Consider the following 286,485-nt stretch of genomic DNA (forward strand, 5'->3'; position numbering starts at 1 on the left):
AAAGCTATTCTGAATAAGAATAAGAGAGAATTAAATAGCCCAAAGACACCAGCTTTTGGTCCCCATTAATGCCACACCTTGCTGCCTTCCTTAGCTTACTCTGGATGCTAAGTTGGCTTTTAGTATCATATCTTGCTCATTTTTATCCACCATCTGCTCATTTTTATCCACCATCTAACATCTATGTGGTTATCCTAACGTGCTACATGTGTCCCCAGAGCCACGATCAGTTTCTGGAACCAGCATGCTTTTTATAATGAACATTAGAATTATAACCACCTGTTTTCCTTCATTTTCCTAAGTCAGTGGTTCCAATACTTTTTACAAGCACAGACTCTAGGAGAGTCTGATGAAAGCTATAATTATCCCTATCAAATGATCCTGTTATTAATCCATATACTGATTGGATGCTTTAGAGTTTGGTGTTTAATTATTACAGCTTTTTTACATCTTGTATACATATTTTTTTCATCCTTGCCTAGCTTCTAAGTAAGTTCTAGGGATCTGAACATGGGTCCCTTTGTTCACAGCAATGCTCTTACTTGCTAAACTATCTCCCTAGTCTCCTGGATATGAATCTTGTCTGATATATTTTGGATGTGCTGGCTGGTTTTGTGAACAGTTCTTGACACAAGCTAAAGTCATTAGGGAGGAAGGAGTCTCAGTGGAGGAAATGCCAAGCAAGCCCGTAAGCAGCACCCTTCCATGGCTTTTGCATCAGCACCTACCTCCAGGATCCTACCCTGTTTGAGTTCCTGTCTGACTTCCTTCAATACTAAACAGCAAAATGGAAGTATAAATCAAATGAATTCTTTTCTGCCTGTGGTATTTTGAGTTAAAATGGCCTCACTATACCTCTAGGGTGTGGCATTACTAGGAGATGTGTCCTTGTTGAGGAGGTGTGGTCTTGCTTGAGGAAGTGTGTCTCTGTGGGAGTTAGGCTTTGAAATCTCAGCTCAGGCTACTTCTCTTTCTGCTATGTGTGGATCAAGATAGAGAACTCTCAGATCCTTCTCCAGCACTATGTCTGCCTGCACACTGCCATGTTTCTTGCTATGATGATAATGGACTAAACCTTTCAACTGTTAGCCAGCCCCAATTAAATATTTCCTTTATAAGAGATGCTGTGGTCGGGGCCTAGCAAACACAGAAGTGGATGATCACAGTCAGCTATTGGATGGGTCACATGGCCCCCAATGGAGGAGCTAGAGAAAGTACCCAAGGAGCTAAAGGGAACTGCAACCCTATAGGTGGAACAACAATATGAACTAAACAGTACCCCAGAGTTCTTGTCTCTAGCTGCATATGTATCAAAAGATGGCCTAGTCGGCCATCACTGCAAAGAGAGGCCCATTGGACTTGCAAACTTTATATGCCCCAGTACAGGGGAACGCCAGGGCCAAAAAGGGGGAGTGGGTGGGTAGGGGATTGTGGGGGTGGGTATGGGGGACTTTTGGGATAGCATTGGAAATGTAAATGAGGAAAATACCTAATAAAAAATGTTACTAAAAAAAAAGAGAGAGAGAGAGAGAGAGAGAGAGAGAGAGAGAGAGATGCTGTGGTCTTCACAGCAATAAAAACCCCAACTGAAACAGAAGTTGGTACCAAGTACTCGGGTATTTCTGTGATAGGCCTGACCATGCTTTTGTTTGGAGGAATGTAGACTTTGGGGCTTTAGATTAGAAAATTAATTGGATTCTTTAAGTGAGGCTTAATGGCCATCTTAGTTGAAACATGGAAGACAGTGGTTGCTGCGGATGATTTGAACGGTGGGGGCTGGGTGGGGGCTGGGTGGGGGCCTGGGTCAAGAGGTTTTAGTGGAGAAGAATGTTAATATGTGCCCTAGGAACAGTTCTTATAATATTTTGGCAAAGAATCTGACTGCTCTTTACCCTTGTCTGAAAAACCTGCCTGAAGCCAAAGTTAAGAATTTTAGATTAAGTCTATTGGCAAAGGAAATCTCGAAATAGTCTAGTATAGATGCTGTGGTGTGATAACTAATGTCCACCCTTATGAAGAGTGTCTTTATGAAATAGACCAAGCCTAGCATGGAAAAATATGAAATGTGCAGTTCAAGGAGGAAAAAGGGTACCAGGAGGTGCAATGGAGCTAAATTCTCTGTCTAAGGAGATTAAAAGATTAAGCAAAAGCCCGATGTTAGATGGCATAAGCACAGCGGTGATCTCAGGATGAAACTCGACCCAGCTAAGCTTTTATTTTGTGAAAATGAATGAAGGAAAAGCTTAGGTATTGGCATGGTAGTACACACCTTTAATTCCAGTACTCAGTAGACAGAGACAAGTAGATTTCTGAGTTCAGGGCCAGCCTGGTCTACAGAACAAGTTCCAGGATACCCAAGCTTAGGTAGTGAAGGAATCCATTGAGAATAGATCTGGTGAAGATGTAAATGAACAAGGGGGGCCATGTTCTAGCCTCAGCAAACTGCAGAAACTGGCAGCTTTTGGCTAAGTGGCTCTGGTTTTAGAGTCAAGGATAGAAGAAAGGGGTTATGGACTCTGCTTCCATCACTAAGGGAAGCTTCTGAGGTCAGGAATTTGTCAGGGGTGTCCCTACATGGAGGCATAGAGAGGCCATTATGTGAAGCTGTGAGGGTAAAGCCTGGATTGCCTTGGGGACCTGAAGATGTTGGAGATGTCAGATTTGTGGGATACCTGCCAAAGAGAGCTGCTAACAGGGAGTGGAGCCAGCCCAAGAGAAAGAAATGTGTTGTAGTCAACAAAGCTAAAAGGAGTTAGAGATCTGAAGAGTGCTTTGACATTAGAGTGGGAAATGCAGAGTTTGGAGTTTGCCTAACTATTGCTTCTTAAAAGGACCTTGATTTGCTGAAGAATGATACCCCAGACTCAAATAGTACGAAACAGCAAAGAGTGTTTATTCTGCAGCAATCCAGCATGCAGGGGTCTACCATACATCAGGATGGAAGACAGAGCTTTGCAGGATGTCTTGGGGTTTTACTGCTGTGAACAGACCAAGGCAACTCTTATAATATCATCAAGGCAAGAAGAATGGCATCCACGCAGACATGGTACTAGAGAAGGAGCTGAGAGTTCTACCTCTTGTTCCAAAGGCAAACAGGAGATGACTGGCTTCCAGGCAGCTAGGTTGAGGGTCTTAAAGCCCACATCCATAGTGACACACTTCCTCCAACAAGGCCACACCTTCAAATAGTGTCACTCCCTGGGCACTATTCAAACCACCGCACAGGGTCAATTTCAAGCCTTTAAGGTAGGAGTGGGTGACTTTTACTTTCATTTGATTTGTTGGGCCTATCTCCAGGGGTGTGAGTGCCTTTGTGATTGGTTAACGCTCTGGGGGATTTTGGGGACTTTTGCTGAGTAACTCAGGCTAGCTGATGGGGCAGCTCCTGACAGCTCCTAACTGGCTGCTTGTAAGGGGTGGTTTGTCTTGGAATTGACTTGTTTTGGACTTCTCAGTTCTGGGAAACAGAAACATAGGCTTAGTTTCCCACACTGGCAGTTTGCATCTTGTCATGGGGTCAACGTGGCTCTGGCTAACACAGTCCTCTTAGTTTTCTGTCTTGCTATGGTCCAGTATTTCCTCACCGCGCTCCTTTTCCTGCCTTTGGTATGGTGATGTATATCCTGTGCCATGATACTTTGGAAGTGTGTGATCTGCTTTTTGATTTTGATTTTACAGGGGGTTACAGTTAAGAGACTGAATAGACCTTAGAAGAGACTTTGAACTCTGGACTTTTAAATAAGTTTAAGATTGTTGTAGACTACGGGGACTTTTGAAGTTGAACTGAATGTATTTTACATTATGATACAGATACAAGCTTAGGGGGCCAGGAGTGGCATGTGGTGGTTTGAGTAAAAATATTCCTCATAGGCCTAATGGCACTATTAGTAGGTGTGGCCTTGCTGAAAGAAGTGTGTCACTGTGGGGATGGGCTTTGAGGTCTCAGAAGTTCAAGCCAGTTCTCTCCCTGATGCATACAGATCACATTGTAGAGCTCTCAGCTAATTCCCCAGCACTATTTCTGCCTGCACACTGCCATTTCTTGCCATGATACTAATGAACTAAACCTGTACTGTACTGTAAGCCAGCCCCAATTAAATATTTTCCTTTATAAGAGTTGCCATGGTCATGGTGTGTCTGTACCTAGCAACAGAAGCCCTAAGACACTCCAACTTGATGTTTGCACAGGATGTGTTATCACAGCAACAGAACCCCTAAGATACTAGACAAAGGTTGTTTTTTTGTTTTTGTTTGTTAGGCTTCCCCCCCCCCCCCCCCCCCGTATCTTGTAGGCTGTTTCTTTACTCTGGTAATGCTTTCCTTTTCTGTATAGACGGATATGTTTTTTGACATGGTTATTTGACATACATATAGTCAGAATGAGTATCTTTCCCCATTCCCTGTCTCAGGATATTTGACCTCATTGTGAACAGGGAGATTGTGAACTGGTTTTAATTGTGGTGGCTCAGCCCTTGATTCTAGAGCTTTCTGTTTACTGTAAACAAAAATCTGTGCTATGGGCCAGAGCTTTAATCCAAGGGCTAGATAAAGTCAACCCTAGGTCAAGAGGAAGAAGCCACCAGGCAGCCAGTAAGTGAACAAAAGTAAACAGAAAGGGAGATCTTTACATTGAAGGCTATTCGAGACAGCGTGGAAGAGAGAGAGCTTTTCCTTAGGAAAGTCAGCAGGGTGTTTTCTCTGCCTCTTCGAGCTAGCAGGTTTTCACCCCATCATCTGGCTCCTGAGTCTTCATTGGTAAAATTGAAGGCTTAGACTTTTGTTTTTCAAACAATTTCCTTCCAACAGGCTTTCTACCATGTATAGCCAAGGCCCTCTCCAAATGCTCTTTTGAACACACACACACACACACACACACACACACACACACGAAAACCTGTCTGTGAGCTGTGAACAAGAAACCCTATGCAGACACATGAGAAATGGTGTCCAGTTAGGTCTAGTTTATTGGAAACTCATGCTAAAAACAGGAACTTGGCATTGTTCTGCCTAGCACTTGATGTTTCTGAGAAAAGCCCAGGAACTGCTCATCCCAGCCTGACTCCTGCACCATAGTAGCCATGCAGGTAAATTTGTGACTGTTGGTTGTGGCCTCCATGCAAGAGTGTCAAGAGGCAGTGTGCCCAGCTTCTGCTGTGAAACACAGGATGGTCACACCCTACTCTGCTAACACCCACCTTTCCTTTCCGCATAAGAGCTTCAAATCTACTCCTCATGGGGCCATCTATAGTCTTTCAAACCCAGAGATGTCTCCCAATCTTCCCGATTTGAACCCCATGTATCATTTTAAGCCATTCCTGTCAATGAGGAAATGATATTTTAAAAAACGTTTAGGCTAGGGTGATGGTTCAGTTGGTAAGATGCCGGTGACAGCAATGAGGACGTGAGTTTAGAGCTCCAGTATCCATGTAAAAATGGAGGTGTGTGATGCTATGTATATGCTTGACCCAGGGAGTGGCACTATTAGAAGATGTAGTTTTGTTGGAGTAGGTGTGTCACTGTGGGCATGAGCTATAAGACCCTTGTTCTAGCTGCCTGGAAGCTAGTCTCCTCCTAGCAGCCTCCAGATGAAGATGTAGAACTCTCAGCTCCTCCAGAACCATGCCTGCCTCGAGGCTGCCATGTTCCTGCCTTGATAATAATGGACTGAACTTCTGAACCTGTAAGCCAGCCCCAATTAAATGTTGTCCTTATAAGAGTTGCCCTGATCATGGTGTCTGTTTACAGTAGTAAAACCCTAAGACAAGGTGCATATCTGCAATTCCAGCACTGGGGAGGCAGAGGCAGGGGGATCCCTGGAACTCAGTGGCCAGCTACTCTAGCCTAATCAATGAGTGCCAGGTTCAGTGGGAGAATCTGCCTCAAAAGCTAAAGTGAAGACTGATAGAAGACACCTGGCATTGACCTTTGGCTTCCACAAGCATGCACACAGATGTGCGCACACACCCAGAGGTTCACTCTTTGGTTTGCTGTTTGCCACATAAAGGTGGTTTGTAGACAGAGAATATCTTGTGTATTGTATGGATGTATCAAATGTCAATTTAAAACAACAACAAAAAAAACTACGGTCAATAGGAAAGGGTACAAGGTGGGACATCCAGGAGGCAGAAAGCATTCTGGGATAGAGCGAGGCTCGGGAAACTTGCCCAGGAAGATGTGACATGTCGGGCACATGGTACCTGAGCACAGGTAACCAGTCACATGCCAGAATGTAGGTTAAAATAAATGGGTTATTTAAAGTTTTATCTAGTCAGAGAAGAGCATAGCTATATGGCCAAAGTGTTTGCAAATATATTTTGAGTCTGAGTCTTTTTTCTGGGAGCATGGGACCTGGACAAAGAACCAGACCAAACATCTACAATGGTTAATAGAGCAAGGTGGAAGATATATACCTGTCTGCCTCTCCAGTAAATGATGTTAGGTTACTTGACAGCAAAGAGCAGTCATAGATGAATATGGGCGGAGCTCCAGCTGGGTCCTCGTTTCACCCCAAGGAGACAAGGACCACTTGGCTAGGCTTCTCACTTCTTTTGAGGTGTTTGACATGTTGGCTCAAGAAAAAGGATTATACTGAATTTTTTTTTCCCCAGAAATGTTTGAAAAAAGATACCAGACCAGGTCCAAGGGAAAACCCTTTTCAGAAGCTGAAGGGCAGTAGTTTGGCCATGGTAATCTGTCCCTTGTTAAAACAGACCCAGAGATGGGAAGCTGCAAACATATGTTCTGGATATAACATTCTGGCTCTTTAGCTATGAACTGTGAGGTAGTGATATGCTCAGAGTGAGAGAGATTTTCTCCACTGATTGAAGATAAGATATTAAGGCTTCAATAACATTCAATAACATTCTGACATCATTGTAGCCATTTTGAATAAAGGTTAAATAAAGTTTAAGTTCCCAAGACCTCCCTGGGTAACAACAGTTTCCAGACTTCCTCAGCAAGTTTCCAGACCTGTTTCCAGTCCCCACGTTCTGAAATGGAATGAGCCTAGAGAAGTAGCAAGATAGAAGTTACCTATCCTGGAATCTCCTAATGTGCTTTAAATCAGGCCTGTGAGCTCTTGACTTGGTTGGCTCTCTCTTCTGGTAATGGGGGACCCTAGCATATTGAGCTTCTGCAGAATAACACTCTTGCATTTACATACTATTGAGTCTAGGGTATCATTCTTCATCGAATCATGGACCCTTACAATATCATGCACTCTGGTCCCATTCATCTTCCTGCCCCTTGGTATCTGCCCTCTCCTCTTATAATTTTGCCCCCTCCTAAAAGAGGAAAAAAATTAAAAGAAAAAAAGAAATGAAACAAACAAAAAAACCACCTATGTATATTCTTGTTTAATCATTAAATGTTCGCTGCAATTCATTGGTCTGGTTTGAGGCATCTGACTTCTGCTTCACTATCAATAATTGGGACTCCACTCAGAAATCCCGTGTTGCCCTGTGTCATGGAGATCCTGCAGCTTTGGATCTGCAGGACTGGCCCTTTCATGTGCTCTAGCAGTTCAGATGTTATTCAAAGGCCTGGATCTGGGCCTAGGTGGTGGATGAGTTGGTCAGCCTGCCAGCACTGCTGTGCCCGAACCACCAGCCAGTGTGGTGGTTTGAATGTGCTTGACTGAGGGAGTGGCATGATTGGGTGTGGCCTTGTTGGAGGAAGTTTCACTGTGGGGGTGGGCAAGATCTTCCTCCTACCTCCTGAGCAGTCAGTCTTTTCCCGTTTACCTTCTGAACAAGACATAGAACTCTCAGCTCCTCCTGCATTATGCCTGCCTGGGTACTGCCATGCTCCCACCTTGATAATGAACTGAACCTCTGAACCTGTAAGCCAGCCCCAATTAAATGTTATCCTTATAAGAGTTGCCTTGGTCATGATGTCTGTCTGCTGCAATAAAACCCCAAGATAGCCAGCTCTCAATTTGGCCAGGTGAGTAATAGGGCCAGCTCACCTGCCTAAGGCAGCTGGCAAGGGACTGGACTTGCTCTCCCACACCCTGGGAGGGCTCACCAGCAACCACACCACCAGCCTGCCTGGCTGCTCAGCAAAACCCAGGGATTGTTCTAGCTTCACATCCTCATTACTGGGCATAAGCCTGGCTCCACCATGCCTTTTGTATGTAGTAACTGAAATGAGACCTTCAGGCTTAGCTAGCCCCAGACTGTGATTTTTGGTTTTACTCAAAATATTGAAAGTATATCTTCACTGTTGAGGTCTACCACCTGGAAAATGATAGAAGGCTCATTCTACTCAGGGGATCACTTATTTTAATGTCCATTTCCAAGGGGAACTAAGAGCACAAAGCAGAGAGGCCTGACCCCGACATCACATGTTTATGTCTAAAAGTCATGACTTCAACATTGGGAATGAGTTTCCAGGCACAGGGCGTGCAGATTCCTCAGTTGTCATCCATGCTGGGTGTGGGGATGCATACCAGGCAAGGCAGGAAGATCGTGAGCTGGAGGGCTCAAACAACAACAAAAAAAGCCAAAACAAACAAACAAAAACAAAAAACCCCAAACTAAAACAAACACCAAAAATCCAGTCACTTTTTCTAGTATTTTTATAAATTTATTAAAAAAGAAAAGCAATTGCAATGACATCAGTGATCACCTGTACTCCCCTACTGGGGGAAGGGGCTGAGGGGTGAGGGGTGTGAAGAGAGACGTACATGGTTGAGTCCCAAAGGAAAATCAAGACATTATTATCAGGCACCCTGTAGCCAGGAGAGGCTGTTGGTGCAGTGGTCTAGACCAGTGCAATTAAAATATATACATTTACAGTTATCCTGCAACAGGAAGTAGAGTGCCCAGTAGACCAGCAGCCCACTCCTCCACTTACTCTGTGTCTTTGAAGCCATCACTACAATCACGAGAACAAGTAAAAAGAACTAAGTTAAACAAATAAACAAACAAACAAAAATAAATCCAAGTGAGCCCCTCTGGCCTCTGTGCCCACGCCGGCAGGGCTGGGAGCCGACTGCAATGCAGCCAGAGTGGAAACCCAAGCATCTGCATCAAAGGAAAGAAAACTCAAACTTGCCTACGAGGTTAGGGTTATGTACAAACTTACAGACACGAATAAATAGCATTCTACAACTGCTGGCTGAAGCGCTACTGTTAAGTCGGAGGAATCCCTGAAGCCTCCCCTTAGAATCCTGTCCACCTCAAAGGGAGAAATTCCTCCCGGCTTTCAGTAACACACGGAAGCTCATGTGAAGAGCCAGAAGTTTGTAGTGAGTTTATAAAAAAAAGGATCAGCCCCCTCTGACCTCCGGAAGCCAGGAGAAATGGCAAGATTCCTGGGAGCAGGAAGAGATGGCTTACCTCATGGTTCTCCAATTAAACTGGTCTCCCTGCGATATTTCTTTATAAGGTTAAAGTCTTTCCTATCTTTAACACAGAACAAAGTCAAAGGGCCAGTCTCTAGACTTGACGGGTATTTTAGTCTTTGGATTGACTGCGTTTGACTTTGATTGCAGAGAAGGCAGCCAACTCTTTTGATGTATCAACATTGGTCTTTTCTTCCAGACCTCAGCATTGGCTGGGGCTGGGGTTGGGGCTGGGGCTGGGGCAGGGGAAGGGTGTGTGTGTGTGTGTGTGTGTGTATGTATGTGTGTGTGGCTCAGTGGTAGAGTGCTTGTCCAGAAAACACATTTCTGAGGCCCAATTCCTGACCCTGCAGGAATCCTTGCAGGCTGTAGTTGGTCCCTACAGCACTGATGCAGTGAGCAAACCTTGCTGCAAGGCCTACAGAGAAAGGAGAAAACAAGTGGAAACTGGCACCAGAGAATCAGCTGCCATGGGAAGAGCATTCACCCTCTGGGTCAGCACCCAGGCAGGGATGAAGCACATCTCTCTCCTCCACTCTGTGCTCCAGCAGTGCTCCAGCCTGCAGCCAAGACAGCTAGCTCAACAGTGCTTCTTCAGGCAATATAAGGATTCTCTTTTAGTGCACGCCAGAAGGTGTCAATGTAAATGTGACTTGGTTTCTTCAGCCTAAGAGTCATGCCTGGTATCTATCCATCCACTGGAGAACCACGCTCTACAGCAGCACTAGGGCCAGCAGGGCCCTTGCTCTCTAGATTGAAATGCACAGATCCTTCCATTTGCTACTTGCTGTCATAAAGCCCATGATTGAATACCCTAGGTTCGCCTCTGTTGGAGAACGACTGTGAATGTCCTCAACACTTCAGCACAGATGTTTTGAAGTTTTGTTCTTTACTCTCTAAACTGTCTCTAAAGTGGCCACAGTATGAACTATGACCCAGATGGCTGTTAATAGAAATGAGCAGACCACAGTCAAAGCTAGAAATGTACCTTTTAGGTCCATCTATCCTTTTATCCTGAGTCCAAATATCCTTTTTGTACTTTCTTGGCTGAAGTAAACACCAACCTAGCATGTGGGCAGACAGATTCTTATCAGCACAGGTCAGAAGACAGCAGCTTGGTCTGTTGCTCCAAGTCCTAACAGGAAGCTTCTTTGCTTGGGAGCCACCTGAGTGCCAAGTGTCTATGCATCAGGCAGCCCGGCACCCCACCAGGGCATGGATGCTGTTGAGAACCCACAGGGAGGCAGGGGCTGTGGCTGCCTCGACTGAGGACCAGGTTGAGAAGGCTGCTCTCCCCTACTGCAATGGCTGACTGGATGGCTTTACCACTCAACATAAGTGCTGTGTTTGTAATGCTGGGCTGGCAAATACCTCTTTTTAATCATCCAAATTTGCAAAAGGTCAGTGTCCAACAGTCTGAAACAGATCCTCAATGAAGGGGTGCGACAAAAGCTTGCCACTTCAGTTTGTCAGCCATCATTGCAGCTGTAATACTGAGCTAAGTAGTTTCTGTCCTGAGAAAGGGCAGAGTGAGACTGTCAGTGCCCCACTGGAAGTCAGTCCATTTCCAGAACAGTGGAGAGGACCGTGACTGATCAGCTCTGCCACCCTCCTGTGGTTAGGAAACTCGGATGATCTGTGTCATGGCTTCTTCGTCAGCTTGGTTTGGATCCTACAGAGAGAGACAGCACAACAGTCCTTTACATCAACACTTAGGTGCTTGAGTGGCTAGGACAAAGCCCCAGAGCAAGCACCATGATACACTGTAATTTTGTGTCATTATTTTTATATGAGATGAAAAGAGGTGAGGGAACTTCCCATGTCAGCATGGAGAACAAGGAAAGCCTTCCACACCATGGCCTACAGCTGGCAGTTCCTATTCACAGACATGCGCAGATACCACTAAGAACAGAGGGTTGTCAGGATGTTCGCAGTGTGGTTCACTAAGGAGAAGGAACCTGCAGACTGCCGTGGGTAGACTATTAAAGCCTTCACTATCTGATCAGAACTGCACGTGGCCACCGGATGGGGCCCTGTGAGTGTAGAGGAATTCCATGCTGCTGCTAGTGAAGAGAGCCAGCAAAAGAATCATGAACCCAACCACTTAGAACTGGAAAATAAGTTAACCCCCAAAATACAACACAACAAAGCTTTCTATTTTAATGTCACTTACTCTGCAATAAAGGAAGCAATGGGGACCAAATAGAGAAAACCTCTTGTTGGTTCTTACCAGGTAAAGGATGGAATTATGGGAAAGTATAAGAGGTCAGAGAGCTCCAGGAGAGATGAGAGCAGGCTCAAAGCCTCTCAGACCTAAGCCAGGCCTAAAAGTAAGGCAGACCAAAGTCTGTGGTGGCATGCTCCCACAGTAACCCCAGTGCTTGGGAAACTGGGGTAGGAGTAGTGCAAATCTGAGGACAGCCTAGGCTACACAGAGAGAAGAAGGGATAGTCATGGAAATGATGGAGAAAAGAACATTACAGACTAGAAAGTGTAAGGACCAAGGACCAGGCAAGAGAAACAGATAAATAGGTAAACAGTGAACAAATGAATCTAGACCCAGACATATGCTTACTAACCATGGGGTGAGAGAACAAAGGTAGGAGAAGGTGTGATGTGGTGCCTGACGACCACCATCCTGAGATGTGGAAAATGCAAAGGGAGGCAAGAGGCATGACAGTGGATATATTAATCTAAACCAAGAAAGAGGACTAGGCCAGGCTGGCATCAGTCAGGAGGGTACAATAAACATGTAAACATGTAAAATTATGTTTCAGAAACAGAACCAAAAGAACTTCAGAATCAGAACCATCTAAACTGTAATAACTGGGTGGTGACAAGCCACCTGTTTAGGTAATAGAATAATGAACAAGCACTCCATTTTGGACAAATTCAGAAGCATGTGAGATAATTAGTGAGATTCTACTACCTGAGTTTGAATTCAGTTGATGAGTCTGTTTGTGGAGGAAGCAGGATTTGAACCCAAGGCTTCATATGCCAGTCAAATACTCTACACTACTGAGCTAGCTACACTACTAGCCCTTTATGAGAATGGGTCTCACTAAATTAGCTGGGCTTGAATTCATCTCTAGCCCAGGCATGGCCTCACCTTGTTATCTTCCTGCCTCAGCTTCCAGGGTAACTGGGATGTGGACTGCACTTCCAGGGCTGATTCAGCTGTGCAAGGATCGGCCTTAGGCAAGTTACCTAAGATCTCAAGAACTCCTATTCAAATGTAAAAAATGCTATGTACTCTATGGACCTGAGGTTCTCAGTCAGTTGAACAACAACAAATAAAAGCTTATTAGAATGCGTGACACAAGAACTGCCACACAGCATTAAATGATACTGACTCTAATCGAACGCTACAAGAAAGTAAAACTTTTCCTTAACAAAGAACTGAGAAACCAAGAGTAAAAAAGGCCGTGGGTTGGAGCTTTCAGTGCTTCTAAAGGAAGGAAGCTAAGCAACAGGCATCACATGCTGCACAGAGTGTGTTTCTTCCTTAAACGGAGGACAGCCCATTGTTGATGGAGAGAAGGGCGGCAACAGTGAAAGGATGGATGCAATGTCCTTACCTGCATGTGAGGACTGTCCTTTTCTTTTGGAGAGAAGAAGCGGCCCCCTTCCCCACGCTTCCGTGCCATGGCGTGCCGATGCCGAGACTCATGGAGGTATTTCTAGAGAAGAGAAATAAGAGCCCCCACTGTTAGTGAGAAGACCTAGCAGTCACCTACTGCAGAGTCCATCACTACAAGTTCAGGCAGTGCAATCAGGGCCTCTGCTCCGGGAACTGACCGAGGTTTGGTTGAGCAAATGGCAGGTCAGGAGGAGATCCCATCTTTATGCTATCTATAGCTTAGACTGGGTCAGTGGATGCTGGCTAATGGGACAGACAGACAGACTGACTCCTTTAAAATGAGGAGGCCGCTTTCTTATTCCCTTGGCTCCTTGGCTAGAGCCCAACTGCCACTTCAAAGTACAATCAACACATGAGCACTGCAGCCTTAAGACAAGAGGAAGTCCAGAGGACACGTTTTCTCTGGACTTTACTGTAGAAAGGACAAAGTCCCTTGTTTCCAAGACATTTTGTCACCAGTCTTATAGTAAACCTTCCTGCATTCCAGTGTTTGGGACAAGGAAACACACACGCTTGATGCAGAACTGCACTGCTTCCTGCTTAGCACTCCCCAGGGCACACATACCCTTCGTTCCTTTGGGATTTTCCCTTCTGCCTCTAGCTTAGCCCGTGCTTGTCTCCTCTTAAGGATGCGGTGATACTGTTTGGCATTCACATACAGGGGCTCTTCTTCCAGCATCTCTGCTCCAGGTAAAGGGATTCTTTGGATAGCAGGCACAGAGCCAGCTCCTGGTACCATCTGCATGAACAGGAGACCAGACCTTATTACTGGCATGAAAACCCTAAATAAAATTGCCCATTCACACCCATACTGCTGCATCTCCAACATCCAGACTAGTCTGCTAACTGGTAGGCATCAGAATGAACTAGGCTTCCTGTGGATGCAGACCACTGCTAGTGCCTTAAGGATGACGTTAGCGTCAAATCCAGAAGTTAACATCATAAGTGACTTCACAGGAGACACCAACTTGCAGCTCAAAGACAAGAGAACCCCACGGGAAGCTCCAGTGCCAGGGACACTTTCCTTACCATGACCATTCCTCCTGAGTTGACCACATTCCCTGCCACAGGCAGTGTCACAGTGACCGTCCCTTGTCCACTGCTGGTTGTGTTGGTATTGGCTCCTGTCTGAACGATCTGTGCCCCTGCCAAACTGGCTGCTGGGATGGTGATCATGCCTGAAACAGGGACTGTAACTTTAAGAAAACAAAACATAAAACAAAAACAAAACAAAACAAAACAAAATAAAATAAGCAGGTACACGGAACAGAAAGAAGGGGAAAGAGTTAGTCCCTTCTACCTGGCTCCTGTATACCCTCCTGGATAACTGGCAAACACATGGAAGAAAGCAAGTGCCTTCTGCTGCTTCACTGTGTTCTGCTAAGTTCAGTTCATTTCTAAAAGTCTAACAGTCTAGGGCCCAATTCCAAATAAATTCTACTTCCGCCCACCATCACAGAATCTGGCTGCCATCTCCTTTCTAAACTTAGCTTCCAAAGCATTTAAGTCTACTTTGAGCATGGTTTCCCTGAAGCCAAGTCTAGTCCTGTTACATACCTCCTCTTCCTAGGGCGTACCTCTCTAAGCCTTTGCACTCTGTATGGTGTTTACATCTTCGATCTTGTGACTCTAAGTAAACACCTATGTGAATAGATGTAGAGGCCCAAAGTGAAATGGAAGGAACTCTAGTGACTAAGCAGCATCAGGCTGGTCTATGTGCTGACTGACGGTCGGTCACTGCAGATGTGGTGGGAATCCTGTTGCTGTTTAAACAGGACATGGACTTCATAATGACTCTGAAGCACTCTCAGGTACTCAAAGGCTGAAACTAATGCCCTAAAAAGGGCCACTGCAATAGCGGCAGCTTACCTTGCTGGAGAATTGTGCCATCTGCATTAACTGGTTGGTAGACAATAGTCTGTCCTTCAGCAGTCTGGGCCACTTGCTGTCCCTGGACAGCAATCTGTTGTTGTGTCTGTAGAAAACAATGACATATTTAACAGATGCCAGAGACTCACGGAGACCCCATTTTGATGACGTTCTTCACATTCACATCCCATGTGAACCAGGTGGCTTGCTGTCCTGATGACAGAGGAGCAGGTGGACTCACCTGAGTCTGGCCAGCAGTGACTGCAGTCTGTGGCTGTTGGATGATGATCTGCTGGGTTTGACCCTGCTGGCCTTGCACCTGCACAGCCTGCCCACCCTGAATCTGGATCTGTCCAGGAGGCACCAACTGTATCTGTGGAAGAGAATACACAAACAGCTTGGCACCACACTGACACCACTCCTCTGGCTCCTTATTTGTTTCTGTTCTTTATTTTAGGTGTATGCGTGCCTGGTGTCCAGAGGCCAGACGAGGGATCCTCTGGAACTAAAGTTACAGATGGCTGTGACCACAAGGTGGTGCTGGGAATCAAATCTGGGTCCTCTAGTAGAATGGCTAGTGTTCTCAACTGATAAGCTATCTCTCCAGTCTCAGTCTTTGATTTCTGAAAATTAGCTGAACAAATTCCACTAGAGACCAGGAAATACCCAGAGGAATATGCCTGCAATTCTACAACTTGGGAGGCAGAGGTAGGGTTATTAGGAATTCAAGGCCAGTGTTAGGGACACAAAAGTGTCCCTTTAAAAAAATAATCGTTGGTGGCATGGTTATTTTTTAAAGTATATTTACTTAAACATACTCTGAAGTGCTGTTATCAACGAATCAAACAACTTTTAAAATACATTCTTTCCAAGTTAAACGTTATGCTGATGGCAGCAAAGGCAACACTTTGATTAGATCCTGGATAGACAGACAGATCAGCTGTCAACCTTCCGATCCACAGAAACTGAAATGTATAACCACCCATTTAACTAGACAGAAAATCATCATGAAAACAAACACTAGGCATGTCTGTTTCTAGATTAATTAACAGAGGTGGCAGCCTGAACTAAGAAGGAGACAGTGAGCAGAGCAGTAGTCACTCTGCCTCCTGCTGCCACCTTTTCCCCACCATGCTGTACCAGCACCCTTAACCTGTGAGTCAGCAGAACAGTAACTCACACAAAATGCTTCTTGCTTTCAGCCAACAACCTCTAGGATATGATGATCCACAGGAGTAACACAGACAAGGCTCCAAATCCCTCACTGTCACTCGTCGCTGCTGGCAGTGTTCACTAGCTCTTCCTATCCCTACCCTGCAGGTTTTAGAGTGCAAAACTCACACTACAAAGATGGAAAGCAAGAGATCCTGTGAGGTAACCACTTATCAGAATCTTGACAAGAAGTTTTAAATGTTTTTCTTTGAAATCTTGTAAATTGACAAAACAAAAAAGCCTTAACACTTTGCTCAAGGAACAAAATCCTGTTTTCTTGAGTACTGATATATAAACCTTAAAAGATCTGATGGGAAAGCATTTAGGAAGGCCCACAACTCAAAATTTCTAGTACTTTATACTCTAGAATATCCCCAATCCAAGCCATGGTCCCAGCTACCTAAAGTCTGGCCTCCACCCCTCAACCCCACCCCTAGACCCGCCTTCCTTCTCACTGGCTTTGTAAGCATCTATTACAGTTCCTTTGACCCTCTGGAGCATTCCCAGATCTAGCAGCCTGGGAGGTCACTCTTGAAAAGGTGAGTCTGTGAAGGACATGACTAGAGCCTCAAGTCCCACCACTCTCCAGCTGGACTGACTGCTGGTGGGAGGGAAAGGGAAGGAAACCAGACCATGGATGGCCCCGTGTCTTAGAGACATCTGTGGACCTTTTTGTTGGGCTATACACTGCCCAAATTTTCTTAAAGACTGGAATACTACTTAACTCAATTAAAAGTGTTGGCAGCTGACTAGGTCGCAAATCTACCTGGTTCCACCTGGACTGTTTTGCTCCAGGGTTTCAGGTAGCAAGGAATACCCGTTTCCACCACATTGCTGTACTCCTGTTATGCAGTACAGTACAACAAAGGCAGAAAGACTAAGCACAAAGTAAGGGGTAGGACTCAAGCAAAAGCAGCTGGGTTTTGTTTTTTGTCTTTTTTGCAGCAATTTCTTCTTCAAAACATCTGCTCTGCAGGCTAGGAAGACAGCTCAGACAGAGGTAAGGCATGTGGTGCACAGCACAAGGGTCTGACTGGAACCTTGGCATCCACAGGAATTCATGGCAGCCCTGGCACAGAGGACAGGCAGGAGACAGCAGCAGGCTCCCAGACTACAGCTAGTAAAAGATGTTGTCTCAAAAACTAAGGGAAAGCATGTGTGTACAAACCTGTACACATATGAATTATATACACCATCCACACTCATACCAGACTTCTACTCTGACATACAACCTAAATACTTTAAAAACACTGCTCACCTGCTGTAAACCTTGTGTTCCAGACACAGGTACTTGCATGATGGTTTGGCCTTGTCCACCAGGCACAGCCTGTACCATGATGGGTTGGCCTGTTGATGTAATAAGCTGGCCTCCACTGACTTGCACCATTAACGGCTGCCCCTGGACCTAGAAAGAAATAAAATAACAATGAAATAGTGTCAGACACAAGCAGCTTCACAAAGATGATCAATCACTGCAACTATCCTGCTGCCTGGAAGAGGGGAGGCAAGGCAGATTTAGGAAGGTCAGTCTTCCACCTCCCCACCAGGGTCTCTATGTAGTGCTAGCTGGCCTTGAACTCAGATATCCTCCCTCTGCCTCCCAAGTGCAGAGATGAAATCCTGGCCTGAGACAGTGTTTGTAAACTCTAATATTCATATTCTCTCTCTGTCTGTCTCTCTGTGTGGAGGTTATGTGCATATACTACAGAGAGTGGGATGTCAGATCCCCTGGAGCCTGACTTACAGGTGATTAAGAGCTGTCTGACATGGTGCTGACTGAAATCAAAGCCTCTGCAGCAGCAATATGTACTCTTAACTATCGAGCCATCACTACAGCTCCAAGAAGATAAGTCTAGTGTTCTTCAGACACTTCTGATTATTTTTGATTAAGTGCCAAGCTGGATAGTCAAAGGTCAAATATAATGGAACCTATGTAGAGTCTGGAAAATCCCAAAAGATGTAAGGCACTCATCACCAAACACAGGCTGAATTCTAGAAAGCAGTCAAGTTACCAGTACCGCTTGCCTGCTCAAGCCGATACTCAGGACCGGTTCTGGTAAAGGCTATAGAAGCAGTGGGCTTCAGCTAGTTCCAGGTGAGCCTGATGAGACCCCATTTCAAAGCAAAGCCAAGACTGGTCAGAAACATTATCTAGCTAGTTTGTGATCAAGGTAGAGTTCTTCGAACTGCACCATAAATATTTGCATAGTTGTTTTAATTATCAGGAGCAGTGAAACCCTGAAATCAGACAGCTACTGTATGTAAATAGAATGTCCAATTTTCAGTCTTCCGCATCAACAGACACTCTAGAAAGGAAGCCGATACGAATGCTCAGCCACACTTTGAACCCCAGTGTGAAAACTCAAGAAAGCCTTCAGAGGCCCAGACAGAAGCTGCTTTGGACCGAGGCGTAACAGGACAAATCCCAAACTCCCTTGTAGAGCGTGTCTCTGCTTGAAGGAACGATTTGTAACAGAACAGACTGACACTCTCCTTAGTCCCAGCAGAAGTCAATTCCAACAGCATCAACTACCTGTGCAGTTACTGTGTCCTAGATGTGTATGGTGGCGAGCTCTCCACCATTCTCCATCAGAACCATCAGCCCAACCTCAGGGCTGTCCCAAAACTTTATGGCCTATATTCACACTCTCTCAAGTCTCCATAAATTCCCTTTGCTGCACCAATGGTTTTTTGTGCGGTGTTAGGAAATGTTAACAGGAGCCTTACTGCAGAGTAAGAGAAAGAACTGTTTGAGTTCTCCTAACATGAGGCGGCTCATGAGAAGTCCCCTTCACTTCTATTTCTCTTCAGTGCAATCTAGATCTAAGTAAGATCAACAACAACTGTGTTGTTGCAGTGCCCTGGAAGGCTGTGCAGTTCTTGGTGTCAAAGTGGAAGCCAGAAGCTGACACTGGATGCCATCTTCTACTGCTTGCTACCTTGTTTTGAGACAGTCTCCTAGAGCTCCCGGCCACAGGGACAGCCAGCTAGCCACAGGGACAGCCAGCTAGCCACAGGGACAGCCAGCTAGCCACAGGGACAGCCAGCTAGCCACAGGTTCTTCCTGTTTCTGCCCCCTAGTGCTGGGATTATAGGATAAACCTACATATTTTTAAATGACTTCTATGGACCCAAACTTAGGTCTTCACACTTGCATAGCAAATAGGGAACACCGAGCCATTGCCTCAGTCCCCAAAGTCGACACAAATTTAAAACCACTTACTTTTCTGGTTATCCATCATCTCTGCCCACCCCACCCCCCCTCCTGCACTAACATGCTACGTATGCATGCAATAAAGGGTTTGAGACTGAGGAGCTCATGTGTCTACAACAAAGACCACAGGGACTCATGCATGAGACAACAAGCCACACAGTTAAGAGCATGGTACATCCCATTCACACAGTGGTTAATGACAATCCCAGACACCATTTCATGTATTAAAAAGATGAAGCAAGCAGGAACAGAGAGCTGCTGCTCTCCTTGATACTCAAACTGTGCAGGAAGACAAAACAAACTTCTTTTATTTTCATTTATGTGTAAATTATGTATGTAAATTATGTGCGCCATCACCAAAGTGGCAGGGTTGGGGCAGGCTGAGAGGGTCAAGTGCTTACAGCAATGGTTCTTAACTGGTGGGCTGCAACCCTTTGGAGGCCGAAAGATCCTCTCACAGCGGCTGCCTAAGACCATCAGAAAACCCTGACTTACAGGAAAGGGTGGTTACCTGCAGGAGGGTCTTGGCAACATTGGCAGTAAACGGAGATGTCAGAGGACTCTGGAGGGCCTACTGAGTCCATCCAATTTAACAGAGGAAGAAAGGGAGGACGGGTATCTGAGTCTTGCCAATTTCTCCAAACCTTTAGTTCTTAATAGACCCAGAAAAGACCAATGCTGTTACCCTTTTTTCACAGGAATTTAGGATATTTAACAAGCATACATAATACTGAAGAACAGCATTGGTTAACTCCAGTGTTTGTCTTTAAATGAATATCAGTGTAACCAGTAATAACTTTTTGTGTTGTCCCAAACTCTCATTCCTCCTGCCTCCATATCCCAACTGCTGGACAAGACACATGTATCACCATGTGCTATGCTGCTACTTAGAGATATGCAATCAACTGTATAGCGCTTGTAATGAAACACGAGAGGTACATGGTTCTCAGATAAACTTTGCTTAGTGCAATGGCTGTTCAGTAGTCATTTTGCACTTTTAGCAAAAACAAAACAGCGTAGCCGAGTCTTCCCATGTGTGCTCTCCCTTCTCCAGTGTTCATGGAACACAATTCATGGAACTCTGACATGCGCTTGGATTGGGAGCTGAGGACTGAGAAAGATCTGAAGCCACCTGTAGAATTTATTCCTGTTGCTTCCTGGTCTTTCTAAAGCAACACACTTAGTGCATACTTCTGAGAAAATAGACACAGCAATCACTACATGTCTTGGCATGGGACACTGGCATACTGGCCTCAGAGACAGGTTAGCAGCACAAAAGGCATGCGATTTTGCCATTCAATTTGAGATCCAAACACAAACAGCAGCAGACAGGCAGCGTTCATGCAGTGCTCACAGGGAATCAGAGAGGGCACCACTACCTGGAGGGTCTGGACTTGCTGGCCTGAGGCGGATGCCACCTGGGCCTCAGTCTGCAGCTGGACAGCAGTGACACCACCCTGCTGCTGAGAACAGGAAGAGGAAGAGCTTGAAATGTATCAGGATGGAAATATACAGCCCAAGACAGCAGATCACTCCGAGGGAGAGGGTGGGATGCCTCTAAAGCACCTCACCCTACACGGGAACTTTCAAAGGTGTGGACTCCTATATTCAAGCTGTCATGCTGCATCAGCAGTTCCTGGAGTGGACCTCACAACACACTTCTATGACTTAAAATACAAAGATTTATAATGCAATACTCCCTAATAATTTTTCCCTTCTGCTAGACATATATGTTAAGGATCTCTTATTTTCCTTAGGGTCACAAGAACAAAACTACCGGGTTTTAAAGCCTTGAAACTACAATGAAGACTTGCTGTGGCTTTAAAGCATCACCATGGATGAAGGAACTAGCCATGGGGACTGGTCCAGACGCCAGCCTCAGGAGGCTACTGCTTTTACATCCCCAAATGAAGATTTATTCCTATCCACCTGACTGTTTTCAGAAAGTCAACCTTATTTCCTATCCTGGGGAAGTCCTCACAGAAGAGAGACCCACCAACGAGGCTCTGGCCATAGTTAGAAGGCCCCTCCAAGGTCTATTCGCTAAGGCACTTCAGGAAGCCGCCAGTGCTATAGCAGAGTGTGGACAGGAAGGCGGCTAGGGAGCCACCATACTCAGCCCATCTCCCCCTTTAATGCAGAGTAGCCTCTCTCCCTCATCAGTGGCTTGGGACTCACAGTCACTACTCCTTTCACCCTCCCTGCTATTCTGTACTAGTGAACCTCTGTACTCAGGAGAAAACACACCGAGGACAACAGTCTTGACCTATAATCAAATAGAAACAATGTCTTTTTCTCCAAAGTGCAGGAGAGGGGAGTGGGAGGAGATTTGCTAATATAAACCTAGGTAAAAGCATCAAAAATGGTATCTGTGCATTAATCCAAACATCTGAGCAACTACTGTGGAAGACACCAGTGGCAGACGCTCTCTTTCAGTATGTACTTATCCACAGAGTAGCAGCCCAATATTGTTCTAATATTAAACTACAACTGTTCAGAATTAATTCTGAACAGACTGGCTGGAAACTGACAATTGTCTGTTGTGGCCAAATCCTTACTTTATCACAAGGTAGCATAAAACAAGGGAAATAAGCAGACTTAATGCAGAGAAAAGCAGGGTAGGTATCATTTCAATGAGTCAAATAAAAGAGGGCAATCTACTTTTAAAGTGATTTTCACCAAGAACAAGTACCAGGTGGCAACAGACTGATTCATTGCACAGCAACAGTCATGAGACCGAGGACTTCCTAAGGTCTGACTAGGTCTAAGTCCTTCCACAGAGGTCTCCATCACTGTGCTATTGTGATAGTCAAAGCACACTTGCTCCCATACCTGCTGCTGAATCTGGCCGGCCTGCACCACGATCTGCTCTGTGGAACTATTGCTGTTTGTCGTATACTGCTCCATGGCCCGGCCACGTTAAGAGTCCTGAAGCTTCACTCTACAGATCCCAGGCAGCTGCCAGGTAGGGACTCCTAATAAAAAGGGAAGGAAAAAACCTAAAATGAGTCAATCAGTAAAGGCCCTCTTAAGATACCTACTATACATACACACACACACATACACACACACAATTATTTGCAGTATTTTCAATATAAATGAGCACCATTGGGAGATGCTCATCGTCCTTGTTTGTTTTTTAAATAAAAGAGGATTACACAGCACAGTCGTAAAAAAAAAAAAAATCACAGTCAGGCTAGTAGTGGGGATCTCTAATACCAGTACTGGAGAGGCTGAGGCAGAATCTGAAAGTTTGAGCCAGCCTGGGCTACTTAAACCTACTCCCCTCAGAGACTAACCGACAAGCAAGCCACAGTATTTTATTTTCACTTGCACTGTGAGGGTGTGTGGTGTTGAAAAGTACATTTTCACACCATGGTGGCCAGGACATAGAGAATAAATACTCCAAATGGCTAGGGCAAGATTTAGTCCCAAATAACAAACACACCTCACAGTAACCCACTTCTAGCTAGGCCCCTCCTAACCAATAATGGTATCATATAAATCCACCCAGATTGGAACCCTCAGGATGCAACACTCCTCCTATAAACAACATCTTCACAGACAGGCCCGGGTGTGCTTTACTAACTTCCTGTTTCTTAATCCAGTTAAGCTAATAAAACTGACCACCTTTCAACATTGCCAGAATAACACTTAGGAGCACTGTCAGACCATCTCTTGTTGCAAGGTCTACTTTCAATGCAGCAGACGTACGTCAGAGAATTTGTATACAAGCGGGCCCAAACGTGCTACTCTCTTGAGCCACATAAGTCCCAAACGACCTCAGGCTGGAGGGTTGTTACTAAGTAGTTCAAATATTTTGCTTATCAAAATCTCCACTTTACATAAGCCTGGGGGTGGGGTGGGGGTCTTATGCTTATAATCACAGCACTTGGCAAAGAGAAGATGAGGACCACCTGTGTCAGGCCAGCCTGGACGACACAGTAAGTTCAGGACAACCTATGCTTGAATGAGAGACACTTTGCCTGTAAATGAACTCCACTTTACAGAATCATGTCTATTAAAGACAAAATCAAACCAAACCAAACCCCCAAAGTTCCTTTGCACAGTGATGCAGGCCTTAAACTCAGCAGATAGATCTGAGTTCAAGTCTCTACTGGGAGTTCGTTCCAGGTCAACCAGGGCTATACAGTGAGACCCTGTTTCAAACTCCATTAAGTAGCACTAAGTAGAACACTTTAGCAAAGCTCTGGGGATTGTGCTATAGTCCAGGAGAGTGGCTGCAATGAAATGGTATCAATGATAGCAGCCATTTAAAGCCTGATAGAGCACAGCCTGTTTCCACGTGGTGGATCAATACACACACGGGGTGTCTAAAACCTGGTTTAGTACCAAATCCCATAGAGACTATTCTTTGCATATTTACCCTGCAGCGAAGCCTAAACTGTGAGCCCAAATGAACCTTTTCTTGGTTGATTACTTCAGGTTGCTTCTTAGAAACTGAAAGGTACTAGCTTAGTCAGGGTTTCTGTTCCTGCACAAACATCATGACCAAGAAGCAAGTTGGTGGGAAGGAAAGGGTTTATTCGGCTTACACTTCCATGCTGCTGTTCATCACCAAAGGAAGTCAGGACTGGAACCCAAGCAGGTCAGGAAGCAGGAGCTGATGGCGGAGGCCATGGAGCAATGATACTACTGGCTTGCTTCCCCTGGCTTGCTCAGCTTGCTCTTTTATAGAACCCAAGACTACCAGCCCAGGGATGGCATCACTCACAATGGGCCCTCCCACCCTTGATCACTAATTGAGAAAATGCCTTACAGCTGGATCTTGTGGAGGCATTTCCTCAAGGGAGGCTCCTTTCTTTGTGATAACTCCGCCTGTGTCAAGTTGACACACAAACCCAGCCAGTACAGGTACCTAACAACATTCAAGTGGGACCTAAATAGACAATGACATATAAAACTTATTATGTTCTACTATACCTTCTTCAAAACCTCTTCTACCCATCTTGTGGCCCCATTTCTAGGTATACAATCTCTATCCACACAAACATCTACTTACCCGCTACCACGAAAGTAAAGTTAGAATTGCCTCTGCTAGGACTGCCTATGCCCGAGAGAAAAACACATGTGTTTTTTGAGTCCAATTTATCTTGCTTAACCTAACAAGCATTTGTCAGGGTTCTCTGGAGGAACAGAATAGAATAAATCCATATATATATATATGCGTGTGTGTGTGTGTGTGTGTATGTGGAGAAGGTTAGACGGCTTACAGGCTGTGGTCCAGCGAGTTCAACAATGACTGTCTACCAACACAAAGTCCAAGGATCCAGTAACTGTTTATTCATCCATGAGGTTGGAGGTCTCAACTGGCCTTCAGTATAGGTCAGGAACCTGAAGAAGTAGGCCTTATGCCAGTGAAGGAGCAAGGGCAAGCAGGCCAAGACCCAGTGAGAAAGTTTCTTTCTTTCATGTCCATTATATAAGTTGTCACTAGCAGAAGGTGTGGCCCAAAATAAAGGCAGATCTTCCCACCTCAAAAGATCTGGATTAAAGATGTGTCTGCCCACCTCAAATGATTCCAATCAAGAAGAATTCCTCTGGAAGGAGTTACAGAGACAAAGTTTGGAGCTGAGATGAAAGGATGGACCATGTAGAGACTGCCATATCCAGGGATCCACCCCATAATCAGCATCCAAACGCTGACACCATTGCATACACTAGCAAGATTTTGCTGAAAGGACCCAGATGTAGCTGTCTCTTGTGAGACTATGCCGGGGCCTAGCAAACACAGAAGTGGATGCTCACAGTCAGCTAATGGATGGTTCACAGGGCTCCCAATGGAGGAGCTAGAGAAAGTACCCAAGGAGCTAAAGGTATCTGCAACCCTATAGGTGGAACAACATTATGAACTAACCAGTACCCCGGAGCTCTTGACTCTAGCTGCATATGTATCAATAGATGGCCTAGTCGGCCATCACTGGAAAGAGAGGCCCATTGGACACGCAAACTTTATATGCCCCAGTACAGGGGAACGCCAGGGCCAAAAAGGGGGAGTGGGTGGGTGGGTAGGGGAGTGGGGGTAGGTGGGTATGGGGGACTTTTGGTATAGCATTGGAAATGTAAATGAGCTAAATACCTAATAAAAAATTAAAAAAAAAAAAAAAAAGAAGAATTCCTCACAGGTGTACTCAGCTCCTTGGGTTTTAGTTAAATCTAGAAGTGGTCAAGTTGACAACCAAGAGCAGCCATTACCTAAAACTTTCCAGATTTATGTTTTCTTGTAAAGTTCATTTTTACGGCTGTATTAAAATTCCATTTTACATATGCATGACATTTATTTGCATTACCCATTCTGCTGATAACATCTACGTTGGTTCTACTTCCTTGTTATTGTGCATAGGAGAGTGCAAGTACTTGTGAGGTAGCATAGGATCCTTTGAGTATGTATGTAGCTGAGTCACATGGTAGATCTATTTGAGAAAGCTCTGTATTCATTTGTACACACCAACAGTGTAAATAGTGAAGACTCCTCTTTCCCACATCCTCAGCAGCATTTGTTGCCCTTCTAGATGAGCTGTTGACTCAGGTAGGGAGGTGGGGTGGGGTAAATTTTAATTTGCATGGCTCTGGTGGATAAGTATGTCAGTCACTTTTAAAAATGCTGGCCCTTTGTGTCCTTCTGAGAACTGCAGAGCCCATCTCATGCCTGGCAGTTCTAGTCCTCTAGTATCTGCAGTTCTGGCAAGATGGCTCAGTTGGTAAAGTACCTGCCTCAGGAGAGGACCTGAGCTTGACCCTAGAATGCCCATAACACTGGGTGTGCTGGCCTGTTTATAAAGCCAGAGCTGGGGAGGCAGAGACGGCACAACTTCTGGGTCTCCAGTTCAGCCTAATTGGTGAGCCCTCAAACAACGAGAGACCTTGTCTCAAAGGAGGGCAGTTACCCAGAGGATGAGTGGTTTCCTTCAACAGACAAACACACTAATGGTATGCAGGCAAAAACTTTGATTCTGTAGCTACTTACTTTGCTAAATCCTAACTTCACAAAACCCCTCTGTTAATTCTTTTTTTTAAAAGATTTATTATTATACATAAATCCACTGTAGCTGACTTCAGACACACCAGAAGAGGGTGTCAGATCTCATTATGGGTGGTTGTGAGCCACCATGTGGTTGCTGGGATTTGAACTCAGGACCTTTGGAAGAGCAGTCAGTGCCCCTACCTGCTGAGCCATCTCACCAGCCCCCCTCTGTTAATGCTTAAGAATGCGGCCCTACTCAGAAAGTTCATATCCTTTTCTGCCACACCACCCTGGAAAAGCCCCATCTTGTCTTATCTCACAAGCCAAGCAAGGTGGGAATTGATTGGTCAGTCCTCAGTACTTGGATGGGAGTGTTCTTTTCTAGGTGTCTTAAGTGTCTCTCCCTGCCCCCCAGTAGTAACTTACTCTTATAGTGATAAAAAATAAAATGAGTTTGTGGAGAGATAAGCCAGCATTTAATTTGGCAGATGGTAATTATAGAGTCTTAAGTAATAGGTACATGGGTATCCATCATAACATTTTTTTCAACTTCACTGTCTGGAAATTGCTACATTACAATGTAGGGGGAAATATTCAATAAAAATAATCAGGCTCATTCATTACCTGTAACCAAAATAGATCACTATGCCTTTATTGTGGGTTCCAATGGACTGACTACTCAACACACAGATTTCTGGCTCTGACTTGAACTTACAAAGACTTGCAAAGGGAAGACAATATGAATGGCAACATAACTAAATTTAATCACTACCTCATTAGCAATGTATTCGAACTTGATTGCTACTTTACTGGCATGTGTTCATTGTATAATAATGGTTTTTATCTGTATGTTTTAACAATATACATAACCTGTCTGAACTACTGACCCCATTTTACAAATGATCCCTTCTTGTCTTTAGATTATGCATATTTGGTATTTGGCTTTCTGAATATACCTTTGTTACCTTACTATATAGCTTCAGTATCATCCATTTCCCTACAAACACCATAATGCATACTACACTGAGTATACATACATTTTCTTTACCAGTTTACTCACTGATTGGCGCCTACAGATTCCCTAACTTGGTGATGAAGGCACAGCAATGAAGTGCAGTGTCTTTAGTACATGTTGACTCTAGCTTCTTCAAGTGTACTCCCAAGACAGTATAGCGGGATCATATAGTGGGGGGGGGGGGCTGGGGGGGTATGTCTACAGTGTGATGGCTTTTCTTGGTGTCAACTTGATACATTTGGTATTAGCGAAAACCCAAGCAGCTGGGCACACCTGTGAGGAATTGTTCTAAGTTCAATCATTTGATGTGGGTAGGTCTACCTGTAATCTGGCTACACCTGGTGACAGTCCATATAAAGGAACTGGAAGAAGAAAGTGTTTGCCCTTCGCCTACTTGCCCTTGCTGGCAAGTTCATTCCTTCACTGGCTGTACAGCCTAGTACTTCTAGATTCTGTCATATACTGAAGACCAGCTGAACACACACACACACGTCAGTCTCTGTCCTGTTCCTAGAGAACCCTAATACACCAATGTGCATACACTCCACGGTGGCAGAGCTGACTTATATCCCAACCGATGGTATTTAAGAGCTATTCCTATCCTCACTCACCGGCACTCTTTATTTTCTTGATGACAACTATTCTGACTGGTGTGAGAAGGAAATTACAGTATAGTTTTCATCTGCATTTTCCTGATGGCTCAGTATGTTATTTTTAAATACAACTATAGGCCATGTGTATTATTTTGAGAACTGTCTAATCAATTTGAGTATTTATAGCTTAGGTTATTTTGTTTGTAATTTCTGAGCTCTTTCTATATTCTGACTATTAATCCCATCAGCTGAAAAGCTGGCTAAGTTTGCAGATTTTACACCAGCCTGTTGGAGCCAGTTGCCTGAGCTGGTTCTTGAGACCTCAGGTCCAATATGGTAAATCAGCCAAACTAAGTGGCTCCACTAGGGCACCAATGTTTTCCTTACTGGGGGTGAGGGGGCTTGAGGGTGCTAACAGGTGGTCCAGGCTGACCTCAAACTCAGAGATCCACCTGACTCTGCCTTCTGATTGCTGGGATTAAAAGCCTGTACTACTACAGTCCATCCAATGTTTCTGAATTTTACCTTGTTGTCTAACAATGTACCTGTCTCCAGACTAATAAAGTAGGGCTACAATATAAGCAAGCATGGCCCCATGATAAGAAACTCTGACATCAGAAGCCTAGACAGAAAGCAAACTGGAGTTCCTTGAGCCTGAGGGAAGGAGGTGGGAGAGACTGAATAGATGAGCTAGCTCTACGACCATTTTGGGGATGACCAAAGTTCTCACCCTTTTTTTCAAGTGGGACTGTACAGGTGTGGAGAGCTTTAAAAACTCACCAAAATACAGATATACAAGGATTAGATTTTAAAGTTTTTTTTTTTAAGATATTAACAACCTCTGTATTTTACCGCTTCCACTAGCCCCAAGACGCTTTCCTATAAAACTTTCTTCTTGGCTAAATGTCCTAAGTCTGCATCGTCTCAGATTAAATGCAGAATGGAGCCTGAAGTGGGCAAGAGGGCTGGAATAGCTGTAAGGAACATTTGGAGTTGACTCAGTTATCTTGCTGATACAAATGCTCCACTCTTAGGCCATTGAAACCTACTGGGCTTTGGAGGCAGCTTCAAACCCAGCAGCCATTCTGCATTGATAAGGGAGTGGTGGCGCTTGGAGCACAACCCTCAGGTTGCCCATGGTGCCGACTTCTTGGCTCCAGTGCGGCCATATGCTCCTTCCTCCATCAACTCAGCCAGCAGAACTGTGACACAACCTGACACACTTCCTTTCCTTACGCTTTCTGTGCCCAAGTTTATGACAGAATTGAGCCAGCTGGATTTAGTCTGTCTAGCTCTTCTACAGACTTGTGAATGTGTTTTTGAAAGTGAGAATATGAATGAATAGGAATGAGAATGGGTTTATTCTGGCCTCTGAGACATTCTCTTCCATAGCATTTCCTGCCCATTTACATGGCACAGAAGTAGCTGGCCAGCACTTAGAATCTTCAAAAGCTGAAATGCCCAGAAATGCTCCTACAATAAGCATCTGATCACCGCAGTCCATCTGACCTGGCATCACACACACACACCCAGCTAGGGCCTTTGAAGGCTCCAGTGTGCTCCTTGTCTCCACTAAGGAGATAGCATGAACTAAATAACAAAACAAGTTAACTTCAAAGAGGCTTTTAAGTCTAAAAAGGAACAAAAATGTGTATTAGACTCCTAAAGGGAAATACAGTAAATGGAGTTTGGGGGACAGAGGCTTTTCCACTGGGGACAAACCAAGGAAAGCACTGGGAAAGGGTGTCATGTGAGTTAGGTTTAAGTCTGAGATCTCACCCAGATGAAGGTAGTATAGGGTGAAGTATTTCAAACAAAGGGAGATGCCTGGGCTGTGATTAGATTAGAGAAATCGAGAGTCTGCACTACTTTTTCTTAAAGTGCAGATGCAGAGGAACCAGTGGAGGCTCCACAGGTCTGAGTCACAGTGACTGAGGAGAACTGCCTTTTGTCCACAAAAACATTTGGCAGTTTTGAGGTGGACATATGCATCCATTTTTTTTTTTTAAATACCAATCAAAGTTAGAACACCCAGTCCAAATACAAGACTATGGGGTAGAATCCTCAGGTCAGCAACCTTCACCCCCAAGGTTAGGGGAGAAATCCACTCTAGATTAACTTTTAACCTCCAGTCAAAACCGTTTTCAAAAAATTCCTTTGTAAGACCTGCAAAGGTTTTTACCAACTGGACTTTCCCGCCTAAACTCAGTACTCCCGGCCTTTCTGCGTCCAACCGCACTATCTGTTCCAGTTACTCTTTTCAGTCTTTCCTCTCTGAGGACATCACCCTCCATCACCAATCAAAAGCGTGGCGCTGAAAATAGGCTTCCTCATGTAAAGTGCACTTCTGGGTACTGGATCAGATCCCTATGAAACACTAACACCAGTCAATCTCCACCGAGCAGACATAGCTCCTAGCCCTACTCGCTTGCAGCACTTGGGTGACGTCCGCCAAAGACTAATAGCTAGCAGTCCTTGGAAGACTTCCTGTCCCCCGAAGGGGGAAAGAAAATCTAAGCACGTGTAAGTTTTAAAACATCAGTTGAGAAAACGTTCGCGCGGGATTTCAAGGTGTATTAGAAAAAAGAGACACGAGTGGGCCGAGCTATTGAGTGGAGAGATTAAAGGAAAACAAAACCAGAGAGCATCCAAGGGAGAAAAGATCAAGGGAGGAGACAGGGATAATAGGAACTGCGAGATGTGTGCCCCCAATCATTAAGGATGCACAAGGGTTATCAGTTCTGCAACAGCGGCGTTTCAAACACCGAGACACTGAGCAAAAAGAGGAAGAGTGCTTGGTTGGGCTCCAGCACGGAGGTGTGCCGGCACCGCGGGCTGAGCGGGGAGGAAATGACGAGCCAGAAAGGGGTGGTAACGGCGCCGGCCCGGGAGCCCCGGTGGCGGGCCGAGAGGAGGGGCGCGGCAGGCGCGCCAACGGCCCCGGGGTGGGTCTTGGGAGGCCGCGCCGCGCGTCTCAGTCTGGCCTCGCTCCGGATCTGTAGCCCCAACTGTGCAGAGCTCAGGACACACGGGCCTCGTCGGGGCCCGGAATGTGGGGACACACAAGGACAGGCCGTAGGATGAGGCTGGAACGACGTGGGGAAACCGCCACGGTCCGTGGCTGGGCGGTCAGCCACCTGACCTCTCGGGACCGAGGATCGGGGACCGGTGGCGCATCCGCCACCGGCCCCCGGAGACGATCCAGATCCCGAAAAGCCTGGCTCCAGGACGCCGTCCCAACGCTGGACGGCCCCTGCAGGCCTCCACCAACTCCGAGCCGGGGCTACTGGCTACCCAGCTCGGGCAGCCTCGGCTCGACTCCCGGGCTCGACGGACGCCTGGGCCTCTCCTGAGTGGTCAGCGAGACCCGCCAATCGGGGCGCTGGGGCCGGCTCTGGGCCGCTGGATATTGGCTCCTCATACTCACCGTGCCTCGCTCCCCCGGTTCGCTGCCCGCGCTGATTGGCTCCAGTACCGGACCCCGAAACCCAATCAGAGGCTCCAGCCGCCGCTGCCGCCGCCACTGCCGCTGCCTCGCAAAATGGCGAATCTGAACAAAGGGGAATCGGGCCTCCCTCCAACCGCCTTCGCGCAAGCGCCTTCGAGACCACGCCCCATAACCCCGGCCAGCCTGGCCCCGCCCCCTAGGAAGAGCACCGCGCAGGCGTTCCAGAGGCCACACCCACTTCCTGGATTTGACACCGCCTCCCGCCAAAGGCCTACGCAGGCGCCTTTCACACGCTCCGTACGCTGCTGCTTAAACACCTCCCTGAATTATATACCACGCAGGCGCTGACACGCCCCCCTGCCCACCTATTTCTAAGCGTCCACTGGGACCCACCCTCTGGGGCCGAATGCGCAAGCGCTCTTCTTCTCCAGTCGGGGTCGGCATCTCGGTACGCATGCCTGAGCGGTAGCGGGAGCCTACGGAATTTCCCGCCGGAAATTCTGAAGCCCTTACTACCGAGAGCGGGCGCCGCTACCCAGCTAGAGAGGCTCACTTCCGCCCCGTTAAGGGATGGGGGCGGCCATCTTGAGTGTGCGTACAATCAAAAGGCTTTGGCGGGATTTGTTGCGTGTCGGGACTCTTCTGTTGCTTTCCTACCTACGAGGGTTTCATCCCGAACCCTTCCCTGCTTGGAGGAGGGCCTGCTGACGGCCGATTCCTTTGCAGGTGAAGGATGACCCCCCAGTACCCACTTTTCTGCGGGATCCCAGGGTTGCCCTCCTTAGGGTAGGAGGAGAGACGGGGAAGTCTTATCAGACCTTCCTTCCTGTACCTCCAAGACTGGTGGTGATCTTCCCCTGAGAAGCAGTTCTCGGCTCACCCTGCCGCTCAGTGTAACTGTGGCCAGGTCTTTCCCGTTCTAAGCTATATTCTCTGGGAAAATTCTGGACTGTCCTAAACCTTCCCTGCTAGAAGTAAGGAGGTGTGTCTTAGGACCGCCTTTGCTTCGGCTCCTGGAAAGCTGTTTTGTGTTGCCTCTTAGAGGCTGAGTGAGCTCACATCCAGAAAGAATACCTTAAGGAGGTGGGGAAGACTAAATGGGTTGTCAGGGTGATCTGAACACGCTATGTTCGGGCTGCCTGAGCGGTATTTTTTTACTTGCTTTTCCTTTTCATTAGCAGAAGGAACTCTTAAATTCTGGAAATAGCGACTCAGTAGCATGGCCACCCGCCTTAATGAAGATCCAGAAGGAAGTCGAGTGCGTAACAGCTATTAAATTTATCGGTGAAGTGAAAATCAGAATAATTGAGGTCAAAAGCATAAACACTTTTTAATTAAACCAATAATTGGATTCTCGCCCCTCCCTGTTTGTTTCTCTCTAGCTGATTTACTTAGAAAAGGCTAATACAACCCTAGGCAGATAATAACCATCCATCACTTTCCTTTTACAGATACTTTAAAATATCGTGGTTAACTCCTAAGTTGGGAAGAGTTGTCTTTAATTCAGAGTGTCAGAGAAGCAGGGTTGAAGCAGTGGGGGTGGGGCTCTGTTGAAGATCTGAAAGGAGAAATAGTTTTCTGTTTTTAACCTTTTTTTTTTTCCTTTGCACGTTTTAGATCACTTACGTGAAAGGAGATCTTTTCGCATGTCCCAAAACAGACTCTCTAGCCCATTGTATCAGTGAGGATTGTCGAATGGGTGCTGGAATAGCTGTTCTCTTCAAGAAGAGATTCGGAGGGGTGCAGGAACTGTTAAGTCAACGTGAGTTTCCAGAGCATCGTAGCCTGGTTCATGCTGGCTGAAGCCTGATTTGGTCTTCCGCTATACTCTGTGTACATGTACAGTCAAAGAGATTTCTAGTGACTGCTTTTAACTGTTAAGGGTTTTGTTGTTGTTATTGCTGCTGCTGTAGTTTTTTTAAACTTCCTCAAGATTGGCCTCTGCTGTAGATCTTTACCACACTAAATCAGAGCTGTTGTCAAAGTTTCCAGTCTCTTCGCCCTTTTTGTGTATGAATTTGCAGTGTGCAGATACATACATGTAAGGAGTCCAGATGTTGGCAACATCTGTCTTTGTTGGCTCTCCACCTTTCTCTTTTCTTTTTCTTTTCTTTTTTTTTTTTTTCTTTTCTTTTTTTTTTTTAGCGAGGACACGTCTTAATAACGTAGAGCTTGTTAGCCCCAGGCATCCTCCTATGTGCTTTTCCAGTTTGGGCTGTCCAGTGTGTACCTGACACGTAGGTTTCCTGTGGGTGCTGGGGATCACACAGGTTGTCATGTTTGTCCAGCATGCACTTCACTGATTTAACTCATCTCCCCAAACCCTCAAAGCTTTTCTTCCAAAATATTTCACCTTTCCCACACTTTGGTTAACTGAAGGGCTTATCAAATTCCATATGCTCTGGAGGTCAAGATCCTGTACGAAATATTATTCCGTTCTTTCTTTGAAGCAGAGTCTCGTTGTGTAGCCTAGGCTGGCCTGGCTCTTGCTTTGTTAACTTTAGCTTGTCTTGACCTCTAAGCCGTCCTCCTGGCTCAGTCTCCCGGATACTGACATTACAGGCATGAGCCTCTACAAAGTGTGGTTTGGACTAGAAGTGGTAGCAGACGCCTTGATTTCAGCGATTGAGATATAGAGGGAGATGGATCACAGCAAGTTCAAGACAAGCCTGATCTGGAGATCAGGAGTTGTAGGCTAGCCAGGGCTATGTACTTAGACTTATGAAGCGTAGGTCAGAAACCACTTTCCAGATCCCTCCACCGCTTTCTGCCAATGACTTTAAATCAGAACTATGTATTACAGTACCTCTGGGGCGTCTGAAATAAAATCTGACTACACTCCAGCCCCATCCCTCTTCAGAATAGCTACTTCTCCAGACTTCTAGGAACATGTACCATTTGTTATGACTCTAGACTTACTGCTTTTGGTTACAGTTATTTAAAATGATGACATTAAGTTGGATGGTGGTGGTGCATACCCTTAATCCCAACACACAGGAGATAGGTAGGTGGATCTCTGTTAGTTCAAGTCCAGCCTGGTTTACAAAGTGAGTTTTAGTTCTAGACCAGCCGGGACTGCTACACAGAGAAACCCTATCTTGAGGAAACAAACAAACAGCAACAATAACGAAAAGAAATGATGGCACTGTTTCTGAATAGGTAATGGAATAACCAAGGGCCTTACATGTTCCTCAGCATCGAGTGGTTGCACACACCTCTAATCCTAGTAATCACGAGGCAGAGGCAGGCAGATCTCTGTAAGTTCAAGGTCAGCCTGCTCTACAGAGCAAGTTCTAGGACAGCCAGGCTACATAAAGAAGTTGGGGGTGAGGTGCAGAGGGGGAGTGTTCCTTATAGTGTTTAATTCAACACTGTGGAAAGGTTACTGCTGGGATAGAGGCTGATTGGAGCTATAAAGTGCTTGCTAAACAAGCATGAAAGTGAACTTTCTTCCTCAGAACCCATAGGTTTGATTTTGTTTTATTTTTGTACAGCTAGGTATGTTTTAGTCAGGGTTTCTATTCCTGCACAAACATCATGACCAAGAAGCAAGTTGGGGAGGAAAGGGTTTATTCAGCTTACAATTCCATACTGCTGTTTATTACCAAGGAAGTCAGGACTGGAACTCAAACAGGTCAGGAAGCAGGAGCTGATGCAGAAGCCATGGAGGGATGTTCCTTACTGGCTTGCTTCCACTGGCTTGCTTCCCCTGGCTTGCTCAACCTGCTCTCTTATAGAACCCAAGACTACCAGCCCAGAGATGGTCCTACCCACAAGGGGCCTTTCCCCCTTGATCGCTAATTGAAAAAAATGCTTTACAGTTGGATCTCATGGAGGCATTTCCTCAACTGAAGCTCCTTTCTCTGTGATAACTCTAGCTGTGTCAAGTTGACACAAAACTAGCCAGTACATAGGTACAAAATGTGTTTGCTCCCAGTCCTGAAGATAGAGGTAGGTGGATCTTCAGGGCTCACTGGCCAGCCAGTGTAGCTGGTTCAGGAAGCTCCAATGTCAGTGACAGACCCGGATTCAAAAAGACAGAAGGAGAAGAGAGGAAAACAAAATATTAGCTGGGGTGGGGATGCTGGAAAGTGAGCTCAGTGGTTAAAAGCTTTTGAAGAAGACCCAAATTTGATTCTTAACATCCACATGGGGTATCGTAATTGCCTGTAACTCTGGTTCCAGGGATCTGATGTCTCTGGCTTCCATAGGCACCTGAACTTGTGCACATATGCATACATGAACATACTTTTAAAATAATAAAATAAGTACTTTTCAATAATTAGATGGAAAGTAGTTGAGAAAGCACTCAATATTGACCTCTAGTCTCAGTGCATAACTGTCATGCGCGTGCATGCATGCACACACACACACACACACACACACACACTTGTTGAATAAACATGTTTGACAACATTTGAACAGTAGTCTATTCTAAGACAATTTTAAGACATAAGTGGGCAGATCACAGTGCATTAGAAATTGGGGTAAGTATGGTCAGGTCTATAAAAATTGTTCTATCATAAGTGGAAATAGACATTCCTTTTCCTTTTTACTATTAAGTAACTGTTTTTCTTAGAAAAGAAGTCTGGAGAAGTGGCTGTTCTGAAGAGAGATGGGCGATATATATATTACTTGGTAAGATGGGGCCAGATCTTCATACTGTGTAGATTGGCAAGTAGATGAACTTCTCTGTATTGGTCATGATGCACCATCCTAGACACCAAAGAATGCCAGACAGCCCCCAGCTGTACATCAGCTCAGCTCCAGAGGTGCTGGCTGCTTGGAGCACTGAGGCAGGTGTACCAGGCTGCCCCAGCTCCCTGGGGAGACCACTATGCTGTCCTCTATGGGCCTGTGGTCTAAGAGTGACAAACCTTAGGGTGATCCACTTCTATTTCTTAGTCACAGTGGAAGGAAACCCTGTCTCAAGAGAGATTTCCCTGAGGGCTTTTAATCTTCCTTGTTGCGAGCCACAAAGTGTCCTGTTGCTCTCCTGCCTACTTGGGAATGGGGGATTCTTTATCTTGGGTCCCAGAAGAGGCACCTTCCTTACAGTTGGTGTGGGTGCTTTAGAGCCAACCCACGAGAAGCCGGTTCTGGACAGCAAACACTCGGGAGACACACTAACCTGCCAGGTGGCATCTTAAAAGCCAAGACTGCTTTTCAGTTCGAAGAACTATGTCTTGCTGCTGCTTTCACAGGGAAGCAAAAAGCAAAGGAGTGTGATTGCTAAATGAGCAGACTTTGAAGGGGGCTGCTCAGGCAGTCCGAGGACTTGGCACAAGTGCGCCACGTCACCGGTGATCTTGCTTAAACATGGCGGTGGGTTCGGCTTTCCTGTGCCGTGTTCTCCTCCTTACTCGGCAGAGTCTGTTTCTCAGTCCCTGGTGGATTTTCCTGCGGCTGTAGGATGTTGCCATCCCTGCTTTAGATGAGTTAGGTGAATGAATCTATAAAGCCATGTTTATTCTTGGAATTCTCAGGATGTAGAGGAGTCACATCACTTCTTTGTTGACTGCTATATTGGGAGATGGAGCTAATGAGAATTCGAATCCTTTCTTTTGTGTTCAGATTACAAAGAAACGGGCTTCACACAAGCCAACGTATGAGAACCTACAGAAGAGTTTGGAGGCCATGAAGTCCCATTGTTTGAAGAATGGCGTCACTGACCTCTCCATGCCCAGGCAAGGGAACCCGGATCGATTGGCCAAGCCTAGAGAATAGGTGGAGACAGGTCCCTGCTTGTCAGAGCTCCCTACTAAGTGGCATATCTGTGGTCTAGCTTAACTGAATGAATCAGTTAAGTAATGGAAGGCACACACCTGCCTCAGCTCCTCTGTGGGGAGTGCTGATGGCTGAATTCTTGCCATTGTGTCTGAAGCGATAGCCTCTACTCCTAAAGCATTAGCATTGAATCTCAGACTGCAGACTGGGCAGCTGCACTTCCGCTCGGGCTACTGCTGAGCTCCTAAAATTGGATTTGGTGTTAGGAAAGTTGTCAGTGACCTCTACCTTTTATGCTTCATGCCTGCTTGTGGGGAGCAGTCAGGATGTCCTTGATGTCCCTTTGAGGACTTAAATGACATTGGTCTTAGGTGACCCTTTACTTCTTCTTGAGGACCTGGTCCATACCCTTTCTCTTTTTATTGCCCTAGTAGTTTTTAGTCAGTACTGACCAAAGCCCAAGTGACTTTCAGTGTGACCACAACATCTCTTCTTTTTATTTTTTAATGTGCATTAGTGTTTTGCTTGCATGTATGTCTGGGTGAGGGTGTTGGATCCCTGGAACTGGAGTTAACAGGCGTTGTGAGCTGTCATGTGGATGCTGTAAATTAGAACCCCTGGTCCTCTGGAAGTGCAGCCAGAGGCCTCTCTCCAGGCCGTCATCGTTTCTTCAATATACTAGTGGCTTATGTATCAGAAAGTTAAAAAGTCACTGTTCAGGAACTTGATTGTCCTGCTGTCGTGTGAAATTGGCAGGTTTAAGCTTTCCCTTTGTCCCGAGGGCTGTGTCATATTAGAAAGTGTCAGGTGGTAGAGTTGACCATCTGGTTGCAAAGGCCTCATTCTTGTCACACAGCCAGCAGCATCTCCGGGCATTCCGTTTTGACTTCCTTCCTAAGGTCCTCCCTCCTGTGCATGCTCCCTAACTCTCTATTATTTTAAGTATGTTTTAAACATATGGACATTTTCCTGCCCACTCAAGTCAGTTTTCATTGAAAGAGTAACTAGGCTAGTGACCTCGTATCAAAGAGTGAAATAATTAGAAAGTACTTAAAAATAATTGGAAAGCAAAGAGATACGATGGTCGCCCAAGAACTGTCTTGAGTGACTTCACAACAAGAATCGACCTGGAGATTTTTCATCGTGGCTTCCTGTGGGTGAGAACCTGGGAAACTGCTTTGGTTAGAGCCCAAAGGGAGCGGGGAGGGGGCAGGCTCCTAAGCACGTCCATCATAGCCAGTGGAGGGTGTGTGTTCACGCGTCCTCTTAACCAAAGACCAAGAAAAGGGCGTGTTTTCCTTTGTTCTCAGGATTGGATGTGGTCTGGATCGGCTGCAGTGGGAAAATGTATCTGCGATTCTCGAAGAGGTGTTTGAGTCAACAGACATCAAAATTACTGTGTACACACTCTGAACAGATGAAGATCTTGGATGAGCCCGTGGTCTTTTGTGTCATCTACGAAGCTGTGGGACTAAGCAGCTGTAGGACCTCAGAATGGGCAAGGACAGTCTGTGAGAGGGAGTCTCTCCTAGGCCAGATGTGGGTTTCTGTACTCCAAGAGGATAGGGAGGGCACTGCACCCAAGCAGGAGGTGAGGTCTGTCACTAGGCAGGAAACCATGTAGGTAAGTGTAGGACCTGCTTTGCTTAGCCACTACTGGATTTGTTTGGCTGGCCACTGGGTGGCAGCATAGGTTCTAATTTTCTTTTGAAGAGAAATTGTGGGAAGGGTAAACTTTTGAGATTTTTTTTTTTAAAACAATTTTATGTTTGTGCACTTTGTGTTAATCTCACCAAAAATCATCATAGGAAAGGATTATGGTTTTTAGTTATGACATCACAATGTGTCAAGAGTGGAACAATAAACGTTTCCCTTGTGTTCACTGAGGTTTGCACACATGAACGTCTGTGTTCTGGATCTTGGGGACAGGCTAAACTTGAGACTCAATTTTGAAGAGCCAGAGTTCCCTGGGGAGAACAAGAAGGTAAGAGGAGGTATGGACAAGGACTGTCCGCCTGGTTACAAGGTGCGGTTAGAGTGCTTGTGGGGCTCTTTACTGTCTGCTGTGGAGTTGATGTGATTGGACATGCCTGGACTTAATCAGGAGGCCAGCAAAGGAACACTGAAGACTCAGAGGCAAGAGCGGGTTCCAGGTCCTAGAAGATTGTGACATGCAACTAACTGGGCTCTCACGAGCACTACAGTAATTATTGGTCCCTCTTCTGAAACTAAGGACAAGCATCATGTCTATGGTGGGGAGATAAAGCCCGCTGATTTAGTCAGTGTTCTGTTATTAGAGATACTGGGGCAAGTAGGAATCCTCCCTACCCCACAGTGCTTGTACTGCAAGTTAACACAGCCAGACGTACCACAGTCTGTACTCCAGTGTGAAGGCTGATTGGTCAGGAATGGGCGATTCTTCCAGTGTGAAAATAACTAAGTTAGAAGGGGCTGTGGAGACACCAGGAGAGCCCTGATGATGGGATTCCTCGGTACATGAGATATTGCATATTGCAGCCTGCTGGCAGGGGGGTCGAAGGGGAGCACACAAGTTCTACATGGTACTGTGGGAGGAGTCCAAAGCTGTCGTTAGAACCTGTGTCTCTAAAGCCGTAGGAAGAAAATGTCCAAGTACATGAAGCAGATGATGAGAGCGGGTGATGGGCAGATGATAGTATTTCACTCTGGGAAATCTTTACGTTCCTTCTCTCCCATGGATTGAATCTATAGCCTTTCATGTTAGACTGTTCCTCCACCAGCCTACACTTCAGCCCCCATGGGAACAACTGAATGCTTGCTCAGATCAGTAGCTCTCTAGGCGCCTTTGCTTTTAAGGGGATTATAGTTAATAGTTAATTTTTGTCAGGGAGCCTGATTGGCTGTCAGTGACATTCTGGACCTTGGTGGGAATGGGATTAAGTGCCTTTGGGTCAAATTCCGGTGACTTATCACACATGAAGCCTGAGGAAAGGGGAGTTGGCTTGATAACAGACACCACTTCCTCAGAAACCCAGTTAGAGTCTGGCTCTAACTGGCCCCAGCGCCCAGACATGCAGTGTGGTTTCACTTCTGCAGCGGACTCAGACCCTTTGAGAAGTGACCCTTGCCACCTCCTGTCGTCATTTCCAAGAGTCTCACGGTGTGTCGGAACATTTAGCTGTTACTTTGGACCCCCTCTTTAGGGAAAAGAAAATTGCTTACTGCTTGGCTGTTGAGATGTGGCTGTCTCGTCAAATTCCATGAGCCTTGTGTTCCCCCACCATCTTATCTTCACGGGATAGGACAAGCTCTCCTTTACAAACACTCCCAGGAACACATTCTTTTCTTTCTTTCACTGTTCGGTAGTATTGGGGATGGATGAGAGAAAGCCTTGCATATTCAACCTGCTGGTCAACCCAGAATGCTCTGCTGCCTCACAACCTCCCTTATGTGAATCAGTCTCCTGGTTGCCACTGGGTATACTAGGCTGGCTAGCCCACAGACCTCCAGGGGTTCTCCAGCCTTCATGTTGTGCTAAGAGGACAGACAGATGCTTCTACACCCTGCTGCATGTGAGTTCTGGGGATCTGAAGCCTGGTTCTCATGCTTGCAGCAAGAGTTTTACACACTGAGCCATTGCCAGCTCCCCAGCCCTCGGGAGGGTGGGGGGTTGGGTGGGGGGTGATATTTTCAGGTCAGGACCATGGTGAGAAGTCAGCCTGAGAGAGTGAGTTCTTTGCTGTCAAGACTTGGCTTTATCTTCCTAATGTCATGGCTTGGTTCTTAGCTGGCAATATCCTTGCACCTAGGTAGGTATCCACTCACTGTCCATGGGAACTTCCCAGCATCCCACTTTCTTAAGAGAACAGGCCACAAAAACCACTTATTTCCTTTATTGATGTTGCTATTTTGTCTTTTTTAAAAAGTCAGCCCAATTCAGAACACTTTTCTAGCTGTATTTCAAAGGTCTGTACCTTGACTGAGGATCTTTGTCTCAGGCAGCACCCCTGGAGAGGCAATAAGACCCTCCACCCCCAGGTACCTGCTGCCCACATCACAGTTGTTTTTCTTGTCTTCATTTTCCTTCTTCTGATAGCCGTATTACAGAAGGCATGATTGAATGAATGAATGACGTCCCGAGGTATGTTTTGAGTTCTCTGAGAGAGGGTCTTGTCCAGTGCAACTGGTTAGTGTCAGATGTCCAACTCCAAGTAGAATCAGGAAGCCAGGTATGTCCTGGATGGCATCCGGGTCATTGCTCTGAGTGGCAGCAGGTAAAACCTACAAGGGAACCAACATGTTACTGAGGGTCTTGCTAACCCCCTTTGAAGTAACTAAAGCCTCTTTGTGCCTTCCCTAAACGACCCTGCATGTCTCTCCTCCAGGGCCTCCTGTGGTTCCTGGCTGAGGTGGTGTTGGGACTGTCTCCTTCATTGCTTTGGTGTGGTTTACCACAGCCCCAGAGATCTGTTTGGATTCTGTTCTCTTAAACATACAGTGCAAATACTCTGCTGTGTAGCTTTGTGTGGCCCAGAACTACACAGAGCAGGCTAGCCTTGAACTCAGATCTGTCTATCTCTGCTTCCCCTGGGCTAGACTGCTAGTCTTTCTTAAAGCAAAGATAAAAATAAGAGATAGACAAATTGTATTTTTAAAGTGCTTGCTGTTTAGTGAACTTTAAGAAGGGCTGGCTGTTCTTTAGGGGCATTTAGACTCTGTCATGATTTTTGGCTTACATTGGACCTTCCCTCGGGAACTTAGAAGACCCACAGATATGCCAAAGGAAGTGTGCTGGTGGGTTCAAGAATTCTGGTTGTATCTGTATACCCAAGAAGGAGTTAAATTCTTTAAAATTACACTTATCTATGTGTATAGGGGGTAGTGTGCGGGTTTGGAGGTTGAAGTATAACTTTGGGGGTCAGTCCTCTCTTTCCACTATGTATGTGGGTTCCATAGATGAAACTCAGGTCTTCAGGATCGGTGGTAAGCACCTGTACTAGGTGGTCCCCTGGCCCAAAGTGTTCTATTTTACAATAAGCTGACTTAGACATGTCTTTCCCTCATACTGGATTACTTACTGAGCATCAGTTAAAACTCCCAGTGATCCCAAATTTAAAACTTTATTCATCATTGAAATTCACAATTTTATTGAAAAAAAAAAAAAAACCCTGAAGACTTGCTAGTTTGGTAGCTGGCAGAAGTGGCCTGTAAAGGTCTTCAAAGAGGCTGGAGAGAGAGCTCAGTTAAAGAGTGAAGCCTGACACCTGAGTTCCATTCGCAGAACTCGCACGGTGGACACAGAGACCCAGCTCTGATAAGTTGTCCTCTGACCTCTATGTATGTGCCTTGGCATGTGCCCCTCCCACATACAAGTAAAAAAAATAAATATAATCTCATTAAAAGTGTGGACTTTTTATAGGGGAGGTTTTTGTTTGTTTGTTTGAGACAGGGTATGTAGCCCAGGCTGGCCTATGAACTCTTTCGTTCTCTTCAGCTCACCTCTTGGCGCTGGGAGCATGTAGATTGTTATTATCAGAGCTAGAAATTAATTCCGATATTTATGTGTGCTAGACGAGCATTTCACAACCCCAGCACACATCTTTGAGTTTTGTAAACATTCTACCACTGAACTACACCCACGGGTTAGCCTGAGACTTGGTATAACCCAAGATAGCCTCTAACTGGTAATCCTCCTGCCTCTCTGCCTCTGGAGGGCTGTATATAGGCACACAGCACCAAATCCCTCTCCCCCATGAAGACTGCAAAAGAAAACACCTCAGGGGGAAATTAAGTCAGCAGCCACCATTCTGGTGAGTCTTATGCTGGCTAGTGGTGCTTACGCTAACAAAAGTCTTTGAGGAATTTTAAAAGCAAGTTCTGTATTTTCAGGGATCATCCTTGAATCTCTCCTTACTGCTGTCACGACCCAGTGTCCTGTGTTACTTGATGGCGTGAATCTACCTACATCAAGTCTCTCCTCTGTCCTTTTGCTAAGACTAGGCTGTGCGTGTGTCTGCTTGGCCAGGAAGATGCTCAGCCTGAGGACATCTGGGCACCCCCGTGTGTATGCCTAATAGCAAACACCTGCCAACATGCAGGTCCGGAACATCAGATTTCCAGAACGTGTCTGCGAAGCTGCATCTTCTCTTAAGGGTATTGGAAGCGAGAAACATCAGACATAAATTGGATGATCTTCATGGATGCATGCTGTGTCCATGTTTTATGAATACAGGAGTCGTTCCAAAATTAAACTCAGGAGTGCAGTGAGGAGCCTTCGCCATCACTGGGAGATTTTGATCAGTTATTCTGGCCTTGGAAAAGGGTTCGGTCACAGCAGTTCTATGGGAGCAAACTAGATCAGTCCAAATTCAAAAGATAGTGAGGGATCCTTTACCCTCCTTCCCGAGGATAATTGGCCTGTTTCTGTGAGAGTCTAATTTACCCTCAGCAAGAGGCCAAATTGGCCTTAATTGTGTCCTAATTATTTGCCTAAACAGCTCATCTTTATTTCCAGTTCTCCTATCACCTCTTGACATCTGTAGACTACTTCTAAGCTGCCGTTTTTAGTTACAAACACCTTAACCCTTTAGACACTCTGATATAAAGTAGCTCACTACTCTCACCTGATGGAGTTTGACTCTGGGAGTTAGTTCTCACGGCGATTCCCAATAAGAAGAATGCCCTAGCCCTATGCATCCACATTAACAAATCACTAAGTCACTCAAAGAAAGACTCTCTGAAAGCAGGAGAGCAGATCTGGTACAAATTGAAAGTAGAATAGAAGGCTGGAGGATGGATCAGTGCTTAAGAGCATTGGTCTCTCTTCCCAACGACCCAGGTTTGATTCTCAGCACCAGATGCCTTACAAGTGCCTGTAACTCCAGTTCTAGGGGGAATCTAATGCCCTCCACTAGCCTCTTGGGTGCAAGGCATGCACGTGGTACACAAAAATACATGCAAGCAAAACACCCACAATATAATTTTTAAAAATGGGGGAAAAAAGATGAAAAGAAAAATTCCCCTCAAGAATGAAAACCCTGTATTACAAAAGAAAAGAGGTGGTGGCTTTGGAACTGGGATCTAGAAAGCACCCAACAATAAGGGGCTTGGAGTCTCTGGCCTTCGGGCAGGCCTAAGCCACCATGTGGGTGTTAGGAATCAACTTGGGTCCTCTGCGAGAATAACCAGTGTTCTTAACCCTTTCAGCATCTGTCTAGCCCTTTAGATTTGTGTACATCTGTGTGTGGATATGAGCAAGTGCATTCTAGTGTCCGGAATCCAGAAGTGTTAGGTCCCTGGAGCTAGAGTCACAGGCAGTTGTGAGCCCGCTCAGTGTGGGTGCTCAGAACCAAACTTTAGAGCAGCCAGTGCTTTTAATAGTTGAACCATCTCCAACTCCAAGACTTGGATTTAGGTAGAGGGATTCAGAGGAAAGGGGAAATGAAGCAGTGTTCAAAAATGTCTCTACAACCAATTCATAAAAAGGCAGTCCGTGAGAACTGCGTTTCTTCCCTACCTGACCTCAAAGTCTTGCTACTCAAGTGAACAGTTAATACGGAGACAGTGCCAGGGCATCAGGAAAACTCACTGGAAGGCCGAGCTCTGTTGCCTACTTCAGGATGTCTGCCAACTTCTCCTCATAGTATAGGAAGTTCTCCTGAATGTCCTCCCAGGGCTCAAAGGCCTTGGATTCACCCTCTTCTTGCTCCACAAAATTCTGCCAGATGTACTCGAAGTCCTGGGGTTTCATGATGCGAAGTTTGCAGCCGGCCTCCTTCAGCTTTTTCAGAGCGGCCTGGACCTCTGGCTCCTCCCACATGAAGAGCCGGCTCACCAGAATGAGCAGACGAAGGTTCTTAGTCTTGCTGAGGGTTTTGAGAATCCGGTCAGCGCAGGCTGCACAGGGGCTGGAGGACACATACCAGGTGACATTGTACTTGAGGGCCGGGTCGAAAGCTGGCAGGATGGTGTTAAAGAAAGCCTCCTCGGCGTGGGCACCTGCGTGTTCATCCTCCAGGTAGCCCTGCGTCGCCTGCGCTTGGCCGCCCTTACTCTGTACTTCGACCACATAGCAGAGAAAGGTCTTATTCCGCCCGGAACTGTATTCCACGTTCCGGAACTGAAACTTGAAGAAGTTGACTGGTAGCCGCACCCTGTAGGTCAAGGGGACAAGGCAGGGAAGAAGGGAATGGGTGAGTCTTTGTTCCTAGGACCTAGAGCCTGCAGATCTCCAAGACCCAGTCATTCTTGCTGAAAATGAGCCGTGTCTATGCTATCCCAGAGGTTATGAGGGCTTGCTACTCTTCTACAGGACTTGAGTTTGGTTCCCCGTACCCATGTTCAGCAACTCACAACTACCTGTAACTCTAGTTCCAAGAGCTCTGACACACTCTTCTGGCTTCCAAGGTCACCTGTACACATTCAGTGACATCAGTATAAAAATATCCACTCCTTGAAAACAATATGGTCTTTTTTTTTTTTTTTTTCTGGCTGTCCTGGAAGGAACTATATAGACAAGGTTGGCCTCGAACTCACAGAGGTCCATCTGCATTTACCTCTGAGTGCTGGGAGTAAAGGCGTGAGCCACCATACTTGTAGCAGATGTAAATCTCTTGCATGGAGCTCACTGGGAGGGACAGAGATAATCTGGATTTGAGTTTGTATTCTGATTAACCCACTAGGAAGTGGCCCCAATGTGCCCACCTTTGACCTAGTTTCCCTCCCTCTCTAATTTCTTTCTCTCAACAGGGTGCAGTTAGCCCAAGTGGCTGGGACTCCAGCTCATCTTGCTGTTCGTGGCAACTCCACCCCATCAGCACACTCCACAATGAGGCAGTAGGCTGTGAAATTTCTCGTGATGGAGTAAGACAAAGATTTTACAGAACGCCCCACACTGTCCTTTCTCATTGAAGCGTACACAGATTGTGTTTTGGTCATGGAATGGCCTACATCATGTAATCAGGTGTTCTCCTATTGGCTGCTTCTCAATGAAAAGGGGTTTCTCGTGATCAGGGGCTAAGAACTATCTGTAAGACGAGTCTACCCAAGGGTACACACAGGTTAATTAAGCTTGAGTCATTTCAGTCTTGAAAGACTTGGCCCTTGGCCTCCACGTGACTGTCATCTAGCGGCTAGAACCTAGTTAGACTTCTAAGATGTAAATAAATGGCCAAGAGCGCTAGAACATTGCAGGAGTGGGCAGAGAGAACCTCTGCAGTGTGACGGTTAGTCTGTCAACCTGACCAGATTTAGAAGATGGAGACGCAGGTCTGGGCATGTCTGTGAGGGTGTTTCCAGGGGTGTTTACCTGAGAAGGGAAGAACTATCCTGAATTTTAGGGGCCCTGGCATGGGCTTGCGTCTCAGGCTGATAGAAAGGGGATAAAAAGAGAAAGCCAACCAGCATCCCCTGCTTCCAGCTTGCTTGCTATGGATGCCATGTGACCGGTCACCTCACATGTGCCTTCCAGGCTCTGACAGGTTAGATCGCCTCCGTCTGTGAGCCCAAAGAAACTGTTCTTCCATTGTTTTTGGTTACAGCCATGAGGGCAAGCTTCGGACAATGTACGGAAGGGAAGCTCTTGCAAGTTGCATCTTGGTTCATGAGGTGGTACAAAATGGTTTCACATTCCTGAAGAAAAGTGCGCTGCAGGTAACCTCCAGGGAAGATCACAGTGGTGACACCGGGCTGAGGTAAGCACAGGACTGGGCATAGGCTGAGGTGGATCCAAAGAGCCCACTAGATGTCTCAGGACATCGGACTTGGTAAGAGGAAGACTTAAGGGGAGGGTTGTATCAGGCAATGAATGGGGCAGGAGTCGCATTTTAAAGAACAGCATGCCATTAATAAAAGGAGAGAAGGCATCAGAGTTGATGGTTATATTTATTTTGGGGGAGGAGGCACCTGTGCCACGTCATGTGTGAGGAAATCAGAGGACAGCTTGTGGGAGAAGTTGGGACTGGGGGATGGAGCTTGGGTAACGAGGCCTGACAGCCAGCGCTTTTACCTGGAGCTGAGGCAGCTTTTGTGGCTCTCAAAGATTGTTCTCACTTTCCTCACTTGGGAGTGTTTTCCTAAAGTTCAGGCCTGCATGGGTTTGGGGGGGGGGCAATGAAAATGAGATTTTTTTTTCAAAATCAGGAGTGGAAAGGTGCTAAACTAATTATTAATTAATAAATCCTGATGACGGTGTTGCTGCCCGACTCAGTGGTTTATGTTCTCAAATGAAACACACACACACACACACACACACACACACACACACACACCCTTGTATTTTAATATGGCTTATGTAGCACAATAGCTGGGCAGCTGCCTAGCCTCCACACTGCTAGAATCTACCTCCCGTCAATAATTCTGAGTTACCACCTTGGACGCTCCGGACCCATTTATCCAGCTCTCTGAGCCCCACTTTCTTGACCCAGCAAGCTCTCCTTGCTTCTCCACCCCTACTAGCTGTTGGCATCGTTATTTACCAATCAGAACCAACTGAGGGCAGGTGCCCAGAAGGTACATGCAGACCCTCTTGTGCAAACAGTTTCAGGGGAACATAACTAGCATTTGTAACACACGCAGCTACAGAAAGGAGAAATGCCTGCCAGAGGGGTTGCTTATCTTGCTATAACTAGTCTCTAGGCTGGGGTGTGGCTTCCTGAGAGTGTTTGCCCAGCATGCAAGATCCCCAGTGCTACAGAATAAACGTGTAATCTCTGCACCTGCTGCGGATCATGGCCCGGGACACCACTAACCCACTTGGTGCTTTTATTTTTTGCTGCTTCTCTCTCCCTGGGAAGGATGCCAGGGTTGCAGGGGAGCCCCTAGACCTTGGCTGCTTAAGGAGAAGCAGCCGATTGTTAGACCCCAGGAAGCGCAACCCCCCTCCCAGGATTTATCCTCTCCTTGCTGAATGTTCTCCACTCATGTCCCCACGTCCCCTGCTGTCCAGGTAAAGTTTCCAACATGAAGATGGCTCTGTCTGAGGACCCAACCCCCGGACTCCTTCAGGGCTATAGTTAGCTCTTAAGCCCCTCCATCCCTGGCTGAAAGAGTTTATTGTTTACTTCACACTGCATCAGGAGCAACCACCGGATGTCACAGCTCCTCCTTTGAACTAGAAGAAAACTCCCAGTTACATAGCTCCACTCACCCACCAGGCCACCCTCCAGCTATGTCTGTTCCCCTTACTTCCTGAAACAGATTTCTCTTCCCAGGGACACAGAGCTGAATATATATATATATATATATATATATATATATATATATATATATATATATAATCAAAACCTTTTTTGGTATTTAAAGACTTTTGCAATATTCCTCCCTTCCCTTACCCACGGCCACCCAGAGCCACCCCTGTGCAGGACCCTGAGGGAGGGAGGAGTTGGGAGTTTTATGTCTACCTTGTGGGCCTGGGACTTTTACAGTAGGTGCCCCGCCCCGTGTGGTACTTCGTCAGGGGGTTTTTCCTGGTGCTCTTCCCCTCCCCCAGATGTCCGAAGCACGGTTCCAACTTTGTTCACTGTAGCCTCACTAAAAGCAAGAATTTGGCTCAGCCAACAGGAGCAAGCTAGCTCAGTGGATGAGAACTGAGCCCCTCCCTCATAAACTCTGACATTTGCCCCCGTCCTCCTCTTCCCCAAGCATGAAGAGAGGACCCAGAAACCCTAAACCCATGGGAGAGGAAGAAAGGTCACCTCACTATAAATACCCACGTCTGAACCAGCCCTGCCAGCAGCCCAGGGCCTGCCTGCCCCTCACAGGGCCTCTGCGCTAGCTCCTTCCGGGAGGACCTGTGGCCTCCACTTTCCTTTGGCGTGGCGAGAGCCTGAGCTTGCTTGGCTCCTTTGGTTCCTCACTGAGGCATTTTGGTCAGAAGGAGAATAAAGGTCACATGAGGTTCGTTGGGTCTCCTGTAGACTACCTCAATCAGGAAAGGGCTGGCAGAGGTCTGACATCAATGCAGGGAGCAGGTCACATGGGTACCTCAGGCAACTGGGGAAACACGGGATATGCCAGGACTACTTAGCCCCTTAGGGGAGGAAAGGAAGCAGAGGCGTCTGTCTAATTTCTCCACTCTCAACCTGTTTCCTAAGAACACAGTGTGCCTAAGCATCACTCTCCACCTCAGTAGATTTCCCCACTAAAGAAGCAGTGGGCATTTGTGTAATTGTGTGCATTTGCGCATGTGTGTTGGGGGAGGGGAGGCTAGAGTGACACTCGACTGGAAGTCTTGTTTCTCTGTATTTAGTCACTCGTTCAGATGTAGACCTGGGGTGTGGTTCCAGTTCTTGCTTGTAGGCACCGCTTACAATGGGCATTGAATGGAACAAACCAGAATCCTAATATCTAGCCAAACAAACAAACAAACAAACAAACAAAGTCAGCCGAATAAGGGGGACCTAATATGGGCATATGTGGTATGCATTTTTTTTCTAAGGTGTAAACGTTAAAACATTTGTGTTAGCCGGGCGTGGTGGCGCACGCCTTTAATCCCAGCACTTGGGAGGCAGAGACAGGCGGATTTCTGAGTTTGAGGACAGCCTGGTCTACAGAGTGAATTCCAGGACAGCCAGGGCTACACAGAGAAACCCTGTCTCAAAAAACCAAAAAAAAAAAAATTGTTTCCTAAGCGCAAATATACAGTGAGAGGAAGTAGACTAGGAATCCCCAGCATCTAGCTGGTCAGAGATGAGTTTTTTTTTTTTTTTTTTTGCTACAAAAGTAACCCTGGAGTGGAAAGTCTGCTCAGATACTGATATGTCTCAGGTTATCCCCAACAGACCCGTGTGCGACATGTGTGTGTTACAGGAAGAGTTGCGGCTCTCAGTAACCGCCTTTCTCAGGCCTGCTCAATATGGGATGCTGCTCGGGGAGAGGAGTGCAGAGCTGAGGAAAGGATGCTAGATTTGCAGGGCTGCAAGAAGTTGTCTGCCTGAGGCAAGCAGGAAGTCTGTGCCTTCTCTGTGGGAGACACTCTTTCCACTCTGTTGATCCGCCCTGAAGGCCAGGGTGGCAGCTGGTGGGCCGTTTCCTGGTTCTAGTAGCACACTCCCCAGCACGTCCAGAGACCAGGGTGGGGAAATGTGACACTAATAGGGCATGGGTGTTATAGCCGATGACTTTAACCCAGCACTTGGGGGTTGGGAGTGGGGGTAGAGATGGGTGGATCTCTGTGAACTGGAAGGCAGCCTGGTCTACTTAATTAGTTCCGGGATAACCAGAGCTACATAGTGAGACCCTGTCTCAAAAAAACACTAAAGCTCAGTGGCTAAAGTGCTTGCTGTTCAAGAGTCAGGACCCAACTTTGAGTCCTCAGAACCTAAGTAAAGAGTCAGATGTGGGAGTGCCCTTGTCTGTAATCCGGGCATTCCTACGGGAATGTGGAAAGCAGAAACAGAATATTTCCTGGCAGCTCACGGGCCATCGATCAGACACAGTGGAAAAAACAAGAGGCCCTGCCTCAAACAGGTGAAAGATGGGGATAGACCCTCAAGGGGGTTCTCCTCTGACCTCCACATGTATGTACATCATGGTGTGCATGCTCCCCACACTCACACAAATGGGTGCACACAAACGTGCACACACACACACACACAACTGATGTTGAAGGCTCACTGCATAGTGAGTAAAACATCCGTTCAGATACAGTAAAATAAGTAAGTGTAGAAGAATAAGATGTGGTTAAAAGAAAACTCATCCTGCCATTTATCCTCAGTCTGCAGGAACCCCTGTGGCAGCAGGCCGTGCTTTCTACAGAAACATATTCGATGTCACTCATGGCAGAGATGGAAAGATGGGGATCACGTTGTCCTCAAGCATCCCTGAGCTTGCTGCAAGGGCATGCCCGGAAAATTCTGTCTGTGCTGAGAACTGCAAGTCTCTCTGTGTTCTGATCTTCTCTGCATAAGCACCCCTCTCTCTGGTCTGCTTCCCATCACAGTGGCTTGCAGAGAGCCTAACACACGGAAGTGCTCATTCATTAGGTCCATTCATTTGCCCCACCAATATTTATTGAGTACCAGTTGAGAGCTGGAGATAAAGTGGTGCAGGAGAGTCTCGTGTAGGAGAGCTATTCTCACGGAAACAAGCAGTGAGCGTGCAATTCATAGCGTGCTAATATTTGTGACTATAAAAGCCCTCTTTGTGGTTTGCTTAGGGGTAGTACTACGCTTTGTAGTCATAAAGTCCTAGAATTCATGCCCTATGACTCTGGCTAACCTTGAGCAAAGTCCCTGTCCCTCTGAGGTGTATTTCTATATGCAAATGAGTGAGTGATCCAATCACTGAGACTTTGAACAATGGTAGATGCTTAATAATGGATAATAGCTTTTCTACGTCTCAGGTCGCATCTTTCAAAAAGCCATCCTGAGTTTAACCAAACCACAGAAAGAGAAACTTCTGGAACTGAGAGAAATATACTCAGCTCTTTGAGGAAAAGAAAAAAATTCCCTAAGCTGTAACATGATTTTTTTTTTTATATATCACAACCACCACCACCATCATTATCATCATCATCGTGTGTATGTTCATTTGTTGCACATGCTGTGTGGTGTGGACAGCAGTCTGTGCATGTCATGCCACCCGTGTGGAAGCCAGAGGACAATTTTGTGAAGTCAGTTCTCCCCTTCCACCTTTGTGTGGGTTCCGGGAATCGAACTCAGGTTGCTGGGCTTGCAGGCCAAGGACCTTTACCTGTTGAGCCATTTTGCAAGCCCAATATTTGCTGATTTCTCTCGTGTAAATCCTGCACTGTGAAGACTTCAGGGTATCAGTGGAAATCCCTGGATACAGGCCAGGGAAGAGGTGGGCAGAGTCTCCTCTCCAGATGGGAGGAACTGCCTTCATCACACACTGTGGTTTGAGACCCTTTTCAGAATCTTCCACCATCTTTCTTTGTTCTTATGCTCAGGACTGCTTTCTGTCTATCTGTCCATCTGAAGTACCCCATGTAAACAATCACAACAGACAAGTCTCTCTCATTCCTCTATAAACACTCCTCTCCCCGATCTGTTCCCTGCAAAGCACCCCCCCCCCCCCACTCTTCTACTGGTTTCAGCCCAAATCTAAGGAGCATTTTAGACTGGTTCCCTGTGGAGTCTAGACTAGGAAGGGAGCAGCTTCGCCGGCCCTTTGGAAAGGAAGGAAAGGCGAGCCATCTTTGCTGGCCCTGCAAAGGCACAGCCACACCTCTGGGCTATTTTAAGTAACTGTTTATCCAGAGAGGCCCAAGAGACAGATCACCACAGCTGCTGTCTGTGTCCAGGAAACACTCAGAGTCCTGCCTCCATCCAGAAGTGCTCTCAGAGATCTCAGAATGGTACCCCTCTGTGTCCCTTTCCCTGAGCCGTGAGTCATAGAAAACCTCTAACTCTCATTACCGTGGGAGACCTGTGGGCCAGACACTTGGCTAGGAGTCCTAAAACCTACAGCTTCCTGGTTCTGTGGTCTTAGGTATATTGTTTCGTTTCCCTGACTCTGCTTCTCCTCCCCTCTCCCCTCTCTCCTCTCCCCTCTCCCCTCTCCCCTCTCCCCTCTCCCCTCTCCCCTCTCCCCTCTCCCTTCTCCCATCTCCTCTCTCTCTCTCTCTGCATTACCTGAGGGTGAATAAGCATATTCTCTTCACTATGTGTTGTAAAGCCTTAGACAAATGCCAGTTACTTCAGAGAACCTTTAGGCTCCATTTCCCCGGGACCCCAATACATCTTCACTTTAAAAAAAGGTCTAATTTTATTGTTGACCCACCTTGCCCTGTACCTGGGAGATCAAAAGCTGCATAGAGTGGAAGGTATGTGTGTAACCCAGGACAGCATGGTCCAGGATGCTCGGGTGTCAGTAAAAGGATCCTCTCCCATAGGCGAGCCACTGGAATGGAGGACCCTGCTGGCCTATTTGCCCTAGGCTTCCCCTGTGTCTATATTAGTCTGTGCCCAGCTGCTGCCTTAATCCTAGGATGAGCGCAAGATGATCTGGGCGAGCAAGAGTGAATGGAAGTTCAATGCCTACTCACATCTCAGAAACCAAGCAACACTTCCCCCTGGGTTCTCTTAGAAGTCAGAAAATATCTGAGCAGGAAGGGACATTAAGAATCAAGTCGGGTAGCTTCCTCATGTTTGAAACAAGAAAGTAGAGGCCAGGCCTGGAGCAATACAGGTCAAGCATAAAACAGCAAGTCCAAACTGCTCCCCAGGGCTGCTCCTCCTCCTTCAGGCCTTTGTTCCTCCTGAGACTTGGTGTGCCCCCACCCAGCCTTTGCGCGCATTGCTGGAGAAATGCTATGAAGGGAACCGAAGTTCAGGAAGGAAACTTGGATTTAGCGGCATCTTCCTCTCTAGGAATAGAGAGAGATAAGGAGAAAGGCTACTTGCATTCATTTCTGGGGGCAACACAATCTGGACAAGAGGGGACCCTGTAGACTAACTTGAGCCCAGTGGCTATAAACTGTGCTTAAGCTTCCAGTATCTGCAGCTTGGAGATGACTTCTTGCTGGGGCCATCTTTAAATATGCCGTTCTCACTGAACTTGTTGGGATTGGGCTATATGCACAGGCAGATGATGTCCGATACCCCGCAAGACCGATCGCTGCCAGGGCCCCTTCTCCTTCTCCACAGCATCCATACCACCACTCTTCCAGAAACTTCTCTCAGTATGGCACCCATTCTGCCTTTGCACATTTGCAGAGACTGCCATGAAGAAAATGTTATGTAGTTTCATTCTGGGGGTTCCATTCCTTCCACATCCTCCTGATTACAGGGTCTAAGTTGTCACCTCAAAAAGCCAAGAGTATCTGGACCTGGTGTTAGCTGCTTTTAATCCCAGCAATGAAGAGGCAGAGGCAGGAGGAGGATCGCTGTGAGTTCAAGACCAGCCTGGTCTACATAGTGCGATCCAGGCCAGCCAGAGTTACATGGTAAAACACTGATTCAAATTAATTAATTAATTAATTAATTAATTAATTAATTAATTAAAAAAGACAAGAGGCCTTTGCTGCCCAGAAGCCTCCTGCTAGCATGCTGGACGCACAGCTTGTGGCTGACCTTGGGCTTCCCTATTCTTGTCCTAACCTTCCACAGCCTGCTCAGACCCCACCCTTTCCCAGGCAGGAGCCCCAGCCCCCACACAAGGCTTACCCAGTGACAATCTCGAAGGGCGGAAGATCGATCAGCTCTTTCAGCTTCTCAGGGTCTTCCAGGTTCTCCAAATCATCTCCATTCTGAGAGGCTGGCGCCGCAGCCTCAGCGGCCTCTTCCTTCTGAGCCATGGAGGAACTGTGGCCGAAATGTGGAGAGGTTGTCAAGCCAGCCAAGGGCCTGGCGGCAGAGTCCCAAGCAGCTGTCAGCAGCTAAGCCTGGCTGGGGATGACAGAGAGAGGACCGGATTTGGTGCTCCCCACAACTCAGCTGCAGGCTTTATAAGCAGGCCCTCCCGCCCCACCCTTGGAGCTCTCTCACTCATCTTTTTTTAATTGGATGACTGACAGGGTGACAGGGTGGGGGAATGGAAACTCTGGCCATGTGTATTCCCCCTATTTATCAGCAGGCAGACAGGAAGCTGGCAGGTGGGGAGGGCTGGGCCAATTCTACCCCGTCTCTCCTCTCTCGTTTACCCAGACTCGACTGAGTTTTAGGGGAGAAGGCCTCTCATTGTTTTAAACAGATAAGGCCTGTGATGAAGGAGGGACTTGTAGTGACCCCCCTCCCCCGCCCACGTTGGGGGGAACTCGGGTTTAGGAAAAGAGGGTCTTTGTGGGACATGAGTTAGAAACCAATGATTTGAGAGGAGAATGTCTGTTGCTACTCAGGGTCTGCATGTTATGTTCGTTGTGAGCCCGAGTGGGTAGGTGGATGGATGCGCGTTTGCGCATGCGCACGAGCATATGCTCGCCCGTGAGTGCATCGGCCAGAAGACCTGATCAGGTGCCTTCCTCTGTCAATCTCCACCTATTTCTTTGAGGCAGGCCATCTCCTTAAACCTAATGCTTCACACTCCGAGTTAGGCTTGAAGGCAGTAAACCCCCGGCCATCCTCAGGCCTCTGCCCTGCTCAGAGTCTTCGTCCCCTTCATCAGTCCTGTGCCTGCCTGAGGGCGCATGCTGAGCAGATGCTCTGTTGGCAACGGTTCCAGGCACTGAGGTGCAGAACAGACCAAAGGAAGAAGCAAAGAAAAGCCCTGCTCTCCCGGAGCTTGCAGGGGTCAGCTGCTATATCCGCTAAGTAAAATAACTTCATGTGTTTTGGTAAGTGCTGGGGAGAACTGGCAAGGAAGCATCTGAAAAAGACAAAGAGTGAGATTACATTTTGAAAAGATGTTTACTTTTTCTTTATTTCCTTGTTTGTTCTTGAGAAAGAGTCTCTCTGTCTTGACCAGCCTGGCCTTGAACCCACAAAGGCATGTGCCACTACACCTGATCCTTATTTTTTATTTTTAGTTATCTGCTGTTAAGTCTCTGGGTGCATATATGCATATAAGTGCAGATGCCTGCAGAGGCCAGAAGAGGGCGTCAGATACCTTGGAGGTGGAATGCAGGAAGCTATGAGCTGCCCCATGTGGGTACTGTATTCCAGTCGTCTGCAAGAGCAATGTGTGCTCGTAACTTCTGGGCCATCTATCTCTTTAGCCCCAAGATTACATTTTGATAAGGAAGGACTTTGGAAAGAAACGGATCAGTCCAAAGGAGACAAAGGAAACATTCATCTGACTATCTAAAAGGAAAGTTCTCCGAGCAGACGTGGAGGGGGTGGGGGAAGAGGTAGGGGAAGGTGTGTACAGGAGAATTCTTAGGGGTGGGGACAGAGGCCCTGAGATTTACTGCTGTGCTCCAGGAAGCAGCAGGGACAGCTGAGTGATTGGATAGTCTTTGGAAGGGAAGCCAGAAGGAGAACAAGCTATGCAGATATGCTGGGATATATGTCTCACTTCTGGTTCAGTGTAGTGAGGCAGAGTGAAATCCCAGCATCTGAGAAGAGGCAGAAAAACCAGGAGTTCAAGGCCAGCATTAACTATATACTGAGGATGAGGCTATTCTGGGCTATAAGAGACCCTTCTACAAGCTATACTATACTATACTATACTATACTATACTATACTATACTATACTATACTGGGGAACCCATTAGAAGACGAGTCAAGCCAGCTCGAGAAGAAGTTGAAGTAGGATGACATTGTAGGGCAGTGGGCAGTTTGTAGCTCACGTGATGAATACTTAGCAGGCCCCCCTCCACGTTTCTATACTTGGTGGTACGAGTGCTCTAGACTCTCCAGGGAAATGGAAAAGTAGCCAAGACCACCTGCTGGCTGCAATGTTAAATCTCGGTTGCAGGTAGAAAGGCTTGGCACTTAACTTAGTAGAGTACTTGCTTAGCATGCCAAAGCCCTGAGTTCAATTCCCAGCCCTGAATAAACCAGAGATAAATAAATCCCACACTGGGGAGGTAGAGGCAGGAGGACCAGAAGTTCAAGGTCATCTTTGGCTCTGTAACAAGTTTAAAGCTAGCCTGACCAAATGAGGCTCTGTCTTTTTTTTTTTTTTTAAGGTATTCTTGAGATGTGGTCTGGAGTCAGACTAGAGAAGAGGAGTCAGGATGGGCTGGGTGTGGGACTTCCTTTTCGGGAGTTCTGAGCAGCATAGGGTACCATTCATATGGGTTCTGAGCCTTCATAGTGCTCAGGATGGTCATGCTGCACCCCCCCCCCCCAGTTGTGTCATCAGAATTACCACAAATGTCGCTCTTGTCACCTGGGACTTTCTAGTCAGACAACAAATTATCTGTTTTTCCTTCTCATTAAATCGATTACAGAAAGTATTCCTGTCTGGAGATTACAATATAAATCTCAGGAGACTCAAGCCCACGTTGGAGGAAAACAGCGCCCATGACCACAAAGCAATGCCAGAACCGGCTGCAAACAGCAAAAGGCGTTTGTTATGACACAAGCAAGCAGCATTGAGATGCAAAGCATTTGCTTTATTCTTTTGATTTAATCAACATCTACTGAGCTCGCCTATGAGCCAGGTGCCATAGTGAATATCAAGAATGCAGAGATGAACATACAGGTCCTGCATCTTTATAACAACTGTGGGGCAATAATCCGACACTCAAGCATGCCCCATCCCGTTCAGTCTCACGCATGTGAATTATTGGGCTCTCGTTGCAAGTTAAGGGGCTGAATGCTTGGGAAAAGACACTGACTTGTGTAAGGCCAGCACGGGTTTGTGGGCAGGGCTTCTAGCCAGGTCCAGTCTCATTTCTCGGGCTGTATCCAGATACTCCTTACTTGGCATCTCTGAATATGAGGGGGATGGCTCAGTGGTTGAAGGGATCACCACGCAAAGACCAGAGTTTGGATACCCATAACACACATAAATACCACCACGTATGTGTCTTGGTTCGCCTGTAATTCCAGCCTCCGGAGGCAGAGAGACGGGATCTCCAGAGAGATCTGACTAGCAAGGCTAGACATATCTGGAGCTCTGTTTGTTTGAGAGGCCCTGCCTCAGTGTAATAAGATGGAAGAGTGATGGATCAGCCTTGGGCCTTCCACATGCATGCACATGAACATGCATGCCCATACATATGAAACCTAAACCAAAACTCACAATACACATATCTATACCATAAACATATACACAGGACATGGAAAAAAAAAAGAAAACATTGTAAGTACGAGTCCCTCGTGGTCTTTCCAGTTCTGGTGATGTGCTTGGATCCACTGAGGAAGGGTCACAGATCTCTGGAGGCCAGATCCTGTCTGCTCACTGGTCCTCAGGGAAAGACTTTGTCCCTATGGTCGTGTCCTTACATCCTGGTTCTCAAGTTGAACCTTGGATCAGGAAGAAAAAGGAGCCTAAAATGAGTCCCATCTTAACCTGCTTCAGGGCGGAATCTTAGGCAGCTACTTCATATCTCTGGGCCTCAGTTTCCCTCTCAAGCTCCTGAGCTATCGCTCTAAGGAATGGAATGCTGATGTAGGGTGGGTGGGCAAAGACCACAGGGTGGTACTGATGAGCGCTGGCAGAAGTTTCCTGACCCTCCCCATGGCTCTGAGAGACTCTGGGAGAGGGTGTAGGGGTAGCCTAGGCTGGCCCTTGCTTTAGATAATTTTTCCTTAGACCTTCTGGGAAGTGCCCTGGGCCTGTCCCCAAGTTGATGACTGCAGCTTCCTTTTCCATGGTTTCTTTCCAGCTTTCCTACCCTCTTCTCTACCCCTGGAGGCCCTCAGGCCAGTGCTGGCTATTTATAGCACTTCCTAGGGACCTGAATTCCTAACTGGTCCCTGGCTCTCCTTTCCAAGTCAGGCTGGTTTCTCTCATAGGGCCCAGAATGCAGCAGCTAATCTAACTGGGGATCAGGTGCCAGAAACCTGGCTCCTCCCCCACACAGTTGCCCTATAGTCTCTTTAGGGCCAGCACACCCTGTCCCTTTTGAAGCCTTTCAGGATATGGTCTATGAGTCCTCTTCCTGCATAGCAGGGTATTTGATTCAAGGTCATACAAGGAGTTTAGTGGGGTGCTGAAATTTGATCGCAGCCAAAGCTTCCCACGATGTCATGATGCCTGGAATTCAGTAGCTCGGAGGGAAGGCATTCATAGTCCCTGGCTGCTAGCTTGACACTCCCCTGAACACCTGCAAATGAACTAATTTATTCCTCACCAGGATATTATTTCTGGCGGGTCTTGTTTTGGATACCCATTTTTACTGACAAGGAAACTGAGTCCCGGAGTTTGAGTGACTGGCCTAAGATGGTTCCGCCTGCTAGGGAAATAGAATTCTTGGTTTCCAGAGGCATGTTCTTAGCCTTTATCAGTCAGTCTCTACTGCTGCTGGGCTCCCAGGCCATCTGAGGAATGGGATGGGGAGAGAAACAGGTTGGGGTGTGGGGTGGGGGGAGCCGATTGCCCAGAAGGAGTTCTTGCTGAGAAAGCTGGCTCTGGAATATATTTGGGGCTGAGCAGCATTAAGTGTTGTGGTTAAGGTATAGAAACACCTCACAGTTTGGATGGAAACCAACGTGGGGTCACTCCTGGCCTCTCTTCACATCCCCTTCTGCTGGTGGTAGCAGCTGGAAGGAGCTTGGCTACACTGAGGGTAAGGTGCAGGCTTTTCATTCCCCATAGTCATTTCAGAAAACATGCAGGCTTCTCCTGGTGGCTGAGGAGGAGGGGTCAGGGCCAGGAACAGACATTCCTTTGTTCACTGGGTCTTGGAAGGATTCAAAGCTGCTCTCCCTGAGAAGGGGAGAAGCCAGCAAAGGGGCTGGTGGAAAATAGAAGCCCCGTCAGGGGAACCTTTAAATTCTTACTCTGTGAAAGAAGATACCTCGGGAGTGTGTTGACAGAGTGAGTGTTTTATGTCCAGGGACAGCTGAGACCCTAACAGTGTGTTGCCCAGAGACCCAGCCCAGGCGTGCTGCCCCTCCGGTCACTACTGAGACAAGGAACACAAACAACTGGCTGTCCTGGGCACCGGACACCCCCTGGCGGGCAGGAGCCTGCTTTCTCTAGTAACCACTCTGTTGATATAAACATAAGGTGTCCAGGGCTGGGGACAGGGCTGGGGACAGGAGCGGAAGAAGGCCAAGGGTCTCCCCGAGTTTGAGGCTGGTTTTGGAGAAGAGACCAAAATCACAGGGCAGGCAGGGGTGTGCCTTCTATTGCACAAAACACAATTGTTGCCTTATCTTGAAGGACACATTGCCCTGGGCAGACAGGGGCAGTGTAGAACTTTGGTTCTGGTCACCATGGTCTTCCATTCCAGTGGCCACTCCTAACACCACCCAAGCTGCCTGGCGTGGCCCAGCTGGAGTCTATGAGGAAAATGATCTGATAAGAAGAGCGTCCATTAGGGTGACTAATAGTGCTCCTCTTTGAAGGGTGCGTGTGAGGCCAAACAATGACTCCCTGGAATAAACTATGAGCTCAGCAACCAACATTTGGGAAGAGAATTTAGCCCGTAAGAGGAGAAAGGTTTTTAGACTTGATGCAGGTAGAGCGGGCTTGGGACAGTAGGGGTACACCTTTGAGCAACGATTTCTGCATGGTGTGGAGAACCCAGTGATCTAAGCCCTAGGTAAGGAATAATGGAGGCTCTGTGTAAGGCTTCCAGTGTAACCAAGATGGCTCCTGCATGCTTTTGTTCTTGGAAAGGTGACTTGAGTGTGTAGAGGTACAATGGAGTGCTTTCAAAGTGAGGGTTCTTAAAAAATAGTTGTCCTGGGCTGAAGAAGTGGCACTGTTAAGAGCACATGCTATTTACACACACACACACACACACACACACACACACACACACACACACACACACACACTGAAAAAGCTATCTTTCCTTTTTTCAATTGTTGATCCCTGTAGGAATATGTAAGAGAAGAGACCCTTGCCCTTTGGTCCCCACCCAGGGACCTGGTCTCTACTGCCAGAAACCTGCAGATAGACCTCATATAGTAGAGTGCTTACAAAGATTATAGGAAGGCCCAGGCTCAATGTCCAGTACCATATGAACTGGATGTGGTATATCTCTCCTGGAGTCCCAGCACTCCTGAGCTGGAAGCAGACCGGTCAAAGGTTAAAACCATCTTTGCCTCCATAACAAATCTGCAGCAGCCTGAGCTGTATAAAGCCATGTTTTCAAAACAAAACAAAACAACAACAACAACAACAACAACAACAACAACAAAACCCACAAAACCCAGGAGCTATTGAACTAGCTCAGTGGGTCAAGCACTTGCCACCAAGCCTGGTGGTTTATGATCCCCTTAACGTTCATGGTAGAAGGACCTTCACATGTTTTGTGACCTTGAACAAAAGTTCCCTTCTGGCAAAGTCTGATCAACTGCTGCTCTGAGGCTCCCAAAATCGTAACATACAGCACTGACCCCACAGAAGTCACCAACAGACACGGTGAGTTCAGCTCTGCATGTGGATCAGGCATGAGAGTCACCAGCACCAGGAACAGGGAGGACTAGAGAAAGAGAAGGCTGGGCCATGGGGTGGCCTCTTTCCTGGCTGATGACTTAGTGGTAGGGTTGTGAGCATTCTGTTTAGTACTGAAGACAGGAGCTGGGATGCAGCTTAGCCAGTAGGGTGCTTGCCTGAGGCTCCATCCCCAGCACTGCATAAACCAGGCCTGGTGGGCCACAAGCTGCCACCCCAGCCCTGGGGAAGTGGAGGAAGGGAGTCAGGAGTTCAGGGTCACCCTTTTATCCTGGACCACAGAGAGAGATCAGGGCCATCCTGCCTCAAGACACACACACACACACACACACACACACACACACACACACACACACACACACAGAGAGAGAGAGAGAGAGAGAGAGAGAGAGAGAGAGAGAGAGATGCATGCATGCATGCATTTCCTGGCTTTTGTCTTACCACCTTGTTATGGTTTGAGTATAGACTCTTACCCCACAGTCTCCCTGTTGAACCCATGGTCTCCAGCAGTTGGTGCTGTTTGGGAGGCTCTGGAAGCTTTAGGAAGCTGGGCCTAGCTGAAGAAACTAGGTGACTGGAGGTGTGCCTGGGAAGGGTGGACCTTACTCTTGGTTCCTTCTCTTTCTGCTTCAAGCCCACACACACCGGGAAGGGAAGACATTCTGCTGTCACATGCTCCCACCCTTTGATACTCTGCCCAGGGCTATGGAACAACTGCTGATGGGGAGGAGCCTCTGAAGACATTAAAGTACACCTCTCTTCACGTTCTCGGGGATATTTTGGTCACAGCAATGAGAAAGCTAACTGAAAACACTTTCTGTCACCTGTAACATAGCAGAGAAGGCAGAGACAGACTGAGAAGAGCCCCATCTATACATCATCCATTCTTCATTTTATATATTCGTAAAGATTTTAATATTTATATATGTATGTATGTATGTGAGTATGTATGTGTGTATGTATGTATGGTACATATATGTGCATATGTATGTATGTGTGTATGTGAGTCTGTATATATGTGTGTATGTGAGTCTGTATATATGTGTATATTTTTTGTGAGTATGTATGTATATATGTGTGAGTATGTATGTGTATATGTGTGTACATATATGTGAGTATGTAGGTTTGTGAGTATGTATGTGCGTATATATATGTGAATATGTATAGATGTGTGTATGTATGTGTATGTATATTTATGTAAGTGTGTATGTATGTATGTATGTATGCATGTATATGAGTATGTGTACCTCATGCATGTGGGAGTCAGAAGAGGGCATCAGATAGCTTGGAATTACAGGTGGTTGTGAGGATCCCACATGGGTGCTGAGAACTTTATTCTCGTCCTCTGCAAGAGCAACAAGTGCTCTTAGCCGCCGAGCCATGGCTCCGGGCCTGCTTTGTATATTTTCTGTAGTTTTTCTGTAAATTAGAAAAGGCGTCAGGACATACAGAGTTTTGTTTGTTTGTTTTGTGGAAACTTCAGTAACAGAGTCCTCAAAAGATAGTAAGCCCAAAATGAGCCCCCATAGTGGACTAGGCGTCTGGAACCAGAGGCAAACATGAGGTGGAAACTTAAAGGTTCTTTGGAAAGTCCGTCGTGTTGGATGTGTTTCGCTGGGACAAGCACGGGAAGGAACATTTCATTAAAGAGGACACAGGTATGAAAGGCTAAGGCAGAGTCATGAAGGAGCATTGTGCTGAAGCAGACAGAGGAGAGAGGATGTTCTGCTAAGGCAAGCATGTGAAAGGGCACATGATGAAGGATTCTTTGCTAAGGACACACATGTATTGGTCTGCCTTACATTGCATAGTTGAGCTGCATGTGTCGAGATGCCATAGAGAGAAATGCACCAAAAAACTTCTGATGGTGTCCTGCAGTTTCTTGTCACTTCTCTGGACTCTGGCTGATTGCATGCACGTGCTGAGGCAAAGCCGGTGCTGAGACAAGGCACGTGGAGGACACGTGATGTGTGGAGGGTATAAATAGGACTCCAGGGAGTGATGGAGATAGAGCTTGACTTGCTGGTACAGCTATGCTTGTGGGTCTTTGCTGATCATCATTCCCTGAGAGAGACACAGCTGAGAACTTCTCCTGGTGGCCCTGTTGGTCCCCCCTTCTGTCTCATGCTGAGGCTGAGGCCTGGGTGTCTCTGCTAGGTCGGGTCACCGCTGTTGCTAACCTGACTCTACTGAACTGGACTGCTGGTGTATCCGTGAGGTGTTTGTGAGTGGACTGAGCTGCTGCTGCCTGCTAACCTGTGAGCTGAACTGCAGATTTCCAGACAAAAGGCAGGAGTTTCTCCAAAGAACCTTCCTAAACAGGTCCACTCCCCTGTATCCTTTCTTTTCCACTACCTCTGGTGGGTTACAAGGGAGGTTAAGGCATTTAAGAATCATCATTAAAAAAATAAAGTTTGAAAAAATTAAAGTTACACATAGAGACTCCTGGTTTGTGTCTTCTGCTTGTCTTGAGGGAACTTAACAGTTAGATCATAGATATGATGCGTCCTCTAGGAGGGTCAGCTTAATGTCTATCAGCAAATATTGTAATGTCTGTGATGATGATGATGATGACGACGACGATGACAATGGCAAGTTCTTGCTATGAGAACGGAGCTGGGATAAGAGCCATTGTTTTAGTCTGGTCAGATGGCTCAGTGGGCAAAGTTGCTTACCATCAAATCTAATGATCTGATTTGTGTATCCAAAACCCACATGGTGAAAGGAGAGAAGCCACTCCCACAAACTACATTCTGATCTCCACAGGTATCTCATGTACATAAAAACATGTAACATTTTTTTTTTCAATTTTTTCAAGACAGGGTTTCTCTGTGTAGCCCTGGCTGTCCTGGAACTCACTTTGTTAGACCAGGCTGGCCTCGAACTCAGAAATCCGCCGCCTCTGCCTCCCAAGTGCTGGGATTAAAGGTGTGCGCCACCACGCCTGGCCACATTTTTTTTTTTTTTAAAGGAACCAATGACCTGGGCAGTGGTGGTAAAAGCCTTTAACCCCAGTTCTCAGGAGGCAGAGGCAGGTGGATTTCTGAGCTCTAGATCAACCTGGCCTACAGGGCCAGTTCCAGGACAACAAGGGCTACACAGAGAAACGTTGTCTCAAAAAACCATAAAACAAACAAACAATGTATTGTTTTTCTCAGGCATAGATAAAATTTATAAATTTAAAACTATTAATTTTTATATTGTTATTACATTTATTTGTGTGTGAGGGAGGGGCATGGTGTCACAGTGTGCATATGGTAGACAATTTCTGGGAGTCAGTTCCCTTCTCCTGTGTGGGCCTGGGGAATGAAACTCAGGTCATTAAGCTTGGCAGCTACTCTCTTTATCAGAGCCGTCTCACTGGCCCAATTTAAAACTGCTTTTAAAAGTTATGGGGCTGGAGAGATGGCTCAGTGGCTGAGAGCACTGGCTGCTCTTCCAAATGACCTGGTGGGTTCAATCCTAGTACCCACATGGCATCTCACAACTGTCTGTAACTCCAGTCCCAAAGGATCTGACACCCGCCACACCCTATAAACATAAATTAAAATTAATTAAAAAAAAAGTTAGCTGTGCGCTGGACAGATGGCTCAGGTCATTAAGAGTGCACACTGCTGTGGCAGAGGACTCAAGTTCAGTTCTCCACACCTACACCAGATGGCTCCCAACTGCTTGTGACTCCAGTTCCCAGGGAATCCAATGCTCTTTGGCTTCCACGGATGCCTGCATCCATGAGGTGCACATGAACACACACACACACACACACACACACACACACACACACACACACACACATAAATCCAAACAAATAAATCTTTAATAAGTTACATGTATAAATATAAAGCCAAGTTTTGAGTTGTTTCCTGTCCCCATTAATTTTAGGCAAATCCCCACTACTGAGCTTACCCTAGCCCAGGTTTTAACAGTTTCGTTGATGTAACAGACAAAGCCACAGAAATGTACAAGGTCAACAGCCAGTCATTTTGGCCCTGAGCCACAATCGGGCTAGCTCACTGATCCGAGGGGTGACTCCTGGCTGTTAGGAGGTTTGGGAGCACTACCTGCAACTTGGAGCAGCCTGGCTCTCTCTCTCTCTCTCTCTCTCTCTCTCTCTCTCTCTCTCAAGACTGGCTACTTATTAAATGGCTGCTTCCCTAACTCCGTGCTAGAATGGCTAACATGGGTTGAACCTTTTCTCTGTGCCAGACACCCTTTCTCCTGTCATTCCTGTCTACTCTTTCTCCGCAAAGCTGCGAGGGTCCCATTTTACAGATGAGAACCATAAAGCCCAGCTGCTGCAAAGTCGACATGCTGGCCAAGTTAATGAATGGCAGGGTTGGATTCTGTGCATTCCAGCGGAAAGGACAGCACAAAAGCCCATTTGTCTCCATTTAAGGACAGGGCCCGATTTGGAAAACGGAGTCAGTCAGCTCCACACTGAAGCCAGTGAACCGAAACATGCCTCCTCTCCTTAGACGTTAACGTCACAGGTGTTTTCTCGGGCTGGCGATAGGAGCTAATGAATAAGCATTATGGGCCCATGGTGGGGCTGACCATCACCTCATAACAGAAAGGAGTGGGCAACTCCTTCCAACTCGTTGTTCCCCTCCCCCTCGTAGCCTACACCGATGTGATTCTATTAATAGATGAATCCATTGACGAGGTTAAACTCTGCTGTAATCACCTCTGACCTCTGACCTTCACTGGAACAAAGCCACACCTGTGCTGAAGACTCCGATTCCAATGGAAAGGACAACAGAAACCCCATTTGTCTCCATGTAAGGGCCAGGCCTGGTTACAGAAAAAGGCCGTAAGGCGCCAGCTCCAGGAACAGACCCTAAGTCTCAGAATGGGTCATCTGTGCTGGGCAGCCCTACTTCAACACACGGATAAATGTTCATGACATAGGAGCACAGGCCACTGACCACCTGTGACCCCTAGCACCCACCAATTTTAGATTACGCAATCCTTCTAGTGAGTTCTCATATAAGAAGGCCTGAATGCCTTTGTCTGGGGCCACCATTTTGCACAATGGCTGACCCCCGCATGCTGGATGTTTCTGCCAAATAAATGCTCCTTGTTTTACACACTGTCTGAGTGTGGGCTCTTCCTTCAGAGAGTTTCCAACCCTTACACAACTTCCTGCTGCTGGAAGGTTGGAATGGTGCAAATCCAGAGCCAAATTATTTTGAGCTATCTTTAGCCACGCTAATAGCCATTCTTCACGCACCTCTGCACCTGACCACACATGCTTGTGGTTCAGAGGTAAATCCTTTAGGGATGTGCTAAGGGACCAATGGCGTCCACCAAGCCCAAAGCTGAGCATGTCACCAGAGCATCCGAGACCAGCAGCTCTGATCCACACCCCAGCTGGACTCCAGTGTCGTTGCAAATGATTGGTTGGTGACTTTCTTTGTTCCATCACTGTAAAAAAAAAAAACTTCATGAAACTGTTACCACCTTGCAACATGGAATTTGTGGAAGTTGAATCTGTGTTCCTGGGACATGCTCACTCATATTTGGTTCCAGGATGAACTCTTATTCCCTTTGAGGTGTGGGGGTTTTGTGGTGTGTGTGTGTGTGTGTGTGTGTGTGTGTGTGTGTGTGTGTTGAGGGCTGTGTGTTCATATGTGAGTGGAGGCCAGAAGGTGATGTTTGCATTTTCCTCAGCCACTCTCCAATCTTACTTAATTTTTAAAAAGATTTATTTATTTTATCATATGTGAATGAGTGCTTTGCCTGCCATGTATGTGTGTGCAATGCTTTCCTGCCTGCTTCCAGTGGAGACCAGAAGAGGACATCACATTTCTTGGAACTCAAGTTACAGATGGTTGTGAGCTGCTATATGGGTGCTGGGAACTGAATCTACGCCCTCTGCAAAGAGCCACAAACACTCTTTTTTTTTTTTTTTTTTTTTTTGGTTTTTCGAGACAGGGTTTCTCTGCATAGCTCTGGCTGTCCTGGAGCTCACTTTGTAGACCAGGCTGGCCTCGAACTCAGAAATCCGCCTGCCTCTGCCTCCCCAGTGCTGGGATTAAAGGCGTGCGCCACCACGCCCGGCCCACAAACACTCTTAACTGAGGAGCCAATTCTCCAGTCTGTCATTACCATCATCACCGTCATCACCACCAGCATCACCACCACCACCATTATCATCTTGGACACAAGGTCTCTCTATGCAGCTCTGGCTGTCCTAGATCTCACTATGTAGATCAGGCTGACCTTGAACACACACAGATCTGCCTGCCTCTGCCTCCCGAATGCTGGGATGTATTCAGAGTGCTGGAACCAGAGGCATGAGCCACCATACCTAGCTTCTACATTGTTGTTGTTATTTTTAGCTTGGGGCTTTCACTGAATCTTCTGCTGACTAGCAAGGCTTAGTCATGTCCCTGTCTCTGCATCCTAGCACTAGGGTTACAGAGTGCTGCTATGCGTGGCTTTTCTGTGGGTGTCAGGATCTGGGCTCAGCTCCCCGTGTTTGCAGGGCAAACAGTTCACCCAGTGAGCCTTCTCCTCAGCCCCAAGAGCTGTGTTTTTGTATCAGCACCCTCCATGTATGATTCTGGGGTACTTTTCACAGGTAAACTATGTGAGTCTGCCTCCAGGGCTAGACTACCAACTGCTGCAGTCAACTGCCCTCAGCCTCCAGGGCGATCTGACTCTTAGGGCTAGAGGATGGGCTAGAGTCCATGCCCATCAGGTCACACTGTGGGGAGCAAGGCTCTACACAGGACAGTGGTTCACCACCTGGTTGCAGAATCAGAAGTTTCTAGAACTATGCAATCCCTTTTCCACTCCATCCAAAAGCAAGGGTGGGGTTAAGGGGCAGCGGCATTTGTCTCGAAGTGTGGCAATGTGTTCATTTACTGGTTCATTTAGTCTATCAAAGGTATTTGAGTATCTACACTGTTCCCTGTGCTTCAGAGACTAAGGCGGGTGGACGCCATGTTTGCTCTGCTGGGACACAGGTAACCTACCCTGCTCAACAGAGCTTCCCTTCACGGAGGAAGAGAGACCACAGCTCTGGTGGGTAAGTTCTGGAAAGGGCTAGTGTGTTTCCTTCTCAAACACTGCTGCTACACGGGGCCTTTCCTTTGGCAGACTTTTGTTTCTTTCCTGACAGACCCTACTTTGCTTCAGATTCCACATTGAGTTCACAGAACCACTGACTGCGGGAGTTAAGGCTCTGAGAAGTGACCCAAGCCCAGAGCCCTTGAATTTCAATGGGTGGAAATGGTGAAGAGCCAGGTCAACATGAGGACCTCAGGAGCCCACTCCCAAAGTTACAAAGTCAGGCTTGTGATTGGGGCACCAGGGACATGAAGTGTCCCAGTGCTCACACACCTATGGTGTTCAGGCCTGGCCATACCAAGGGAGGTCCTGGAGTGGGTATCCCACGAGTGTTAACACCCAGGCCTCCTCTCTGGAGTGTCTGCTTAGTATTAGATGCTGCTTTGTGCTGGGTGTGGTGGTTGATGCATGTAATCCTAGCATTATGGAGGTGGAAGCAGCAGGCCCATGAGTTCAAGGCTAGTCTGCATGACGGTGAGGACTTCCAGAAACCCATACAAATGCCAGGTAGGCTAAGGAGCTCACCTGCAACTTCTAACCTTAGAAGGCAGAGCTGGGATCCTCAGGGCAAGCTGGGGTTTGATTGAGAGACACTGCTTCAATGAAAGAGGTGGGTGAGTGATTGAGGGCACATCTACTCAGCAGGACTGCAGTGGCATGAAAACACAGCTACACACAGATGTTCCACCTGTACTCACACACATGTACACGCATGTGTGCGTGTGTGCACGCGCATGTGCGCACACGTACACACACTTACGCTGTCCCCACATATGTAAAAACCATACATGTACCACACACACACACACACACACACACACACACACACACACACACTATGGGGGGGCAGGGGCCATAAACAACTCCCTTATGATCCCACCTCACTTCCCATCATGCCTCACTCAGGTGGAGACCCCTTGTTGCAGGATGTCTGAACCTTTAAGATTGCCAGGTACAGGGGTCAAGGACACAGTACCACCTACTACCTTTGGCCACGAGGGCTTTGAAGCAGAGGTTGGAAAAACTAAGAGGAAAGAGGGGACAAAAGGGAAGCACCACTGAGACCCTCTAGAAAGGAAGAAGCAAGAACAAAGGCTGACCAAGAAGCACCGGCTGGTTTCTCCTCTGGACACCCTGTGCTCACCTCCTCCTTTCAGATCTTTCCTCATCAATGGTGATGGGCAGATATAAAACAATTGAAGATGAAAAGTCTATGAAAATAAAATAAACTAAAATAAACCAGCCGTTAGCTTATCCACGCTCATCTTGTAGGACTTAGCATGACACTTGTAATAGGTGGTAGATTATCTGTCTACAGGTTGTGTAACCCTGTACTATATGATGTGAAGTTTCAAACCCAGGGCAAGCAGCCCAGGTGCCTACTTAGCATATCAAAGCAGACCCGGCCTCAGATTCTTCTAGCAGACCCTGCTCCCAACCCTGAACTTGGCAGCCCAGGCGCTGGGCTGCCCTTCCCCATCAGAGGACTATCTGTGCCAGTTGGTTCTCCCCTCCCCTGTGGGGCTTGGGATAGGCTCAGTTTTCACAGGAATCGCTGAGTCATCTTGTTTTGCTTTTATTCGCTATTTCAAGAATTTTTTTTTTTTTTAAATTTGCTGTATAGTCAAGGATGACCTGGAACTCCTGATCCTTCCATCTCCGTTTCCCGGATGCTGCTGGGGTTACAGGAGTGCACCGACACGCATGCAGGCATGCACAGGTCCCATGTGCACACCTGTATTGTGTGTATCTCTGTGTGTCACAGTGCTCATGTGGAGGTTCAAGGACAGTTTTTGCAAGTCATTTTTTTCCTCCTTTAACCTTGTGGATCCCAGTGAGAGAAATCAGGTTTCTATCTGTCTTGCTGGCAAGTGCTTTACCTGCGGAGCCATCTTGCTGGCCCAGGTCTGTTTCTGGGGAAGTACTAAGTGCTAAGCCCTACAGTGGCCTGGGGAGGCATGTGAGAGGGGAGGTGGTGCTCACCCTCCCCAGCGTGTGCTCCCACATCTGCTCATCACTCTTACTGGGGAAGCTTCTACTCTGCAGCCCTGCAAGCCATGCATCCACTTCCACCTTACACCAGGCCCTCAAGGTCAACAGCAGGACTTTATTATACGGCAGAAAGCACCCCTTCTTTTCTATGTCTAAGGAGAAAGGACAACAGGAAGATGCAGGAGAGCGGCCACATCAAGTATCCCTAGCTCCCCAGCTACTCCAGCTTCTTGCCGTCCTCCCTTCTTCTGCATCCCCGTGCCTCAGTTTGTTCTCCTCGGATGGCTAAGGCTGGTACGTTGGACACAAGCTGTCCCTCCACAGGCGGTAGGTGATGGCGGTGGTCACAGTGAGCCAGGCCAGGTAGGGCAGGAGGAGCAGAGCAGCCAGCTTGTTGATTGGCTGCCAGATAAACACCAGGCTTGCTACCAGTCCATAGAGCAGTAAGAGGTCCAGGAGGGCCTGGGTGGAAGCATTGAAAGGATGTAGCCATGCTTTCTCAAGAGTCGGGACCCTCTGCCTTTCTACAGTACTCTGACCCAAGACATCCCATCCCTGGGGCACTCTGCACACTGTGGAAATTTTGAATGTATCACCTGATGGTTCCTGATATCAACACTATGACGAGGGGCCCTACGGTTTCACATTCTCCTCCCAGCATGGGGCTGCCATGTGCCTTACCAGCCCAGGGCTGTCGGCTGCCAGGAAGAGCACCAAGAAAGTCCAGCTGAGGGCCAGCTGGAAAGAGTAGAGACCAAGGGGCAGTGCTAGGGGCCACCGGAAGCCCCCTCCGAGTTCCTTCCATACCAGGTAGGAGGCATAGCTGCAGAGAGAGGGTGTTCTGTAGAATAAAGGTCCTTCGGCATAAGGGAGTAAGCTGCCTCTGACATGTGGGCAAGTGAGTGTGAGCATTGTCTGAGGGTTAAAGGAGAAGCTAGAGAGATGGTTCAGCAGGTAAGAATAGTTCCTGCTGGGGCTCCATGGCTCAGTGGTTAAGGGAACTGGCTGCTCTACCAGAGGTCCTGAGTTCAATTCCCACAACCACATGGTGGCTCACAACCATCTGTGATGAGATCCAATGCCCTCTTCTGGTGCATCTGAAGACAGCGATAGTGTACTCATATACACACTATATATATATATATATAAAAGACTTCTCCCTGCTCTTCCAGAGGACGTAAGTTTGGTTCCCAGCACCCTCTGAAGGTGGTTTATAAGCCTCCGTATCTGGAGCTCAGGGAGAGCCAATGCCTTCTTCTGACCTCCGTAGGCACTCACACAAGCACACAGAGAGACAGACACACAGACACACTCGCACACATAAAGCACAATAAGTCGGGAGAGCTTGTGGGAAGAAGTGGGTGGGAGGAGTTGGGTGTCCTGGAGAGAAGACAGGAAGGGGAGGCTTGGAGGAGGGTTGTTGGAACCTTAGGTATACAGGACATATTTGCTTGTGGGGACCCCTACTTGAAGAGAAGCCAGAGTACAGCCCAGGGTCACACACGGGAGGATCTGCTCCTACCTTTGCAAGGCCACATACTCACCCCATGACAGAGTAGATGGTCACCCACACAAGCAATATGACCTTGTGAGGTGGGCACCAGGGTAACTTTCTCTCATCCTCACACCGACTGGATGGCTGATGAATGAGCATACAAATCAGGATGGGCCCCAGCAGGGGCACACCTACAAAGACAGGTCCTTGAAGCTGCATTCTCCAGAAAGGCAAGATCTGGGGAGGCAGAGAGCATGCTGGGATAAGCCTTCCTCTGTCCCCTTGGACCTCCAAACCTTACAGTCACCTAGCCAGAGTTTCTCACTGGAGGTCTAGTCATGGAGAACCCCCTGCCTGGAGCCCAGTTCTAGTCCTGACCCCTGAACCATCTCTAGTAAGCACTACCCTGACTCTTCTCTGGGCCTTATGCTTTTCTTCTACACCACACCGCGGAGCAGCACTTCAGTGTGGTTACTCTGAAGTGGTCACACTGCTCTCTCTAGGGCCATCTGACTCCTGGAAGTCAGGACCAGGTTTAGTCTTTATCTTCCTCCGAAGGCATCAGCTGGCCTCCAGGAGAAAAACAAGCCTTTGGTGTCTCAAGGACTCTGCCTCACTGAAGCTGACAGTGACCATCCTGGAAGTATCACTGTTGTGTAGAAGTTTCCTCTGAATTGAAACATTCTTTTCCTGGAAGGATGAGAGAGGAGAGAAGTGAGGGGGAGGAGGGAGGAGGGAAGAGGGAGGAAGGAGAAGGGAGGAGGGAAGAGGGAGGAAGGAGAAGGGAGGAGGGAGGCTTATGAGGCTTATTTGTTGGTTCACCAGGCTGGACTTAGCTGGGACCATTTCTTTAGTTTCCCATCAGTGCCCTTTCTGGGGTGAATAGATGTTTGTCCGCATCTCCCCAGGAAATCACATGGCAGCCATGTTCTGAATGTAGGAGCCAGGGATTGCTAGGTCAGTCATAGTCCCAACAGCCCTGCTCATTACCCCCAATCTTATCTCTTTAGAGCAGACTGGCACACGCAAGAGGCCCACCCAGGTTGGTCTGCCCAATTCAGGCGTGGCCAACGGTCTCCGTGGGTCCCTTTCTCTGAAGCCTTCTCTCTCAGCTGCTCCCGGTGTCTGAGGGATGTGCTCCGCATCGCCCCATTCCCACAGGTCAGGTCTGAAGGCACAGGTGTCCAGATTTCTGGTGGTCTGATTCTCAAGGACACAACAGCCTGGTCTTTGATTAAAAAAAAAAAAGTTGTTGCATTTGCATCTCATTTACATGTTGCTTTCTTTGTGTGCCATTTGCTCGTAGGCCGATGGTTAGACTCTCCTCCCCGCTAAGAGCCCAGCCAGTATCAATTTCACCTGCTCAGGGTATTCCAGCCTCTGTCTTAAGATCAATGCAACTTGACAGAAATAAAAACCCAATTGTTTTGGTGTTCTAGAGTGACTGACAGGTCACGGGCTGATCTGCCTCTCACTGTCTACCGACTCAGCTGCCTCCCCATCTCCCCATCTCTGGGTGTTTAAGCCAGTGCTGTAATCTCCCTCATTGACCGTGCCCACTCTCTTTCATCCTGCTATCTATCCATCACTCCTCCTGTCCCCAGGCCTTCCTGACTTACCTCAGGCACACGCCTCCCAGCCTGATGATATAGGATGTGTATAAGGTAGAAGATGGCGAGGGACTGGAAAGGGGTGGAGCCAGGCTCGTGACCGACCTGCCTTTCTCTTATGAAAAGGGAGGGGAGGGGACATTTGTGGGGGAGTCTCTGTTGCTGTTTGCAAGAGGGCTCCTGTCCACAAGCTCCTCCCTGGTCTGTTAGAAATGCGTGAGAGCCCGAGATACGAGGAATTAAATGAGCCCAGGGTTTATGTCTATATTGTCAAGCATTCCACCATGGAACTTCTCCTTTTCCTCTTCCTCTCCCTCTTCCTCTTCCCCCTCACTTCAGCTCCTTCCTGATGCATAGATCTTTGGTGAGAGCCCCCTTGATGGTGAGATCTGGACCTTCCGTAAAGAGCCCAGCCTGGAGCCACAGTCCAACTGGTACCCATGCTCTCTGTGCCTGTGACCCAGTTCTGTGTCCCTGGGGATGGGAGGGGCCCTCGGATCTCCTTAGAGCCTTTCTGGAACCAGATTGTCTTCACGTGAGGCAAGCGCCAGCTTTCGAGATGAGTTCATGATCCCTGAGAACAGTCCCCGATTCCAGCCTCCTGGTTGGCCTGCCTCTGCCTGGCTGGGGACTGGAGGCTGGCAGAGCCCTCCCAGATCCCAAGCACTTTGTGCTTCAGAGATGGAGGCGGCAGGCAGTGGAGGTGGGTAGGGAGCCTGGGCAGGAGTGGTCTGGTGCTTCCTGCCAATATCTACCTCCCAGCCACCACAAAGGGCGTCAGGGGAGAGTGACCCTGTCTTCTGGCAAAGTCCAGTTTTCTGTGTGACTCAGACAGCTTGGTATAACAAAGACAGACACCTCCATTGTTTGTCCCCTGTCAGAATTCTGGGCACCCTGCCTTGCTTGTCCTTTAGGTTCTAGGTCCCCTTTACCAGGCTGCCTGCTCTCTGTGGATTCCCAGTGACATCCAACGAGGCTCTCTGGCATATATTTGTCCTGCTTTCCCTTCCATCTACACCCAGGATGCAGGCAGAGAAGGAGCTGCAGAGAGGGACAAGAGGCCAGAGAATAATTAACTAAAACAGGAAAGAGGACAAAGCTGCTTTTATATTTTCTTGTGTGTGTGTGTGTGTGTATGTGCACGTGTGTGTGCATATGGTGTGGGTACACACGTGTGGATGTGGATGAGGGATGTGTCATGTGCTCGTGGAGGCCAGAGGACAACCCTGGGTTCTGCCTCCCCAGCTCTAGGATTGGAAAGACAGTTTTAGGTGGATTCTGGTCACTGAGTTCAGGTCCTTGGGCTTACAACACAAACACTTTTTGACTAAGCTATCTTTCCAGCCCAAACTAACTAACTAACTAACTAACTTTCTTTCTTTCTTTCTTTCTTTCTTTCTTTCTTCCTTCCTTCCTTCCTTCCTTCCTTCCTTTCTTTCTATTTTTCTTTCCTTTTTCCCTTCCTTCTTTCCTTTCTTCCTCCCTCCTTCCCTCCCTCCCTCCCTCTCTTCCTTCCTTCCTTTCTTTCTTTCTTTCTTTCTTTCTTTCTTTCTTTCTTTCTTTCTTTCTTTCTTTCTATCTTTCCTTCCCTTCCTTCCTTCCTTCCTTCCTTCCTTCCCTCCCTCCCTCCCTCCCTCCCTCCCTCTCTTCCTTCCTTTCTTCCTTCCTTCCTTCTTTCCTTCCTTCCTTCCTTTCTTTTCTCCTCTCTCCTTGTGTAGCCTCCCACAAGCCTGAAGCAGGCTGAGCCAGACCTTGACTTTGTTACCACTAAGGAGATCACCTAGGGTGGAGCCTGCCTCCCTGGATCACTCTTATTTTTCTGCCACTGCAGTTGCTGCTACCTGCTGGGAGTCGGCCTAGCTATTCCAGAGACTACACGTGGTCACCTGCAGCTGAGCTCTAAGGATGATTTAGTGGGAATGGGCTTCCCCTCTCCTTTATAAAGCGTGTCCGCCATTAAAAATTTGAACCTTGAGCAGACTAGTTGTCTTGGTTCCATTATTTCTCTACCCGCCTAGATTCCCTCTTCTCTTCCAGTTCCAAGATGCCTTCCAGGCTGAAACCCGGACATGAGAGCCGCAGGCCTGCCCCAACATCCTTTTAAGTTTTAGTTAGTGTCTGGAGAGACGATTCAGTAGTTACGTACACAGTTAAGCATGCTTGTGGATCTTGCAGAAGGTCTGAATTCAGTTCCCACATCAAGTAAGTGCCTTACAGCTGCCTGGAACTCCAGCTGCAGGGGATCTGACGCCCTCTTCTGGTCTCTGCTGGCTCCCGTGTGCAGATGACATGCACTCACACAGACACATAAATAAAAATGAAAAAATATAATAAAAATTGCACTTTATTTTTGATTGCTGAGTAATTACATCGCATTGTTGAGTATAATGCAAGATGTCTTGATAAGTGGATCCACTTTGTAATGATCAAATCAAAGTAATTAGTATATCAATTTCCTCAAACATTATCATTGAAACTGTGAGAACGGTCAAAATCTTGTTTTCTAACTATTTCAAAATGCAAGGTACACCATCGTTAACTATGGGCATGTTGTTGTACGGGCAGTCTCGCAGAGCACCAGGACTTAGTCTTTCTATCAAACTAGAATCCACTGATCAGTATCCTGCCACCCAACCCCTAGCTTCGCACTCTTCCCAGGATTTCTTTCTTTTCTGCATTCCCATGTTTACTGAAGCGCTCCTCACAAAGGCAAGATAAGGAGTCAAGGCAAAAGCCCATGGAAAGATGGCTGGGTGCTGAAGAGTCAGACTGTACTCAGCCAGCAGAAATCAGGTGGGTAACTCCCCCCTCAGCACCCACCAGCGGGCTGAGTGACAGCTCTAATTCCAACTCGTTACCAAGGGCAGTGTCCCACCCCCAAGGGCAGCATCCCGCCAATCCGGAGGGGCAGGGAGCAGATATGTGAGTTCTTCACACTCTGTACCTGTGTGATCTCCCCATGCAGGAAGGACTACAGAGACCCAGAGTGCCTAGACCAGCTACACTGTCACCAGGAAGTTTCTTTGAGCCGCTGTCTCTGGCCCAGGCCCTGTGGAATCAGAGGCTGCATTTGAACAAGATTACCAGGTGGGTCCTGGCGAAGGTGGTTCTGTTCCCTAGTCTTCCGCCATACTGCCTTTTGTAGGGACAGCCGCTCATAAGCAGAGGGCACTGTGACAAGAGGGTTTCTAGACGCAAGATCTGCACCGAAGCTGCCTGCCTTCCTTCTTCCTCCCAGACCTGCTCTGGAAGAGAACTGACTTCTGGCATCTTCTGCTACTCCCGAGCTTCACCTGGAATTGGCCAATAGACAAAGACACTCTACGCTTCTCCGCTTCCCCGCCCCACCCCCTCCAGCGTGACTGTAAGCCCCGACTCTGTGGGGAAATGGCAGGCCACACCTACCTGGATTCCCCGCCCAAGTGTACTTGTCTACTGGCCTGGAGACTGGTCTGGCAGACCTCTCTGTTTCTTAGAGAGGGAACTATTGCTTCTGGACGGGCCTAGTGGGTGGCAAGCCGACATTAAGGCAAGTATCATCTGGGGCCGCAGGAAGGGAATGGGCATGCTGCGGGGTCCAGGGAAGAGCTAGGGATGAGCCAGGTCTGCCACCTTGTAGGATGGCACAGGGAGAGAAGGAAGGGGGTCTTGAGGAAGGGCCAATGCTGACGGGTGTCAGGAGCAGGAGGATGGTACTGTGTTTGGTGAAAATGTATAATGTGCTCAATGAAGAGTGCTCAGGAACTGTATGTGGCTTCCATTCATTCTGCCGTGTGTGTGTGTGTGTGTGTGTGTGTGTGTGTGTGTGTGTGTATGTATATGTTTCCTAGTACTGGGGGTTGAACCTAGAGACTTGGGTGTACAAGTGTTCTACCACTGGGCTACATTCTCAGTCCTCGTTTGACTTTACATTTCTGTTTGTTTGTTTGTTTGTTTGAGACAGGGTCTCACTATGTAGATCTGGCTGGCCTGGAACTCACTATGTAGAACAGGCTGGCTTCAAACTCATAGAGATCCTCCTGCCTCTGCCTCTCAGGTGCTGAGATTAAAAGTGTGATCCACCATGCTGGGCCTTTACTTTTCAAGACAGGCTCTTACAGCATTGCCCAGGATGGTCTTGAATTCCCTTGCTATGTTCAGGCAGGCTTTGAACTTGTGATCCTCCTCCTTCAGCCTCCCAGGTAGGGAGCATTACTGGCTTGTGCCACCAAGCCCAGATCAGGCTTCTACTTACTACTGTCTTTGAAAAGCACTTGGAACTCCATCAGGAGGTGTGGTGGGAAACAGGAAGGTAGGGAGGGTTGAATGTGCACAAATATAAACAGATCTTTGCAGCAAGAGTCTGAATCTTTGTTCTGAAGGCAGGTGACGGCAGAATTCTAATGTCCCTTGTTTAGGGGACATGCTACCCAGAATGCTCTGGACTCTGCAGACAGACAAGTTGGAAGAACTGGGTTCTGAGGAGTCCTGCATGGATTTGGAGAAGCCAGGGAATTTGTAGTGCTGTGGACTTGTCTCCTACCTAAACTTTGGCTCCTTTCCCTTCATGGGATCAGAGCGGGGGATGGGGTGAGAGCTAAGAAAGTCTGGAGGAGTGATCAGTTGGACCCCAGGCTTGAGCTGGGGAGGAGTTAACCTGCTTTAGGACAGAGAAATGAGCAGGCTCCCTTGAGAGGCCCGGGGGACTGTGGGAGTGGTATACACCAACTTTCCAGGTGAGGCAGCTGGGCAAGGGGACATGGCCCAATGGGCTGGAGGGGATTTGGACTCTGGTCTTTAGAGGCCCCAGAAGGCTGTTGTTATAGTAACAGAGTAGTTCCTCCCATTTCATTCCCTTGTATCTGCCCCTCCCTGCCACTGGAACCTTAGTGGGCAGACACTAATGCCATCACTTACATGGGACCCAGAGATGCCTTTATTCCATTTAGTTCCTTCTAGTTCCCCTTCCTCTTCCTTCTCCCCTTCCTTTCCACCATTTCTTTTCCTCTTCTTCTTTCTCCTTCTGTCCTCCTCCATGTCTTCCCCCTCCTCCTTTTATTTTCTGCTTTCTTGTTTTTACTTATTTATTTTTATTTTATGTGCATGAGTGCTTTGCCTGAGTGATTATATCGTATGCACATAGGCCAGAAGAAGGTGTCAGATCATTTGTGACTGGAGTTACAGATGGCCATGGGCCCCCGTGTGTATGTTCAGAATCAAACTCATGTGTTCTGAAAGAGCAGCCAGTGCTCTAACCACAAAGCCATCTCTAGCCTCTTTCTTTTTATCTCTCTTTTCTTCCTTCCTTCCTTCCTTCCTTCCTTCCTTCCTTCCTTTCCTTCCTCCTTCCCATCCTCCCTCCCCTCTTCCTTCCTTCCCTCCTGCCTGCCTTCCTGCTTTCCTTTGAGACACAAACTCATTATGTGTCCTTAAACTCGTAATCCTCCTGCCTCGGCCTCCCTAGTGCTGGTATCCCAAAGCAGAACCATCTTTCTCCACTTCTGTTCTTCCCTCACAACGTCATTCTCTCTCAGAGTGGGAACGAAGAGACCTAGAAACAAAGAAGGAGTGGGGTTACTGGCGGTGTGTGTGTGTGTGTGTGTGTGTGTGTGTGTGTGTGTCTCTAAACCCACCACTCCTGTTCATCTGCTGGTGTTCCTTAGCAACTCTCCCTCATCCCTTGCAGCAGGCAAAAACTGCTCAGCTTCCTTATCTGGGCAACGAAGACACAAATGGCACCAGCTCAGAGGCCCATGTGAGGATGACGTGAGCCAAGCCGTTACTATTACAATTTCCATAGTTGTAACTATTGTTAATAGTGAAAGTGGTGAAGGACATGAGGATTAAGGGAGAGCTTGCCTCCTTAACTAAGCTGGCCTCCAACCGCTGGCGGCTTGCTTCATTCGCCTGCGGCCTTGCAGATGGTCCGGCTGGAGAAGGTTGAGGCTCTGGCCTTCTAAGTTGTATTTCAAGATAAAGTGAGCAAAGTCCCATCTCCTGTATACATCTTCAGTGAGGATGCAGAGGAAACAGGTCCCTCCCGGGTCCTCCATGGTGATGACGCAGAGGAACGTCTACCCCTGTTGGGAAGGGACCGGGAAAGGGGAGAAGTTTTTTAGGTCTCCAGGGGGGAATAAGTGTGAGCTTAGCATCGGGTGACTGGTGGAGAGGAAGGGGGTAGTGAAGGCTTTTCTGGTTAGTGCGCAACCCAGTGGATGACAGAAGCCTCCTAGGAAGGAGGACAATCGTGTCTCCAGGAATCCAGCTGCCAGATGGAGGAACTGCATTCCATCAGCAGCTCCTCCAGGGCTGAACGCGCGACATTGTTGGCACTTTCAGAGCCTCCCATGGTGCCTTAGATGCAGCTGATGATCAGAAAACGTTCGTTTCAGTGAGAAAGCTGGTGTGACAACGTATAAGGAAGAGTTTATCTCAGGCCCATTGACAGCAGAGAGGTTGTAAACCACTCAAGGGCTGGGGCGTCACGGGGGCTGCAAGGAGCCAAAGCCACGGGCCGGATGCACTGGGCATGGAGAACCCAGTCCCGCCTGTGTGTGGAGGTGTTAACAGGGTTCAAGGAGGAGATCGAAGGGGTGGGAACAGATGCTTGGGAAGCTGACATCTATACTGGGGGTTACCAGAAAGTCCTAAACGTCCAATGGCTACTGCTGCCGGGTTATTGGGTGAGCCCTCGGTGAGCATGCGCTTTTGGCTCACCTCGATGCAGCTTCTCTGTAGGCCCCACCTTTTCCCCCTTCTTCCTCTTTTTCTCTTTTTTGCTTCCACTTTTAACCTTTGCTGATCATGCTGTACTGAGTGTATGCCTGGGAGCTACCTTCGGACCTTTCCGGCAGAAGGAGGGGCAAAAATAAACACACATCTGGGTAGTGCTTTATCTTCTATAGGTGTTTCGTACATGACCTCACTCCAGGTTCATTAATTGCCAGGAAGAGTTTTTTTTTTTTCCTCCCACCTTCAGTAAATTCAAGGAGGAACCATCAGGCTGGACTTAGAGCCGAGTAACAGCCTGCTTAGGACGTGCAAAGTCCTGGGACTCCATGCCTTCCTCCCCTGCACTGGGGAGATGGCTCGAGTGGCAGTGTGCTTCCTGTGCAAATATGAGAACCTAGTCGGATCCCTGGTGCCTATGTAAGAATCTGGGTGTGGTGGCTTGCATTAGTGGTCTCAGTACTGGAGAGGGGGAGCTAGGTGGATCCCTGTGGATTATGGCCATCCATCCAAGCCTCCTGGGTGAGCTCCTAGTCCTAGTAAGTGATACTGTCTCAAAAAAAAAAAAAAAAAAAAAAACCAAAGAAACAAAACAAAACAAGTCCAATCCAGGGGCTGGAGAGATGGCTCAGCAGTTGAGAGCATTGCCTGCTCTTCCAGAGGTTCTGAGTTCAATTCCCAGCAACCTCATGATGGCTCCCAACCATCTGTAACTGTCTGTACTCCTATGGGATCTTATTCCCTCTTCTGGTGTGCAGACATACACGCAGACAAAACACCATGTAAATGAAGTAAGTTCCCAAACCAACTAACCAACCAAACGGAAAATGAGGTGGGGTGTGGAGAGGTGGCTCAGTGGTGAAAAGCCCTTAACCACTGAGATGCTATGTAGCTCACTCTGGTCTCCAACTCAGGATCCTCCTGGCTCAGCCTCCCAATCACTAGGATTATAGGTGTGTATTGCTACTGACTCGGAAGTAGCTATTTGGACAGGTGAAGACACTGAGGTAAACTAAGTGATAAGACAAGCCTAACAGATGCAGTGATTGGCAGGCTTTGAACTCCTGTCTTCTAACTCCGAATCCCAGTTCTTTATGCCCAGGGATTTGCTTTGCTGTAACTAGGATGTGGAGAACTGTGGAAAGCTCTTTATTTTCGAGACAGTGTCTCAGTTTGTAGCCCAAGCTGTCCTTGAACTCCAAATCTTCCTGCCTCATAAGCTGGAATTAGAGATGTATACCACCATCCCTAGCTCTGGAAGGTTCTTGAGTGTGTGTGTGTGTGTGTGTGTGTGTGTGTGTGTGTGTGTGTGTTTGGGGGTGTGTACAAATGGGGGAAGAGGAAGAGAAAGGGGAGGGGCCACTGACTCTAACCACTTTCCCTCCAGGCCCTTGACCTTGGCTGGTGTAGGGGTGCGGGAGAGCCAGCAGCATTGAGTGACCAGGCGGATGAGCCCCCAGGAGAGCTCTGTTCAACCTTCCCAGTTCCTCCTGTTGGTGGGGATCCCTGTGGCCAGTGCTCTCCTTCTGGCTCAGTGTCTTCGATGGCACTGCTGTCAGTGGCTGCCAGGGACCTGCCGGAAGCTGGATGATCCAGAGGAGCCAGTGTCCCCATCCACTCCATTACCAGAGTATGAGCTCCCGAGGCAGTGCCCAGCCCCCACACTACCGGAGGTGGCTGCGTTCTACCAGGAACTCCACATGCCTACCCAGGGCCAGACTGTCACCCGCCAGATGATGCATAAGCTACTGGTGTTTTCTGCTCGAGAGGTGGATCACCGTGGTGGATGCCTGATCCTGCAGGACACAGGCATCTCCCTGCTCATCCCGCCAGGTACCCACTCCCAGCCTCCTTCTGGGCAAGGACTTCTTCAGACAGCAGGTTAGGGTACCCCACCTGAGCGCCAGCCACAGACAACTTTGGAACTTAGAAAACTGTATTTCTAGTTTAGCTTTTTGGATTCCAAAGATGGTGTGTCTCCAAGAATGAGTCTCTCTCTCTACACATTTTTGGGAGACAGCTTCCCAGCAAATGGAAGTAAAATGCTTGGCCTGAAAGACAGGCTGCTGTGGCAATTCTCCAAACAAAAGAGAGAAAACTGTGCTTCATTGTCACACAAGTCCCCAAACGAGTAGCGATGACCCTGGAAGGAAATCGATGACTGCTTTGGAATTGCATCCCCAGTTAGCTCTCGGTGGCCTTCCTCATTCCATACAGGCTCTCCACATTCTGCTGGGCTCTGGGCTCTGATTCTGTACGTTCTGTGACTGGCATCCTCCAAGGGGCAGAACATTTTTTCTTGCTAGACTCATCTCTGCCCTTTGTCCCTCCAGGTGCTGTGACCGTGGGTCGCCAGGAGAGGGTGTCCTTGGTTCTGGTGTGGGACCTGACAGATGCCCCGTCACTGTCTCACAGACAGGGACTAGTGAGTCCTGTGGTGGCCTGTGGCCCTCACGGGGCCTCTTTCCTGAAGCCTTGCACCCTCACGTTCAAGCACTGCGCCCAACAGCCCAGTCAAGCCTGTGCCTACAGCAGCAATACCTCCTTGCTGGATGCCAAGGACTGGAAACCCCTGGGTCAGCCGGGGACTCATATCTCCAGGGACGAGTGTCGTATCCTGCTCTCTCACTTCAGGTGGGCCTCTGTCCGTTGGCCTGTCCTTCTCTTATGTGTCTCTGAATGACCCCATTGGCCAGTCCTCTTGTTTTATGTCTTTTCTCTGTCTGTCTCCTTCTTATCTTTCTGTCAGAACTGCCTGCCCCTTCATTCATTTAGCATGCTTTGACAGTCTCTTAGACCTGCATGCCCCTCTCTGAGCCCACTGTTCTAATATTCACCTTAGTCCTGTCATCAAATCCCATCCCATCTGAGACTGTGTCCCATTGCTGTCTCAGTGCCTATCTGCAGTCACCTGATTCAACTCATCCCTCTATCTAGCAAACTAGCAAGCATGTCCAACCCACAAGCCACAGACCCCAGACAGCCTGAATATCTATAAACATGACCCAACACAAAATAGAAAACTTGCTTAAAACATTAGAAGATTTTTTTTTTAAACTCAATTGCATGGTTCTTGAGTGTGACTTTGTGGATGATGTCATTGTGTCTCAATGTCAAAAGGTTGGGCACTCCTGTAGTGAGTTTGTTCCTCCTCACATCTGCCTTAGAGCTGCCTCTCTTCAGGACTGTCTCTAAACTCTTGTTTGTTTGTTTGTTTGTTTTTTGAGACAGGGTTTCTCTGTGTAGCCCCGGCTCTCCTGGAACTCACTCTGTAGACTAGGCTGGCATCGAACTCAGAAATCCACCTGCCTCTGCCTCCCAAGTGCTGGGATTAACTCTTAAGGGTAGCCTGTCCCTTTAAGGCTCATGTCATGTCTGTCCTCCATCTCATAGGCTCTGAGGTCCCTGCCTCCTAGATTCCTTACCACCCATTGACTAGAGGAGAGCCATGTGCACCTCTTTCAAGTCGTGGGAACCCTGTGATTAATTTGTCTCCACTGCCAGATAACGCACACTGGCTCTCCTCCCCAGGAGGTGGCAGTCACTGTATTAGTAATGTTTTTTACTGCCCTGACAATGGACCCAACATAAGCAAGCAAAGAAAGGAATGGTTCGTCGGGGTCCCATCGCAAGCCGGTTAACCACCGCGGCAAGCTGGTCACGTGGCCTCTTCAGTCAAGCATTGGAGAAAGAGATAGTTCTCGCTACTCCCATTTGTTTTTCCCACCTCTGTAATTCAAGTGAGAAACTCCCTTAATGGTATGCCCAGAGATTTGTCCCTGTGGTGATTCTAGAGCCTGTCAAGACGACAGCGTGAACGTCACAGTCCTCCCGGCCCACTCACTTCTTGACCCTCGAAGTCACTCTCTCCCTCACCTGGTCCTCCCTCTATGCCTATTTGGAGAGGAGATTGCATCACCCACATAGAGACCCCTTAGATGACAGGAGCCTGGTGGTAGGCACCTTGGGATCTATGCCTTTCTGGTGCCTATGTGTAGATCTCTGCCACCATCTCCCTCCGCAGTCTCTACACCTGCGTTCTGGAGGCCCCCCTGGGCCAGACAGCCCGCAAGTGGCTGCAGCTGGCCATGTTCTGCTCCCCACTGGTGCCAGGGCAGACACACCTGCAGCTGCGCGTCTACTTCCTGAACAACACTCCCTGCGCCCTGCAGTGGGCTATCACCAATGAACAGCCGCACGGGGGACGCATGCGCGGGCCGTGCCAGCTCTTCGACTTCACTGGGGCCAGAGCAGACCAGTGCCTGAAGCTCAAGTACATCTCTGAGGGTAAGAGGGGTGGGCCCCAGGAGGTGAGGGATAGATAGGAGGCTGGATGAGAGGGAGGTTCAGAGCCCCCCTCTAGCCTTCCAGGAAATCCAGAAGCCCCAACTATAAACTAGACATGCGTTCCTAGTGGCCTTGTGAGGATCTCCTGGCCTTGTTCACTTTCCTCTAGCTCCCGCTCAGCCCTTGCCAGCCAGCCAGCCAGCCCAGAACAGAGAGACGCTAGGTGGGAGGCTGGAAGGGAGAGGAACCTTGGGATTGGGAGTTGCGTTCTGAGTTTGTCTGCCTGCCAGGGCCTTTTCTTTTCCTTTCTTTTTTCCCTTCCCGTCCCTTCCCTTCCCTTCCCTTCCCTTCCCTTCCCTTCCCTTCCCTTCCCTTCTTTCTTTCTTTCTTTTTTTTGTTTTGGTTTTTCGAGATAGGATTTCTCTGTGTAGTCCTGGCTGTCCAGGAACTCACTTTGTAGCCAGGCTGGCCTCGAACTCAGAAATCCACCTGCCTCTGCCTCCCAAGTGCTGGGATTAAAGGCGTGCGCCACCACGCCCGGTCAGGCCTTTTTCTTAAAGCTTGAGCTGCTGGCGCTGTTTCTGGAATCCTCCGTGTGGCTGTGGACAGGCACATTTCTGGGGGTATTCTGCTGAAGGGAGGCTGAGGGGCCATGCGTGTGCGCGCGTGTGTGTGCGTGTGTAGTAGTAGTAGTAGTAGTAGTAGTAGTAGTAGTAGTAGTAGTAGAATAGTAGTAGTAGTATAATAATTTATATATAATATACTTTGTACTAGTAGTATAGTCATAGAAACAACCATTTTGAGGTGCCCCCTCAAGCTCACTGATTCCCATTGGCTTGAGACTCTGAGGCCTCCCCGCAACTCCCGTTACAGACTTGTGGAAGGCCTTACCCTCTAAGGCCCTCTGCTCTGTCTCTCCACAGGTTGGGAGAATGTGGATGATAGCAGTAGCCAGCTGGTTCCACATCTCCACATCTGGCATGGAAAGTGCCCCTTCCGTTCTTTCTGCTTCCGGAGAAAGGCAGGTAGGAAAGGAGAGCCCTGTTCGATTCCTGTTCTTCCCTCCTAGATACCCTGCTCTGCAGCCCTACCTACCCTGAGTCTTTTTCTTGCTCACCCATCTTGCTTCTCTTTGTAGCCAATGGGAATGAAGAGTGCTCGGCATTAACCAATGAGATCATTGTCACCATGCACACCTTCCAGGATGTGAGTTGTGCAGAGGCATTGAGGAAGGGCAGGGCCTTGGAAGGTCTAGGAAGGGGGATGGCTCTGGCACACATGGAGTAGGGTCCTAATTACAAAGCAAGGTAGTTAAAGAAGACTATTTATCATAGAGCTACCATGCCAGATCTTTGAAGGACTTAGACCACCAGCTGGCCCCCTAGCTACCCTCTATCCCTGAGCCCTTTCTATGGGTAGATGAATGCATCAGAAGGTTCAAAAGACTCAAATCTGACATTAACTCTTTCTTCCAACTTAGGACAGCTAGGGGGCATCTGGGAGACTTAGCCTCCTCCAGGGTGACCATCTCTATCTATCTTGGGGAGGGGGGTGATGAGAAGGAGGGCTTGAGCAGGTGGAAGGGGGGTATTATTTCCTCCTCCTTCCTCCCTCCCACAGCTTCAGGGAAGAGATGAACATGTCAGGTTTGAGAGTGTTTGGAAAACCAAAGTAGCGTGTTGGAAGCTGAGGGCAGGCAGCCTCACACTATCATTTGGGGAGGACAGCTGGAGGTCAGGCTTGGTTACTGGGTGGTGGCCTGTGTCTTCTTGTCTTCTGCCAGCCTAAGATGCACCATGTGTGGCTTTATTGTTCTCAGGGGCAAACCTGACTGTGGGGTTCTGGAGTCTGGGAGGCAGAGGGTCCAGGGTACTGGGTAGGGAGGGGGCTGTAGCTTCTGGTGATACAGGTTGCAAAAGAGTCATGAGGAATGGAGGGGGGCTGAGAGGAGGAGTTTCCCATGACCCCCCTGAGTGTGTTCCCTGTCCCGGTTGGTGATTCAGGGCTTGGAAACCAAATACGTTGAAATCCTCAGATTCCAGGCATCGGAGGAAGAGACCTGGGCAGTGCCCCCTCCTGTCTCCCAGCCACCCCTGTGCAACAGGTGAGCAAAGGTAGCTTTGGCTGCCAGCTGGGGGAATGTTTGCCAATCCTGTCTCAGCACCAGTAGGTAGAGAGGATGGGTGTGTGTATTCTTGTATGTGGTAGCATGGAGGCGCATGGAAGTCAGAGGTGAATCTTGGGTAGTGTTGAGGTAAATTTGGAGCTGTAGATGGTCAGCAAGCCCCAGAAATCTGCTGGTCTTCTTCTCCCCCTGTGGCTGGGTCACAAGTGCAGGCTACCACACTAGACTGTTCATGTGGGTGCTGATGATTGAACTTGGGACCTCATGACTGTGTGTGGCATCGGATTGAACTGTCCGTCCAGCCCTTGGGCTTGGAACCTTCCTTCAGTAAACACCCTGTTCCCTGCCCCAGGCTGCCCCCAGAGCTCTTTGAGCAGCTGCAGATGTTGTTGGAGCCCAACAGTGTCACTGGGAATGACTGGCGCAGACTGGCCTCCCACCTGGGTCTCTGTGGCATGAAAATCCGGTAAGCAACAGGCACATCTTTAGTGAAGTTCGAAGGTAGGCTGGGGTGGGGGGACTTCCCAACATCCTGGGAGCTGGACTAGGGACAAGGGGATGACTTGAAAGTTAGTGAACACCTACTGAGTCCCTCCAGAGTCCCTTTAGTATAGCTCTTTCTGCCGCTTCTACATCTTCAAGGTCCAGAGTGATGGTCACCAGACACACAGGTCTTTATACTGGCCACCTCTTTTATCTGTATTTCCGATGAAGTTGAAAAAACAGAAATTGATAAAAAGATTTAAGTCTGGTTTAGCCAAACTGGGGAGAGAAAGACTCGAATTTCTTACCACCATCTTACAATTTAGTCACAAGACAAAAACGAGAAGATAGGTAGACTCTCTTAGGGACTGGGTAAGGTGACTTGGTTCTAGGTTGCCCTTGGGGGTCTCAGTTCTCTACTGCAGAGACAGTTTTATTTTAATCATTATTCAAGTCCAGGGCTGAAGGAAACTGATGAACACTAAGATTGCAGTTTTTGTAAGAGTCTCTGGGATTGTTTGGGGCAGTGGTGTAAGAGGCTACCACCTGTATGTCTGAGCTTGACCAAGTTCCTTGTTCCCAGTTCATTCCTTGGATAGGGGAAGAGTGGACACTGTTTATACGTTGTATGTGGACGTCAGTTTCCAGCTCACACTCCTCTATGCCTATTCTATGAATTTTGAAAGTGAAAGAGAAAAAGTAGTGACAGCCTCACAGTTGAAGAGGAGGGTCCCAGGTGCCTCTGCAGAATTTAGAACACTTAGCTTTCTCTCCAAGACTTCAGACCCATTCTTTCAGCATGAGATCAGTTATATGATGTCTGTTGATAGTAAGTATGCAGTAAATATTTTACAAGGAATGAGACAAGCCACTGGTACTAGCTTGCCACACTGTGGCCCAAGGCACGGAAAAGAAGATTATAGGATGATGTGTATACAACATGTAGCTGATGTCGGTCTCGTAGTAGGTGTGCAATAAATATTTCACAAGGAACGATACAAGTCACTGGTACTAGCTTGCCACACTGTGGCCCACGGCACAGAAAAGAAGATTATAGGATACTGTGTGTACAGTGTGTAGCAGGAAGCCCGTCGCTTGTTAACACAGTAGGTGTTAGTAATCATGGTGGCAGTGCAGCTGGGGCTCCTGCCAAGGAGCTCACAAAGGGATCGGTAAAAGAGCCTTTCTGTGCTAGGCCCTAGAGTCCAGGCTGTGGATGCTGTCGTCAAGAGATGAGCTAGAGCCAGACCTTGGAAGCAGAAGAGATTTAAACACTTGTCAAGTGTCTGTCTATGTGCCTGGATCCAAAAGTGAAATAGGTTTTCACCTCCTAGGAGCACAAATGATCGATAACAAGGAACTCTGAGAACTTGAGAATAACAGCAAACATTCCTTGTGCCCCCCGCCCCCCCCCCCCCCCCGCCCCGGGTGTTCAGTATTGCAGAACACTGAAAAGAGAGATGCAAACAGTTGAAGAAGAAAAAAAATAACCAGAGGACGGCAGAATTGAGAGTAAGACAGGATGCCAGAGAGGAAACCATAGAGGATGCTCTAGCTGCGGGGAGCAGCAGAGGTGCTGAGTGGGGGGCAGAATATGCAAGCTAGGTTAGAGGTGGGAGGAGGCGAGGGCAGGTCAGAAAGGCAGGGCATCACCAGGTGGTGGGTGAAGGAGGCAGGCAGGAGTAGACTGGCTGCTAAGTAAAAGGGACTCTGAAAGGCTCGCAAACAATGGAGGGTCGTCAAGGGAACTATGAGCGTGATCCAACACAAAATCATAAGCATACTTAAAGCATGAGGTTTTTTTGTTTTTGTTTTTAATGTTCATGGTTCTCGAGTGTGAGTTTGTAGCTAACACCTGTCTCCGTTTGCTTTCTATTGCGGTGATAAAGCACCATGACGCAAAGCAACATGGGAAGGAAATGGTTTATTTGCTTATCATTGGCGGCAGTCCATTTTGAAGGAAAATCAAGGAAAGGGCTCAAGGGAGGAATCTAGGGGGCGGGAACTGATGCAGAGGCCATGGAGGGGTGCTGCTAATTCCCTTGCTCTCCGTGACTTGCTCAAGCCTGCTTTAGTCTACCACTCAAGCTGACTTAAGAAGAGCGGAGCGCAGGCTCCTCTCAGCTTGCAAAGTCCCACCCTTCCGGGGAGGTAGACAAGGCTAGCGGGAGCAGAGCTCAGGGGTGGGGCGCAGAGGTACAGAGTGTGTCTCATACTGCTCTTGAGCGCTCTGCTCTCCTCTCACCACGCCCCTGTCCCGTGGAGACAGGTTCTTGTCCTGCCAGCGCAGTCCCGCCGCGGCCATTCTGGAATTGTTCGAGGAACAGAATGGCAGCTTGCAGGAGCTGCACTATCTCATGACCTCCATGGAGCGGCTGGACTGCGCCTCTGCCATCCAGAACTACCTAAACCGGTCTCCCCGGGGCAGCCCTGACAGGTTGCATGGAGGCACCTGGGAGAACCATGGCCTAGAGCTGGATGAGAAACTCTAAGCAGACTCCACGGCTGTGCAGGGTGCTTCAAGAGGCCATGCCATACCGTGCCATGCCTTTGAGCTCAGGATCAATGCCACAGTCTCAGGTGGACCGAACTGGAACCCGCAGCAAAGCCCGACAGCCCTGTCATCTGCCCTGCATCAGGATAGCTCTTAATCCTGCCGGCCAACTTTGTCCTGCGTGCAGATTCCTTCTTGGTCGGTAGGGGGCGCGGGAGTCTGGGAGATGGTCACAGCCAAGCAGCTTCTGAGATGCTGCTTAATTTTCTTGTGGACCTGTGGGCAGACCTCAGAGACTGCTCAGTCCACAAATATTCATGGAGCGCCGAGTCTCAGCACCAAGCTGGGATCATGAGGAACGTCGGCTTCTTTGGACTTGTCTTGGAGTCTGTTCTGCGAAATGAAGATGCACTCCCAGCCGGCTGAGAGCAACATTCTAGACAGTGTCTCCCTGTGGTTAGGAGATGTCTTGGGTGTGTAACTTTGTTGAGAAGGGAGGGCCCTGCGGTGGACTGGAACAAAGAGAAGTCTCTATAGAGGGTCTTGGGAGAGAACTTTGGCGGGGGAGGGGGCTCACCTCATTGATGTGAGGAATGGCCTCTTCTCCCTTCATCTCTTCACTTGCAGCTCACACTTTGTCCTCCTCCTCAGCCTTGTTTCTCTCATCACACAGGAAGCTGTGAAGCCTCAGGATGCGCGCCCTATGTCTCTCCACCTCCAGCTGAGAGTGTTAAGTTTCTGGCTGCCTTTTCTTGCACTTGCCCAGCTCAGAGTTGGCCTCTTTACTGTTGCTCATGTCTTCACATTGCTTCGTCTCTATCTAGTTATGGAATCCCATCTTTGTGTTTCTTTTTCTATTAGGAAAAAAAAAATCAGTCACTCCCTCAGGCAAGTGTCTGAGCTAATGCTATGTATTTCAAGGCTACTGAAAGAGCTTCGGCTATTCCAGGAATGAATAAGTAGAGACATTTCTCTCACAGATCAAGTTCCTCCTTAGGGGCAGGATTAAAGGACCCCCACCCCGCTCCGATCCAGTCAGCAGTTCTGGCTACTGCTACTCTTGCTTACCGATAGTTTTGTTCGTTTGTCCAAAGGTATACAATCCCTTTGGAGATAATAAAATTTCACTTGCACATTTAATGAAAATACTGGTACTTTTGAATGGTGAGCAATATTAATTATTAGATATGAAAATGCCTTTCTTCCTAACTTTGTTTTGCTAAGATTGACAAATTTGGACGTAGGTCTAAATTTTTAGTTTTTAAATATTTTACATGTGTGGGAATGTGTATGTGTGAGCGCAGGTGTCAGTGGAGGGTGGAGAAGAGGCTGTTGGAGGTGCAGGAGGTTGTGGATTGCCTGACTTGGGTGCTGGGAGCTGAGTTCTGGCTGTTCTACAAGAGCTGTATGTGATCCTTAAGCACCGAGCCGTCTCTCCAGCCCCCAGTGACTTGGGATCATAAAATCATCCGAATGAGCATTTTGCAATTTGCACTTCTGGTTTGAAAACAGACTGGTCACTCGGGCAGCTCGTTCCCCATTCTTGAAGCAAGCCTTCAGATTTGGGGCACATGTTTCCTTTTTCTGCAAGCCACACTTGTCATCGTCCCCCCCACCCCCACACCTTATTTTCCCGTCTCCCATCTCTACTGCTGGGCTGTCCAAGTGGGTGCCCTGGCTCAGAACTGGCCATTGAAGGGCACTTTCCTCCTCTCCAGCTGCCTTAGCTCCTTCTCTGCCCTGCAGGCCAATCAAAGGCATTGTTGGAGTCCTTTTGGAACAATCGATTTTATGTAGCAAACTGAAGCCACAGGGGTTACAGGAGAGTGGGGTTGTGGGAGTCCTGTTATTCATTACAGGAGAGAATGCTTTCTGGCTTGTGTTAGGGTTCGTTAAAGGAACAGAACTATCAGTTTAACAGAACTAACAGTGGTGTGTATACTTTAAAAACCTGTTTCTTGGATTGGCTTATAGAATATGATTGGAAAAATTCAACATGGCTGCCTTCACACCAAAGAGACTTGAGAACCTGGTGGTGGTTTAGTGCCTATGGCTGGGTTCCTTAGCAGTCCCAATTTGTGTCAAAAGTCTAGATGCTTCCTGGAGAGCCACTTTGATCCTCATTGAAAGCCTGAAGAAGGGAAGGGGAAATCTGGTTTTGATATCAGTGAAGAGTTGCAGCCACCACAGCAGCAACAGAGTTGATGAACTTGTCAGCCAGAGTGAAGGCGGGCAGGCAAAGGGCAAAGCCTTTCCTTTTGCTTTTTCTTTTTATCAGAGATGCCTCTGGAAGGTGCCCCTGAACCCTCCCTCCGACATGTAATGGGTCTTTGCCACTTCAAATAAGAATATCAAAGCCAACCCATCATAGGTGCGCCCAAAGATTGCCTTGAAGTCGATTCTAGATCCAGTCAACTTGACAGCCAAGATTAATCAATCACAGACTGCCCAGACAGTTTCTCAGAATAAGTTTCTAGGGCTGGAAAAACGGATCCTTGTGCCTTTGACTAGAAACCATTGGTGGCTGCTTATGACTTCACTTCCAGTCCCTTTCCCTGACAGGATACCTGTCTGGTCCTGGGACACAAACTCAAGTCTCTGTTCTCATGAATGTCAGAGAGGCCTTGTCTAATCTTGCTCCCGTGGGGTTAGAGTCTGGGTACATGCAGGGGGAGTCAATGGGTGATGTGGAGTTAGAGCCTCCAGGGTTCATAGGTACACGTGTTTCAGTTTGCATTTACAACGCTGGTGATAGACATATGAGATCCAGATCTGTGTCATCCAATTGAAATACAACGAGAACCACATGCAAGTTCATGTTTCTAAGAGTCACGTAAAAGAAGGTAGAAAGAGGGATGCTGAGATGGTCCAGAGGTGCTTGCCGCCAAGCCTGACAGCCTGAGTTCAATACTGGGGCTCAGCTGGTGGAAGGAGAGAACAGAGATTTCTACAGATTATCTTCTGACTTTCACACATGCGTTATGGTACAAATGTGACTTCCTGCCCCACAAACAAGCGTAATAAAAACTTAATGTTAAAAAGAGGCATGGGGGCTGGTGAGATGGCTCAGTGGGTAAGAGCACCCGACTGCTCTTCCGAAGGTCCAGAGTTCAAATCCCAGCAACCACATGGTGGCTCACAACCATCCGTAAGGAGATCTGACTCCCTCTTCTGGAGTGTCTGAAGACAGCTACAATGTACTTCCATATAATAAATAAATAAATCTTAAAAAAAAAAGAGGTATGGGCCATCAATTTGGATAATATATTTTGTTAAATTTAATATGTCCAGGATGTTATTATTTCCACATGCAATCATTCAAAAATTAATGACATATTTAAAAGATTTTAAAGTTTACTATTTTGAATTAATTTGTGTGTGTGTGTGAGAGAGAGACACAGAGAGAGAGAGAGAGAGACAGAGACAGAGACAGAGAGACATAGAGCAGGCAAGTATGAGCTCAGAGGACAACTTTTGGGAGTCTGTTCTCTCCTTCCACTGAGGGTTCTAGGCATTGAATTCAGGCTCAGCCTTATGTAGCAAGCACTTCATTTGCCGAGCTACCTCCCTGGCCCTCACTTACTATTATTATTGCTATGTCATTGCTGTGTGTGATGGGCGCACACATCCATGGAGCCCAGAAGGAACTCTGTGGTGTTGGCTCACTTCTCTCACCTTTCATGAGTCCCAGGCACTGCGCTGAGGTCTCTGAGCTTCGAGCTGAGAACCTCTACTTACTCAGCCATCTCACAGACCCATTAGTGTATTTCAAGTTATTCTCTATATTAAATGTCTGGCATCTGGGATGCGTTTTATAGCTATGGCACATTTCTACCTGTGTGCTGCTCTAGTTTCTATCTGAAATGTCTCTGCAGAGCCCATGCTATGTTAAAAGGCTTGGTCCCCAGTGTGTCTTGTGCTCCTAAGAGGGAGGTAATGGAGCCTTTAGGAGATGGAGCCTAGTTTAGGGAGGTAAGTTTTTGGAGAGAATTTATGATATGATTTAGCAGTACCCCAACGTCTTCCTTGCCACTATCTTTGCTTTCCAGCCACCACGAGGTGCTCTTCTACATGTTCCCACCATGATCTTCTATGCCGTCACATGGCCAAAGCCACTGGCCTTATTGCCTAGAGATGGGACCTTTGAAACTGTGAGCCCAAACCTTTCTTCCTTACAAGGTGTTTACTTCAGGTATTCTTTTCCACAGTGAGAGAAAGCAGTATTTGCTAACTAGTCATTTGAAATTTTGATATGTATTTAGCGTTTATAAAATTTATAGCTGAAAAAAGTATGCTCGCATATAGAAGACAGATAAAAGATATATATATATATCCGAGACAGAGTTTCTCTGTGTGTAGCCCTGGCTGTCCTAGAACTCACTCTGTAGACCAGGCTGGCCTTGAACTCAGAAATCTGCCTGTCTCTGCCTCCCAAGAGCTGGGATTAAGGGCATGTGCCACCATTGTCTGGCCGAAGATAATTATTTTTAAGACCGCAAGTTCTTAAAAATAGAATTAGGAATTTATCTTAGAATTTAAATGTACTAAAACAAGGTAAAATGAAGACTTAATTCCTCAATTGCTCTAGCTATATCTCTCAGTAGCTATGCATATACGTTAATTGTGGGTACTGTTACTAGACAGGACAGACTGGATTATGGATCCAGCAGATTAAAACTTTAGAGTGTGTTTGAGCATTCTCCCATCTGTTTTCATTTGTCAACCCATTATCAACCATCCGTTGTATCTATCCACTCATCTGTATTCACAACCCATCCATCTATTCAACCATCCATCCATCTGTCCACCCATATACTCATGTCCATTCATTCACCCACATCCATCCATCCATCCATCCATCTATATCTGTCCATCCACCAACCCATGTCCATTCATCCATCCACATATCCACCCAACCACCAACATACCCATCCATCCATCTATCCATCCATTCATCCATCCATCCATCCATCCATCCATCCATCCATTCATATCTGCCCATCCACCACCACATCCATCATCCATTTGTCCATCTCTTCATCCATCCATCCATCCACCCACCCAGCCACCCACAATTGTCTGTCCATCCATCTACCCACCCATCCATCCATCCATTTACATCCATCCACCTACTCACCCACATTTCTCCATCCACCTACTCACATCTGTCTGTCCATCCATCCATCCATCTCCATTTATTTGTCCAACCATATCCTTCCAACCACCTATACATCTTATGTTTCTAAGCATCTATAAGCATTATCCTATGCTAAGCCCTGCACAAGTTATTGGTGATTTTTTAAAAATTGCCAAAGAGTGTCTTGTTCTCTTGGAGCTTCTGTGATGGTGGGAGTCAGAGGGAAAGGCACTTTTTATTTTTATTTTTTGGATGTCTCTCTCATTTTACTCAGGAATAAAACGGAGACAACCAGTTAGTACCTAGCAAAAGTACCACGAGGCCGGAGAAATAGCCCTGTTGGTAAAGTGCATGGCTTGTCAAACCTAAGTTTGAGCCTCAAAAGCTGTATTTTAAAAAGCTGGGTGTAGTGGTGCATGCTTGGGAGGTGCGTCCTGGGGAGGTGGGTGCACGAGGGTCCCTGGGGTTTGCTGGCCTACCTGCCTAGCTGCTCGACAAGCTCCAGTCCAGTGAGAGCACTTGTCTCTAAACAAACAGTCAAGCAAACAAACAACACCCCCTGAGGAATGACATCCAAGACGTCCTCTGGCTTTCTCACATACAGAGACACCCAGACACAAGCTTCACCAGCAATGCTGACTTGAATTATTCTCTCTTCGGTCCAGTATGCCCAGTTTTCCCTGCTCAGGCCATCCTTTATTCTGCACCACACTCTTCTTCTCTGGTGGATGTTAAAGGGTCTGTGATATAATGAGAGTATTAAGAGAGATACAAAGCATCCCTACTAGACAAAATAAAAAATATAGCAGTCGTGGCTGGGAGATCAGCAGCAGTTACAGGCACTCGCTGCTCTCTCAGGGGATCCAAGCTTGGTTCTCAGCACCTGCAGTGGATGGCTCACAACTGCCTGTAACTCCAGCTCCAGGGGAATCTGCTGGCCTCTTCTAGCCTCTAGAGGCGCACTCGTGACATATCCTCAACATGGGCACCCCCCCACCCACACACACACAAAACACAAATACAACAAATCTTTTAAAACTGCGATAATCCTATGTTGATTCTCTTACCTAAATTAAAAAACAAAACAAAATATGATAGCCTTGAATAAATTTTTATATGATATTTCATACTGTAGCCCAGGCTAGCCTCAAACTTGTAGCAATTCTCTTGTCTTCATCTCCTGAACACTGGAATTACAGGTGAGATCTAGAATGCTTTTCTTTTTTATGAGATACATCATCTTTAAATGAATTTAACTAACTTTATGTGTATGGATGTTTTGCCTGAATGTATGTGCAGGGCCGAGGGAGTGGGAGAGAACCCACTGGCTGTGTTAAGCCACTGACCCCCATATGGCAGGGGGTGGACAAGGGGCAGCCTCAGGTACCAGGTTCTCAGCCTCCAGCATTCTACGCTGGATATGGCAGAGGAGCTGAGAACAGAATAGGGGCCCCGGGGTGGTACTCGGCTCCGGGGATGAAGAGGGGAGAGGGCAGAGGCGGGGGGCGCTGGATGGTTCTCATGTGGGCGAGAGTCCTTGGTCAGGTCGGTGGCTGGAACACAGAATGGCCTTCTGGCGGGAAGTTAGATGCAGCTCATTAGGAGAAAGCCTATCCCATCGTTCAAGCATGGCAGGCCTTGATGATCAGAGACAGTCTACAGTTTTAGAGCTTTATTGTAGAAAGGCAGGGAGAAAGGAGAGAAGGTAGAAAGAGAGAGGTCAGCCATGGCCACGTGGAGAGATTGCTGTGGGGGTGGAGTCTAGCCAGAGTGCCAGAAGCTTGGGACATTGTGTGACTGATAGTCTTCTGGGTATATGCCCAGGAGAGGTATTGCTGGATCTTCCGGTAGTACTATGTCCAATTTTCTGAGGAACTGCCAGACTGATTATGGACAGGCACTTGATTCTGGGAACGTGGCTCGCCTTTCCGTCCCTTGTAGATTTCTCTATTGGGTCACTGGAGCAAGCCCCATTCAACCAAAATAGGCTGCCTATCACAGTCCCACATGTATGTATTTGCGCTATGGGCATCTATGCATGGGGAGGCTTGAAGAAGGTACCAGATTCTCTGAATGTGGAGTTATAGATGGTTTTAGGTATCAATATTGGTCCTGATGCAGAATATAGGTCCTCTTCTAGAAGAGCATGTAATGCTCTTAACTACTGAGCTCTTTCCACAGTACATTTATTCATCCTTTTAAAAGTCTTATGTGCATATATGTGTGTGTATATACAATATATGTATATTGTATACAATATATACACTATATATATATATATATATACACTATATATATATAATGGCTTATTTTGTACTTAGAATCATCACGATGGGCTTTCATTTATTTTCTTGTCTGTAGGTGATCTTTTTCATGCTGGTTTTAGTCTTGTCTATACTAGTTCGTTATTAGCAGAAATGTTACAGCTTCTGGCCAAAAGAAAAATGTTAGCATTAATCTTAGCTGGTTAATGCCATTATGTTAGAGAGATATTAGCCCAAGGACAGGAATATGCTTCCTATTAGGTATCAGCCTTCCGGGTGAGAGCAGATTCAGTTTCTAAACATACTAGGAATGATACCATCAGAGAGTGAAGAATAATGTTTGGGAAATGCTGGAGGGGGTGAGGACGGGATTGTAAAAAGTTCCTTAGTGGAATAGAATAGAGATGGGGTGGACAAAGATCACATAATGCTCTCAGGCTTGGGAATCTTGGGTACACATAAGCATATGACTAGGTGCAGTGATGAATGCATTTAATTAGCCCTCAGGAGGCAGAGGCAGTGGGACTTCATGAGTTCGAGGCCAGCCTTGTCTACATGGTGAGACCTGGTCTTAAGAAAATAAAAATGAAAACGTGCAGGAGAGAAGGCAGCATTGGTTGTCTCGGGAATTCTCAGGAGTACATCACACCTGTCTCATTGTCTGCTGTGTTTGGGTTTTCCCAAAGCCAGGTTATGATCACGCTGGCTGGAGAGACCATCTGGTACGGTTTTGATATGAATTGCTCTGCCAAAGGATCCTCTGTGGAAGTATTGCTTCCCCACAAAGCAGTGTTCCGAGCTGGGGCTTCTGGGAATGGATTGTATCGTGAGGGCACTGAACTCATCAGTGGACCCCCCAGATGGGTTTGTAGTTTGATGACATAATAGGACGTGGTGAAATTAGGAGTTGGGGTTATTTGGAGGAAGTAGGTCACTGGGACATGCCCTGGACAAATGTGCCTTGTCCTCCCCCTGCCCCCTCTACCTCCTGTCCTTCATAAAGGACACTGCTCCACTACTTGACCCTTTTGTGACCCCACACATGAACCTAGAAGAAATGGAACAAAGTCCTCTCAGACCAAGAGTCAAAGTAAAAGTCCTGTTTCCCTTCAGTTGTGTGATGCTTTAATATTGATCATCAACTTGACAGGGCCCCCAGAGGTCCCTGTTTGTAGCTACCTAGCTGGTGACATTATGTTACAGCTGGCCTAAACCAGGCTGATTGGTGGCATGATGGACAGCTATTAAGAACAATGCAAATGGGGCAGCAGAGCTGGCTCAGTGGTGACGAAGGCATACTACTCTTGCAGAGGACCTGAGTTTGGTTCCCAGCACCCATAGTTAGGTGGCTCACCACCAACTGAAACTTCCATCCCAGGGGACTCTGGAGCCCTCTTCTGCTCTTTGCAGGCCCTGAGCTCACAAGTGTACATGCTCACACACAGATCTACACATAGACATAGTTAAAATTAAAACTAAAAATATAACGTGGAGGTGTGCTTACCTGGCTGTCCCAGAGTCTGGGTGGCAGGTGGGGAGGGGGGCTGTCAGGCTGCTGGGGCTCCTAAGCCTGGACCCTATTTGTTTAATGAACCCTGATATACTTCCAGAACAGTCTCCATTTGCTTACACTCTCTAGGATTAGTGTCTCGATTGGAACCAAGAATTGTGCATCCATACCTTGTAACTTTACTCTTAAGCCACAAAACAGCCTAGGCTTTGCATCTGCTGTTGTCTTTTCCTGCTGCTGTGATAAAGTACTCGATGCGAGGCAGAAAGGGTTTATTGTAGCTCACAGTTCAAGGATTCAGCCACCATGGTGGGGCAGACTCAGCTGCTGAAGCTTGAAGCAGGTCGGCAGAGGTCATCCAAAGCCAGGAAACAGAGAGAGAGAGAGAGAGGAAGGGAGATGGGGGGGGAGGGGGAGGGGGAAGGTGGGAGGCTGCCCGGCTTCCCCTCCCCACCTCTGCAGTTCAGGATCTGACACAGTGGGTTCGTTTTCCCACTCCCCTACTTCAATCACTATGGCCAGGATAACCAGCCACCGGTCTTCCCAGAGGCCCATCACATAGTTAGGGTCTAAGAATTCAGGAATTAATCCACTGTAAAAACCAAGTTCAAGCCAGCAAAAATATCTTTATTCAGAAACTAATATATCAGGGGCAGGACTGGGCTCGGAATCCAAACTGTGTCAGTAGGGGGTGGGGGCGGGACAGAGGAATCTTTTAAAGGAAAAACCACAGGTTAGGAGGGGTAATTAGATAGGGGCCACCGATCAATTGATCGGGTACGTGTCTTATGTTTCCAGCTGTTTTTCACACCTGGCATCTTAAGTGAGTTGCTACATGGCAAACACCTCAGATAGCTTTCTTGCTAACTTGGCCTGGATCGAGGCCAGCCAATAAGAGCCTCTTTAGCAACTGCTGGGTTTCAGTCCCGGCTAGGTGCTAACTATGGATCATAAGGTGGGATATTGTGCTCTAGGTTCATATGGGACACCTAGGGTCAGAAGCTGTTTCTGGGAATTCAGTTGTTTTTTAGAACTTAACCTAGTACAAAATGGAAACTAGGTCCAAGATGGAGTCTCTGAAGCCAAAGTGGCCCCCAGTTCAGGGGTGTGGAGGTCAACTTTGTGAAGGAGAAAGTGGGATGGAGTGAAGGTGCCACAGGCTCCTTCAACTCCTGGAAAAGACCTGATCCACCATACTCAGAATTAGATATAAGGTGGTTCCTGGAACACCGATGAAACAACAAAAAGGAACCGAGCCCAGCACTACGGCTGCTTCCCCATCTTCACGGAAGTCCTAACGGGTGACAATGCTCCCCCACTCTTTCTTGGTTACCTCATCAGACGGGGCTTTTACTGGGGTATGGTGAGTGTGACGAGATACAACTGGCGGTTGATATAGGGTCTTGGAGTTGGCTGGAACATGGTATATAAGCTTATGTACTGCCCAATAAACTCAGATCTGCATCCTGATGCTGGTCTCTGGAGTCTGAGGCTCCATCACTACTCGCCTCCCCCTCTCCCCCCAATCCTTGGTCCTGTTTCTACAACACGTATCTATTGAGAACTAGCAAATTGTTCTCCAAGTTAGTGACCAACCTTACCCTCTCTCACCATCTGTGTTAAGGTCAGGATTCGGAGTAATTTTGCCTATGGGTTTTCAGGAGGCTGAAGGTTTAATGGAGACCTGAGTGTCTACCTCCATGCTGACCCTCTCCGTGGTTTGTCAGTTGATACCAGTTGGGGGTCCATCGTTTTGGTTTCTCTCCATGGACTTCTTGAGAGGCCTGGCAGTGTGATAATGACATCATTCATTCCTAGATGTTCTGCTGGGGTGAAGCTCTGCTGTGAGTGCTCTGGCTTGGAACCGCTCTCCCAGGCAAATCAAGAGCATCTCTCTTTTTTCCCCCCTCAAGTTGTTTGCAAGTGGAGGAGGCTAACTTTATTTGTTTCTTTTTTTGAGTCGGTTGTGTTGAAATATGTATACATTGTAAAGTGTCTAAATAGGGGTAATTAACACACAGTCCGTTATGCTCTGGTTTCTTGTGCTGAGAACACAGGATCTACTACCTCCAGAGGTTTGCAAACACAACATGCTGTTGTTAAGTATATTGAGGGAAGGTTTTCTTAACCTTCACCTGGAGGAACGTGGGAGCAATGTCGCTTAATTGTTATTGTAGGAGCGTTAACATTTCAGGGCTAGGGAGATGACTTAACCTGAGGAGCGTTGGCTGCTCTTCCAGAGGAACCAGGTTCAGTCCCCAGAAGCCATATGGTGTCTCAGAGTCACCTCTAACTCTGTCTCCAGGGAATCTGATGCTCTTTTCTGACCTCCAAAGGCACCAAGGACACATGTGATACAAAGTTGTACCTGTAGAAAAGCTCTCATGCATATAAAGTAAAATGAATGCATGATAGAAAGTTTATGTTGTTTTGTCTGTATGTAAATGTGTGTCTTTGCACATGCATGGATGTACGGATTTGCACACATGTGTGGGCCATCTCAAGGGTTATTCTTCAGGTGCCTTACATTTTATTTATTTATTAATAAAATACCCTTATATTTTGTCTGTCTATCTATCTATCTATCTATCTATCTATCTATCTATCTATCTATCTATCATCTGTTGATTGCTTTTAGAGACAGCTTCACTGGCCTACAACTTGCCAAGCAGGCTATTCTGGCTGGCCAGAGAGTCCCAGGGATCCCCCTGTTTCCACCTCCTGTTTCCACCTCCCCAGAGCTGGTGGTATAACAAGCGATTGCTATCATACTTTTTTTTTTTAAAAGCATGGGTCCTGGGGGTTGAACTCTACTGCTTGCACTTGCAAGACAAGCACCTTACAACCTGACCTATCTCCCCAGCTCCATGGTGTACCTTGGCCACCATTTCTCAATAGAACCCTATAAGGCAAGCTGAGTAGGTTGTTGTATCCCCATTTTGTAAAGGAGGAGACTTGGGCCTGTGACACTACATGTGGTGGTTAGAATCAGAGTCAGGATTGGGATCTTCTCCTCCCCAGCAGTGTGGCCTTGGATGGGTTGCTCAGCCTCCAGACGCTTGCCTGCCTGCCTGCCTGCCTGCCTGCCTGCCTGCTTGTCTTCCTTCCTTCCTTCCTTCCTTCCTTCCTTCCTTCCTTCCTTCGTTCCTTCCTTCGTTCTTTCCTTCCTTCCTTCCTTCCTTCCTTCCTTCCTTCCTTCCTTCCTTCCTTCCTTCGTTCCTTCCTTCGTTCCTTCCTTCGTTCTTTCCTTCCTTCCTTCCTTCCTTCCTTCCTTCCTTCCTTCCTTCCTTCCTTCCTTCCTCCTTCCTTCCTTCCTTCCTTCCTTCCTTCCTTCCTTCCCTCCCTCCCCTCTTCCCTCCCTCCCTCCCTCCCTCCCTCCCTCCCTCCCTCCCTCCCTCCTCCCTGTCTCTCTCCCTCATTTATTTGTTTGTTTGTTTAGAGACAGGGTTTCTCTGGGTAGCCCCAGCTATCCTGGAACTTCCTCTGTAGACCAGAATAACCTAGAACACAGAGTGTGCCTCTGCCTTCCAAGTGCTGAGATTAAAGGCGTGTGCCACCACAGCCTGCCATCAGCTGCATTTCTATCTGTAGGATCTGAATCTGCATTTCTGCCAGCATCATAGCAGTATCATCTTCAGGGAGGCAAGCGTTAAACAAGAGTATGCACATGACATCCTAAGCGTGGCGCCTGGCACTTCACAAGCACTCAGAAGAAAGTGGGCAACCGTGGCTCCGTGGCATGCGAGCTCCGATGGCAGATTGTATATGTCAGTAATTTGCACAGTGTGTTGGTTATACTTCCCAGTGAATACACTTACTGGGAGTTGGAAAGCGGAGGGCAACCAGCCCCCCTTCCTCTAACCCACTTCCCCATGGTTCCTTATGCTCCGGTGCTTGTGCCCCCTCCCCTTACTCCTTAGGTGCTGTGTACTAAACAATACCTAGGGAATGCAGTCCTGTGACTGTTCTTGGGCTTCCCGGGAGCATCTGATTTGCTCTAGATCTCCAGGAAAGCTTTTTAGTGCGAGCTTGTTAGCTTGATCAGAAACCAATGGGGAATCAATGGCTGGATGTACCTTGGGGCACATGCAAACACACATCTGTGCAAGTTCCTTGCAGCCCACCAGCCCTCTACTAGAAACCTGCTTACCCAAAGCGACAACCTTCTCAGACCCAAACATGTGACAGCCTCTCATGGTTTGCCATGCTCATCCTCTCTCGAGGCCCTTTCCTTCAAAATGATTTTCAAGCTGGTATGTGGCATATATGTGGTTGTGTGTGTGTGTGTGCGCGTGCGCACACGCGTGTGTGTGCGTGTGTGGTGTGGGGGAGAGTACATACTCATGGGCACACACTTTTGGAGGTCAGAGTTTGGTGTTGGATGGTTTCCTCTTTCCCCTCTCTACCTTAGTTTTTGGGACAGATTCTCACTGAGAGAGAGGTTCATTGCTCAGGCCAGGCTGGTTGTTAAGGAAGCCCCTGGGATCTACCTGTCTCTAGTTCCCCACCCCTGCCCCGGTGCTGGGATTATAAGCATACAGTATTGCCTCTTGCTTTCACATGGATGCTGGGGATCCTGACTCAGAACTTGATGCTTGCACCACAAGCACGTCGCCTACTGAGCTACCTTTCCAGCTCTGAGAGTCAGTGCTCAGTGATTTCCACAAGTGAACATCCTGGTTCAAATCCAGCCTTGCCTTTCCTAAAGCGTGGACCAGCACGCCAGTAGAACAGGTCTGCTTTAGCCCCACCAGAGTCAAATATCTGTGCTAAATCTTACATCTCCATTAGTTCCCTGTTAAAACACACAGCACTCGTATTTTATCTGAAAGAGGTTCAGCTTTACTGCCTTGGCAGAAGTTCATTGATCAGATCAGATAGCTATTATCCAGGGCAAGGACTCAGCCATGAAGAGCATCTTAAAGTGTACCTGGAAGGGTGGGTGGTAGAGGGGCAGCTGTGCACCAGGATGCATTTCTGCTCTCTCAGTGTAAAACAAGCACACAGGACAGGACATGAGGGTCCTCACCCACAATCCAAGCCCAGCAGCAGGATTTGGCATTGGAGGGCAGTCTGGACCATGGAAGGAGACCTGTCTCAAGTGGTGAGGCACATCTGAGAATGTATCTCTTTTGGTAGGAAGCTTGACCAACATGTAGGAGGTCTTGCATTCTATCCTCAGCACTACACAAAACAGGAGTGTTGGCATATGCCTGTTGTCTTAGTTAGGGTTTCCATTGCTGTGAAGAGACATCATGACCAAGGCAACTCTTATAAAGGACAACATTTATTTGGAGCTGGCTTACAGTTTTAGAGGTTTAGTCTATTATCATCATGGCAGGAAGCCTGGCAGCATCCAAGCAGAATGAGGCTGGAGGAGCCTAAAGTTCCACATCTTGATCCAAAGGCAGCTAAGAGATGACTGGCATCCTTAGGCAGCTAGAAGGATGGGTGGAGCCTGAACATAGAAGGAGACCTCCAAAGCCCACCCCTACCGTGACACACTTCCTTCAACAGGGCCACACCTCCTAACAGTACCAAGCATATTCAAACCACCATACCTGTCATCCCAGAACTTAGGAGGTAGAAGCAGGAAGATCTGAAATTCAAAGGTCATCCATGGTACACAGAGAGTTTGAGGCCAGCCTGGGCTGCATGAGACCCTGTCAAAAAAAAATTACATTGGTTAACTTTATCCATTTCCCTTGTCTCAGTGCAGTTAGGGGAGTGTGAGAGTAAAGGATGGAGGGAGGATGAAGGGAAGGTGAGAGAGGATGGGGGGAGGATGGATGGAGGATGGAGCAATAGAGGAGTCTTCCATATCTAGTGCTTACAGTACTTCTGATAGCTCCTCCAGCTGCCTTTCTTTTTCCCACTGGCAGTAGAGAGGTGTGGGACATAACCTAGGGTCATGGCTCCAATATGAAAGATTCACTGTTGAAGACTTGATCCCCAGTTGGTGGTGCTATTTTGGGAGGTTCTAGAAACGTTGGGGGAGGGGTGGGATCCACCTGGAGAAGGGTTAGGTTACTAAGTCCTCTTTGGCTGGGTCTTGTCCTGGGGACTTGTAATGGTTAAGTATCAACTTAACAGGATCTTGTATCACCTCTGGACATGTCTTTCGGGGAGTTTCTAGATTGGGTTCATTGAGGGGGAAAGATCTACTTTCAGTGTGGGTGGTACCCACCGATGGGCTGGGGTTCCAGATGGAATAAAGAGAAGAGAGTGAGCTGAACTTTCTGCTCCCTGACTGATACAATGTGATGAGCTGCCCTGCTATTCCCATCACACCTTCCCTGCATGGATACAATGTGACCAACTGCCTGCTATCCCCATCACACCTTCCCTGCGTGGATACCATGTGACCAGCTGCCACACTGCTTTGGTTTGTTTTCTGATGCTAAACTAAAGAACATCTTGGGGGAAGAAAAGGTTTATCGGGCTTACTCTTTAAGTCAGGGCAGGAACTAAATTAGACACTGAAGCAAAAACTGGACAAACTTGGACAGCTGGCTGGCTCCCAGGTTCACCATCAACATGTACAACCTAGCCCACCTTCCTAGAGATGTCCTTTCCACAGCTGGCTGGGCCCTTTGATGTTGAGGAACTGCCCCACATACATGCCCACAGGCCGATTTGACAGGGGCAATTCTTAAAGTGAGGGTCCCTTTTCCTAGGTGCGTCAAGTTGACAAGTGGAGCCATCACAGTAACGAATTCATCTCATCATCAACTCTGGCTTTCTGCTTGCTCCCTGCCAGCCAACTGGCCTCTGCCTGAGGGTCCTGCAGGGTCCCCCAGGTTCCTACTGCCTCCCCATAGGCTCACAATCAGTGTAGCTGAGGACTGTGAACTGAAACCATGAACCAAATAAGCCCAGATGACTTAAAAGGAGTCATCTGTGCCAGTGTTTTGTCACAGGCACGAAAAGCAAAACCACTTGGTTTCTGAGTGCCAAAGACCACCCCATATTAGGGGACAGGAGAAAGGTCACATGGAATAACCGGAGTTCCCCATCCCCCTGAGCAGAGCTTCCTGACAACCAAGAGGTCTTCCCCAGAAGCAGCTGGGCTAGCGTTGGATATGACGGTTATGGCGGGCTCCCTGTGTATCCAGATTAGACAAGTTTACTCTCGAGGCTGAACATGGGCCGATTGCTCAGCAAATGTTAGCTCCATCGATGACTGTTTGCCTTTCCAAAGCTGGTACTCATCTCTAAGCCCGAAGTGGTGAATGACATGGGCTCTCTGTACTGCCTTCATTTGGTACTCGGGCAGGGAGGTCTGGCCCTAGATTGGGAATTCGCCCTTCCACATAGAATTCAAAGTCACCTCAGGTCACAAATTGTTCACAACATCTGGGCTGAGGTTCTCCCTGATTTTGGATTCTGACCAGAGTCAGCTCCATGACTGACTCAGAAACTTGTGCTGAGGAATGCTAATGGCTCGTGAGAGGGACACATCTAGAGACTCCTAGGCGTGACTGCATGCAAAGAGCAGATAAAAGCCACATCTACTGTGAGCTGTGTGGTAGCGCTAAGGGCAAGCCTCTGAGTTGGTAGATGAGGTGGAAACGTAGGTTACTTTAATGCCCAGTCAGGGACAGCTAGGTACCTTGTACCCCTTCCACGTGGGGGAGGGGCTACTCCCACCTCATAGTATTTCCTCACCAGCAGAGATAGCCCAAGAATGAGACAATGTATCTTCAAACCCTTGGCCAGAGCACCACTGCTACTCTGGTTTCTTCTCAGGCTGCAACAGTTTCCCGGACTGCATTTAGAAGACAAGGACTCGGGGCAGAGACTCAGAGTTCTTAGATAGCATAAAGACCTGGACTTAATCCCCGGTGCCTCCTAACTGGGTGTGGCGGTACATGCCTCTCAGCCCTGCACTTGGGAGGTGGAGGCAGGGGGATCAGAAGTTCAAGGTCATTCACAAGGTTAACTTATTTAGCCAGGCTAAGATATTCTAGACCCTGTCTCAACCAACCAACCAACCAACCAACCAACCAACCAACAACCAAACAGCAACAATAACATCAGCTCCTCCCCTGAAAAGGACTGGGTGATAACGCCCACTCTGTAGTTCCCTCAATGGAGAGGCAGAGACTAGGAGATCCCTGGATCTCAATGACCACATGGTGTGGCCAGTTGGTGAGTTCTAGGTTCAGTGAGAGACTCAGTTAAGAAATAAGGCGGAGAAGTGACTGAAGAGACCCTCGTGTCTATAGCTCAGTAAGCACAAATGAGCATACATATGCATGTAAATCTCCACACATTTGTGCACATACCACAGGAACGTGTACGCACATGCACTACATACACACACATGAAAAAAAAAGTCAAGATCTTTGAAGGCTGTCACATGTCTTTCCTGTCACATCGGGCAGTGTTCAGAGAATTCTTGAATAGTATGTTGTTTTGTCTAAACTAATCTATTGCTGGATGAAACAGTTAAAAAATCAAGCTTTTAAACAATATCAGTGTTGTCTAGGCTCCCCAGCCTTGGCAAGAATAGCCATGTGCGCGCTCACATTCTTGGATACTCGCAGGTTCTTTGAGTGGTAGCTTAGGAGAAGTTTTGATTGGGTCCCTGCACCATCCCCACCCTAGGCATCATCGCGCTGTCCTTGAATGCCTTCCAGTCTGGCTTTGACATGAACTCCTGCATGCATGCCCAGGCAGGTTCTTCCAGAAGAAACTCATTCCATCAATATTTAATATTTGTTTTGGCTAAAACCTCTCCCACAGTTTTGCCAGTCAGCTCTTACTTAAGGCTTCAGCACCTTCAGCCCCTGTGTTCTGAAAATGACGATGACATTGAGACACTAGAGCCCCTGTGACTCTCTCCAAACATCTGTGCGTGTGGACACAGGAGGGCTCAAATGCTTTTTTAGCAACACGAAACATCCTTAGCCTGAGTTGAAGTGTCTCTTTGTTGTTGTTGTTGTGCCATATATATATATATATATATTTTTTTTTTTTTTTTGAGACAGGGTTTCTCTGTACTTCTGGCTATCCTAAACCTCACTTTGTAGGCCAGACTGGCCTGGAACTCAAAGATCCTCCTGCCTCTCTGCCTCTCTGCCTCTCTGCCTCTCTGCCTCTCTGCCTCTCTGCCTCTCTGCCTCTCTGCCTCTCTGCCTCTCTGCCTCTCTGCCTCTCTGCCTCTCTGCCTCTCTGCCTCTCTGCCTCTCTGCCTCTCTGCCTCTCTGCCTCTCTATCTCTCTGCCTCTCCTCTCTGCCTCTGCCTTTGGAAAGCAGAGATTAAAGGCATGCACCACCACCACCCTGTTTTTTTCTTTTTCTTTTTCTTTTCCTTTTTTTTTTTTTGTTTAAAATGATATTACTACTAAGCAAATGTATGTTCTTTCTTAGCTTTCCATAAGGAAAATGCACTTGATGATGTAAATATGGCATTTAAAAAGGTGTTTTCATAAGCTGCCTTCTTTTGGTGGTATTTATTTATTTATTTATTTATTTTTCACTAATTATTTATTCGCTTTACATACTGATCACCGCACCCTACTCCCCCCCAATGGCCCCCTCATACAACCCTTGTCCCCAGCCCCCTCCCTTTTTCTCTGAGAAGAGGGAGCTCCCCCCAAACCCACCCTGGAAGCATCAAGTCACTGCAGGACTAGGCACATCCCCTGCCACTGAAGTTAGACGAGGCAGCCCAGTTAGGGGAACAGGATCCACAGGCGGACAACAGAGTCAGGAACAGCCCTGCTCCAGTTGTTGGGAGACCTGCATGAAAACCAAGCTGCACATCTGCTACATATGTGTGTGGGGGTCCAGCCTATGCTTACTCTTTGGTTGGGAGTCTCAGGGAGAGCCCCAGGGGTCTAGGTTGGTTGATTCTGTTTTCCTGTGGAGTCCCTGTCTTCTTCAAGTCCTTCAATTCTTTCCCCTGTGGGTTTTTGTTTGTTTGTTTGCTTTTCTTTTTCTTTATATCATCAGTTGGTGTAATATTTTTCTTCATGAAGACAGTAGATTGAACCATCACCAACTCACTTCTTTAAGAGAGTCGAGAGTGTCAACTAGGTAAGTCTTGTCTTTCATGAATGGCTATTCCTCGCTTTCTGACCTGACATTGGACACACACAGCTGGTTTGTAAACGTGATGAGGCGTGAGGACGAAAACCAGTGTTCCTCAAATGTGAGCAGTGTGGTCGGTGTAGATTGTTTTCTCTACAGTCACCTGGCTGACCTGAAGCTGCTACTGCCTAGCAAGGAGACAGAGGTGAAATTGCTTAGTGCCAGCCTGGGAAAGACCAACATTTGAAACAGGGGTTTCTACACAGCGCAGCTTGCTTTCACACTATTCTCAAGTTTAAAAGCCATAATGGTAATGAACCTTTGTGAGCATGGCCCTTGGCTAATGCCTTGTGTAGAAGTAACCACTATTGTATTGCCTCACCAGGAACTATAGGGGGCTTCCACTCGCTCTCTCCAGCCCTGTAATTTCAATAGGCTGTTTTTATACACATCGGTTTTTTTCCAGCTTCTTATTTTGAAAAAAAATTACAGACTTCAAGAAGTTGCCAAAACAGAACAGAGGGTTCCTCTGGACTTGCCATTCACCTCGAGGGTGGCTTCTGACTAACTAGTACATTATCAAGACCATAAGGGGAGCATGGGCACAATAGAGTTAACAAGACTCATGTCCTCGGATCCCCAGCCTCTCAAGAGCAGCTTTCTCTTTGTCTCTCAGGTTCTATGCCTGAGGAGGCAGATGGCCATGAACTGAAATTATTGAGGGCTGGAGAGATGGATGGCTCAACTGTTAGGAGCCCTTTCTGTTCTTGCAGAGGACTTGGGTTCAGTTCCCAGCATCTGTACTGGGAAGTTCATGACTGCCTTGTGACTCTAGCTCTAGGGGAGTGGACCTCCATGGATACTACACTGAAATGCACAAACCTATACAAAGACACATAATTAAAAGCAAAAACCAACCAACCAACCAACCAAATGACCAAACAAAAGACCTTAAAAAAAGAAAATATTTGAAAAAAGAGATGACGTTAAAGTAGAAGATGGAGATGTGGAGGGAGGAAGGAGGAAAGGAGTGAGGGGTAACGGGTGAACAGAAATGAAGTACATGATCTGTATACATGAACATCTATCACAGTAAAGCTCACGGTTATACTTTGCATTATTAGCTCAAGCTAGTTCAAAGATTTATGTTATTATCTTAAAAATTATGTGTACGTATGCGTGTCTGTGTGGGGTTGTGCACACATCACTGCAGTGTCTGTGGAGGCCAGAAGAGGGTGACAGATTCCCTGAAGCTGGAATCACAGGCAGGTGTGACTACTGACTTGGGTGTTGGGAATTCAGCTCATGTCCTCTGCAAAGGGCAATATGGGTTCTTAACTATTCAACCGTCTCTCTAGACCCCCCGTGCTAGTTTTAGAAAGGGAGCAAGTGATGGAGAAGGTGTTCAAATAATTGGTATGGTAACAACTTCCCCATCATTATTCCCTAAACAACACACGTAAGAAGAATTAACATAGCGTTTCCACAACATTAGGCATTATAAGTCATCTATAGATGGTTTCAAATATACAGGGGAATCTGCATATATGTAACCACCACACAATTTTATACAGATGTTGAGAACATTTATGTAACTGAGTCTGCAGGAGTCTGGGAACCAATTACCCCAGGCAGAGAGAGAGAGATTTATACTCATTTTCTTAGTGTGTATCTTTATGCATAATTCTATGGTATTTTCCACATGTTTAGATTTGTATACTACAGAAACTAGTTTGCTTCCTAACAGTAACTAAGGACAGGCCAAGTCTATCCTGGACTGGGAAAACATATGGCGACCAGGTTGGCTTCTTCACGGGGAGTCATCGTAATGTGGACCTGGGTGACTTTCTCTTTCTGAGTCTTTCCTGGAAGCAGATTGGAAGTGGTGGGGATGGAGAGATGGCTCAGTGGTTGAAGAGTGTTTACTGACCTATCAGAGGACCAGAACTCATTGTGATCCAAGGGATCCGATGACTCCTTCTGGTGTCTGTGGGTACCAGCATGCATACCCCCCTCCCCCAGCACACACATAAAAATCATGGGGGTGATAAGGTAGTTCCCCACCCTGTGCTTCCAGGAGGATGGAGGAGCTCACCGTCCACAGAGCAAGCATACCCACTCTCACCAGACTCCTGGGGTCCAGGTCCTTTAACTTTATGAGGAAGAGTTGTTGACTTTGAAACAATTAAGGCTCATAAGAAAGAAGGGATGGAGGGCATAACTGAGCCTGTAGATGGTGCATGGAGCATGCCTGCTGGCTCACCCCCACTCCACCCCACCCTACCTAACCCCCCAGAGATGTCAGCCTGGCTAACATCCCAAGTCCCTGCCTCTGGGACACACATCTGTCTCAACCATGTGACAGGTGCCTCATCCTTTTCTCCTTCATCTCAGGGATCTTTGCCAAATCTCTCCTTCGCCCTGCATCCTGTCTTGTATCCTTTTCCCTCTTGGACCCTTGCCTCCTGATTTTGAAATCACAGCCGGTGAAATTGCCAATGGAGGATAAGTCGCTGAGCCTACAATTCGGGCCCAGTGAACAGAAATACTCTGTGCAAGCCACCATTTTCCTATGAGGGGAACTTGTTAAGTGTGATCATCTCCCATGTCAGTGATAGGTTATTTCTCCACCGGTGAAACGAGCCAGTTCAAGCCAGGTTAGATTATATTAAAGGCAGGTTTATTGGTAAACTGCTCTTAAAATGCTGCAGAGAGAGAAGCAAGAGGGAGGAAAGGGAGAGTGAGAGGGAGAGAAAGAGAGAGGAGGGGGATGGGGAGAGGGAGAAGGAGAGGAAGAGGAACAGGAAGAAGAGGAGGGGGAGGAGGAGGAGAAGGAAGAGGGGGAGGAGGAGGAAGAAGAGGAGGGGGAGGAGGAGGGGGAGGAGGAGGAAGAAGAGGAGGAGGAGGAGGGGGAGGAGGAGGAAGAAGAGGAGGAGGAGGAGGGGGAGGAGGAGGAGGAGGAGGAGGAGGAGGAGGAGGAGGAGAATGCTTGGATTATATAGGGAGGATCCTCTGGGAGAAGGACAGCCCAATTTCAAGGTTGGGGGCAGGGTAAGCCAAGTAGGAACTGAGGGACATTGGCAGAACCTAGAGACCAGGTCTGCTTTGATATGTACAATATGCACCACAGTCCCTTGTCTAGAGTCCAAAACCAGTCAACTTGGCTGTATTTAGCATCACCATGGAAACAGGCCTCTGGGTGTGTCTGATGAGGGTGTTTCCAGAGAGGTTTAAGGGAAGAGGGAAGGCCCACCAGTGGTCTGGGTAGCAGATTGAATAAGACGGAGGGGAGGGTACAAGCTGGGTAGCAACACCTGTCCCCCTCTGCTTTCTGCTTGTGGGCGCATGGCCTTGTGTTCCTGCGGCTCTGACTCCCTTGGAAGAGTTCCTCCCACCTCCTGGCCACTGAGCCTGAGGCTCTGATTCACCTAGCATCCAGCAGAGTCGCTCTGGTGATCTCAGGCCCAGGAAGGTGTGGCCACGGAGCAGCTGATGAGGTGAAGATTCAGGGTTCGATGTTTCCTTTGCCGACCTGTAGCTTTTCACTTCTCTGCAGACTCACCGTTGGTGGATAGGCACCTTTATGCCCACGGACAGCTTCCTGGGATGGTCCCCATATGTCAAAGGGCACCGTGAGCTCTGCCTTGCTCAGGTCACAGGATCCTTGCTAAGGATCCCATGTCTCAGGATGGGAACTTGGACAATGAGTAGTATGGACTCCACAGCATAGAAACACTAAGGGACCATGTCCTCCATGCACGTAGGACAATTAATCCTTAGTTGGTCTTTTTGTTTGTTTGTTTGTTTGTTTGTTTGTTTTTTCTTGCGCGTGCCAGACTGGCCAGCAGTAACAATGCTGCAACAGGATCCTTCTGCACACGTTTATTGGGAGAGCTTGATTGCAGAGGCGAAGAGACCCCCGAGCCCAGAACTGGTGCTGCTTATATAGGCCTAGGAGAGGCGTGTCTCACACCCGGATTGGTTATGCACTAAGCCTCATTTGCATGTTCCTCATCTGATTGGCTACTCTCTCTGTACCTCACAGAGCCTCATTATCATACCTCATTTGCATGTCTCACATCTGATTGGTTATATTCCCAAAGCCTCATTATCATGCCCGGGCCAGGCCAGTGTCTTTGCAAAAAACTTTACTGCATATGTACACATTGGTTGTTTGTCCAAACTTATGCGTGGTGGCCAGCAGTAGTCAGTGCCACTCTGCAAAGGCACATGTGGCTTCCCACAGTTTTTGTTTTCTGCCCACCGCCAGACCCCATCCTTGACTCCAGTCATCCCTGAAATAGAGGAAGAGACAAATTCAGACTCAGCTTGCATTCATGCAAAGGTAAACCTTTTGGTGGCGACCTGGCTCCTTGTGTTTTTCAGATGTCTCTCCAAGGCTCCATTGTCATTCACAGGAAGAAGCAGGGGCTTAGGGAGATTAAATGGCTGGTCGGTGGGTGGTGAGGAGACCAGGCCACTCAGGCTTTGAACCGGGCCTAACTCCAGTGCTAGTGCTCTTAAGTTCACATAACGCCCATCATTAAAGATTTAGGGTGCATAAGAGGGGTGTCAGGGATAATCTTGTCTTTTGACTTGTTGGTCCTCTTCCTAAGAGACACTAGGTTTTCTGGAGCTTTCTTTCCAAGTTACTTTACGCATATTAAAGAGATGCGGGAGTAATCCACCCGGCTATTCCTCGGTTTCCCCTTCTTCATCTTGTATAGTGCAGGGTCTCACTTAGTAGTGGATTCGTGTGCTGGTGTACTTTTGTCAACTTGACACACCCGGGAAGAGGGAGCCGCAGTTGAAGCATTGGGCTCAGCAGATGTCTGATGGAGTCCTCTTGTGAACTGACAAAGGAGGCCCAAGCCCTGGAGCGAGGCCATCCTCAGTCAGGTGAGCCTGGGCTTTGTAAGAAGGTAGGTGAGCAGGCAGGCAAGCCAGCCAGCAGGCAGTGCTCCCATGGCCTCAGCTTCAGCTCCCACCTCCAGGTCTCTGCCTTACGTACTCTTCCCCAACAACAAAGCTCTGAGCCAAATAAGCCCTTTCCTCTTTCAAGTTGCTTTGGTCAGGGTATTTATCACAGCAGTAGAGAACAAACTAGAACTTTCCATGATGCTCACAGATTTCCTCTCTGCTACAGTGCTGGGAATTGACCCTAGGCTCTTGTGTGTGCTGAGTGGGTGCCCTGCCACCGAGCCCAGATTTTAAAAAACATTTATTTTGTGTGTGTGTCAGTGTGACAGTGAGCGCTCGGCTCATGTGTCAGAACACGTGTGTGGATGCCAGAGAACAATTTGTGGGAGCCGGTTCTCTTTCTGTTGCCTGGGTCCTGGGTGGTCTGAATAAGAAGGGTTCCCATAGGCTCATAGATTTGAAGGCTTGGTCACTAGGGAGTGGCACCATTTGAAGGGATTAGTAACTATGGCCTTGTTGGAGTAGGTGAGCCACTGGGGGTAGGCGTTGAGGTTTCAGAAGCCCAAGCCAGGCAGGCCCAGTGTCCCTCTCTTCCCGCCCCAGCTGCAGAACTCTCAGCTCTTTTTTATCCCTACACTACCTCGGCCTGCCTGATACATGTTTCCTGCCATGCTGATCATAGACTAAACCTCGGAAACTGTAAGCCAGCCCCAGTTAAGCTTTCCCTTATAAGGGTTTCTTTTCTTGGTCATTATTACTCTTTCACGCAGTAGAACATTGATTAAGCCAGGCCCTGAGGATCAAACTCAGGTTGTCAGCTTATCGGTAATCATCCGAGCCATTTGCCAGCCCAGCCTAGAAGGTCTCGTGCTTTTAGTGTTGCGTAATATTGTACTATAGGACAGACCATCACTTATCGAACAAGTGAGTGGAAATTTAGGTTGTGTTCTGCTCTTCACCGTAATGAATAAATTCTGTGGACATCATTTTGCATGCATGTAAGCATAGTTGTATGAAAAGCCTAGAAGCCAAGTTTGAGGAAGGTGTAAGGTTTTGAAAGTTACTTGTATTTTGCACTCTGTGGAGTTTGTGCTCTTTACCTACCTGCCAAGTTTGCCTGTAGGATTAAAACTCAGAACAGTTGTAGAGTTCAGGAAGGGTGAGATTTATCCTTGGGGCATAGTTCTCTCATCCAGAGGAGGAGTTAGGCTGCCAGGGTTTTATGTTCTCTAGTCTTTTCTCTCTGAGGAAATTCTCCAGATGTTTGTCTAGAAGTAGGGTAGGTGTTCTCTTCAGACAAACGATCTGAGTCTGTTGGTCTACCCCGACTCACACCCAGAGCACCGATGAACCCCAGGAACCTGGGCAGACTCCGAGACAAGCTGGTGGAGGAGGCAGGCTGCGGGAGTCCCTGAAATATGCATGATGGTATTAAACATTTACAGAGACTTCTCCAGTGCTGGGAATCAGGTTAAGCACTCTATGAGGATCAGCACCTCATGGAAGCCGGAAGGTAGCTCTTGAGACAGCTACCTCACCCGCCTCACGGACATAGGGAGGCTGAAGGGGTTCCCCAAAGCTGTAACATCAACAATGGGTACTGCTGGGGTCTGAGCCTCGGTGTCTGATTGCACACTCTGGATCATGACAACCGAGCACAGTCCATAAGAGAGCAGAGAGGGAGCTTCCTGACCCCCCCCCCCCCCCCCCCCCGCCGCCGAGTTCGACTGCTTCGACACAAGAGACCCGTTCTGTTGTGTTCTATAAAGAATGAAAAGAGGGCGGGATATGGTTTGGTAGGATCTCGGTACAGTGAGGTGGAAGGGGTGCCTCTGTGGGCCCAGGCTGAGGCTTCCCTTCCCCCTGAGGTACCAGCCGGATGATGGATATAGTATGGGATAGAGTTTATGTAGGGCATGGGAAGGGGAGTTGAGGGGTAGAGACAGAGAAAGGCAGAGAGAAAAAGAAAGAGAGGAGAGAGAGAGAGAGAGAGAGAGAGAGAGAGAGAGAGAGAGAGAGAGAGGAGAGGAGGAGAGGAGGAGAGGAGAGGATTGGAGAGGAGAGGAGAGGAGAGGAGAGGAGGAGAGGAAGAGAGGAAGAGAGGAAGAGAGGAAGAGAGGAAGAGAGGAAGAGAGGAAGAGAGGAGGAGAGGAGAGGAGAGGAGGAGAGATTTTCATGTCTGAGTTGCTAAAGACACATGATCTGGACTTTGTGGACACTGACCGTTCTTTGGAAAGCCCTCTGTGTCACTGGTCTCTTGCAGGCCATCCAACCTAGACCTCCACACCCATTTCCTGATTGTGCTGGAGATGAAGTGCTTTGGTGAGAACAACTCTCGGGCAGGCCACACCCTCCCTTCCAGTGCCGGGGTACTTTATTGTGTCAGGTGATTCTGCTATTAGAGGCTGTGTGAGCATCTGGTTAATCCGTGTCCGCCATAGCTATCCATCAGACATTTACCCCTCTCTTGTTAATAAGGATCCTGAGGGGGAGAGGGAGGGGGAGAGGGAGGGGGAGGGGGAGGGGGGGAGCTTTAGATTGGGCGAGTGCCTGAGCCCTCGTGCACCAGGTGGTAACAGGTACACTGCTGACCCTCATGGGGGAAATGCCTGTAAAAAGCTAATTTTCAATTCTAACATTTCTTGCCCTCCCGCCGCCCCACCCCCGCCCCTGGAGCATCTGTTCTCCTGTAAAGAGGACCGCCCACCTTCTGCGAGTCCTCGAGCGCTCCAGGAGGCTGTACAATTCAGGGTCTTAGCTCATGACAAGCATTAGTGCTCACAGTCTGGGACTGGCCTCTCAGGTTGGCCTTGGGTCCCCTGCCAGCTCACCACTAGTATTTGAGCACTGTTTGGGTTTTCCCGGAAACTTGATGTTCCAGGCTTGTACTTTCTCTGCTCTGTGGATGGATTAATAGGGTACATCTCTGAGGAACCCTAATTCCTGTCACAGAGAATGATACACACACACACACACACACACACACACACATAGCCAAGATCCTGTTGTGAGTGTTTGGAGTACTACTGCTTCCCCCCTCTTTCCATCCCTCCCTTCCTCTGTGCCTCCTTCCCTCTACTTTCTTCTTTCTTCTTCCTCCCTCCTTCCTTTCCTCCCTCTCTTCCTCCCCTGTCTCTCTTTGTCCTTTCTTCCTTCCTTCCTCTTTTCCTTCCCTGTCCTCCTGACCCTAAGGTTGAGAGGTATAGCATGTACCACCACATCTGGCTTTGAGGCATTGCTATTTGTTGGTTTTATTAGTGGGTGGTGTTAGTATTCCTTCTGGACTCTAACCAGCAGTTATCTGGCAATAGCCAGGTAGGCCTGGCTTACTTATAAAAGGGACTGTTTGCTCCCTCCTAACTCTCTTATTCTGACTCTCTTCTCTCCCTGACCTCTTTCTATCCTCCCCCCCCCCTCAACATGTGTTCCTGGCCAGTCTCTTCTCTTCTCTTCTCTTCTCTTCTCTTCTCTTCTCTTCTCTTCTCTTCTCTTCTCTTCTCTCTCTCTCTCTCTCTCTCTCTCTCTCTCCTCCCTTCTCAATTCCCCTCCCCACCTCTCTGCCTATCTTTTTCTCTTCTCTATTCTCAACTTCTCTCCCATGCCCCAGATAAACTATTCTATACTAAACCTGTCATATGGGTGGTACCTTGGCGGGGGGATGCCTCAGCATGGGCCCACAGAGGTACCCCCTCCCATCACACCATACCACGCTCTACCAAACATGTCTTTGCCTCCTTTTTAATAAAACACATCATTGGTGCTGTGAGACTTGGAGTAGAAACTTGAAGATTCACATCTCCCGCTGCCTCATGGACTTTCCAGCCATCGGATCACTCTCTAGACTCATCCATCCAAACACCAAACACTGGCGAATTGGTAAGCTCCCTCCCCCCACTAGTCAGTGTCAATGTCCCCTGGTCCCAGGGGAGGGCCATTGAGCTTGCAGCCACCCTAGAATCCATGAGGACAGAGTCATTCACCGTCTTCACGACTGGCCTTCCCACTGAAGGACATTTTCCCCTTGGGTGAGAACTTTCCCTCTTTTCTGAGTTGGTTCCTTTTTCTCACTGCTGCAAAACCAAAAACTGTGAACTCAGCCACATTTTAATCACACGATGGATAACATGATAATCTGGTCCAGCTGCTGCTGTTTCTAGTTATTGAATTTTTCCTTGGGATGCCAGAACAGGCAAGTCTCTAGCTCCTACTCTCACCCAGAACAAATGTCTTTACCTCCATGCCTCCCTGTCTAATTCACAGGCTAAATTTGGCCCCATTATCTACAAACCAATAATTCTAAATGTCTACTTACTGGCTTTTGCAAAGGAAAATTTTTACAACTCTTTTGCCTAAAATCCATAGACTTTTCCCTCCCCCTTATTCTCTTGCCACTCCCGGTTCCTCACCCCCTTGATTCTGCTGCCACTGTGCGCTTTCTGCCTTACCCCTCGCTCTTTCGTGCCATGCCTGGTACTCTGCTCTGCCAAGCCTCTGCCTATGCTTCCACACTTCCATGGCCACCACCACCGCTACCACCAGTTGCCAAGCCATGCTGTGCCCCTCACACTACACCACTTAGATTCATCTTTATGTTTGTCTCTATTATGCTTCTGCCATTCCATTCTAAGATACTTAGCCACTTCTGCCATTCTGTTCTAAGATATAACAAACTCATGACTTTCCTGGGGCAGAGCTGCCACTTCAGCACCATCTTAACTAAGGGAAGTCCCAAGACCATCTGCCATTTTTGTTATGGGCAGTTCTCACTTTGCTGCCTTTAGGAGTCCAGCCTGCTTAAGGTCTCCAAAGATACTTTCCATTTAAGATTTGCAACAGTAAAAAGCTTAAAGACTTAAAGATATGTTTAGTCTTGGGTTTTTTTTTGTTTGTTTGTTTTTTATTTTTTTATTTTTATTTATTTATTTATTTATTTATTTTGCTACTGCTCTTAAGTTACAATGTGCCCTCTTTATTTGCTAGATACATCCAGAACAAATAGTTGAACAAGCACAGGTTGTCTAACTCAGATATGCCTAATATATACTGGCTCTTAATCTTGTCAGAAATCTGCTAAATCTAATGTTAAATGTTTAAGCTTATTATGATAGACAGAGACTCCCAAAGCTCAACAGTTTACCCCTAAGGTCTCTGTGAAGATATGAGCACAGTGACAAGATTCGACCTAGATTGTGGTATGATAACCACTGAGAAACACTGCTCCATTCATTGCCCTGCCTGCTGCCAGGGTTTGGCCTACACTGTGGTCAGAGGATACCCAGAGAGTTAAATGTCTCATATTGCCTATGACAAGGTAAATCATTTCTCCCATGTTCCCACTCCTGCAGGAAAACGCTTCTCATCTTCTGGGCCTGATAGCCAGAGTGACTGCTCAAGTTAAGATAGAGACCACAGGGACCTGGGAACTGTTTAGGTAGTGGGCTATAGACAAACCCCTGTCATTTTGATCAATATACAACATCTAGACTATAATTTACTCTTCCCAGATTTCTGACTACATTGATAGCTAAGCTAACTATAGCTTGGCAGCTGGAAAACAGACCTAGCTCCATACCCCAAGGTAATTCACCTCCTTATTAGCTCATTAGTCAATTTGTTGACTAGTTAAGACTGCCAGATCTCTTATAAAAAAGACAGGTTTGCCTTACTCACAAGCTTCATAATAAAGGATCCACAGGTTCAGATGTAAGGTTTTACAGATGTGGCCTTCTGTTACTCCCTTATCCAAACTCAGGCCCCAGTGACTAAATGCTTCATATTTCCTCCCCTTATTATGCCATTGCCATAACATTAATCAAGAGAGTTCTTATAAGTTATCCTAACCCTAATAAAATATTCCACTATACAATTCAACTTTTCTAGTCATAAGTTCAAATTTTAAGTTTCCTTTGGTTGCCTTTTAAAATTATAGACTTAAGGTGTTTGCTCATGTTAAACTATATGCTCAGCTATCATATTCACAAGGTCAAAGGTTTGAGTTTCCTTTAATTATCTTTTAGATGTAAACTTAAAAATGTTTCTCATTATGCTAAGTTTATATACATTCAGTCTCATAGACAGAGAAAAAAAACCCTTCTTTTTCCTTCTGCTCCCCAAAAGGGCTGTCTTCTCTAAGCTCATCTTAACGACTGTTCATGCTGTTATCAACTTTATCTCTTTTACAAACTTATGAGCTCCAGAAAACCTAATCAGATCTACCCCTCATGGGCCAAACAGACTCCATCCAGATAAGTATATTTGTCAATCCATAGCCTAAGTTCCCACTTGATACCTATCCCAGAGGGTGGGACTCCTTTCCTGAGCCCTGGGATTGGGGACCCCTCACCCCAACCACCAAGGCCTAAGAGTTTCAAATGTACCTCTAAGGTACTTAACTTTATTCTCTACGTTTCATCTATTTATCTACCTGTCTGTTTGTCTGTCTGTCTGTCTGTGTGTGTGTGTGTGTGTGTGTGTGTGTGTGTGTATGTATGTATGTATGTATGTATGTATGTATGTATGTATGTTTGTTTGTTTCAGCATCTTGTCAAGCCCAGGCATTTACTCAAAATCTATATCCAGGACAGAGAAGCAACCTACAGATGTTCTAATCTCTCACAGATACAAACACTTCTACTGGGCCTGCTCCTTCTACCCACAGATGGTTCCACAGACCCGGGACAGCAAGGGAACAGCCAACTCTCCTAAGACTGGACCTTAGATTTCCCAGAGACACATTGCCCCAAAGCTACCAGGAAGTAGCTAAAGATCACGACCTATTCCTGTTTCACCATCGCCTCTTTCTAGTTTTCCCTTTTAAAAATTAAACCAAAACAGGGGAATATTAGCATTCCTTCTGGGCTCCATCCAGCAGTTATCTGGCAATATCCAGGTAGGCCTGGCTTACTATAAAAGGGGGCTGTTTGTCCCCTTCTTACTCTCTTATGACCTCTGACTTTCTTCTTTCCCTGACCCCTTTCTCTCTCTCTCTCCCCATCTCTCCCATCTCTCCATGTGTTCCTGGCCCCTTCTCTTCTCCCCCTGTCCCCCTGTCCCCCTGTCCCCCTCTCCTCTCTTCCCCTCTCCCCCTGTCCCCCTCTCTCCCTTTCTTTGTCTCTACTCCCTTCTCAACTCCTCTTCCTGTGCCCCAAATAAACTCTCTTCTATACTAAACCCATCCTATGACTTGTACCCCAGGGGGAAGGGATGACTCAGCATGGGCTTGCAGAAGCCCCCCTCCCACTGCACCATACCATGCTCTACCAAACATATCCTTGTCTCCTTTTTTTCTTTTAACACACACACACACACACACACACACACACACACACACACACACAAAACAGGTGGAGCTAAAACAAAACAAAACAAACCTTTAAAAACATCTTGAATTTCTGACTGAAGTGATAGCTCAATCATTGAAGTACTTGCTGGTAAACGAGAGAACCTGAAATTCAATTCCCAGCCCTCCTGTAAGAACTCCAGGTTCTATGGTATGCACCTATATTAGTGAGGAGAGACAGTGCAATTTCTGGCCAGTCAGGCTGGGTGAACTGCACTCCTTATTCAGTGAGGACCTCAAAATACAAAATGCAGAACAATGAAGATGTCTGATGGTGACCTCTGGCTTCCACACACATGTGCACACATATGCATTGCACATAAATGTTCATGAGCAACACCACCCGGCATGTGCACACACACTCAAACACACAACTACAACCTTTGAACATGCATTGATGCCCCTGATTCAAATCCAGCACAGAGCATCCTGCCTCCCGTTCTGGTGCTGCCATTGATGTGCTTTCCCCATTGGTCATGGGGTGCCAGGTTTACTGGCTCTCTGTCTTCTGCAACACAGGTGAGTGCTTTCAGATAGACAAGGACACCCGTGCTACAATTACTAAGCCCTCAGAGTCAGGTGAACAACAGTTGTTTCTTTGCTTTTTAATCTAGAATGTATCTGCTTAAAGGTAGGTGGTTAGAAACTGTCCGGAATTGCTTGAATTTTATGACAGGTTTCTATTTGGTTTGATTTAGAGTTAGACTCATTCAAGCCTGTTAAAAATTCAATGTTGGGTTTTCCTTTTTTGAAAACCTTGTCATGAGTATGAAAAAAAAATTTAATGCTTGAAAAAAAAAGTATGTATCTGAAAAATCACACACAGGGGAATAACAGTCCTGCTTCCAACTCTTCCACTCTACCCCCACCCATGCCCTGCAGGTAACTATTTTCATTAGATTCTCATTTGCTTTCTCTGGTATTGTTGCTGTAAAAAAAAAAATTCACTGAGCCAGTGGAGAGGGAAAGGGGTAATTTAACTGAAGGACTAGGTGAATCTCTCTCATGGCTAGATTAAAAAGGCAAAGCATGAAAATGGAAGGAAAAATAGTGAAAAATGGAGGCAGAATCTGAGCCCGTTGCCAGGGAACCAGAGGGGCTCCCAGTCTGCAGAGCCTGAAAATTCAAGTGACCCCAGAGACTGCCCCCAGACGCTTTGTGGGATGTATGTGTTTCTGAAGAAGGAACCGGTAGGGTCTTCTCCTCAGCGGGATGGAGAAACGATTGCAGAAGTCCAGCTGTGTTACTTGCAGAAGCCCAGCTGTGTTACTCTGAGTACTTTAGAGAAATAGAATGGATACATGTCACAAAGGAGATTTGTTAGATTGTGTTACATGATACCGGTCTGGTAGTCCAACAGTGTCCATCTGCAAGCTGGAGAGTCTGAGAATCTTACAGTTGTTCATCCCACAAGGCAAGGTGTCTCTGTGGCCCCCTACTCTGGTACTGAAGGCTAGAGGACTCCTGAAGAGGATACCTGTTGGTGTCCGTCTCTCATTAGAAGCTGCAGCAACAGCATCATAGATGCAATCACCAGCAAGGAGTAAAGATAGGTAGGCAAAGCTTCATTGCTTCTCCCTTGGACCTCCTAATATCCAGACTGCCACTGGCTCGTTCTGTCCACTCTGGAACTGTGTCTTCCCCTCTCAGTTTTGCCGCCTAGAGGTGTCTCAGTTGATTCTAGATCCCAGCAAATTGGTCACTGAGATTAACCCTCAATTCCCTAAATGCTGTGTGAGGCTGATTCAGCTGTGGACCATCTGTAGGAAGCAAGGTGGGAAGGATTCTACCTATGTGAACTAAAGGTGATGGGCTTAAGGAGTGCTGTTTATCTCTGTTTGGCAAGCAAAGATGAAGTATAGGCAGGGCTGGAGAGATGGATCAGCAAATAAGAGTGCTTGCCGCTTTTGTAGAGGACCCGAGTTCAGTCCCCAGGACCAGTGTGATGGTTCACAACTGCCTGTAACTCCGGTTCTAGGAGACCCAATGCCTCTGCTGGTACTGCACAGACATACGTCCAGCAAGCACTCATACATGTGAAATAAAAATAAGTAAATCCTAACAAAAATATTAAATAAGGCATTCTTTAGAGAAAGTTTTTGAATGTCCATCAAAGATATTGAATGCAGTGAAACCTAGTTGTTAGTGTGCTGCTTTCCCGCTCCAGCGGGGAAAGCTTTTCCAATTGGAAAGAAGAGAATAAACATCACTAAGAGGAGAATGAAGTAAGGCCAGGGGAGAAGTCTGTAAAGCCAGCGGCAGCAAAGGACAATGAACTTGGGACTTTGAGCCTGGTGAATTATGTCTACAGCCTTGGAGGGACTGGATGTGATTTCAGAGCCACTATTGTTAGTCTTTGATGAATTATGGGGGATGGGGATCCTGCACAAAGACAAAAGGTGGGCGTATGAGCTCTTGACATTCAAAATGCAGAGAGGTGTGACTTCTGGAAGGGACAGAACACTCAGCTGGGGTGTTGTCACCTACAGGGGTAATGTGACACTTTCAGCAAAAGCGGGTTTGAATCTTGGCTCTGATCCTGGATGGAGTCAGGGCCAAGGCAAAAAGCTTGGCAGTCAAATCCTCATTTAACAGCCAGGCGGTGTCACAAGGGTCAAACTCAGGGTAGAGATGGACCCATTGTGAAAGGGGACGGGAGGGTCTCCTCATTGCTCTCTCCATAGTTTATGCTGTGGGTCTCCAGCAGCCATGTTTGTCTGTCTTAGGTTGGTTTCCTCCATAGCAGACCCCAAGGACTTGGGTAAAACCATGAGGAAGTCTTTCCAGGAAATGTTGGCAGAATGAGAGGAAGCAGGTCAGTGAGGTTGGGTGTCTTAGTTAGGGTTTTACTGCTGTGAACAGACACCATGACCAAGGCAACTCTTATATGGACGTTTAATTGGAAGTGGCTCATAAGTTCAGAGGTTCAGTCCACTATCATCCAGGCAGGAGCATGGTAAGCATCCAGGCAGGCTCTGTAACCTTTAGTTATGAAATTAAATAAAACAGAGCCACTGCTGAGGCCAAGTCTATCAGAACACATGAGCCCATGTGGGGACATTTCACATTCAAACTACAACAGGACAGGAGGAAGGATGGGTGATAGTAAGTCTCATGGAAGGTAAGTGCTGAGCTATCCAGGGGACAGTGTGTCTCTCTCTCCAGGATTGCCTCGATCAGGGTACATTACCCTCTCCTACTGCCAGTCACACTGAATAAGAGATAGCATAGGGACAGGGATCCCCGGAGTAAGGCAGTCTGAGTGCACTCATCTCCTGAGACCACTGCTTAGTCCCCCGGGAGGTGTTTATCAGAAAGACAGGCCAGCCTTGCTGATTTAGAAATAGATGACCTCCACAGCCCAGCCCACACCAGATATCTGCCTGACAATAAAACTTTCCTTCTTGGCTAGACAACACATCTCTGGGGACTAGCTATAGTCAGACAAGGCACTACCTAGGCCATTTCTGCTCCCCATGATAGCAAGAGAAACCAAAGCTAGAGAGCTATGTGAGAATTCTTACAATGTACACTGGAAAGTATGTATGACTTCCGCGCACACTTAATAGATCAAAGCAAGGCTCATGTCTGAGGCTGTGGCTGTGGCTGTGGCGGTGGCTGTGGCTATGGCTATGGCTATGGTTGTGACTGTTTCTGTAGCAGATATAGAGCCTCTAAGTACTGGGGACGACAGCACAGCCTTTCTGGAGAGGCTGAAACATCATTCTGTCTCAAATATAGCCGTTGTATGCTGGTTGGAAGACTGACAAGCCAGATTGTCAGGAGGACCTGACAGGAGCGGCTGTGTGTGTGTGTGTGTGTGTGTGTGTGTGTGTGTGTGTACGTGTGCATGCAAGCAGAACTGTACTTTCTTCCCTAAAGATGATTTCATGCTTGTTGGATCCATCATGCTTGGGAAACCCTTCTGCTGACCAGCAAGTGCTGCTTAGAAGAAACTCTAGTCACATAGCTGCCAGCCACATCAGATCCTAATTACCTGATAAACACCTCTTACCTGGGTCTATTTTTTCCCCAGTCCTTCTTGTCCCACACCCTCACCAACCTTTTTGTCTCAATTTCATTTCTTCTCTGGTCCTCAAGACAGTGATTCCTCCATGGTCATTTAACATTTCTATCTTCTAGCCAAACATGGTGGTGTACACCCTTAGTCTCAGCACTCAGGAGACAGACTCAGACAGAGTTCCAGGACAGCCTGATTTACAGAGCAAGTTCCAGGACAGCCAGGGCTACACAGAGAAACCCTGTCTCAAAACAAACAAACAAACAAACAATAAAACAAAACACCAGCATACTTCCCAGGCCCCCAAAGAAACAAAAAAACAAAGGAGGGCATTGGCCACTTTGGGGTGGACAGGTTCTACTGCTTGTACGTCTGTGACAAAGGGGCTGCAGAAATGAAGACATTCTAAAGAGACACCTGTTGCTCCAATTTGACTGTCAAACTATTGAAACAATGGACCCCAAGAAATGGTGATTTCCTCAGAAATCTCAAGCTCGGAGAAGAAAAGGAAGGAGGTTTACTTCTTGTCCAAGCACCTGGTAGGAAGCGATCGGAGTCGGGTCCTAGTCAGAGTTACCATTGCTGTGATGAACACCATGATCAAATTGAGCTGGGGAAGAAAGGGTTTATTCAGTTTACAATTCTATACTATAGTCCATCACTGAGGGAAGTCAGGACAAACCGCAACAGGGCAGGAACCTGGAGGCAGGAACTGATGCAGTGGCCATGGAGGAGTGCTGCTTACTGGCTTGCTCCTCATGGCTTGCTTAGCCTGCTTTCTGATAGAACCCAGGACCATTTGCCCAGGGTTTGCCCCACCCACAATGGGCGGGGCCCTCCCCCCATCAGTCATGATTATAAGTCATGCCCCACTGGCTTGTTTACAGCCTGGTCTTATGGAGGCGTTTTCTTCATTGAGGCCCCCACCTCTCCGATGATTCCAGCTGTGTCAAGTTGACATAAAACCAGCCAATACATCCGGATAACGGTGTGTCAGTGGTGGGCAGCATCACAGATTGACCTGCACATACATGCAGTACGTGCAGATTCCCAGCTCTCTGTTTAAAATGTAATCCCACTTGATGAGCCCCCCAAATAGACTTGAGGAGTCACTAGGTCACTTGCCCTTTTCTCAGTGTGCCCACATTGGATACATTTCCGTGCTCTGCTTTCCATCTTAATTGGCTTATTGAAGACTGGTGGCTGAGCTTGACTTATTGGGGTATAGGGTGTGACTCCAAGTTTGGTAACTCACCTAAGCAGTGAGCTCTGATGACGACTTTCTCTGGGGAGCTGTTTTCTTCCTCCTCTTCCTCTTCTTCATCTCTTTCTTCACTTCTTCGTTGGAATGTGTGTGTGTCTGTCGGTCTATCTGTCCATCTGTTCTCTCTCTGTGTGTGTCTGTTTCTCTGTATGTGTCTTTCTGTGTCTCTGTGTGTGTGTGTCTAGCTGCCTGTGTGTGCCTGTGTGTCTGTGTGTCTCTGTGTGTGTCTGACTATCAGTCTCTCTCTCTGTGTGTCTCTTTCTCTGTGTCTCTGTGTGTCTATATATGTGTGTGTCTGTCTGTCTGACTATCTCTCTGTGTGTCTGTTTCTCTGTGTGTCTTTCTGTGTCTCTGTGTGTTTCTATCTGTGCATGTGTCTTTGTGTGTGACTGTCAGTCTGTGTGTGTGTCTTGAGGCAGGAGCTCATGTCTCCCAGGGTGGCCCTGATCTCTCTATGTGGTCTAGGATAAAAGGGTGACCCTGAACTCCTGACTCTTTTCCTCCACTTCCCCAGGGCTGGGGTGGCAGCTTGTGGCCCACCAGGCCTGGTTTACATAGAGCTGGGGATGGAGCCTCAGACAAGCACCCTACTGGCTAAGTTGCATCCTAGCTCCTGTTTTCATGATTAAAAAGAACATTCACAACCCTACCTCTAAGTCATCAGCCAGGAAAGAGGCCACCCCATGGCCCAGCCTTCTCTCTCTCTAGTCCTCCCTGTTCCTGGTGCTGGAGACTCTCATGCCTGATTCACCTGCAGAGCTGAGCTCACTATGTCTGTTGGTGACTTCTGTGGGGTCAGCGCTGTATGCTGTGATTTTGGGGGCCTCAGACCAGCTGTGATCAGACCTTGCCAGAAGGGAGCTTTTGTTTGCAGGCTTTTTCTGGGTCACAGCTACAGGCACCCCATTTCCATTCTGGAATGGAAAGCTGAAAGGGAGGCAGTTTTATTTCCCTGTATTTTGCCTCCTTATCAACCGGGACAGTTTGTTGTTCTTTCTGATTCTTAGATCCGGAATTTCAGCACTGGAAAAGGCTCCCCTGCTGTTTCATTCAAGCAGACAAAAACCTCAGAGCTTAGCTCCCTACAGAGCATCTTGGCGATTCAGCATGAAGAATATTTTTAATTGTCATTCCCAATTAGACACTCCATACTTCCTAGTGTATCCACCTGACTTTGATGTCTGTACAGGCCCATTCTCTACCTGGCTCTGTTTTGTTGTTTTTACTGGCCTTAGCAGGGTCTTTTGTGAGCTGGTAATTTGGTCCCTGGTCTCTTAGCAACCAGGAACTTTTCCAGCTGACTGCTGAACCAGACTTGGGAGTTGCAAAGTTTATCAGAGCTCTCATGAAGGACAGAGTCTGTCCCAGAGCTGGTGATTTTAAATGAATATTTGGATAAGACATTTTATCTAGTGCTTCAGGACAGGAGTACTCACAAAGGCAGCAGGCACAAAGTGTATATGTGGAGACTGGTATGGCCCAGATTGTCTCCTGTTCCCAGCTGATCCATTGTTCCCTGACCCAGTAGTGCCAGGCACTTCCTGTCCTCTGAGATGTACCCAGTAAGAAGTGGTCATGCCTTAGCCTTGGAGAGGTCCCTCCAATGTGCTGTTTCTTCTCAGGGCCATGGCCAACATGGTCCATATACACTTAGTACCTGCCCACTGTATCTGAGCTGTTTGCTCAGAGAGATATACAGATCACAACGGAGCCTCATAGAACTCACAGTTTAGGAGGGAAGGCACACAGATAAATGCCCTACAGTCCAGGGTACAGACAAGCACATTATTAACTTGGCCTTCTCCTCAGTGGAGTACTCCATTTTGATGCAGGCTCTTTATTAAGTCTGGCAGTGGGCTGGTCCGGCTCTCAGAGAAACTCTGCTGGAACAGTCGTCAGTGGTATGTACATTTGGCTTGCCTAGGCTAGATAGCTCGGAGCCTGTGGATGAGGCCTGGCTTCTCAGAGCCAGACAGAGGAGTGTAGATGCTCATCTATGCCCCCACCTTGATGAGTACCCAGCATTACTTCTAAGCATGTTGACTGCTCAGAGGGTAAAGGCACTTCCTGACAAGGCTGACAACCTGAGTTCTATCCCTAGAACCCACAGGGTGTGAGGAGCTAACATACTCTGGCAAGTTGTCCTCAGATGATATGGCACGTGTCCTCTTGAATCTCCCTTCGAATAAATAAATGCACATAAATTAAACAGTGCTATGTGGGTAGAGGGGATCATGAGCAATGGGAGATACAGACCCGTGACTTCACAGGAGAGTGGAAAGATTTATAGTTATATTCAAAAGCACCACAGTAGGAAAGGGTATTCGGGGGCAGGAGTTATGGATTCTAGGGTGGCACTGTCCTGCTCTTCCTCACAATGTGACCTTATGTTAGCTACTTGTCTGCTTGGAACCCTTCTAATTTAGATGAGCAGTAGAGGAGGCGGCTCAAAACCACTTACTATGTGTGAGTGGAGTGTTTGCCGTAGGAGCAATTGAATAGGTGAACTGTTGGATAGACACAAGCCTTCGAATTTTCAAGCTGAGGCTCAAGGACTGTGGTCTAGTTCTGTGGTTTTATAGATAAGAAAATTGAGGTTTGGAGGAGTTAAAGGTCTTAGGCATGGTCCAGGAGTGAGCCCGTGGTGCCAGGGACAAGCAGGCCCCAGGTCACCGAACCACATATTATACCAGGCCATAAAACTCAGGTATTATACAGTTACACATGGATTGTCACCTAAACATCCACCGTCAGGAGGTCTTTCCTTCCATGGGCCTGAAAGATCACGCATAAGAAGCCATCTGGAACCTCCCATTATGTGAAACCTGGAAAGTCATTAGCTGTGCTTAGCCGCTTGGTGGCCAGAGCTGTGTCTGTAGCCGGCTCTTCTTGGGCCCTTAGCCCAGGATAGCCGCAGAGAACAGAGCTGAGGTGTGGGTTGAGGAGAGGTGAGCTTGATTTCTGGTTTGGGTTCTGATGTGTCTCATACCAGCCATATTCAGAAGTGGTTCTTGTGCATATATAATAGAGTGATTGAGTTAAATAATAGATGACAAGAGGCCACGGGAGGTGGAGGAGCAAAGGAGAGGAAGTCTAATTTCAGATTAAATTGGAAAGGACACTAAGCCCCTGAGAGACGGCTCTGAGAAGGCAGATGAGGCCAGTGGAACCAGGAACAAAAAGAGTTGGCGAGATGAGTCACCGTGTGGTTCATTAAGGCCCTAGGAGCAAGGGAAGAGGAGGGGAAGGGGAGGGAAGGATGGAGGGGGTAAGGGGGAACAGAAGGAGAGGGGAGAAAGATGAGGAGAGAGGGGGAAAATGACAGAGAGGGAGAGGAAGAGATCCAGCCCAGTGTGGTAATAAAAAGTGGGAAAATACTGTAGTCACTTTTCAAGGAATTGGATTCCTGTATCTGAATTTAGAATTTGACTTTGTATTTGAACATAGATACACATGCAGACACAGTCACACAGGCACAGATACAGAGACACAGTCAAACACACACAGTCACACACACATCGTCACACACAGAGAGACACATAGACACACAGACAGACAAACTGACACATACAAAGAGACAGACATACAGAGACAGACAGACAGATAGACAGACACACACACGCACACACACACACATGTGCGCGTGTGTTTAGCATATTCTCAAATCCACTTTCATGTCACACACACACACACATGATTTTATGTGTTTATGGACAGCATACTCACATAAGTGACAGACATGTAATATTTGTCTTTCTGAGACTGGCATAATTCACTCAGTGTGATGATCTCTACAATACACACTTTCTTCCTTTAGGACAGAACTTTGTTTTTTCTTACAGCTGAAAGAAAACCCATTGTGTATATAAACCACACTTTCTCCGTATGTTGCTCTCTTGTGGGGCACCCAGTTTGGTTCCAGAATGTAAGCATTGTGAATAGCTGCTGTCATATTTAGTCAGGGAGAATAAAGGGGTGGGGTTGGGGGTGGAGGAACACCCTAAAAACAGAGTAAGGATGGAGACCATTGACTCTTCATGACACATGGGCTTTCCAGAGCTGGGCTAGTCACCATGTGGCCTCATGGAGAGCCACCAGGCTGCTGATTGGCCCATGAGCTGCTGGGCCAGTTTCACTATCAGTTCAGGTGTTAGGGAGAAACCAGCAAGTTGGAAACATTGGGCCAGTCAGCTGGGGTTCCTAGTGAGGAACTGACTCCCTGATGTGCATGCAGAATCTCCCCATTCTCAACTAACCTGCTCCCTCTCCCCAGTGTCCCCACACTCAGCTAACCACCCCCACTGCTGTGAGCACAGCTTAGGGAAGGGAGATCTGTTAGAGTCCTGGCAGGAGGAGACAGCTCACCATGGCAGAGGAGATGCAGAGGAGAGAGCGTGAAGCCAGTGACCACGTCCCACCCGCTGTCAGGAAACAGAGGTGAAGACCAGTGGCCAGCTCACATTCTCTCTATTTAGTTAGGTCCCTAGCCCGTGTCACCTATCGTCGAGGTGTACGTTCTCAGCTCAAGGAACCCAACCTTGAAACTCCCTCATAGACACGGCTGCAGGCTTGGGTTCTGGGTGATTCTTTCAGCTGAGATGACAGTCAGTCAACTCGGTCACCCATCAATTATCCGTCAGCCCAACACCGTACCATCTACTGGTTCCTAAAGACTCTCCTTCTGGTCTTGCCACCGTACAGACTAGACCTGCCTCTATTCTTGCCCCTGTAACCCACTCCTGCCTTGCTTCAGTTTGTCACAGCTATCTACTTCAGTTTCCAACACACCAGCTCTCTTTCCGGCATTCATCTCTCTTCTCCCATGTCTCTTAGCAACTCTGTTATCTCGTCGCTTCTCAGTACACTTGTCTTTACAAGATTAAAACCCTGATGGGGTTAAAAAAAAAACCCTTTACAAGATTAAACCCTTTGGGTTCTAGCTGGACACCCCCAGAGCGTGGATTTCCATCATTTTTGCTCTTCAGAGTACACTAGAAATGATATTTGTATAGCCCATGGGGTCAGCTCAGCACGGGCTCTATCTGGTCTCTCTCTGGCCAAGGTTTTCAGCCATCTGAAGTCCATTCTTAGTCCAGTCTTTCAGAGGTCTATATAGGATTTAACACACCTCCAGTCCTACCAAATACTCATTTTAGAGTTGTATGTTGCTCGCTTGGCCTTTGGCTCCCTCCACAAAGGACATCAATCCCAAAGACTTGAAAGGCTGGTCCTCCATTAGACCAGTGTGGTGGTGCCCAGCAGGACAGAGTCACCTGCCTTAGTCAGGAAAGTTCAGCCACAAAACACTGGGGGGATGGGGCTTTCAAAACATCGCTCTAGTTACCAGTACCTGGGTCTGAAAGGAGCTAGATGACCCTGCGGTCTCCATGTTTGTGAGTTTTCATTCTGTCTAGCAGGAGGGACCTGACAAACCTGCGGGTTCCAACAGATCTCAGGAAAACCCGTGAACCCTACAGAAGGCTGCAGCCCTGGGGTATTGAATGGAGGCCGAGGACCAGCCAGGCTGTGAGAGAGCTCTGCTGAGAGAAACCAAAGTCACCCCTTCGCCCTTCCACTGGGGCCCAGTGTGGAGTACAAGTCCCCAGGAGGGTGGGTGAGGAAGCACCATTCCAGGTCCAGCCAAGGAGAGAGGCAGAGGCATGGCTGGATTCTGAGGAAGCATAGTGGGACTTTAAGAGACCTCACTTTGCAGGAGACAGTGGGTCCCTGGGGGCGGGCCTTGAGGTTTTACATCCATCTTCACTTCCTGTCTCTTTTCTGCTTCCAGAGTGCAGGTGTGATGGCACTAACTGGCTCAAGCCGCTGGTGCTGTGCCTCCCTGGAGTGTGGCTGAGTGGGGCAGAGGCCGTGAACACATGATTCATAGGGGGTGGCTGGAAGATGCCAGGAGTCTAGCTGCTGTCTTTCTGGGTAACTTTACTTGGACCCCATAATTCCCTGTTGCATTCAGCTGTGTACCATTCCTGACCTGGGGGTTTTCATCTTCCTTTCTCTCCCTCCCTTCCTTTTTCCTTCCTTCCTTCCTTCCTTCCTTCCTTCCTTCCTTCCTTCCTTCCTTCCTTCCTTCCTTCCTTCCTTCCTCCCTTCCTTCCTCCCTCCTTCCCTCCTCCTTCTTTCTTTCTTTCTTTCTTTCTTTCTTTCTTTCTTTCTCTCTCTCTCTCTCTCTTCCTTTCTCTCCCTCTTTCTCTCTCCCTCTTTCTTTCTTTTTTTCTTTCTTTCTTTCTTTCTTTCTTTCTTTCTTTCTTTCTTTCTCTCTCTCTCTCTCTCTCTCTTCCTTTCTCTCCCTCTTTCTCTCTCCCTCTTTCTTTCTTTCTTTCTTTCTTTCTTTCTTTCTTTCTTTCTTTCTTTCTTTCCCTATCATCTCACGTAGCCCAGGCTAGCCTCATCTTGCTATGTAGCTGAGGATGGCTTTGAACTCCTGATCCTCTCAAGAAATTACAATTATGAACCACTACATCCGGTCTCCATTGACTTTAAGCAACACCTTTTCTAAGCGACCTTCAGATCATCTTCTAAAGACAAAACCTTGTCTCTTAATCATGTGTCTTGAATTGTTCTCACAGGCTCCCAGTGCAATGGTAAGGCTCTTGACCTAACCTCAAATCAGAGTCATTTTCTTGGAAAGGCCATCACTCCCCTCCTCTCCAGTTTTAGGATGGATATTTTGCTCTGGTTTGAGGGGTCAGTATTTATAGAAAGTTCTCCTGGTGAACCCAGAGTGCAGCCAGAGTTGAACCTTCTGTCTTACAAGGTCAAGTGTGAACTCCTGTGTGTCCCCGTCCCTGCAACTTTCTCCCCCACCTCCTGGTCTTATCTTTTCCTACTCCCTCCTTAAAGCTCCAGCCACACCAAACTTAGGCTGTTCCTGCATGTGCAGCTCCTTGTCAGGCTCCCGGGGCTTCACCTCAGATGCTGGGCTTCTGTGGGCTGGTCTTCTGGATGCCTTTACTCTGGGCTCTTCTGGTGCAGTATCTCCTCTACCTGCAGGACATCCTTGGCCATCACATGGCTTCTCCATGTCTTCTGGGTACCTCGCCTGGTACACTCCTCCCTTGTAATGCCCACCACAGAGTCAACTAGATGTGGCCGCTGCTTTCTAATGGCTCTGAAGCCTTGCAGCTTCTCAGCATCACTCACCCACTTACGTGATTCACCAGGGCTACTCAGCCTCCACTTGATCTGCAAACGAGGCTAGCAATGCTTTTACTTACTTATTTATATTATTTATGTGTGTTTGTGTGAGCAGGTGTCTCACTTAGCGTCCTATTGCTTTGAAAAGACACCACGACCATGGCAATTTTTATAAAGGAAAACATTTCATTGGGGCTGGTTTATACAGTTCCAGAGGTTTAGTCCATTGTCGTCATGGCGGAAAGCATGGCAGCGGGCAGGCTGACATGGCACTGGAGAAGAAGCTGAGAGGTCTACATTTGAATCCACAGGCAACAGGAAGAGACTTGGGCTTTTGAAACTTTAAAGCCCGCCCCCAGTGACATACTTCCTCAAACAAGGCCACACCTACTCATACAATACCACACCTCTTCATCCCTCTCAAGTAGCGCTACCTCCCCAAGCATTCAACTATATGAGCCTGTGGGGGCCACTCTTATTCAAACCATCCCAGCAGGTGTGTGTAAAAGCTATTCCTAGGTGCTGTCCAATTCATTATTTGAGACAAGATCTCTCACTTTTTCTGGGACTCACTGGTTTACTGAGCACTGGGCTGGCCATACAGTAAGCCTCTTCTATCCTCACCTCCCCAACATAGGGATTATAAGCAGGTTGTTGTTGTTTGTTTGTTTGAACATGAGTTCTGGGTCTGGCACTTAGTTCATGATGATTATGTGGCCAGCAAGCACGTTACCAACCCAGCCATTCCCCTAGGCCTCTGCATGCGTTTATTATAAAGACTCATGGAAATGGTCCAATTAGAGAACACATTATGGAGAGACGATGTAGCACAGGGTCAGGTGCTCCCAAGCCTTAAATAAATGGGAGTTTCTGATATTATCTGGTCCTCTGCCACCACAGTAGGGCTGTTCAATAGAAATGTTACAAGTGTCAGAGATGTAAGTCACATAGATGTATTCTGTTTATTTTATTAGTGTGTATGCTTGTGCATGTATGTGTACATGTTCATGTGTGTGTGTGTGTGTGTGTGTGTGTGTGTGTGTGTGTGTGCGCGCACACGAGCAGTCCTGGGACAATACTCAGAAGTCAGCTGCCTACTTCCACTGTCGCATCTGGAGACTGATGTCTGGTCACCAGGCTTGGTAGCAAGTGTTTTTACTCGCTGAGCTGTCTCGTCAGTCTCACAGGTATAATCTTAAAAATATAAATAAATAAAAAGCAGACAAAACTTAAATAGCATACCTTACTAACTCAATTGGTATGCCCCCAAATGTATCATGTTAGCAATTAATCTGAGTATTTTAAAACGAGACGCTTTTGGTTTTTTAAAACCTTGTCTTTGAAATCCTCTGTGATTCTGCGGTGACGGGTTTCCCATCTTGCTTTAGGCCCTTGACTTTTTAAGTGTTCTGTGGGTGGCTACAGGCAGTAGCCACTGTATGGGAAGAAGCCTTGTTAGGCTCTAGGAGGACTGTGGGTGTCCTGACAACGGGCACCGCGTCTGCCCTCCGTCTGCCTCCCTCCGTGCACAGCAGTACAGTGGGGTGTGATACATATTCATGAGTTGCCTTTGCATTAACTCAGGGTCACAGCATCGCTGAGGCGGGTGCTTTGTATACAGTCGCCGGCTAGAATAACAGGAAATGGAGACCAGGCAGTGAACTGGACTGCCTGACTCTGTCAGAGATGGCATGGGATGGGGGAGGGAGGGGCACAGGGAGCCTTCCAGCAAAGAACTGAAAAGGCCTAGTGCCCAGTCTCTGCAGCTGCCTATCTTCCTGTGATCTCTGTAAGCGCTCATGGCTGTGACCGACATCCACGACGGAGCACAAAGTTCAGAGTTTTAGGGCGCTCAGTCCTTCATGGTGCGAAGGCTGTGGTGGCAGGGCTGTGGGGTCACAGTGCTTTGTAGTCAGGAAGCAGAGAGATGATTGACAGCCCTCAGCCCGCTCTCTCAGTCTCCAGCAGTCCTCAGGGTCTCCCCACAGTCAGAATGGGTCTTACCTCTTCCGTTTACCCCTTCTGAAACACACCTCATAGACACCCGGGGTTCAAAAATCCAGTTACTCTAGCAATTGGCATTAAACATTATGGCCTCCCTTTGAATGAATCTCATGCTAAATTAGAGGCTGCTCTGATACCTACTGACAGGATGGGGTAACTTCTCAGACCTTCTGTGGGAGACAATGGTCTAGAGAGAACTCAGGGAGGGGGTTATGCTAACAGGTTTGTGTTTGCATTTGGAAATGGCCACTCACAAGGAGTTGGAGCCCTAGGAGCTCCAGTTATGAGTGGCTTCCAGTCAACGAATGTAGATGCCAGGAGCCAAAGTCTGGTCCTTCGGAAAACCCTCAAGTGCTTTCAACTACTGAGCCATCTCCAGCCCCCTATCTTTTTGGAGATAGTCGCTGAGTTAGGAGTTTGACCATTCAGTTGGGCTGCAAGCTAACTCTGAGGGTGTAGACTCCATCTTTCTCTTGTGGGGTTACAACACTTGTCACTGTACCTGGCTTTTCTGTGGGTGCTGGGGATCCAAACTCGGGCCTCCAGATTCTTCTGGTGAGTACTTTTAGCCATCAAGCCATGTCCCCAGCTTATAATTTGTTTCAATAACCTGGCTCATTGCCTTGATGAGAAACAGCATTTGATCATTCATGCCAGGCCCAGTATCCTCCCCATCTTACGTACTGACCCTTGAGTCTATGAAGAACCAACCTGAAATCTCCAAAGAGTGACGGGCCTGAGGATACGTGTAGATAGGCCTGTGTAAAGTATTTTCTTTCCGGAACGTGGCCGCTCTCAGACAGAAAAACTAATCCAAAGCCCTAATGCATAATGGAGGAGAGTGTCTGTAATGGTTAGCTCTAATCAATTGTGAAATCCGATCAATGCTAGTGTGCCTCATCTGGGAAACAAATGTATTAACCAGGGGGAGGGGGTGGTCTGGACACCAACTAGAGAAAAGAGACCCCCAAGGAGTAGCAATTTGTTAGTGTTTTTCCAAGGGAGCCTGTCTGGCTGACAGGAACATCCGCTTAGCCTGACAGGTGGGGCCCAGGAGGACAGGAAGTGCTAGGCAGTCAGAGCTTCCAGACAGGAAGCATTAAGATCATCCTATAAGGTCCTGGCACCCAGACCAGGCAGACGGTGTGTGAGGACAGCCCCTTTTCCCTGGCATGCACCTGTGTCAGTGGATGCCAGGCTCTGGGTTTCTTACAAACTCAGTTGTCTCTGAATTAATGCAGTGTTTGGCTGGTTCATCCATTGCTTGAGAACTTGTGTAGTTAGGCTAGTCTCTGACCTGTAGGGAGCTAGCTGCCTCCCATCACAGAGGAGAACCTGGTACTGTTACCTCCCTCTCCCTCCCACTCCCACTCTTCTCCTCCTCCCTCTCTTTCTTGTCTTTTGCTTTCTTCTATTCATTTTCTACTCCTTCATTAGCCTTCAACCTGATACATGTGTGTGCACACAAACATGTACACACACACACACACACACACACACACACACACACACACAGAGTCTCTTGTCAGCTTCGTTCACTCACTCCTCCCTCTTCTCTCCCTCCTCCTTCTTCCTCCTTCCTTCTCCTCCCCGCCCCCTCTCTCTCCTCTCAGGAACCCATAAATCCCAGGCTGTGTGTAGCTAAGGACAGCCCCACCTCCCAGATGCTAGGATTACAGGATCGTGCTTCCATATCTGGTTTATCCAACACTGAGGATTGCACCCAGGACTTTCTGCAAGTTGGGCAAGTGATCTAACAACTGAGCCCCATCGCCAGGTTCATGGCTTAGCTTTTTGTTTAAACTTGAGGATTCTGTGACTGCTTGGTGTTTGAGTCCAGGTTCTGTTGCTGAGCAGCTCTGAGATCTTGGACAAGCTTCTTCAGGTGCTCAGTGACTTACTTATAAAGAGTGATAGCACTGGTCTCATGGGCCAATGTCAGAATTAAACAGAGTGGGCTGCAGGTTGTGGGAGACTTCCTTGTTAGCGGAACAACCAAGGCTCAGTGCCCATCCTGAACCAGGTATATGTATGTACTGGGGCTGGTGATGGATGTGGCAGAGATGCAGGTACTTGGCTGGGAAGAGAGGGAGGCTGGGACCTGGGCTGGCCATGTGAAAGCACACCTAGCACGTGCTGGCATGCTGTTAGGTCTAGTGTCATTCAGGGATGTGGGTCTCCTCGTTTTTTATTTCTCATTGTCAGGAGGCTTACAGCAGAGTGCAGGGGTCAGAGTGCAGGGGTCAGAGGAGTACAACCTAGGGCAGGGGTCAGAGGAGGACAGCCCAGTGCAGGGGTCAGAGGAGGACAGCCAAGGGCCATGAGGACTGAAGATATAGAAGCAGCTCAAGAGAAGGATGAAACTCACTGGAAAGAGAAGAGCTCGGGGCATGGATATATACCCCAGGGCCCATGTCTGTTCCTCCCCAGGCAATGAGGAGGTCTTCAGTAAGACCCTGTCTCAAAAAGCCAACAAACCCAACCCAACCCAACCCAACCCAACCAACTAATGAACCAATCAACTGACCAATCAGCCAACCATCCATCCATCCATCCATCCAACCAGTCAACCAACCAACCAACCAACCAACCAACCAACCAACCCAATCAGCCAGGCAACTAATCAACCAACCCAACCAGCCAACTAAACAAACCATTCAACCACCTAAACAACCAACCAGCCCCACCAGCCAACCAAACAACCAGCCAGCCAGCCAGCCAGCCAAAACCAAAACCAAAACCAAAATCAAAACCAATTCTCAAGGAATTACACGTGTATAAGCTACAGAGTTAGCACCAGAAAGGAAAGTCATATAGCAAAGAAGTTGAGAAAGGGTCTGGATCTGCTGCTAGACTTTCTCCAGCCACTTGGAGGAGCCTTATAAAATTTAGGGAGTAGCTTTAAGGCAGAGGTGCTTGTGCAGTGTGCACAAGGCTCTGGGTTTGATTCCAGAACCTCCAACTCACATAAGAACTACAACACAGTAAAGAATAAAGTAAGCTTCGCTCTTTTCCTTGGTGGATTTTTAAAAAAGATTTCTTTATTTTATGTATGTGAGTACACTGTTGCTGCCTTCAGACACACTAGAAGAGGACATTGGATCCCATTACGGATGGTTGTGAGCCACCATGTGGTTGCTAGGAATTAAACTCAGGACCTCTGGAAGAGCAGTCAGTGCTCTTAACCACTGAGCGGTCTCCAGCCCCATTGTGGAATTCTTTCTGATTCTGCTTGTGATCTTAGAGAACTGAGGTCTGTTTTGGATCATTTGCCCTCTCTCCCCCCTTTTAACAGATATAATGATAATATCATCAACTCATCATTTAAAAACCTATAATTTGGGCTGGGAGATAGATCAGTTGCATAAGTGCTTGCCTTATGAGTTCAATCTCTTATGTAACAACCAATCAACCAAAACCAAACCAAACAAGTGACCCCAGGTATGATGGCATGCACTTTTAATCCCAAAGCTGGGGGTCAGAAACGGATAAGTGTCTGCAGCTTGCTGATATCAGCCTCCCAGTCTGTTGAGCTCATGGCCAAAAGAAACCATTTCTAAAAAAAAAAAAAAAAAAAAAAAAAAAAAAGATGGACAGAGCCTAGGGAATGACAGAGTTGTTTTCTGGCCTCTAAACTCTAGAACACACACACACACACACACACGCGCACACACACACACACAAAACACACACGAGAGTGCATATCTAATCTACTGTCTTTTAAAATGTATCTTATTTTTGTTTTGCACATAAGTATTTTTGCCTTCTTGTATGTGTTTCCAGGGCCCATGGAAACCACAACTGGAGTTTTAGGTGATTGTGAGGCCCTGTGTATGTTGGGAACTGAACCTGGGTCCTTTGCAAGCAGCAAGTGGCCTTAACCACTGAGCTTCCTCTCTAGCCCCCGACCTAACATTTTTTTTTTTAGTAGACCATAATGTTTGCCTTTGTCCCCTTTTTAGGAAGTCCTTACTATTCCCAAGAAAAAATCTCAGTCCTCATATTTATTAAACACCAGTCTCCCTAACCATTCCTACGTAGGCTTTTCAGCCTCTAAGGACTTGATGGTCCAGAATAGATACTTTATATAATTGGAAACCTTATATAATTGGATACATTGTCTTTTGTGTGTACATGTGCATGTATGCGCACACACATGTGGTGGGTTTTGAAGTAGCATTGGAGTTTGTTAAGAGAAGTAGCATTAAGGGAGCGAGTGCTGCTCAGGAAAGAACAATACACACTGCACACACGGGAGCAGCTTCCGGAGAATTGTGCTGGTGTGTCTTAGCCACACGTATGACATATGATTTTGGTGGCTTCTGTAGTGACATCATGTAAGGCTCCTAAGGAGATGTCCCCAACCCTAAGATGATTTCTGAGGTACAATGTATGGGCGTCAGGCTGATAGATAAAATCATAGGCTACTGGACTGAAGGAGTCCTTATGACACCCCATGCTTTTTTTTTTTTTTTTTTTTTGGTTTTTTGAGACGTTGTTTCTCCGTTGTAGCCCTGGCTGTCCTGGAACTCACTTTGTAGACCAGGCTGGCCTCAAACTCAGAAATCCGCCTGCCTCTGCCTCCCAAGTGCTGGGATTAAAGACGTGTGCCACCACGGTCCAGGTTAGCATTTATATTCTTGAAGGAGGTTCAGAGATTGCATGTTTATGCTGGGAATGGGGAAGTCATGCTTGAAGGTCATGAACTCAGAGGCCTTAAGCTTACCCATACCTATCAGCATTGCTCCTCAAAAGATTTCTATTAAACAAACAAACAAACCGAGTATTGTTTCAGGCAACCCACAAAGCAGATTTGATTATGTGATGAGATTCTTGGCTCTCAGTGGAGGCTGAGATGCTGATCAGACTCCAGGGTGGAGTTCCTTTCCCTTCCCAAGTCCTCATAGTTTCTCCCCTGACTTTGTAATCTACCTCAACTCCCTGCCCCCATACCCTTTCTTCTCTTCATTGTAAGGGTTGATGGTGGTTGACCATCTGCCCTGTGAAAAGACCTTGCCTCCCAGAAGACTGAGAGTCTTGGCCTGTCTGATCTAAGGGGTTGGGGGCATGAAAAATTGAGCTTGATAGTGACTAACAAAAATCCAGAGATAAATCTGGATGAACTCCAAAGAAGACATGCGGCGGTAGAGGGAGTCAGGGGTTGGAGATGTAGTTCCATGATGCCTCCTGTAACAGCCTGAGGAGTTCTTAGAGTCTTCTGCTCAGGTGCAGCCAGGAGTCTTGACTTCACATTTCTCTTTCTCTGAGTTGGACAGATGGCTCAGTAAGTATAAATGATTAGTGTCCAAGCCTGACATCCCAGTTCCATGACCCAAGCTCCATCCTGGAAGTCTCAGGAAAATGCTGGATGCTCTAGCACCTGTCTGTAGTCCCAGAACTCCTATGGCTAGAGATGAGAGGCAGAGACAGACCTGGCTAGAAGCTCATGGACTAGAGGAAATTCCAGAGACAGAGGCAAGAGAGACTCGTCTCTGGTGAAAAGGCCCCAAAAGTTGACATCTGAATCTCACATGTTTACCATCTCTGTCTGTCTCACACAACATAAACAAATAAGTCCATCCCCCTTTCTCTCTTCTTGGCTAGTATCTCCCTCTGTTGTCATTGCCACCTCAGTGCCTCCTTGCCCCCACTTCTCCCTACGTTGACTTGATTCAGTTTTGCCCGTGATTCAACAACAACCAGTGGGTAGTCTGTCACACTTGCATTTCAAAGAAAAGCTCAACAACTTTGAGGTCTAAGTACACACCAGTCCATTTGAAATGAAAGTCGATGCCAATGGTTTTGAAGTCTAAGGATGCCCCAGACATAAGTGTGCCTAATGACTGGGACTCACATAGGTTTTACAATGATTTACCTTGAAATTCTGGTGTAGCCAGTGGTCCTGTGTTTTATCTAGCAAGCCCCATTCTCTGAGTGTGACCTGGGATCGCATGGAGATGAAGAGCTGCTCTGCTACCCGGGTGTGTGTTAGTGTTTTCATGTTGCTATGACAATGTACCAGACAATAGCAACATGGCCAACAGGAGAAGGAAAGGTTTATCCGCAGGGGAGCTGGCTCAGTCAGTGAAGTGCCTGCTGGGTAAGAATGAAGATCTGAGTTTGCCATTGCAGTACCTACATAAAAGGCTGGCCACGAGAGGACTCGCAACGTAACTGGAGAGCTGGATTTCCGTCTGTCATCTCTCTGTCTGTCTGTCTGTCTCTGTGTATGTGTGTGCAACAGAATCCCTGGAGCTCATTAGCCAGTCAGTCTAGTCACATTGATGAGCCCCTGATTCAGTGAGAGACCCCGACTCAAAAGACAAAGGTGGAGGGCAATCCAGAAAAGACACCTAACATCAACCTCTGACCTTCACATGCACGCATGAACACACACACACATGCATATGGACACATATCTGTGCGCATATGTGCACACTCAAAAGCTAGCACGTACATACACATCTCATACCACACCCGCACAAGACAGTACAACAGGGAAAAAAGGTTTATTGTGGCCCACAGTTTGAGGTTACAGCCGGCCATGGCAGGAAAGGCATGAGAGGAGGGGCTGGCGGTGGCTGCTCACGCCACATCCATCCCCAATCAGGAAGCAGAGGAAACTGAACTCCGGTGCTCAGATCACTTTTCTCCTTTTTCTTCAGTTCAGGATCCCAACCCAAGAGATGGTGCCACCAATTTTTAGGGTGGACTGTACTTCCTCAGACAAACCTTTCTGAAAATGCCCTCACTTTTCTGCTGACAGCTCCCAGAGGTGTGTCACCATGGCAGCTCTTAATCCAATGAAGTTGGCATGGACGATTAAGCCTTCCACCAGGTTACAGGGCTACTCACTCGCTCAGGTGTCAGTGTGCTGGCTCTGCCCACCCACCATCAGTGAGCTTTGGTAAGACTTCCAGTACAAGGCTTGGCTCAACCACACCAGAGCCCCACGCAGGGGAAGGCTTTTGCAACTCTTCAAACCACACTGTGGACTTTGAAATTCTCCATACACCCTGGTCTCCTCTTTGTCCCTCCAATCAGACATTTCTGTCTTCTTTCCCTCGAAAAAGCATTTGAACTTGGCTCGGTCTGGGTTTCCAAGAAAATTCCAGCCGGCTTGTCACTAAGTTCACACTCAAAGTCTTACATGCAATCTCTTTGTGTGTGTGTGTGTGTGTGTGTGTGTGTGTGTGTGTGTGTGTGTGTGATGCCTCGATGCGTGTCCGGAGCAGAAGTCAGACTCTATGCCCTCTGTCTCCCTGGCTCATCACAGGTGGTTTTGTGGTTGGGAAAAATTTTGGTCATTATCCAAGTTCTAGGATACATTCATAACAGGTCACTTTTTTTTTTTTTTGGCTGCCATTTCTGCAATTTCACTCTTCAGAGCTCTTAGGCAGGTGCCATCTGGTCAGCAGGATTTATTTACCTCTAATTTATCAGTCACATCTAGAAAATTCTCACTTGATCATCAGGACTTCATCTAACATTCATGTCATGTCTGCTTCAGTAGATATTTTGAGGGTTCAGGAAACCCCTCTACCCCCATTCCAGCAGTGTTTAAGTTTGGTTATAATTTAGGATTGGTGTCAGTTGCTATTGTTCGAGCTAAGTGGTAGAAGACATGGTGTCTGATGTCAGTAGACTCATGGACAGGGCAAGGGCGCTCTCAACTTTGAGTAACAAATGCTATCTTAAAGAGGGTTGAGCAGATAAATCATTTTTTCTGCTATAATTAGTCATCTGGATGGATGAGTGTTGACGTAGCTTCCTACCAGGGTTCTCTGCATTGTGTCTGAATTTAATCTCCTAACCCCCACATAAGGGTGGAAGGAGAGAACCAGCCCAATATGTGTGCCACCTCATATGCCTCCTCCCATACCAACCACACCCAATTATATACATATACACATACATGTGTATGTACATGCATGCATGCACGTGTGTGTGTGCACGCACACACACCAGACCTCACCAGACTCATCAGGCATCTTGATTTGGTCCTCCCAGCCTCCTGAGCCATGATGCATCTTGGGTATTTAGGAATCACCCAGTCTCAAGTGTTTTATCTAATCAGTCTCAATCAGACCAGAGCAGTGTGAGTGTCTGGGATGGTGGGCTCCCATAGAGGAGAAATGGGTTCAGATCATGACTGTTAGGTAGACCTTTGGGGAACTATAGCTTGCCTCATGTGCACAGAGAGTGCATGAGGAGCAAGTGGCTAGGAGACTGGCTTCACATGCACTAGGCTGGCATCTGCTTACGAGGTTCTTCTCAGTTTCTTAGGCACACTTCTGAGAGAGCTGTTAGGGTCCCACTGCAGCTTCTTCTCTGTCTGTCTGTCTGTCTACCTACCTACCTTTATCTATCTATCTATCTATCTATCTATCTATCTATCTATCTATCTATCTATCTATCTATTTATCTATCTATCTATCTATCTATCTACCTACCTCTATCTATCTATCTATCTATCTATCTATCTATCTATCTATCTACCTATCATCTATCTATGTGTCTACCATCCATCTATTATCTATTTACCTATCTATTAGTCAGTCTGCCTGCCTGCCTGCCCGCCTGCCTATCTGTCTAATCTTGGCTATCATCTTGATCTTTCCGTGCCGTCCATCTTGGCTGAATTATTCCCATTCGGCCAAACTTCAGCTAGAATGTGGAATTAAAATGCCTGCTCATTATTTTCTAGGCACAAGGTAGTCACTGAAAGCTGTAGTTAGAATCCAAGTGGGAAATGTCACTTGGTAGTGACCTTACACAATATGTGTCCTTGCCCTGTATCTGCTTGCTTCTACTCCCTGGTGCTTGATTTTTGCATGGATTCCGGGGATCTGAACGGAGGGTCTCATGCTTAACCAGCAAGCACTTCACTGAATTCTCTCTCCACGACTTTTTGAGACAAGAGTCTCTTCTTGGCCTTCCTGTTTTTTGTTTGTTTGTTTGTTTGTTTTGTTTTGTTTGTTTGTTTTTTACTGAGATCAATGGTTGACAAGCATCAGGTATCTGTCTGTCTCCACCTCCCCAGCACTGAGGAGAGAAGCAGGCACCACCATGCCCATCATTTGTACCTGGGTCCTAGGGATTGATCCAAGTTCTCATGCTTGGGTAGCAAGCACTTTACCCACCTGTGGAGACCTCATGGGGCCACTTCTAGGAAATTGGCAAGCGTATTTGACACTGGGCTAGAACAAGGAAGCAAGTTCAAGAAAAATTCAAAAGAGGGATGTATTCCTCATATATTGAGCAACTTGATAAGTCCCTAGAAACAGTGACCTCAGGACCTTTGCTCATGCTGTGTTTATTGCTTGACTACTTTGTTTATGCCTTAGAGCTGACCCAATTCTTTGCGTGTACTTAGAATGATATAAAAGCAGACTGAGAGAAATTAAACCCCCTTCAGCACTTACTGGGGTCATGTTATAATGTTGTCTAATTGTCTTTTCTTTCTTTTAATCCTTCCTCCCTCCCCAGAGACCCTGTTGACTGACTGAGCTGGCTTGGCCACCCACCCTTGAACCAACGATCATCCTGTCTTGGTTTCCCAAGTGCTGGGATTACAGATGTAAGCCATCATGCCTGGTGAGACTTTCCTTTTAAAACAAATTGAAGGCAGAGCCTTGTTAGGCAGGCAGCACTGTTAACACCTGGCTACCTTGTAAGTTTCTCCCCCCTATTTTCTGGTTTCTTGTTAAGCATTTCCCAAGGCTTGCTGAGCGAGCTATCGAACATCCCTCCAGGACTCTTCCGGACTCCAGCTTTCTATTCTTAGCTCATGCTTGTATTTTTCTGAGTTCCCATGTCAAAGCTCGAGTATTATAGATCCTGCTTCTCTTCTCTGGGATAACTGGAGTTAATTTTGAAAACAGCTAACATTTGTACAGGGCTTTACAATTTTCCAAGCTCATCACCTGCAATTTTCTTGTTTTATTTCTGTGGCAATTTCGGGAAGCCGTTTAGGTCCAGTTGTCTTTTTTTCTCCACTAAGGAGGTTGCAGAGGACCCAGATGGTTGTACAAAGTGCCAAGGTGACTGAAAATTTTCCACTGTTTTCTTTTTGGCATAGTAAAACTCTTTGTGGGGTGTAGGTATGTGTGTGAGAGAGAGGGAGGAGAGGAGAGGGGGAGGGGAAGAGGGAGAGAGAATGATACAGGATTGTGATGGTTTGAATATACTTGGCTCAGGGAGTAGTAGTATTTGGCCTTGTTGGAGTAGGTGTGGCCTTGTTGTGAAAGAACCTAGTGGGGAAACCCCCACTCAGCTCCCAATTCGGCGTGTACCCAAGAATCACGAATAGAACACAACACCTTGATGTAACAACACGAGGTATTTTAATGGTGGAGCTCCGGGTCGAAACGTATCTCACACAGGAGACAGTGGATTCGACCACAAGGCTTGGAAGCTAGGGGTTTTTATAGAAAAGGAGTGGGGCTGGGGGAGGAATTGGCGCGGTTTCACATGATTGGTCCATTTAAACATCAGCAGCCTGTAACATTTAACTTAGGTCAAAGGGGTGGGAGATAGGGAGGCGATGGGCCTGCCCGGGCATGTCCTGGTCTGTTCTGCTATGTTCTCAGCCCCAGGTTTCAAAAATATATGTGATATGTAATATATAGAAAATATATGATATACATCCATTATGTATAGGAATTATACAACATATGTTCTTGAAAATATTATCATAAACCCAATATTTTATGGTTAATATATGGTAGGAAAGTATTCTCTTTCCAATCTTCTTCCTCCTCCCCCTCCTCCTCTCCCTCCTCCTCTTCTTCCTCTTTCTCCCCTTCCTTCTCCTCTTTATCTTTTTCTGTCTCCTTTCCCTCCTTCCCTCCTTCTGTCTCCCTCCTTTCTGGTCACTGAGATACACCCCCAGTCTTTCATATCTTTGGTTTTTAAAACTAGATTCTATACATGAGAGAGAACACAGGAAACATTTGTGTTTTTGAGTCTGGCTTATTTCTCTTAACACGCTGATCTGCAATTCCATTCACTTTCTTGCAGTTGGTATTATTTTGTTCTTCTTTATTTAAGAAAATAAAGCCATTTGTGTGTGTGAATATATGGCACAAATTCTTTTCACCATGGAAGGGCACCTAGCCTGATTCTTGGGTTACTGTGATTGGTAAAGACCTTGTGTGTGCAGGCGTCTCTGTGGTAAGCTAACTTATCTCTGTGTATTCTCAAGAGTGGTCCTTCCATCCTCATGTGCTCGCTCCCTGAGCACTGGACCCCCTGAGCCATCTCCATCCTCTCATCTTCACATGTGCTCTCTGAGCACTTTACTTCCTGAGCCACCTCTGCAGCCCACTGTACCTTTCTGTTTGCCTTTTAAGACAATGCTTCTCTGTTATTACACAATGGTATTCCTTCTTGCTGACTAGCTTTTTCGTTCTTTGTCCTAGAGTCTAGGTATTTTCAGGTCTGCTGATTGATTTTCAAGGTTTTGTAGGGTATGATGTTACTCAAATCCGGATGCTCCTCCAGCATCCATACAGCCCACCCTTGCCTTGAAATCTCTAGAAGGGATTTCAGCTCTCTTTTCAGGAGAACAATTAGCTCAATCAACTCATAGTGCATGTAAGTGGCTTATCTTTCATCTCTCTGCAGTAGTCCTCCCTCCTAGGGCCAGGAGGCTGCCACACAGGGTAGGTAAAACTTGTGCTTACAGGTATGCTGGGCGTTAGCCTTTGAATGAATAAATCCCCTTGGTTCCCAGGGATTAAACAGGATTAGGATGGAGGTAGAGGCAGGATGCTCCAGCAAGATAGATTTCAATTCAATATAATCTTTCTAATAGACTCAGCCACTTCAAGGTACAAGGCACTGCCATAAGCCACTGTGCGTTCCCAGACATGGGGAGATCCCACACAGAGAACTTCAGCCTCATCCTAGGGATGAAAAGAGACTATTTCAGACTCTGGGGCTTCTTTTCTAGCAGTGGGCTTGCATTCAAACCTTTCCCAGGGTTTCCTCTGGGTGTCTTATCTTAGGTTGTGCATAGCAAGTGTCCATGATTCCAAGTATTCCTTGCTGTGTACTGGTGGCTCCTCAAGAGCCGAATGACTTGTGGCACGGTGTTGTCTTGGGGATCATCAGAGATACATATAATGATGGTATTGGAATGTCTCCCTTGGGTGCTAATACGGAGGTGGCCAGTGCCATTAGCATGTTTGTCCCAGAGAATCTATTAAATGCTGTGTTTCCTGAACCAGCTTATCCATCCTTTCTTCCTTGTTTGCCTTCCTGGAAATTTGGATCCGATTCATATTCCTAACCCTTAGATTTGATGGATGGAAATCACTGTAGCAGCCAGGTCCTGCCTGTCCTAACTTCCCAGGACCCTGATCAGGAGGCAGCTTGCACAGAGTAGATCTAGTTGTGGTTAGCTTAAAAACAAACAAACAAACAAACAAACAAACAAACAAGCAAAACCTAAAACCCCTTTAGGGATAGAGAGATGACTCAGTGGTTAAGAGCACCAGCTGCCTTTACTGAGGACCCGAGTTCAATTCCCAGCACCCACATGGCAGCTCACAACTGGCTGCAACTCCAGTTCCAGGGGATCTGGTACCCTCGCACAGACATCCGTGCAGGCAGAATACCAATGCACATAAAATCTTTATAGTTAAAAAAAGGTTTAAAAGCTCCTTTATTTGTATATAATTACCATACCATAAAATTCAATATCTAAGTCATACAGTTTAATGCTTTAGAAATGCATTGTCAGGTCTGGAGAGATGGTCCCTAAGTGTGCTTGCTGCTGTTGCAGAGCATCTGAGTTCAGTTACGAGCACCCACACCAGGCAGCGCAGAGTAGACTGTAACTACAGTTCTACAGAATATGCCATCTTCCGGGAGAACACACACCCACAGGCCATACACTCACACAGACACATACACAAATACCTAGAGTGGAAAAAAAAAGAATTCCTAGCTGTACCACAATGGCCACATTGATCTTAGGACATTATTCCTGTCACCCTTAGCAGTCTCTCTGTCCCCCTTTCCCCATTGATTCCTAACAACCCTGATCATCTATTTTCCTGTCTGGGGAGGTTTGTCACCTTATAGATGCCGTATACAAGAAATAGGGACTCAGAAAGTCAGAGGCAGGGAATGAAAGGGAAGGACAGAGTCAACGACTCCAAAGCTGAGACCCAATGCTGAGACCCAGCAGCCCAAGCCAGAAGCCCGCAGCTGAGCACCCCCTGAGACTCCACATGGAGTACCCCAGAATGCAGAGACTGGTGGGCACAGGGTACCAGGAGACAGGAGTGGCTGGAGGGCCTTTGCTTGCTAGCTTCAGGAAGTGCAGAGCCTACCATTCATTTTAAGGGACAGATGCCTCTGGCAGACAGACTGGTTCCCAGCACAGCACGAGGCCCCCGTCCTTCCTCACAGCTCTCCCGTTCACCCTGGTTGCAATGTTTGCAATGTTCACTATCTGTAATTGTCCACACTACATCCATGTTGGTCAAAAACACCACTTTTTGAGCACTTGATGCATGCCAGGCACAGTGTTCCTTAGCCTTTAAAGCTTTTCCTGGTTCAGTAGGACAGATAGATCCTCAGCCATGTGTGTGCTTGCATGTGCACATGTGTGTGCTTGCATGTGCACCTGTGTGCGCTTGCATGTGCACATGTGTGTGCTTGCATTTGCACATGTGTGTGCTTGCATTTGCACATGTGTGTGCTTGCATGTGGAGGTCAGAGGACAACTTTGGGTGTTGTAGTGCAGGAGTGATCTACTTCCCTCCCCCCAGACAGTCTTTTACCAGCTTGGCACTCATTAAGTAGACTAGGCTGGTCAGTCAGTGAGCTCCAAGGCTCTACCTGCCTCCTCCTCCCTAGTGCTGGGATTCCAAGCACAAACCACCATGTCTGCTTTTTACACAGCTACTGGGATCAGAGCACCGTGAGCCACGTGACCCTGAGATGTCTTCTCAGACTGATCAACCCTACTTTACTCACCATCAGACAAAATCACTGGGGGCTTAGTGAATTTACTCAAGGTACCATATGGGAAGGACCTGAGACCTCAGGAGGCCTGATGCTGGAGCTCAGTGCTTTCCACAGCGGTCAGCACTTTCTTAAAAGTTTTGTGTGTGTTTCTGAGAGGGTGGGAAATGTTGATGATGGAGGTGCAGGGGATGCAAATGCTGCAGAGGCAGATGTGTATGCATGTGCGTGGTGGTGTGTGTGTGTGTGTGTGTGTGTGTGTGTGTAGAGATGAAGATTCTGGGGGTGGAGGTACTGGGGATGCAGATGTTAGGGATACAGATGCAGGGGTGTAGATGCAGATGCAGATGCAGGAGATGTGGGTGCTGGGGATGGAGGTGCTGGAGATTCAGATGCAGAGGATGCAGATGCTGAGGAGTCAATGTTGGGGGTATAGACAATGATGCTGGGGAATAGTGCTGGACCACCCCACTTTCTCTGAGCCCCAGTTTCCACACACATTTTCACACATGTAGAGTGAAATGGCCCCAGTCTCTAGATGTGAAATGGCCCATTCTCTAGATCCCTCTTTCCCAGAAATCCTCTGGAAGACAGGACAGCCACGGCTGAAATTTAGTAGCAGTTGAACATCTTCTGGCCCTTAAATCTTAGCTCCATGGAGTCCTTGCTGACACAGTGACAAAGGACATCCAATAAAGCCTGGAGACATCTCAAATGATTCTGACAGAAGCAAGCAAGGAGGATTCCCCACGGGAGGGAAGGGCCTGATGGAGCTGCAACAATACACATTCCTCATGATCCTTGTCCTCAGGAGAGTCAGGGAGCAGTTCATTACAACCACATCGATGCATTGATTTCTCTTGCTTTGATGAGGAAGGCATCCTACTGGAGACACCATTGTCCTGGGACTCACGCACCCTGCAGGCAGGCACGGCTTCCTCAGCTTCCTGGAGCACAGTAACCCAGGTGGCTCTGAGATTTGGAGGGACGAGCCCAGCTTCACGGGTGAAGATGATGTGTGTGTGTGTGTGTGTGTGTGTGTGTGTGTGTGTGTGTGTGTGAGAGAGTGTGAGAGAGAGATGTCTGCATGTATGTGTGTGTGGTATATGTTCATGTGTGTATGAGTGTGGTGTGTATGTGTGTGCATGCATGTGTGTTTTTGTATGTGTGTGAATGCATGTGTGTGTGTGTGAGTGTAGTGGTGGTGGTGGTGTGTGTGTTTGTGTGTGTGTGTTGGGGGGAAGGAATCACAAAAGCACCCTCTCTCTTGGCAGGAGTGTGCTGCTAAGAATCAGGTAGCTGGCTTTCACACGAGTCACAAGCTCCATAAGCTTTGGAGCCTCAGTTTCTCTTCTATGAATGAGTGGGGCAGTAGTGCTCCCAGGAGGACTATAGTATTGACCATCACGGTGACTATTTCATGTACAGGATGTGTGAATGGTAGCTCTCTGATGTCCCTTCACAGGCAGTGTCTTAGTTAGGGTTTCTATTCCTGTGCAACATCATGACCAAGAAGCAAGTTGGGGAGGAAAGGGCTTACACTTCCATGCTGCTGTTCATCACCGAAGTAAGTCAGGACTGGAACTCAAGCAGGTCAGAAAGCAGTAGCTGATGCAGAGGCCATGGAGGAATGTTCTTTACTGGCTTGCTTCCCCTGGCTTGCTCAGCCTGCTCTCTTATAGAACCAAGACTACCAGCTCAGAGATGGTCCCACCCACAAGGGGCCTTTCCCCCTTGATCACTAATTGAGAAAATGCCTTACAGCTGGATCTCATGGAGGCATCTCCCCAACTGAAGCTCCTTCCTCTGTGATAACTCCAGCTGTGTCAAGTTGACACAAAACCAGCCATTACAGGCGGGAAGCTTCTTAAGAGCAAGATCACTTCTCTTCCCTCCTCCCTTGCTCCCCCTTCCCCTCCCTCCTCCCTCTACCCCCTCCTTTCCCTCTGTCCTCCCTTTCCACTATTCTAGTTCTCTTTCTTCTTCCTCCCCCTCCTTCCCCCGATTGTGGTCGATCCAGTGAATGAGTTTCATTGGACTCATTTACAGGAAGATGGAGGACAGATGCACACTCATGCACAGGTAGCTCCCCAGCGGCTACACCATGGAAGGAAATGTCTCTTCCTTGCCCAGCAACCATTAATGGCCAGCAGCTCCCCAGAGGGGAATGAGGTCTCTTGAGCCTGTAACCTGCTAGTAACTGTGAACTGCCTCAGTGGAAAAACAGACAGGGTCTCCTGAGCCCCTTCCAAAGGGCAGGATCTCCACTGTCTGAAGTAACACTGCGTATGCAGAGTCCACAGCCAATGTCTATAATGGAACTGAAATACATTCTTAGTAAGTCCATGCAGATTGAGTGAGGTCTGTGCTGGCTCGTTTTTCAAGTCAACGTGACACATGATAAAGTCATTTTGAAAGAGGGAACCTCAGTTGAGAAAATGTCCCCACCAAACTGGCTTGTGGGCAAGGCTGTAGTGTATTTTCTTGACTGATGATTGAGGGGGGAGTGGCCAGCTCCCTGTGAGCAGTGCTACCCATGGGCTGGTGGTCCTAGGTGCTATAAAAAAGCAGGCTAGCTCTGTGTACCATTCCTGCCAGAGGAGAGTCGGCCTCCTGGGAGGGCTCTGACCCCGGGGACTCAGTTGAGATCACCATCTTGTATCCTGGGTCTCTCAGAGACCAGTCTGCGCAGGAGAACATGTGGGCTGCAGAAGCAACAGAGCAGACAGGGGCCCTTTGGGCCTTCATCCTCAGCCAGGAGGCAGAGCTGAGGCCCAGACCTCTATGTACCTTCCCTGCCAGAGGAGAGCTTGCCTACAGAGAGTGCTCTGACCACTGGGACTCAGGAGAGAGTTGGACTCCCAGGAATGCTGACAGAGGCCAACAGAATCACAGGAGGAACAAGCTCCAGTCAGAGACAGCTAGAACATCGGACACCAGAGATTACCAGATGGTGAAAGGCAAACGTAAGAATCTTAGTAACAGAAACCAAGACCACTCGACATCATCAGAACCCAGTTCTCCCAGGACAGTGAGTCCTCGATATCCCAACACACCTGAAAAGCAAGATTCAGATTTAAAATCATATCTCATGATGCTGGTAGAGGATTTTAAGAACGGCATTAATAACTCACTTAAAGAAATACAGGAGAACACTGTGAAACAGGTAGAAGTCCTTAAAGAGGAAACACAAAAATACCTTAAAGAATTACAGGAAAACACAACCAAACAGGTAATGGGATTGAACAAAACCATCTAAGATCTAAAAATAGAAGTAGAAACAATAAAGAAAACCCAAAGGGAGACAACTCTGGAGATAGAAATCCTAGGAAAGAAATCAGGAACCATAGATGCAAGTATCAGAAAAAGAATACTAGAGATGGAAGAGAGACTCTCAGGTGCAGAAGATTCCATAGAAAACATGGACACAACAATCAAAGAAAATGCAAAATGTAAAAAGATCCTAACTCAAAACATCCAGAAAATCCAGGACACAATGAGAAGTCCAAACCTAAGGATAATAGGTATAGATGAGAATGTAGGTTTTCAACTTAAAGGGCCAGTAAATATCTTCAACAAAATTATAGAAGAAAACTTTCCTAACCTAAAGAAAGAGATGCCCATGAACATACAAGAAGTCTATAGAACTCTAAATAGACTGGACCAGAAAAGAAATTCCTCCTGACACATAATAATCAGAATGACAAATGCACTAAATAAAGACAGACTATTAAAAGCAATAGGGGAAAAAGGTCAAGTAACATATAAAGGCAGGCCTATTAGAATTACTCCAGACTTCTCACCAGAGACTATGAAAGCCAGAAGACCCTGGACAGATGTTATACAGACCCTAAGAGAACACAAATGCTGGCCCAGGCTACTATACCCAGCAAAACTCTCAATTACCATAGATGGAGAAACTAGAGTATTCCATGACAAAACCAAATTTCCACAATATCTTTCCACTAATCCAGCCCTTCAAAGGATAATAAAGGGAAAACTCCAACACAAGGAGGGAAATTACACCCTAGAAAAAGCAAGAAAGTAATCCTTCAACAAACCTAAGAAGATAGCCACAAGAACAGAGTCCCAACTCTAACAACAATTACTTATCCTTAATATCTCTTAATATGAATGGACTCAATTCCCCAATAAAAAGACATAGACTAACAGACTGGCTACATAAACAGGACCCAACATTTTGCTGCATACAGGAACCCCATCTCAGGGACAAAGAGACACTACCTCAGAGTAAAAGGCTGGAAAACAATTTTCAAAGCAAATGGTCCAAAGAAACAACCAGAAGTAGCCATTCTAATATTGGATAAAATCGACTTCCAACCCAAAGTCATCAAAAAAGACAAGGAGGGGCACTTTATACTCATCAAAGGTAAAATCTTTGATAGTAGAAGGCAGGGCTGAAACCAACCAAGTAGAAACAAAAAGAACTATACAAAGAATCAATCAAACCAGGAGCTGTTTTTTTGATAAAATCAACAAGATAGATAAACCGTTAGACAGACTAACTAGAGGGACAGTATCCTAATTAACAAAATCAGAAATGAAAAGGGAGACATAACAACAGAACCTGAGGAAATCCAAAACATCACCAGATCCTACTACAAAGGGCTATACTCAACAAAACTGGAAAACCTGGATGAAATGGACAATTTTCTAGACAGATACCAGGTACCAAAGTTAATTCAGGATCAGATTAATGATCTAAACAGTCCCATATCCCCTAAAGAAATAGAGGCAGTCGTTAATAGTCTCCCAACCAAAAAAAAAAAAAAAAAGAAAAAAAATGAAAAAAAAAAAAAAAAAGCCCAGGACCAGATGGGTTTAGTGCAGAGTTCTATCAGACCTTCAAAGAAGACCTAATTTCAATTCTCCTCAAACTATTCCACAAAATAGAAACAGAAGGTACTCTACCCAGTTCATTCTATAAAGCCATAATTACTCTGATAGCCTAACAGAACAGCAATGGCTTGTGCTATAAGATCGAGAATCGACAAATGGGACCTCATAAAATTTCAAAGCTTCTGTAAGGCAAAAGACACTGTCAATAAGACGATAAGGCCACCAACAGATTGGGAAAGGATTTTTACCAATCCTAAATCTGACAGGGGACTAATACCCAATATATTTACAAAGAACTCAAGAAGCTGGACTCCAGAAACTCAACCCTATTAAAAATGGGGTACAAAGCTAAACAAAGAATTCTCAACCAAGGAATGCTGAATGGCTGAGAAGCACCCGAAAAAATGTTCAGCATCCCTAATCATCAGGGAAATGCAAATCAAAACAACCCTGAGATTCTACCTTACACCAGTCACAATGGCTAAGATCAAAATTCAGGTGACAGCAGATGCTGGTGAGGATGTGGAGAAAAAGGAACACTCCTCTATTGCTGGTAGGATTGCAAGCTGGTACAACCACTCTGGAAATCAGTCTGGCGGTTCCTCAGAAAATTGGACATAGTACTACCAAAAGATCCAGCAATACCTCTCTTGGGCATATACCCAGAAGATGTTCCATCTTGTAATAAGGACACATGCTCCACTATGTTCATAGCAGCCTTATTTATAATAGCTAGAAACTGGAAAGAACCCGGATGTCCCTCAACAGAGGAATTGATAGAGAAAATGTGGTACATTTACACAATGGAATACTACTCAGCTATTAAAAACAATGAATTTATGAAATTCTTAGGCAAATGGATGGATCTGGAGGATATCATCCTGAGTTAGGTAACCCAATCACAAAAGAAGTCACTTGATATGCACTCACTGATAAGTGGATATTAGCCCAGAAACTTAGAATACCCAAGATAAAATTTGCAAAACACACGAATCTCAAGAAGAACGAAGACCAAAGCGTGGATACTTCGTTTCTTCTTAGAATGGGGAACAAAATACCCATGGAAGGAGTTACAGAGACAAAGTTCAGAGCTGAGACAGAAGGAAGGACCATCCAGAAACTGCCCCACCACCTGGGGATCCATCCCATAAACAACCACCAAACCCAGACACTATTGCATATGCCAGCAAGAATTTGCTGGCAGGACCCTGATATAGCTGTCTCTTGTGAGTGCCTGGCAAATACAGAAGTGGATACTCACCATCATTTTTGGATGGAACACAGGGCCCCCAAAGAAGGAGCTAGAGAAATTATCCAAGGAGCTGAAGGGGTCTGCAACCCTATTGGAGGAATAATATGAACTAACCAGTACTCCCCCAGAGCTTGTGTCTCTAGTTGCGTATGTAGCAGAGGATGTCCTAGTCAGACATCAACTGGGGGAGAGGCCCTTGGTCTTGTGAAGATTATATGCCCCAGTACAGGGGAATGCAGGGCCAGGAAGTGGGAGTGGGTGGTTTGGGGAGCAGGGTGGGGAGAGAGTATAGGGGAGTTTTGGAGAGGAAACTAGGAAAGGGGATAGCATTTGGAATGTAAATGAAGAAAATATCTAATTAAAAAAGAAAAGAAGGGGGGAAAAAAGGCAGGCTGAGGCTGAGCAAGCCAGGGGGAACAAGCCAGTAAGCTGTCCTCCTCCAAGGGCCACCGAGGCAGCATAGCAGGAGGAGCTGAGGGGCACTTAACAAAATTTGTTTTGGAATACAAACACTTAGCATGTGGCATCCCTATTGTCCTCTCTCCCTCACACTGAGACTGGACGCCCATCCTCCATCACTTGCCCCTGGTAGCCAAGGCTCTCTCAGTCCTGACCAGACACCCTTGTGAAAACATGTTTCCACCACGGTGTTAGGAAAACAGGGCAACTGGCACCTGGAGAAGTGATGTCTGTTTGCCAGCCTGGCTGAGAACAGCAGTAGCAGCAGCTGAGAGACTTCACAACCTTGAGCAACCAATCCTAGCTGATGTCAGATCTTTGACACAAAGCAGGGGCTCCCGTTTGTAAAGAGACGGTAAAAGCCTGGACTCTCAGACAAGGCCTCTTAATATTTACACAGCAAATAAGAAAGATGCATCCATGGCTCCGCTCTGTGAGTCAAACAGAAAGCCTGTGTGCCTTTGTTCAGCCTGCAACCTTCAGTGTTTGAATCCACAGGAGGATGGGGAGGCAGTGAGTAGATGAGGCAGCGGGAGGGAGGAGTCTGAGAGCGGCCGCTGAGGGAGCTCCCCCCCCCCCCCCCCCCCCCCGCTCTGTGTTCACCCAACTGCTTTCCTTCATAGGGATGAAAGAGCGACATTACACAAGGTGAAGGCAGTTTCTGTTGGGGTGGCTGAAGGGCCTGTGAGGGAATCAGCATTTGGAGAAACTGACGCACTTGCCCGGAAACCACAGATCATCTGCAGAATGGCGATACTGATGTTCAAACCCAGGCAGCCGTGAACCTCAGGCATCTTTTGCTTAAACACAGTCCCTTGACTGGTGGGTTCAGGAGGTGGGAGGGCTAGTTCATGGGGTTTTCATGCCTGACAGACCTGTCTGTGGTCTTGGCTCTGCCCTCTGCAAGGAGTATTTGCTCCTCTGACAAGAGATTTTTCCCCTAAGCCACATTTTCTCCTCTAGGTAACAGGGGTAGCATTACAACAAGGGTCGGGGAGTGGGGACTGTAGGAATATCAGGAGGCTGTGTGGGAAGGAGGCTTAATTTAGAAGACACCTGTTCAGAAGTGTTCATGTGCCTACCACAGGAAAGATACTATGATAATGTGGCTGAGTCTGGACCAGGCTCCTCAGAAAGTTCTAGAAGGATTAGAAGCTGGTGGTACAGGTCTCTACTCCCAGCACTGGAGGGGAAGGGAGGAGCAAGATGCTTAAGGCTAGTCTCCACTGCACAGAGTGACATTATGAGTGTCTTAGGATTTTACTGCTGTGAACAGACACCATGACCAAGGCAAGTGTTATAAAGGACAACATTTAATTGGGGCTGGCTTACAGGTTCAGAAGTTCAGTCCATTATCATCAAGGTGGGAGCATGGCAGCGTCCAGGCAGGCATGGTGCAGGAGGAGCTGAGAGTTCTACATCCTCATCTGAAGATAAGGATGAGGGTCTTAAAACCCACACTCACAGTGACACACCTACTGCAACAGGGCCACACCTTCTAATAGTGCCACTCTCTGGGCTAGCCCAGGCTACATGGTAAGGCTTTGTTTTAAAAACCAAAAGCAGGTAGGTCCATTGATGGTACACAAAGAGGTGGAGGTGGAAGGGTCAGGATGTCCAGACCATCTTTGGCTACATGGTGAGTTTGAGGCTAGCCTGGGCTGCTTGAGATCCTGTTTGGAAAAATCAAGCCCAAAGAAGAAAGAAAATAAGGAGGCTAAGACAGAGATTTTTCTTGGTAGACAGACAGACAGACAGACAGACAAACACATGCACACACTTGTGAGTGTGTACACACACACACAAAGAGAGAGAGAGAGAGAGAGAGAGAGAGAGAGAAACTGAACTTTTCTCTCATCTAGGAAATGCACACATTACTTAAAATCTGAGGCCTGAGGGGAGAGAATTGACAAGCCAGACACAAAGGAAGAGAACCAGGACCCTCACACCGGAAGTGTGGAATGTCCTGACTGCACTGTGCAGGGTGCCAGGCAGGACATGCAGGTTCTGGCTAGAACAGGATCAACGCACCAAGCATATTTTCTGCTCCTGCTCCCAAGCTTCGAAGGGCTAGCAGGAAGATGCACAGACCGAAGGAATGGAAAGACTGCTTCTAATTGCTGCTGGGAGCAGTGCAGGGAAAGACAGGGCACAGCTGGTAGAAAATGCTAGAAGCAGGCTGGAAAAAAGTGAGAGTGAAAGTGAGAAGACAGTTGGAAGTTCTAGTCAGCAGGGCAGCTGAGAGAGAGAGAGAGAGAGAGAGAGAGAGAGAGAGAGAGAGAGAGAGAGAGAGAACAAACCAGAACCAGAACCAGAACCAGAACCAGCGTGGCAATGGAGAGATGGAAGACACACTCCTTGCTCTGTTTGCAGCCTTGCTGCCTCAGGGAAAGATTCATGGTGGCAAATGAATCAGTACCAGGGACAGATAATTGTGAGGGAGCCCAGCACTGTCTTTGTACATGCATGCACTTGTGACTGCGAATGTGACTGTATGCGTGGTTGTGTGTGTGCGCGCACGTGCACATGTCTCATTTACTTAAAACAAACACATTCTGAAAAGCTCGAGGTGCACTTCTGATGTCTAAATGGCTGTGCTAGGTTGTTAATGCAGTGAAAACGCAGAGAGTGCCCTTAATTTGGAAATGTTAATGGCTCCTGCAGGTGCTTTCCAGTTAAACACATTTTCTCTCCTCTCAGTGCAAAGAGTTTTAATTTTTGCCTGTGCCTGTTTTAAATGTTTGTTTTTAGGCCACTGGTAGAGTTATTTGGCTTAATGAAAAAAAAATTGTTTGTAAAGCCAACCGAGGTGTCAAGGCTTAAAATTCGTTTTGTTTCTCTTTGTGAGTGGTGTGTGTGTGTGTGTGTGTGTGTGTGTGTGTAGTGTGTGTGTGTGTCTGTGTGTGTATGTGTGAACTCCTCGGCACATGCCCTCGTGTAGGCTAGAAGTCAAGATGAGTATTTCCTCTATTGATCTCATGTTATGCTTCGAGACAGAGTCTTTCATTGAACTTGAAGCTTGCTGCCTTGGCTAGGCTGCCTGGCCAGCAAGCCTCAGAAATCTGCCTCTCTCTACCCTACCCAACACTGCGTTTATGGTATACACCATTCTGTTTGCTTGCACCATACACATGGGTGCCTGGGATGGAACTTAGGTCCTTAAACTTGCAGAGGGAGCACTTTACTCCCAGCTACCAAGGTGTGTTGGGGGTTGATCCAGTGCTGTTATGTATTAAATGCTAAATACTGGCCCCCAAGGCCTGCTTGAGCAGATCCTCACATATACCAAGTGATGCTATGTAAACTTTGCTCCCCAATTTAAAGCTATTAGTTAAGTAAAAGTGGCAACGGCCAATTAATGGGGAGAATAGAGGTAGGCAGAGTTTCAGTTACCAGGCTGGAGGTCGGAGGTAGGGACCAGGAGGGAAAGAAAAGGGGAGAGGAGAAGGAGGGAGAAGGAGACAGAGAGAACAGGAGGTCTCCCTTAGGTGAGATGGACCAGGAGCTTGTGGCCGAGTGGAATATCCCCTGGGGACAGACTGATGGCACAGAAATAACCCTGGCAAGACTCAAACAGCAAGCACAGCTGGGAAGGATGCAGCCTAGCATATAGGAAAATAGATTAGGGGTAATCCCCCAGTAATTGTATTAAGCTGATTAAATAAATCCATAGGACTCTGCCTTGATAATTGGGGTGGTGGGAGGGAGAGCTGGTGAGGCCATATTAATAACTAATACAGTTTAGTAAAATCCATTTACAGAGGTGCTATTGCCTTTACAGGCATTAAGGAGTCTCTCTATAGCCCTTTTCATTCCTTAAGTCAACACATATGAGTTGAGCACCTACTGTGTGGGGAAGGCATGTAGGTGGAAAGGCTTGGGAGCTAAAGACAGAACTCAGGGAAGGAGGCAGGGGCAGGTGTGTGTGTGTGTGTGTGTGTGTGTGTGTGTGTGTAAGCTAGAGAAAGGGGAAAAAAATCACAACAGAGCCCGAGCATTCAGCTCTTTCCTGAGACTGAGGAGACATTACAAGCAGCAGCTCACCGAGAATCCTGCTTTCTTCCATCCTTCTTATTTGCCTGAGCTCTGAGTGCATCACAGGGTCAATATGGCAGCTGCATTGCACCTTTCGAAAGTGCCATCCCGACAGGAAGGCCTCTCCTTGAAGGGTTCTCTCTCCCTTCTTTCCTGTTGGCTGGAAAATGTTAGTGAATTTTTGGGGGTCCAGTTTAAATGTCTTCCTTCCACTATGCTGTGAGCATGGTCCACCTTCTTCTAAATTCTGGTTTGATTTTCTTCCCCTCCTCATTACGGAGCTCCTATATTGTCACTAGGCATCCCAAATCTTTGTACATATGAGCAAGTCCTACTGACATTCAGGAAGCAATGCCACACACACAATGGAATCTCCTCAGGCAAATCTTCGTAGAGGGACACTGGTGTTTCCCACAGCAGGCAAGCCTATTCTTATGGTCTGGAGGCTTAGAGGCTCACAGAGAAGAGAGGGATGCAGCTGGAATTGAGAAAGTTCCTGAATAGAAATGACCTCTCTTTTTAAGGTTGAGTTGGCTCAAATGTGTGTGTGCTCATGTGCGTGCGTGCATGTGAGCATGTCTCTGTGTGTGTGAGTTAGTGCAGGTGCATGTGTGGAGGTTATAGGACAGCCTAAGGTGTCAATTCCTCATCTCCCATCTTGTTTTATTGTTAAAAAAAAAAGGTTTTTTGTGTGTACATATGTGCCTGAGTGAATAGTTGGTCACTATATGCATGCAGTACCTGAAGAGGCCAGAAGAGGGTGCCAGATCCTGCAGAACTGGAGTTATACTTGGTCATGAGCTATCAAGTCCCAAATCATCTGCAAGAGTGCGAGGGCTCTCAACACCAGAGTCACCTCTCCAGCGCCACTTTCTATCTTGTTTGAGACACGTGTTTTTATTGTTTGTAGCTGCTTCTTTCAGGTAGCCTGCCTGTGAGGTTTTTTTTTTTTGGGGGGGGTGTCCTCTTGCCCCCACCTCCCATTTTGCTGCAGGAGCACTGGGAATTACTGAGGTATGAGGCTGAGTCTGTCTTAGCCACCTGAGCCATCTCTGCAGTCTCCGCTTTGTGTATTTTGATTACAGATTTTAAACACATTTCCTGGCAATTTCCTTAGGATGAGCCTGGTTAAACAGAGTTGGGAAAGTTCCTAGGAATCCCGTTGGTCAATGAAGCGTGGGGCTGTCGCTGAGGCTGGTAGTGTGAGTTCATGGTTATGTTTGTTCTTTTTCTCACTGCCATGAGAACGCAGTGTGTAACTGACAGGAGCAACTCAGGGAGGGACGAGTGCGTCTTTGAGGGTCTAGTCCTTTATGATGGGAAGGCTTGGCGTCAGGAAGACATGCTATTGCGCACACCATCAGGAAGTTTTTCAGGAAAGCAGGGCTGGAGGTAGGGTGAGGTGGGGTGTGGGGTGTGGTGTGCTTTGGGGGATGATGGCGCTCAACTTACTCTCCCCTTTCTGCAGTTGGGAGCCAGCCTATAACGCAGTGCCACTCACAGTCGAGATTTTTTTTTTTTTCCTTTTTAGTCAAATATTTCTGGAAACACTGACACAGACACACATAGATGCTCTAAATCCATTCAGATCGGTAGTGGAGGTGGACCATGGAAGCTGCGTTTGCTCTCTGAGGCCCTTTTTCTGCACCCTTCTCTCGTAGACCCCGTGACTCGCATGACACCCCTGTACTCTTCTCTCGGAGACCCCGTGACTCGCCTGGCCCACAGAACACACTCAGCGAAGAGCTGCTGACTGAATAATCCTCCTGCCCCCGTGCGTCTCCTCCTCCGTAGTCGTCACTGACGGACTGTGGTGACATGCTTTAATTAGACTGGCATTAAAAATGGAGTCCTGATGAGTAAACACGCTAATACCGAAAGGAGGCGATGATTCAATAGCTTCCAGCCTCCCAAGTTTAATTAATGCTCCTGTGAAACCATTGCATGTTTCTTGGATTTAATGCTTTAAATATTATTGGATTCTCACCATGGAGGGAAAACTGAGGAGAGTTTGGGATGCTCTGCCTTCTAGGATCCCCTGGAGCCCAAAGATGGTCATCCACATTTCAGAAGCTTCCTTCCCCAACAGTTACTCACTGGGTAATTTTGGTCCACTATTTGCCTTTTCTTCAAAGCTTGGCTTTGAATATGAGTAACTCTGTGGTCTCTTTTCCTACAGAAGCTTAATTTTCTAATCTTTGTCCATCAGTGTGTAATCTTATCTGTCCATGATATATTATAAGCATCCAGTCTATCCTCCACCCATGCGTTATATCCATCCATCTATCCATCCATCCATACATCCATCCATCCATCCATCCATCCATCGGTCCATCCATCTGTGGGTCATATCCACCCATATAATTATCTGTCTGTGTATCTATCTATGTACCCATGTTTTTATGTATCTATGTATCAATTTATTTATGTGTCTATATATCTATATATGCATGAATGTATGTATATATCCATCCATCCATCCATCCATCCATCCATGGGTCATATCCATCTCTATCTGTCTCTCTATGAATTTATGTACCTATGTTTCTATGTATCTATTTATGTATCTATGTATTTATCAATGTATTCATCCATATGTCATATCCATCTATATATTATAGTCATCCATCTATCTATCTATCTATCTATCTATCTATGTTTCTATGTATCTATATATGTATCTATTTATGTATGAATGTATATATGTATGTATGTATCCATTCATCCTTCCATCCATTCATATGTCATATCATCCATGTATTATAATCATCTGTCTATCTATCCATCCATCCTTCCTTCCATCCATCTATTTAATCTATCCTTCCATCTTTTTATCAATCTACACATGCACACATACATGTACACATATGAACTTATACATATACATCCAGGTCTCCCTTCCTCAGTATCCTAACATGGCCATCTCTCCTCTCCCACCATTCCCCATTCTCTCTGCTGAGCATCACCAAGCTCCCTCATTCTCCGGAGCCTGGGTGTTGATGTTCTTGTTGGCTGTATATAACATTTATTCCACAACACTGTCATAACTTGCTTTCTAAGAGGATAGGTATTGGGAACAGTTAAGTGTTCCCAGCCGTGGCTCCTTTTATCTAGAATTTTGCTCGAAGTCCTCAGAAGAACCAGTTTCTACTATATTGTTTCTGCTGCCTTACATTTTTTTTTAAATCTTGGAGCCTCTAAGTGCTGCTCAAAATTGTGATCTTTATAGGCCACTAAGCTGCAACACTCTTGAAGACGTCTATCTCTAGCTTAAGAGGGACCTGCATATATATAGCAGGTGCTCATTAAATAATTGACTGACTTAATGATGGTGGTTTGCATTTTGTCCTTAAATAGCTTACAGTATATTTCGAGAGCTAGACCTGCTATTTAAGCAGATAAATAAAATAAAGTGGCCATGGGAAAGGAAAGCCAGGTCAATGGGTTCTGACCATCACGGAAGGATGGTAGTGCCCACGGATCAGGGTGGTGTCACAGACATTTTGGCTGCCCCCACTCTTATATCCTCCTGGTCAGTGTTCAAGTTCATGTGAGCCTGGTGCTGATGCTTACGTGATGCCTGAGCTCCTTGGCACATCACAGCAATGTGCTCAGATTCGTGGCTCCTAGATACTTCTAGCTCATCGGGAGTTTATTCCGATTGGGTTCGGGGTTAGCGGAAGGGATGGACACTGACGGGGGCACAGGTAGGAGCCATTGAATGAGCATTTCAACTCACCCCAAGGCAGCAGAGGTGTGGTCTCTGCAGTAGACAAAGCAGGAGCGAGCCCAGGCTTGTAGAGTAGCTGCTCTCATAAATACCCCTCCCACCCACTGTCCTACCTCCTTGAATTATTTGCCTCTCCCCCCATGGTCTGTTCTGGGATCCCCTTTCACGGGGACCACCAACACTCCAGTATTGACTTATGGGAAAGCCCACAGTGAGAGGGACAGAGTGGTCACTTCACACACTCTGGAGAAAGTCAGGGATCTAGAGATGTCCCCATTGATCTGAGGGACCACCCACCTGTGTTAGGGCCACAGGCCACCTGCTTAAGGGGAAGGAAGCTTTAGCTCCTCGGTGATAAAGAAGAAACAGAGACTATACGAAAGGAAGGAAGGAAGGAAGGAAGGAAGGAAGGAAGAAAGAAAGAAAGAAAGAAAGAGAAAGAAAGAAAGAAAAGAAGGAAGGAAGGAAGGAAGAAAGAAAGAAAAGAAGGAAGGAAGAAAGGAAGGAAGAGAGAGAGAGAAAAAAAGAAAGAAAGAAGGAAAGAAAGAAAGAAAGAAATAGAGAAAGAGGGAGTGTGAATTCCAAAGCCCTGAGACCTTCCACCCACTCTGCCACTCAGGTGGCCTTAGTTACTGTCCTGCTGCTGTGACAAAGACAACTTAGGAAGGAAGGACTTCCTTCAACTCTCACTTCATCATGTCGGTGAAGACACGGTGGCAGGGGTGCAAGGCAGCTGGCCACACTGCACCAGGCAGGAAGCAGAGTGATGAACCCCACGGCTCTGTCCTCCCTTTCCTAAAGTCTAGACCCTGTCCACCGGATGGTGCAGACCACAGGGAAGATGAGCCTTCCTTCCCCACTTAACCTAACCAGGTTCATCCCTCGGCAACTCTATGTCCTGTCAGGCTGACAGTCCATATAAGCCATCACAGATGCTGTGTGCTGCCAGGCAAGATCTTTGCCCTCTCTGGGCCTCAGTCTTCACATTGGTCCAGGGATGCAGTCGGGTGGTCTAGTGTCTCAGCTTCCTTCTTAACTCTGGGATCCCGTGAGTTCTCCATGGTTTGCCTTTGCTCCCATCTCTCCTCTCATATTCCAACATCCTGCATTGGCTTTTCTGCTTCTGCAAACTGTTCATTCCCAGGGCAGTTGGGGGTCTGGTTATTACGGCACACAACATCCATGTCCTGTGAGAGGCCCAGATGAAGTTGGATCCATGTAGCTCAGCTTGGGATCTCGACAAAAAACCTTTCTCTCGATGTCTGAGGTATCATTATGGTTAATAATAATGACATCAATCTACCTCATCAGGGCACACGAGTGTTTAACTAAGAAGAATGCTTTTGTCACCGCTAGTAAATATGAAGCATGCCTACTCCATCAGGGTGACACCCCCAGACGGGCGACTCCCTTCCCAGGCTCCTGGTTGCTCATTTGTAACCCAGCCCTCCTTGGAACGACAGCGCGCATTCCTTAGTGATGCTTTCGCTCTTTGACAAATACATTTTTCCATGAGCAGAAACATAATTAACTTAAGTCATTTATATTAATCACAAGGGGAGAATCATGCAAAACAGGGGTAATTTTGTACTGAACACGGCACACTGTCTGATGAATATAGATGATGCTGATCTATGTGTTTATCCAAAAAGAGTGTGTGTGTGTGTGTGTGTGTGTGTGTGTGTGTGAGAGAGAGAGAGAGAGAGAGTGAGAGAGAGAGAGAGAGAGTGAGAGAGAGAACAGAAAACCATAAGCCAACACCCAACTCCACTCCAGCCCCTGAAAAAGCTGGAAAAAAAAATCTGTCAAGGTCTCTTTTTAACGATGCTTCTGAGCTGGGTGGCATCCTGCCCACAGATCGAAAAAGAAAATGACTTTTCAAGTGTTTACAGAGCCCGAACAGCAAGAGCGATTCCTTCCCAGCGTGGGTGTCCCAGCGTGACTTCAGGAGGCTGGAATGGCCGGTCTTTGCAAACGTGAGGCTGCTCTCTCCACAGCTGAGCTCTTGGGAAGGCATGTGAGGTGGGTCAGGCAGGTGTGAGGTGTGGTAGCAAGGGCCAGGTCCCAGGAGCCCAGCCTCTGCTGCAGAACACTTGGCTGCGGTGATTAAGAGCGGCAATGCCTGCTGTTCTGCGGCTCCCTCTCCTCCACCCACTCATGAGTGAAACAGTAGCCAGGCTCACTGAAGGGAAGGGAGGCGCACGGAATCGGGAGTGGGCAGAGAAGAGGGTGTGGGACCATTGAGACGCAGAAGATTTGGGCTGGAAGGAAGTCTCCATGCGGCGGGACCTGCCCCCTCCCCTTTTCCCATTTGAGAAACTGAGGAGAATTACAGTGTGTGGCTTCAATCAGGCACCTGCTCTGCCAGATGCTGGAGTGTGTGTGTGTGCGTGTGTGTGTGTGTGTGTGTGTGTGCGCTCATGCATATGTAAATGTTCACATGTGTATGTGCACATGTTGAGATCAGAGCTTGACACCGGGTGCCTTCCTCAATTCTTTCTCTATTATTATTATTATTATTTAAGATTTAATTATGTGTACCTATGTTTCTGTGTGGGTATGTGTGTGCAGGTATCCCTGAAGGCCAGAAGAGGGCATCACATCCCCTAGAGCAGGAGTTCTGTTCTCTGTGGGTCTTAACCTCCAAAGACCGTAAGAAAACACAGATATTTGCATTATGATTCATAAAGGTGACAAAATTACAGTTACGAAGTAGCAATGGAAATAATTTTATGGTTGGGGGGAGGGTCACCACAACAGGAGAAACTGTATTAAAGTGTTTGAAGCATTAGGAAGGTTGAGAACCACTGCCCAGAGCTGTAGTTACTCAACCTGGGTACTGGGAACCAAACCCAGGTCCTCTGAAAGAGCAGTAAATATGTGTTTTTACCTCCGGCCTGTCTAGCCAGACCACTGCCCCCCACCCCTCCCTTTTTTTAACACATGCTTCTCACTGAACCCAGAAATCATCTGTTTCTCTAAACTAATTGACTAATAGCTCCCAGGGGTCTTCCTAGCCCTACTTTCACACCAGCACTAGGTATTACACATGTGGGGAACATTCAGATTTTTTTTTTTATGTGGGTGCTAGGGATTCAAACCGAGGTCCTTTATGCTTGCCCAGCAAACGCTTTACTGACTGACTGAGCCATCTCAGCGGGGCAGGCGTTTGTGTCTGTGGGCCCAATTGCTGTCCCATTTTATGGATGAGGAAATAAAGACTTAGAGAAAGGGAGGAGGGACTCCTGCAAGACCTCAGACAAACACCTCCCCTCACATCCTCTTTTGGGTGGGGAGGGGAAGCAGTCAGTCTGTGTTGGGATACTCACAGAGAGCCTGTGTGACATCTTGGTTTTATGAGGTCCGTTTCCTTTGCTAGTTATAAACATAGCTACGCGATCTCGGAGGACTAGGAGCCGGCTTCCGGGACACAGAGAGGACGGGTTAATGACCTCTGGGCTGGGCTGACTGGGTTCAGACAGTGTGTGAAAGCCATGCAGTGCTGGTTTGGAGGAAGAAGGAAGGGAGCACGGCTGTTAGGGGCTGGGATACTACCATACCAGGGACAGCCTTATCATCTTCCCGGTGCTGGAGCTGGTGTCTGCTTGTAGCACTCGTGTGATGGTGCAGGAATTGTTTCTGATCTCAGCTTCAGAGACCCTATCGCAGGTCACTGAGGACTAAAGGCTCAAACGTTATATATTGTTACTGATAACAACCCAAAGGCATCATGTCAGTGGTTGCACTCACATCCCAAACACACACCCAAAGGGCACAACCGGTCTGGACCAGTTTCCGGTACTGGGTGGGGCCGGTGTGGAGCAGGCTTAGCCCTAAGGAGGCCACGGCGAGTGACCTGACTGTAATTTGTCTCTAGCCTGGTCTCTGCTTCCTTTGCCTGCACAAACTAGCTCAGCGGGTGCCAGCGGCCTCATCTATCCTCAGCAGCCTGGACAGCAGAGCCTGAGAGCACATCTGTCACTGTCTCCGGTGGCATGGATGACTGGAGCGTCATTTTTGACAAATGTCTGTGCTGGAGAGAGAGAGAGTTCTGCACGGCTATGGCTATGGGTACTTACAAACTCCGCAAACTCACAAACACAGCGGGCTGTTCCACAAGCCAGTGAACATAAATGAGCATCAGGGTACCCGGCGATTGGCGGAGGAGAGGGGAGGGGCCGGAGTGTGGGATTGGACAGGAACTGGGCCCCACGCTCTCTATAGGTGGACCAGCTTGCACCACGAGGGCCGACTCTCCTGTCCCAACCCTCATCATTGGTACCTGGGAGCATCACAGCCTTTTCGCCGCATGTCCTCTGCTTCAGACTGAGTGGGAACCAGAACTGCACACACCTGGCGTCCGCTCTTGTGCAGTTTTGAGTCCGTAGCTCTGCCTGGCGCCAGAGACGTGAGAGGAACGGTCAACGTTTTCACACCCTCCTTCGCAGCTCGAGCGACTGTCTCTTTGTGTCAGCTGCTTTTCTTCTCACTGGAGGGGTGGTGGTGGTGGTGGGGATATGTCGGACTGAAGCAACTCAGGAGAGAAAGGGCCGATTTGGGCTTAGGGTTCATCACAGAGCGTGTGGTGAGGCCACAGGGGTGCGAAGGCGGCTGTCACAGCATGTCCACATCCTACCTCCGCTCACATTCGGGTGGGCCTTTTTTCCTCAGCTGAATCTTTTTGGAAATGCCCTTGTAAACACACTTACGGATATGTTTCCATGGTGAATTTGTGGCAATGAAAATTAGTCATCGCACTCTTTGCAGATTTTTCTGCCTTGTCCTGACACACACACACACAGGAGCTTTGCTGGTTCCCGCATCGGACCCATTCTGCAGATGAGGAAACCGAGGCTCAGAAAAGGGAGAGGGAGGAGCTGTTCTGACTCACAGGCAGAATACACTGTAGGTCAGGGAATCAGTCAACACTGCCTGACAAAGACAGTGAGGTAACTAACGCTTTGTTACTTTGTAAACCACATGATCTCTGCTGACGGTTTCTTCTGTGTGAAAGTCATGACATGAGGAGGAGGAGCAGCCTGCCTCAGGTCACGTGGCCCCTGGTGGCAGATTCACTTCTCCAGTTTATGTGGTCAAACTTTTCCCCTTAGTTTCTTTCAGGCTAGGTCCCTTGAATGGGTAAAAATGAAGCCATCTTTATGTGAGTCAGGTATCATGGCTGGTGGCCTGAAGGAACAGTCACTGAGCCACCTGGACCCAACAACAACAATAAAACCATAAAGAGACTAGGTATCATATTATAGTGACTGGTTTCCAGCTGTTGGTGCTACTGTTACACGTTCCAGCTGTTAGTGCCCACTGTTACACGTTCCAGCTGTTAGTGCCCACTGTTACATGCTCCAGCTATTTGGTGCCCACTGTTACATGTTACAACTATTGGTGCCCACTCTTACATGTTCTATTGTTGGTGCTACTGTTTCATGTTCTACTGTTGATGCTATTGTTACATGCTCCAGCTGTTGGTGCCCACTGTTACATGTTCCAGCTGTTGGTGCCCACTGTTACATGCTCCAGCTGTTTGTGCTACTATTACATGTTGAGAAAAATGAAACAAAACCAAGTCAACACCATGATGATCTAGGCAGCTGGCCTGCTTCCTAGCCTTGCCCCAGTGGTTCCTGTAGAACATGAACAACTTCATATGATACCAACATTAGACAAGTGTTCTTGGGGGTCCATGATGGCACATGAGATTCAGGGTGTGTGTGAGCCACACAATGAATGATGCCCCTTTGCTCCAGCTAGCACAGGAGATGTTTGTGTCCTTAACAATGATGATCTGGGTCCTGCTTCATTCCTCCTGCCTCCCTGATAAAGATAACCACCTGCCTGGGAAAGTATCCCCACTTCCCCCCAGGCCCCAGTGGAGAACAGTCTAGTCTCTAAGCCACCCCTGGCCATTCTGCAAGAACGTAAGCCCCATGAAACACACCCCCAGCCCCACCTGCAGATGGCCCCCTGTGACCCACACTCTGCCTGTTTAGCAAGTCTCTAAACCGAACTTATTTTTTTTGCACATGTATGTGATGTATATGCACATGTGTTTGCATGCCCACATATGTGTTGGTTCATGTGTGTGTGTGTAAGCCAAAAGTTCCAAAGCTGACGTGAGGCGCCTTCCTCAGTCATTGTCCACCTTATTATACTGAAGCAGGATCTTTTACTGAGTTCACAATTAGGCTAGGCAGCTTGCTTTCAGGGATTCCCAGTTTCTTCAGCTCAAACTCTGGAATGATAGGTGTGGCTCCAGACCCACCCTGCATTGGCGGAGGTGCTAGGGAGCTGAACTTGTCCTTACACCCACACAGCAAGCACTTCACCCAGGGTCCACAGTCCGCCAAAGCTCACTTTGACTAGGAGGGTGTTTCTAGTGATCTTTGGACATTGGGTTTTATTAATGCGTGCACAGGGATTGAAATGTGCTGACTGAGGCGGAGGGGAGGTGTTCAGTGTGGATGGGATTGGGTGGAGAATCATTAAAGGCCAGTCTTCAAGGACCTTCAGCTGATCTGGGGCTCAACCGTGAGAAGCGGCTCTGACAGGTGGTCCTGCCTGGACTATTATCTCTGTCCTATCCTCTTAACGACCTTGGTGGGATGTTAACATTTCATTTTTATAGAGCAAATCCCCAGGCTCAGAAAGCTTGAAGAACTGCTTGCAGTTTTTTTTTTTCAGCTACCTATTGCTGTATCCTGGAGCCTAGAATTCTTTTTGAAGGCTGTCCTCAGCCTATGGGGCAAGGAGACAGACCCTGGGAATCATGGTCTTATTTTTAATGTTGCAACCAGCTGAAGACGACAGATCTTCTCTAGGATGTGCTGTGGTGGTGTTCCACTATTTTTTTAGGGAGACCTGAACAAACATCTATTCATCCTAGCCAGCATCCCAGGTTTTACCTGCATCCTAGAGAGGCAGTGAACATACTGGGGCTTCTTACAGAAGAGCACAACTTAAACATCGAAGTCAATGAAAGAAAAGCAAAAAATTAAAAGAAATCAGGCTGGGGTGTACACAGCCCCATCATAAGTATAGGCGTCACTATTCCATGGACCAGGGTCCTGGATCAATCAAAATGAGAGGGTGAGTTGAGTACCAGCATCCATTTTCCCTCCTTCTTGGTTGCAGATGAGCTATGACCACTGCCTGGTACTCCTGCTGCGGAGCCCTCCTTTCTGTGACTGACTGTATCCCCTTTAACCCTGAGCTGAACCTAACCTCTACTATCATAAGTTTCTTCTTGTCAGTATTTTGTTACAGAAACAAAGGATGTAACCAATGCAACCATTGTTGCAGCAGCCAGTTCAGCTCTGTGAATTCATTTAGGTGCGGGATTGCCCTGGAAGAGAGACATTCTTCCATTGGGTATCACCCTCAAGTGCCAGTTGTAGGATTGGAGGTTCTGATGGGTCTTCGACTCACAGAAGAGTTTGGCAATTCTGTTGTAAGATCATCAAGCTGGCTTGTCATATGCTGCCTGCTTAGTGTGAAGAGGCAACTGTGGTGTGGAAGGGTCTGGAGCCAGAGAAACAGTTTTTTCTAGTGACAACCTCTCTGGGTGTTGACCCTACTGTCCTACAGGGGTTTGGGCTGTCATGTGTGACAATCCCTGTCACTTGTTTCACTTTTTTCTCCAGTGACACATTTCCTGAACATTCCATCTACATTCAAACTACATTCTAATTCCATCTACAACTAACTATCTGTGGTGGTTTGAATATGCTTGGCCCAGGGAGTGGCATTATTAGGATGTGTGGCCTTGTTGGAGTAGGTGTGGCCATGTTGGAGGAAGTGTGCCACTGTGGGGGTGGACTTTAAGGCCCTCATCCTAGCTGCTTGAAAGCCAGTCTACCCCTAGCTGCCTTTGGAACAAGAAGTAGAACTCTCAGCTCCTCCAGCCACACATCTGCCTCAACACTGTCATGCTCCTGCCTTGATGATAATGGACTGAACCTCTGAACCTGTAAGCCAGCCCCAATTAAATGTTGTTCTTGGTCATTGTGTCTGTTCACAGCAGTAAAACCCTAACTAAGACATCCACCCCAGCTCTGCTTGCTTCTGTTGGAGTCCGTCAAAAGACCCTCACTCACAAAGACCACAGAGATTGCCATTGCTGCAAACTGCATGAAGATTTTTATTGATCAAATGCGTTGGGGACCCCCCACCCCCAGCATGCAGGCAAGAGGAGAGTCCCAGAACAAACAAAGAACACACTTTTATTCCTTGTAACAGGCAGATTTAGGCAGCAGGGCTAGCGGCTTATTCTCATTGGTGTAGCTACTAACCTTTTCAGGCATTGGTTGGTTACATAGGATGACTACTAGTGACTCACTTTGCCTGCCCTTATGGTATTCTATTATGATTTGGTCAGCAAAGCAGCAGTACATTTTGAACTTATGGGTCCGCTATTAATGTCACAGTTATTAACGTCACAGGGAATCCTAGCAAGGTCAGGGCGGTTTGTGTTTGTTTGTTTGTTTGTTTGTTTGTTTTCTCAGAATTTAGTGTGAGGAGGGGTAGGGGAATTTCTCTGAGAACTGCTAATCTTGTTATGGTTATTTTTCTAAGAACAGTTCATTTTGTTTTGGCAGCTGTAGACTTAGTCATTTTGACCACTTTGTTTCTGAAAGTCCCTTCAGAGGGGAAGGGGCTGGGTGGTCTTGAACTTATTTTAGATTCTACACTTCCCCTTATCCTATGCAAGTAACAGGGCTGGCACTTCCCTCCTGCAACTGGTCTATGGCCTCCCTCTCTCATTAGAATCTAACCTTCATGTTGTATAATCCTCCCCACCCCGGGGAGACACGAATAAACATCTATCCACTCACATTAGACAAAGGCACGATTCCATCTAAGTCCAGCTTGCTGAATCTATGAGTTTGGTAATGTTACGAGATGGGTGACTTAAAGGTAGCTAGATTTCTTACCTAAAGATCCAATCCAATATATGGCTCCTTATTCAACTTGCAGGCAGCTACACTGAAAAATCTTCTCTCCTCCAATAATTACTTCCTACTTTTATAATCTGGGGAGGGGGCTTGTGAATCTCCCAAGTTTCAAGCACTTCCTAAACCTTCTAAGTTTTGTGAGCTTCCTGAGTCTTTTTTTTTTTAACATACTATTTTATTTTAGTTCTATCTATGTGGAGGTCAGACAACAATTTTTGAAAGTTGTTCTCGTACACAGTATGTGTCCTGGGAATTGAACTCCAGTCTTCAGGCTTGATCAAAGGCACCTTTTGTTGTTTGTTTGTTTGTTGCTTTCTGGTTTTTTGTTTGTTTGTTTGTTTGTTTTTGAGACTGGATTTCTCTGTGTAGCCTTGGCTGTTCTGGAACTTGCTCTGTAGATCAAGCTGGCCTTGAACTCACCTGCTTCTGCCTTCTTAAAGCTAGGATTAAAGGTGTGCCCCATCACCTCTGAGCTGGTAGAAGGCACTTTCACCCATGGAACCAGACCACTGGTCCCAGTCTCTTGAGTCACAATGACCCTAAGAGGGAGTGTTAACATTTGGGGAAACTAAGGGAGATTCCTGTCTAGTTCAGCCATGGCTGGGTTCCTAGAGTTTAGAAGCTGGTTTCACACTCTGTACTTAAAAATCATTTTTTCTTTTATTACTTCATGCCCATATTCACCCCTTCCATCTCCTCCTATGTTCTCCTCACAATTTATGACCTTCGCTTCCTTAACAGTTATTGTTTTAAAGACTTCTTTATTCTTACTTTCTGTGCAAAGGTGTTTAGCCTGCATGTGTGTATTGATGCTTCAGAAGCCCAGAGGAGGTGGTGCACAGATCCCCAGGCATCAGAGTCACCATGGTTGTGAGCTGCCATGTGTGTGCTGGCAGCTGAACTGGGGTCCACTGTAAGGGCATCCAGTGCTCCTACCCACTGAGCCATCTCTCCAGACCCCTTTCTATAATTATTATGCTATGCCTACATACATGCTAGAGCACACACACACACACACACACACACACACACACACACACACACACGTACAATATCTACTGTGTCCATTTGGTGTTGCTTGTATGTACACGTGTCCAGGGCTGACCTCCTGAGATTGGACAACCTATGTGGGAGCTTGTCTGTGGAGGACACTCTGAATTTTGTAAAAAAGGATAAAACTATTCTCTTTTTGTGTTGGAGATTTTTTTTTTAAATTTCACTGAATGTGTTGGTGCAATGAATTGCACTCATTGTTTTTCTGTTATAAACCCACTTGATGCCGACATTTTACCAGATTCCATTTGCTAGTGTTTAATGCCCAATTTCCACACAAGACTTCATGAGAACTATCGGTCTACATTTGCCGTGTCCCTAAGAGACCTGTTTCAGGTTCTGGTTCTGAGACATCACTGGTCACCTCAGGTGAGCTGCCATGTTCTGCCTTTCTCTGTGATTTGGAAGAGTTTAATCAACACCAGGGTTATTTGTTCTTTAAAGGTTACACAGAGCTCAGCTGTGAAACCATCTGTTCCCAGTGCCTTTTATAACTCTGGGTTTTAATCATCCTGTAGTCTCTCCTGCTCTCATTGGCCCACTCAGTTCCTACTTCTCCTAGGCCAATTTGGGCTTTTTAATGTCTCACTAGCAAATAGACATTTCTCCTGGCCTTTTCCTTATGTTGCTACAGAGTGGATGCAGGGTTTTCTGTGAAAACTCCATGGACCTACACTGTGTCTCCTTTGCTGGCTTTCATTCTGCATGGTCTTTCTCATTTCCCTTCCATCAGACACTTAACACATTATACTGTTTCCCACACTTTGAACAGAGGCTGGTGTTCCCACATAGAACCTGTTACTACACGGAGAGAATGGAGCCTTCAGGAGCTTGGCCTGCCAGTGCAGCGCCTGGTGGCACAGTAGCAGGGACATGGCAGGTTGCCAGTGCAGCACCTGGTGGCACAGTAGCAGGGACATGGCAGGTCAGCAGAAGGGTGGGTTGTTGGCTCAGATTTTTCAAATTCTACTTTTAATAAAGATTCTTAAGTGCTTTAACCTCCCTTCTAGTCCACCACACATCACAGGTAGTGGGAAAGAAGGGTTATTAGGATACAGGGGGGAAGTGAACCTGTTTAGCAATAGTTCTTTGGAGCAAATTCAATCTGCTTTGTTAGGATACCAGCAGTCCAGTTTAGTAGTACCAGGATAGCAACCACGAGTCAGATGGCAGGACCCAGCAGAAACAACCAGACCTTTGCCAAATCAGCGCAGGTCAGCAGGAGCGACCAGGACCAGTGGAGATGTCAGGAGAAATTCTCTACTGTACCTCTCTCAACAAAGCAAAGATCAGTGAAGATGGAGATGTAAGCCAATGATGCCTTGTGACTCTAGTTGTGCAAGCCACCACCATTGCCCACTGAGTCCTGTTTATGACACCTTGTGACTCTAGCTATGCAAGCCCACCATCGTTGTCCATTGAGTCCTATTTATACTCCCTCCATACATGACATATCCTCTCACAGGTCTTGCTTCACCATGAGAGTCTGTCTTAGCAAAACTCCACTTGAGTCTGTATTAGCTGACATTACTCTGCCAATTGACCCGAGTCCACAGAAGTACCAAAAGGTCACCAGAACACCATCAGAAGGTTTTAGTGCATTTCTTTCTATGAAGTCACAACAAATAATGACTAGTGAGGAATGGCAAGGCATACCTATACCATCCAGTGGCAGCATCCACCATCTGTTAGGTCCTTAACATCATGCATCCTTTCACCCTCCACTGCTTCAGGAGAACATCCTTTGACACACCTGACTTTCTAAAGAAACCGGAAGCTTCCACTTCAGTGGGTGGTGCTGACGGTTAGACTTTGGTGCCTGGTTTTGTGACCAGAGCAAAATAAATTAATAAATAAAAGTTTGCTCTCTGAACCCCTCTCTGTCTGTCTCTCTGTGAAATGAGGGATGAGAGCAATGTTACTCATCTCCCATGGGTGAAAAGGGAGCATCTTGTGGATGCTACACAAGAGAGTGAGCACCAGTCATTGTCCCAGAGGAAACATGGTGAGATAATCAAGAGGCCGTGGGCTTCACAAAGATGGAATGAGCCTTGAATTGAGACCTTCTGTTCTGAGCTGTTCACACACTCTTTATATTTACTTGATAATTTATTTAATATTTTATTTTCATGTTTTTTATATTCAATTTTTATTATTTATTTATATTTATTTATGTGTGTGTGTGTGTGTGAGAGAGAGAGAGAGAGAGAGAGAGAGAGAAAGAGAGAGAGAGAGAAAGAGAGCAGGAGGAGAGAGAGAAAAAGAGAAACAGAGGAAAAGAGAGAAAGAGAATATGCTGCATGTATGTGTGTGCTTATGGAAGGCAAACGAGGGTGTGAGACACCCTGGAGCCAGAGTAACAGGCAGCTGTGAGACACAGGATACAGGTGCTGAGGACTTAACTCAGGTTCTCTGGGAGAGCTGCACACACTCTTAACCAGTGGGCCATCATGCCCAAGCTTGTTTGCATGTCCATGTGCTTGTGTGTGAGTGTATGTGCACTTGTGTGTGCAAGTGTGCACGTGCAACAACCCACCCAGGCTATTGTTCTTCATGCACTAACCATCTTGGGTTTTTTGCTTGGTTTTTATTTTAAGAAAGGGTCTCTCACTAGCCTACTCTCTGAGCTGGGTAGACCAGGGATCCGGCTGGTTTTGCTTCCCTGGCACTGGGTTTGTAAGTGTGCATGCCACACCAGAACTGACATCATAAACATGAGTTCTGAGCTCACACTCAGGTCTTCAGGTTTGCAAAGACAGTATCAACTGAGCTAGTTCCTCAGCTCTAGAGCTAGTTAGATGTGAGATGCTAGTTGTACATTAATACCTATCTATGTATGTATCTAAGTACCTATCATGTATGTATGTATCATCTATGTATCTATCTATATATCTATGTATGTATCTATGTATATATATCTATTATCTATGTATCTGTATATTTATATGTTTCATCTATCTATCTATCTATCTATCTATCTACCTACCTACCTACCTACCTACCTATCTATACACACACACACACACACACACACACACACACACACACCACATCACATCTTTCCCCTTTTCCCAGAACCTCACAGGTTAAGTTTTTGGTAGAACCTACAAACCTGCCAGTCTTCAACAATAGTTAACACAGAATGCTTGCCTGACATTGATCCCTTTATTTCATCTCCCATTCAGACCTGCTTGGGACAGGCTGAATAGCCATCCTTAGGCCACGTGTCTTGTTGCTGGAGGGTGCTTTGGTCAAGTCAAGATCACAGAATTGACCCATTGAGACCCCTCAGCATAATCAAAAAAGCAAAATGCTCAAAAGCCATCATTGCAAACTCAATTCAATAATGTGGCCAGTCCTGACTGCTGGTCCTGACCACTGAGGAGCTGTGGCTGTCTAAGCTGGGAAGGGAGGCTGAACAGAAGGGGAGGGGACCATTGTACTGAAGAGACAGCATGGGGTCTAAAGACCCAGTCCCCAGTTCTCTGACCCATGAGTGACAGCCCCAAAGCCACTGGAACTATCTCAGCAGTGTCTCATTATTATAAAACAGATCTTTATTTGTAAGATTCAGGGATTCTTGAAAGACGGGCTGCTCCTCTCATGGATCCCACAGCTACCACAGCTTCCTGACTGTTAGCTACCCTTCTAGCTACTGTGAGAACACTGTAGGGAAGGGGAGATCTACTTTGGTTCCTGGTTGTGGAGAGCCCTCTCCAGAGTTGCTTGGACCTATGTACTGCATGAACACTGTGGTACTAGGAACCTGTGTTGGAGGAGGCAGGCAGGAAGCAGAGAGAGAGAGACAAGAAGGGAGGGATAACTTTCAAAGGATAATTCGATGGCCTCCTTCCTCCTGTTAGGTCCAACTTCCTCAATGGTTCAGAGTCGTCCCAAATAGCAGCACCACCAGTAGCCCAACAGTTTGGGGCAAAGTGTTCAACACATGTGCTCTCCAGGAGGAAATTTCATATGCAAATTAGTACTGGCAAATGATGTCACTTGAAAACTCCAGCTTTTTACCTAAGGCAGTGCTCTCCCAGACCAAAGTTGGGAGGGGTTCGGCTGGAGGCAGGGAGTGTGGCTGGGAGGGGTGTGGTTGGGAGAGAGTGTATGGGTAGTCTGGTCCATGCCTGCTGAATGACAACTTTTGAGGCAGTCCCTTTAAGTTGGAGCCTTAGGAAGTTAAAAGGGGAGTTGCTAGTAGATTGTGTGCAGGGGCTCAGCATGTGCGCATGCGCACAGGGAGTTCTATGAGTCAATCTCTGTGAGGACCCTTCTGAGTCGGGACCTAACCTCCATCACTGTTTCTGCACTTTCTCAAACACTCACCAAATTCCAGGAATTGAGTCTTGGTGGATGTCAGGGTAATGATGGCTTCTCCCCAGAGCATCACAAACTCCCGACACTAATTGGAAGTTGCCATAACTCTGGGTCTTCCAGCAGAGAACACCTCGGGTGCCACTCTTGGTTGGAGTGAATCTTTACCTGGCATTTAAACATCTCTGTTTACAGAAATTCTAGGAATCAGTTGTCTTACTCGCTGTTATGAAGAGTTCCTTCAGCATCTAAAGCAAACACAGGAGGCCCCACGAGGGGAGTCCATGTGGTCCAGGAAGCCCCATGCTCACTAAAAGCAGCATCCTTTGATATTCTGGTCTCAGCCCTCGCTGATAGCTTCCTACTGTGAATGCCCCAGCTCTCTGATGGAGGTCACAGGAGTGAGGTCTGCTCACAGGCTGGAGATCTAAAGGAAGACCCTCACTACTCACCCATAACTGGGGGATAAGGAGTCTAGTTTTCTCTGTAAAGGGTGTGTTCTTTACAGGGGTATTTTTACACCCTCTAAGACAGGCCTTTGGAGAAACTAAACCTAGTTCTGGTTGGCAAATCATTAACACACTCATTTTCTGCTCCACCCCCGACCCCGCCTTGCTGCCTCTTTCTGAGCTCCATGTTCTGCACACTTGCTAGCACATCTTTGTCTTGGGCTTCTCAAAAGCTTCTCAAAAGCTCAACTAAGACATCCCTCCCTCTACCAGCAGCCCGTGCATACTGATGCTCTGTAAATATCAGCAGGTGATTTGCTTCTTAATCTGTTCATGGTCCTCAGGACCCTGGGGTTAGTGGATCTGGAGAATATTAGTCAATCATTGTGCTTTCTGCTTCCCGAGCAAACCTTAAGCAAACCCATCTCATTCACTGCTCAGCTGGTTCCCAGGCAGCTGCCGCGGAGCCGTCAGGGGCTGAGTGGACTGGAGGAGGAGTTTCCTGTGCCTTGCAGTTGCTTGCAGTCGGTGGAAGATGAATGTTAGGCTTCCTTAGTGCCCCCTGGGGTCGCTGAGGGACTCTTGGCAAGGTGTTGTCCTATAGACTACAGGGAGCTTTTTCATTACCAGCCTGGTGTTTCTTGGATGATGGATTTTCCCATAATTCAGAGTCCATGGGACTGACCACCTGAAACCCCCGTGACCATCCAGCCAGAGGAAGGAGTCTGCTAATTCTCAGGTTCAACGCCTGGATATGGTCTGTGAATTCCCTACTCCTATGTCCACTGCCCCTTCTCTCCCACCACCCTGATTGCTTATGGTATCTGACACAGAACCCACTCTCCCACAGTCTCTCCTGCTGCAGTTACTGGTATGGCTTTGTGGTTAGTATGGTTGTAGTATGGCACAGAAACTTTGAGGTCTTTCTGATGTCTCTTGTTCTCTTCCATCTTTTCTTAGGAAAGGCACTGGCTGGTACCTACCCACTCTGAGCAGACTGGGTGTGTGCATCCCACCTCCTGTTGCCTTTCCCGCCTAAGCCACCATTATCTCATTTTTAAAATAGCAAAATCTTCACCTTTCTGACCTGTGCTTTGCTGATTGTCTTCTAAAAATTCATTCATTTGTTTGTTTTTATGTTATTTATTATTATAGTATGTGTGTGTGTGTGTGTGTGTGTGTGTGTGTGTGTGAGAGAGAGAGAGAGAGAGAGAGAGAGAGCGCACAGGTCCTTGTATGAAGGGCAAAGTTGACTTTTTGGAGTGGACTCTCTTCTCTCCTGACTCTGCTGAGTTGTATATACTCAGGCTACCTTCCAGTATAGTCTCCTCTCTCAGCCTCCCATCTCACCACAGGACACTGGTAGTACAGACAGATGCAGGCTTCTTTTTACATGGTTCAAACTCAGGTCATCAGGCTTCTACCAGCTGACCCAGCCTGAGAGCCTCTTCACTGACTTTCTGTCACCCACAGCATGGCACTCTCAGAGCCGTCCCTCAGCCTTACAGGAGTGAAGGACAAGTCTCTCCTGTAACTTCAGGGCTTCAAAGATCTGTTCCCAGTCACCTCTCTTTTGTCTGAATTCATCTTCCAGTAGACTACTCCTGGCTGACTTCCTTCAAGCTGACTTACTTCCTCCAGGCCGACTTCCTCTAGGCCGACTTACTTCCTCCTTGGCTGACTTCCTCTAGGCCGACTTACTTCCTCCTTGGCGACTTCCTCTAGGCTGACTTACTTCCTCTTTGGCTGACTTCCTCTAGGCTGACTTACTTCCTCCTTGGCTAACTTCCTCTAGGCTGACTTACTTCCTCCTTGGCTGACTTCCTCTAGGCTGACTTACTTCCTCCTTGGCTGACTTCCTCTAGGATGACTTCCTCCTTGGCTGACTTCCTCTAGGCTGACTTACTTCCTCCAGGCTGACTTCCTCCTGGATGACTTCTTCCTGGCTGACACCCACCAGGCTGACTTCCTTTTGGCTGACTTTTCCCAGCTGACTTCCTCCAGGCTGACTTCCTCCTGGATGACTTCCTCCAGGCTGCCTCATCCACTCATCACTCAAAGGTTGCCCTACTTCAGACTTCCTCCCTCTACCTCCGAATCAACTTAGGGGAGGAAAGGGTTTGTTTCAGCTTTCCCTTCCCAGGTCCAGCCTATCATCGAGAGAAGCCAGGGCAGGAACTGAAGCCAAAAAAATCATGGAGGGGTGCAGCTCTCTGGCTTGCTTTCTCTGGCTCACACTCAGTCAGTTTTTGGTTAGAATTCTAGACCACCTGCTCAGGGGTGGCAACTGCTCACAGTGGGCTGAGCCTTCTCACATCAATCACCAACCTGGACAGTTCTCTAAAGACACAGCTACAAGCCAATCAGATCTGGATCATCCCTTAGCCGAGACCTCCTCTTTCCAGGTTACCCTTGGTTGTGCCAAGCTGCCAGTAAAAACTAACCAGTGTATATGTCTTCTGCCAAGATGGGCTGCATCCCTTCTTAATCTGTGAGCAAGAACAAACCCTTCCTCACTTACGTTGGCTTTTGTCAGACATTTAGTCCCAGTAATGAGAAAATTACTAAAACAACCTCAGTGACCAGTCCTATGGGACAATCCATTGTGAATATTCATAAGGTTTCACTACCAGAACCTCATACTTTCTAGAGTGATACCCTCTCATGATTTAGGACCCCCCCAACACACACACACACACACACACACACACACACACACACACACACTAAAGAGGTTCCTCATTTTTTCATCTTGAGTGACCTGCCCTTTAAAGCTCTGTGGTTCCTGCTTGTCCTGCTCCTTCTCTATTTGTGACTTCTCGTGCCTGGTCTGGTTTTTGAACCACAACCATTCTCCCTTGACAGTACTTAGGTAATATCTGGTTTCTTCTCAAACAAAATGGGTGGGAGAACATTGAGCCACAGGGAAGCATGTCTTAGCTTGGGTTGTTAAAACAAAACAAAACAAGAAAAGACTGGGGAGGGAGAGATGGCTCAATGGTTCAAAGCACTTGTTCTTGCAGAGGACCAAGTTTGGTTTCCAGCCCTGCATGATAATTCACAACCAACTCTCACTCCAGATACAAGGGCTAGCGCCCTCTTCTGGCCTCTGTAGACATGTGAACTCAGTTCACATATCCACACACAGATACACATAATTAAAAAGAAAATAAAATCTTTTTAAAAACCAAGAGCTGGGAGGTTATGCTCCACGTACCTCTTATCCTCTTTCCAGACATTCTGGATTCTGAGATGTTCAGGATCAAAGGAGGAAGGTCCTGTGTATGGTTCCCATCTCTTTGGTGGACAAAGGAGGGGGGAGGCAAGCTTTCTGGAATCTCAATGAGTAGGAGCACTACTTCCATATGACGTAACTACTTCCTGAAGATCCCTTCTTCAAGCACTCTTACCTTGAAGGTTAGAATGAGGTGATGGTATTTGGGGGCAGACATCCCAGATCTCACAGAGAACCAGGACCTCCTTCTGTTGATGCTTTATTCTGCGCTACCATTGCATTCTTCATTTTCTTGTCCCTAGGTGTCTAAATACAGGAAGACCATGTTCTACACAAAGGCTTGTTAGTTTTAAAGTGTTAACTTAATAGAACCTAGAATCCTAGAATCACCTGGGAAGAGAATCTGCATTGATGAATGTCATAGCTTAGGTTGGCCTGTAGGCGTGTCTTTGGGGGATTGTCTTGTTTGTTGATTGATGTGAGGAGATCCAACCCACTGTGAGTGGAATCATTCTTTAGGCTTCTGGGTTGCATAAATGAAGAAAAACTGGCTGAGCATGAGGAGCCCAGCAAGGAGAGAGCATAGGTGCATTTCTTTCCTTCAGCTCTTGACTATGGATGTAATTCTTCAAATTTTCTATCTTAACCCTTTGTTACCATAGATGGTATATACCCTGGAACTGTAAGTTCAATAAGGCCCTTTTTTTACCCCAAGGTGATTTTGGTCAGAATGTTATTATCAAAGTAATAGAAATCAAACTAGAACAGACAGACATAGGGGAATCATGTCTCTCCCTCTCTCCGTCCCCATGTTGTCTTTATGCGTTTGACTTTCTCATGTTTCAGTATAGACTGAGAAGGCCGAATTGAGGATGAACCAGAGTTAGGAACACTGTGTCCCACCCTTCTGCCTTTTGAAGTAGGTAGCTCTTCATAGTTCTGAAGCATAGGAGCCCCACTTTTCCAGCTATGCTTTGAATGGGTTTATAGCTTAGTTTGTAGAGCATTTGCCTAGCATGCACAAGGCCTTGGGTTCAATTCCCAACAATGCACGAAGCAATCATGGTGACACACATTTTCAGTATTAGCATTTGGAAGACAGAATTTAAAGGTCATGCCAGGTTGGGATACCTGAGGTAATGTGCGCACACGCGTGAGTGAGTGAGTGTGTGTGTGTGTGTGTGTGTGTGTATGTGTGTGTGTGTGTGTGTGTGTGTGTGTGTGAGAGAGAGAGGGGGGGGGTGGCGGCGGGGAACATACCACTGAGCTAAAGCTACGTTTGCCTCATTTCCCTCAATATGGATTAGATAATAAAATCCTTTGCCATGAATTGGAGGCAGAATTTGCTTTGCTGAAAAATGAATGTTATTTTGGTGGTAGGGAGAAGGAAATATTTTTGCATCCTTATAATTGGCCCACAAAAGTATTAGCTACTTATGAGCACTGTTATAACCAAGATATTGTACACAAATAAGACCAGGGTCAGGTTTCTGTATTCACTGAGGCACACCTCCCCCACACGTGATCAGCAGGTGTTTTGCAGCATATAAAGGTCTTTCTCGTGTGTTTGTTAGTTTGACCCCTAGAGAGACCCTATGAGGTGAGCAAGACATACCTCATCACCCCATTTACACCTAAGGCACCACAGGAGGGAACTAACCTCTTTCTCTGTCTGCAGTTGCAGCAGGCACATTACATATGGTGGTTTATTTAATTCTCATGACGACCCTCAGTAATGGCTGTTATTACTTATTGTATAGATGGGAGTTATGTACCTAAAGCTCTAAAGCCAATTTCTCCCCACTTCCCATTCAGGATGTTCCTAAGGAACCATATTTTTTTTTGTGTATGATAGGAATGAATTTGCAAGGATGTGAATGCCTATAATAAAGAGATTCTTGTTCTTCCAGACTGTTGTGACCTCCCTCTTTTAGTTCAGTTTGTGAAGTCTGGAGTTTCAATCTTGCATAGTGTAGAATCAAGATCTTGGAAACAGAATGGGAGGCAGAGAAAGAAGCTGAGTGGAAACAAAGAACAGACGCTAGACCATGAGAAATGGGAAGGAGTGGAGAGAAGGTAGGAAGGGTTGAGATTTGCTCTCTTGTTGTCTACTATAATGTTAAATGCCACCCCCTCCCCAAGACCTGGTTGCCCCAGAGGCAAGATAGTCTGCATACAGACCCAAGTGAAGCTATGTGACCTTGTCCTCAAGTTAATTTTGATTGGTAAATAAAGTTGTTGATAGCTAATAGCTGGGCAGAAGAGACATATGTGTGTGGGGGTTTTCTCGGCTTGGTGGGCTGGAGGAGAACCATGTGACTTTAGGGTAGGGTGTTGTACTTTTGGCGGGGTTGTCAAAGTCAGGGCTGGAAGGAGAGATGGGGAAATTTCACAGAGAATATCTGTACATATTAGCTTGGATCCCTATTAATATTCTTTGAGTGATGCAGGAAAATTGGAATATGTGTAAATTTTTTCTTTGGTTGCTGGTCAGTGCTCATTTGTATGTGATGCTGGGCAGAGAATGGTGCACCTGAGACACCAGATTATATTAAGGGCATTAAGATTATTATGCAGATGTTTGATGAAGACAAGTGAATGTGAAAGTTCAGGTATGAAAAATGTGGCTCAGTGATCAAAGAGTGAAAAATAAAAGAATTAAGGTTGAGTCAAATAAAGGAGCATTAGGTAGCTATTTCCTGTGAATGGAAGTTCTCCCAAGAGGAAGGAGGAAAAGAAAGAGAAAGAGGAAGAAGAGGAGGAAGATGAAAAGGAAGAGAAGGAGGAGGAGCAGGAGGAGGAAGAGGAGGCAACACACAGGATCTGGGAAGCTTGAGAAGTTTACAAGACCAAAGAGACTCAGGAAACTTACAAGGCCCAGGAGGCTCAGGAAACTTACAAGGCCCAGGAGGCTTAGGAAACTTTTAAGAGTAAATAAAATTTTAGAAACTGACCAGACTCAAAATGCCCTCCTAGGTGAATTTATGTAAGCTATTAATAATTGCTGGAGCAGGATGAGGAAGACTATTTAGAGTGGTATCTGTCTGCCAGTTGGGCAGGGTACACCAATGATGAAGCTTTTGGAAGCAGTCACCCATGCTTGGTGGGCTTGTTGGTAATTCAGATTCCCAGTTTACCCATGATCTTATAAATAACTCATTGGTGAACAAACTCATTTAGTCACCAACTGGGAAAGACCTGCTAATTAAGGTCAAAGTCCAGGGCTGGAGAGATGGCTCAGCAGTTAAGAGCACCAACTGCTCTTCCAGAGGTCCTGAGTTCAATTCCCAGCAACCACATGGTGGCTCACAACCATCTGTAATGGGATCTGATGCCCTCTTCTGGTGTGTCTGAGCTACACTGTACTCATATACATAAAATAAATAAATAAATCTTTTTTTTAAAAAAAAGGCCAAAGTCCTCTATGACCTGATGGCCTCTGACTCGAAGCAAAGTGGGAAACTCTCTTGTTAGCACGATTCTCCTTCTCTGACCTTGTCTGGGGGATTCTAAGGCCCAACATTCACCTCTACCTGAGGAATGTCATGTATCCTCAATTAGTTTATAGGATCAGTTTAGTTTTCTTTCTCCTGGCAAAACCTATTCAGCCAGCATCTGAGATTTCTGAAATGCTTCCCTATGCTAATGAGGTATGTCAGTTACTCTAAGCCCTCAGCCAATGACCTTTGCCCATCCTGGATGTCCCTGCTCTCAGTGCCCACAAACTTTACAAGCCTTCAATCATCCTAAGTAAAGTTGATCTGCCTACTGACAAGTGATCCCTATGTGGTCATTCACCACAGGGCTTCCAAACCCCCTGCCTAATGTCTCTCTTCCCCACTGCCTTTGACCAAAGATCCACGAGAGCGGTGAGACCTACGGCCAACCTGGACTGGAATAGAATGATTTATTGATGTTTTTCATTGCCCTATTTATCTGGGGTGAATAGAAATCATCCCCCAGGAAAAGTCACATGAGACAAAGCTTAAAAACAAATCAGAACATAAAAGGAAGTAAATTATTAGAATAATAGACATGGCAGACTTGGGTGTCAGGGAAACAGAAATCAAGGAAAGTTAATTAAAGTCAATTTGTCTTACACAAAGCTTTCTAGTCAAGTCCTAAATTTTCTGAGTTACAATTCACTATTAGGAATGCTCTGTCAACTACCATTCATATACACATACCCATACACATTTTTTTAAAGGAAATAGTGCTTACTTTTGAGTGCCCCAATGAGCCACTTTCTGCTATGTTCATGTCCTTGGTGGCTCTCTCCTACCCTGTCTCAGCCAGGGAGACATTGACCAGCATGGTGCAGATGTAGGTTGGATGAGTTGTGTGTACACTGAAACTAATCTTTTAGAAGGGTTGACTCGTGACATGTTCCCTCTGAGAATTAAACTGATGTACTCTGGCAGTCCCAGTGTGGTCCCATGGAAAGGCTAGTTGGGAAAACACCAAAGCCTGACTTAGCTCCTTGTAAACACCAATTTCCAGCCATATGAATGAATTTCTTGGCAGGAAAACCTGCTGCCCCAGGTAAGCCACCCCATCTGTTGCTGCGACTCTGAGATGAGCCATCTTCGATGATCCATAGCAAACAGTGGAGTTATCAGCGTGTTTTAGGTACATTTAATTTTGTTCTGCAGTGCTCAGTGAGCAAACATCTTGATGATGTGTGATACACCAAGATCTTCTTTCTTCTAGCCATTCTCATCTCGTTGATATAAAATGCTAAATCGATTCACGACCCACTAACGAGTCCTGATCTCATTAAGAAGAGATACTTTAATCCAAAGCAGATGTGTTTGAGATAACCTGTCTTCCCGTCTCAAGCTTGGTTCTGTTGCTCCTGGAATTGTGATGTAGACAAAAGGAAAGTAATATCAAGGTGTCACTTGGTCCAGGGGCCTGTCTCCAGTAAGGGCTGCCCCTGCCCAAGCAGACAGCTCTATTCCATAGACATTGTACCCGGGAAGGTAGTCAACCTTTTATTATCCTAGCCCTGGATCCTCTAAGTGCAATGTGCAACCAAGCACGATGTACTGATGCCCGGGCCACCAGGTTCTGTATCCATTCCAACAAGTGGAAGAAAGATGTCACCTCCTCCCTAGACACTACTTTGTCTCCCCTTGATTGCTCCAGTTCCTGGGATAAGAGGAAGCAACTGCCTTTCTGCACCACTAAACCTTCCTAGAACACAGTCTTGTCTTATCAGAGGGCTTCTTCCTTTTTTTATACAATCACTCCGGAATAGGCTCTATGGATCAAAAGGAACAGACTACCAAGGGAGTTTGGTTCAAGGAAGAGTCTCATGAAGATGCTTTGTCTTAAAATGCTCCTCAGAGTGGGGTCTGTCCCTCTTTCTGATCACACCCATCCCCTCAGCTTGCTCTTTACCCATTGGCCATCAAGCTCAGCTTCACTGATGGCTTGTGACGGATCCATGTGTTTAATAGTGACAGCCTCAAATTCTAGCAGGGGACGCATCTGCATTCTGTCCCCATGCCCACATGCATGTGTGTGGAAGGAACAGAAGTTTCATCAAGCTCCAGAATGTGTGCTGCGTCCTGACATTTTCTTTGCTTCAATTCTTTTTTCAAATGCTGACTGTGACTCACGGGCTGAGTTTATGATTCACCGATGGGTCTCACCGTACAGCTAAAAACAAACCGACCTGAGCCATAGGTCTATGCAGGAGGCATGGCCAGTCCTCTTGTAGTGTTGCTGTAATGATGGTCATTTGGAGTTGTGAGGGCTGTCCTTTGATTTGAATATTACCGGTGCTTACATTTATGTAGCATTTAGCTGCTTTGTGGTTCAGTGCAGTGAGCCTTATGAGGACCCTGGGAAGTGTGCTTTTCCTTGTAGCTGGCTTTCCAATGGAGTCTAGTCTAGGCTTCAGGTTTGAGTCTTGGGGTGCTGGGGATCCCCCCTTCAGAGAAGGCATCAGGATGGGTCAGGACAGACTAGGAGCTGGCGGGGGTTGGGGGACGGTGTTTGTGACCTCTGCTTTCCTGTATGGTGTTCATTTCTGAGTCCTGGGAACAGGAGATGGATTCTGACATCAGAGAATGAGGTTTGTGAAAGGCAGTGTGCTCTTCTTGTGTGCGGCTGCTCCTGAGCGATGGGTCACTGCTGGGGTCGGTCACACAGAGAGAAGAAGCTGGAGGGAACTATAGAGACAGAAGTCAGGGCGCCTGTGCCTTTGGTATCTGTGACCTCTTGAAATGACGTTTGTCTGGCCACTTCTTGGGGTGAGCAGCTCCCTGGGTTTATTCTGCGGTGTCACTAGGATTTGGCTTTCAGAGGCCTTGGACAGCCATGATGTCACTCTGGGGCAGAAAGCTGTTCCTCATTCCCTCCCATCCCCTGGTCCACTCTTCCCAATCCCTTCTCTACAGTCAGAAGAGGTTCCACAGTCTCTGTCTCTCCTCAGGTTCCAGATGGTCTTGGCTTTCCATCATTTTGACACTCCAGACAGCCCCAGAAATCAAAACAAATTCAAAATTGTGCCATTTATGTTGTCCAAGAAAGCCAAACACATCGCCCCATGATTGATTTAGAGGCTGCAGCTGGGCGTGGATGCAGACAGACAGCTAATGAGGTAATTTTTCTAAATGCAAACTGTAAACACGGTAGTGGTTTCCCCCTCTCTGAGCCTCCCCAGCCTGCCTGTCTTCCTGCTTTCTGCAGAGATCCACCACCAATGTGCAGATGGTTACAGGGTAATCCGTGGCTTTCCCTAAGTGATATATTGGGCTCCGAGTTCTCAGTACTTTAGAATGTGACCTTATTGGAGATGGACTCTCCACAGAGGTTAACATGAGGCTGCTGTTAGGAGACAGTTTCCTGGGGCCAGACATCTCAGGAACGAGTTCCTTGCTGGCAGGATCTCAATAGCTTGTGTTCCCAGGTCCCAGAACCCAACTCCTGTCCTGCTTCTTCAGATATTTCTTGTTTGTCTCTTGACCAGTAAAAGATGGAAAGAGAGAAGTTGCCATTATCCTGTTATCCAAACCAAGGCACACAAGCCACAAATGTGCTGCCCATCTTGACTTAATTGACTATGGGCAGCTTGCCCGATCCTTTGTTCCCTATCTTTCTGGATTTCCCATCTCTTGGTTCAGTAGACTATGACCTCCTTGCCCTCCCCTTTCTTCCCTTCTCATTCTAAATTTTAAGTCAAGAGTTTGGCAGGGCAACAGGCTGTAAAAGCTGACTCAAGGATCCTGAAACCAGGCGACCTGGATACGGCCCAGTCACCAATGTTAACATCCTTGTTGAACCCCTTGTGTCAAAATATGATTGGTCAATGCAATAGCCCACCCTACTCACCCTGGCTTTGTGTTCCTATCCTTTAAAACTGTTGTACAAATCTCCCTTTAGGATGCAGTTCAGATCCCGAACTGGCGGCCCTCCCTGAACTCGCAGAAAATAAAGCTTTCATCTTTTAAGCTTCTGTCTCTGAAGTGAGTTTTCTCAGCTTCCACCCCAAACCCAACAGCCATGGTGGCGGGAATTCATCCAATATGACTAGCCGTCTTGGTGGCAAAAGGAAAATTTGGATGCTGAGGCACACATAAAGGGAAGGGGGTGTGAAGAGGTACGGGAGGCCATGGCCATTTTTAAGCCAAGTGTTTGGTTTTACACCCAGGACAAGGGGCTGAGGACTCAGGTAGATATTTATATAACAAAGCAGACCTGGTCTCCCAGCATCCCTCAGTCCCTCCCTGGCATACCCTTCCTCCAACTCTGAACTTTGCACCCAGGAGCTGGGCTGCCCTTCCCCTGAGAGGCTCCTCCCTCTATAGACCAGACATTTTGCCCCCTCTCTCTTTTTCTCTCTCCTCTTCTCTCTCTGCATGCAGTCCTTTCTCTCTTTTTCTTCTGTCCCCTCTCCCCGTAGTGATTTCCCTAGCCTCAATCCTTGGGGCCTCAAAGTAGCTTCTCAATAAACCTGCCTTAATATATTCTAATTTGGCTTGAATTGACTCATTTCACTGGCGGATGAATAACCCATCACCAGGTGTGGCCCAGACTTTCCTACAGAGGCTTAGGAAGGAACCAGATCTGTCATCACCATGAACGCAAGACCACGGCTTCCAGGTTTGCCAAGCAAACATCTGTGGTTACAGTCAGCTGTCTATGGTGCTTTGTTCTCTCAGCTCCAGCAGACGTGTACACAACCATTTAATGGCAGTTCCCTCTAGAGGAAGGGAAGGTAGGGGAAGGCTGAGGGAGTTTGCTGAGAAGGTGACAGGCTTGGGCTCCAGGGATCTTGGCTATACTGGGATATCCAAAGCCACACCAGGGTCCTGTGATGTTTCTGAAAAATCTACCAATGCTATCTCAACTACAATCAGTTAGAAACCGTTAACCCATTCCTCAGTGTGGCTTTCTCTGCACCCCTTTGCATCGAGTGGTCTTCAAGCGCCTACACAACACATGGTTAGGGACGTGATTGAACGTATGTATGTTCACAGGCCTTTCTGTTTCACTATCCACACCTACACGCATCACTGCTGTGACATAATACTTTGTATTTTACAGACTCAGCTTAAGGAAGGTTTATTTTCGCTCACATTCTAGAGGGACAGCATCACCGTGGGGGAAGATACAGTTCTGCCTGTGGTGGCAGCAGTATCACGTCGCACAACTTATTTGCATACTGGAAGATGAGGAAGCAGGGAACTTGGGATGGACTAGGATCTGGTATAACCTTTGAGGCCTGCCGTTAGTGACCTACATCCCTCAGCTGTGTCCCACATCTGGGATGTCCCACAGCCTCCCATAATATCACCACTAGCTGGGGACCATGTATTCAAACACACAAGCCTTTGGGGGGACAGTTCAGATGGAACCTGAGAGAGTATAGATGTCAGGACGGCTTCCAGGGTTTCTCCTGCTGTGCTCCGTGCCTGTGCCCCGTTAAGTAACACAGAGATGTCAGCAGACATCACACCAGTCCACAAACAGTGCTTGCAGCAGCCAGCACCAGAGGTGTGTGGGCAGAGGGAAGTGTCAGGGTCTATGATAGAATGCTCGTAGAGGAGTGTGCGGGAATTCTTCCAGTCTGAAACACGCGCAATTCTAAGTTAGCTCACGGAGGTGTAACAAGAAGTAATGAATACACATATCACGTTATTTTCTGTATTGTGATAGAGTCCTGGTGTCTGTCAGACTCGTAGAACTTGTAATTTTTCACGATCTTTCTTATTTAAGGTATTTATCTCCGCACCTCATTTTGTGGTCATAATCTTGTAGTCTGTTCCTTAAAAGGGGTCCTCAGACTGCGTCAGCTCCAGACACCATCTATTTAGATCCAGCCCTGCGTGTGAGAAAGGAAGAGGGGAGGAGAGTCAGAGAGGGAAGGCAGCGGATGAGGAGGAGAGGATGAAGAGAAGAGTGGGCTCGAGGGACACTGGAGAGGGACAGCCAGTCTACCAGTTGCCTGCCTGATACTGTGGTGAAAGACCAGGACTCAGACACCTGTGGAAGAGTTTATTTGGGCCTCTGGTTCCAGAAGGAGAGTCCACACTAGTGAGGGAGATGTGGAGGCAGGTACGCAGGAAGCTTAAAGTTCACATTTCACACATGGAGAGGAGAGCGCAAACTGTAAACTCTTAAAACCTGCCCCCAGTGAAGCCCTTTCTCTAGCAATTCCACAACACCTCCGAGACAGTCCTACCAACTGGGACCAAGCCTTCAAATATACGTGGAACATGTCTTATTCAGATATAAGGGCCAGGAATGGGGATGAGTGACAGGGCTTTGAACTGTGAAACCTCGAGTAGCCTTTCCCAATGATGTTCACTGGCTGATGGTAATGGTTCACGGCCTCTGTTGTGTCCGGGGTCATTTTCCATCTTTCGCCCTGAAAAACAAGCTCTGTGAGAGTAGGAGCTGTGTTTTGCTCCCAGAACACTGGTTCTGGCTCATTGAACAGTCTCCGTAATGTAAGACTCTCAATGTCAATACTTATGAATCGACAGTAGCTAAAATTACAGAGTCATAGATTGTGGATCCCAGAAGACCAAGGAAGGTAACGTGATTCGGTGTCTTCCAGTGAGTCTGCCTCTGGTACTCTAAGAGGAAGAATTCTTTCAACCCAAGGATGCATATGTCATATTTTATTTAGCACCCGTGGCTTAACCTGCTATGTGCAGTTATACCCTAAGTTGTGGGAACTCCTGAAGCTGAAAAAAATCTGTTCCCAGTTGAGAATGGTTAGTCTAGTCCAATTCCCTCATTATAGGTGGAAAGGAAGGGTTGGCAAAACAGCCCAGCAGATAAAGGCACCTGCCATATGCCAATACCCACATGGTGGAAGGAAATAGCCAACTCTGCAAGCTGTCTTCTGACCTCCACACCCTCACCATGAAATGGAGGTGCCTGTGTGTGTGTGTGTGTGTGTGTGTGTGTGTGTGTTTATTCGTGTATGGAGTGTTTTGTCATGGTCGCACTAAACTCGCCTCACAAGGGTGTCTATATATCCCTGGGGCCAGGTGAGGAGAGGCAGGCCTAGTTTTTGGCAAAACCTACAGTCCTCAACCCTGCATGCAAATGCAAGCTCCACCGTGAGGGTGGAGAAGGCTGGAAAACATTTGTCTCAGCATTTTCTGGAAACAATAGCTTCTAGTCTCTTCCTATTGGTCCTTCAGGAAGAGTTTTCTTAAAATCAAGATAGTAAAACTATAGTAAAGTCAACCAAACAAATGAAAGACTGAATAGGAGAGTCTATTTTTTTGTGTGGATATTTTCTTTATCTTATTTTATTTCAAATAAATATTTTATTTATTTTAAATGTTTTCCTCTTAACAGGTCTCCCCTTTGGAAACTTCCTATCCCCCCAGCCCCCTGCCTCTATGAGGGTGCTCCCCAACCCATTCACTCTCATCTTCCAGTCCTGGCATTCCCCTACACTGGGGCATCAAACACCCTCAGGCCCAGGGGCCACTCCTCCCACTGATGTCCAACAAGGCCATCCTCTGCCACATATGCCAGTGCCATGGGTCCCTCCATGTGTATTCTTTGGTTGGTGGTTCAGTCCCTGGGAGCTCAGGGATGGGGGGAGGAGTCTGGCCTGTAGATACTGTTGCTCCCTCCATGGGGCTGCAAAGCCCCTCAGTTCCTTCAGTCCCTTCTCCAACTCTTCCATCGGGGACCCAGAGCTCAGTCCAATGGTTGGCTGCAAGCATCTGCCTCTGTATTTGTCAGGCTCTGGCAGAGCCTCTCAGAAGACTGCAACATCAGGCTTCCATCAGCAAGCCCTTTCTGGCATCCACAATAGCGTCTGGGTTTGGTGGCTGTATATGCGATGGATCCCCAAGTGGGGCAGTCTCTGGATGGCCTTTCCTTCAGTCTCTGCTCCACACGTTGTCTCCATCTTTCCTCCTGTGAGCATTTTGTTCACCCTTCTAAGGTCTTTGGTCTTGAATAGGAGAGTCTTTAACACTAACTCACATTAATTAACTTGCTGTCTGCTTATACCTCTAAATTTCTTTCACATTTATTTTATTTGTATGTGTGTGTGTGTGTGTGTGTGTGCATTTGTATGTGTGTGTACACAATTACCATGGCACATATATGGAGGTCAGAGGACAACTATCATTGAGTCAGGTTTTTGTGTGTTTGTGTGTTACATGGGCTCCAAAGATTGAACTCAGGTCATAAGGTTTGGTGGCAAATGTCCTTACCCACTAAGCCGCCTCGCTGGTTCCAGGGTTGATTTTTTTTTTTTTTCAAAAAGCATTAGGCATGATATCTTAGAGGTCACTGACTCACTCAAAGACACAGTCCTGATTTGCAGTGTCACGGCAGGGGAATGAAGGAGGCACAGAGGTCTTTGTGCTCACAGATAAGCACTAGGGGAACCCATAAGGTTAAGCACGAATGGTTGTTCCTTCAAGCAAAGGAATGCAATACCTGCTATCCATTCAGAAGGCTGGGAGTGAACACATTTAATAGCCTGGTGACCTTGGTGCTATCCGTGTGGCTAAAGACTTTCCTGGCACTGAATTTTCCCCCAGATGCTTATCGTAAGCTTGTTTTTCCCAATCTGTAGAACCCACCTTTATGGACTTTACAAAGGGTTTCAGTGGCGTCACGTCTGCTCTGTATTTAGCTTACTTTGTTCCTCAAGGAGACTTATATATGTGTTGTTGTGAATGTGATATTGGGTTAGTTATTACCAGAATAATGTTCACCAAATTGTACTGTGCTTAAATATGCCTAAAATAAACCACTTGGAGCCAGGCTCCAGAAGTTTGAATCAACACCAGCTACTGTTGAACTGAACTGCCTCCTTGCCTCCCACAGATGGATCGTCACCCTGCTGGCTGTGAAGGTCTGCCTGTGCCTACCTAGGTAATGGGGGAAAGGAGATTGAGAAGGTCAAGGCAAGAACCTGTGTGGTAAAGACCAGATAGAACTGGGTCTTGGGAGCTTGAGACCCTCCCAGCTTTCTCAGCTGGACAAGGTCACTCTGTTCTGGGTTAGATTTCCTCTTTAAAAAACAAGGAGGGTAACTGAGGTTGTCTACAGACTCTTCCAGTTCTTGTGTGTGTGTGTGTGTGTGTGTGTGTGTGTGTGTGTATGTGTTTACATATTGATGTGTGTGGTGTGTGTGCAGGTGTTTATATGTGAGTTTTTTGTTTTTTGTTGTTGATCAAAATTCCTAGGATCATCTAGGAAGAAGGAATATCAATTAAGAAAATGCTTCTATCAGACAGCCCTGTGGACATGTCTGTGAGAGCATTTTCTTGAGGACCCAACCCACTGTGGGTGTGTTGTCACATGTGAGCAGGTGGCCTGGGGTGTTTACGAGAGCAATCTGAGGAAGCCAAGGGGAGCAAGTCAGTAAGCAATGTTCCTTCATGGAGTCTGCTTCAGTTTCTTCCTCTAGGTTTCTGTCTTGGGTTCCTGCCCTGATTTCCCTTCATGAAGGACTGCAAGCTATAAGATAAATACACTCTTTCCTGCCTCAGTTGATGTTGGTCATGGTGCTTATCACAGCAACAATTAAGCGCACACTAGGACAGGGTGTGAGTGCACCCATGTGTGCATGCGTGTGGAACATGAGGTCAGTCTTGGACAGGATGTGTTTACTTTGTTTTGTAAGATGGGGCCCCTCTCTGGGACCTGGAGGTCATCAATCAGGCTTAGGTTGACTGGCCAGCAAGCCCCAGGAATCCACAAGCCCCAGCCACTCCAGCACTGGAATTATAAGCTCAAGCCACTCTGTCTGGCTTTTCTCAAGGATCAGAGATCACACGTCTGCAGCAATCACTTTACCAATTGAGCTATCTTCGCAGTCCCCAATCTGGAGCTTTTAAGAAGCCATGATGCTGGGACAGCTGGATGCAGCCCTGGTCTTGGATCTGCAATGATGAGACCTCCCTGGGCAGAGACTAGGTGACTCTTACTCTGCTGGACAGGGGCATGCCATGCTTGGACTACAACCCCACGTTGCTGTATCAGCTATCTCATTTTGTGATCCTGACAGAACTGTCCAGGCTCAACAGGAAGCATGAGGACATGACCAAGAGATCCTCCTATCCAAGGGCTGCTCAAGTTCTAGAAGGAACAGGAGGACTGCTGTCATGGAATAGATGAGCTGTGTAGGACGGAGCTCTGGGCTCATGAGGCCTCTCTCTGGGAAGTGTCGTTGAATTCCCCATAGTTTTGGATGTAGGAGTGTTTGTGCACATTCATGGCTCTGCTCCGAGATATGTTCCTGGGGTGCAGTCACCGAGATTAGGCACACTCACGTATTCATGAATTGAAACCCTAAAAGCCAAGTGCTTAAATGCATCAGGTACCAAGGGTTGGGCAGTGAGCCCTGCAGAGAATTCACAGTGGAGTTGGGACTCCATCATCTGGCTGCCTTCTGTCCACTACTAAAGGGTGCCTCTTTTCCCTGGGAAGCAACCAAGTCGCTTCCTGTAAGAAATGACATTTCCTGTTTAAACATTCCTTCTGGACTACCCTTGCATCCATGAGAAATGGGCAGATTGAAACCAAGCTGGGTTAGAACTGGGGCTCTGGGTGGGTCTGCTGGGTCTTCTGTGTACCTGCAGTCACTCCCAATGCCACTCAAGACACTGACATCTGCTTCTGAGAAACTGCAAGTGACCTGTGAGGGTCTCTCTAAACAACCTCCTCATCTGCCATGGCAGCTGCTCATGCAGGGGACTGTCAGGGCAGGACAGGGCCAGTTGGAAGGGTTTCATTGCTCTTTCAACTGTTAAGTATTCACATCTTTACCTGATAGACTGATCCCTCCTCATGCAACAAGTGCTGGGGCTTTGGGCAACTTCAGGACTGCTGTCTCCTCTGCTTCCAGCAGTTTCAATGGTTTTGTTGATGAAGGAAAGATCTTTGAGGTGAGGAGAGCCAAACTACGTGAGGGTTTTGGGTAATGTGTTAAGAGTCTGTTGTGGACATAGTGGAGCATGTGTTCTTATTACCAGTTGGAACATCTTCTGGATATTTGCCCAGGAGAGGTATTGCTGGATCCTCTGGTAGTACTATGTTCATAGCAGCCTTATTTATAATAGCCAGAAGCTGGAAAGAACCCAGATGTTCCTCAACAAAGGAATAGATACAGAAAATGTGATACATTTACACAATGGAGTACTACTCAGCTATTAAAAACAATGAATTTATGAAATTCTTAGGCAAATAGATGGATCTGGAGGGCATCATCCTGAGTGAGGTAACCCAGTCACAAAAGAACTCACATGATATGCACTCACTGATAAGTGGATATTAGCCCAGAAACTTAGAATACCAAAGATACAATTTGCAAAACACATGAAACTCAAGAAGAAGGAAGACCAAAGTGTGGATACTTCATTCCTCCTTAGAATAGGGAATAAAACACCCATTGAAGGAGTTACAGAGACAAAGTTTGGAGATGAGACCGAAAGAAGGACCATGCAGAGACTGCCCCATTCGGGGATCCATACCATAATCAACCATCAAATGCAGACACAATTGCATATGCCAGCAAGATTTTTCTGACAGGACCCTGATATAGCTGTTTCATGTGAGGCTATGCCAGTGCCTGGCAAATACAGAAGTGGATGCTCACAGTCATCTATTTGATGGAACACATCGTCCCCAATGGAGGAGCTAGAGAAAGCACCCAAGGAGCTGAAGGGATCTGCAACCCTATAGGAGGAACAACAATATGAACTAACCAGTATCCCCTGAACTCGTGTCTCTAGCTGCATATGTAGCAGAAGAAGGCCTAATGGCCCATCCATTGGGAAGAGAGGCCCCTTAGTCTTGCAAAGATTATAGGCCCCAATACAGGGCAATACCAGGGCCAGGAAGCAGGAGTGGGTGAGTTAGAGAGTAGGGTTGGGGGAGGGTATAAGAGACTTTTGGGTTAGCATTTGAATTGTAAATGAAGAAAATATCTAATAAAAAATTGTTTAAAAAAAAGAGTCTGGTGTGGAAAAGCAGGACCCGTGGAGGGTGAGTGGATTTTATTCTGTGAGCCTTAGAGAGCCGCTGGACATTGTTGAGGCTGTATACATCAAAATAAAAGAGGAAACCACACAATGCCAATCAATATAGTTATCCCAGACAGGAAGAAGACCTTGAAGTCAGGCTAGGAGGTTTCTGACTCTTGTAGCAACTCTGGCAAGAGGAACGAGAGAGGAAAGGAATCTGCAGCTCCGGGTGTGGGGACGGAAGGCAGAGGTGGCTGGGGAGAAGAGAGTTAAACTCAGAAGCCCAGCAGGTCCCGAGCGATGGAGTGAAGAGCAATCAGACCCAGGGCCACTCACGCCTGACTCAGCATCTACAATCATCTCTCATTAGGACTCCCAGGTCCAAGTGGCCTGTGATTGTATGTTTTTACTCTAATTAATTTTTCTCTCATCAGAGGCAGCAATTGCCCCCCCACCCCCGAATTTGGAGACCAGGGATAGATTAGCCACAAGCTAAAACTTCTCAAACTTCTATGGTTGTTTACCAGAAGGAAGACGCTGGGGTCGTTTGTTGTTTTGAGTCATGGCCATGTCTCCTGGTGTAGGAAGGGCTGGGAGTTGGGCACTGTATTTCTGAGACTGTTTATAGCAATCCCAGCAAGGAGCCTTTGTTTTATGCTTCTCCAAGGAAGAGCCACCGAGGCATGACAGCTTCCCCTAAGCAGACCTGGCTGAACATTAAAGGTGTTCTCACGCCTGCAGGATGCTGGTGGCTTGGGAAGGGGCTCTGTCGCCCTCCATCTTCCTTTCCCCACTATGCCTTGAGCCTCCATGATAGTCGTCGCCACCTGTCTTTGTGTCAACTTTGGCTTCTGAGGTGAAAACACGGTGCCCCCATCTGTGCCCTCTGCTGCATTCTGCTCCTGCAGTTGGCATTCAGTTCTAGAATTGCTTCTCTGGACATCCCTATCTATCCATCCCACACCCAGCCTTGGCACACACACAAATGTAAAGACCCGGTCTACCTCTTACTCAGTGACTAGTTTCCACTGACTTTTACCTGTGTTTCTTAGCAGTTCTCATGTGGTTCTTTTCCTCTTGGCTGTCCCCCACCCCCAGGTTAGAAGCTATTCTTAGACTCTTCCAATAAATTCAGTCTTTGCCGAGAAGGACTGTGGCTGATACTTAGGGTGACATCTAATCTTTCATTTAAACCAAGACACTCCCAAGACTGGTGGCTGCTGCTGACAGCTGATCCTTTTTTATTGACCCTCTGTTTTTATGTGTTCTGACAGTTGCTTCCTGCAAGCCCCAGGCCTTTCCCATACTCGCTGTAGCAGAAGCCCGAGCCCATACAGCCAGGATCAGGTCCATGCCACAGATCTAAAAGAGCCGGGCAAACAGTTGTCATATGGAATCTTGTTTTATCTGGCAGAGGTTCCCAGGGGACTGAGCCATAGCTGCCCACCATATTAACCGGGACTGGCTCAATCCCTTCATGTGCATTTTCTCCTTTTCCTTCTGCAACAACATCTTGCATTCAATTCTTTGTCTGAGCAACAATCTTGGCCAGTGGGGAGGTGTGATTTCCTACCTCAGAGATGCTTCACTGGGGCTGACCAGCCTAGTGCTAGCCCCTGCCTCCAAACTATTCTTTAAAAGTATGACAAGAGGCTGGAGAGATGAGTCACTGTTTGAGAGCATGTGATGCTCTTCCAGAGAAGGACCAGAATTCCTAGTATCCACTTTGGGTAACTCCAGCGCCAGGGGATCTGACGCCCTCTTCTGGACTGTGGGAGAACTGCACAGACACAGACACACAGACACACAGACACACAGACACACAGACACACACACACACACACACACACACACACGTAAAATGAAATTTAAAAAGAAACCAGAAAATAAAATAGCTCCATGAATATCAGTTTGCTACAGATTGATAATATAATACTGAAAGAAAGAGACAAGTAGCTTAACACATGTTCAGCATGACGTCCGTTGTGCAGCATTGCTGAGGATCTTCCTATATGTTCACTATGCTACCGTGGTCACGTGTGTCACTATGATACTGCATTAGTTCTTTGTCTCCTTGCTTGACAAATCACCTAGCAAAAGCAACTTAAGGGGACAGGGCTTGCTTTGGCGCACAGTTCCAGAGTGCAGTCTATCGTGGTGGTGAAGTCCTGGTGGTGGGGGCTTGAGGCAGCTGGTGACTTTGCAGCTGCAGTCAGGAAGTGGAGAGCGATGATTGCCGGTGCTCAGCTCACTCTCTCCGTTTTCCCGTGTCTCTTAGCTGTCAGTATTTCCCATTCCCAACAATGATCCCAAAAGTTTCAGGGCAGTGATACCCACATGGGTGATATGCTCAGCGGTGTATTTCACGTACCAGTTAGCAGCACCCTACCCATGGCATGATACTGCCTCGTGACTGCATAAGGGTTAGGAGGGAGTGCAAACCCTTGCTAAAGAGTGTCACCAGACCATTTTATCTGTTTCCCTGTCTTATTGTATCTTAAACTATTGTCATCATTTTATTACATTATATTTATTATATAGTGTGTGTGTGTGTGTGTTTAAGAGCAAGAGGACATGTGTACCATAGCTTATACATGGCATTCAGAGGAGAATGTTCAGGAGCTGATTCCCCCTTTCCACCACGTGAGTCCTGGAGATCAGCTTGGGTTAAGCTTTGGCAGCAAGTGGCTTTACCCATTGAACCACCTCACACACTAAGCCCAAAATTTTGTCATACTTATTTCTTAGCTTTTAGTTTTATGTATATGTGTGTATCTGAGTGTGGGTATGTGCACATGTGTGTGTGAGAGTGCCTGTGTATGTGTGTGTTCACTAGTATTAATTTTATTTGTGGAACTCACACAACCTAGCACCTCCTGGGAAGAGAGCCTCCATAGGGGATGGTCTACATAAGACACATTTAGGAAGGGTTGTCTTGATTGTTAATGGATCCGGGAAGACACAACCCATTGTGGGCAGCACCATCGAAGGGGCTGTTCTTTACTTGCTTTAGTTAGGGTTTCATTTCTGTGAAGAGACACCATGACCAAGGCAACTCTTATAAAGGACAACATTTAACTGGGACTGGCTTGCAGCTGCAGAGGTTTGTTCCATTATCATCATGGTGGGACGCATGGCGGCTTCCAGTCAGACGCGGTGCTGGAGAAGAAGCACCATGATAGGTTCACGCCTTGATCTGAAGGCAGACAGAAGGAGACTCACTTCTGCATGCTGGCAGAAGGGACTTTCTCTTCTGCACTGGGCGGAGCTTGAGCATTAGCCTCAAAGCCCACCTCCAATAGGGCCACACCCCCCAGTAGTGCCACTTCCCATGGGCCAAGCATATTCAAACCACCACACTACTACATGAAAGATGAGGTAATACCAGGCCAGGGCGAGGTACGTAACATGCAGTCACTGTGTCCTGGGCTGGTCGAGGAACTCTTCATGGCCAAGAGGACTTTGGGCTTTCCAGAGTGAGTGAAAAAAAAAAAAAAAAACTAAAGGAAGGTTTCTGCACAAACTCTGGGCCACAGAATGAAAGAGTTAAATGAAATCCTACACAATTGTGCCTTGGATGATGATATAATTACACGGACAGATAGATGTATTTGAGTAGAAAGCTGAAAAAATTACAAGTGTCTAGGACAGAGACCTTTGAGGTTGCTAATATGCGAACCTGCATGGTTACAGTGGTGTAAAAATGTTTAATTGGATAAATTACACGATTCCTAAGTTGTTGGGTCATCTGTATTTCTGTGGCGTTGCAGGTTAATTGCTCTGTAAATTCTGCAACAGGGTCTCCTTTAACATGGAAGATGGGTATCACCCTCATGGCCTTTCCCCTCATTTCTTAGAGGAACTGGGTTGGGATGACCCCCCATCTGTGCTCACTCTTGCTTTTAGAAGTGATGAGGGAGCCATCCATCTGGATGGGCTTCCCTACACACAGAACCTGGGAAGTGGCTGAGCTCCTTTCTTGGACAGTACCTACGCTGGCCATTCTGGCTTTTTGGCCAGTACTACGGAGTCTTGTTGCCCACTCATCTCATGATCATTCTGTAGACAATGCTTGCAGCTCTTTGCTGGACCTGCCTCTGTCCCAAGACTCGGATAATTCATAAAGACCTTGAAGAACAGGGCCATCTTTTTGTCAAAGTATGTCCAACATCAGTGTCTATTAGCCTTGCTTGCTCTATGGCCTTTCCTGGAGCTCTTTGCACAGTAGTCACGTGATGTATGTAGGCAACATGGAGTCTGCTCAATACATGTGCATGCCCCTCTCATCATATCAGAGTTTGGGAACTCACCCTAGTCCTACCTGGTGAGAATTACTCCAGGAGTCTGGCCCCTGGATGTTTCTTGTGGCCACCTCCATTTTCAGGTGACACCTGGAAACACACACCCCTTTCTTGAGACCTCTCTCTTTGTTTCCTTTGTACCTTGAAAACGCACCAGCAATGCTTGCTCCCCAGCTCCCTGACATACTTTTCAGAGAGTTGTTCCTGAGTGCCCCAAACCCCTCTTGCCCTTACATTCTATCACTGGGCTACAGGACACAGCTCTGCTGAGTAAGGAGCCAATGGGAAGAACAGAGAAGGCAGAAGCCCTCTGAGGCAGAAAAGCAAATGCAAATCAAATCCATTACCAGGGTGTCATTTGGAGGCTAGATGGGGGCTCCTCCCAGCAAATAGTCACCCACAAAACAGCCTGTTTGACACCAGAGTTTTATCATGGGCACTTAAGCTCTGTTTCACATTAAACTAAAGGTTTGCTCGTTGCTTTACAACACCATTGCGCATCATCTCAGTGTGAGTGAGCATGTGCAGGCTTCTGGGTGAGGGCAAGGAGAACAGAAAGAGACGTAGAGGAAAGCTTGACAAACCAAGACCTTCTGCTGCAACCCCCTAGAGTGTGAGAGCAGTTAGGGGAACAGAAAGTCTGGGGGTCGTGAGGTGGGAATTGAAGGAGCGCTCTTAATGTCCGGGTGGAGCCTGTATGAGTGCAAGGGAGAAACTGAGCCAGAGTACTGACATGGCCGACATCTTACCTTCATGTATCCAACACCCAGCTCAGTGTGTAATATTCGGATGAAGCATCTGTAAGCCAAACAACAGCAGCTTTTCTGGTAAAGGGCGGCACATTTGTGGGTGGAGCAGAGATCTTGTGTATTGTATGGCTGTATCACCCATCAATCAAAAAGCCTGTGGCCTATGGCTTAGGCAGGAAATGGGAGGTGGAACTTCTGGGAGGAGAAAGGGTTCAGGGATAAAGTCAGATGGGCGATTCACCTGGAAGTTATGAGGAGACAGACGACGGACGACGGATGCGTGGTACCTGAGCACAGATCACCAGCCACATGGTTAAAATAAACAGGTTATCTTTAGTTATGATCCAGTCAGAGAAGAGCCTAGCTATATGACCAAGGTATTTGTAAATACATTTTGAGTCTGAGTCTTCTTTCTGAGAGCATGGGGTTGGGGGAAAGAATCTGTCCTAACTTGTACACACATTAGTATCTAGGCCAACCTTGTGTGTTCACCCACCATGGTAATATCTGTGAGGCTCCACGAAGGATGAAGAGAAAAATCCCACTGCCCAGACTCCTGCTGATAAGAAGAACGTCAGGACATGACCGTAAGTGCACGGAGAAAAGCGCTTCCCGCCCCCCAGGTGCTTTGCTAAGTACTGTATGTGACTGGTGTAACCAGGCCCATAATTGCAGATAATCAAATGGATACTCTGTGATCGCACATTGCTATGTATGTTTATATCACTCACATAAGATCGATATTAGCCTTCTCCTCTGTATGGCACACCCGAGCCTTTTAGAGCTGAAAAATGGCTCTCCAAGGGACTCTGCCCATCATGGAACACGGGACTAATGGCCCCATTATGCAGTACAGTCTAATGTTGTCTTTCTTGTAAGGACTGCAGGAGCTAGACATGCAGCCTTAGTTTCTCCCCGTCCTTTACATAAACAAACAAACAAATTAAAATTGATTTTGTGAGCATTTGTGCAAGGGTGGAGTTGGGGGGGGGTCTCTCCTTCCACCATGCAGGTTCTGGGTTCAAACCAAAGTCATCAGGCTTGGCAGCAAGCACCCTTGCCCACTGGGCCACCGTTTTAACGTTAAAATAGAAACAACACTAATCCCATCTCATATGGAAGATGGGAGATGAAGTGTCACATGGTAGCCTGTCCGTGCATGGGCACTGTCATCATTCCTCCTGCCAGCATCTGCTGCCCACACCCCTGTTCAGAGTTTTCTTGTTATGTACTGGATGGAAGACGGCTTGCTTCTAACCAGAAGGAAGGTGTCCTATCAGTGTTGCTCTCTCATTTGCTCTGCGGAGATAAAAGGAGCAGCCACACATTACTGAACACTACATGTGCAATGCATTGTTATCTGGGGTGCTGAAGGGACCCTGAGAGGTGTGTTTTACTATTTGCACTTCACAGATCAGGCAGTCGCAGCTTCAAGAACAAGAGGGGGCCACATAGCTGATGAAATCCCGAGTTCAGAATTCAAACTCAGATCTGATGTTCCCCCTCCTGAACAACGGAGTCCACGGCTATACACATCACATAGACACACACAGACTTAGACACATACAGATTTTGATACACACAACACACTCACACACTTAAAAATAAAAGATAAAGCTTAAGAAAAGAAAGCACTATGAGGATGCCTCACTCGAAGATGAGCTGCGTGATGGGCCATGGAGGGTGGGGAATCAGACACAGGAGCCAGGAGAGGGAGTCAAGTCTAATGACCCTGGAGTCAGCCTCTCCAGAGAAGAGACCTCCTCCCACCTACGAGACCTTTATCTGTCAACTTCAGAGTGGAATAATTGCAGTGTTTAATTTGTTGGCTGAGAGGACCCAAAGACACAGCTTCTATAAAATGTTTAGTGCAGAGCTCAAAATCAGTATCTGTTGCGATTACTGTTATTGGTGTTGTGGCGTGATTACAGGCTGCTGCTTCTTCAGAGGTGGCACTCGGTAACACAGGACAGTCCCTGGGCCTGGAGCAGGTGTCCCCTCTACAACCCTGCCCAGTGTCATGGCCACTAGCCCCAAGCCACCCCTCACCCAGATCTGTTCACTTCCTGACAGCTCGTATTGCCAAGACACTGCTGCTGCCATCGTGTTGGGCCTCCGTATGCTTTTCTGTTTAATGTTTTAGAAAGTTAGATGCTAAAGTGGGGGGCATGCTTAAGTAAATTATGGCCCATCAATCTGATGGCATATTAAGCAGCCATTAGAGGGGTAGTTAGGAAAGCAGGGTAGCAACATGGAAAATGCTCATGGATGCATAGGAAACGGAAAAAACCAGTAAGAATGTAGGTTTATTTGGTGATTGCCACCTGTCAAAGCCACATACCTATGAACAGCCACCCAGGGGTTTGGTAGCGTGCTTCCTGCCTCTCTCATTCATTCTATTGTTTTTAAATAAAAACTATGTTCGGGAAACAGAGTGCCATTTGGAAAGCACTCTGCTTCGGAAACATAACTCGGCAGTCCTCATCTGTGAGAGGGACAGACAGTGTGCTTCAAGAGAGCTCGCGGGCTGCTGGCCGCTGCTTTGCTGCATGCACATCTGGGTTCCTAACCGGAGGGAGGGAGATGGATTTCTTTTCCTAAGCAGAGTTTATATTCTCCCGTGCCCTATCCTTCCACTCCTAGTACTGATGGTCCTAGCTCCTGGAAGGGAGAATTTTAGCCAGTATTTCTTCTGGCTTCTGGGTGTGGAGCCCATGCAGGATTCATCGAGCAGGGCGGGGCTTCTTTGACGTCACAGGGAGGGAGGGGTTTAAAACTATTGTCTGCTTCCTTTAATTATTCCCTCACATTCTTCTTCGCGTAGTCCCTTCTTCCTTCCCCTCCTCCCCTTTATTTCTTCTCTCTCCTTCTCTCTTCCATTTCCTTTTCCTTCTCTTCTACCCGTCTCCTTCCCTCTTTTTCTTCCACCCGACCTCCTTTGTTCCAGCTCCCTCTATCCTTCTCTGTCTCTCCATCCCTCCATGGATCGTCAATCTAGTAAACTCCTACTCAGTTTGTAAAGACAGTCTCTGCTCTCAAGATGTCTAGCTGGGAAGTCAGTCTTAACATACATGTTAAAAACCCCATGTGACAGGGAGAGTAATTAACAGCTCAGAATAGTCAGGGCTCCTCAGAGGGACTAGGAAAAGTCATCTCATAGAAGGAGCCACTCTACAGGAGAGAGAAGAGGTACCCAGTGGAGTGAGCCCTGCAGAGGCAAAAAGGTGTGGGAGGAAGAATTCACATCTCTATAGCCCCCACCCTTTCTCCCCTGGATTCTCCATGAAGGCCACTAGATAGCATATCCACCTGAGCTTTCCCTGGGGTCAGGAGTGTCTCAATCCCACAATTTCCCTTCCCACTCATCATGGCTTTCATACCCTGAAGTTTATCACTGGCATCGTGAAGCCTCGTGGCGTTTTTTTCCCCTGAGTTTTGTGCACGGTAGGGTCTGGAGACATTCCCTGGAAGTGCCAGCCTCCGGTCAGTCCAGCCTCCAGGGAGAGTCCTTGGCAACAGAAGGCAATCTTGGCTGGGGTCACCTGACGGGGCTCATCACGATCATCCAAAAGGGAGGGAGGCCTGGCCCAGAAATGAGAACTGGTGATTTATTCCAAGTCACAGACCAACTCGTTGCCAGAATCCAGTTCTGTTCCTAGTGCATTCTGCATGCAAGGTCCTTTCCCGCAGTGTCTGGTCTCGCCTCTTTCTCTTCCTATGGATTGGTACCTCTCTCACGACCTTCACTGTTGCATTTCCTTCCATCTGCCTCTTGCTAGGTCGCTCCAGGGCACCAGGACAAATAAGAACCTTTGGGACTACTCTGAACAACAGCTCCTGTGTCTCAAGATGGCATGACCTCAGGTTTCAAGGTCACAAGGCCATCTCCTCCTTGTCCCTAGTTCCTTCCTCTCTCAGAAGAAACTTGTTCTAAGTAAGGCAATCTGGCTAGAATCAGGCATAAGCTTAAGAGCACCCGGGGCCAGTTCTCCCTAACTCAAGCCTTGTCTTGTCTTTTTGCTTCTGGTTGCCACCACGGGCAATAAAAAATGATTGAACTCAGTGACTTAGGCATGTCCAGGCTTTGGTGTGTGTGCCTTAGTTTACCTGAGCCTGGGGACTAGTTATTCAAGATGACCCTGCCTTCTTCAGTCTTCATGCAGATATTTCCAAACATTCAAGGGATATAGGACAAGGACCTGGGGACACGCTGTGGGTCAGAACTTGAGAGTTGATGTGGAAACCTGGCTCTGAGAGGAACACAGCAAGTTGGACCACAGAGAGCTTCATGGCCTGTTGCTATTTGCTTTTCTGTTTTCCTACCTATAAATCTGTTCTGTTGCTCTCCCGTTTGCGTGGTTTTGAGAGGCCATTATCTTGTCAACATTGTTCCACGGCACTGACATTATCTCTTAATTACACAATTACTTTGTTATGTACTGTAGACCTAGTAATAAAATATTTGAAGTGTTTGAGCATAGGCAGTGTTTTTAAAAATACGATTTGATTCAAACCATCTTCTAAAAGTCACCCACACAGACAAAAGATGTCTCTCTGCTTCTTTTTCCCATTGAGACGGAGGTTCGGAGAGGAGAAGGAACCTGCTGCTTGTCACATACAGTTATAAAAATAGCTTCTGCCACCATGGAAGCCTGTATCAGACTACACAGCATCTAAAAGCAAGGTTGGAGGTGTGGCCTGGGTCTGATGACTGGGCCTTGAGTTTCTCCTTGTCTGTGAAGATGTCACCTGAGTCTTTTTCTACTCCATTGTACCTGCCAGGCCTGTCTAGGTCAGACAGTGGACCCAGGAAAGGAATCCCCCAGGAAATGGTTTGCTTTAAGTCTGGTCTCCACTTTCCATAAGTACTTCATAGTTTTCAAACACCATTGAAAACGCATGGGTCTAAAACTCTTCTGCATGGAAGAGTTGTGTCTCCTACAAATATTGTCTGTCTATCTGTCTATCTAGCATCAAATCAATCTATACATCTATGTATTTTCTATGTATCTATCTGTATATTTATATATGTATGGATGTTGTATGTATATATCTATCGTTTCTCTATGTATGTATCTATCATCTATCTTATATTATCATTATATTATTATTATTATTGTTATTATAGTTTAGTGTATGTCTGTGGTGTTTGCCCGTGTGTGCACATACCTGATGACATCTTAGGAGAATCTGAGGCTTTAATTTAACCTCATCTCACTCATCCTAATGGTTGCTTTGGCTACCGATGTATAATTCCCATTGGTCTCAATAGGCTTTTAAAAACAGTTCCTTCAAAATTTTTATGTATTTGAGCAGTTCTAAAGTATTTTTAAGATTTACTGATTTTTAAAAATTTATGTTTCTGTATGTAGACATCTCTGTGTGGGTTTGTACGTGTGTGTGAGTGCTGAGGTGGATGTCACGTTCACAGGACTTATAGGTGACGGAAGCTTGCCAGATGCGGGTGTTGGGAACCAAACTGTGATCGCAGGGTCCTTTGCAAGAGCAGTGAGCTCTGTTAACTGTTGAGCCATTGGCATCTAAGCAATGGATGCCACAAAGTCACCATGCGAAACATCTCACATGAGGTTATTGGGGAGGGAGATGCAGAGGCTGCCTCTGGGATGGGTGAGGGAAGCAGAGGATTTGAGATTCTGGCGAGGGTGGAAATGTGTTGCATCTTGGCAGCTAGTGATGGTGTGTTCTGCCATCACTAGGTCCCTGGGGCAGGTGGTGGAGACGCCTGCTTTCTAACTGCATCACTATTGGTATTTCAAGGGATATTTTGGATAACAGTGATAAAGCGTTATATGAATTATTGCTTGGAAAAGTAATACACTTAGTGAGAAATTAACACACAAGGAAACTCACTGTGCAACGTAGCTCCTCCTCCTCTGAAACTCACTGTGCAACGTGACTCCTCCCTCTCTCTTGCTTCCTCTCCTTACTGCTCCCGAGCTGGTTCTAAAATGACTAAACGAAAGCTCCATGGCGTGGTTAAGGAGAACATTTGTACTGCAGACCTGAGAGATAGAACAGAGTCCGGAGCAGAGACGGAATGTAGCAGACTGGATATGCAGTAGAGAAGCAGGAACAGCAGAGAGCTAGAGGGAGAGGGTTGGGGCGAGGGAGAGGTGAAGACAGAGTGCTGGCAAGAGAGAAGAGAGCGCGGTGGAATAGGGGGGGGGGAGTGTTATAGGAAGGAGTATAGTGGGGGAGGGGAGCCCGTGAGCTGGAGCCGCTTAGGGAAGGGGAGGAGGCCGGAACAGCTAAGGTGTTAGCACCGACTCTGAAATGTGTAGTGCTACTCATGGAGCCCGGAGGCCCGCATGTGCTTTGGTATATTAATAGGCACCGTGGGCTTGACACTGGTCACCACCAAGATTTTTTTTTTTTTTGAAATATTGCATGTGTGTTAAACACTCACTCATATTTTGTTTCCTCTCCGTGCTACTTGTTGTTAACATTAGATAAATTGTATGCTTTGCTCTTCACCCACTGTTTTATGCTTAGATATAATTTTAAAACCATCACTTTGACTTTGCACATTTTTTTTTCTTGAGGTGGTAAACTAGCAATTCTAAGTAGAGGGAAAAACTAATGTGGTTATTATAGCTCCCAGAAAACCTATTAAAGCACTAGTGGTGTAGCCTAAAAAATAAAAGGTAAATTACATCATAATACTAAAAAATATTCAAATAAGGCAAAAAAAAAAAAAAAAGAAGGCAGGAACTGGGGAAGAGAAAATAAAGAAAAAAAGAAGGAAAGAAAGAAAGACTTGGGGGATGATATGATGTACCTGAGACTGGCCTACTCTAAGCATCAGGTCCCACTTCCTATAGACACTTGGGGATTTCAGAAACATAATAAAACCAATTATAACAGGCTTCTTCACTGATCTAATAAGCGTATTCAAGTCAAGTTAAAAATATAAAAGCAGGTTTATCTGGGAATGGCTCTCAGGAAGGTTCACCAGTCTCAGGAGACAAGGACATGAAAGTCCCCATGGGGAGAGGGAGAGAGAGAGAAAGAGAGAGAGAGAGAGAGAGAGAGAGAGAGAGAGAGAGAGAGAGAGAGAGAAGAGGCAGAGCAAAGGATAGAGAGAGTGGGTAACCAAAATGTCTGGACGATCATAGGGACACACCTCTGGGGGAAGGGTGGCCCAGCCCCGGTGTACTTATGAAAAGTTCTCTCTATCTGCAGCTCTCCCCACTCTCATGGATCATCAGCCAAAACAATCCACAATTGTGATATGATATGTACAGGGAATGGCCAGCATGGGGCCCGCTGTCAGGAGGCAGATCAACTTTACTTATGGTGATTCAAGGCTTATAAAGTTTTGGGGGACTGAGGGTAGGGATATTCAGGATGGGCAAAGTCATTGGCTGGGGGCTTAGGGTCCCTGGAAGGTCTCGTGAGCATGGAGAAGCATTTCAGGAAGCTCTGGTGCTTGCTGAACAGGTTTTATATGGAGAAAGGAAATGGATCCTGTAACCAAACTGAGGCTCCATGATATTCTTCAGGTAAGGGGTTTTGAATTCCCCTACAAGGTCAGAGAAGGAGAAGACCTGCTATTGAAGGGAGTCTCCCATATTGCTCCAAGCCCAGAGACTATCTACTCATGGTGGACTTCAACTTTAATTAGCAGAGATTTCCCGTATGTATGTATGTATGTATGTATGTATGTATGTGTCTACCTGCACATCTCTCTCTCTTCAGCTAGATAGCAAGTTTGAGGCTAACCTGGATTGCAAGTGTCCATGTATAAATGTGTGCACCTGCATGTGCGTGCGCGCACACACACACACACACACACACCCTAAATTTCATTATGTCAATTGTAGTACACTACATTACATCTAAGTGGTCTAACTTCACCAATTAAAAGATAGAGATTGTCAGGCTGGAAAATCGAGTCAAAATAAAATAAAAATTTCAGTTATATGCTGTCTTGTAAGAGACACACTTTAAATGTAAAGAGAGACAGAAATTTAAGAGAATGAAGAAAAAGATTATTATTTAAACAATGATAAAGTGATAAATAATTTGCAAGCACTATGGAAAATAATCAAGTGGGTTCTCAGAAAACTAAAAGCAGTATTAGCATATATAGTCCAATAAATTCAATGCTGTTGATATATATATATATATGTATATATATATATACATATATATGTGTGTATATATATATATGCTGAAGGCAGTGTCTTGAAGCAGTTAGTGCAAAGGCTCATAAGAACATTATTATTCAAAACAACCAAGAGGCAGAAACCATATCCATAGCTGGTTAGATGAGCAAAGATATGTCAAAATATTACTCAGCCTTTAAAAGGAGGACAATTCTGATATACACAAGATGTAGATAAAAATCAAGGGCGTTGTGCTCAGTGAGACCAGCCAGCCTTTGAAAGGCAAATACTATATAATTCTAATTCTCTAAGGTACACAGAGTGCGTGCTTTGCTATGGAGCATCCGTTAGCACCAGAGAAAGAGAACCTTTGTTATAAAAGTAGAAAGGCAAACAGAGGTTACAGTGTGGGCAGGGAGGAATGGATCTGAGGTTACTTTATGGTTACAGAGTTTCAGTTTTCAAGATGGAAACGTTCAGAGCTTCACTGTGTAGCAACCTGAACACCTTAACCCCATTAAGTGCTAAGAAATAGTTACAATGATGCCGGACAGGACGTGTAATTCTTATCTCAATGGGAAGAAAATCAAAATTGAAATGGCTACAGTAGCATCAAACATAGTAGACTCAAGTACAAGAAAAGTTATCAGGGGAAAAAAAAAAGTGTTCCAGAATGATACAAGGATCTGTACACTAGGGGGCGCAACTATTCTAAACATGTATGCACCAACAATAGATAGCAAAACTCACAAAGCAAAAATGGATAGAATAAAAGCTGAAAAATGCAGAATTATAGTTTAAGACTCTAACAACCATATCTTTAAAATTCACACACACACACACTCACACACCACACATACACACACATACACACACACACACACACACACACACCAATCTGCAATAGTATAGGAGCTCTAAGCACCCTGGTTACCAACGTGATTGAATGAAAATATTCTAGGATGACCCAGATCAGAATACACATTTTTAAAGTGATGTTCTCTGGCCTGCTCAACCTCATCTTATTTCCCATCTTTGTTCATGTAATTGCTTTCCCCTTCACTCTCCCTCCCCTTCCCTTCCCTTCCCTTCTACTTCTTTCCCACTTATTTATTTTCTTTTACTGTGCTCTCATAATGCTTTTTTTCTCTTGCTCTTTAATGGGCATATATACCCTATGTGTGTGTATGTATGTATTTATGTATGTAGCACCAACATCACAAAATTAGGTCTTCTGTTCGTAATTTAAAAGCAAATAAATTGAATGTTTCTTCATAAATGCAAACAATTTTGTATCAAATTATTGTCTTCATTTCTTTTCTCTATTGCTGGGATAAAATACCCTGAGAGAAGCAACTCAAAGGAGAAAAAGTTTATTTCAGTCTATATTTCCAGAGAAAATGTTCATTGTGGTAGGAAAGACTGGCCTCAGGCAGAAGGCAGGAGCTGGCTGGTCACAGTATACCCAGACACTCTCTACCTCCTCTAGGTTTTATAATCTTCTCAAACAGTGCCACCAACTGAGGACCAAATGTCCCAACATGTGATCCTATGGGGACATTTCTCATTCAGACCAAACCTCCCTGGACGCTGCTCTGGGTGTCTGCTGTAAACTGCTTTAGAAATTCACTTCAAGATCACTGGGGACCATGGTTCTCGGAAAGGAAGACGTTCCAGAGAAGGCAAAATTGGAATTTGAATAGAGCTTTGAATTGATGGAATGGCTGTTCCAGAAGGCCATGCTAGTTCATCTCTCAAACAAAGCATGGTAAGTTAACTGGCTGTCCATGTGATATCAAGCAAAGGGTTGTGCACACGTCTCACTCTCTCTGTTGTGCCTTTCATACCCTCTCCTTGTCCCTCCTTGCCTCTTCCCCACACTTTTCAGAGGTAGGCCCTCTGTTACTGTAGGTTTCCCCTCCTGGGACTCTTCATTCCCACAATAGCCTAACTCCTTGGCATCGTCTATAGAATCAAGAAACATATTGGTGCTGATGTTGTAGGGCCTGTGGCTGTCTCCTCAATTTTAGACAAGGCTTCTGTGCATGGTTTACAGGCATGCTACCTGATCCTGATGCCCATGGGGACCTCCTCTTATCCCCTAGTCTCTCTGGGTGAGGGTCACTTCCCTCCAGTGTGGGTGGGAAGCTGCTCACACTGCCTGAAATAAAAGTGTGCAAGTGCCTGTGCACACGAGCCTAGGTGGTCACGCTGTGTGTGTCTGGGGGTGGTGGAATGTCTGGAGGTGTCTATAAGTGTGCCAGAGAACATGCTGATAAAATGTTCTGTCCAGGCAACCTGCATCTTTGACCAGCCTTTCATGAAGCACCCATGTGACTGTGAGTATGCATGCTCCTGTGTGCATTTGTGTGCATGCGTGTATGTGTGTGAGCATGGGTGCATGTGTGCATTGTGTTTGTACACATGTGTATGTGTGTGAATGTGTATCCCTGAGGCTCAGTGTTCAACCAGCTTTGCAGAAAAGTCAAGTCTTAGGCTAGTGAGAGATTCCATTTCAAAACACAAAGTGGAAAGAATTTTAGTAGTAATACTGGAGATTGCCCTCTGACTTCGACAGGCATCCCCTACACCCCCACTTGTTGGGAGCCGCCCTCACATTTGCCATTATAAGATGGCGCTGACAGCTGTGTTCTAAGTGGTAAACATAATCTGCACATGTGCAGGGGCAGTTTTCCCGCCATGTGTTCTGCCTTTCTTGTGATGACAACTGGGCCGATGGGCTGCAGCCAATCAGGGAGTAATACGTCCTAGGCGGAGGATAATTCTCCTTAAAAGGGACGGGGTTTTGCTATTTTCTCTTGCTTGCTTTCTTGTTCTTTTTCTCTCTCTTGCTCTTGCTTTCTCTCTCTTGCTTTCTTGTTCTTGTTCTTTCTCTTGCTTTCTTGTTCTTGTTCTTTTTCTTGCTTTCTTTCTCTCTCTTGCTCTGGCTCTTGCGCTCTTGCGCTCTGGCTCCTAAAGATGTAAGCAATACCCACTCCCTCTTACCCTCCCCAACACAAATACGCTTTATGTAAAGTTTTTGGCCATTTATAATGCTGGGTTAAATTTCATATACTGTTGAAATAATTGAACCCATTTCTTGGAGAGAACAGGGAGACTGGGAGATATTGGTCAACATATTTAAAGAGTCTGGATTTTATCCTTGCCCGTTGTTACTTCAGTGAACCATAATGAACCTTACATTTAAAAATTGCTAAGGGGCTGTCTTTTCATGTTCTCACCTCAAAAAAAAAAGCGTGCGAGGTGATGGCTAATCATTTAACCCTCCCGTGATGTATTCACATATCAAAAAAAATTCACATCAAGACCCATAAATATGAGCAATCACTATTTGTCAATTAAAAAGAAGTGTTAAGGTGGAACACACCTGTAATCCCAACACTAGGAAGGGAGAACCAAGAAGGTCATGAGTTCAAGACCACTTTTGACTACAAATTGAATTAAAGGTCATCCTGGGCTACAAAGGACTCTACCTAAAAAAAATCACAAGTAAATAAATAATGTATTTTAAAAAGTGAAAACAAACGAGTTTCTTACACAGGCATCTCCTTTCCCTCCCCATCTCTGTTTAATGTGGCTGTCTGGAAACATGTTTGAAATAGTCTTTTCAATTCTTTGAAATTTTCATTCACTCTGCAATGCATATCAATTATATCCACTCACCACTATCTCTCTGCGGACACCAAATCTTCCTCCCAAACTCACATCCTCTTTTTAAAAAATCGTATTAACAACCCCTGAGTGCCTGTGCTGCTTGCATGCACACAGGGGCAGGGTTGTCTGCTCTGCTGAAGCTATTTCAGGCCACATTCCTCATAGAAAATGACTCCATTATCTGCCAGTAGCTCCTCCAATAGGGTGGATAATTGGGTTTCCCTTCCATCCAGGTTGGGATTTAGACTGGCTTGGTCTTGTTTTGCTATGATCACCCTGTGAGCTCATAAGTACAACAGCCACGTCATCTCCACAGGCAGCACCCATGGCACCCCTTATCCACCAGCTCTTATGTCCTTCTTGCCCCCTCTCCCAAGTCTGCTTTTCCCTAATGCTGGGAGTCAGACCCTGTGGGTCCAGGAGCAGAGTTCCCATGAACAGACAGATGCCTTTCTGGAAAAGGTGAACTCTCGCTTTTAATGGAGCTGGATCGGACTCAAGAATGGGTCTACAGAAAACTCATCCATGCTCATATCTTCACATATCCACATGTGTGGCTTCTGCTTTCTGCCAGTGGATTAAAGTAGCGTGAGGGTTTTCTTAACTGGAGGCTCTGATCCTTGGAGATCCCCCCCTGTTCTCCCTCCCTCTTCCCCTCCCTCCCTCTTCCCCTCCCTCCCTCTCCTCCACTCCCAAGCATTTGCAATTCAGTATGTGTTATATTCCTAGCTCCTGTCAGGTTAGAGCAGCTGCCTTGAGGGTTCAATGGCACAGCTGGTATATGGGCCCCATAGTTGACAGCAGGTCTCCACCCTCCTAGGCAGATCCCAGGATTCCACCTCCTTTTCTCCCTGAGACAAAACACAGATTTCCCCTTCCTCCTACCAATGTAGACATCATGAGCTGCAGGCTTCCCCCACCCCCAAAGAGCCCTCTAAGTACATGGAGCTGTGCCAGTGGGGTGCACACTCTAGCCACACGCTTTGTAGCTTATGGGTGCTTTGATGCATCTCATAGATGAGCTTAGCAAATGCTTACTGACCTCACCTCCAACAAAGGGATATGGCTTAAAGATCCCACTTTGAGAAGGTCACAGATTGAAGATGGCACCTGTGGTTACAAGTGCCAGGGACAAAGAAAAGGCTAAGCTCACAGTTGCTACTCCTGAGACAAGCTCTCATCAGCTGTGCCACCCGTGAGATTAGGAGAGCAGCCCTGGGGTCGCTCTCTGCACCTCAGAACAATCAGGAAGGCTGTCCACAGTGTGAATATATAGCACCATCATTAACTGAGACCTTCACCCCGAGTATATTTCATGGCTGGAGGTATTAACACATGCTATTTCAAAAATTTCGTGTGTCTTTTTTATCACATGAGCAATAAATTTATTCCACAGTATGTTGTCCTAGTGAACTCTAACCATAAATTTGACACAGCCCAGGAGAAGCCTCAACTGAGAAATTGCTGAGGTCACACTGTACTGTGTAAATATCTATGAGAGAGTGTGCTGATTGTTAGCTGACATAGGAGGGCCCAGCCCACTGTGGGCAGCACCATTCCCTGTGCAGGCCGTCAGGAAATGCATATGGAAGCTAACATGACCCTGTAAGTATGCCAGAAAGCAGCACATGTCCTTGGTTTCTGCTTCAAGGTCACGCCGAGCTCCTGCCTGACTTCCCTCAATGATGGAGTGTGACCTGGAAACACAAGTCAAATTACTTCTCTCCCCAAGCTGCTTTTGGTCAGAGCTTTAATCACAGTAGCAGAATGAAGCTAGAACATACATGAACATAATCCTGGAGCACATATGGACTTGAAAAACATTAGCTGAGCGAGGTCACCCTGTCCTCCAAACTATGGCAGTCCCCCCACCCCTCTAAACTCTGCCATGACCATCAGGTTCCTTTCCAAGCCTGCACCTCTGTGTCCTGTCCCTGTTGACTTACTCCAGGTTCCTGCCACACTAAGTTTCTTACTGTTTATTCACACCAAATCCACTCTATTTCACACTCTTTAAAACATTTAGAAACTCATACTGTGTGAATTCTGCTATTTTCTGGGTCAGTTTATGTTGTTAAAATTTTCTGTGCTATTGGGCACAGCTATGATTCACTCTTTTTCAGTGCTGTATAGTGTTCCTGTATGTAGTTAGATTTCATTGTAAAGGAATCTCTCTTTGTGTTGCTTCTAGATTTCCTTTTTCTGTCCACCCCCCCCCAATTATTAGGATCATTTTGGGCAGGCGCCCTGGGGCCGGTGTGCTGGGTGTGACTTATAAGTGTGCATACTGTCTATAGCTCTTTTTCTTCCCAGTTTCTCAATGTTTGCTCTTGCATAAGAACGGACTCTTCTCCTCATTGCAGGCTACCCCATCTTTGTCTGTCTGTCTGTCTGTCTGTCTGTCTCTTTGTATACATATGCATGCTCAAGAGTGCAGGTGCCTGTGCACATGTATGTGTATGTGTGCACATATGGAGGCCAGAGGTCAACCTTGGTTGTACTTTCTCATGAACCACCCACCCTGTTTTTTTGAGTCCAATCTTTCCATTGGTTTTTTAACTTGTTGATTAGTTTGGGATGGCAGGCAGGCAGGCAGGCAGGCAGGCAGGTCCTATGTCAATGCTCTTGGCTCTGGCAAAACAAGCATGCTCGCTGTGCTGACTTTATTTTTTTAACTGCATTCTGTGGACTGAAGTCAGGCTCTCATGGTGGTAAGGCAAGTGCTTCACCAGCTGAGTCATCACTCCAGCCTGTCACTATCCTTTTCTTGTGGCCAAACACCCTCTGGTATTTTAAGAACAACTGGCATGTGACCCTCTGTGAGACGCCTTCCCTCCAGTTCTTGTCCCTGTTACCTGGTACATGATCCACACCAGACATGTCTCCCTCTGCAGTCCCCCAATGCCATTTCTCTTAACTGAACTAGCTCTCTGTGTGTTCAGACCTCCTACACCACATACCGTATCCGGGTGGATTCCTAACAACAGAAGTTGATTTCTCGCAGATTGGATGCCTGGTAAACTTGAGATCAAGGTGATGGCAGATATGGCAGCTGGGCTTCCCTTTCTGGCTCACAATGGAAACTTTGGGTTGTCCTTCACATCACAGAAGGAAGAAGCAGTTGCCTTTGGACTTTCTTGCAAGAATACGGTCCTTTGGGAATTATGACAGTAACACATTGCCTTGATTACTTTTAAATGTCAATTAGACTCAACCTGGGAAGAGAGTCTCTCTCTCTCTCTCTCTCTCTTTTTTTTTTTTTTGAGACAGGGTTTCTCTTTGTAGCCCTGGCTGAACTGGAACTCACTCTGTAGACCAGGGTGGCCTCAGACTCAGAAATCTGCCTGTCTCTGCCTCCCAAGTGCTGGGATTACAGGCATGTGCCAAAACTGATATATATATATATATATATATATTACATCAGGCTGTCTTATGAACGTGTTCCTGGGAAACTGTCTTGATTGATGTGGGGAGACCCAGCTCACTGCTGGTGGCACCATTCCCTAGGCTGGAGATTCTGAACTGTACATGGGTGAAAGCTAGCTGAGAGCAAGAAGCAGAGATTCATGCATGTACTCTGTCTGCTCCTAAGTGAGGGTGAAGTGTGCCTGCCTTGATTTCCCCACAATGATGGACTGATGCCTGGAATTCTGAGCCTAATCAACCCTTCCTTCCCTACGTCGCTTTGGTGAATGGAACACATTTTAGGATGTACAAATGTCCAGACATTAGCATCGTCCCAGTCCCAAGCTGCTGAACTGAAGGGCGCCCTCTGCCTCCTCAGTGATGCAATGACCCTCTCCCAGGCCCCTCTTTAGCTGTCACACCTCCTCTCTCTACCCATCGTTTCCTTCCTGGGAACAGGTTAGCTTGCTCCCACAGTGCTCTGGGAGGATTCCATTTGTTAGGGTGACTTCAGGTGCTGTGACAGATGCCAACGCACTATGGGCATAAAAAGGGTAAAAGATGGGTTGGCAAGATGGCTCAACTTGTCTAGGTTCATGCCAAGCCTACAACCCAAATTCATTCCTCAGATTGGCAGAAGGACAGAGCCAGCTTTTAAAGGTCGCCTTCTGATTTCTGCACACGTGCCACGGCACGTGTGCACCCCTCCTCCCACAAGGTATTTATTGGAGGAGCAAACGTTGCTTCCATACATGCTAAGTGGAAGGTTCCAGAGAGTCACACAGAAAAACAGATGTGTGGAGGGCTGATTGGAATGATGTCAAGGAACTGGTACTGTGTGGCTCACTGAGGTCCCTCCTACAGGCTAGACTGAAGGGCAGAGAGCACGGCAACCCCGTCTCTCTGCCTTATATTGCAGTCTAAGGCCTGAGACATGGTAGAAACTAAAGAGTATATATGTACCCCAAGTCAATCAATAAGTAAATAAGGCAATGAATGAATTAATATTGGGTGAAAAAAAAGAAACCCTCCCTAAATGCGAATCATGAAAACAAATGACCAGAAAACTGAATGTGGATGAAACAACCTGTACAAATGTGGAAGGCTTTAGCAAGCACTCTTGAGCTCACACTCACACTAGAGCAGAAGAAAGAAAGAAACCACAATCAGTAGGCAATGGGTGTGCTTTGTAAGTCAGGAGCTCCATTCTGGAGGGGTGGCTTTGTCTCTCCAGGCAGCAAGAGAACCAACACACATGCAGTTCTTTATCACTGTTTCATTTAAAATTAATTCTCATGTATGTGGGTGTTTGGCCCATGTGTGTCTGGGCACCCTACCCATGCAGTACCTGAGGAGGCCAGAAGAGGGCATCAGATTTCCCCTGGGGAGTTACAGCTGCTTTGGGGGTTAGACACTTTGTTAGTAAAAATACAACCGGAACATTAAACCGGGTTAAAACTCCTCTCTGTGGGTGACAAGTTCATATTAAAAGCTTGTTCATGACTAAAGCATGCCACTTATTTGTCCGAAAAAGGAGAAACACTTGTTTATTGTTTTGTTTGCGTTTTTGTTGTTGTTGTTGTTGTTGTTTTGATTGCTAGGTCATATCTTGTGTAGTAAAGAATTAATTATTTTGTTACTGCTGTAATCTAATTTTATACTTCATCCTATGAATGTTATAGTGAACGGATATGCTCTTGAGATTCAAGACTCGTAGGAGTTTGGTGTGCTTCATTCTGTCCTAAGAAATTCTCTCCCACTTGTTATTCTCCTAGCACTTGAAACTTGAGCATTAAGATGAAGATGCTGGGGTGAAACAGGCTGTTTGACATCTATGTATGCTTTAAACAGTGTTGTTTGTGCTACCCTCTTATCTGGCATTGTCCTTTCTATGTAAACGAAGTCTCTATTATTCCCATCTCAAAGCATGCATGAATTAAGAAAGTGTAATAATAAAAAAATACAGTTTTCTTAATTTGTTCTGTATTACCTATACCTAATGTCTATATTTTAATATAGGCAACATTTGAATTTGTAGCTTGAATTTGTAGCTCTCAGCTTAACATTAGTGTATCTGAAAAGAAAACTAAACTTCAGGAGTTTTATTAAAAAAATATTTAAGGGCTGTGGCTCAGTAGAATGCACTTTTAAAAAAGATTTATTTTTCTTTTTATTTATGTGTATGTGTGTATGTCTGTCTGTGTGTGGCTATGTGCACATGAGTGCAGTTACCCGTGGTGACCAGAAGAGGGCACAATCCCAACCATGGCACTGGTGGAGGCTGAAGGATCAACAATGCAGGTCCATTTGCAGCCTCAGTCAGCTCAAGGCTCACCCAGGCTACAGGAGACCCTGTTATTATTATTATTATTATTATTATTATTATTATTATTATTATTATTATTAATTTTACATATTCACTTTATGTCCCACTCACTGCCCCCCACCTCAGCCACCCCCTCCCACAATCCTTGCCTCTCCCCTTCTCTCCCTGGGTCTTCCCCCACCCTTATACTTCAAGTCTCTGTAAGGCTAGGTACATACTCTCACACTGAGGCCAGACAGGGCAGCCCAGTTAGAACATATCGAATGTACAGGCAACAGCTTTTGGGATAGCTCCCGCTCCAGTTGTTTGGGACATGAAGACCAAGCTGCACATCTGCTACTTGTGTGCAGGGAGGCCAAAGACCAGCCCATGTATGGTTCTTTTGTTGATGGTTTCGTCTCTGAGAGCCCATAAGGGTCCAGGTTAATTGTCTCTATTGGTCTTCCTGTGGAGTTCCTATCCCATTAGGGGCTGCAATTCTTCTTCCTGTTCTTCCATAAGAATCCCCAAGCTCCATCCACTGTTTGGCTGTGGCTGTCTGCATCTGTTTGAGCCAGCTGCTGGGTGGAGCCTCTCAGAGGACAGCCATGCTAGACTCTTGTCTGCATACATAACAGAGTTTCTATCATTAACAGCATCGGGGATTGGTGCTTGCCCATGGGATGGAGAACCTGTTTCTAAACAACAAATGAAAAATAGCTCACCCAACACATTCATTCTTTCAACAAATAGACTAATAACAGGCACCATGTGCCAGGCTCTGCCGGGGAGCTGGGAGTTCAAGAACAAGGTAGAGCAGCTACCCTCCCTAGCCTTCTCTGAGATGAGCAGAGTCTGCCCCTCAGAACCCAACCCAAGGCCGAAGGCAAGCGCAGAGAGTGGATGAGGTCTGTGGGCTCCTGACGACAGGTGAGAGCCAAACAAGATGCCACGTCAGGTCATGGACAGACGATCCCAGGCTGGGCAGAGTCCAGAACCTGGAGCCAATATTCTTGCTGCCACTTTGTCCTCAGTGACCTTTGCTCCTTTCCACAAGGTGGCTGGGACGGGTCGTGAGCAGGAAAATATGAACCCTTTATACTTTCCCACTCTGCTCTTATGGTGGCAACTGGGTGCTTACCAGACTTTCACAGAGCGTGGGCTTTCTGGCAACCAGGCTGGGAGCTGCAGGGTGAGCTGGCAGCTCCAAGGAGCCAGGTCAGGGTTAACGGGATCATATGGCCTTGTTTAGATGCTTGGGATTTTATTTTAGAGCCTGTGTCATTTGGCTCTGGGTGTCAGGAAGCTACTTTCCACTGCCTCAGTGCTCTGCTTCCTGCAGATCTCGGCATGGAGATTCCTCTGATGTCCACAGATCCAACTTCAGGGCAGATGGAGGGCTGGGCTCTGGTCCTGCACTCCTCCCGTCTTTGTGCAAAGCCCACAGGCTCGCATTGGATGGGACGACTTCGGTATCCTTTCAACCTGGCCCTCCCCACAGTAAACAGTATTTATCCTTTATGCACATCGGTATATTTGCCCGCATGCGTGCCTGTGCACCGTGAGTTTGCCTGATGCTAGCAGAGACCAGAAGACAGAGTCGGATCCCTTGGAACCGGAGTTAGAGACAGTTGTGAGTCACCACATAGGTTCTGGGAATTGAACCCGAGTCTTTTGCAGGAGCAGTAGTCGGTGTTCTCGCCGCTGAGCCATCTTGCCAGCATGCTCCCCTCCCCATTTCTGAGGGCTTTTCCTCCACCCAATATGTTGGCAGCCGAGGTTCGGCTACACCAACTGTCTCTTTCTCCTCCCTTCTGTTCTCCCTCTCTCCCCTGCTTCCTTATTATCTTTCTTCACCCCTACTCTACTTCTCTTCCACCTTCCTCTGTCTCTCCCTGCTCTCTTTTATCCCCTTTGAAGTCCTAGTCTGTCTTCTCCTTTCCTCTGTCCTCCCCCTCCATTTCCCTGTCATCTTCCCCCCTCTTCCTGCTTCTTTTACTTTCCTCTTTCTTACAGGAGCCAGCAGGCCTGGTAGTAAGCTTTGGCCTTCTTAGACAGCTGCTTACCCCAGGTGCTCCATCCTCAGGCCCAGGGAAGAGTCCTCCCTCTCCAAGCTGATGTCCAGATACTTCTCCCACAGCCTCCTGTTGTTTGAGATTGCATGCCTTCACCTCCAGCAGAGCCTTCCAGTCCACAGGGAGGGATCACAAACAAAAAACGTTGCCTGTGCCTTTGCCATGGACCCCATGTGCTTTTGGCCTTGGTGCTGGGGCTGAGTCTGCCAAGGAGATCGTCTTTGTTCTTTCCCTTTCCTTATCTGGGTATGTGAAGAGTCTCTGCAGCCCTTTCCTGCCCTATGGGGTATTGTAATTGGTCTTCACTTGGTTGCAAGACACAGACTGGCTCAGACTGGTCCCTCCCAGCTCAGGATAAAGCCAAGCTTGAGGAGCTGAACTCCGGGACTCTGTAAGGAAGCCTACTGACCTGCTTCTTGAAAATAGACTTGATGTCTTACTTGATGTGATAAACGGATCAAGGACCCCTTAAGGGAGATGAGATTTAGTTAACAAACAGCTCTGGGAAACACTTCAGTTCATACCGACACTCAAGTGGCTATCGTCAGTTAGAACACAGATTTTTCCCCCCCCATCGGAAGTGAACATTGAACGGAGGAGGCACAGTTTCATTCACGACAGCTGAAGATGTGAAGAGGTTAGACAAAAAGGCTTTGTCACTTGGCCGAGGCCCTAAACATCCTGTGTCACCTCCCTTGGGACATGTGTGTGACCTCCATGGTCCTCATTCTCGAAATGTAGAGCTTTTGCAAGGCCTGCTGAATTACCACCAGCCCCTCCCCCCACTCCCCCAGGCCTTCATGGTGAGAAAAGTCCTCTAGACACTTTCTAATTTGAAGCCAATGTCCAGAGAGAAGAGATCTTTGTAACTCTCTTGGCTTAGAGTCCAGGCCCAGGGTGGGCTACTTTCTACCAGAGAGAGATGCCCTTTTGTGTCTCACACTAAATCTTCCCCAACAGGTTCTGTTAGCAATGAGTGACTCCAATGGACTCTCAGGTTCTACCCTCCAAGAATGGCTTTGCTCACCTGGACTCCTGGCACCTTGTTCTTCTTAGACACGGAAGAGGTAGAACTTTCCCTCCACCCCTACCCTCATCCTAGTAGCCAACTGATCTAGTCCCCCAGAAAGAAGCCAAGGACCAGGCAATCCAGTCTCCCTTACTATAGGCACAGGGCTTTGCATGGACTGCTTTCCCACACTTTCTCAGGAGGAGGAGAGCGCTGTTCATTTAGCATCCCTGCCTGCTGGGCCTGCCATGAGTGGACACTGTTCTCAGCATTAGTGTGTCTGGGTTTGCCTATGAAAAACACAACATTCACTTGCTAGTGGCTTAACCACCTAGAGGTTCATTGGCTCTCTGAGAAAATGAAGCCCTAGCACCGTGTCCAAAGGTTGAAGGTCAACAGCTCAGCATTGTTACCAGGATCCCAACTGTTGTTGTCCTCTGCTGGTCTCTGCCTCCCCTGACATGGCAAGATGGATACCCCAACTCCTAACAGCATCATCGAAAGACCACAGACAGGAGCAAGGCACAGAGGAACCTTCACTTGCCCTTCGGAAGGTGAAGGGTAGCTTTCCAAGGAGTGCTCAGCAGACTTCCCACATGACCCTAAGTCTAATCCTCGACCAACCCTAGGCAAATGGATGTGATAGCACTACAAACTGCCTTGGGCCAGTTATGATATACCACCATGGGAAGGGTATTAGCATCTCTTAGGAGCTCAGAGTCCAGAGCCAGCAGGCACAAATCACAGCACTTATACCAGTAAATAGCTATGCACATGTGAGTGAATTCCATCAAACACAGGCAAAGAGGGATGCTGTTGTCCCAAATCTCTAAGGGTAGCTGCGGCATCAGCTGGTTCTCTCCTGCAGGAATCCTGATGTTCAGGACAGACCTGTGTGGAGTTGTCAGTGAGAGAGATGTGTGTAAGTACTTGAGACAGATAAAATAGTTCTGGGAAAACAGAAGAACACAAGAGGGTCAAGCTTGTGGCTCTGGGCATTGCATGGGTCACCAGCAGGCTTCCCTTTGGCAGGGGACTTTGGTGGGGATCAAGGCTAACAGGCAGATTCACTTGATTAGTCTACTTGGTTAGCTAATGTTTAAGGCTCAGCTTGCTCAAGGATTCCTAGACAGTTCTGCGGGATTCACACCCTAGTGGAAGGTAAGAAGTAGTAAGGAGGAGAGAGCCCTGAGGGTACCACCATTTAACGGTGGGCAGGGCCAGTGCCAGGGAAGCCTTGGGCAGATGCCTGGACACTTAGAGAGAAGAGGGTACCATAGGTGGACTCTCCCTGGTTGAGCTGAGTAAATTTCTAGCGTATACAAAGCCTTGGTTCAATCCCACACACAATGAACAATAACAACAGTCAAAAGAATGGCCCGAGGGCTGGAGAGATGACTCAGTGGTTAAGAGCCCCGACTGCTCTTCCGGAGGTCCTGAGTTCAAATCCCAGCACCCACATGGTGGCTCACAACCATCCATAATGAGATCTGACACCTTCTTCTGGTGTGTCTGAAGACAGCTACAGTGTACTTACATATAATAATAAATAAATGGAAAAAAAAAAAGAATGGCCCGAGACCCTTTGGAACCCACTCATGTGCCCTGGCTCCCATGGACTCAGTGACTTTGAAGACCTCTGCATTGGTTACTTTTCTGTTGCTGTGATAGAACACCACGAACCAACTGTTTGGTGATTGCTCATGGTTAAGGCTCGGGTTTGAGGTGAATTATTTGGGATTTGTGCTTCCTCATGGTGTGAGCGAGGCCGTTTCTATCATCTCTGTGAGCAGGGGATGAAGCTATTTCTTGGTCAGACAAGAAATCTTACCGTGGAGTGGAGTGAAGAATTGGAGGGTCTTATTCTATCTCCAGAGCTGAAAGAAAACTACCGGCCCCGGGGGAATAGAAAGACAACAGGACCACGGGCCCAAGACACTCTGCACCTTCCTTCCTATCTATGAAACGGTGACAATACCCCAGCAGCAATCAATCTTTCTGCTCTGAGTCCCCGGATCCCAGGAACTGAGAGCAGCCTGGGGCTCCAGGTGCCGCCTCCCCATAACACTCCTCTGCTGCCCCCTAAAGGTCACTTCTAGGATGGTCCCTCCTCCACCCCTTTTTTCAAGGTGCAAATGAAATCATGCTTCTCCTATCTGGCCCACAAACTCTCTGTAGTCTGTGGTGTTCGAAGGCATCCCTGAAGAGTTCCCAATAAGTGTGTCCTCCCCACCCCCCCCCGCCCCCCCAGGCAGGGAAGCTGTTTTACTGTGTAGGGAGTGGAACTGTAAGAAAGCAAACTTCCTGTCTATCATTCCACCAGGGAGGTGGGTGGGAGGGTGGGGCTGGGGGCTGGGGAGGAGAAAAGGGGAGGGGGGAAGGAGGATCCAGAAGGCGATCCCAGGTTCTTCTAGTCGAGGGCCATCTGTGGAGTAGCAAGGGCTCTGGGTCCCTCCTTACTGCGTTGTTTGCTGACAGTGTACAGAAAGATATACTTCACTCATTTCCCTTCACAGTCCTAGGAAACCGTCTGCCCTTCTTCCCATCTAAGTGTCCTGAAGGACATTACTCAACCCTGAGCCACCCAGACTCCCTCAAGCGGTTCTTTCCTCTCTGATGCTCCGGTTCTGGGAGGTGAGGTGTTCCCTTGCCCGTTTCAAAGCATCACCTGGGGCTCGCAAAAGCCCCCATTTTAGGTGATGAAGTCTAACCCCCATCTGCTGACACCCCTCCCTGTTTTTCTCTATCCACTTGAAGCAGCAACCACGCTCAGATGGTAAGCGAGGACTGTGCCCACAGTCTCATCAAGGAGAGGGGAACGTTCCCAGGGCCAAGCGAATCCGGTAGCATTTGAAGAGCGGAATTTAATTTGATAGTTTATATTCTGCATAGTTGCCTCCTCTATTTGACTCAAGTAAACAGCTACCTACTGCCACAGCTGTCTCTGCGCCAGAAAAGAAATAGGGTGTGGGGGATGGGCTTCAAGGGGACTTTAGGACCCCGGGGACTGAGAGTGACTGGCTTGGTGTGGGGAAAGGCTGAGCTGGGCATAGAGATTGTGGTTTTCATCTTTCTCTGAGACCTGGTGGGCTCAGAATAAGTGATCAATGAACCCCCACCCTTGCCCTGAACCCCACACTGGGGAGCTCTGTAGAGGCAACTAAAGATTTGAGACCTGAAACTCAGAGATAACCTCATCCCAGTTCCACACAGGACCTTTGGCCATCCTTGGAGGCTGTCAGGAAACTGCAAGCTGGGTTCACTCTGTCCAGGATACAACGAGGACAAATAGACCCCATTGGATGTCAGTAGTCGCTGCTCTCCTTGTCTTTCTGGGGTAGTTTCTTTCTACATAGCCCAAGCAAGCTTTGAACTTTCGATCCTCCTGCCTAATCCCCCACCCCCACCCCAAATGCTGTCATTACAGGAACGAACCACTATGGTTGTTATCTGGAACAGAGAGGTCCTCAAAGTTTCAGATCACTTCTGAGTCCTTTGCCCAGCTTGGGACTCCAACTGGTTAGGCAGAATCTCCTCTTGTAGGGAGGCGAGGCCACGCAGGCTCATCGCATGTCTGAGAAAGTGCCCATCCTGTCTCCCTTGTCCCTGTTCCCCAACAAAGCTGTCCTTGGGGCGGAATGAGAGCACTTGGATAACTTTCCTGGGAGGTAACATGTCTATTCATTTCAGGGGCTGGATGCAGACCTTAGTGAGGAATCCTACAGGCTCAGGGGTGGGGTGGGGTGGTAGTGAGTGGTTATTGTATCGCTTCACTCCTTCTTGCTTTGATTTGATTTAGCATCCGCAACAAGAAATGACTGAGGCAGGGGCTATGGGTGTAATGAGGACCTGGGGCTTGTTGCACACATGCATGTGCTCAAAGACACACACACACACACACACACACACACACACACACACACACACACACATCCAACCTGCCCCCCCCCACAAAGGGTTGAATTCTGACTCATTAGTGAATACACAGAACCCCCACGGCACCCACCTCCTGGTTACCCTCCAAAAAATCTAGGCCATATGAATAAATTGGCATTATTCAATTTGCTTTGCATAGCCTTGGGAATTTTTATACAACCGTCTCATTAAGAGAAATGGTAAAAGCCGAGGTCACATACCAAACGCGCTCTTAAAAAGAAAACTTTGTGGGCTTGGAGATGGATCAGTGGGCAAAGCCCTTGCCTTGCAACAAGGACCTGAGGCCAATTTCTAGAACTTCTATTAAAATGTCGGGTACAGTGGCACATACTTGTGATAACAGCATCAGGGAGGTGGAGTCAGGGAGATCCCTGTGGCTCTCTTATTATATAGCCTAGCCTATGGGGAGTTGCAGGACAGTGAGACTTCATGACACTTTAATGATGCCTGAGGTGGTTCTAAATGTCATATAGTAGCATGTGCTGCATGAGCACTTGAGTGTGTACACATATGTGTGCGAGTGGGATGGTGACACCGCCCACAATGGGCTGCCCCACCCCGCCCACAATGGGCGGTCTCGCCCTGCCCACAATGGCAGGCTCGCCCCGTCCCACCCACAATGGGCTGCCCGGCTCCACATCCATCACTAAATAAGAAAATGTCCTACAGGTTTCCTCAGTTGAGGCTCCCTTCTTTCAGAAGACTCTAGTTTGTGTCAAGTTGACATAAAACGAACCAGCAGAAATATGCACTGGGCCTGAGCTCCAGGCTTCTTGTCTGTCACTGTGTTGTGATCAGACATCCGATGCTCCCTCAACCGTGACTTCGTCACCATGATGCATTTTATCTATTGAAGCTGGTTCTGTCAGGTGTCTTGTGAGAGTGATATCAAAAGTAACAAACGCGTCCCATCACTCTGTTCCCCGACCTGCCTTCCTTCTCATGTCAGGTAGGTTACAGTCTGCCTCGGGCCTTGGCACCTGCGGGGTCATTGGGCAGGGTGTTTGCTTGACTGTCCTCTGGGCTACTGAGAGACATCTGACCTGAGGTGGAAAGGGGATGGGTGACAAGCCACTGATCACACTCAGCACCAGGCCCTCTTTGCTGATCTCAGCATTTCTCCTTTATCTCAGGCCCTCTTAGCACAGCTCCCCTCGAGATTTCCCAGCTCCTCTTTATGCCTCGTTCATTTCTGTCCCTGCCAGTTCCCGCACGGAACTTGTGGGTAATGACAAGCTGTCAATCAGACTGACAGCCGAGTCTGTTGTCTCTGGCAGTCCATGCAGGGAGTCAAAGGTCTGGTGTCCAATCCCAGCAGGCACCTGCAGCTTCTCCTCCGCACTCGCTCCATCCAGCTGTTGTTTCACGCAGAGCAAGTTGCTGTCCAGCATCCTGAGCTGTGAGGGTGTCTTGCCTGGAAGTTTGGATGAGACTGTCCCTTTCTGGGAAGGTGGTGAGTGTGAGTGATGAAGGCTGATCCAGGAGCCTGGGTTTGCAGGTGGCCTTGCCTCCTGGGTGTCAATTTTCTTCTCCATCAACCCTCAGAGATGAACAAGATCTGTATCTTTTACATGATGTTTACAACTCCCTGAGGAGTAAGTGTGACACGGGCTGGATTGTACATGAAATCCGGGAGAACGAGACACAGACACCTCCTGGGGGAGGCTTGCTGGAGTGTGTGCACTCTGGAGGGGTGGGCTTCCGAGAGAGGAGAGAGTTCAGCAGGAGCAGCCCTTGCTTCCTGTGTCCCACTCCGGGATGAGTAACTGTTAAGACTTCACGGGGAAGCCAGCCCATCATTCCAGCACTGGGGAGTGGAGACGGGAGGAGATCCAGGCTGTCCTCAGTGACATAGCAAGTTGGAGGCTAGCCTGGGATAGCCTGGGATAGCCTGGGATAGCCTGGGGTAAAGGAGATGCTGTCTTAGAAAAGCAATTCTCTCTCCCTAGTAAATATCTCATTTGAAAGCTAGGTTTAATGGTCCATGCCTATAATCCCAACACATGGGAGAAGGAAGCAAAAGACCAGGGGATTGAGGCCAGTCTTCACTACATACCAGGTCTGAACCTAACCCAGGCTACATAAGACCCTGTCTCATTTTCTTCAAGTCACGAAAAGAAATTTTCCCGAAACAAAGACTTCGTCCATGGACACTCGAGACACCCCACAACTCTAGAGGTCAAGGCTCCCAGATTTTCCTCTAGGTTTGGTTTTTGGCACGTATATCTTTTGCTCACCAGGAACAAACAAACTCCTGGTGTTATGAGGCAGTTTTGTCTTTTTCCACTGAGCAAGTCTATGAGAGGCACCCAGGGCGCCTGCTGACAGCAGGTGGGCAGGGCCAGCCTTGGTGGAAAAGTGTGACACTGTGTTCAGCACACAGTACTGACCCACTAGAGAGACTGAGGGAGATAGGAGCATGGGGGGGGGGGGGGCTGCTGGCCATGCAGTCTAGCTGAATCAGTGAGCTCCAAGTTCAGTGGGAGAGTCTATCTCAAAAAATAAGGTGGAGGATGGTTGAGGAAGACACTGGACATCAACCTCTGGCCTCCATATGCACGTGCACGAATGTACACACAGAAAGAGACAGAGATCAAGACAGAGACAGAGAGAGGGAATAAGAGGTGGGGGAGAGGAGGAAGAGGAAGAAGAGGTAGAGGAGGAGGAGGAGAAAGAGGAGGAGGAGGAGGAAGTAGAGATAAAGGTTATTTGTTCTGGTTCATGGGGTATCATGGCTATAGACTTTAGCTACCACTGGCTCCGAGATGGGAGTCCAGAGCTGGCTTATGTAGACTGCTTCTGTTTGCATTGACCAAGGGCTGGCACAGGTGGCCAAAGCAACATCAGGACCAAGGGTGTCTGGAACCATATAGTGGCTTGTGATTTGCTCAACTCATCCTAATGGGGATTTCATTTCTCACTCACCACAATCTGGTTTTTCTTTAATTTCCCTCCTTAATGTGTCCTTCCTTTTCCTAGGCTGCTTGCCAGGCAACACCCAGTCTTTTGAGTGCGGGGCATGCTGGCGTTCCTTGGATGACTTTTCAATGCCTTCCTACAGCCTCAAGTGCTGCCTGACAAGGATTAAAAAAGTATAACACTGTGATTTTCCCCTGCACTTTTCTTCCTCTCTCATTAACACGAAAGGAGGTATATTATGTCTTGGCTTTGTGTAATCCCCCCCCCTCCCACCTGGGCGGGTTGCTGCTCAGCAAAGAACAGCCCCACTTCCTAAGGCTCACCTAGACCAGCTGAAGTCTAGTCTCCAGAAGGACAAGAGTGGGTCTCAGAACCTCAGATCGAGCTTGTCCCTAATGGCTGTTCTAGCAACATTCCAACATTGTGCCGGGGACACAGCTTAGCTGGGAGATGGCTTGCTTTGTATTCATGGAGGCCTGGGTTCAATTCCTAATGTTGCAAGAACAATTGTCACGGAACAGCCCTGTAAACACTGTACTAGGAGGGAAGGGTGGGATGATCAGAAAGAAGTTCAAGGTTTCCCTCAGTTGTGTAGGTAGCTTGAGCTAGCCTGGGCTACATGAGCTCCTGTCTCAAAAAGGAAAAGAAAACCAGGATTTCTCCAGGGAAGCCCTTCTGCTGCTTAACATGAATCTCAAGCACACAGACACGTCATCTGGCATGAAGATCAACTCACGGGAAAGCAAACTTCTCAGAGGTGAGCTGTTTGCAGAAGGAGCTGTCGGAAGTCGTGTAGGAAAATAGTACTAGCTTCTCCAACAGTTAGGATATAAAAAGGGCAAAGCCTGTGTTGATGACCATGCAGGGCTGCCCAGACGATGCTCAGGGTAGAGAGAACTTACGGTAGTGAGCTAGAGTGTCAAAGGACAGAGTCTAGGAACTACTACTTTTGTGACCCTTCTTGCTCTGTGCAGCCTTGACACCAGTGGAAGGGCTGGGGCAGAGGGCACAGCTGGACATGTTATCTGCAGCAGCCTGGCGGTGTGTGTGTGTGTGTGTGTGTGTGTGTGTGTGTGTGTGTGTGTGGTCCCTTCATCCTTTTAGAGACCTGGACTCTTCTCATACAACCTGGTCTTCAGCTTTAAGCAGAAAAGAATTTCAGGACAGGCCAGTATGATGCAGCACTGGAATTCATTGAAAATAGAAAGATGTCCAGGGAAAGAATAGTGGCCAATTCCAGAGTGTGGGAATGGACATCTTGAGACGTTGCAATTAAGGGTCTTAGCAGTAGACAGATGCCATTTTAGTAACGCTTGTGTTCTATCACAAAGAACTACTAGGAAGTTGCCTCCCCTTTCTTTGCCTTTTCAATAAGAAATGAGGGTAATTCTGGGGGGAGGGGTTTGCATGAATTGTAACCTGATAGGGTAAAACTTGGAGCCACTAGGGATTTAGGACGTGTTCTTTCTGGTGAGAGTCCTAGATAACAGCAGGCTTATAGCAGGGAAGGGAGAGAGGCCTTAAATAAATGTTATTACTTGTGTTGGAATTAAAAAATACTTCTGTGTATGTGTAAGCATGTGTGCTCCCTACTTGGGTGCCAGTAGAGACCAGAAGAGAGTATGAGATACACCAGATCTAGAGTTACAGGAGGAAATAAACCATCTAGTGTGGGTCATGGGTACCAAATTTGTGTCCTCTGGAAGAGCAACTAGGGCTCCTAACCACTGAGTAATCTTTTCAGTCTTGTGACTCTTGAGTCTCAGCTTGAGAGGTTTCAACTAGGTGAGGGATCCCTTCCTCATCGTTTTCCTTGTCCCTTCATCATACCCCAGGCAGATGATCCATGAGGCAGGTGGCCCATCTCTGTCAGGTCACTCTATGTCCCTGACTGCTTTGGGGAACTGCCTTTGCCCTCTGGGTCACTGATGCTTTCTGTGGGGGCTGTAAAACAGAGCATGCGATCTGTGAAGGACACACCCAGGCATCAACGACATGGTTGCTCCTCACATCCTTGGGTTCTCGGCTACAGAACCAGCTGCACAAAGGCTTGGGACTTGGTGCTCCACCGACAACGGCGATAGTGTGGAATTCCAAAAGATGAAGGAGGGTTAGGTGCAAGAGACTGATGAGCAGACGCTTTTACAGGTAACAGTTTCTAGATGATTCACGCTGACCTCGAAAAACAACAGCTGGCCGTGCTGGTGCACCCCTGCAATCCAGAGGCTGAGGCAGGGGCATCATGAGTTCCAGGTGAGTTTGGGCTAATAGTGAATTCCAGGTCATCCTGAGCTGGACAGTGAGATCCTGTCTCAAAACTAGTAACGGCCAACAGCATGCTTGGGATGTAGCTCAGTGGTAGGTTGCTATGTATCTCAGCATTCTCCAGGCTATGGATTCAGTCCCCAGACAGACAAAAGCAACTCCTGTCTCCCACAATAAGAATTCCCTGGCTTCAGGACAAAGAGGTAACTGGTCCCCCAGGCTTATCACCTCAAAGCTGCAGCCTCCTTGTCCTCCGGGGCTGAGATCTTTTTTTTTTCCCCTCCCAGGTAAGCACCAGGAATGATAACTAGCAACATGCTAAAGAATTTTCTTTTTATTCTGCTCAAGCACAAAAATCTTACCTGGAGGCTTCACTGTTGGGGCCTTCCAATCTTTCCTGAGCTTTAATACAGAAAATAAATTCAATTCCAGCACTTAGCAGCTGCCGCGTGGTGGGCGCTCTGAACACAGTTGCTGAACAAACGCTTTATGAGGCGGCTGTCTCCATCATGTCTAGGGGTCTGATGGAGAGGAAGTCAGCTTTCCGTGCCTCAAATGGCCTAGCCTGCCTTGCTTGTATAAGGAGAATGAATTGTGTATGTACAAGGAACAGATCTTGTCTCCGCAAAGAGGGTGGATCTTGTTAGTGCAAAGTGAACATATTCTGTTTGAGTGCGGAGCGTGGGAGGCGTGGCTTCAGTTGCACAGCTAAGCCTTGATCAACAATCCATTCCCAGGGTTACCCCATCCCCTGAGGGAATGACTACTCCACATGGGGGTTGGGACAGGGTCTGTGAGTCTCCCCCAATTTATTCCTTCATAAATTTAAGGGTTTAAAGTTATCCTGTTAGGTTTTGTTTTGTTTTGTTTTGTTTTTGTTTTTTTGGTTTTTCGAGACAGAGTTTCTCTGTATAGCCCTGGCTGTCCTGGAACTCACTCTGTAGACCAGGCTGGCCTCGAACTCAGAAATCCGCCTGCCTCTGCCTCCAAAGTGCTGGGATTAAAAGCGTGCACCACCATGCCCGGCCTATCCTGTTAGTTTTGACAAGCACATGTGCCTTGACATCACTGGAGGCTCTCACTGGGCTGCGGTTCCCAGGAGACTACTGATGCAGAATAAGGAGCTAATTCTCAGAGTTGGATGGGAGGCCTGCAGGCGAGAAGCCAGAGGGACAGCTGATAAGTGGAACTTCCGGTATCCAGGGGAAGCCGAGCAGATGCGTCTGGACCAGGAAAGAATGGAAAGCACCTGCCTACGGAGCGCTGGGGTGGGGCAGGCAGGCAGGTGTGTGAGGACAGGACAGTCACCACCATTCATACAGCTACAGCCACCTGTGCAGCATGGTGCCTTGAGACAGTACAGTTACTATTTACCCTCCTTCTGAAGATGGGCAAACGTGTTGAAGGGGTGAAATGTGAGGAGTTTACACCCTGTCCCCTCTGCCCAGGTCTGGAGGGCTTCTGGCATGCTGTTCTGCCTCAGAGATATGAAAGGCAGAGGACAGAACAGCTCTCAGGAGACTAATGCTGAATGATCACAAACAGCCTTGGTCTCCCAACCAAGGAGTGGCTAGGATGTAGCTCAGTTGGTAGAGTGCTTGCCCGACATGTGCAAAAGCCCGGGTTTAAGTCCAAGCACGGCACAGAACCCAGAATGGCGGTGTGTGCGGTGCGTGCGGTGCGTGCGGTGCGTGCGGTGCGTGCGGTGCGTGCGGTGCGTGCGGTGCGTGCGGTGCGTGCTGGTAGTCCCAGCACTCGGGAAGTGAAACAGGAAGCATCAAGAGTCCAAGCCATCCTTTGCTACACAGTGAGTTCAAGGCTAGCCTGAGATACAGGACACTCTGTCTTATGTATAAACAAAGGCTCTTAGGATAGAAACACCTGCAGCTTTATGATCTACTGAGAATCCTCTAGAAGGACGAGTCAGGGCCCTGAGAGAAAGCAGGTCATGACAGCAGGAGACTGGGAGACCTTGGCTGAAGAAATAGTAGGGAAATTTGCAAGAGGGAAGCTGCTGGTGGTAGCTTGTGTGGTATGGGACTGGCCAGCTTCCTGCGATTTCCATGCTGTGGGCCACCCCCACCCCCCACCCCAACCCTGTCCTCAAGCCTATCTCATCTGTTTCCAGCTGTCCTCCCACCAATCTTGCACATCCTGCAGTTTGTGGAGCCTCACTCCCAGACCACAAATCTAACATCTGCTGTCCTGCTTGCTGCCCCCTGCAGTGTGTTTGCTGAGAAAATCAGGCTTTGTCCTGCATGACCAAGCCTTAGGATTCTGCTGGTGGAGTAATCTGTATGGGGTCCTTTAGTACCCTCTGGCCCTGTATTTCCCATGACTGTCCTGTACCATCAAAGGAGAAGTCATCTTTCACCCCTGATTCCCAGAACCTGGAATGTCAACCGTAGAGCAGGCACACGGGAGAAATGTTTGCAAAGGGTTGGGGCTGACTCCACGGGGCTGGGTTTCCCAGGTAATCCCTAGAATGGAGTGGCCTCCGATCAGCCTGTTACTAGTGAGGTGGCTGGGACTTCTCCCAGTTCTCTGAGTGCCAAGCCCATGGAGCTGCATTTCTAGTGAGCCACCAGGGCCGTCTTCTCCCTCTGGATGTCTGAGTCCTCTTATTTTCAGAGAGAAACTCCTGCATGAAGGCTCCTGCCAACTTCCATCTCCTGAGCCTGAGACTTTGTGACTCTGGAGAGAATGTCACCTTTTCAAGTGTCACACGTTTGGGAACCTGAAGCATGGAGGTTGACCGAACCCTTGCTGCTGAGGTCACACACAAGCACGTGGCACATGACACCCACATGACACCCACTGTGTGGCAGGGTCCTACATAGCTCCTTCTCAGGCCTGTTTGTACACTTCTGTACATTTCTGGCTGTGAGCTGAGCCCAGGTCTGCCTCTCTCCTGCCCTCCTCCTGCCCCCTCTCCTGTCCCCTCCCCCATCCTCTCTCTTGTCCCCCTCTCCTTTCCCCTCCCTCAACTTCTCTCCTTCTCCCCCTCCTGTCCCCCCCACCCCCTCTCTGCCTCTTCCCCGCCCTCTCCATGTCCCCTCTCTGCTCTCTCCCAAGGGCCGTGGGTCTGGGTGGTCTCCTTTAATCATTATTTGTTCCTCTTCTACTGGTTTTCAACCCCAGGGATAGTTTTCCTCACCAAGCCAATTTGAATTAATTTTGCAGGGACAATTCCACGAGACAATATATCAATTGCTGTATTAAAATCAAGATGTATAGCATCTCCCCCATCCTTCGAGTTCCTTAATTTCTTAGTTCCCTCAAAGGCACAATCAAGTGTGGCTGGCATAATTTGTTCTTTATAAACCCCGACTGTTCGTCGCGTGTGTTTGTGATTTTGGAAAGAGTCCTGGCAGCTCTTTATTCCTGTCATACTTTCTTTATGGCATTTGGTGATTGCAGCTCAGTGATTAAAGGCACAGTGAGATGGACCCACAGGACACAGATTCCCTGCTTGGTGGCTTTTCTAGGTCTCCATCTATCGCCCCCAGCCCTCTGCCCTCTGGATCTATCATCCAGCCACATTCAAGGGTAAGAGCCACCCTAAGCAGCTGGTGGTGCACATTCATGGGCTCTGTTTCAGGATGCAGCAGACAAGCTGCACAGAGACCAAACACCCATAGGGACAGCTGTCTTCATCGTGGGCCTTATGGATCAAAGTTCTCAGGGGACTCCATCATCCCTGGAACTGTGGCTATGATAAGTTAAGATAAGGTCACGAGCATGGGGCCTAATCCCAGCCCATACAGTGATTTTATAAAGAGGGGCATTTCAGGCCTGTAGAGATGGCTTAGCAGTTAAGCGTTCACACTGCTCTTGCAGAGGACCTGAGTGGGGTTCCCTAGCATCCACTATAGGTAGGTGACTCCCAACTGCCTGTAACTCCAGCTCCGGAGCATGTAGCACCCTCTTGTGGCCTCAGTAGACACTTGCACTCATATGTACACATCCCATGCCCCACAGACCTACACATAAAATTAAAAATAAAAACATTAGCCGACTGCTGGTGGTGGGTGCCTTTGATCCCAGTACTTGGGAGGCAGAGGCAGGCAGATCTCTGAGTTTGAGGCCAGCCTGGTCAACATAGTGAGTTCCGGGGCTATTATACATAGAAACCCTGTCTTGAAAACCAATATATATAATAAAAGTAGTATAAAAGGGGACATTTGGACAAAAAGACGTACACACAGAGACAGGAGCATCATGTGAAGATTAAGCCAGATTAGAGTATGGCATCTACAAGCCAAGGGATGCCTGAGATATCTATAAATGCCCCAAAGTTAGGAGAGAGGCTTGACTAGAGTTTTTTCCCCAGCCCAGGAGGAACCAGGCCCATTGCACTGGGAGCCTCCAGCTGCTTGACTTTAGAGCCATGAGATGACGAGCCTCTGCTGCGAGCCTGGACTGCGAGCCTGCGCTGCGAGCCTGTGCTGCGAGCCTCCTGTGCCATGTGCCTCCGCAGTGAGCCCCCTCAATGAGCTTCCTCTGCTGTGAGCCTCAGCCAGAAGGAAGGGAATGCCTACGAGCATTCCCTTGTGTTAGTCGCTTGTTGCTACAACTGAACACCTGGCAAGAGGCACTGTAAAAGGAGGAAGATGTTTGGCTCACAGTTTGAAGCGACACAGTTAGTCCCCGGAAGGGAAGGCGTGTCAATGTGAGCGGCACATGCCTGTCACATGTTGGCAGATAAGAAAGGAGGGAAAACAGAATGTATGAGTTTGTCTGGCTTTCTCCTTTCTGCCCTTTTATACTGCCTGGCACCCCAGCCAGAGAGTGGGAACCACCCACATTCTAGACAGGTCTGCCTGTTTAGTGCCCTCATAGACGTACCCGCAGGTATGTCTCCTAAATCCTTACAGTGAAAATGATCCACGCCAGAGTGTACATCTCTGGAGCACTTGAAGGAGGGTCAAAGCTTCCTCTCTGTGAAGAGACAAACCGGAGCTATGCTTTGTAGGGCCTTCCAGAAGCTTCCAGGGACCGGAGACCCAAGCTTCCTAAGGAGTGACTCCTTCACCAATGTAACTTAATAGATTTTTCTTTCTCTGCCTCCTGGCTTCAGTCACCTCCCGAGTGTTTGCTTTGAGGCTTGCTTTTGGAGGAACCCAGATGAAGGTGGGCTGGCTCAAGGAGATGATGTATGGATATACTGAGAGTGTGTGGCACACGGTAAGCACCCAATTCATTTTAGTGCGCGTGATGGGCCATTTGTAAAGTGTAAATGATGGATAGTCAGCTACGGGGTTCGAAAGAGAAGGCACGTGTGCATATGTCAGCCCCCTAAACCGGTCAATATTTTGTGAGGGGGGAGTTGTCACTCAGTAGACACGGTGATGTGTGGTCTGATGTCGTGACTATTGGGAGGGCATGTGAACTCATCTGTGGATCCACAGTCATTGAGAAGCCCCTCCCCCAGCGTTCAGTTAGCACAGGCGCAGCATCCACACATGGAAATGTCAAAAGATGGTGTTTAAGGGGCAGCTGGTCTTCCACTGACATTTCATCTTCAGCATCTAGTCTTGGCTGAAGCCAGACAGCCTCCATCATCTGCTTTCAAGGGATGGTTGGATTTATGTCATCTGCTGCCTGGCTACTCAGGTGCCAGGAAACACAGCCACAGTCTCTAAAAGGGGAAGAGCCCCAGCAAACCCACAGTTTCCCCTTCTCCACACTGATAAGCGATTTTCTGGTCCTATGATGATGCTGAATTCTGCCTGGCTTAGTGGTGAAATGGATGGGAGGCTGTGTCTCAGGGTGCCTGTGATGTTTGCTGAGGCTAACGCCTGCTTGAAGAAGCCCTCCCAAGCTGAGGACACGTACTGAGGAAGTTAGATGGAGTCCTTGTCTGTATAAACAAGTGACCTGGATTTACAGCTCTAATCAGGATACTCAGAGCAGACAGTTTCTTGCTGTGTGATCTGTCCTGTCCACTGTGGGCAAGGCAACAAAACCCCTGCCTTCTCCCTACTGATTGGCAGTACACACTCTGCTCAAAAATGGTTCCAACCATAAATATCTTTAGGCTTTGCCAAGTGTAACCTGCGGGGGCGGGTAGGACTGTCAGACTACGAACTACTGTCCTGGAAACTCTGTGAACAAAGGAAACGGGGCTCCAGCTTTCTAATCCTACACGGAGCCAGCTTGCTGTGTAGTGGAGAACAGGGCTCTGTGGTGACATCACCATGTGGCATTTCATTTCCTATCAGCTGGCTTTGTGACCTTGGATATAAAATGGAAATCAACTCATACCACTAGCTTCTCATTGATCGTAAAGTAAAATCCATGCTTATTACAGCAGTCTACCAGAACTAAGTCTTGTTCTAAGCCCTCCCCCTGGCCCCCATATCCCCCTGCTCTCCTGTAGCCCATACAAACTCCACTCTGCTCCCAGAATATGTATAGCTCCTTCCAGTGCCTGCCACATGGGCCCTTTGGCTAGACAGAGCATCTTTCCCTCAGATTTCTGGATATCTGACTTCCTTCTGTGGCTCACTCTTCAACTCTGCATCCCCTCAAAAAAAAAAAAAAAAAAAAAAAACAACCCTCCTCTACCCCTGCCCTGCCCAGTTATTCTCAGTGGCTCACCCTGCCCTCATCTGCATACGGCTTCCCGCTGCCCCATCCCCATTGATCTACTCTCTTTTCATTTGTTATGCATATCCTGGCCCATCAACGTGTGGAGCTTCAGGAAAGCAGGACCTGAGACACAACTGTAACTAAGAACACACTTTATAGTGTATTGGCTACTATTCTCAAAGCCGTGACCAAATTCTTGACCAGAATCTATCCAAGAGAAGAAGGGTTTATTTTGATTACAGTTGGTGAGAATGCAATCCATCACGGTGAAAGGCATCCTAGCAAGCGTAGGAGGCAGCTGGTCACACTACATCTACATTCAGGAGTTGGAGGAGGAGCAGGAAAGGGGGTGAACCTAAAAGCTGAGGGGCTGGCCCCAACAACTCACTTCCTCCAATGAGACTCCATCTTGGAAAGGTTCCTCAGAAGGTTGTCTTCCTGAGGACACATATGGGGACACATGAGGTCATGACGATGATCCACAAGGCCCTTCCCTTCTCGATTCACTTGTTAATTTAAAAGGGTAAACTGAGGCAAACAGTGAGGAATGATAAAATAAATATGTAAGGTGAAAATTCTTCTTTGAGGGGGGGGGAGGAAAGAGGATTGTGTGGACACTGGCAGCTACACAGCACGCAGCTCTGGAGAGGGGTCAGTGTAGCGAGAATCCCTGCCTAGGGCAGAGGAGCAGCTGCTGCCAGCCAGGACTCCACCCCAGTACCCCGGTCCTGGCTTCATTATTCAATTCTTGCTTTTTTTTTTTTTCTTCTCACGTTCCCTCTGTCTTCTTCCTTGGTGTCAATCTGGATGTCTCAAAGTGACACAGTTAACTATCTTAAAGAACTCTGGATTTATCTTGTCACCTCAGCAAGTGTTGCTTCTCAGAGTGGCTTTTTTTTTTCTCCTCATAGTGAATGACTACAGGGTCCAAGGAGTTATTCTGAGACGACATTCTTAGTTCCCCAACTAATTAACAGACTGCGTTGTGAGTTAAATTGTGTTTCCCCATAGCTGTTATGAACTTCTTACGCTGGTTACTTACGAATGTGACTCTGTAATGAAATAGGGTTCTAATGGGTCTCATTAAAGCAAGCATGCTTAGGTCACTAGGATAAGCTTCTGTCTTCAGGGGCGGGTGTTCAGTGGAAGGAAACTTCAGGTTCTCTCCTCCCTTCCACTGTGGAAGTCCCTCTCCACTTGATTTCGTCCATCTCCTTTCATCTTCCAATTCCTAGGAAGCAAGGTTTTAATGAATGTGCCCAGATCCTAGTGAAAGATCTTGTCTCAATAAAACCAAAGTGGATCGGAAGACTGACACCCAAGACTGACTTCTGGCCTCAACAATTGAATATACACAGCCACACATCCCTTCATCAAACTGATACTTAAAACACATGCTGATGGCAAAAGGTCCCATGGACACATTACGGAGGGCATTGCTAACTGGGCATAAGAAGTAGGAAGAACTGACCCCAGAGGCATTGCAGGCATGGCTTCTGTGTGTCATGTGTGTCAGTAGGTGACAGAGAAGTGAGAGGCTATGTCTACTCTCAGTGTTCTGACCTATAAACATCTGAATGGTTAGCAGCCTAACCCTCCCTGAAAAAAGTGAGTCTGAGACAGCCACTGGCCCGACGCCCATGGGGCCTGGACAGGGAGCAGACCACACCTAAGATGACCCCTACCCAGTCCTATAACACACAAGCGGGGCATAGCATTCCTGAGACCACTCCTGAGATGACCCCAGACACTCAGAGACCCTGGGCACCATTAAGAGGAACAATTAAGTAGTGGAGAAATGGAAGAGAAGAGAAACAGAAGGGTGTGAGCACCATGAAGAGAGGCAGAACTGGAGACTCCAGGGTAGTAAGGCACAGCCTGATGTGAGTAGCCAGTGATGCCACTGGGGACCATGGTGGAGTCTTTGCCTATGCTGCCTTCAGAGGCCACAACTGGGTCCTTGACTGTACAGCAGCAGGGCTCTCTTACCACCAAAGGTCAGGTGGATGCCCCTGGTCTCGGTTGCCATGTGGGGACATGTTGATATCTTAGAGCTGTGCAGAACTGGCCTCACTCTTTACCTGTGTGTCGTGGAAGAGCTGTCCCTGGAGTCATGAGAGCAGGAGAGCTGACCCTGCCCCTAGCCAGCTGCAGTACTTGGGAGAGTGGGCCCTGCACTTTGCCTGGGCAGCACAGTAGAGTTGACCCTGATGGAGGGGCATGGGTGAGCTGGCCCCAAGGGTGTGAGCACAGGAGAACCAGATCTGCTTCTTGTCTGCTGGATGTTGTCATAGATGAGGGAGAGAAGCCCTCCTCCCCTCCCTCATCCCTTGCCATCTATGGCAGGTGGGAAACTTGACCCCAGCGTCATGAGTGTGGGAGAACAGCAGTTGCAGCACTTGGGAGACCAGGCTCTGTACCTCACCTGGACAGTGGGACAGAGGTAGCCCTGGTTGTGGGGGTTGGGTTGGGTTGGGTTGGGGGACTGGGGGGTGGCAAGTTGCTGGGAAGAGCTTAGATAATTCTCAGACCCAGATCCAGGGCTTTGAATTGGCCCATTCGAACATCTGTCCCACTAATGAACTGCTGGAGTGCACAAAGGAGTCGGTCCTACAGATCCAAAACCACAGGATCTCCATGACACAGGGCAAAGCCAGGATATCTGAGAGGAGGCCCAGTGAGGTTCCAGTGTTGATAGAGAAGCAGAAGCCAGAGGGCACGAACTAGACCAATGAATCATTGCAACGGACATTTGTAAGCAAAGAGGTGTGGACAAAGGATACACTGTGGGACACACTGACACACCACAGCTTCCACAATGAGATTTTTGTCTCTGTTGGGTGGGAGAGTTGTAAGGGTGAAGGGCAGGCACGAGGGGAGGGGAAGGAAGGGAGTGGGAGTGGGGTACATGGTGTGAAATTCATAAAGAACCAATAAAATGTTATATATAAAAAGGGTAGGAGTGAGGGCGAGCACACCTTGGATGGCTCTTTTGTTTCTTGCAGAATTATCTGAAAGGACAGTGATGGGAGACACAAGACTCCTTTTTCCTGTGCACATCCCATCCTTCTCAGAGCCTGGTGCTCATTCATGTGGATGCACAAACATGGGCCTTCCTCTGGGGTGGCCAGGTTCCTGAGAACTGGTGTCATTGGTTCAGGACAGCTCATGTGGCTCTCTCTGCTGGGTCGCTCTGCTCCTCCAGTCATCCGGATGGTTTCTGTGATGCTTAGCTCACTGAACACAATCTAGCATCATCTAAGAAGGGCATTGTCACCAAAAGGACTTCCAACACTAAATATGATTATGACTACTGACTTGGGGCCTGGGACTTTAAACTAGGCATTGGCAGCAGTCATGGACACTCACACCCAGACACCCAGACACCCAGACACCCCCCCACACACACACACACACACACACGAGTGTGCAGGCACACTTAACTGAGGAAGGCACGGCATTTACTCTCTCTTGAAGGTCCACAAAGCTAGATTCCAGCTTATAGGACCAGGTCTAAGGGTGGACTGGGCACACCCAGTCAGGAAGTGTCCTCTCTGCTCTAGGGCAGAGTGTGAATCTGCTGCCATCCATCGCTGGGGTAGTCTGCCCAGACAGAAGAGGGGAGACACGTGATGATGCCATCTGGGCCAGGGAGGCAGCAGGGCCAGGCCTAGGATGGCAGGAAAGAGATGGGGCCCAGGGGTCTCAGCCTGAGTGATGGCAGTAGGTTAGACTTCAGATGCGAGAACACCACACCCATTCATAACAAACACACCCTGACACCATAGCCATAGACAAAGATATGCATGCACATGAACAAAAAAATACATATACACATAAATGCACACACATGTATACATACACAAATATACACACATATATACATATACACATACATATACATACACATAGAGAGTCAGTAGAGAAACACACACACACACACACACACACACACACAGCATACACCTTAATCCTTGTTCTTCAGGGCTATCTCTGTCTGCTACCATGTATTTGTGTAGATTCAGGCTCATATCATCTCCCTTCACCCTGCCACACACACATATCCACAGACATTCCAAGGTGGGAAATGGGCCTTTTGTCCCATAATTCACTAATAAGACCAAATGGGCAGTTTGTCCTTTTAATAGCCAGCTCCAGGCCTGGTATCTCCCCAGTTCTCTCTCCTGGGGCCAGGGGCCGAGTGTCAGATGAAATGACTTTTTAATGTTCATCTGGGAATCCAGGAGAAAAGAGAGGCGGCAATAACACTCCCTTTGTAGCCTGTGTGTCTCCCCAGCACTTGAGAAAATTGGATGTCATTGAAATGAATTTAGTTCTAAAGGGCAATGGATGGTGGCTACATGGTGGGGGCTGGAGAAACATTCCGCTACAGGCCTAGGGCTTGCCCGTGCAATGCAAGACACCACTTGGGGCAGGAGTAGACGTCTGCTCAGGATGATCTTTCAGGTGGTTCCTGAACACACACACACACACACACACACACACACACACACACACACAGAGAGAGAGAGAGAGAGAGAGAGAGAGAGAGAGAGAGAGAGAGAGAGAGAGAGAGAGCAAATGATCAGAATTAGTTTTGAGTGCTGGCACTATGGTTTAGCAATTAGTAGGCCTTGCTGCTTTTTCACAGGATTCAAGTTTAATTCCCAGCCCCCACAACATGTGGCTCACAACTGCCTGAAGTTCTGGGTACAAGCGATCTGGCGCCCTCTTCTGGCCTCCAGGGCATATGCACTCATGTACACATGTCTACACAGCAACACACAATTAAAAAGAAAGTAAACCTAAAAACAACACCCATTCTTTTAGCAGCACTGAGTGCAGTACCTCTTTTGGGTTCTCATGTGATCTCAGAAAAGACAGAGGACAAGACCCCTTCCTTGGGAGCTTCAGAGCAGATGTGAGAGGTGTGCTTTGACTTCAGCTTGCTTCTGGCCTGTCCAGGGGATCCACAGACATGATGATAAGGAATGAAAAGCAGAATTGGAAAAATCAAGTATTTGTTCAGTTAGTGTGATTAGCAACTACATCAAATAAGAAAACCTTCAAGCAATCCCAAGCATTGGAGTGATGGCTCAGCACTTCCGAGGACACATTGTTCTCACATGGAACCCCAGCTCAGTCCCCAGGACCCAAGTCAGGCAGGGCACAACTGCCCAGAACTCCAGCTCCAGCCCTCTTCTGGCCTCTCTGGAAACCTTCTCTCACATGCACATCACATATTTTAAAATATAAGACAAACCTAAAAACCATGAAAGACATCAATTCAGGTCTGCTTTGGGTGATCAAGTGTAGAATAAAGTTCAGGCCCTCCTGGGCTCACCCACATCTCCGTGCATGTGCATTTTTGATCATAGCGTAGTCAACCCTTTCCTCCACTGCTGTGGTTAGGTTTGGGTTGCTGTGATAGGTGGACTGTGAGTCTGGCTTGGAACGCAGGTTTTGATTCCAGTTCTTCAGTTGCCAGGGATGCTTGCCAGTCACAGGCTTCGTGCACAGTCTGCCGGTGGCCGTTCTCTGTGTCTGCAACTCAGGTCACACACGGCAGCTTCGTAGCCCTGTGTCTTCTTGTGACAAACCCACCCGGTGTTTTATGGAAATGGATAATCTAAGCGGGGGAATTTCCAGCAAAGGGAGCTCTGGGGGCGGGGCACCTCAGAGCAGAGGCTGATGGGATTTCAGAAGAGAGGGCTGGTGGTGTGAACCGAGACATGGCCACACGCTAGAGGATTCTGGATACACAGAAGGGGGAATTTAGTGGAGGCAAGTTCGTGGAATGGCTGGGACCAAAGGAAGATGAAGATGTCCCAGAGGAAGTGACGTCAGCAGGAGCTGCACATTCAAGGAACTTGCAAAGAGACTGTGAGTATTCCAAGATACTCTTTCAGGTATTTGAAGGAAAAAAAAAAGGCACAAAGAGCAAAACACTGGAAACGGATCCAGTCTTAGGAAAGAGTGCTACCAGTCACCAAGTGCAGAGGCTGCTCTCTCCCTAGGGCTGGCCATGTGTCTGAGGAAGGCAGGCCTTGGGCTCTCTGCCTTTTGGAGATTTTTTTTTTTTGAGAGAGAGAGAGAAACAAAATCTTTATTATCAATATTTTGAATTTAAGTAGTTTAGATAAAATTAGTATTTTAAACTTGATTATCCTATGTAAAATTGACCTGTGATAAAAAGAATGTTTCTGTCAGCCATTTTTATAGGCTGTTTATATTTTATTTTATTTTACTTTTTTTGAGACAAGGTTTCACGTAGCCCAGGCTGTCTGGCCTTGACCTCAATGACCTAGCATGTCTGTTTCTCCTGTCTCAACTGTTTCAGTGCTGTGATCACAGGCAGGGGACCCACTTTCCTGACACTTTCCTGTCAGGACAGCTGGGGAGGTGGCAGGGGTGTCCTCTCTCAGGGTGTGATGGGGTCTGATATTAGCCCTATTTACAGGTTAAGTAAGTTTGCTTTGTGTTCTTGCTGCCCTAAAATACAGACAGAGGTAACTTAAGGAAGGAAGGAAAGAAAGAAAGAAGGAAATAAGGAAGGAAAGAAATAAGGAAGAAAAGGAAGGAAGGGTGGAAATAAGGAGTGGAAAAAATAAGGAAGGAAGGAAGGAAGGAAGGACAGACTTAGTTTGGCTCAAGGCTCAAGGACACAGTCCATTCTGGTGGGGAGGTATGGTGGTGGCAGCTGAGACAGCTGGTCACATTGTATTCCCAGTCATCCTGGACACCAGCCTATGAGGTGGCAATACCCACATGTGATGGTTTGTATATGCTCAGCTCAGAGAGTGACACTATTAAGAGGTATGGCACTGTTGGAGTAGGTGAGTCACTGTGGGGATGGGCTTAAACACCCTCAACCTAGTTGCCTAGTGGAAGCAAGTCTTCCACTAGCAGCCTTCAGATGAAGATGTAGAACTCTCAGCTCTGCCTGCACCATGCCTGCCTGGATGCTACCATATTCCTACCTTGATGATAATGGACTGAACCTCTGAACCTGCAAGCCAGTCCCAATTAAATGTTGTCCTTTATAAGACTTGCCTTGGTCACGGTATCTGTTCACAGCAGTAGGTCTTCCCACCTTAATTAACCTAAGCTACCAACAGCCCCACCGACATGCCCAGAAGTTTGCCTTTGTGATGACCATGGACCTTGTCAAGTAGACAGTCAATATTAACATCCAAGAACAAAACCAGAAGCATTCTTCCCCTGCCTTGGCCTTGCCGTCCACATCCATCCAAGAAAGAAACAATGTAAGTGGCTTGCAAACTCTGCCTGACACTATGGTCCCTTTGGGTGTCAGTCTACACCAGGGGAGCCAGTGGGCCAGGGGAGCCCAGGGCTGATTCTGTCTGCTGCAGAAGCTGCTGCTGACTTTCCCAGAGTCTGCCTGCCTGGGCGAGTTGCCCCAGTGCTCGGCTCTGCTTTCCAGTAAAGTGAGCCTGTGTGTGAGGGTTCTTAGCTGCTTCTCCCCTTTGGGCTGTCTTTTCACACCTCCAAGTGCTGGGTGGGAGCAGATGAATGTCACTTGCCTGGCTCTCTCAAGATGTCTTTCTTGCCCTGGGTGTGACACAGTGAGCCTGAGATGTTTCTCTTTTGACAAGTTATGACAGCACCAGGGAGCCTCCTGCATAGCGGTGACTCTTCACCACTAAGGGGGTGGGGGTCATTCTGCTCTGTCTTAAGTGCCAGAGGACATTCCTCTTTCTCCAGGGCTGATCCCTACCCAATAGAGAAGACCAATTAACTATGCTGTCTTGGGCAGGTGGTGTTTGCCACCAGGGCGTCTGTTTTCACATTTGTAAAATAAAAAGATCTTACCCGATGGTCCCCTATAGACCCATCTCTAATGTTGCTCTGTTTATTTCATTTGTTTGTCTCATGTCCTTTCTGTGCCCTTGTTCCCTTTGAGTCTTGTAGAATCCTGAGGAGAACTCCAAACACCCCACAGGAGGGACAAGTTTGAACATGCTGGGATGAATGCTCTTTGGGAGGAACAACTTGCCATTGAAACGTGATGAGGAGTGATGTTCTGTTTATGGAAATACAAAGGTTACAAAGAAGGCGAAGCTCAGAAGGATGGAGAACACACTCCGCTTCCAACGCGCACGGTGTCAGACGGTGCTGGGGAATGAATTCTGAGAGAGGAGTTCCGCTCCATCCTCCTCCTCCTCCTCCTCAGTGGATTCCTTTGGCCATGATGTTGTTTAAGCTAATTATTTCTAAAAATTGTGGCTGATGAGACTAAGAGGCCTCTCATATCTCATCAAAGAGCCTGAGGGGCTTCCTGAGAATTTCATTAGGAGGAGACCAATTTAAAGATTAACTAACGGAAGAGATGCAGCTAGCTAGTTAATTGTAGCGGGGTCTGAGCGGTAATGAGGAGAGAGGCTCTGGTGGCTCGTCCAGACCAAAATACCACAAGGGTTGTCAGTGTTTTTGGTGGTCCAAGTTCAGGGTGGACAGAGTCTTTGGTATTCTTAGGCTCCAAAGAGGGATGTCCTCGGAGCAGAAGCCCCTCTACACTGATGGGTTAGCACATAACCTTGACATGATCTCCAACTTCGTTCCATGTACTTAAAATTCCTCAGTGGCTTTTTAATGAGTTTATTCCCCGTGCAAATCAGCCCAACAGGAAGAAATCATTTGCACAAAAGAATGCCGTTAAACTGCCAGATAGCTCTACCGGTATGAGTAATGGCGGTAGCCGTGTGGCTATGAATCACAGAGCCTACTCTGCAAGCGCGCCTCACATGTGTTCACTGTCATTGTCAGAATACCCTCTCATCGCGGAGACTGGCAGTGCAGGGCTACTGTGTAAGGTCCTGCGGGCCGCACTGTATAACTCTGAGGCACTATGCATAGCCTATGAATATGTCTGTGCGACGACGGTGTCTTCTGGAGTTGTATAGAGTGCAGTGGAGCAGATTTAATAGAACCAAGTCACTGACAATATCAAGTGCTATTCTAATCCCTAGCATGTATGGCATCGTGTTTCATCTGTCACACTGTGCTAAGTTGGTCCTATTTACCGCCCCTGTTTCACAGAAGAGGACTGGAGAAGTGCTTAAGTGCCCTTTATGGCCTGAGTCTGTACAGAGACTCAATGGGTGATGTCCACATTAAATCTCAGTGTGTTCCCATCTTTGCCCTTTGACCCTTGGGAACATATTTCCACACAGTGTCACACAGTCTATCTCTGCCTGTGGTAACAATGAGCACCCAAACCTATGAGGTGAGAGTTGATAATAACCCACAGAGGGAGATAGTCCAGAGCTTCGCCAGGCCAGCCACGCACCAATGGCTGCTTTCACCGGGCCTCGCGGTTTACACCCCACATTTTTACTAAGAAAGAACCACTCGAAAGGATTATAGGTTGACTCCACAGTAGGAAGGAAGTAGAAGAACCCTTGTAAGACCTCTCTAACCCTAACTCTCCCACCAAAACTGTCCACAGAGGGACACAGGATGCTTTCCGGATTATCAGACTTCATAATGGCCTCTGACAGGGGTTGACACACTGTCCTAGGAACAGGCTGCATGTATGGTGGTCTTCTCAGGAGTCTTGTCCTTGCTGCTTCTACTCATGCACTGAGATGGGAGTCACCAGTAGCAAAATCTAGATGGGACAGTGACCAATCCCATCTAGGGAAAGGTCTATCTCTTGCAGGCGGAACCCTGAACAATATTCGCTGTTGCTGTTGTGGTCATATTGACAAGGCTCCTGCTCTGACTCTGTCCTCTGCTGCCCTCACCGGTCAGTTTTAGTGTAATGGCTTCCTGCCATCTTTCAGGCGGGGAGGGCTGCCTGACTCTCCAAGCTCACATCTTGGCTCACAAATTTGAAGAGCTTTTGTGGTTGCTACGGTAACTCTCCCCAGCACATTTCAGAGTGCAGGGTGCATCTTGTCATCTTGTCTAAATGCCTTGGGCAGGTTTGATTTGGGAGGAGAGTGGGAGGGAGTGTTTAAGTCAGATTGGACAATTTCATGGCCCTCGGCCACCTGAGCAGGGTGGGAAATGGTAAGAAGCCAGTAGGGACTCTCCTTCGTGGCTAACCCTTCTCATCCCTCTACACCCCAGGACACTGCTCCCTTAACTTCTTCAGGCATCCTACCTTCTCTGTACACCTCAGGCTCTGGCTTCCTTAACCTACCCAGTCCTTCCAGAAGCCTTAGTCCTGGGCTGAATTAGACCTAGACTTGTCCAAAGGATTGAAGTAGGAGAACCTTGGGGTGGGGAGATGGATAAGCAAATAAAAGTGTTTGTCAGCCAAGCATGAGGACCAGAATTCCCAGAATTCGTGTGAATACTGGGTGGGCAAAGTGATCCACCTGTGATTCCAGCTCTGGAAGGAAGGCAGTGACAGAGGATTCCCCCAACCACGAGAGCTATCAAGACCAGCCATATTGGCAAGCACCATTAGCGTCCCTGCCTCCACGAATGAGGAATATCTATGGGTGGGGGATGATTCCCAATAGCAAACACTTGCTTACATAGTCAGTCACACACACGAGCATCTACATCAAAACACACATGTTCCCTCACACATGCAGAAACATGCTTTCGCATGTGTGTGGACCCACATGATCTGAAAATGGAAGAAAAAAATCTTGATTACAAATCAAATGAAAGATTCGCTTTGTGGCTTACTCACAATTTTGCCTCTTGATAGGGGAAAATGTGAAAGATAACATGTGTACAGGAGTCTTCTTATCCACGCCCAAATGGTACATGGAGTCCCTGAAGGCGCTAATCTTCAAGTACTTTCCAGAGACTATCTATACTAATCTCTTTTTTTCCTCTCACAGTTGAGTATGCTTATGCTGCTGGAAATTTAGTGTCATGTGTTTAACCTCTCTCACTGAATATTTTGTGTGTATTGCATGTGTTAGTGTGTGTGCATGTGTGTGGACTCTGTGCACATAAATGTGGAGAAGGACAGAGGTTGACATCAGAAGTCTCCCTATAGGATCTCCTTGAACATCTAGACTGACTATTCACCAAGCCCCAGGAGTCCTCCTGTCTCTGCCTCTTCTATGCTAGAGTTACAGGAGACATCACTCCATCCATCTTTTACAAGGGTGCTGGGGACTGAACCCCAGTCCTCATGCTTGCATGCCAGGCATTTTACCTACCAAACTGTTTCCTCAGACCCTTCTCTTTTAGGGGTGGGGCAGGATCTCACTCTGTATTTCATGTTGGTCTGGAATTCATGGCAACCCTCCCGATTCAGTCCCTTAAGTGGTAGGTTTATAGGAGTGCTCCACTGTGCCCAGTTCTCACCAAAATCTTAAACTTCACCACAAGGCCTCTAGTTCCTAAGTATTTGACAGAGCCACAGAAGGCCCCTTTCTTTCTTGTGCCAATAGAACTTGCTGGGGAAGCCCATGCCAAGTCTCGAAGGCTGTAGAGATGGGGCAGTCTCCTGCTGAGAACATGCTGACACACTGTGGATGAAGGTCAGTGGGTGCCTCCCATGGGGCTGACCATAGGGTATGGCAGACAGGATAGAGGTAAACTCATAGGTTTGGCTGATGCAAGGAACACCACAGGCTTGAGTTAATTAAGCCCATGACACATAGAATCTGGAAAGAAATACTGGAGACAGAAAAGGAAATACTGAAGGCAGGAAAATCCCATTGATGTTCTAGGAATCTAATTTTTTCCCCCACTGGGGTAGGAAATCAGCAATTTCTACCATTCAATGATTACATATTTCTTGAAATATTATTCATTAATATGTGTTGCTATCATTATTCTAAGTGTTTATTAGATCTGTCTCTAGATTTTACTCTAGGTTAAACATGCTTTCATTACTCACAAATAAAAAATTTGATAGCATGTATTTGTGGTGTTTTGAATATGCTTGGTCAAGGAAGTGGCATTTTAAGAGATGCCCTTCAGAACAAGCTGTAGAACTCTCAGCTACTCCTGCACCATGCCTGCTTATATGCTGTCATGTTGCTGCCTTGGTGATAATGGACTGAACCTCTGAACCCGTAAGTCAGCCCCAATTAAATGTTGTCCTTTATAAAGAGTTGCCTTGGTCATGGCATCTGTTCACAGCAATGGAACCCTAACTCAGGCAATATCAATTTAGAAAACTTGAGTAGAGGACAGGATATATCTCAGTTGATAGAGTGCCTGTCATCTCTCCACAAACTTCTGGGTTCCATTACCAGTACCCCATTAACCAGGCATGATGGTGCATAACTGTAATCCTGGCATTTGGTATATAGAAACATGAAGATAAAAAACTTAAGTCATCCTCAGCTAATTTGAGAGCAGTCTACAATAAATGAGACAGACCGCCATCCCAGGAGAACAAAGTGAAACAAATCCTTAAAAGGCTAATGTGAGCATTCAAGTATATGAATGTTTGCTTTAAAAATCCTCTCTAGCTTCCTCAAGGTATGTACAGGTGGTATTCAGCATAGACGTCTCATGGCTCCACAAAGCGCTACAGAATGGTCCACCCCACAAGGGAGGGTGATAACCATTGCGCTGGTTTCCATTTGGTAGAATCAATTTCTAAAACTTCTACATAAGGCTTGAGAGGAATGGGAAAGTCCTAGAAAAGCCATGTGGGTATGTGGCATGTAGAAGAATCTCACTTAGGGTGTTGAGGCTTAAATCTAAGTGTGGTGGTTTGAATGCGAATGGTTTCCATAGACTCTTATGTTTAAATGCTCAGTCCCTGGTTGCTGGAACTGTTTGGGAAGGATTAAGAGGTGTCTTCTTGTTGAAGGTGCTGTGTCACAAAGGGTGGGCTTTGAGGTCATTTACAGTTAACTCTCCTCACCTCCATCCCACTTTCTCTACTCTGCCTTCTGCTTGAAGATCTGTTGTGTCAGGCCTTGGGACCTCCCCTTGAACTGGATCCCACTTTGGGCCTGTCGCTGGACCTTCTTTTCCTTATGCTTCTCTCCATTTTCATCCCTGTAATTCTTTCAGACAGGAACAATTATGGGTCAGAGTTGTGACTGTAGGATGGCAACCCCATCTCTCACTTGGTGTCCTGTTTTCCTGCTGGAGGTGGGCTCTACAAGTTTGCTCTCCCTATTGGAGCCCTCACAAAAAGGGACCTATCAGAACTGCCCTCCAAAAGACCCAACAAGCAGCTGAAAGAATCAGATGCAGATATTTACACCCAACCAATGGACAGAAGCAGCTGATCCCTGTTTTTGAATTAGGGAAGGCTGAAAGAAGCTGAGGAGAAGGGCAATCCTGTAGGAGGGCCAGCAGTCTCAATTAATCTGGACCCCTGAGTCCTCTCAAACACTGGACCACCAAACAGACAGCATACACCAGCTGATATGAGGCCATCAACACAAATACAGTAGAGGAATGTCGGGTCTGTGTTCATTAAGAGATGATGCACCTAACCCTCAAGAAACTAGAGGCCCCAGGGAGTTTAGAGGTCAGGTGGGATTGGGGGGTGGGGACATCCATGTGTAGATAGGGGGGTGGGGAGGAGGTATAGGATGTGGAACAGTTGGAGGCTGGCTGGGGGGATAAAATATGGGTAAAAAATAATTAAAAAAAAAGATCTGTTATAAGTTCTCAGGTATTGCTGTAGGGTCATGTCTGTTTACCTGTTGCCATGTGTCCTCTGAGATGGTCATGGGCTCCCACGGGCCCTAACGTGTTTTCTTTTATAGGTTGCCTTTGTCCTATCCTGTCATGACAATAGACAAATAGCTCAGGCATCGAGGTATAAGTTTCTAACAGTGGAGCTGTACTGATGGCCTAGTCAGTAAAAACACTTGCCTTGCAAGCTTGAGAACCTTAATTCCCAGAATCCACACAAATGCTTGTCCAGAAACCTGTGGGCCAGACTGCTGCACATCCTGGAAAAATAACAAAAGGACCTTGTCTCAGACAGAGTGGGAAGGGAGAAACCACTCTCAGGGCTATCTTCTGACCTCTGTACCTGTGCTGTGGTACAGAAAGTCCACATTCACACAAATGAATGCAAAATAAAAAATTTTAAAAAATCTTTAAATAAATCAGAAATGTGAAAATACACACACACACACACACACACAGACACACACACACAGACACACACACACACACACACACACACACACACACAGAGACACACACACACACCTCTCTAGGCTTCTGCCAGAATCTATTTTCTCTGTCACTCCCCACAGGTCACTCTGAACCATATCCAACCTTTATACCCAGCTTGTCCCAAATCTCGTCCCATATCCCAGGTTAGACCTTGAGACACATCCTGAATACCAGCCCAGTTTCCTCTGTCCACCCGATTTCATTCCACCCAAGCCACTTACAACCTCTAGGCCCAACCTGGCACAAATCCTTTCTCTATCCCGACATGCTCTGTTTATGTAAGACTTAGAACTGACCAAAGGAGTCCACTTGTCCAGATCTCTTAACCAAGTTATCAACAATATAAAAAAAACCAAACCAGTATCTCCTCTTCAAAACCCTTACTTAGACGAACCCCAGGACAAAGAAAAGAACAATCATAAACTTCATCAAAGAATTCAAGGAATTTAAAGATTACCTTTTGCACCCCCCCCCAAAAACATCTTAATAAAGCTAAGGAGAAAGAACTTAAGGAGAATAAATGCCCAAGTGATGCCAAAATACAACAACATCAACAACAGCCACACAACCCCCAAACATAGGGCTGATGGAAATGGCAAATACAACCTATGATTAGCAAATGGAATTCAACAAGGAGATAGAAGCACAGAAGAGAATTCAAGCTGAAATGAAGAGGGAACTGGAAAAACCCAAGAGCCCAACCAGAAAACTCAAAGCAAAGATCACATGTGGAATGGATCAAACAGAAGGCAGAATATCAATACCCAAAGATAAAGTAGAGGATCTAGACCAAATAAACAAAGAAAATTAAATCAAATCAACCAGAGGAAAAGAAGACATAGGAATTGTGAGATACCATAAAAACAAACAAAACTTTGAATGACAGGCACACAGACAAGAGAGAAGAATCCTAAGTCAATAAAGAGAGCAGATCTTCAACACTGTTGAAGAAAACTCTCCAAAACTAAGGAAAGACACATCCACACAGATACAAGATACACAGAACACCAAGTAGACAAGGACAGAAGACAAAATAGCCATAGCTCATCATACTTAAACTACTATACGTATACATAATAAACAAACAAACAAACAAACAAAAACACATTTTGAAAACTTCAAGAGATGAAACGCAAGATGTGTATAAAGGGAAATCCAGCAGAGCAACAGCTGATTCCTCAATGGAAACTTTGAAAGCCTGGAACAATGCATTCCAAGTACTAAAAACCATGATGGCATCCTATAATAATATACCCAGCAAAACTATCTGCTATGATTGAAGGAGAAAACAAAAACTTTCTACACCAAAAACAGATTTAAAATGTTCATATTCAACAAACCAAATCTAAAGGAAGTATAGGAAACAATATTTTTGACTGGAGAAAGTAATGAACATAGTAGGGACACTGTGGAAAAGTTATGAAGTTACTAAAATACAAAATACCACTGAAAACACAAACAGTGGCTCCAAAACTTAACAAGAAGACTGCACTTAGTGCCTTTCAAGAACAACTTAACAAAACTTTTTATTGTTTCTTTTTGAGTTTTACATCATGCACCCCAATCCAACTTCACTCAACAAAAGAGTAAAAAAACCAAACCAAAACAAAACAAAGCATTAAAAAAGCCATCTCATCATGGAATCTACAGTTGAACAGTGTGTCCCACAGTATACCTTTTTGTTCACACTTCTTTAGCTGCAAATATTCGTTGTAGTGAGTCATTGGTCTGGTTCTAGGCCTCTGGCCTTTGCTACACTATCAATGCTGGATCCTCACCAGGATTCCTCTCAGATACCCCATTGTTGCCCTGTATCACAGAGATCCTGAAGCTTTAGATCTACAAGACCAGTCCTTTCACATGTACCAGCAATTCATAGATGAAGTTGACATTCCAATGGACCAACTCTAAGTCCTGGATCTGAGCCTGGGTAGTAGCTGAGTTGGTCAGCACACCAGCTTTCCCCTATCTGTACCACCATGGGTGAGTGTGGCAGTTCACCTGCACCCATGCCATCAGAGCTAGCTCTACTGTGCTGCCCAGTGAGGTGCTGGATGCACTTTCCCAAGTGCTGTAGCCTGCAAGGGGTTTGGGCCAGTGCTCTTGCTCTCACTCCCTTGGGGTTGGCTCACCTTTGTCTTCAGGGCCAGCTCTACTGTGCTGCCCAGGCAAAGTGCAGAGCCTGCTCTCCTGAGTGCCGCAGCCAGTGAACATCCAGGCCAGCTCTTCCATTCTCATCATCCCAGGGCCAACTCTCCCAACTGTGTCAGGCTGCAAGGGGTGTGCAAGTGGCAAAACCAACTTTCTCATACTCACACCCTCAGGGCCAGTTCACCTGAACCCCTGCCACCAGGGCCAGCTTTACTGAGCTGTCCAGGTGAGGTGCAGGGCCTAATCTTCAGAGTTTTGCATGCAATGAGGGATGGGGTCTGCTCTGCACAACCTCTGGACATCAACATGGTCATAGGTGTCAGCCTTGACCAGGGCCATCTGCATCATCTTTAATAGTAATATGAGCTATGAATGTCAACACAGAACCCTGCTGCGTATAGCTATGGACCCAGACGTGGTCTTCATCATCAGCATGATCTGGGATTTTACCATGGCTTCAGGTGGCAAGGAAGGCTACTCACTACAGGCCATGCCTCTCTACCCTCTGTCTCCAGTTCCACCTCTCTTCACGATGCTCATACTGTTCTGCTTCTCTGTCTGTCCACCACATTCTTGCATGTCCCCTGTGGGTGGGCCATAAGCTATGGGCCTCAGGCTGTCCAGTGAAAGAGCAAATGCTTATTCTCCCTGCTCCCCAAAGATGGGAGTACAGTGGGGGACATGCCAAGAATGACTTTGAAATAGACTGTTCTCAATTCTTCAATCAAATGACAAGGTAGACTGAAGGGACCAAGAATAAAATCCATCTATCTGTTATACACAAGAAACAGTTTCAAAGATAGTCACCATTTTAGAGTTGGACAAAGCTACAACAATGATATGAGACCAGGAAGCAAGCAAGCAGTTACTGCTAGCCTAACTTCTGATAAAATACATTTCAAACTGAAACTAATCAGAAGAGATTGATGATAGATAGATAGATAGATAGATAGATAGATAGACAGACAGACAGACAGAAAGTCACTTGATTCCAATCAAGGGTACAGGTAACCAAGAAGACATCACTAGCCTAAACATATAAGCATTGAACTCTGGAGCATCTAGTCTCATAAAAAGCTGGAGGGCTGAATGTGGACACAGATTAACACCAACCCATTAACAGTAGGTGATTTCAATGCCTCACTTTCTCCAGCAGACAGGTAATCTAGACAAAAAATAAACAGAGGAACACCAGAATTAATTGACATCATACATCAAGTGGACTTAATGGTGATCTATAGAGTGTTCCTCACATTCTACTAAGTAAAACAGGCCACATCTGGGACAATAATGAATCTTTACAAATTCAAAGCACTTTAAATCACTCCTTGTATCCTACCTGACCACAAGGCAGTAAACTTAAAGTTGATGGCAAAAAGATCTAGTAAATGCACACATTCACAGAGGTCAAACAGCTCAGTACTGAATGATAAGTGGATCAAAGGAGAAATTAAAGAAAAAAATTCCTGGAAGTAAACGAAAATGAAACCACAAACAACCCCACCCCCACCCTGAACACATTGGAAGCAGTCCCTATGATGGAAATTCATAGCTTGAAGGGTCTTCATTAAAAATCAAAAAGAGCACAAATAATTGGCTTAATGATTCGACTAAATTTTTTTTTTTTTTTGAAAACGGGAACAAACCAAATACAAACACAACTGACAAGAAGAAACAAAAGTCAGCGCAGAAATCAATGAAGTAGAAACAAAGGAAACAGTACAAAATAAGAAGCCTAGGAGCAGGTTCTTTGAGAAGGTAAACAAGATTGGCAGTCCCCTGGCCCAGCTCACCCAAAGAAAGAGAGAGAGGAGCTGCGATTAAAGGACATCAAAGAAAGACTTGTTCTTTATCACATTGGAAAACCTAAAAGAAAGGGATGACTATCTAGACTTAGCCAGACGGCCCAAATTAAATCAAGAAGTCAACAACCTGAACAGACCTATAACAAATGAGGAGATGTAAATAGTCATCACCATCATCACCACCACCATCATCATCACCATCATCATCATCATAAAACAAATAAAACATTCTAGCTTTACCAAAAAGATAAAAGTTCAGGGCCAGATGGATTCACAGCAAAATCTACCAGATTTTCAAAGGCCTACAGCCAATCCTTCTTAAACTATTAAAACTATTGAAGCAGAAGGAGCACCCTCAAACTCTTTCCATGAAGCCTGTATCATTCTAATACCACACCAAGTAAAGACACAAGAAAAAACGAGAGGCTATGGCTCAGTATCCTTGGTGAACACAGACTCAGACATGCTCAATAAAACATTTTCAAAGGATTACAGACATAAATCAAAAGTATTATCCACCATGCCCAAGTTGGCTTTATCCCTGAAATGAGGGACGGTTCAACATACCCAACTCAGTAAATATACAGAGCATATCAGTGGGCTTACAAGGCAAAAATCACATTGTCATTTGGTTCAAAACCAGCCTCTGATGAAATCCAGTGAACCTTCATGACAACATCAATGTGATAAAAGTTGTATTTGTGAGACCTATGGCCAACATCATCCTCAATAGGAGAAATGTAGACGCCATTCCACTAAAGCCAGGAACCACCGAGATAGTGATGTCTGCTAACCCCCCACTTTCTTTTCACTATTGTGCTCAGAACGCTAGCTGACTTAATTAGGCTAGAGAATAAAATAAAAGAGATACGAACAGGGAGAGAAGTTGAACCATCCCTATTTGCAGATGAGACAGTAGAGATCCCAGAAATTCTACCAGAAAACTTGTCAGAAATGATGAACAAATTGAACAATGTGGCAGGAGGAAAAATCGTCTTTTGCAAACCAATGTGTGTTCTATACAGCAGCAGCAGACATACAGAGGAGATGGACACACTCCCATTCAAAACAGCCTCAAAAATTTAGCTATTTAGGAATAAAACTAACCAAGGAAGTGAAAACTTTAAGTCTTTGATGAAAGAGAGAAAGAGAGTAGAAAACAGAAAGGCATTCTGTGGTAGATTGGTAGAATTAACGTCATGAAAATGACCGTTTTACCCAAAGCTATTTACAGATTAAATAAAATCCCAATCAAAATCCTCACCTCATTCTATTGGGGGTTGGTCTGGTGCTGCTATGGAGTCAAATGTTAACACCGGACTGCAGGATCTGATTGTTCCCCACAGGAGATACCCAAGCTCTCCAAGTGAGGCTGTGTAAACCCTGCTCCCCAATTTAAAGTGAATTGGTTAATAAAAGGCTAGAGCCTGTGATTGTGCAGTAGAGAGAGAAAGGTGGGACTTGAGGATCCAGCAAGGGGGTCTCAGGAGAGACCAGAAGAAGGAGAAAGGACACACAGAGAGGAGGCGGCACCATGAGAGGAGATGGGCCGTGAGCACGTGGCCAGGAGAAACAGCAAGAAAGCAGGGACATGTGCCTGGGATGTAAGTTGGTCTAGCTCCCAAACCTGCTCCATCTAGGTTTACAGCTTGTAAATAAAATACCAGGACTGTGTGTCCTTTATATGGGCTAACTAGAACGTAATAATTCCTTTTATACCATTCTTCAAAGAAATGGAGAAAACTATCCTAAAATTCACACAGAACCACAAAGAGCTTAGACAGCCAACGCAACCCCGAACAAAGAGCAGAATGCTAGAGCAATTACCATTGCACATCTCAAGATATATTACAGAGCCATAGTAATAAAAACAGCATGGTATTGGCTCAACAGCAAACACAGACAATGAACAAAATTGAAGACCCAACCAGAAAGCCCATGTAACCTTAGCTGCTTAATATTCAACAAAGATGTAAAACAAAAACAAAAACAAGACAAAACAAAACAAACCATATAGGAGAAAAGAAAGCACCACCAACAAACTGTTCTGGGAAAGTTGAATGTCCACATGCAGAAGAACAAAGTTAGACCTGCATTTATCGCCATGCACAAAAGCTAACTCTAAATGGAGCAAAGGCCTAAATGTGAAACCTGAAACCGCTAGAAGAAAACATTCGCAGTACTTGATGTTATGCCTGTGTTAGATAGAATGGGCTTTCTGAATAGCACTCATTTGTTTAAGAATTAAGGTTTGTGGGGGATGTGGGGGAGATAAACCTGGTGGAGGAAGAAATGGAAGAGCAAGGCTCCACAAGCTCCTTCCTGCTACTCCCTGAAGCGTTCTGATTCTCTGGACACCGTGTAAGATCTGACATGGCTCCCAGCATATGGGTGAGACAACACAAAGGACCCAGGGCCAGGGCGGTGGCTGTTTCCCCTGTCTTCATAGAAATGCCCACAGGGGATTAGACCCTTGCCTACAGGCTCCTGGATAGGGTCCTGGACAGGTGAGTCAGATTCTGCTAAATGACACTGGTTGCACCCCGATTTGCCACTGAATATATAAGCATACCCTAATTGGCTACAAAGCTATATATATGCTCATGTAATAAACAATACAGTTAGATCTTCACACTGATGCTGGTCTCCCAAGTCTTAATCACAGGCATTGTGGGCTCCATTTCTGCTTACCCCATACTCCCCAGTCTCTGTTCCCACAAAGATCAACCACTGATATATTGTGCATCAATTATGAAATTAAAAAGCTTCACCACAGCTAAAGGAACAATCAACTGGGCGAAGAGGTAGCCCCGCCCGCAGAATGGGAAAGAATCCTTTTCAGCTCTATATGAAACAGAGAGTTAATATCTAGACTATACAAAGAATTCAAAAAAAAAAAAAGGGAGAAAAAAGAAAGAAAAGAAGGAAGAAAGGTAGAAAGGAAGGAAGAATGAAAGAAAGGAAGGAAGAAAGGAAGAGAGAGAGAGAGAAAGAAAGAAAGAAAGAAAGAAAGAAAGAAAGGAAGAGAGAGAGAGAGAAAGAAAGAAAGAAAGAAAGAAAGAAAGAAAGAAAGAAAGAAAGAAAGAAAGAAAGAAAGAAAGAAGAAAAGAAAGAGCCCATTGAAAAATGTTCTGGAAACCTGGACAGAAAGTTCTCAAAAAAGAAGAAAACTGGTAACAAAATAACTAGAAGAAAATATTTATTATCTTTAGCAATTAGGGAAATGAAAATCAAAACAACTTTGAGATTTCATCTTACTTCAGCTGAATGGCAAAGATCCACAAAGCAGCTAACAACAAATGCTGGAGGGGATGAGGGGAGAGGGGAACTGTCATCCTCCAGTCGCAGGGATCGCAAACTGGGACAGCTACTAAGGTTGTCAGTGTGGAGAATTCTCAAAAGCTAAAGATAAATCTGCCATATGACAGTCTGTCACTCCTTGGCAAATATCCAAAGGACTAGACATCCTAGTCCACAGATACTCGGTCAGCCATGTTTACGGCTGCTCCATTCACAGCTGCTAAGAAAGGGCAACAATCTAAATGTCCTCTGACCGATTGGAGCAGAAGGAGAATGTGGCACAGACACACTGTGGAATACTATTCAGCTGTAAAGAAAAATGAAATCAAGAACTCTGCAGGTAAATGGATCAGACTAGAATTGCTTCTGTTGGCCCAGAAAGACAAATGAAGCCTTCCCTCTCTCATTCAATGCTCCTAGCACTGAATCTCCAGATGCGATTATACAGCCTGGTGTTACTGCAGAAACCAGGAAAGTAAAAAGGGGTAGGGAGACTACAGAGCAATGGACAGCGGATAGGGAGGCCTGAGAAATCTGATTGGAGGAACGGGAAAAGGAGAGGGGGAGGGGGAGGGGAGAAAAGGGGAGATGGGGAGGGGACAGGGAGGGATATAATTATGGAAGGAGGATAGAGGATAAAATAAGCCTCCAGGGGCCACACCTGCTCAACCCACTTCTCCCTCGGGTAGAGAAGCCACTCACTAGCCAGAGTCTCACTGTCTCTTCTTGTAAGTGCAAACAAAATAAAAAGGCCAGACCATTCTGTAAAGGAGCATTTTTTTCTTCCACAGTAGCAACTTATTGCTGGGTCATAAAATCAATTTAGTGGATCACAACAGACATTAAAAAACAGAATAGAAAATAGCAGGTGTCACAACCTCGGTTAAGCATTCTCTTGCGATACTGAGTTTTGTTTTATGTGCATGTGTATGAGAGTGCTAGGCAGAGATGGGATGTGATTTATTTTCTTGCAGTGGATAGCGGCCAACAGCTTGAAAAACAGTGCTGTCGGGTTGTCTCTGCATTTCAGGGGGAAGTTGCAGCAGTGGGAACCAGCCATGAGACAGAGGTGTACTCTGAAGAAAAAACAAACTAGGAACTACAGCCTTATTTTAACACATAGTAATGAGAACAAAATAAAAAAACAGGATGCTAAACATCTGGGTCTCTGATAAAACATCAGGGTGACTTTGGTCCCAAATGCACATATGGCATGTGAATGACATGAATTTCCACATCATGGGAAATGTGGAACATGGAAAGAAATGAGGCCAGTGTCTGATGGGAGGGCAAGGCTCAGAGCAGGGTGCACCCCAATCCCAGTGACTTGTGTCTTAGCCACTCAAATAGGGACAATTACACCAGTCTTCCTAACCCCATGGGCTCATCCTCACAATCAAGTAAGACAATGCCAGCGAGAGCCGTTTAAAGCGCACAGAGCCCCGGGAATCACCGCCGCTGACAGAAGAAAGAGGAGATGGCTCCGTCCATGAAGTATTTGGCTTGCAAGCACAAGGACCAGAGCTTGATCTTCAAAGACCAAATAAAATGTAGCTTGGTGTTTTTTTAAAAACCCTGACAGTATGAGAGGTGGGAGAAGGCAGGCGGGAGGTCAGGGGGAGTGCCTTTATCTGACTGTTTTGCCTATAAGGTCTCTTCCCCCTACACTGTGTTGCTGTGTCCAGCCTTGAAGAGATGGTATTTGCCTGGCCTTACTGTGGCTTATTATGCGGTATTTGGTTGCTGTCCCTGGGAGGCCTGCTCTTTTCTGAGGGGAGGTGGGAAGGGGTGGGGGTGGGGAAACTGGGAGAGAGGGGAAATGGTGGGAAGGAGGGAACTGGAAACTTCTGTGGGAAATTGAGGCCAGGATATAATATATATGAAAGAAGAATTAAAAAAAAAAAGAGTTAGATGAACTGGTGATTTTAACTGTCAACCTGATAACCTAGAGTAGTGTAGGAAGAACATCTTTACTACAGTAGGATTATCTAGCTCAAGTTAGTCTGTGGGTATGTCTATGCGATTGTCTCGACCCACCCACCCTTAGTATAGGCGGGATTGTTTCCTGGGCTGTCCCCTGAGCCACATGAGTGAAGCGTAAGCAGCCACCAGCAGGCAGCAGGGATGTGGTCATTCCTCCCTGCCCTTGACTATGGGTGTGGGGTGATGAGCGGTCTCAAGCATCTGCCACTGTGAATCCCTGCAATACGACTGTGACCTGAAATCATAAGCCCGAGCCGTCCTGTGAAGGCTAGACCCGATTATAAACCATGATGGCTACTCCCGATTGTAAACCGCGATGGCTATGCTCCATTGTCAACTTTACTGTATCTGGAATGAACTACGGACCACAAATGCTGGGCACGCCTGTGACCCAGACAATGAGGCACAAAGGCCACATGCCTTTTGATCTGGGTCTTGAGGCTGGACGACACATGCTTTTGATCCATATGGTGAGGTGGGAATGACATATGCTCTTAATCTGGATGGACGCATACATTTAATCCAGATCTTGAGGCACACCTTTCATCTGGGCCACACCTTCTGCTGGAGGTGTACATAAGGACATGGAAGAAGAGTTCATACTTCCTCACTCACAGCACGTCCATTGGAGGCTACTTCTTCAGGATTCCAGCTTTTATAGAAGACCAGCTGAAACACCCAGCCTCGTGAGACTGCACAACTGCTAGATTCTTGGACTTTCCATTCACATCTGGCCATTGTTGGGTTAGTTGGCCTGCAGACTGTAAGTCATTCCCCTACACTGCCTTTGTCCAGGTTGTTTCTTTGAAGCGACAGACAGGAAAGCAGCGTATAGGAGGATGCTTGCAAGCCCAGCGCTGGGGAGAAGGGGCAGGCTGATTTCTGTAGCCCATTCGCTGGCCGGCCAGCCTGCTTGGTGAGTTCCAGGCCAATGAGAAGCCCTGTCACTAGAGAAACGGCACTTGAGGTTGTCCTCTAGCTTCCATCTCTCTCTCTCTCTCTCTCTCTCTCTCTCTCTCTCTCTCTCTCTCTCTCACACACACACACACACACACACACACTGTGATGTGAGAATGGAAAAGAGATTTACTAAGGAGCCACTTCAGTACCACAGTTCAAGGTCCCCCTGATCTCCAAGTCCCCCTTAAAAACGATTTATGTACACGTGTATTTGCATACATGTGTGTGCACTATAGGTGTGCTTGGCACTGAAGGAGGCCAGAAGAGAGCATCAGACCTCCTGGAACTGCAGCTGTAGGCCGTTGTGAATTACCGTGTCGGTGCTGGGAACTGAACCTTGGTGCTCTGGAAGGACAGCAAGCGCTCTTAGCCTCTCAGTGGATCAGAGGAGCTTCAGTGCCCACGACTCTGTCACTTGGCTCATTCCAAATCCCTCTCAACACGTTTTCTTGCCAGGCCCTTTGTAAACCAAATTCTTCCCTTAATATAGAGAAACTTACATAGAGATGTAGGGTTCTCTAAGATCTATCTGCTGGGAGATAGCAGGGATGAAGATAAAAAAGAGGAAGGGGACAGGGAGTCGGTATTTAAAGAGTGCTTACAGGCAGTGGAAGGGAGCTTTCAAGGGTGAATGTATTCAGGGCAATTAATTTGGAGCAATGAACCCCAGAAGAAAGGTAACTAACTCTAGGGCTATGATGGCTCTCATGGGCCTACTTATAATGGCTAAGTTACAGAACCTACCTAGGTGGGTGTCTGTGGCAGGAAATATTAGAAAATGACAACCGGCACGTTCTTGCACGTGTGCTTCTGCCTCTGCCTCTGCCTCTGCCTCTGCCTCTGCCTCTGCCTCTGCCTCTGCCTCTGCCTCTGCCTCTGCCTCTGCCTCTGCCTCTGCCTCTGCCTCTGCCTCTGCCTCTGCCTCTGCCTCTGCCTCTGCCTCTGCCTCTGCCTCTGCCTCTGCCTCTGCCTCTGCCTCTGCCTCTGCCCCAGTGGCAGCCTGGCTGGCCAAGCTCTGGTGGGCAATGACCGACCTGTTTTTATCTCAAGGAGACTCTCTGGCCTGGTGTTCACTAAGTTCCCACTGGCCGGTCATCACCACACCAGCCCAGTGCTTCACCCCCCCCCCCATGGCCTCTGTGGTACAGTCTGGCAAACCCAGGCTCTCTCCTGCTTTCTTTCCTCCATCCTCCAACCCACCTACTTGCCCAGTGGTTGGCCCCTTTATTCATTAGGGGATTGGTTCACAAGAAGCCACCTGAGTACATGACTCATTCCTCATTTCAGACAACCCCTCTCGGGAGAGCGGAATTAATGTAATTATACAAGCAGCACAAAGCCATCCACAACAGGTGTCCAACAACAAAGGAGTGAGTAAAGAAGATGTGGTACACACGCAATGTGTTTTTTTATTTGCAAGAAAATGGACTCAACTGGAAATCATCATGTTGAGGGTATAAATCCAGTCTCAGACAAATATTGTATGTTCCTCTGATTCATGCTTCCTAGATTTTATTAGATACAGAAAATAATGTATGTATAAATGACATGCAAATAGAAGCAAACCCATGAGGAATAAAGGGAGTAGTGGGTGTAGGGAGAGATATGTTCAACTTACAAAATAGCGTTGTAAGAAAAAAAAATGTAAAATCCCTAATTATTAAAAGATTTAAGAAGTTTAATATAAGATTTTAATTATGTCCACTTTAAACAATTTAGGAGATAACAATTGTCTGGTTTGCTTTCTGTTGCTGTGACAAAACACTCTGTCAAAAAAAAAATAACTTAGGGAAGGACATGACTTATTTGGCTTATAATTCCAGCAAGTCACTGGAGGAAGTCAGAGCAGGAACTTGAAGCAAAAAAACATGGAAGCATGCTGCTTGCAGGCTTGCTCATGGGCTCTTGCTAAGCTAGCTTTCTTATACAGTCCAGCAGCCTGCCTAGGGAATGGTACTGCCCATAGTGGGCAGGATCAATAAACAATCAATAAACATCAATAAACAATCAAGATAATCCCCTGAAGATTTGCCCATGGGTCAGTCTGATTTAGGAAATCCTTCTACTGAGATTTCCTTTTCAGGTGACTCTAAACTCTAGATTCAGGTGTCAAGTTACAGTTAAAGCTACCCAAGGATGACATAATGCTGAACTGGTTCTAAGAAGGCCCCCTCTGATCAGCTAAACCAATGCAGTTCCATAATGCAGCTTCCTGGCAGTCTGACTAGGGTCAGAAGTTCTAGAGCAGGGATGGCCATTTAGAGCAGGGGTCTTCAATCTCTTGACATCGCCACAATGTCATCTTTGAATATGTCTTCTGGGATACATGAACCACAGATTAGTTATACTTGCTTTAGAGTTGTGTTCCTCCGAAAGGTATACACAGTGAACTTAAGTCCTTCCTGGAACATTTCCCTATTGTTCATAGATATCCTTTTTTGAGTTTTTCCCTGAACTGTAGAACACACTTGAATTTGTACCTCTCAAAGTAGTCTTCAAAGCATGCAATGACTGTCGGCAAAGTGGAACATCTGCTAAGCATGTAAGTGGTGAATGTGGCTCACCAAATGCCCTCTGTCTCAGACAGTTCCCTCCTCTGCTCCTCCTATCTCATGTCCAAAGCCTTCTGCTGGTCGTTCCCACATACAGTTTAATATCGCCTTCTCAGTCTTCGCCTCAACTTCCTGCTTTAAGTTTTAAAAGATCACTTGATTTTTGTTTTATGTATGAATGTTTCACCTGCCTGCATGGATGTGTATCATGTTCGTGCAGTGCCTGCAGAAGTCAGAAGAGGGTGTTAGATGTCCCGAAGCTGGAGTTACAGACAGTTGTCAGCGACTTTGTACTTCCACAAAACCAAATTCAGGTTATCTGCAGGAGCAGCCAGTGCTCTTCACTGCTAGGCTATCTCTTCACCCTCAAGTTCTTACTTTTGTTGCTTATTCACACCTCGGCAGGGAAAGCCTTAGGTGCTCTGAACTGCTTTTGTAAACGTTGTATACTTTGTAAACCCTCAAGGTAGGTAAGTATCCAGTTTTCTAAGGCTGTAACTGGCATTCTCAGCTCCCAAGGTGGGAGAGTGGCCAGGCCCTGCCCTTCAAGGAAAAAAAAATCACACCAATCCCTGAGCCTCCCTCAAGTTCAGGACTTGAAATTCCACCAGTTCTCACCCTGGAAATCTCTGACCTGGAAAGCTCCGCCCCCTAAGAAATCTTTAAGTCCCCGGTGCAGCTCAATTCCCTGCTGTCTTCTCGCCTGCTGGAGCAGAGCCAGCCACCCTCCTGGGTTTCCCAACCCAATAAATATCTTGTGTGATGTTTGTTTTGTGGTATGACTTTGAGGTATTCCTTGGTTCCCAATTGCCAGGATACCTTTCCCTTCAGAGCTGCCACACTTACAGCTTTAAAATCTAGGGAGCCTTTCTGTTGCCAGACAGCCCCCCTCCTGCCGCACTTTTCATTCATCAGAAAAATCTCTTCACCCACTGAGCAAGATCAAAGTCTTCTCCACTGCTCTACTTCCCTAGGCCTTGATCTCAGCAAGACAGGGCCCACACTCATACCCCAGTAAGCCCATGAGAGTCCCTTAGAAGCTCATCCATGCCAGGGACCCATTCCAAAGTCAGATTCTGTGGGTCAGTGACTTCAGACTTTTCTAGCACTTGATTTCTGTACCATCTTCCCATAGTACCTGGTCTTTTCTTCCATGTTCTTTTTTTTTTTAATTATTTTTTTGCGTATGAGCATTTATTTGAGTATATGTATATATGCCCTATGTGTGCACTCGGTGCCTGAGAAGGTCAGAGGAGGCAATTGGATCCCCTGAAACTTCAGTTACTCACAGTTGTGAGCTGGCACACATGTAAGTACTGAGAACCGAACCCACATCCTCTGCAAGAGCAGCCAATGCCCTTAACCAACAAGCCAGCTCCCGGCAGCCAGTGAGTGCTCTTAGCCTCTGAGCAGCTCCCAGCAGCCAGTGCTCTTAGCCTCTGAGCCAGCTCCTAGTTCCACTCCCAGGTTCTTGTTCCCTTGGCTATTCTTCCCATAGATGCTTCTTTCCCCACCTTGCTGTCCCACGCCACATGATCTTTTCAAAGTCTCTTACCGTTTATGCTTCTGTGGAAACTAGGCAGGCAAGCACAGGCGCTAACTTAGCCTGGGGTCTCATTTGTCTTAGGGTTATGCACATTTCCCTCTTACAGTTACGTGCTGGGAGCCTAGACCTTCACCTCACACACCGCTCCACCAACAATGCACCAAACAACCTCAGAACCCTTGACCCCTGACCTGCACTGGGTTATACAGATTCCTGTCTCTTGACCATGTTGTGAGTTTCCTCATCCCTGGTAACAATCAAATTTATATATTTTTCTATCCAAGTATACTTTTAATAAATCTGGGTATGAAGAATAGAAGAAGGCTTATGTAACTTGCACCAGTTTGGGATGTATGTACACCAAGACAAGATTGCGTCCTATAGTAGCTTTTGGGGAGAATCCTTATCTACCATCTCAAGACTGTTAATTATGGGCATGTGCATACAATTAAACCCAGATGCATTATGGGAAGGAACATGTGCAGTAGGGAAAATGAAGCCTCTCTGATGACAACTGGGCTGGTTGCCAACCCATGAGTATAGCAGAAGATCATTAGGAATCACTTTCCATCTCAAGTCTCTGGGCTACCCAGTCTTAAGCTCCTGTCTCTCCTGGCAGTGTCAGGGGTGAGCACTCTCTCTCTCTCTCTCTCTCTCTCTCTCTCTCTCTCTCTCTCTCTCTCTCTCTCTCTCTCTCTCCCTCTCTCTCTCTCTCTCATTAGATATTTTCTTTATTTACATTTCAAATGCTATCCTGAAAATTCCCTATACCCTCCCCCCGCCCTGCTCCCCTACCCACCCACTCCCACTTCTTGGCCCTGGCATTCCCCTGTACTGGGGCATATAAAGTTAGCAAGACCTAGGGACCTCTCTTCCCAGTGATGACCGACTAGGCCATCTTCTGCTACATAGGCAGCTAGAGACATGAGCTCTGGGGTTACTGGTTAGTTCATATTGTTGATCCACCTACCGGGTTGCAGACCCCTTCAGCTCCTTGGGTACTTTCTCTAGCTCCTCCATTGGGGGCCCTATGTTCCATCCAATAGATGACTGTAAGCATCCACTTCTGTATTTGCCAGGCACTGGCATAGCCTCACACAAGGCAGCTATATCAGGGTCCTTTCAGCAAAATCTTGCTGGCATATGCAATAGTGTCTGCATTTGGTGGTTGATTATGGGATGGATCCCAGGGTGGGGTAGTCTCTGGATGGTCCATCCTTTTGTCTTAGCTTCAAACTTTGTCTCTGTAACTCCTTCCATGGGTATAGGGGTGGGTTCTCTTTTGTGATGTGGGTTTCAAGCTGAACCAGTCATTGGTTGGCCACTCCCACAATTTTTTTTATATGTTTACCCTAGCACATCTTGTAGACCGGACAAGTTGTGGGTCTACCGTTTTTGTGGCTGGGTTGGTGTGCCAATCTCTCTGCTGGAAGTCTTGCAGGAGACGGTCAGTTCAGGCTCCATAGCCCCCGTTGCTAGGAGAAATGCCTCCTGATTCCAGTTGTCTCTCCCCCATCTGATACTTTCTGTCCCCTTACCCCCAGACACCCTACCACCCAACCCACCATTGATATCTATTCTACTTCCCCATTCACAGGGAGGCCCACGTGTCCTTCCCCTGAGCTTTCCTTGTTTTTTGTTTGTTTTGTTTTGTTTTGCTTTGTTTTTGTTTTGTTTTGATAAGAAAGAGAAATCATAGCTGGGCAGTGGTAGCGCACACCTTTAATCCCAGCACTTGGGAGGCAGAGACAGGTGGATTTCTGAGTTCGAGGCCAGCCTGGTCTACAGAGTGAGTTCCAGGACAGCCAAGGCTACACAGAGAAACCCTGTCTCAAAACCAAACCAAACCAAACCAAACAAACAAACAAAAAAACAACAACAAAAACCACAAACCAAAAAAACCAAAACAACAAACAAACAAAACAAAACAAAACAAACAAAAAAAAACAAACAAACAAAACCAAAGAAAGAGAAATCACTCCTGGTGTGGAAGTGGGCTGGCTAGCTGGGAAAAGGTGTTTACTCAAGGGTGCCCCTGTAGGTCATTCGCACAGCACCTGCCTTTTCCGTGCCGTACAGTGCAGGCGTCTCCTGAGCATGCTCCATTTGTTGTATGGAACTCAGATGGGGAAGAGGGCTTCCGGGTTTTCTCTGTCAACTGGCTTCTTTCATATGTTATTCATGATGTCTGCTTTTTCCAGTTTCTACACTCCTGTCGCACTGTGATCCGGGGGCGGGTGTCACCCTTTCCTGCCCTGACTGTGACTGAGGAACTTGTCACCTTCCCTGCTTCAGAGGATGGGCTGACCTTCCGTCTGTGCGCTGCCTGGCTTCCTCTGGTGGAACCTCATTCTGCTAACTAGATTTCCATATGCCCTTTCCCACATTCTCACTTTCAGCTTAGGAACATTGGTCATGTTTCTCCCCAAACCACTTCTGAGCCGATCTCAGGAGAGAAGTCTCTTTATTCTGAAGCGTTGCCTTTATTTTGCTTCCGTTTCGATGTCTCCTCTCCCTCAGGACAACCAGCTCTCAGTCCCTTGTTACCCCACTAAATTCTGTAAAATCTCCTCGTGGTGACATACACCCAACTCTGCGCACAGACACCATACCCACTCTTCATTATATCTGTGCTCAGTCTTCTCTTTTACAAGCGTTGGCTCTGTCCGCTGCACGGTCTCGGGTTCTGTAAAGTAACCCGTGAGCTCTTTGCCCATCTTTGCTCTTGTCAACTTGGATGAACCGGGAATCAACTAAGAGCCAATCATCTGGGCAGATTAGCGGAGGCACTTCCAGGAAGGATGAACGGAGAGAAGACACGCCCCTAGAGTGGATGGAACGTTCCAGAGGCCGCTCAGATCTATAGAGGTCTTCCGGAGGAAAAGCAGCGCTCCCTGCCTGCCTACACTTCCTGCTTGTGGGCGCCCCCGCCCCACCTGTGTTGCTGCTGCCACCAGAAACCAGCTTCTTTGTTCTTCCAATAGGGACTGAAGATCAGTCTGTGACTGAACAATCACCAGGCCTGAGACCGAGGCTGTTGAGCCATCCAGCTTAGTGGGCAGAGCAGCCTTTCCCGGGTGCGCACAGTGATGGCTGGACTAACCAGCCCCGACTTGGGCACGATGTTTAGAGGAGGCGGGGGGGGGGGGGGGAAACACTGGGCCTAGTCAGCCCTCCTCCAGATCCCTTCCTGAGACCTGCAGTAAGAGCTCTGCTGAACCAACTTTCCAACTTTCTTCAGTTCCTCAACCATGGCCAGTTTCTGGCTGGCTGGTGGTTCCCTCCCCACCACTTTTTTTTTCCTGCCTCCTTTGTATTTGCATATGCAAAAAGATCAGAGACCATTCTCACATGCAGGCATTTTCAAAGACTTCCTGAGACAGAAAGAAAATTCCTTTAGGCCAAAAAAAAAAAAAAAAAAAAAAAAAAAAGCACTCCAGGGTGTTAAAAATATTGATGGGTAGGAAGCATAAATAACTTTGAAAAAGCTACTTTCTTTGAACACTTCTGAACAATTTGTCCAGTCACTGTATGTCAAAGAATTTATGTATGAACAAGCATTTCCTGGAAATACATTAACCGGTGGTATCATCTCTGGTAGCTGAAATGATGAAGGACAAAGATGAAAACCATGGAACGTACTTCTCTGGAGTACATTTGTACCTCAAAGGTGGCTATCAATTTGCCTTCTATAAATCATGGATGCCTGTGCCAGGTCCTTGCAAGCTTAACTCTCTCACTGTACACACATCTTCCTTACTCCAACAGGAAAAAACCAAGACCCCAAGAGCTCAGGCGTCTGTGGGACTTTCTCTCTACTACCCCCGTGGGCATCCCTGTCCGCAGTTTCTCTCCTGGCTTGTGCAGAGTGGAAGGATTTTAATATCCCTCTCCTTCTTTACAAATTAGCAGGGAAATTCTGCTGACGAACCTTCCCCCTTCCCAGGGCTTAAATCCCGGAGCTCTTGAGCTGTGACAACTTAAATGAGCAAGATTTCAAAAAACTGATGAATGAGGTTTATAATGTCTTACAGGAGCACACAGGGAAATCCTCCTGCAAGACTTGTATAGGACAAAATGGCTGGTGGGCAGAGGCTTGTGTGCCTCTGTGCATCATGTGGATGGTCGTGTGTGTGTGTGTGTGTGTGTGTGTGTGTGTGTGTGTGTGTGTGTGTGTTAGAGCGGAATACTTATGAACTATCAGATCTAGGAAACCTCTTAGTTTGTGACAGTTAGCCTTGATTGTCAACCGACAATATCTCCAATCACTATGAAACAAACCTCTGGCTGGGTTTTCGAGGATTTTTCTAGCTTAGGTGAAATGAGGCAGGAAGATTTGCTCTAAATGCGGGTGTCACCACCTGATGGGCTGGGGCCTTGAGCTGAGAAAAAAGGAGGAACCGAATCCAGAGTCAACACGAGTCTTCCCCTGCTTCCTGACTCTGGATATAGTGTAATTTCCTCACCAGGATGGACTGTGTTCTAGTTTCTTTTCTGTTGCTGTAATAAAACACCTTGAACAAAATCTGTCGGGGGGGGGGGGGCGGGCATTTTCTCCCCTTACACCTTATATCCATCATCCTTTATTTCAAAGTCAAAGTCCATCATTAAGGGAAGCCACAGCTGGGACTCAAGGCATCCTGAAGTTTTCTGGCTCACTCTTGGCCTCATGCTTTGCTAGGTTGCTTATACAGCTCAGGACCACCTGCCTGGGGAATGATGCTGCCCACAGTGGGATGAGCCTTCTTTCATCAATTAATAATCCATATGGTTTCTCTCTTATGTGCCCATAGGCCAATTGCTTGAGGCTTTCCTCTTAGATGACTCCTGGCTGTGTCAAGTAGATACTAAGAGCTATCTGGGACAGACTGCACAGCCAACTTATATAACCACCCCTCCTGCCCTTATGTTGCTTCTGTCAGGAGTTTTGCCACAGCAACTACAAATTAACTATGTAGGGAGCAACCCTTCATCGGGGACATTACAGAGATAGCTGAAGCAGAGTTGGGGAAGGCTGCTACAGACCTTCCAAGCCCAAATCATGCACTCTCTTATTCTAAGGAGGAGGAATTCAGGCTGAGAACGATGACCAGAGAGGCCTAACGTTTATCCCTGAGGAAGACAGACACTCTGTGGTGTCAATACACAGGGCTGTTCAGTACAGGAGTTGATTCTAATGATAACCTTTTTTGGTGATAACTTTGTGGGAGACAGAGACAGGAGGGTTACTGGGGACTACTGGCTTCCTTTGTATCCCCAGATTCATCAAGTGACCCCCCCTCCTCTGGCCTTCTGTGTGCATGTGCACAGACTTATGTACTTGCATAGAATGTGCTCATACACCACCCACATACCAACATACATAATTAAAATAAATGTAAGAAAATTAAAAAAAAATAAGAAAGACCAATTGGCCAAATGAATAAAAATACATGACTCAGCTGCACATTGTCACTAAGAAACCAACTTCAAATAAAGTAAAGGAAGTAAAATTAAGGAAAAGGATTAAGAAAGATAGACTATGCACATGGTATCCAAGAGAAAGCAAGAAAAGATGCACTAATTCTAGAGAAAACAGACTTCAGAGCAAAGAAAAGAAAGGACCAGGGATAGATGGGGCACTTGGTAATGGCGAAAGGGCCAATCTAACAGGGAGATGATAGATCTTAGTGTATATGGAATAAAGAAAACAGAGTGGCTGAAAAATAAGCAAAACCCATAGGACCAATAGGAGAAATAGGCAGACTCATATTCATTGCCAGAGACTTAATCATTTGTTTCTCAACAGCTGACCCAATAGCTAGACTCAAGCAGATACAAGCAATGCCATGCTTCAGGGCCTAAAGGATGTGTGTGTGTGTGTGTGTGTGTGTGTGTGTGTGTGTGTGTGTGTGCGTGCGCGCGCATGTGAATTACTTTACCTAACAAGCAGGAAGTTACTCTCACGTGCCCATAGAACACGTGCCAAGAGAGAACCCATAGTACTATGCTGCAGAAATAACTTCCACACATTTAAAGAGCTGACGTCACAGCACTCCGTTCTTTCACACCCACGGGTCAAATGAGAACGCAGAAGCAAAAGATAAAATGAAAATCTCCCAGTGCACAGAGCTCAAACAGCACACCGCCAAAGAATCAAAGAGGGATTCTCAAGGCAAATACCGAAACCCGAGGCAGATCTGAAAGGCACTTATAGCAGTTAAAATTACACTGGAAAAGAGGAAAAGTCTCAAGTCAATAATGTAAGCTCCCATTTCAAACCCAAGGAAGAATAAGCGGAAATAAATAGAGCGGAACAATAAAGATAAAGCCGAGACCTGTGACTTTGAAAGACAAAAACAAAGGAGAAAAACCAGCGACACAAATGTTACATTTTTAAGAGATTGTTACAATTGACAAACCTCTAGCAAGATTAACAAGGAAATTGGGAGAATAATACAAATGATCAACACAAGCAAAGAAGTAGCAGACCTTGCTGACCTCAGTAAGAGTTTTGTGGATGGTACTCCTCGCATAAGTCCGACCGCTTTGGTTAAATACATTGATTCTTTCCCAAATACCCTCAATATGAAGGTGGTGATGTGAATAGCCTATGATTACAAGAAAATGAATTCATAAGTTAAAACTCTTAAAAGCTGTAGTGGTTGGTCTGATGTTGCTTGTAGTATAATGGCAAATACTGGTTTCTCAAGAGGTGGCTGCCCCCAAGGAGCAGATCCTCACATACTCAAGGGATGTCATGGGAACCTTTCCCCCAATTTAAATGGTCAATAGAAGGCTAGAGCCTGTGATTGGGCAGTGGAAGGAGAAATGTGGGACTGGAGGCTTGAGAGAGGCAATTGAAGGTGGGGGGCAGGGGAGGGGAGAGGAGGAAGATGGAGGAGGAAGAAGATGCTATGGACCAGAACCAAGTGACCAGGAGAAACAGCAAGTAACAGAGGGTCTTATAGCTGGGCAATAAGTTAGTATAGCCTTAGATCTGTCCAATCTAGGCATATGATTTATAAATAAAATATCTGGATTGTGTGTCTTTTATACGGACTTATTAGGATTGAAATTCTAACTACAGTGGTACAAGCCTTTGATTCTAGCCCTTAAGAGGCAGAGGCAGGAGTTCTCTGAATCTTGAGGTTCCAGGTCAGCTGGGCTACATAGTGAGACCGTTTGAACCATCCCCACCCCTAGTTCCCCATCCCAACTACCACTCCCCAGTGCTACCAACACCGCCACCCCAAACAATCGAGCAAAACTCCCCGAAAAACAACTTTGCAGACACAGGTGGGTTTGTTGACAAATTATATCTCATGGGTAAAAGAATATTCCACAGCTTCGGGTTGCATCAGCAGAGGATACACTTCCCTAGTAATTTAACCACCTAATCGCATTAAATCCCCACAAAGATTGCACAAAAACATTTATTTTCTGTATGGATGTAGCATCTGTCAATAAATCTGATGTCCTATGGTTTAGGCAGGAATTAGGAGGTGGGACATCTGGAGGCAGAAAGGATTCTAGGATCGAGTCAGGCAAGGGAGATTCACGTAGAAAGATGAAGGGAGAAAGGCTCATGGCACCTGAGTACAGGTAACCAGCAACAGGGCAGGAAGGATGTAGATTAAAATAATTGGGTTATTTAGTTATGATCCAGTCAGAGTAGAGTCTAGTTATATGGCCAAGGTATTTATAAATATATTTTGAGCCTGAGTCTTATTTCTGAGATATGAGACTGGGAGGAAGAACTGGACCTAAGGTCTACACGGAATCTTCATGAATAAAGATAGAGTGTCTTTGTCTTCCTGTGTCTGCAGATGTGAGGGAAGCAAGTGTCTTGAGGTGGTTACTGCCTTATCTATTTTCCTCACAGAGTTGCCAAGACACTCTGCAGCTGAGCACCAATTCTCCTGTTAGACTGGGGGATTATTGGTCCTCTGCTGATGTAAAGAAAATTTGTGTGTAAGTATGTCTTGGTCCCTGGGGCCCTGAGGAACATCAGGGGCAATGCACACCCAGGGGTGAAGATAGACAGATGAGGGTGACAGTGAGAGCATCTGAGACTGATCCGGAATGGGCAATTATCCCCCAAAGGGATTCTGGGTACATTTCTTCCCTGTGAGAACTGCAGAGGTGGAGTGGCGGATAGAGACCGTGTACCCATTCTGGGGACTGTTAAGCATCCAGGTGGAAGCAGATATGGCAGGATTTGTGTTGAGCTGAAGTTCTATGGGAACAAATCCCTACAGAGCCTAATCCAGTGCTTATGAACTTCTGGAAAGCCTGAGCAATCGTGAGAAGAAAGAAATGATAGCGCTGTGCAGGTGAGAAATATTAAGAGTCGAAGCCATAATATATAAGCAAAGGGCTGTAATGTCAAAAACAAACAAACAAGCTACCCTGACTCAGTGTTATGCAATAATGAATTTCCAATATGCCCTTGAATTTGTCTCGCATTGGCTGTTTGCTGTTGGGCCTGGGGCCTGCCCTTAAGAGCAGCGTGTTCTTCAATGAGGCTCTCTTGGAGAAAACTCAGTTTTTGTTTGCAAGCTGTGTGTGTCCATTTCTTTCAGCCCTGGGACCGGTCTGGTGCAGTTCATGCAGGACCTGTGCATACTGCCTGGGTCTCTATGCGTTTGTATGTGTGCCAGCCCTGTTGTGTCAAGGCCTTGACTTCTTAGTGTCCTTTGTCCCCTCTGGTTCTTACATTGCTCTCCCCTCTGCCTCCACGGAGTCCTCTGATCCCTGAGGGGAGGGATTTCATGGAGACATTCCATCTAGGGCTCAGTGTTCCAAGATCTCTCACTCTGCATATTGTCTGGTTGTGGGTCTCTGTATTGTTCCTGTCTGCTGCAGGAAGACTTTTCAATGATGGTGGCCGAGCAAGGCACAGATCTATGAGTTCAGCAGCATGTCATTAAGGGTCATTTTATGTCGACATTCCTTTAGCAGAATAGTAGTATTTGGTTTCCTCTAGGTCCCTGATGTCTCTAGTCTCAGGTAATTGATCACCCAAACAGCTTCAGGTATGGGTTTTGTAGTGGTTTGAATATGCCAAGGCAGGGAATGGCACTATTTAAAGGTGTGGCCTTTTTGGAGTAGATGTGCCACTGTGGGTGTGGGCTTTAAAACCATTATCCTAGCTGCCTGGAAGCTAGTATTTTCCTGTTTGCTCCTCCTGCACCATTCCTGCTTGGATGCTGCCCTTTTCCTGCCTTGATGATAATGGACTGAACCTCTGAACCTGTAAGCCAGACCCAATTAAATGTTGTGCTTATAAGACTTGCATTGGTCATGGTGTCTGTTCACAGCAGTAAAACCCTAACTAAGACAGGTTTCATCTCACGGCATTGGCCTTAACTCAAATCAGATATTGGTTGGTTACTTTCACAAGCTTTGTGCCACTACTGTCCCAGCATTTCTTGCAAGCAGGACAGCACTGTAGACTGAAGGATTTGTAGCTGGGTTGGTGTCTACCTTTTTCCTTTGGTAGTGTGTAGGATACCTCCCAGTACCATGAGGACTAGTCCATAGATGTGAACTAAATAGGCGACAGCCAGACCTCTCCATGATCAGTGAGCTGTGTGGGTGTTGTCTTCAGCAAAAAGGACCTTACAGTCAGCCTGTGGAGAGCAACCAGTAGTCTTGACGATAGCTTAAGTTGTTTGGAGATTCCCAATGGACTCCTTTGGCCAAGAATTTGATAATATGTAACCCATTCCTGGTCCTGGAAGCTTAATTTGGTGATAAAAGATGTCCAGTAGGGACTCTGACTCCCCTGTTAATTGGCAGTTTTATTTAGATCACATTCATAACTGGGTATAATTTAGAAAGCTTCTACAGTACTAGGTCTTAGCTGTCCTTCCCGTTGAGTGTCCCCTGCCCCCAATCTCATCCATCCATAACTCTTCTCCTTTACCTTCTAAGGAGATCCTTTCCTCTCCTCTAGACACTTTATTTATACCTACCCTTTGTGGTTCTATGGATTTTACCTTGATTATCAATGACTGAACAGCTAGCATCCACATATAAGTGAACACATACCATATTTATCTTTCTGGGTCCCTATAATGTCACTCAGGATTTTCTTTTTAGTTCCTTCCATTTACCAGCAAATTCCATGATTTCATAGTTTTAATGGCTGAGTAATATTCCATTGTGTAAATGTACACCACCTTTTCTTCATTGGTTTATCACTGACAGACATAGAAGTTGTTCCTGATTCTGGCTATAATGAATAGAGCAGCGGTGAACATGGCTGAGCAAGCATCTCTGTAACAGAATGAAGCATCCTATGGAGTGGTATAGATGGATCTTGAAGCAGATTATTCCCATCTTCCCAAGGAACCACCATGATGATTTCCATCGTGGCTGCACAGGTTTGCACTCTCACTTCCCTAGTTCACAAGAGCTGTCGTTTGTTTTATTGATTCTGATCATTCCCGACTGGTGTTAGATGAGATCTCAAAGTTACTTTGATATGCATTTCCCTGATGACCAAGGATATCGAATAGTTCTTTAAGTGTTTCTCAGCCATTTGACTTTCCTCTTTTGAGAATTCCCTACTTATGTTTATATTCCATTTTTAAATTGGGTTCTATATTTTCTTGATATCCAGTTTTTTTGAGCTCTTAATATGTTTTGGATATTAGCCCTCTGTCAGATATGTAGCTGGTAAAAAAAAATTTACTTCCATTCTGTAGGCTGCCGTTTTATCTGAATGATGGTGTCCTTTGCCATACAGAAGTTTTCATCAGATCATTTCTTAATTGTTGTTCTTGGTTTGGAGAAATGGCTCAGCCATTAAAGTCCAGGCTTACAACCAAAAATATTAATTAGGTATTCTCTTTATTTACATTTCAAATACTATCCCAAAAGTTCCCTATACCCTCCCCCCACCCTGCTCCCCTACCCACCCACTCCCACTTCTTGGCCCTGGCGTTCCCCCGTACTGGGGCATATAAAGTTTGCAAGACCTAGGGGGCCTCTCTTCCCAATGATAGCCAACTAGGCCATCTTCTGCTACATATGCAGCTAGAGACATGAGCTCTGGGGTTACTGGTTAGTTCATATTGTTGATCCACCTATCAGGTTGCAGACCCCTTCAGCTCCTTGGGTACTTTCTCTAGCTCCTCAATTGGGGGCCCTGTGTTCCATCCAATAGATGACTGTGAGCATCCACTTCTGTATTTGCCAGGCACTGGCCTAGCCTCACATGAGACAGCTATATCAGGGTCCTTTCAGCAAAATCTTGCTGGCATATGCAATAGTGTCTGCATTTAGTGGCTGGTTATGGGATGGATTCCCGGGTGGGGTAATCTCTGGATGGTCCATCCTTTTGTCTTAGCTCCAAACTTTGTCTCTGTAACTCCTTCCATGGGTATTTTGTTCCCTATTCTAAGAAGGAATGAAGTATCCATTGGAAGATGTTGGTCTTCCTTCTTCTTGATTTTCTTGTGTTTTGCAAATTGTATCTTGGGTATTCTAAGACTTCTCTCTAGAGACTATGAAAGCCAGAAAATCCTGGAGAGATGTTATTAATTGTTCTTAATGCCTGTGCTATCAGTGTTCTGTTCAGAGAGTCTCTTCTTGTGCCAGTTAATGAATTCAAGACTATTCTCTACTTTCTATTCTATAAGATTCAGAGTATCTGGCCTTGTGGTGAGGACTTTGATCCATCTGGAGCTGAGATTTTTGCCAGGAGACACGCATGGATCTGTTTGCCTTATTCTACAGTTGCACTTGGTTTGACCAGCACCATTTGATGAAGACATTTTCTCTATTTTTCAGTGTATATTTCTGGCATCTGTATCAATAATCAGGTGTCAATAGGTGTATGGACTTCTATCTTGGTATTCAATTGATTTCATTAATCAACATGTCTGCTTTTGTGCTAATGCCATTCTGGTTTCATTACGATAGCTCTATGACACTATTTGAGATGGGGATGGGAACATCTCTAGAAGTTCTTTTATTATTCAGAATTGCTTTAACTATCCTAGGTTTTGACATGTTTTCATATGAAACTCAAAATTGTTGCTTCAAGTTCTGTGGAGAATTGTGTTGGAATTTTGATGGAGATAGCACTGAATCTGTAGATTGCTTTGGGTAGGATAACTATTTTTACTATATTAACCCTGCCAATCCATGAGCATGAGTGATCTTTCCATGTTCTGAGGTCTTCTTCAATTCTTTCTTCAAAGACTTGAAGTTTTCTATCATACAAGTCTTCCACTTGCTTGGCTAGAGTTATCCCAGTATGCTTTATATTATTCGAAGCTATTGTGAAAGGTGTTTCCATGAATTGTTTCTGAGACCATTTGTCATTTGTATATAGGAGAGCTGCTGATTTCGTGAGTTAATTTTATATCCAATTACTTTGGTGAAGGTGTCTGTCAGCTGTAGGAACTTCCTGGTCAAATTTTTTAGTGTCACTTATGTATATTAATATATTATCTGCAAATAAAGATACTTTGAGTACTTCCTTTCCAATTTGTATCCCCTTGGACTCCTTGGGTTGTCTCATTGCTCCAGCTAAGACTTCAAGCACTGTACCGACTGAATAGATGTGGAGAGTGTGGACAGCTTTGCCTTGTTCCTGATTTTAGTGGGAATGCTTTGATTTTCCTCCCCATTTAAGGCGATGTTTGCTATGGTCTTGCTGTAAACTGCCTTTATAATGTTGAAGTATGTCCTTTGTATCCCCAAGCTCTTCAGAACTTTTATCACAAAGCAGTGTTAGATTTTGTCAAAAAGCTTTTTAAAAAAAATCTATATGAGATGATTCTGTGGGTTTTGTTTTTAAGTCTGTTTATGGTGGGTAGGGATATTGTAGTTATTGATTTATGTAAGTTGAATCATTACCGCATCTGTGGAATGAAGCTTACTAGTTCATGGTGGATAATCTTTTGGTATGTTTTTGGATTCTGTTAGCAAGTGTTTTATTGAGAATTACTGCATCTATGCTCATAGGGAAAATTGGTCTGTAATTGTCTTAGTTAGGGTTACTATAGCTGCAATGAATCACCATGATCAAAAGTACCTTGGGGAGGAAAAGATATTTTTCTTTACACTTCCACAAGACTGTTCATCACCACAGGAAGTCAGAAGAGGAACTCAAGTAGGGCAGGAACCTGGAGGCAGGACCTGATGCAGAGGCCATGTATAGAGATGCTGCTTACGGGCTTGTTCTCTGTTGCTTTCTGAGCCTGCTTTCTTATAGAACCCAGGACGACCAACCCAGCAATGGTACCACCCACCGTGATACTGGGCCCTTCTGCATCAATCACTGATTAAGAAATTGCTCCACAGGCTTGCCTACAGCCCAGTCTTATGGAAGTCTTTTCTTACTTGAAGTTTCCTAATCTCAGATGACTTCAGCTTGTGCCAAGTTGACTTAAAACTATTCAGAACACTACTTCTCCTCCTTTGCTGGGTCTTTATATGGTTTAGATATCAAGCTAATTGTCAGCTTGTAAAAAGAATTGGGGAATTTGAGGGATATTGGTGTTAACTCTTCTTTGAACATCTGGTAGAATTCTGTGCCAAAACCTTCTGGTCCTGGGCTTGTTTAGGTTGGTAGACTTTTAATTACTGCTTCGATTTCACTAGAGGTTAGAGGTCTGTCTAAATTGCTTCTCTGATCTTTATTTAATTTTGGTATATAGTATATTTTGAGGGAATTATCCCTTTCTTTTAGGTTTTTCACATTGGTGGAGTACACATTAAAAATGTGCTTATGATTCTCTGGGTTTCCTCCATGTCTGTTGTTACATCCCTGTTTTAATCTCTAATTTTGTTAATTTGTATCTTTTTTCTTTCTTGCCACTTACTCCTTTGGGGCATGATTGCTTTCTGTTCTAGAGCTTTCAGGTGTGTTGTTAGGTTGCTGTTATGAGGTCTTTCTAGTTTCCGTTTGTTTTAATGTGGTCACTCAGTGCTATGCACTTCTTAGAGTTGCCTTCATTGTGTATATTTGGGTATGCTGTATATACCTTTTCATGCATTTCTAGAAAGTTTTCCATTTCTTTTCCAGTTCTGCCTTGACCCATTTTTTCCTTCAATAGGAGTTATTTAGTTTCCATGACTTTGTAAGCTTTCTGTTGTTTCTGTTGTAGTTGATATGTGTTTAATCCATCATGGTCAGATAGGATGTAGGGTGTTAATTTAATTTTCTTGTATCTGTTGAGACTTACTTTGTGTCTGACTATGTGTTCAGTTTTGGAGAAAGTTCTGTGAGGTGCCGAGAAGAGTGTATATTCTTTTGTGTTTGGGCGAGATGTTCTGTAAATATCTGTTAGGTCCATTTGGTTTATGATATCAGTGAGCTCCAGCATTTCTTTGCTTAGTTTTTTAGTTTTGTTTGAGTGACCTGTCTATGGGCAAGAATGGGGTATTGGAGTCTCTCACTCTCAGTGTGTGAGGGTCAGTACACAATTTAAGGTGCAGTAGTGCTTCTTTTACAAACCCGAGTGCTTTTGTGTTTGGTGCATACATTTTAAGAGTTGCAATGTCCTCTCGGTGGACTTTCCCTTTGAGTATGTAGTGTCCTTCCCTCTTTCTTCTGATTAGTTTTATTTTGAAGTCTGTTTTGTCAGACAGGAAATTAGCTTCCCGGCTTGCTTCTTAGGTCCTTTTACTCAAATTGGTTTTTTTATCCTTTTACCCTGAGATGATATCCATTCTTGATGGTGAGGTGTATTTTTGGATTCAGCAGAAGGATGTATTATTCTGTTTTCAAATCCATTCTGTTATTTTAATGGGGGAATTGAGTCCATTGATGTTGAGAGTCATAAATGAACAGTGGTTGTTGGGTTTTGTTATTTTGTAGTGGTGTAGATTTTTTTCATTCTTTTGTTTTTCTGGTCTGTTACGTTTATTTCTTGTGTTTTCTTACGTGTGGTTAACCTCTGCACATTACAGTTTTCCTTCTAGCCCTTTGATAGAGCTGAGATTGTAGATAGATATTGCTTAAATTTGATTTTTTATCATGGAATATATTTCTCCATCTATTTTGATTGAAAATTTTGCTGGGTATAGTAGTCTGGGATGGACACCTGTGCTCTGTTGGAGTTTGTAGAACATCTGTCCAGGACTTTCTGGCTCTTAGTGTCTCCATTGAAAAGTCAGGTCTAATTCTAATAGATCTGCCTTATATGTTATTTAATAGCTTCCTTGGAACTTTTAATACTCTTTCTTTGTTCTGTATATTTAGTGTTTTGAGTACCATGTGCTGTGTGCCTTTTTTTTTTTTTTTTGTCCAGTCTGTTTGGTGTTCTGTATGCTTCTTGTACCTTGATAGGCACCCTGTTCTTTATGATAGGGAACTTTTTTTCTACGATTTTGTTGGAAATATTTTCTGTGTCTTTGACCTGGGTTTCTTCCCCTTCCTCTATTCCTACTATTTGTAGATTTGGTCTGTTCACAGTGTCTTTGGTTTTATTGATATTTTGTGCCTGGATTCTTTCATGTTTCATATTGACTTTGACCAGGGTATCCATTTCTTCTGTCTTGTCTTCAACACCTGACATTCTTTCTTCCCTCTCTTGTGTTTCTGCTGGTAAGGCTCACCTCTGAGATTCCTGTTCAAGTTCAGAAATTTTTCATTTCCATTTCTCCCCAGTTTGGGTTTTCTATATTAATTCCATTCCCACTTGCAAGTCTTGAACTGTTTCCTTCATTTCATTCCACCATTTGTTTGCATTTTTGTGGATTTAGTTAATGAATTTATTAATTTTTTTCTTTATGGGCCTCTAATATATTTATAAAGGCTATTTTGGAGTCCTTGTCTTGTGACTCAGCTGTATTGTGATCCTCATGTTCTAATGTAGTAGGGATGTTGGGCTCTAGTGAGGGCATTTTGTTCCAGCTTTTATTGACTGTGTTTTAATTCTGATGTCTAGGCATCTGGGTTTGGGATGATTGTAGTTCTAGATGCTGATACCTGGTCATGTCTTTGCAGGGTAGATGTTCTGTTCCTTGGTTTATGTTGGTGCCTCTGGATCTTAGGAGAGTGTGGTGGCTGTGGGTTGCCTCATAGGGAATTCTTCTGAGGTCCTGCCAGGTGTGACCACTGGGGGTTCCAAGTAGGCTGTAGTTGTAGATGTTGAGAGCTGACACTTAGGAATGGATGTGGGGTGAATGGGCTGAGGGCGTTGGGAGGAGAAAGGAAAGCAGGGCGCTCCATCAGGATCTGATAAATCTCTTGGGAATGGGGACAAAGAGGGAACAGAGGTCACAGCAGGTGGTCTGCTATACAGCTGAGGACAAGACTTAGGGGTCGGAGGAGAGGAGGGAGAGTGAAGCCCAAAGCTCACCACCTGCTTCCCTGGCCAGAAGTTTCCCAAGGAGTGCCTTTGGAAGTTGGTGACTGAGAGAAAAGGATGGGGTAGTGAGAGATAGAAAAATTCTTAACATTTTTTCAGCAAATAGAATTGAGACACACATAAAAAGACAATCTCAAAAGGTCACATATTATATGATTGCATTTCCATAACGACAAAATTATAGAGACACAGAGAAAATTAGTGGTTGCCAGGGGCAAGGGATGTGGTAATGATGGTGGTAGGGAGAGAGGAGAGCGAACTTCTTGGGAATGAAATTGCTGTGTCTTGGCTGACTTCACTGATTTATGTATGTGATAAAGTTATCCCTGCCATGTGCCTGTTTGTTTTCTGGACTCCAAACTGTAGTATAGGAATGGAAGAGGTGGCCATTAGTAGAAACTTCGGAAAAGACACAATCCACATGTCCAGATGGTCCTTGCAACTTTCTATGCATATATTTATGAATAATCTTTCAAAAAATATCACAGGTGGTTGCTAGGAGCTGCAGGCACCTCCCTCCCCCAGCACTAAATCAGAACCCTGAGCCAAGACAAATGGAGCCACCCATTGTCCCTTAGCTTCTAAATCAGACATTTTCCTGTTTTTCTTTTAGCTGCTTCACCACCACTGGGAGAGCTGCATCCGCAAAGGCCAACACAAAGAACCTTGGTTTGCTAAGGGTGGATTTACTTAGTCTCTCTTGCAAAGATGGCGTCTAGCCAGACTTCCAGAGACCTTCAGGTTCAGAGTCCTCAGCTCTGAGCTTCGAATGTGACAAGAAGTCAGTGTTGCTGTCTGGAAAGAAGTCACAGGAGGACAGGGTAGCGGAGCTAGAGAGTGGGGCTGGCTGAAGCTGACAGGCTATGAGGACCAGGTGTGTGGTGAGAACCTAATGACTTCCAAGAACCATCACTCTCGGAACTCTGAATGGCTCTAGGAACAGAACACTGAAAGCCACAGAGTCCTCTAAGGCAATCTCCTGTTGCCTAACAGCTACCCTGTGAAATATTTAGAGGGATCCGGCATTCTGCAGCAGAGCCACGAGCCTGCCACAGGCAACCCCACAACAGAGTCTTCCATCTCAGCAACATTAAGTCGCCACGGCAAAGCTCACAACTGCGCATATGTGAGAGATCGGACCCGGGTACACGAAGACTTCCTTTGGCCTTCAGCCACATTCATTTGCTCTGAGGATGCCTGAGCGCTGTGTGAGGGTACACACATGCGCAGTGAGTTCAGAAAGGCTGACCTTGGGAACTAGTCCCAAGTATTTTACTAAAACCGAATTGCTCCCAGCGTCATGGTTGACCAGGGTGCCCAGCCATTCTCTTACAGGTGTATTTCTGTGAAAATTGCTTCTCAGAAGTCAGGCTAATTTATAGCAGGGTATGTCTTTGATATCCTAATTCAGTCTAGACATCTTTTTTCCTACTTCACCTCAAAGCCTGTCTCTTTATGGGAGACTAGCTGTCAGTCATTCTCGACCCTCAGAAGGGACTCAGCATTCTCAAGGGGAGGCATACATACGCTCTGCCTTACCGGCTGCTAGAACTGGAGCCACGGAAGCTTAGTGGCACCCCCAGAGGGCTTGGTTGGGCCTCTCTGCCCAGCAGGTTGAGTCCCGTCAACAATCTCATTACAAGGCAGACTCAGTTCAGTGACCAGGGTCAGGGTCCTTCATCTGCTCACCTCAATAAAAAACTAAGGCTCAACTCGCAGGCACCAGTTGCTCTCTAAACCCAGGAAATAAGAGATGATGCTTATGCCAGTGCCAGGAGCCCCGACTGAATAGTGAGCCAGCAGTGGATACGAAAGCCACCAGGCTTCCTAAGCTGCTCTGAAGCAGTTATATCTGAAGCCGCTAATGAAACGCCAAGTCCCAAGAATAAGATTTTAAAAAATAAAAAAATGAAAGGTGTAGGAGCTCTCACCAAGAAATATCCAGACTATCTCTTCTTGGAAGAACCAAAAATTCTCATTAACGTCTTATTTGATAGTATTTTCATGTCTGTCTTAAATGCCTGGGGAAATTTTAGGGCAAAATTCTAGGCATAGTATTTGTTTTCTTTTAAAGTTCTGTTTATTTTATTTCTTGCTCATTAGTGTTTCTTCCTGCGTGCATGTCTGTATACCAAATGTGTGCAATGCCCAAAGAGGTCAGAAAAGGGTGTTGGTTCCCCTGAAGCTGGAGTTATGGGTGTTGTGAGTCAACATTCAGGTGCTGGGAACTAAACCCAGATCCGTTGCAAGAATAGCCCGTGCTTTGAGCCATTAAGCAATCTCTCCAGACCCCAAATCCATAGTGTTTGCCTATGGTCCATGTGCTTCGGAGTCTGTAGGTGCTGTCCACTCACATGAGGTTGATTCTAGGGCATCTCAGTGAGGCTTGTGAGGTAGGGAGAAAGCATGGATAACAGCCAGATGCTCCTGCCAAACGTAATTTCTTTTTTTCAAAAAATATTTATTTATTTATTATATGTAAGTACACTGTAGCTGTCTTCAGACACTCCAGAAGATGGCATCAGATTTCGTTACGGATGGTTGCTGGGATTTGAACTCAGGATCTTTGGAAGAGCAGTTGGCACTCTTAACCGCTGAGCCATCTCACCAGCTCCCAAACGTAATTTCTATTACATACAGGCAAATACAGGCTTTAGCAGACTGGAAAATGCTTCTGTAGGTAAAACAGCTGCCTCACAAGCATGGGGGCCTGAGCTCAACTCTCTAGAACCCATGGACAGCTTACACAGTACAGTGTGCCTGTAATTTCAGTGCTCCTATTGCGAGGTGGGAGTGGTGGAGACAGGAGACTCTTGAGAGGTTTGAGGGCCAGCTAGCTTAGAGACGCACAGAACAGAGAGACCCTGGCTCAAACAAACTGCAAATGAGCACCTGAAGGCGTCCTCTGACCTTCACATGAGCACTGCGGCACACATTCATCCGCCCTGTGTGCATATGCATTTGTGTTGGCATGTGTTTACATGTGCTTTCATATCACATGCATGCGTGTGTGCCTGGAACACGTAGTGTATACACAAACACACCCCCCCCACACACACACACATACACGTGCACACACATGCACAGGTACAGTTGATGGTGCCAGAGGGACAACAGATAAGATTGTCTTTTGGCATACAGACACAAAGGCACGCATGTACCTGCACATACACCTATGTATATGAACACACACACGCATGCACAGATAAACAAGGGGGCTAGAGAGATGACTCAGGTGTTAAGAGCACTAGCTGCTCCTCCAGAGGACCCTAGTTTGGATCTTGGCACCCATGTTGGTCAGCTCATACATGGACACACACACCCTCTGCCTCCAAAGTACACATTACTCACTTCTGAAAACGACTCCCCACAAGGTTGAGCCAATAACTATTCATACTGATCCCAATGTCAAGGAGTTGTATTTATAAATAGCTTACATTTATTTAGAGCATGAAAATCACTTATCAATAGATTTACAGCTCATACTTCTTTCTAATATGTGTCAATACATGGCTGAATTCTCCTGACTTTCAAATAAAGAGTGCCCAGGAATTTGTATTGCAAAAAATACTTATCTCCTCTCTCTCTCTCTCTCTCTCTCTCTCTCTCTCTCTCTCTCTCTCTCTCTCTCTCTTTCTCTCTCTCTTTCTCTCTCTCTCTAGTTTTAGACTCAATAGAAACCAGAGAGAGAGAGAGATGGAAGAAGGATGTTTAAACACAAAGCCTGAAGCTGGGTGGGCAG

General features: G+C 46.8%; 5 protein-coding genes, 2 long non-coding RNA genes and 1 other non-coding gene across 40 annotated transcripts, besides 1 other annotated feature; 5 read left to right on the forward strand and 3 right to left on the reverse strand.

Annotated features, from left to right (window-relative positions):
* Window positions 1–8,560: 8,560 nt before the first annotated feature.
* Nfya (nuclear transcription factor-Y alpha) lies at window positions 8,561–31,496 on the reverse strand. Of its 12 annotated transcripts, none has more exons than NM_001110832.1 (10): window positions 31,302–31,496; window positions 22,114–22,256; window positions 20,658–20,744; window positions 17,326–17,472; window positions 15,097–15,228; window positions 14,856–14,961; window positions 14,016–14,182; window positions 13,552–13,725; window positions 12,925–13,026; window positions 8,561–11,018 (listed from the first exon to the last, which is right to left on the reverse strand). In NM_001110832.1, the coding sequence occupies exons 2-10, from the start codon at window positions 22,186–22,188 to the stop codon at window positions 10,965–10,967; spliced, it is 1,044 nt and encodes a 347-aa protein (NP_001104302.1). In that variant the 5' UTR covers window positions 22,189–22,256; window positions 31,302–31,496; the 3' UTR covers window positions 8,561–10,964. The 12 variants fall into 12 exon arrangements, with proteins under 12 accessions (NP_001104302.1, XP_030105412.1, XP_030105413.1 ...); XM_030249552.1 differs by having other exon boundaries at window positions 14,016–14,164; window positions 20,658–20,741; window positions 31,302–31,477; XM_030249553.1 differs by having other exon boundaries at window positions 14,016–14,164; window positions 20,661–20,744; window positions 31,302–31,453.
* A 136-nt stretch (window positions 31,497–31,632) lies between these two features.
* On the forward strand, window positions 31,633–38,946 carry Oard1 (O-acyl-ADP-ribose deacylase 1). Of its 10 annotated transcripts, none has more exons than XM_006523456.2 (6): window positions 31,633–31,913; window positions 32,501–32,580; window positions 32,940–33,084; window positions 35,902–35,960; window positions 36,897–37,009; window positions 38,360–38,935. In XM_006523456.2, the coding sequence occupies exons 2-6, from the start codon at window positions 32,542–32,544 to the stop codon at window positions 38,460–38,462; spliced, it is 459 nt and encodes a 152-aa protein (XP_006523519.1). In that variant the 5' UTR covers window positions 31,633–31,913; window positions 32,501–32,541; the 3' UTR covers window positions 38,463–38,935. The 10 variants fall into 10 exon arrangements, with proteins under 10 accessions (XP_006523519.1, XP_006523521.1, XP_030105299.1 ...); XM_006523458.2 differs by having other exon boundaries at window positions 31,633–31,770; window positions 32,504–32,580; NM_001357903.1 differs by having other exon boundaries at window positions 31,676–32,048; window positions 38,360–38,946.
* A 1,960-nt stretch (window positions 38,947–40,906) lies between these two features.
* Window positions 40,907–54,404, reverse strand: Apobec2 (apolipoprotein B mRNA editing enzyme, catalytic polypeptide 2). Its single transcript, NM_009694.3, has 3 exons — window positions 54,155–54,404; window positions 44,617–45,181; window positions 40,907–41,309 (listed from the first exon to the last, which is right to left on the reverse strand). The coding sequence occupies exons 1-2, from the start codon at window positions 54,283–54,285 to the stop codon at window positions 44,638–44,640; spliced, it is 675 nt and encodes a 224-aa protein (NP_033824.1). The 5' UTR covers window positions 54,286–54,404; the 3' UTR covers window positions 40,907–41,309; window positions 44,617–44,637.
* Window positions 45,178–47,230, forward strand: Gm30283. Its single transcript, XR_385626.4, has 2 exons — window positions 45,178–46,252; window positions 46,568–47,230. It is a non-coding gene; the product is annotated as a predicted gene, 30283 (long non-coding RNA).
* Window positions 58,006–60,211: an enhancer, noted in NCBI's record as "VISTA enhancer mm243". NCBI's record gives its function as "enhancer in: heart[5/5]" and the evidence as "EXISTENCE:transgenic organism evidence [ECO:0001131][PMID:17130149]".
* On the reverse strand, window positions 69,618–73,240 carry Tspo2 (translocator protein 2). 2 transcript variants are annotated; one of them, XM_017317631.2, is made up of 5 exons: window positions 73,129–73,240; window positions 72,500–72,737; window positions 71,559–71,746; window positions 70,696–70,837; window positions 69,618–70,476 (listed from the first exon to the last, which is right to left on the reverse strand). In XM_017317631.2, the coding sequence occupies exons 3-5, from the start codon at window positions 71,726–71,728 to the stop codon at window positions 70,300–70,302; spliced, it is 489 nt and encodes a 162-aa protein (XP_017173120.1). In that variant the 5' UTR covers window positions 71,729–71,746; window positions 72,500–72,737; window positions 73,129–73,240; the 3' UTR covers window positions 69,618–70,299. The 2 variants fall into 2 exon arrangements, with proteins under 2 accessions (XP_017173120.1, NP_081568.1); NM_027292.2 differs by having other exon boundaries at window positions 70,111–70,476; window positions 72,548–72,737; window positions 73,129–73,177.
* A 2,562-nt stretch (window positions 73,241–75,802) lies between these two features.
* Unc5cl (unc-5 family C-terminal like) lies at window positions 75,803–161,385 on the forward strand. Of its 12 annotated transcripts, XR_876580.3 has the most exons (11): window positions 75,806–75,912; window positions 76,085–76,648; window positions 81,215–81,660; window positions 82,161–82,461; window positions 83,852–84,114; window positions 85,038–85,139; window positions 85,253–85,320; window positions 86,118–86,218; window positions 86,592–86,705; window positions 144,355–144,462; window positions 161,113–161,337. XR_876580.3 is itself a non-coding variant. In XM_017317717.2 (10 exons), exons 3-10 carry the CDS (start codon window positions 81,276–81,278, stop codon window positions 115,473–115,475), a joined length of 1,461 nt encoding a protein of 486 aa, XP_017173206.1. In that variant the 5' UTR covers window positions 75,803–75,912; window positions 76,085–76,648; window positions 81,215–81,275; the 3' UTR covers window positions 115,476–115,490. The 12 variants fall into 12 exon arrangements, 6 of the variants coding, with proteins under 6 accessions (XP_017173206.1, XP_006525162.1, XP_006525164.1 ...); XM_017317717.2 differs by lacking the exons at window positions 144,355–144,462; window positions 161,113–161,337 and adding an exon at window positions 115,349–115,490 and having other exon boundaries at window positions 75,803–75,912; XM_006525099.4 differs by lacking the exons at window positions 144,355–144,462; window positions 161,113–161,337 and adding an exon at window positions 88,992–90,362 and having other exon boundaries at window positions 75,807–75,912.
* Window positions 161,386–204,618: 43,233 nt separating this feature from the next.
* On the forward strand, window positions 204,619–205,787 carry Gm30419. Its single transcript, XR_385628.2, has 2 exons — window positions 204,619–204,945; window positions 205,501–205,787. It is a non-coding gene; the product is annotated as a predicted gene, 30419 (long non-coding RNA).
* Window positions 205,788–239,498: 33,711 nt separating this feature from the next.
* Gm24071 lies at window positions 239,499–239,630 on the forward strand. The gene has a single exon (XR_003952444.1). It is a non-coding gene; the product is annotated as a small nucleolar RNA SNORA17 (small nucleolar RNA).
* Window positions 239,631–286,485: the final 46,855 nt, after the last annotated feature.

Source organism: Mus musculus, chromosome 17, assembly GCF_000001635.26.
Source record: "Mus musculus strain C57BL/6J chromosome 17, GRCm38.p6 C57BL/6J".
In the NCBI taxonomy this organism is placed as follows: Eukaryota; Metazoa; Chordata; class Mammalia; order Rodentia; family Muridae; genus Mus; species Mus musculus.

Coding starts and splice junctions, on each gene's coding strand:
- Tspo2 (XM_017317631.2), bottom strand. CDS start 71,728: ATGCAGCTTCAAGGACCTGTCTTTGTAGGTGTGCCCCTGCTGGGGCCC. Junction 70,838..71,558: donor ACCATCTACTCTGTCATGGG/GTGAGTATGTGG, acceptor CTCTCTCTGCAG/CTATGCCTCCTACCTGGTAT. Junction 70,477..70,695: donor CAGCCGACAGCCCTGGGCTG/GTAAGGCACATG, acceptor GCTTCCACCCAG/GCCCTCCTGGACCTCTTACT.
- Unc5cl (XM_006525099.4), top strand. CDS start 81,276: ATGAGCCCCCAGGAGAGCTCTGTTCAACCTTCCCAGTTCCTCCTGTTG. Junction 81,661..82,160: donor CTCCCTGCTCATCCCGCCAG/GTACCCACTCCC, acceptor TTGTCCCTCCAG/GTGCTGTGACCGTGGGTCGC. Junction 85,321..86,117: donor CCATGCACACCTTCCAGGAT/GTGAGTTGTGCA, acceptor TTGGTGATTCAG/GGCTTGGAAACCAAATACGT.
- Oard1 (XM_006523456.2), top strand. CDS start 32,542: ATGGCCACCCGCCTTAATGAAGATCCAGAAGGAAGTCGA. Junction 32,581..32,939: donor AAGATCCAGAAGGAAGTCGA/GTGCGTAACAGC, acceptor TGCACGTTTTAG/ATCACTTACGTGAAAGGAGA. Junction 35,961..36,896: donor GGCGATATATATATTACTTG/GTAAGATGGGGC, acceptor TTTTGTGTTCAG/ATTACAAAGAAACGGGCTTC.
- Apobec2 (NM_009694.3), bottom strand. CDS start 54,285: ATGGCTCAGAAGGAAGAGGCCGCTGAGGCTGCGGCGCCAGCCTCTCAG. Junction 45,182..54,154: donor CCCTTCGAGATTGTCACTGG/GTAAGCCTTGTG, acceptor CTTGACCTACAG/GGTGCGGCTACCAGTCAACT.
- Nfya (NM_001110832.1), bottom strand. CDS start 22,188: ATGGAGCAGTATACGACAAACAGCAATAGTTCCACAGAGCAGATCGTG. Junction 14,962..15,096: donor TCACTGCTGGCCAGACTCAG/GTGAGTCCACCT, acceptor TGTTTTCTACAG/ACACAACAACAGATTGCTGT. Junction 11,019..12,924: donor AGGACAGTCCTCACATGCAG/GTAAGGACATTG, acceptor CTCTCTCTGTAG/GATCCAAACCAAGCTGACGA.